General features: G+C 39.3%; 3 protein-coding genes across 4 annotated transcripts; 2 read left to right on the plus strand and 1 right to left on the minus strand.

Moving 5' to 3' along the window:
* The first annotated feature begins 16,376 nt into the window (after positions 1-16,376).
* Positions 16,377-30,016, plus strand: vrk2 (VRK serine/threonine kinase 2). 2 transcript variants are annotated; one of them, XM_079472903.1, is made up of 13 exons: positions 16,377-17,307; positions 18,056-18,111; positions 18,198-18,267; positions 18,823-18,910; positions 19,054-19,162; positions 19,604-19,696; positions 19,981-20,113; positions 24,434-24,554; positions 24,814-24,872; positions 25,630-25,790; positions 27,397-27,519; positions 28,782-28,937; positions 29,159-30,016. In XM_079472903.1, exons 1-13 carry the CDS (start codon positions 17,181-17,183, stop codon positions 29,552-29,554), a joined length of 1,692 nt encoding a protein of 563 aa, XP_079329029.1. In that variant the 5' UTR covers positions 16,377-17,180; the 3' UTR covers positions 29,555-30,016. The 2 variants fall into 2 exon arrangements, with proteins under 2 accessions (XP_079329029.1, XP_079329030.1); XM_079472904.1 differs by having other exon boundaries at positions 16,827-17,307; positions 25,633-25,790; positions 29,159-30,015.
* On the minus strand, positions 29,059-43,547 carry fancl (FA complementation group L). Its single transcript, XM_079472905.1, has 14 exons — positions 43,317-43,547; positions 43,114-43,172; positions 42,928-42,988; positions 42,581-42,637; positions 42,338-42,435; positions 39,696-39,792; positions 38,145-38,213; positions 33,690-33,840; positions 33,303-33,386; positions 31,585-31,630; positions 31,174-31,255; positions 30,280-30,396; positions 30,105-30,176; positions 29,059-29,670 (listed from the first exon to the last, which is right to left on the minus strand). Exons 1-14 carry the CDS (start codon positions 43,404-43,406, stop codon positions 29,635-29,637), a joined length of 1,119 nt encoding a protein of 372 aa, XP_079329031.1. The 5' UTR covers positions 43,407-43,547; the 3' UTR covers positions 29,059-29,634.
* Positions 43,548-43,554: 7 nt separating this feature from the next.
* Positions 43,555-142,024, plus strand: LOC306903605 (uncharacterized protein). Its single transcript, XM_079472906.1, has 7 exons — positions 43,555-44,048; positions 50,410-50,579; positions 67,731-67,828; positions 73,174-73,237; positions 115,088-115,248; positions 139,741-139,830; positions 139,956-142,024. The coding sequence occupies exons 3-6, from the start codon at positions 67,752-67,754 to the stop codon at positions 139,796-139,798; spliced, it is 360 nt and encodes a 119-aa protein (XP_079329032.1). The 5' UTR covers positions 43,555-44,048; positions 50,410-50,579; positions 67,731-67,751; the 3' UTR covers positions 139,799-139,830; positions 139,956-142,024.
* Positions 142,025-288,358: the final 146,334 nt, after the last annotated feature.

Here is a 288,358-nt window from a genome sequence, read left to right on the forward strand (position 1 = left end):
CAAAATCTCCCACAGTCATGTCCAACAAGCTCAGCTATGATGACAACTCACAACTTTTGACTCACTTTAAAAGAACCTTTCCTTTTTTCTACAATGTTTGCGGTGTATAACAAAACACACCAACAGATGGGGAGGGTTGAGGTAATGCTTTGAAAGGTCCTCTCCTGCCCACTTGACCTAAAAAAAAGCATAGTCTTAAACACCTTGGTGTCCCTGCTTGAAACAGACCTACATTCTCGCACAAAATGAGCGTTTGGGAGTGATAAATGTTGGAGACCAAGGGACTATGTGAAGTCTTGAATTGTGTTAGTTTGAGAAGGTGAGGGCGGTCTGCTCCCTCTAGACTGAGCCAAATGGAAAGATCTGGGGATGCGTGGTTATTAAGGGAAACGGTTCTTGGCACTTTTGCGTGGGGGCATCCTCTCTGGGATAGAGTGGAATTAGAGCCGTCTAGATTCAGGCCCGGTCCATAGAGAGGTTGTGTATGAGGTAGCATTACTTTAACAGCTGTGTAAATAGCTTTAATTCTAGCATTGGCTGGTCTGCTGGCCGCTCAACAGCTCACGGAGTCAAGAGAGAGCTAATGATATCAAAGCCCTCCGTACTCTCAAGGAAAAACCCAAATTGCACGAAGAGCGTTTTTCCACCTCCTCCAAAAGGCCCAGACCATACGGGCAGGAGGTGCCGATGAAGACGAAAGCACACGGTGGAGAAATGTTAATAAATCCAAGGACATGAAGAACATGTGTCTTTCCATCCATCTCCATCAGCACCAGGACAGCAGATGACAGTGTGAAAGACAACAGCCCCGCCTGAATTATCATTCAAAAGGTGTTTGATGTGGAAAAAAAAGAGAAGTCAGGTACGATACGAGAGGAGGAGACAAAGAACCCAAAGCACGCTAGCCTGTGGATGTTTGATTAATTTGGTGGCTATGATGCCAGTAAGGAAGTACAACAGGAAACACGCATGATGACAAATGTGGGTGCCATGCTACATGATATAAAACGCCTTGCCAATTACCTAACATTAATAAATCATAATGAAATGCTAAGCAGACAGGTTTTGTTAATCTTGAGGTAAAGTTCATAATGAATGCTTGCCAGTATGTTTTATTATGTATCCGTATGTTAGCCTGTTTGAATCTTTGTTAAGCAACACACAGAATATATCTTTAAATAACATTTGAATATATAAAATTGATATAGGGGGACTTCATTTTTAAGCCATGATGCAAATTAATCATAAAATCATTAGGGAAATGATCTAAAATGATTCATCAAATTATTTGAACCTCTTGAAAGTTCTTAAATTCATAAAAACTCTTTAAAAGGTTTAATACTCAGATTTTTGCTAAACTCATTCTTAAATGTATTAATAGTGCTATCAAAGGGGATTCAAATATGGTGACCATTATACATTTATGCTCAATAAAATAAATTATTATTACAAAAAAGGTTTCCATAAATAAATAAATGTTAGCATTATAAATACATTTAAAATGAATTGAGCAAAAATGAAAGTTTTAAGCATTTAGCATGCAGCATTTATATTTTAAACTTAAAATTTATTTAGAATATGTTCAATAATTTTGATGAATACATTTAAACTGACTAATTTCCTTAATGATTCTGCCTGGCCTTTCATATATAAAAATGTTTATTTTAATATATATTCTATGAAGAAAAATAATGCTTCTATGTGTTGTTGAATATGTATATACACCGTAAATATTACAAAAATATTCTTTTTTGTGTTGTATTTTAAAGTAAACATTAAAGGGATAATTCACCCAAAATCATTTACTCACCCTCTTGTCATTTCGAACCTGTATGACTTTCTTTTTTCCGCAAAAGAAGATATTGTGAAGAAAATAGGTAACTGAACAGGAGCGGCACCCATTCACTTCTATTGAATTGACACAAAACAAGTGCAGGTGAATGAGGCTGGGTAAAAACATTCCTCAAAATATCTTCTTCTGTATTGTCCAGAATAAAGAAAGTCAAACAGGTTTAAAAAGACGTGAGGGTGAGTAAATCATGACAGACTTTTTGTGTAAACTATCACTTTAAGCCCTAAATTAAAGTGATAGTTTAGAAACCACCCCTAGAATGTTCTTGTGGGCAGTGGTTCCTTTGACTGGGGAAAAAATCCACTAATATACATACAAACACACAGAACATTTTTGAAAACTTAAAAAATGTCTATTTATTGCCCAGCCCTGCCACACAGCACAACCCTCAAGCCACACATTCACATATGGTTGCACAAAGGCATCATCACCTGCCCTTGTGCTCCGAGCTCATAATAATCCAAACCACCAGCTTCACAAGACACCATCTCAGGAACAAACGGTGACCCGGCATCACCCTGTCACCACGTGTCCATCTCCAGTCCACTTTTCCGTTCCGAGTCCCCCACAACCCCACCTCATCTTACTGCCAACCTCTCCACCCCTCAGCCTGCATGAAAGAAACACTCAGGCCTCTAAATATATAAAAGATGCAAATGACGCAAGTGACTGACACAGCATAAATAATCCATAAAGGCACATGAGAGGGGATGTGAGCAGCAAGACTGACTGTAATGATAAATAATGTATTACAGGAGACAGGGCTTGTTTATTTTGGTGGCTTGTGTGATTCCTCTCAGACAAATTATTCCACCTGTGTGACTGAGAGGCAACCGTAACAGACAGTAGTGTAAGGAAAGCATTCATCTTCTATGTCTGTAAATGTTTGTTATCGGGGACTCGTGCTGCACAGGTGTACAAGAACAACAGGGGTTGAACTTATACAGTTACGCTTAAGAACATATACAGAGCTTCTGTTTTGCATTTTTCAATCATGTCATTGATACTTCCACTTTCGATTAAAGTGATAGTTTACCCCAAAATGAGAATTCTGTCATCATTTATTCACCCTCTTGCTTGTCATTTTAAACCTGTATAACTTGCTTTCTTCTGAAAAATAAAAAAATATATATTTTGAAGAATGTTGGTAACCAACATGGCGGCAACCATTGACTTGCATTGGTTTTGTGTCCATACAATAGAAGTAAATGGGTACCGCCATTGTTTGGTTACCAACATCCTTCAAAATATATCCTTTTGTGTTCTGCAGAAGAAAGCAATACAGGTTTGAAATGACAAGAGAAAGAATTTTCATTTTTTGTGAACAATCAATTTAATGTCAACATGACCTCAAACAGACATGAGCTTTGTTTGTGCAAAACCCGATGATGTTATCCCCTTATTTGAAAATGTTTATCTTTATTTGCTTCGAATAAAGACAATTAAATATGCTGTTTTTAACAAAGCTTTTCGATTAGCAACCTTAAAATAGCACAGCATCGTGCATATTCTAAAATGACTAAACAAACTTGCTAAGTTCTTAATATAGACTTTTTGACCATTGTAAGAGTCTTACTATCGAATTACGAAATGAAAGAATTAAAACACGTAAAATCACGACAGATGATTACAGAGATATTCCTCTTGTGAAAAACAACAACCACAACAAAACAACTCTTCTCAGATTTTAATTTGCATCCCAAGGGAGCAGTATCTAGGTAACCACATCAGTCCGTGGCTCAAAAATGGTGCTGATGGTGACAGTGTTAAATATGCCCAGTGAAGCACACCTCAAAGACTGACACACACACACTTGCCACTCTGTGGCACATCACTACTATCCTGGACACCCGGAGGTGTGAACCACGCATTGGGCTGAGAAGCAGAAACACTGTGAAATGTCCATACAGAATTAGCAACAGCAATTAGAGGCATTTTAACACAATGATGAAAAGAAAAAGGCCGGACCTCAAAAGAACCTCATCGAGAAGACTGACAGCTCCGAGACGAGCGTGTGCCGAGCGGGGCTGTGCGCTGACATAAAGATGGCAAAAGATGGTTATCTTCTGCCTTGTTTACCACTACACATTCTCAGCTAAGGGCAGCTAAAAGATTTCAAGAGAAACACAATCATCAAAGACTAACCAGATGCCACAGGCTGATGGGTAGGAAAAAAGACAAAAAAGCACAAAAATAGAACTGAAGTAGAAAAAATTTAATGGGGGTGTGTGCAGAATCAAACTGAAAAGATGCATTTGAAAAAGAAGCGTGCATATGTGCGGGGGCTACAGAAAAGACAGAGAGAGATGGTGGGAGATTAAAGTGAAAGAGAGAGAGAATTCCATCAACACAGGGGTGAGATGATGGGGGGCTGGTGTGGGATAGTGGAGGGAGGGGGCACATCCCGGAAGGGCAGAGCAAAGCAGGCACAGGTGACTGTCATGTGTGATGATTATTATTACTGTACACCTGCTCCTCCACACTAATTAACTTTGGATATGCAAATCAGCCCTATTGCATCATGGCCTCTCTCTCCTCCCCAACAGATAAGAGGATGTTCAGCTGCTGGATTTAATTAGGATAATGAACGGTCGGACCGCTGAGGGAGAGAGAGATAGAGAGGAGGAGGAGAAGAGAGAGAGAAAGAGATGAAGAGAGAAAAAGGAAAGAGGGAGCGAGGTAGATGAATGAATGTGGGGAGGTATGCGGAGATGTAAAAATCAGGGGAAATGGAGAAATATGTCAAGGGAGAGTCAAAATTAGACAAAGAAAGAAACAAAGACGACGACGGAGGGGGGAGAAGTCTGGAGTTTGATTGAAGGAGCGATAGATGGAGACGGTGGTGATGGAGAGCATAAAAGAAGCAGGAAAAGTGAGGGCGGAGGAAGCGTCCCCACGCAGAAACTCTCCCAGCTTGAATTAGAACAATTCCTTTGAAAAAAGAACAAACAAACAAACAAACAAACAGTAGAACACTCTGACATACTTTTACAGACACTATACATGCTAATGTGCATACTTTCCGCCATGTTGATCTCTTTTCTCATTTCTCCTAGGTGGTAGGAGCGGCGAGTCCAGCGTGCTATGATAGGACTGGATTGATGAAGTCTTTGGGGGAGGCTGGGGAGGAGACAGCAGGTGTTCTGACAAGGACACAGGGCCTCACGCCTTCATGCCAAAGTCTCGTATCCTTCAACGGTACGCCTCTCTGCTCTCCATCCGCAGACGCATGGGTCCAAGCCAGGCCTGTAGTTCATCTTCAGTTAGCCAGACTCGCTGCTTTGTCTGCATACAGTAAAAACACCCCTGTCATACCGTAGCGACAAAACTGCACTGAGACAGAAAAGTTCAGGACCTCATTGTCCAGTTTTACAGCACGCCAGCTTTTTCGAATAGCAAATCAGCTGATGAATTGACGGGCTTCAGAATGATAGCGTTGCCAGCAGTTTAGAGATCTGCCTCAGACTAATTGCCCTGTCAACACCAGGGCTGGAAATAGCCCTATCTCTGAAACGGCGAGAGAGGATGAGACCACGACCGAAAGAAAGAGAGATGGAATGATAGAGAGAGTGATGTGTGTTCAAGGGTGAGAAGATGCCATCTTATTTCTTATTCTAACAAGCAATGCAGAACACCCCTAACGTCTTCTACAGGGTCAACTCTAAACTCAGACGACAGCATTTGAGTCACAGGTTATTTGAATATAATCTTTTTGTATTTCAAAACAGTTGGAAAACAAAATGTTCTGATCACAATTATTCAAATATACACATACAGCCACGATATAAAAGTTGAAGACCATTTCAAATACTTTTTTAGTTTTCTGAATTTACTATTTATTCAGTAGGTATGTGTGTAGGTAACCATTTTTGTTTCATTCTGTCAACTACTAACAATATTTCTACCAAATTTTAAATAACAATATTGTTTCTATCTGCATCTATTTGCAGAAAATGAAAACCGGAGAAACAGGTCAAAATAACTGTATTTTTTCAGAACTCAAATACTGCAAAGATAACAAGTGCATATTCACTTCAGTAGTTTTATTAACACTAATATTTGTACATATATTTAGAATTTCTTTGTGATAACCTTAATTTTTAATGACAGTTTTTATGTGTCTTGTCATGCTGTCAGTCTTTCACATTGCTTTTGGATGACTTTATATCACTCCTGTGGTTTGATTTTGTTGAAATTCAACAGACACTGGACTGGAATGTTCAACAAACACATGGGTGCGTTTATAAGTTTGCGTATATAAATTCAAAAAAAATATTAACAGATTTATTTGAAAGTCTTTCCACTACATCAAGCTGATCACGATCAGATACAAGTGAATCAAAGAGTTGAGGGTTATGAGAGGAAGTTTCTCCACATCAGATGCAAAAAAATCTGATTTTGGCATGAGACCCAATGTAAGCACGAGAAACGGTAAAACTTGCTAATAGTTAAACTTTAATTGGGAGTGGGAGTTCTAATAACTTGGGCCTCATAGCATGCAGTACTTCATATTTTTGTCAAGTACATTTTCATATCCAAATCAATGTCCTAGCAAAATGCCTTATAGGAAGTGGAATACACCAGTATACTTATCAAGTTGTTATTGTTTTGCAGGCGGACGGTTCAGATTGTCTTGCCCCACTTGCCTCTCTGGAGCGACCTGCAGGCTGGAGTTCCTCTCCCCCACTTTTAATCTTTCTGCTTCATGTGATTGATTGGAAAAGGAATGAGCTGTTTATTGGATGCAAGGGAAACAAATTGCTGTTTTAAGTGTGTTGCCTTGATACCAGACATGACTTAAAATGAAGCATCTAACTCTCTCTCTTCACTCTGTGTCTCTCTCTCTTTCAGCAATGTGCTACGTGCAACCTTTATTTGGAGAGCTGCCAACACAAACCCACTTTCACCCGCTGCATAAGCACTCTCACACGGCAGCCATTTAACATGGCATCTGTTTCAGACGCCTTTTATCAACCTATAAAATCAGCCCTTAGGTTTCCTGCACACGCAAACGAACTCGCGATTTGTGTGAACTGGGGATTTTGCTTTGCATTGCGAGCAGAGCCATAACCGTCCCCAAGTCACTCCAAAATAATCTTGGATTTGATCGCCGGGTGAACAGCGAGGAACATGGAAACACTGATAGCTGGTCAAGGGTTATCATAAAGGATTCTGACTACGAGAAAAGCTGTCAGCTAAGCCGTAGGTTCATTAACACATGTTGGCAGATTTCATGACAACTCTACACATACCTGTCTAGACACTCCGATGGGCTTGGATAAAAGCCAGACCTCCCATATTACAGGCCCGTGTTGTGTGAAGGACATATGGAGCCATTTTGGCACAGGCTTTGTGCGCGCTGCGAGGGCAAGCCCCACTGCGGACTGGCCATAATTACATAGCAATGGGTGAACAGGAAGCCAACTGGAGATGGTTCTAACTGAATCAGATTACATAACCACGGCTATACTCTCAATAATAAAGGTGCTTAAAAGGTTTTTCACAGCGATGCCATAAAATAATTTTTGGTACTTCCACTTTTTGCTTTCCTGTAGCTCACTGGTAAGAGCATTTCATTAACAACACAAGGTTGTGGGTTCGATCCCAGGGGATTGCAGATACCTATGTAAAATGTATGGGATAATGCTATGTAAGTCACTTTGGATAAAAGCGTCTGCCAAATGCCTAAATGTAAATGTAAAGTACCATTGAGTCAAAAGTTCTTTAAACAACCATCTCTTTCTTACCTTTTTATATATCTGAAAACCCCTTTTTCGCCACAAAGAATCTTTTGTATGAAACCATTTAAACAAAAAAGGTCTTTCTATGGCAGAGTGTAGCATCATACTACAGATACATTACCATCAGGCTAGAACCATAGAGGGTTATAGAATATAAGAGAAAGTACACAACCAAGATCTGTAAGAATCGTAAGTAAAAAAAAAATACTAACCTCACTATTCTTAGCTTTGTATACTGTGCTAGGCTTTAATGGACTAGTTTGTTGCACTTAAGCGTCTGCCAAGTGACTAAATGTAAATGTAAAAATGTTAATATTGAAAAAAGAAACATTGCACCAAAAACTTCAACAGTCAACAATGACCGCAGACTGTCAAAAAAGAGAAAGAAGTGTCACAGATGATGTTAACTTTTGATAACTTTTCCTATAACAGCGTTTGGAAAAAACATTAACAGCAAGGATAAACGTCAAAGTCATTACCCATGTCTAATCTTATCAAACGTAGCACAGATGTGACACGACGATTGATAATTAGACATTAAAATCCAAGATTATCAATAAATCATGACTACGATCTTGTCCGGTAAATAATTTGGTACGTATACCACACGGCTTTAGTAGGCAGATCACATGGTCTACTTTTCTCACACTTTAATGCTGGTTTGAATGACATGCAGGCGAACAGATATGAGAATTTTCTGGGTCAACTATTGCTGAAGAGACCTATGATTCTTGTACAGGAGTCAAACTTAAAAACAATCAGAGCAAGAAATAGGTTGCAATATTACAGCACTACTCATTGCGTTAAGATAAATCACTTTGTCTTTGTCAATCAAAATGAGTTCTACTTTCATCAAATTTATGAGGAATAACCCCTCAGATTTTCCCTCATTTTATCATTTTCGTACCCTCTCTTATTTAATTTTCTCACCGCGAACGAATGTGAGCGTTCTCTAGAGGAAGTCGTCACGTGGCCTACTTAACGACAATCTGTCTCCGTACTCACATTTCTCCACTAGGCTTATTTATTTGATAAAGTGCGATGCCTTTCCTTTTGTTGCCCTTAATCGGAGCTTAACGTCTTTACTCAGAGATCAATAAACTTTATGAATTATTTTGTCAGCGTCTATTTTTATGGTTCCGTTTGCTCATTAGCATGGTTGGCTTTATTAGCTGAGGCTGCCAGTGTCTTTAGCCGGTCCTGTGTTCCTTAGGTACAGTAAATATCACTCATGTTGTAATTAATATGCACACCCTCAGCACTAATTAAAACACAGACCCCTCCAACCAGCTGGGCCCAAGCTGAAAGAGCGGTGGTCGTGCCGTAATGAACTTGTTGTAAATGTGAGCCCAGCCATCGGATATCATATCCCTGGGAGCTGACAGCATGCAACGGAGGGAGGAAGCAATAAGATCCATGAACTTGTTAATACCTACCCAACCATCCAGAAGCATACCCCCACCATCTCCAGAAAGAGAGGATATTTTAATGACACATCTCTAATTAAAGCCTTACTTTATCTCCAGTGTTTGCTTAAGAGCAAATGAACGGCACAGAGCACGAGAAAGAGAAAAACCAACTACGAGACGTTCGCAAAAACTTTGTTCATACCTGCTGACATAAAAAATGCATACAGACCCCAGCTATCTACATACAGAATATATACGTATACATATATTATGCATTAAACTGAAATATCATTATAGGCATGTAAATTAACACACACAGAAAGCCAATACATAAAGATTTAACCCAAGATATTAAAATGCTAATTATAGCTCTTCATAGAACGATAAGTCAATACAATCCATTAAAGAATTTTAATACAGGGATTTACACACCTCGCTTTTTTATTAGTATAGGAAGTTTACTTTCGCTGCATGTTATAGAGATCTCTCCCTATACCCCGACCCCCCCACGGACTAATATGTTATAAATGTAACTTAGATCATTGAGCAAACAGTGGGAAAGGTCAAGGCTATAAAAGCAGTACTGTGGCGAATCTGAAGAAAAGCAGAGCCCTCACAAAACCCTGTCCCGCCACTAGTCTCTGCTGTTGGATCACTTTTCAAGATGCTTTTACGATCCCCAGACAGTTTCACATAAACCTATATTCCTGTGCTATATTACTTCTGAGAGTTGAGATTAGAACGTATGTGTGCCTCCCCAATGCATTTGGGCTCTTGGGGGAGCAACATATTTCATATGATTTACTATGAGGAAAGTCTACTTTGATCGCATTGGACTCTTCTTTAGTCAGGTTTTCATAATCACATGTCCGATTAAGTAACAATGTGTTTAGAACAATTTGAAAAGAAAAGGTTTACTTGCTTAACCATCTAAATAAATGGTGTCCAGAACTTCCCAGTCAGTTAGTGACTTATTTTTGCATGAATGTATCTCTCTTGGAAACTGATGCAATGCTTCCGACTGGAAACTTGTGTGTGATTCGTATACTCACATTCCATCGCTGTCATTCTGAAGCCTTGTGTGTTCAAATTTGCTGTTTTTCAGGAACATCCTTCAACACATTAGGATTACAGAGGCAGCTAAAGATAATTCTGCCTTGCCTTCAAACAACCGATTTGAGCACTCCTTGAAGACGTCCTGAACTCAAAAGGTGCTTCAAAATGTTCTCCGATGCCACAATTTAAGAACCTTCTGGTACAATAAAGAACCTTTAACATCTGAAGAACCTTTTTGTTTCACAAAAGGTTCTTTGTGGCAAAAAAGTGATTCAGATTATAAAAAAAGTAGGAAAGAGATGGTTCTTTGTGGAAACAAAACTGGTTTATTTATTTTTAAGAGTGTGCCTCTGTCACTTTTTAAGAGTCACCACTCTGTCCCAAGCAGCTGCCTTAAAAATAAATGTCTACACATGTGTCTATATCAGTCAAAAATGATAATGGCAGACTTGAGACCCTTCTAATAAAAGTTTATTTTTTGACGCAGCTAAACATGTGGTCCAAGCTGAAACTAATGAAGTCTTTCTAATATGGTTATAGTTTATTAATGTCAAAGACACAAGTCCATTAATCAAGTTATAACACAACTGTGTGCTGAGAGAAATGGCTGGATTTCATGTGGTAATAAGATCACATACATTTTAAAGGTCTGCGATTATCACTGTGGGTTCCTGAGCTCGAGTAAGAACTCCAAAGACGATTTTCATTCCGAGCTCATTAATATGCAAAATTATTCAAATGAGATTGTAATTAAGCATCTACTCAGTGGAAACCCTTTTCATGATAATTTATGATAAACTCTGTAGCTGCTTTGATTGAGATTGATTTTTCGGTGCAGAGAAACTGTCATGAATACAAAAATAGTTTCTTCCCCTTTCGCTCATCTGCTCAGGTATACAGATGCAACATACCCTGTGATTATTATTATGCAGACATCTTATAGAGGTATATTAAACTAATCTGAATAAATTCATTTGGCGAATTCGAGGAAAGAAATCGAAGTCCACATTTTCATGGATTTCAAATGTAGAATCTTTATCTGTCCAACATGTTCCTGAGGCCTTAAATAGTACAAAGATTGCGTTTCATTTAAAAATAACCAAAAAAACAAAAACTAGATAACTCGAGTTGTTCACACACACATTCTACATTTGATGCATGGCTGAACAAGTGCTTAGACAAGAAGTAAACAAAGAGCGAGAATGAGAGATACAGATAAAGAGAGAAACAGAAAATGTAGAGAATTATTATAGCCCAAGGGTTTCTGTGTTTCTCATAGTCATTCTGTGCTCTTAACAACCCACTGGAGACCAAATTAAAAAGGACTGTTAACTTATGAGGTTCACAACTGAACTGCACACTGTCTAATACTTGCTAATGCTTTTTGTATGATCTGATGGTACTGAGAGGCAGTTAAAATAGCAAAATTATGCCCAGCGCGGGAGGTCGGAGTCAGACGGCGGCTCCGCTTATGAACTCCGAAAAGTTATTCTAAAAAATACTCTTGTTTTCAAATGAATTGATACTTTTCTTTCCATGCCTCTCGTTTATATATTAGACCGTATTGCATTGTGTGACCACTGACCATCCTTGTCAATCACCCAGCTCTCGTAATCCAATGAAAATGTATCCGAAAAATAATGGAGCTGCAGCCTCCATAGATGGACACAGAACGTGTTGAGAACAGATGAGCAGAGGCTGGATACATGCATAATAATAATCATCATAAGTAGGCAAACCTGAGCAAGCACTTATGGGATTTAATTGTGGTTAAGGAAGAACATAGAAGGAAAAAGTAATTCTAAGTAAATAATATTATTGTAATTGGCACACAGGTGAATATTTCAGCGTAATTCTGAGAGCTTGTTAGGGCTCCCTGATATATACATCGAGACTTACTGCCTGCCTTTCTACTGTCATTCAACTCAGACAGTTTGATGCTACTATAATTAAAAAAATAGATAAACAAATAGATGTAGCTTTTGGATTCTATTCTATTCTATTTTAGTCTGTTATTGCCATGATATAAGAAACAATGTGAACTGCTGTTATTTGGCTATAAACAGCTTCCATGTAACATTTCATAATAAAGTTAATAACCCGAACAACCAAAATCTTTGTTGCCTTTAAATTCTAAGTACAACCAACTTGGCTTTGCAAGTCATTTCAGCTTTTATAACATTACTTCAACACATCAAAATAAGTTAGGCAATTTCAACTAATTTTTAAGTTATATCACACCACCTACAATAGTAGGAATTATTTCAAATAGTTACAAATTAAATAAGTAAATAATTTTCAGCAGCAACAGCATAAAAAAACAGTCTAAACATTTTATATGTATGTTAGACTACTAATCGGCTTATATTATAAAACGAAAAGCTTTAAGAAACGAATAGCAGAAATAAGTTAATAATTAAACATACTATAAAGTGTTGCTCCTTTGCCCAACATTACAGATGTAGTTTGTTGGTCTTAGAGGCAAAAGCTGGTCATTAAAAACTAAAACTTCTGTAAAGACTATACAGACACCAAGGTCACCGATTTGCAAGATACAAGATGTTGATATGGCTTAATTGTGAAATGTTAAGTCTAAGTGGTTTGAGAGGAGACACTTGTGGTCTGGCTGAGAGAACTAGAGAGATAGAGATCATGATGAGGAAAGTGAGCAAACTCAAAGGGGGTCACAGAGGTCTGACCAGTAAACTAGACTCCCCTGACCTGCATGTTGACATTCATCTCAAAGTAGCAGTTCTTCCTACACAGCATCAAATAAACATTGAGCTATCTTTTAGAGGACCCTTTCCAGTTTGAGGCTGCTTTCCTATCATAAAATAGTACTCGAGACTGCGGCTGGTTGTCACGCAACAAATTTGACCAAAGGCTGTACTCCACTAACATGTTGTTAAGAAACAAAACGGGATTGACAGGTTGAAAACTCATAAGCAACCATGTCATAACATGCAGTTTTAGGTAACATGTAGCATGTTTGCTGACAACACAATGCACAAACTCTCAAATCTAGCAGACCAACAATGATGAAAGGTTTCAGAAAGACAGTAATCGTACTGGTTTCCGTCACATCCAGCAGTGTGTGGTTCTAATTGGTTGACTTGCAGGGCAGCAAGGGTGCCTGTGTCTGGGGAGACCATGTCAAAGCACCACAGTAAATTTTCACACACGATTTCAAACAGAACTCCCCTGTGTCTAACGCTGTCCTCTTCTCTCGACCCCGGGATCGATGAGTGTCACAGAGGCAGGGGACTGGTCATGTGGACAGTAGGATTGACACAAAGCTAAAAGGGCTATACTTGCCTTCTCACCACATATACTGTGTGTGGGCACAGAGCACCAGACAGCTTAATTAACCCTGAGATACAAGAACCACAGAATAGAGCCCTGCTTTGCTATCTATTGCTACACAGCTGGTAAGAATTAAACAAAATGTGTAAAAGAAGTTAATCATTTGAGAGCTGAAATGCTAATTGTTGTATCTGCAATGGATCTGATTATCACATAGAGTAAATCAGAACTATAACTGATTTTACCTTGTTTTGAATATTGAGGAGCTTCTGACCCTGCAAGCAGCACAGCCCCTCAAACGTCATTGCTTAAAGAATTGACAGTATTATCACACGCAAGTCTTTCTAAAGGCGGATCATCCTTCTGAATTATGGAACCTGGCTGAATGGCTTTAAATGAGCTCGAGAGATGTTGGCAAACCCCCACATTATTTGGAAAAAATAAAAATAACATAAAGCACATTTCAAAATCAATACGGCATTTCTTGACTTGTCCACACGCTGCGCACCGCACTTAGACAACATTATGTCTGTATTTCAGGAAAAAAGAAATATCCACATAGGTCTTGCTCTATCCATTACTGCAAATGTGATGGACTCTCACTAGATTATTGCTATACAATATTCTACATTTTCTACAAAAAAATATACACCACTGCTGCATGCACAGATCTAAAAGAGGAAAAAAAACATCATATCCAGTACCAATCTGCACAAATAGTGGCACATCATGAAGCGATATACGGCCCTAAATGATGTTTGGTTTGGGGTTTTACATTTCAATTTAGCCCAAGGCCTTAGAGACATTAAGACCCTAATGTACAACTTGGTCAGTGGACGTTCCCTGCAGCAGTCTCCATGCATTATTAGCACATCTCTGGCCTCTCCGTAATAGCGACCCAGTCTCTCATTACTGGTCATTAGAATCATATTACTTGTATTTGAAATAGCAATACATCTTACGACCATAACTAGTTTTTAAGGCCCGATAATGCGCTAAAAAGAAAGAAAATACTCGGAGCAAAACAGTTTGTAATTGGAACATGGTGTAGAGGCTGTTTGCTTATTGTATGGACTGCTAATGTGCTTCTCTTGTATAATAACTTGTACAATCAGTACGAAATGTGCAGACTGAAATAATCTTGCATTTAAGGCATATTTGGAGGTCTGAGCAAAGTATAATTTCACGGGCAATGCCTTGGGGTTAGAATATGATAAGTCTACATGTAGAGCAGACAATATTAAACAGCTTCTTTTAGTGGGACTTGATAATAGAAGCAATGCAATAAGATTCACACTGGGAAAACGAGGGAAATTTCAGCATCCTCACTTTTCCCCCACAAGCTAATAAAGATCTGCACAGATGAAGAATACTAAATATGCATTGAAAGCCACACAACAGCCATTGTGCTTCACCTAGACGGCTCGGCTTCCGCCCATGTCATTGTTATGATTTGTGATAAGTCAAGTCATTATGCCCTTTTACATATGCATTTAAAAATGCATTTTTTATTGTGTAGGGTTATGTCATGACATTTTAAAATGCATTTCCTCAGGTTGGCATATCTTTTTTTTATGCAGATATTTCCGTTTGGAGAATATATTACTGATATCTAACACTAAAGGTCAAAACTAAGGAGGTCTACAAAACCCCTTCCCATTCATCCCTACTATGGCAGTAAATGGGGAATGAGATCTGACATTATTCCAAATATCTTCCTTAGTTCAGCAGCAAAAAGAAATTTATATAGGTGTACAAGTGTCCCTCCCTTTAACACATATACTGTATGGGTCAATATGTGATGAACTGCCAGATGACGAAGAGATAAAGACGAAGAGATAAAGTGTGGCACGCATGTCAGTCCATTTTTAAAAGACCTCATCTGTCAGCGCTTGATGCCCTTGGTGAAAATTACAGCCTGTCCATTTACAGTCTGTATGGAGTACACATATCACATTATGAGACTCATTATCAGTTCCAGACCATATGGACCTGGGCTGAGGTGGGTCATTGAAAGGCTATCCCAAGCTGATCTCTCTAATTACAACAATTATGCCATCTTCATTACAAGGGGCATTTATGGAAAATGGTGCCATGGCCTCTCAATATTGGTGTCATTGCATCTTGAACGACAAGAGCTATATGCCCTGCATCCCACACATAGCCCAAACGGGCTCATGTCGCAGGACTCTGACCAGAATACAAAGGGAAATTCATATTCAACAAAAAAGTCGAATTGCTGTTCAAATAGGAAAAAATATAATGCAATATTACAAATTGGGTCCAGCAAAAAATCTCTAACAAACACTAAAATATAAATGTTATTTATAAAGACTGCTTTATAGGAAGATATGAACGCACTGCAGAAGTTACCTAAGTTTCAATAATTTTTAAAATCCATTATATAATCAACGAACAGTTACCTAAATAGTTGTTCGATAATCAGGTGTATAATCGTATATTTATTTTTGGCCGCGCTAAATTCTGTTAACTGCAGACATTATGAAGGACAGGAGTAACGTTTGTTTAAAGGAGTAACATTTGTTACCTCTTTCGGTGCACACACGCCGCCCTACTCACGCTTTTGTATTACTGCCCTGTAAAATATCAGTTGCTACGAATGGTCCCGCCTTTGTTTGCATTTGATTGGTAGTTTAACTTGACGGACGGTTCGTCTCTGCTTTGTGATTGGTCGTGATTGATTTGGAGGCGATTTCGCGGGAGTGTCAAAAACTTTCAGGAAGTTAGACACATTTTTAGAGCTGTGACAGGGTTATTGCTAGAAGGGATACAGAACGGCCAGAAGTGGTAAATAATCTCGCCATATAATTACAATAAATTGCATTATCTAACGCCTACACCTACACAACCCTAAAACATAACCTTAAAATAATTAAAAATATATTAATCAACTGTTTTCAGCGTGACAAAAAATATGCGGTATTGAAGTGCGCATGCCCAGTGGAGGTAGATTCATCCTTTCTAGTCAAAAACCTGCGTCAGGTGTCATGACAAGTTCGGTCCCCGTGTGAATTGTGTCCGCTTAGGACCCAATTTACTAGGTGGCTGTAATGCCTGATCACATCGATATGTTGTTGTATGGCTAACCGAAGCGGCGTTAGCTTCTAGCGAACCCACTGGGTAAAATAAAAGCGTTAAAATGTAAGTTTACGAAAAACTTATGAGCATATAAGCTTGATGTAACACACACGCCAGTATTTCTGCCTCAACATCTGCTTAATAGACAAAAAACATCACTTTTGATATTATCATAGAAAATAAATACAACAGTAAGAACGAGATTTGTTTGATTTCACATCCCATAGCCTCGATTATGTACATTATATAAAGCATTTAGTAAAAAAGACAATAATGGTAATTTTAACAAAGTATTAGCGCCATCGTAATGTAATTTTGTAATAATTGAAAGCAGGCGCTTATAAGAGTACCCATAGAAGTTATTTTAGGCAACAGAATCACGCGAGGTCCTAAAGGGGACCGATTTCGAGAGGGGAGTCGATTTGTCGTTACTCCTGTCTTTTGTTATTAGTTTGAACTCTGTTTACTTTAGTTTATACAGAAATACTATTTTGTATGGTTTTGACGTTCTTTATCAAGAGCACGTTTTTTTAATGGTTTCATTTTAAAAAAGCCGGCAAAAAACATTAGTTTCACCAATGACTTTACAATAGGGTCCTTGTTTCAGTTTTGTTTTGATTGTTTGTTAGTGTAGTTCATGTAAATATTATCAGTCACAAGTCGTTTTTCCCCCTAAAGTTTACTCTATCGAAAACGTACCACGTGCTATTTTAGCATACAATGCCTCCAAAGAAATACACACTACCTAGCGAGCTCCCAGACGGATGGATTTTAACAGATTCAGAAAAGAGGAAATGGCGCATCGGCAAGATTATTGGGAAAGGTGGTTTTGGACTGATTTACCTGGGTAATGGCTTTACCTTGCATTCATGTGTCTTTTGATGCTGTGTGTCATATTTTCCATTTCATCTATAGCAATACACTTTATGGCAGAATAGGCCGGGCACTGTGAAAATTGGTATTGCATCAAGTGGACCTTGATTTGAATATGTATCTTTAAACTCAAGGTTAAAGTGATGGATCTCTGCCACTGTCTATAGTTTTTGTAGTTTCTATATTACTGCCCTCACTTCTGACTTCATGACAATACAAAGTACAGAATTAAAAAAATATATTAGATTGCTCATAATAAGACGCATTTAAAATGAGGTACCTTGCTGTAACAGAAGAATATAGACCACTTAGTAAGACGTAAACATTCTTCCGGTATGTTCTTCCAGAACTTCCGGTTCTATTTCTATTTAATTGTTTTTTTAAATCTTACAAATATAATTCAATCATAAAGATATTTGTTTAACATTTTGATTTGGTTGTAAATGTTAAAACCATAGAAGGTTTAAGCAGTGTTAAAAACTGAAACAGCAAGTTCCTCTGGACCAGCCTCTTCTGGAATGTGGTGTATACAGATACCTTTATAAATCTTAGTGGTACAAAAAATGGTGCAAGTTAAGATGTGATGTAATATGTGTTGTTGATGTCACACAGTTTAGTGCCGATATAAAGGCTTGGAATGTCACTCCGTATGAAGAAGAGAGAGAGTTACATAGTTACTTTCAGATTTAGTAGATGTTTCACCTTTTATACACGTTTTACAGCCTCTGGTGATCTAGATGTCCCTGTGCGAGATGACACTGATTTTGTGATCAAAGTGGTGAGTAGTAAGTTTGATGAAATGTAATTCATAACCATTTTTAATTATGTTTTTACTAAGTGTGTAATCTTTAAATTCATTTTTAGGAGTATCATGAAAATGGACCTTTATTCTCAGAGTTGAAATTTTACCAGCGAGCAGCCAAGCCAGATACAGGTAAGCATTTTATGAATTTTCTGATGTTCCGAACTTGAATTACTGTCCTGTAATGGAATTATTTCTGTTGAATGCAAGAACTATTAGCCTAGCTATTATATACACTGACATTATTATGGCCAAAGGAGGGAAAAGCAGATGCACTCTTTGGAGAAGTGTTGAATGAAAACGCGAAAGACCCCTCATCTTCATCTGAGAGTTCTCAAACATGGAGTGCATGTCACTGATGAAGTGGCAATAGATGTAAATTAGCCTGGTTGGGTGAATTAATAAACAAAAGCAAACATGCACCTCTGTGGTCGTTAGTGCAATCCCGGCTTGTTTGAGCTCTAATTCTGAGAGAGTGACCAAATTGCTGATAATGATGCTGGTTTCTCCAAAGGGCCTCGGACCACCTGTCACTCTGGTTCACAGCCAGTCAAGACAGATTTTCATCCAGGCTAGATTGAAGGAAATGTGTGTGAGAGATGTGTGCTGCACAGCATTGACTGTTTTTATGTACAAACGTATAAAATAGTCTCCTTAACCAAAGATTTATTAATTTCGCCTTTACAGTAAACAAATGGAAGAAGTCTAAATGCCTGGAGTATTTGGGGATACCGACCTACTGGGGGTCTGGATTGTCTGAATACAAAGAAACAAGGTATGGAAATTCAAATGTAGTAGTTTGACATTAACCAGTCCTTTAAACAAACATTTAGCCATGATATTTCTCTGTATAAGTGAGGGTAGTTTGAGCTGTAATTGTACATTTTGGTCGTTTGATTTTGTGGTTGTGTACGTTAGGTACAGGTTCATGGTGATGGACCATCTAGGCACAGATCTGCAGAAGGTGATCGAGGAGAATGGTGGACAACTGATAAAGCCCACAGTACTACGGCTGGGTGTCCTTATGGTGAGACCTTCTTAATGTTTGACTTTGTCTCAGTTATAAATAAGTGCATTAATGAATTGTAAGCTTGACAAGTGAACTTATCGCGTTATAAATATTTTATACTCCTACAAAATATGTTTAAAATCATTAAACCTACAACATATTTTATTTATTACTGTTTACATCACCAGCTGAATCCATACTAGCCAATTAAACATAATAAATACTTTATTTAGTGTACACTGTATGTAGTAAGAACATGAACCAGCTTTTCTTTATACTTTTTATAATTATTTATTTAAAACCTTTCTATAATATGATCTCTAATAAGCTTTAATTGATGTACCTGGACATCTAACAGCCTTGTATCCAGCTCATCTGCCTATGGCATTACGGTAGGTCATCATGAGGTTACTAAATTATTCATGTTAACCTTCCCCTCTATCTCTTTGCCCTCAACAGCTGGACGTTCTAGAATATATTCATGACAATGAGTACGTCCATGCCGACATTAAGGCTGCCAATCTCTTATTGGGACATCGAGATCCAAACAAGGCAAGTCTGCTGAATGCACATTACCACAATCAATAACGGACATTCTAAACAATTGGTTTTCTATCTTTTCTGTGTAAAGTATTCAAGTGCAATACATACTCATCCAAGTGTTTTTATTGCTTTTATTGATTGTCATCCAGCATTGACAACATTTGGAAACCTTAAATATGATCAATTAACATCTCAACCTGCTGTCACAACTTAAAAATTGACCTCATATGCTTTGCACAGACACACCATGTAGGACAGAAACAGGTGGCTGATGGTGATTGTATCTCCAACAGGTGTACCTGGCTGACTATGGTCTGTCATACAGATATTGTCCCAATGGCCAGCATAAGGAATACAAAGAGAATCTAAAGAAAGGACACAATGGCACTATTGAGTATACAAGCATTGATGCTCACAAAGGAGTAGGTAATTTGAAACATTGTTTTTTATATCTTGAAACCATACTGAGAAAGAAACATGTCAATGTGTAAAAACGGCCATTTACGGACAATGATTCTAGCGCAAATATGAATTCACGTTGTATATCACGCTCTCTGTAATGAGGTCTTGTATATGTGGCTGGAACTCTTCAGTATCATGTCCTTAACTCCAGGTCATGCTATTGGAAACACATTAAGTCGTAAATTGCATACAGTCCCTTTTATTGGATATCGATTGTTCTGTCCATGCTTACTTGGGCAGACTTAATTCAAGAATTCCCTAATTAGTCAAAGTCATAACCTGCATCTTGTATGCATTTGCTATTAATTAAAGCTTTGATGTTTTGTTGCACTGGGGCTCAAAGTCAATATATTTACCTGCGTCGGCCATGGGACATTACAGGAGTTCGATACTGAATACACAGAGAGGTAAAGCTCGCTTATAGTTACTGTTAATTTTGTTAGCGTTTGGAAAAAACACATGATGCCCAGTCAGCAGAAATATAAATAACGCATTAAAGTTTAATGTTTTAATTACAAATTAAGAATTTCTGATTGTATTTCTCCTGAATGTCATCGGGGTGGTTTTATATGTAGAAGACAAACAGATGTATGAGAATTTATTATACCCGTTTAGTGGTAGAAACAGCAGAATACATGATTTAGTGTGCTTCATATTGTGGAATCAACATTACATATTGTTTAATAGGTCTGAAAGTAAATCACGCTCGGGTTCAGCCAAGGTCTGGCTGCTTTCAGACAAGATCATGTTCTGACTTTATACAATTTGTACAACTTTTCATATGCAGGAATTTACATATGGTCCTGATTCTGTCTTACAGCTCCATAAATGTAGGGCCAGTTGTACAGTATAAATCACACATGGCAAGTGATATAACAGACGAGAGTTTAGGAAAACACCATCCCATAGACACACCGAATTGAGAGTGGCCCGATTCACTCACAAATCCAAAATTCAAAGCAGACAGGCCGTAAATCAACAAACCTTGTGTTTTCGCTACTATTGAGAATATCTGCCTCGGAGTTGATGTCACTGCTCCTGAAGCCTTGACGGAGGATGCAGACAGCTGTTGTGTAGGTCATTAGCGCCATTTGCCCCATAGATGAATGCAGATTGCAGAGTGTTCCTTTTCTTCTGGCCCCTGGCACCCCGTGAAGATGTTGATTCGTTACCATGGTGAGGAGTGCACAGACAAGCACTGTCCCGCTAAACCCGTGCTAAAGGCCTAATTATCACCTGTGGGGTTGAAGTGAGCCAGCTGAAATTCAGGAGGAGAGGTTCAAGAGTTTGACACGGTGCTTTGGATAATCAGAATAACAATAGGCCATAATTATGAACAACAGCTTCCGTCTGACGGAAGGTGTTGTGCGAGGCCTGGAATGCGGCGTTCTTAAATCAGCCTTTTTATGAGTGAATCGGTGTCAGGACTAGGCCAGGCAACCCACCCCTTCTGCTCCCTATTACAGAAGCATACAAAATGTTTACAGAGTTTGTCTTATATAGTGCACTTTGGTCTTTAGTCGAGGTGCCCATAATGAGGAAAGAGGGACGTTTTACATGCGTTTCTCGAAGGTCGCATCTACGTAGTAAGTCTTTTGGAGTAAATTTTGTTTTCGGTAATTTAGTCTGGTCAAGGGTAGAGGAAAAATAAAGAAAAGCTATATACTCGTCTTAATGGGTCTAGCTGTTTTGGTGGCTAGCGGGCAGAGAGGCTGACTCCGTAATGGGCATGGCAGGATCAATGACGTCCATGGATTAAGGCTGAGATTTTCCCTTTTGATGAATGCAGTCAATAGGTAATTTCTCAGGAGATGAACTGCAGTTACAGTATTGAGTTAATACACTCTCTAGGCACGAACAAACGACGTGCCTTAATTTACCCCTATTGATGAAGTTGAAGCTTTTCATGAAGAGACATGCTTAACGGGAGGTTAACTCGAGACAGACAAAACCATCCAAGTCGGATATAAATTTAGGCGAACGTAATTCATCGCGAGTGCTTAGTTTAAAATCAACCCGTAATTGGTCAGCCTGACCCAAAATGTATTTCAGTTTAATAGCCGGGATCCAAGATCAGTTCCAAAATGAATATTTCATATCTTGATGCTGCCGCTATCCGTCTGGATGGCGTAAGACTAATCAGGGGGTTGAAGTGAGGCCATTTCACACTCAATGGCCTGTTCATAAGCAGATGCTTTCGCAGTAACATTAGAGCGTGGCTTAAAGTGCCGTTGTCGAAGACGGACTGGGGTAGACTCCCATAGAGCTTTTTAAAAAGTGTGAAACCCCCTCTTGGCAAGACTTTAGTAATAATCTCCTGGGTCAGCTGTGGCCTAATGGTTAGAGTGTTGGGCTTGTGAAGGATGCCGGTTCTAATCTCAGTGCCAGCAGGTCATGGCTGAAGTGCCCTTGAGCAAGGCACCTTACCCCTGATTGCTCTGCAGTAATGTGCTACTGTAAAAAACTTCTTGTAAGTCGCTTTGGATAAAAGCGTCTACCAAATGAATAAATGTAAATGTTTATTTGAAGAGTGAGGAGGGGGCAGGGGGGGCTTCACTTATTCCAAAGTATTTATCTCTTCTGCTCCTGAATTTGAGAACAATTGCATTGATTCCATGAGGTGTCTAGCATTCCCAGACAAATAAAATATGCCTATAGGGTAAGGGCAGATGCAGAATGTGTTTAGGGGAGATTAAAAAAATGGTAGGATAGATGAGGAGGGTATTTTTTCTTTTTCTAAATCTGTCTAAAGCCTAATTTACACAGTGGAAGATGCAAATCTTTTCGCCCCTGAGTGTATTTATACTATTTGCATTGTTTATTTTTACTTGGGATAGTTTTTCTGTTAGCTAGCATGCATAATGTAAATAACAAATGTCACGTCGGTCCAAACCACACCCCCAATTAGTTTTTGCCAACCATCACCGTTCATAGACATTAGATTGTAACAATAATATTCAATAAATGGTTATCATGACCAAAGATTCACAGTAAACATATTAACATGATATCTATTGACATGTTTTTAAAGTGATAGTTCACCCAAAAATTAAGATTTTGTCATCATTTACTCACCCTGAGTAAATTGTTTGTTTTTTTCAGTTGAAATCAACAGGAACCACACATCTCAGCCCCCATTTACTGCCATAGTAGGGAAAATAAATACTATGGGAGTCTGTTTGGTTCCTGACATTATTAAAAATATATTTTTTTGTTTAGAAAATGTATACAAAAAATATACAAGTGTGGTACAATCTGAGAATTAGTTCATTATGACAACGTTATAATTTTTGGGTGAACCGTCCCTTTAAATAAATACTGCTATCAGTCAAATTCTTCTTTAATTTAGTCTATTTTGTGTTTTTAACTTTTTTGGCAAATGAATCACACTCAAAATATGAGTGTAGGGAGGCAGAGAGAGAGAAAGTAACAATTGTGAGATTTGTGACTCTTAAAGCATAAATTTTGAGGTGCTGAACTATAAACAATATTATCATACGCGTAGTATTAACACAATATTGATAATCATGGTTTGTAATATACCGGTATATTGTGACACCCCTTGTGCTAACAGGTGAAATCATCTTCATGAAATTAAACCGGCAATGTATTTTATCAAACTTTTTAGGCAGATAAATAGGCGGCTAAATACTGGTCTTTTAAACTCTATAGCGTACAAAATCCCTTTACACCAGATGGCAGTTGTGTAATGTACTGCGGCCGAGGTGGATATCGAGGAGGTCTGAAGAGCACACTCCCAAGCTCTTCTTTTAAGGCCAGTAGAGACCCCATGGAATCCAGAAACATATGGGAACAATTTGGGCCCAGACATTTATTTCTTTGTTTTACTGCTTGGCTCTCTGTCGGAGAGAGTGTCGGGCCGGGCCACAGGCTGTCTGGATCATGTCAGAGGCTGTGAGGATCAGGTTTCTGGGACGAGTGGTCAGGCCAGACAGAGAAGGAGGGTGTGCGAGAGAGAGACATGAGGAGTTCGAACTAGACAGAAGAATCTCTGGTGGGAGGAAAATGACCTACTCTTTAAACCCTCAACCCCTCGTAGAAAAGCCCCGTTAGCCTGCGAGCGAGGCCAGGGCACCAGCTGAGAAAACAAAATACTCCTCTCCATCACCAGCACCCCTCCCTTTTTCACTTTTTTTATAAGGACATATTTCAGCAGCCAGTGGACGGGCCATTGAATCAAAATATTCGTATTCACTTCTGGAGCAGCCTTCATTTTGATGTCTTCCTTTCCCAGTTTTGTCTTATCGTTTCTGTCTCTTATAGTCCCGTCCAGACGAGGAGATTTGGAGGTACTGGGCTACTGCTTGCTCCACTGGCAGTGTGGAACTCTGCCCTGGTGGTCTTTTCTCAGGAACCCAGCTGAGGTCCAGGATGCAAAGGCCAAGTATGCTCTCCCCCTTCCACCGCAGGTCTACGCTTTGAGTTGTGTGTAGTGGCTGCTGATCAGAGGCCTCATGTGCTTATTCAGCCTAAATTATTCGCTCAACTCTGAGTTGAAGAAGGAAATTTTCCCAAAGCCATATTCCGCAGTTTAAAATAGATTCAAAAAGTATTTCGATTTGAGTTGATTTTATATGTGCAACACAAATTGATGCATTAAATATGATGATAGTTGACCTCTTCTTTTGTCACGTTCACCACAGGCTAATGTCTAACCTGCCAGATTCCGTAAAGAGCATGTCCACCTCTGGCTCCACCACAGGTATGTATACGTTTGGATCAGGTACTTAGTTGCCTCACCACAGCCCAATCTCCTTGCTTCCCCTTCATCAATGGCCTCTAGCGTTCCTGCAGTATCTCCTCGCCTCGGCAGTGAGATAGGGTATGCGTGTCTCCTGAATGGGGGCTTTGTGATCTATGATTATGATGAGACCCTATTCCCCCAACCTTGAGAGGCTGGCTGCAGCTGGACCAGGAAGATAAGACCTCTAACATGCATCACGGCCACGCACATGGCGTACGTTCAGTCGGGCTGCCACAAAAAGAACGTGCAGTGGCGTAGGACTGCACCCGGAGTATTTATTACAGTGAAGGATGGAAGGTGACCATATTAGATGCACATTTGTGTTCTGGTATGAACAGAGAGGGTCTTCTACATAGTGCTCCTGCCACCATCCATTTGTTAGGAAGATATGGTTTTTGTTCCCTTGGAATGAAAATGTAGTCCGTTGTCAGTTGCCCACACATTTCGGTAAGCATCTAGGTCAGCCACGGGTTGCATCCGCATAAAGCATGTGGACCATTTTAGCTGGGGTTTATCTGTGAATTATGCAAATCTGCAGATGCAGTCTTCATGGCTATTTGGAACTCACTTTTTAAGGAGACACATTTTAGTGTTTTCGTAAGCATCACGATGAGGCATCTAGTAGCTTGTCCTGCTAAACACCTGATGTACATTGTTTAACCTTTGCAATATTTAATCTTATTACCAACAGATGTCTTTCATTTATTCTCCTCAGAAGAGATTGCAAGGTTCCTGTTATATGTAAAGGCCTTAAGCTATAATGAAAAGCCGGACTATCAGGTCCTAAAGAAAGTTCTGTCAGGACCGGGGCTGCAAGGCCCACTGGACCTCTCTAGGCCGAGAACATCCGAGACATCCAGGCCAGCCACACAAAGGGTGAGTGTGTGTGATGCTTTGGCACAGCAGTCTAGTAGTCTTAATAGAGACCAGATAAGCTAGACCTGGAACATTCAGGGAAGCCGGTGGGCTGCGGCAGATTTATCTGTCTGGGAGAGAGAAGATTCTTAGGTTTGGGAGGGCTCCCGTGACCCTTTCCCTGCTACAATGACTCCCACTCTTGTTCTGAGATGTCAGATTGGCCTGTTGGCTGTGTAAGATGTGGGACGAAGTGAGATTTGAGAGATTTACACACTGGTGACAAGCCTTTAGCTTAGAACAGTATACCTACTTATTTATTTTTGCATACATGCATTTATGTAGTTGCTAAAGGTGTATTTAGCGCTTAAAAAACATCACGCTGGGTTTCTGCTAACCCTATCCATCACAGGTAAAAGGTAATAATGGCACGTTTCCCTGTATAAGGGGAACGACTGGTGAATATTGACCTTGGTGTCAAAGGTTAACCTCCGCTCACCTTGCCAAAAAGCTTATTGGATGGCAAGAGGTCTGAAATGGAGAGGCCTTCATTTCAGTGAAATCACTTCACTGTTCACTGCGAACTTGAACCGCTGAACTTTATGAAAACCCAAGCAACCCAATTTGGGGCTGTTGAATACACACATTTTGCTGAAGCCGAATTGCCTCTTATCTTCATGTGGAGATGTCCAGCAGTTTGATCCGTGGTTCAGTAGAGAGGGCTCAGTTTTGAGGATCTTGAGATGGGTTGGTGTTAGGGTGTTATTATATTTACCATTTGCTTGTGTGTTAATATTGAAGCCTGTCTGCACTCTAACTGATCCAATGGACATTTAAAGAAAGTCATACGGGTTTGATATGACAAGAGGGTTAGTGAATAATGACAGAATTTTTATTTTGAAGGTGAACTTTTCATTTAATGTTGTCTAGTGTTTGATTTGGAATGTGTGACATTATGGAAAAATCATGTTAATGTCCTTAAATCTGGATTAAACCTCAGGATTTGTTTAAACAATGATTCTTCTGTTTAAAGCTTGGGTAGTCTGGGTGACAGTTCAGTATCACAATATTTCAGCAACGTAGGAAGACGAGAGTCATTGATATATATAAATATATATATATATATATATATTAGTCTTTCCAAAGCATTCTGAAGAACTGTCTTTTTCCTTTCATTGTACCTTTTAAACACATGGAAAACATCAGTGTCAACACCAAGGGCATTAGGATTTGAATCCCCTTTTCTTTGTAGTCATATTTTCTCTGTAGTTTTGTTCATCTTCTAGAAGATCGAACTGTAGTCCTTTTGTATAAAAAGCTAAAACAACATCATCAGTGTCCCCCTCATGTCCTAGCTCTCCCGAAACCACGAGGCTAGCTGCTTCTTGTGTCACTCCAACACTCCTGGAGTTTATTTTGCCTACAGCTGACCTCGTGGTGATCTGTGGCCAAATTTAGTTTGGACAGTTGCCACCTTAGGGAGAGCAGGAGATGTCATCAATCAGGTTAGGTCCTCTCCTCTCTGGATCCAGGTCAGGGAGAGAGCATTGTGCATTCACAGGAGAGCGCGCTTAGAGACAAAAGCAAGTAAATTCCTGTAAATCTAATTTAACTTAACCTCCCACAGACCACAAGCCAACCCAAACGTACTGACAAAAAACCTGCCAGATCAAAGGCTGTGGCAACCGTGGAGGAAGATGATGAGGAAGAGATGCTGGTGTCAACACCGAATAGAGAGACACATAAGCGGGTATAATTCTACAAACATTTCTTTTATGGGCCTTTCTACATAATTGCTGTCCCAAATTAGTTGTTTACCAAGATCCTTCTATCATCTTTTAAAATCCCCCAAATAATATTTATAATATCAATAATCTTAATGTAGATAAAATCATAATTTATTGGGTACTTTCAATGGGGAGATGGGTGTCCCAAGTAAAAAAATATGTATTTTATATTTTATTTTAAAATGATTTAATTCTATGAAATAATATATCTAATAGCTAAATGGTGAGTACATCTTAAAGTAAATGTTTAAAAGTCTGAAAGAGAGTGTTACTTTTAGAACATCACTACCAAACTCTTAAACAAACAAAATCTTTTTTCTTCAAATAAGCAAGATTTTTTGGGTGTTATTCCATAAAATTTTGTTTTTATATGTGTACATCTGTTCAAATGTGTGCTTGCAAACCATGTGCTGATTAGCATCTTTGAGCTAGGCTCAAAAGTATTCACAAATTGTCACTACCAAAACAGTCATGAACGAAACATTTCACTGGGTATCATGGTTTTGGTAGTGAGAGGAAAAAGTTGAGGAATATCATTAGTATCTTAATATGTTTTAGTAGTGAAAATGTGTGTGTAACATGTCTTGTTTTTTCAAAAATAAAGTATATTGAATTATCAACGAAGATGTTATGATAGTGTTTGGTATAATTTATATATAAACTAATGAATCCTTAACTTTGAAATTGGTATTATCAATTTTATGCCTTTTACAAAGAAAGAACTTGAAATATTGTTCAAATTGTAACTGTTATTGATATACACGTGAAACATTTTTAAAAATGGCAAAAATATATTTAAAAAGTAGATTTAAACTAAATCTTAATATGTAAACATAGTCCTTCTTGTTAAAGTATATATTATTGTGTTTCGGTAGTGACAAAATTAGGAGAGAGGAAACTTTCTGAAATTACAATATGAAAATTTGTTGCACAATTACTAGAAATGTGTACCTTTGATATCATACAATTTGCATACGTAAACAAATTTTGGGAAAATATTTCAAACTCTGAATTTGCACCAATTCTGTAGAATGGCTCATATAATAGAGAAAAAAGATTGAAAACGACTTTGTTGCCGATTAAATGTTTAACTGAGTATATCATAAAATGTTTAACAAATATACAGTCTTAAAACAAAGCACCACACTTATGGTGGGACAACCATTGAACCCAAAAAAAAAACATTATCAGAGTGATTTACTTTAGTTTGTTTTCACTTTTACAGAGACCACACAGACCTAGAACAGCCACTAAAGGCAGTTCCCAACAAAGGTCTGCATTTCTAGACGGTGATGAAGACTCTACTGAAGAAGAGAGCCTGCCTCTGCGAGCTCATCCTAAAACAAGAGCGGGAGCACGACAGAGACAGACGCTCCAGCAAGTAATACCAGCAGCAGAGCACAGAACAAATGCGCACACAAACCACAATCAATAATTATTTTCATAGCAATCCAAACAGATCGAAGTTGTAAATCACAGTCGCAAGACATAAAAATATCTTTGGCAAGTTTTATTTGATAAAATAATATTTTCATATGCAACAATCCAATCCTCTCATTTACATATATTGTGAAAAGATGAAAAACTGCTTCTACTAAACAGGAAAGAAGGAAAGCTGACTTTTATGGTGAGGCATTGGGAACTGAAAGAAGAAATAACTATGAGCACCCGCGTCGACATACTGGGAGACTAAATGACGACTACAGAGAACCTGCCAGAGAAGACGACTACTGGGGGAACTTCAGTAGAAAACATAACTGGAATTACAACCGCTGGGAAGAGCCTGATTATAGTGGAGATCACTGGGGGAGTTCTGTTTGTGAATGGGAAAATGAATGGACTCCACACGGTTACAGAGAAGCAGATGGCCTCCGAAAATCAGTGAATGAATCAAAATGGGGCATCATGTCAACCAAACACACATGGATCTTGATTATTTTATTTGTTGTGATATTGACTGCAGTTGGTATTGTCCTTCGACTCCGACTGTTCCAATGACTCCAGTGTGTTCAGTTCTCTGATCATGACACTGGAGCTGTTGTACCACATGAATATGGCTCTGAATGAAGAGACTGTAGTTATGAGTTTTGTGTGACCATTTTCACAGTAATGGGCTGGAACAATAAGAAATCAGAATGAGATCAGACTTTTCTGCAATTATAATTAACTATTTTAAGTATTGTATTGTATTGAAAATGTTTAAATACAATAATTTTATAAGCAATTTTAATATTCAGTTTTTTGAATTGGGTAACACTTTGCAATAAGATTGTATTTATTAACATTACTAAATGCATTAACATTGAGCAATATCAGTTTTCAGCATTACTTAATCCTTTTCAGTGTTAGTTATTGCACAATGAATAATATTGAGATTATCAAAGGTTAACTGATACAACTTTGATTAAAATGTTTTAACTGATGAAATAAACACAAAGAGTAATAAATGCTGTTGAAGTATTGTTGGTTCCTGTTTGCTAATACATTAACTAATTGGTTTTAATAATAATATAAAGTGTTTTCATGAATTGTTAGCAGAGTGCCATACCTTGCTACAGTAGGGACATTCTCCAAATACGATATTGAAGCTTTGGCGACTTGTGGGCAGACCTCTCAACCACTGTTGACAAACAGAGCAAAAGATATAATTGTGATAGAAAAAAGTAATTTCTTTGTTTGTTTTTACACAAGATATGGGTTTATTCCTAATGCTTTATTCTTACCTCATAAAGACAGACCTGATGAAATGGCTGACCACAGCGTGGGTCATTGCAGACCTGATCTGGAATGGCTGATTCCAGACGATAAGAGTAGCAGATACCACATTCCACACTGAAACTCTACCACAACCACAAAATAAGATCAGGAGAAGTTTAGAACAGGCTATCTAAAGGCACTTATCACAAAATAGTACAAATAAGGGCCTTTGGACAAAAAATATTAATTTAACAAATTGTGAAAGTATAAACCGCTGGTTAAGAGTTTATAAAAAATGGTTCCTTGTATATGCTTTCCACAGTATGAAGAGACTCAGGTGGGCTTATCAGCACTATTTATGCTTCAGACAATACTTGTGTAAAAACCGCCTGATCTACATTGAAGGATCTTTACACGTCCTGCATTTCTGTTCTTCTCTACTGTCCACATTTGCAAACCGCTGTTCAGATAATTAGAGGGTTTTTTCCTCATCAATTCATTAAACAGATGTATGATACTGTATCGTCTACAATTTCAACATTTTGTCAAGTAAACTTTTCTCACTTTAGAATGTTAATGATGGTCAAGTATTAATCTGCGGAACAGACTGTGAATAAACACAGCGCCCTTTCAACCCCCGAGCCGAAAGACAGAAAGCATTAAACATGCATACGGGAAAAAAAGAGAAACGGTGGTGCTATGATTAAACAGCTCTTGATAGAGCTGAAGATTTTGCCACCTTTGTTATTGTAATGATCTTATCTGTAAACAACCCATTTAAAAGAAATCCATAGCCACCTCTCCCGATGATAAAAACATAAAGAGAAAAGCAGGAGGAAAAAAACAGCGAGCTTCAGATGAGATGGCGCTGTGAAACTAATTGTAAGTGGCAGCGTATGAGACGAAAATATGCAATGTACAGATTTTTCGTGGGTGGTAGGCGATGGAAATTCTATCTCCAACACATCCTTCATATTCTGTAGGACACTGCAGTCAGGGTTCCTATGAGGAGAGGAGGAAATCATACCTTTATGCACTAATTAAACGCATACAACAAATTCATGATGGTATAATGAATACATATCATACATTACTGCCCAGACAATTTGGCCATATCATTCTGTGAATCAATGTTCTGGGCCAAGAAATATCCCACTGTGTGGTATAGACTTCTAATTCATTTTACACTATATTAAAACATCCACTGTAAAATATCCATTCCATGCAAACTGCAGGAAATATGCATTGAACATTTAGCAAAACACATTGCTTTCTCACGAATTACCATTCATTTCCATATAATATTTTGTAATCACAAAAAGCATTCTTACCATAAATGCATATTGGCGTTCAACTTATTCCTTAAAGGAGTGACCACTAAAAGACAAAACGAGAATTACAATCATAAAAACAACTGCATTAACAATAAGGATGTCCAACATGCATTCATACTACATGTAACACAGTTCCACTCTTTCTCCAGTAGCAATATAAAGTCCACACGTCTGACTGACAGGCAGCTGCTATCACATAAGTGACTGGTCTAAAAGTTTTCGGTTGAATTGTCTGTCTTCGCAGGACTTTAATGTAAACGCATTTGATTTGTCTTCAGTGAATGTAAACAGACACGATAAATGAGATGTGTGTCAAATTGGGTATTGCAGTGCAGCAATGTGAACAGTGGAAAATCGCTATTTTCTTTATTACGGTTACTTTAAAGGGATACTTCACCCACATATAAAAATTCTGTCATCATTTACTCACTCTAGTTGTTTCGAACCTGTATACATTTCGTTTTGTCGAACAAAAAGATGTTCGGAAGAATCTTACATTTCTGGGACATCATGAACTACAGGTATGTTTCAATTCAGAGCTTTCCCTAAATAGGCAAAAAATATGAATTTCTTCCTCTTGCACATCGATTGTATCACCTTAGAAGACAAGTATTAACCCCCAGAGTTGTTTGGATTCATTTGAGGAATGATGTAAGTCATTCAGAATGAGGGTGAGTACATTTTCATGTTTATGTGAACTAATCTTTGAAATGTTTTATTTCATAACACCTTCAGCTATCTAGAAAACCATAGTTTGTTTTTGACATCTTCATCTACAATATTTATTTTAAAAAGCATACACATTAATTAACGTTTCCGTAAAAACAATATTAAACACACAATTCAGGTTTCAAAATGTTTGCAAAGCAACGGGAGACAGAAATGTCATCAACATAAATCATATCAATCAATCTACATGGCAAAAACAAGCCTGAGGGAGTGCACCGCAAGAACAGTGCTCACCCCTTAATGTAGCCGAGCGGTTTCAATTAACTCGACCTCATCTCTCATTCAGCGTTCCTCACCTGATCTTCGAGTGCTGACAGACAATGCACAGCGCTTCATTTCTTACCTCTAATCTCTGTTCTCTCTAAGAAATGCCACAGTAGAGCGGCGAAAGAGCCGGTCATTTCCCACTGTGACAAACAGTCTGACAAAAAGGGAAATATTCAAATAAAACGTGCTCATCACGGCTGTTCCACCCGAGAGATCAATCTGGGAGAAACGTGATAGCTGCTCTCTCTGTTTGTCATTTGTAAATGCAAAAAGCAATATTTCTGTCTGACCCCACGCTCGGAGGGTCCGCGACTGCCACCGTCTTGACTATTGAAGTGTGGATTTAATATCAATGAATAACATTGCTAGGCAACCGACAATGTGTTCTGTGTGCCATTGTCAGCCAAGCATGACCTTGGATTTAAAGAAACAATCACGGCGGCTTAAATAGTGCAAACTGACCTCCATTCAGGCATCATCTCACTCTAAATCTAAAAGCGCCAACATATTGCGGGCTGTCAGCCAGGCCGGTCCCGCTGAACCGGTCCCGTCTAAATGCAGTAAAGCAAATGCGCGTTTATGTACAGAAGTAATTGAAAAACAAGAGCATGCGAGCGAGGAGCGACTTTCTTGCGTATGAGCTGCCGCTCAGATGGAGAAAATGGTGTCCGTGTGAAGATAAACATACAGACGGATCTCCAGATATGAATAATGCCTACCGTGCTCAGCCCCGAGCAGGCAACACTCAGGCAGCATTTTGGGGTGACTGGGGTCAATTTGTACCTTTATTGAGACGTTGTTTCCTGCAAAAGAACATCGACATGGCAGCTCAGTTCCTTTGATATGACATGACAAACAATATTTAACTCATCCTTATGTCATTCCAAACCTGTGTAGTTTGATTCAAAATTCATTTTAAATGAAACATTCCTTTTTTTGCCTTTTGGTGCTTGACAGTTTTTGGTTACTAAGATAACAAAAGTCACATTTTTCTTTAGAAGAAAAGCTAGTTTCGTATTTCACAAAGAAGTTAGTGTAACAAAAGCATTAGGGTGAGTACATTTCTGAAGGGAATAATCCTAGTAAAGCGAAGTCCATTTAGTTACCGACAGCGATTCTTCTCATCGAATCTGCTTTAGTGGGTTTTTCTGGTTCCAACACCCATGTCTGCTCGTCGATTTCATCCATGACGGACCAGAACTCGGACAGACCCTCCACATTTAGCAGGAACTGACTGTGGACATGCGCCAATGTGCTCTAAGAACAGAAAAAAGAAAGTAGAAAGTAATTCATACGTGTTTGAAATGACAAACGGATGAGTAAGTGATGACAGAACGTGATTTTTGGGTGAACTATGCCTTTAATGTTAAATAAATTTAAGTCAGTTTAAGGTGCTGTAGGAATATTCAAGAATATTTCCACGATCAATAAGTCCCAGAATGGATCAGGAAATCGTTTTGTTTAGCTTTTATCCAGAACCATCAAAAATTGTAGAATATAAAATGTGGTATATGGGGAAAAAATTGTGGACCAAATCTTGATACATAGACAAATGTAGAAATACAGCAGCTTAAATAAAACAAGCAGCGCATCCTAATGTTGTCAACTCAGAAATGTTTGGTTCCTAGTAAAAGTGTCACCCATGTGATATTGTGCAACTCATTATATGCTGAAACAGGAGGGCTTTTTCAGACATCGGCTAGGCTGTCTTTAACAGCTACCGAACACTACTGAACACATATGGAAGATGTTGATTCTGCCCACATGCATGGTTTCATTTCACTTCTTTATACAAACTCTTCAGCCCTCAGCCATCCAAAGTTGAGGAAAATGGGAAAAAGTCCCATTGAAGTTTTGCCAAGTGTTCATCAACAACCTGTCAACAAACTATTGATTAAAGCCCCACGAACAAATCAAATAGAAAAAGTGACTGAACGGGAAAAGACCCCTCATACATCTGCAAACAAGAGAATTCCAGCAAAGAGAGCCACAGGCGACCCATCTAGAGTTCACCAGAGCAGTTTCCTCAAATTCTAACATACACAAACACTGTAGGCCTCTGTTTCCTCTGGAGCTGTCCGGTTGTAAGGCAGAGCTAATGGTTTGAGTATGGTCGCTCATTAAATACAGCCGATGATTGACAGCTGCTAGGGTTTGGCCCCTTTTCAGTCCGTTCCGTCAGAGCGAGGAAGTGCAGGTCACCAATCTCAGACCAGAATGAAAATGCTTGGAGTCTGGACACCAGATCCTCTCCGCTCAAAGCCACATTCAGCAATTTATTTTTAGCGTTGCTCAAGAGGTCAACGGCTTATTCTGCGTCAAAGATGTGTCAGATCGCACCTGTACTTAACTTTGGAGGCTTGAAAGGGAGTGTTATCGAAACTCAACATTTTCAGCTTCTGCGATGACGCCGCTTTAAGATGTCAACATGAATAGTCGTACCCAAAATGACGATTTATTTTTTTCAGCATTTCTAGATGTATTCTTGTGATTCCAGTCCAGTGTCTGTTGAATTTCGACAAAATTAAACCTCATGAGTGACAAAGTCATCCAACTGCAAATGTAGAAGATTGACAGCATGACATAAAAATGTGATGTTTATAGAACAAGCAAGATCATGCTAGTAAACAATATCTAATAAATGCAGTCTCCCTGTGAGCAAGCCCAAACTCCAATGATAAATAAATGGAGAAAAAACCTCGGGAGAAACCAGTATCAGCCGGGAGGGCCAGGTCCCCTCTGACCAGTCAGCTGCACTCAGTGACTTTGATTAAAAGTTACTCAGTAAATTTTTATGAAAAATAGGGAGAACTTATTAGTTGTGATTTAGGAAAGTTCATTTGGTGAAACTGTTTAGGTCTAATTTTGTGATCGATATCAGACACCAGGGGAATGTTATAAGCAGGTAAAATAGTAATGGCATAATGTAACTGGGTGCAGCTACAACTTCAAACTGCAATCATGTGTATTTTGACGCAAGGTACATTGATTTTAGCTCCTCCTCAGATGTTAAATCCCACTTGTCAACAGTAATTTCGCACCATTGTAATATCTCAACAACATAATACAGCCAATCTCAGCTGATTTAAGAGGGAGAGGACTTTCTGTATTTAGAGGATCTCATGTTTTTGTCTTTTGTCACATCATTTGCATGCTGGTGTTGATTATGTACCTGATACATTTCCATACATGTTAAATTGGAGCGCCGAGGCTGAGCTGAATGCTGCAGCCAAAGCTGGTAATTGAACACAACAAAACAAATCAAATGACTTCTGTTTTTTTTTACCGTAGCACGAAGGCAAAATATACAGCATAAACGTGAAGAGAGAAAGAGAGAGCGATAAAAAGCAAGAGTACTGTCGTAATTTGTGTTCAGTAGAGGAATTGAGACCGACAACACACGTTCATTTGCATGAGCGTTTTCCAGAACCACACAGGGAGGAAATATTCCGACATGAACCTAATATGACGGGTCATTGTGCCAATACAGCGCACGCCATTTAACATTGCACAGGTGCAAAGACGCAGCAATTATTTTCCAATTAATGCCGGTCGTGTGATTATAGTTATGCTTTTATTTAAATATACGGTACAGGTGAGATGTCCTCATAATTGAAGTTCTGTTGGAAATGTGCCCAAAATTGGAACAACAATGGATTCATCGCTAGTGAGGTGACACAATGCTTACTGTTCTGTTAATTCTTCCTATTATAGGTCCCTCCTTTTGATGTTCAATGGTGCATTAACATTCATTCAGTGATCAAGTGTCAAGTAAATAAATCAATAATTGGACACAAAGAAATGCCGTTTTCCTTCATTTGCATGGTCCATAATAGTGAAGGACCCACCGTTAGCAGCAAAGATGATTTAAACTGATTATTTGTCTACAACAATAAAAAAGTTCCTAAATAAGGTCTATGTCCTGTAGAGGAGCGATGATTGTTATTCACATACTATACAAGTTAGTATTGGGAATCGAAAATCAAAAATCATAACCGAAAGGTTAGGAATCGGATCCTTGAAATTACTATTTTAATTCCTGTGTTCATATATTCAGAAACGTGCATGTGTTAACTTGTGATCTGCTGATATCTCAGTAAAAGCCCATATGAAAATTAACCATAGTTCAACTATAGTATTTGCAGAACCACAAATTTACCATAGTTTCATTAAGTTAAGTTTAACCATGATGTATGTGTGTGTGTACAGTGTATACATATTGCAAAGCAGTCAATAAGCAAGCTAAATGACCATGCAGGAACTGTGGAATCAAAATTGGGAATCGATAAGAATCAAATCGATAAGCAGAATCGAACTCGCTAATATTCAAAAGATACCCAATCCTAATAGTATATAAAGGAACCATGATGGAACCCAACTATACTTTAAAAACTTCAATAGAGACTTTGGTATTTAAACCACCAAATGTTGACATCTGACCTTTACATATGGTGAAAACCTTTGATAAAACAACATTTCTTACATCTCAAGGTTAATATTTCCATTTGTAGATAATATTTTTGACTACTAGAAAGAGAACCTAAAACTACAGTATGTTTTTAACATGATTTCAAACTTGCTGTATAAAGAACCTGTGTACAAATATACATGTACTTTAAACGGCTTTTTACATTATTACTGTATGTTATATCTTACAAGTTCAGCTATGGTGTAATTTATTTGAAAACCGTCTGAGAAGTGAAAACTCAAGCAGAGAGCATCATCTCTCTCTGCACACCAGGAGTCTGGCCGGGTGACTTGCTGAGTGTAAATTGGGCTGAGACACACCTGCATCCAAATCTCCTGATCCACATTATACACTACACACACACACACACACACAACAGTGCAGGTAATCATCGCTCATTCAAATGTACGTGAGAGGAGCTCGGACAGACCCTTCTCTTCTCTGAAAAGAGGAGATGCATCAAGACATCAGCAGCCCAGCAGGACTTCACCCAACAGAAGGCTGCGGTGTGCTGAGCTGGTCTTCTCTGTCAGACAGCCATGTTCTGCTGCCATCTCTCACCCGACACAGCTTCAGCTCCCTCCCCAACTCACTCCACTGCTGCGTGGAACGCCAAGTCGCTTTCATCCACCTCAAAGTAATTGGAGCAAGCGTATGACTGAAGCGGAGCGTATTTTCAGGGTGGGAGGTGAAACCAGAGGACGATGATAAAATGAAAACGACAGTAAAAAAAATGGGTCTCCATTCTCGCTTTTAATTGTTATACGTAAGAGGAAACTCGCGGAGGCTCATTAGAGGCTGCTAATGTATGTAGCTTTCAAGATCGCCGTCCTGTTGGTTTATTTGGCACGGTTCAAGCATTTGTGAGTGGAGGTATTGTTTTTACGGAAGCAACATCAATGCGACAATGCTGCACGAAACACCTTTCATCAACAGAAACGCACCTTCATATGCCAAAAAACTTTGGTAATTAAACAAATTGTAGTTTAACTGTGATTAAAAGAGAGGCTAATTTCAGTGGTATAAATAAAAAAGTGAAAACTTTTTCATATTTGTTCAGATATTTACTTAGAAAATAAGACCTAATAAGTACCTGTGCGGTCCATGTGATGGTCAACGGAACAGGAAGGTCTGCAGAGAATTCTGGGGCCTCAGCTGGATACTGACAACAAAGTTAAACAAAGCGATAATTTGAATGTTTAAGACGAAGAATCTTTGTGATCAAGTTAATACAAAATAAATAAAATACATAATCAACTTTTGCATTAGTTGGCATCTAATGTTCAAGTAAAGTATATGAGTGACACAAATAGCACTTCCCAGAGGGACCCACAAGTTCAACCTCCTCAGTAATCCAATAACAACCAATAATACATGTTTGGATAAGACCTCACAACCCACAAGCAACTTAGACACCTTGACCGACTCCTGTTGCGCGAGCCGCTGTTGGGTGACGGAGACCCTTGTGAAAGGTGTCAGGCTATGGGAAGAGGAGCAGATGTGAGGTGGTTAGATCACTGCTATTTTTAGCTCACCGCAGGGCGGTGGGCACAAGGGGCTTCTCACGCCCTGCTGAATCTCATCAGGACCCTGTGTGGACAGCCACTGGCATCTACAACACGTCCATACGTCCGACGGCTAGCCGAGCCCACGTTCATAGCCCAGCACTCAGCCATAATTTTCTGTTTATGCTGTGGCCCCTGTAATCACCTTATGTAGTTCACTCACGGTCTTATCTCTGTCACCGCATCCACACGGGCTCTCTCGCTTCTCCTTCAGGCCTTGCCGCAATCTCACCTCTCCATCTCTCAGCATAATCTTACATTCACAGCACATTAGTGCCAACTGCTTAAAGTTAGATACTAAAACCAAAGTTATGCTCTTTTTTTTGTAGTCCAGTTGTTTCCACAGAGAATCTGGATTAGGAAAACTGTACATTTGCATCTGTGACCCACAAAAATACTAAGTCTGAACTACCTCACTGAACAAATCTTCACAGACAAAAACAAAGAGCTATAGGGCCATATTTACTAACAGTTTGCGGCAGAGCAAAGGCCTTCGTTGCCGTAAAAAAAACTACTATTGGTATTTACAAAAGACACGCAGCGAAAATTAGCGCTAAAAGGGTGTGGACGCATCTGTTTTTAGGGACTGACCTTATTGCATATGTAAGTTTCCTCTTCAGACGCAGTTTATGGGAGGAGAGTTGCGATTTACTAAGGTTTGCACTTGTCATTGTACAGTTGTTTGCTCCTTTATTTAACGACCCGAATAAAAGCCAATTTGCACATTTGCATTATGGGAATAAGATATTTCGCTTGTGTTTTTAAATGTGTGCCTTGCTAGTAAACCACCCGCAAACATTTCCACTCCCATTGGCGCTTTTTCAAACTTACGCTATTTTGCGCTGTTTACCTTAGAATATTTAATTTATCAATCAACAATAATAATAATAATAATAAATCAATAACGACATTATTAATGAAATAAGATTATTATTATAATTTTTTTTCATAATGTGTTTCAGTGAATACAAACAGTGTGACCCAACCAAAAAAGACTGATCCAAATAAATTGGTTAAAGAAATATATATAATTGAGAGAGAAAATTAGAGATGAAACAGGTCTTGACCCTGGGATTCACCTTGGACTTGAGTTTGATTGTAATAGCGTGTTGACGTCCAGCAGAGTCCTCTGCCTTCAGCTTGAGCGTGCAAAACTCTGCATCGATGAAGAGCAGCCTGCCAAAACAGATCAATAGCATCACACATAAGACCACATACACATCAGACATCATTGTCAAAACATCATTGTTATAAATAAATACAACAAATATTTTATTGCGGGAATGTGACGGTTACATGACAAAAAAATCTGCCAGGAACTTGGGGTGGGATGAGGATCTATTTTTAAAATTCCACACCAGTGTATGCATCAGACAGTTTGAGAGTCTCCTTTCATATAGTTTAGAGTTTTTATTAAAACACTCAAAAAGCAATCATATCATATTTATATATACATCACGGCACATTGATCATGGTCAGGATTAGTGAGGCCCAGACCTCAAAGCCTAAAGAAAATAGATTTTCGTTGACTTCTCATTTTAAGATGCAACTCGGACATCCACAGTGCTTTCTCCTTCCAAACGGTGCTGAAAGTCTTGAATCGACTACACCAAACCACAACAGATTTATGCCTGCTAATGTTCCAGCACTTCACATGACACGCTCGTATTTCAGCAGCTTATTTACGAGTCGTGTAACAGCGTTTTGTGGTTGGTATGTGCACGCACACTTTGCTCTGAGGGTTCCCGTCGACAAAGATTGCAGGATCGCATATCCACATGTACCTCTTAGCACTTAGATCCACATAAAACATCTTGGAGAAAAACCTCTACACTTCAAATCTATTACTGCAGCATATAACCAACTCTCAATGCTGTATATTTATATAGGTTTTCTCACTACAGCAACTCACTAGTGACAATTTTGTAACATATACTTATACTGTTTGCAATGGATCACAACTACAAATTGGAAAGAATTTAAATATATGACAACATTCATATTTTATTTATGTTTTAATTTTTTTCTCATAAACTACATGCGATTAACTATGCAGATTTATTTACTACGAAGCTTGAAAAACCATGCTTATCTCTTCACCTTCAATTCAAACTGCAAGCTCGCAATTCAGACAACATTTCATTTCTTTTGCTGGGGTGCAGTAGATTCAGCAGCAACTTCAGGCTCTCTCTCTCACAACCCACAAAGCCCCGGGACGAACCTTGTGTATCACATTCAATTACATGAGCTTTTGGCACAAAATCACACCAATCATTCATTTGCTCAAAAATTGAGATCTCCTTTCTGAGCTGGAATCCCATTCAGTCACTTTGCATTCTACAGGGATCCGTTGCTACAGTATCAGGCCTCGCTGCTGTTCACCTCAGCTGATTGAAACAGCTTGACGGCTCGACGTCTTGCTGGGAGGATTGATGAGAACATTACATTTGCAACTAGAAAATCAGCTTCCTTCATAAACGGCACAGGAACATTTGGAATGTTTGCATACAAACAGGCCACAGATGAAAGCAAAAAGCCATACCAAGAATTTTTGTTCGAAGAGCACGGGAGAAAGAAAAAATGCAAACTGTAATACAGCCAGGGCCGCTTTCTGACCAATTCTTATCAACTATCCAGACATGCAAAAACCCAGCTACTGAAAATAGTACAGTTATTCCATTCTCACAGGTGCCACCAGGGATCATGGGTTTTAAAATATAACTGCTGGCTAGAGTGAGATGGTGAGGAGACTGGCCAATAGGATACCTGCTCAGGTGTCATTATCTTGGCGGGGTGTTAAAAGACCACAGTGAGAGGCCCGCGTTTCTCTCTCATACATGTGCATGGTGTGACAACCTCTCACCACGGCTCCTATGCACCAATTGTCAAAGAAATTCTGAACAGCTTCGGATGATGATGTCAGACAAAATGCAATTTCTCACAGTAAAATAGGAGCAAAATGGGATCAAAGTCAAAATATTCCACTTTGATTTTCTAATGACCCAATGCTTTCTGTGAACGTCCAAATTGCACACTTACATACACTTTAAAGCGGGAGAAACTGATGTTTTGTAATTTCCTAAATATCTGACTCTTTTGAACTTTTCTGAGGATAAGAGGGGAGAACTGGCATGACCCCATCTACACAGTAATTAACTGTAAACGTGGCTTCTTCAAGGCAACTAAAACTCATTAAAATGACCAGGTTCTGCGGCACACCCCCCTTCCTAAACCAATCAGAGGCCACAACTGTGCCGGACTTGAGGCTATTAACACAGACACGAATTAAGCATCTTAATTAATCTCAAGTGCATTTACAGATAGCGCTAGTGTATAATGCTTCTGACCGCAATTCAGGTCTGAAATGTGCACCTTATTTCCAAACCAACTTCTACATTTCCCCATTAAACTTGTGAGTGGGTCTCCAATTAGACCAATTTGCATCTGTTAATATCATAATTATATCTCTGGACATTAATAGAAAGTGGGAAATGAGAAGCCTTCTGAAATCAGTTTGATACATGGCTGACAGACACCACATTAGCCCCTTTATTACAAAGCAAGATAGATGAATGTTTGCATAAAACATTGATGACAGACATACATGCCACTGCTGTCCTTTACACTATCTAATGCAAAAGAATCAGATTTAACCATGACTAAACACGGTACAATTGAATACAATGTGATCCTAGGAAGGCCACAACTCAAAACCTCATACTTATCCCATCCTAAAATCTCCATCTCTGTTATCAGCTGGGAATAATACTGAGGTGGTGAAAAGGACTGGCATCCTGGTTGGCTCTTCAACGCCACTTCCTGATAAAGAGAAGTTAATAAGGAGAAGCACATTCATTCAATAACAACCCATGCACTTATTATGGTAATCTGATGCTGAATATTACATGATGTAAAACATTTGTCAGCCCCAGGGATAAAATCATATCGCTAAAGCGATATTTACCAGTACAGTCCTGAGTTCCAGGATAAAACCCATCAAATTTGTTGAATGCTGTAATCTCTGTTAAAACAAAACAGAATATCAAAACCTGTACCTGTTCATTTGACTAATGAGGGCGAACATCAGAGTTAATTATTAATCATTTTAAATTCATAAGAAAATAATGAATATGAACCCGTCAGGGTACAACATAAATCCAGGCAGGGTACAACATAAATCTTATCTTTTTATCCTACAGGCATATGGAAAATGATTATTTTTCCTCAACTAACATTACATGTTAATTGAGACGCATTTCTTGAACGGTGAGAAAATAGCTGGAAACTATTTCCTATATTGATTTACCTTACCTGTTTCACAATATGTTGATAACCATGAAGTAGACGTTTCATTTGCCAACAACAGTGCAATCTACAAGACCATAAAAGACAAGTCAATGAATATGATTACACAGCCAAACGGCACTGAAACGTACTGTTCATAATCCAATATCCAGGTAATAATATAATATAGTAATACATTAAATAGAGACATACTTTGCCTGTTTCATCTGATGGTCAGGGGGTAAAGTTATTCTTATCCTAAAGTCTTTTTCCTGTCAAAGACAAATAAGAAGTGACATCTGAACTACTGGCTATTGGTATGGCATTCACATATCATACACACTGCAGACTTCATGGATATAAACGGACAACTTGGACAAGTTCAACTAGCTAGTTAACATGATGCCTTTACTCACCAGCGCTGTAATGAACCCATCGTAGACTGTATTCTCCTTATCAAGCGAAATGATCATAGGGCTTTCTTTCATCAGCAAACAGTTCGACATTATACATACAAATATTGTGCAAACCTTAGGTAAACTTAACGTGTATATAATCGGTTGCTGCAGACAAAACAGCAACAGCACCAACAGATCGCAAAGCGAAAGTACTTCCCGCAAAACGACTCAAATGTCGCCTACGTCAGAAGGGTTTGAATGACCAAACTTTATTTGAACTCGGTGGCTGCGATATTTCAATAACACGATATTGTACGTGAAAAGTAAGAAAATACGCCATCCGTTTTTTACAATATATGTAAATACAGCAAAACTATTGGTAAGATCATTGTTAATGTTTAATCGGATTTTGAACGCGTTAATCAATCGAATCTCTTGTGAATTAAAAATGTAAAAACGTAAGGACCTCCAGTTGGTTTAAACAAAGGTAAAGTTTAAACAATAGGTAAAAATCACATGTAATAACGTAAATAACCTTTAATAAAATTAAATCACGGGACGCTCTCGTATCACGTGATCACAAATGGCCAAACAACTTTTAGATTCGAACCACGTTAAATGTCAAACGCCATAAAAACAAGAACAACAGCAACAGGACATTATTGCTTTCTCTCGTTTGGTAACGGCGTCCAATTCGAATTAAAGCCGTCAAGAAAATCCAACGAAATGATGCTTGTTGCACTGTAACAGGTAGGTTACCCCATTTTGCCCCAATTGTAATTATTGTGTCAATGATGCATAGCCAGCCTACTGTACAGACAGTTTACCATAATATACACGTGTAAGGGTCATTGAGTGTTGCAACATATTTTAACATCTATAACTTTGATCATGAATACAATCATATTTCGTTGATCAAATTAGTTTAGAATTCTACTACTGGTGCTGTGTTCAAGACACCTCGAGACACTTGTTTTAATGCTAATAAATAACTTGCGTGTAATGTTTTTATGCTACTTAACATATATGTTTTAAAGTTTCAAAGGGTCTTGCTTTATTTATTCTAATTATTCGTTTATGATCTCCCCAATCATCACCCATTTTTAACATGTTAGGGAAAATTAGCTTGTTGTAAGAATATAATACTTGCTGATTTATAATTCCAAATTTCACAACCATAAACGTGATTTTTAACCATATATTAGTCAAACATGTACAACTTTGATGTTAAACATGTACAAGTCATTTTAATGCTACTGTTAATATGAAGATGGTTCAGTTCACCCAGAGTTACAACACTCCCTGGCCTCCCCCATACTGTATAAATATATCAGCTGTTTAGTTCTCTAACACGTTTCCTCTGGCAACACTGAATCCCTTTTCACTTTCTATCATGCGTTGCCATAAATGCAAATGTCTTGGTATTGTTTATACAACTCTGCTTGCATTTAACCTTATATCGTGTAATACGCACAATGTTCTCTTTGTCCAAAAATGATCAAATATGCATTTCTTCTCTAAAGCTGCCTTTAAGCAAATACACCCAGCGTTAAATCTGAAAGCACTGTACTGGAGTGTGTGATTGTATATTGCTTGTGTAGAGTGTCAAGCGTGTGCGTGCTACTCATTGTGCCTGGAGAGATTGATGTTTTGTCATCCACCTGCTTCTAAGCCGTAAAAGCAGCGCAGCAAAGGCAAACCTACCCAGCTTCAAAATCCAAACAAAGAATTCTTAGTGGGCTGTTTACATATCTGTGGAAGGAATATCTGGCTTGTGTTGATGGGGTGCTAAAGTGCTTCAGAGATCAGTTCCCGCACAATGGGTGAGTGTTAAATGCTTTTTTGTTTGCTTCAGTGAGGAACAATTTGAAGCGATTTTGGCTCTGATCGTGGTTTGGAGAGGGTGAACCTGGCAACCCCACATGGGGAGAGAGAGAGAGAGATTCTGTTCCCTTCACATCATTTCAGCCGCGCACTGCACAGGGTTAATTGCAGTCCGGCATATCGGACAATTATCCTTTCAGAATTTCAGGAGACACGCAGATTTTTTTATTTTCTCCCCTGCGGCATCTTCCGCCTTTTATACCTTTTAAGGAGAGTGATCTATTGTGCATTGTTTATCTCCAGCCATGGTCACTTCTCTGGAATGCAATTGGCTGGAACTACATCGTGTGGGTCTTGCACCCTGCTTTTTCTCCTCTCTCTCTCTCGCTCTCTCTCTAACAGATTCTTTTGAAGCGAGACAGGAGCAGGGGTGGCCGATTTACCGCGCCTCTCTTTTCTTTCCATGCATTCATCTGAATGAGTATAAGGAGCTATTGTTCCGTTCCGGTCGTGGTAGACAATCTTTAATGCAAGTTTTCGAATCGCTTTGAAAATATATTGTTATTGCTAATGTAGATTGGTGGGATGCTTTTAAGGGCGTTGCTCGATCCAAGATTCCTTCAGTTTGTTATATGTATGAAAAAAAACATTACATCATGCAAGAGCCAATATGATTTATTTTTATTTGCAGTACTTTCATCAGTTTTACAAATGTTAAAAATCCTTACTGTTGTTATGCTTAACATATTTAATATTATATTATATCATATTATATTATTCAAGGAAAAACAATATTTCTGTGTTTATCTTCATTCCCAGTGCTGGACACCTGTGCTCACTGAACAGAAAGAGAGAGAGAGAGAGAGAGAGAGAGAGAGTTAACCGCTGTGATGTTGTCTTTGGCATGTGTATTAGTTAAAGCTTTACCAGAGCTCCCATAACTGCCCATTATTTGAATGACTGGTGTAATGAGACGCATCAAACCTGGTGCTGAGCTGACCAGGGAAACAGTGCATGTCAACTATTTGGCCAGGGTCCTGGACCATCATTACGCTTTCTTTATGGAGCCATTCAGAATGTACATGAGGCACAATATGTCAGTGGAAATTAAAGTGTCCCAGCTCTCTTTCCTCGTTCCTGCTCATTTACCGTGTGCACCGGCCGTTAGGCTTTGCATGTCTGTAATGGGACTCCATCCCATGTCTCCCCACCAGCCAAATACTTCAAAGTAATATACTATAGTGCTTGGATAAAGTTCACTAGTGGCTAGAAGTCAAACCGGGATAGAAAAGGTAAAAAAAAAACGTACTGTAGCAGTTTTTTCAACCTCAACCAGTCGTCTGTGTATCGGGGGTAGTTCACCAAAAATTGTAATTCTGTGATCATTTACTCACTCTCAAGTTGTTGTTAAAGTACTTTATACTAAAATACTTTAATACACAATCAAAATTTCCCCGTTTTGATCCCCCTCAAGGCATCCTACCTGAACATGGTTTACTTCTTAAGAATAATACCACGTATCATTTTACTTCCAAGCGTTAGAATGGGAGTGAATGGGTGTTGACTTTTTGAAGCTCCAAAATGTGCCTCCATCGATTAAAGAACTGCTCGACGCGGCTCCGTGGTCTTAACAAAGGTCTTCTGAAGCAAACCGATGCGCTTGTTTAAGACAAATATCCAAATTGACCACCGTTAAATAATTATCAGTTATTGTTATTGGACACAATTTACATATCGATGCATCCCTAGTTTAAATGCTTACCTGCTGTTACTGTTTTATAATGGTAATTTTACAAAAAATGTTTTTTTTTTAATCGGTGTGAATGATGCGTGGTCTGTTTTAATAAATGTAAATACATTTAGTGAATAAGTTAGAAACACATTTCTGGGGTTGATAAAGTACTTACTAATGGGGCTTTAAGTGGAACATACTGTACGACAACAAAGGTTGGCAAACACTATACTACAGCTTTGGGTATAGCAGGAATTTGGTGTAGGAATTACTTGAATGCACCTTATCCCTATTATACTTAGTTGTTAGAATGCTGGCACCCGTCCACTGCAGCGTGTCTGAACATACACTGCGACTAATTTGCTGTATCACGCTCCGGACCAAACCCTTTTCTTGTGGAGGTGAGGCAGGCAGTGTGAAGACTTAGCCTGGATTACAGGACTTCAGAGATAGCGCTGAATCCATCCCCCTGTCTGACATGAATTGATCGGATTAGAAAGGGTGGATTCCATCCTTGAGGGGAAACCAAGCACGTTGTATATAATTGACTTTTTCCCCCTCCATGTCTTGTGGGTTGGCAGAGCTAGCAAAAGGGAATACTTTGGTGGGTAAATATCAGAAAGGACTCTGGTTTGACCAGGTTGGTGGAGGCTTAGCAAGCCGATCGATATTGCCGGTGTTGAGTTGCGGCGGCAGCCCAGGGACACGGTGAGGAGGAAATTTCTCTGTGCCGCGATGCTCGACCTACACATCCACCGAGGTCCGCGCGATTCCGCCGCGGGTCTCGTTTCAGAGGGTTTTGGTTGTTTACCTCTTTTGTGTTCCTTTTCATCCGCCTCCCCACCACCCTCTTAACTCTTAAACCTGGCTGTTTGCTGCTACACAGCGGAATAGACACACATGCTCCAGCTCATCAGAGTGGTGTGGATAAGGTTTCATCACTTTTGGTAAATCCTCGTGTCAAAAGTGGAACTCTCACTTACAGCCTTGAATTGGGCACATCCGGTAACCTTTGAAGTATGTGAAGAGAACGCTCGCAGTCATCTGAGAAGGGCTCAGTAAATGTTAGGTCACTTCAGGTAAAAAAGACGGAATGGAGGAAAAAGGTTTAGAAATCTTTTTGCTCTAACATCAGTCTCAGCGCTGCACATGAAGGATGGCGCCCAGGAGTCGCTGTAGACCAGATAGAACTTATTTTTTAGGTCATTAAAGAAAATTAAATTACATTTTCTAACAGATGTTTTTGGGGGTATGTGTCCGTCGAAAAGAAAGATGAGTTATGTTGGGTTTTAATGGTCTTTATTAAGTATCTTTTTTAATTAGCACGTAAATGGGGGAGGGTTGGAGATGCCCAAGAGAACCGCCAATGTATGTTCTGCAATTATGCTGAATGGGAGGGATGTTTTAAAGCAAGGTTTTTAAAGGGTTTGCTCATATATTTATGTACTCAAAGTAGAATAGTGTGAAGAGATAAATCTGGATATTACTATTGGATGAAACAAAAACAATTTCTTTTTAATGCAAGAAAACAAGTCATTTTTGTCCCAGTGTAATTTGAATACATTTAAAAAATATATGTAGTTTTTTTTGCCAGAATGGGTCAATAAAATATATTTTCAATTGGTTTGATTTAAGACCTTGTTTAAAGACTTATGTTAAATTTATATGGGCTAGTTTTAAAGAGATATTTCACCCAAAAATGAAAATTCGTCCCAAACCTCTATACATATCTTTGTTTGGTTGTACATAGCGAAATATATTTGAAAGAATGTTACCAACGGAGATTTCTGGATGTAGTCATTAAATGGTTGTCAAAGGTGGCCCATAACTGTTTGTTTTCCTAAATTCTTCAAAAATCCATCTATTGTGTTTAACAGTACAAACAATACACAATTTTCATTTTTGGGTTTACTATTCCTTTAATGAGCCCATTTCATCTTTGACATTTTTTTGTTGGACCAGAGTCTCTGTGAAAAATTGCGATTCTCCACATAACCATGTGTAGAAAACAAAGCACCTCTACCATTTTGGCAAAGAATTAGGTTGGGCTTAATGGATCAATTTTTGATTATTAAAGCCAGGTCTCTGTGCTGAGGCGTAATGCGTTCAGCATTGATCGCTCGCCAATCTTTTATTGCCGTTACTCCAGTGCCTCTCACATTTAAAAGATATGTTCACACGAATAAAGATTTTACAAAGTGACACAAGGATAAATAAGATCTTAAGAGTGCAGAGATCACATTCTTGGATAAAGGTACAATGCAGACTGGAGAGCAGTCAAGGAAGCACTTGGAGAACCTTGAGGGAGGTCACAAATTTGACAACTACATCATATTCAAGTGTTTCTTGGAAAACACGAAGCGACGTAAGGGTAGGCCAGTCTTCAAATCAATTGACTTACTGTATACTGCTGAAGTTTCAGCAATGCCGGGAATGAAAGTGTGGAGGAAAAATATATTGTCTCTTGATCTTAGTACAAATAAAATTTAAACGTCATCTTTGTGACATTTGAAAAAACAGATCAGCTTTAGAAAATGTTTTATTATATTTTGATTCACACTCAGTCGGATGTCGGCGTAAACCGGGGTTGCTTCTCTGGATGATTTAGAGGACAGTGTAGAAAAAGTGCCCCTCATGTGTTTAAAGGGCTAAGAGCATATGGAGTCTTTATTGACCATATGAGCAGAAATGAACGCGCATAATGATTGTTGCATGCTGGGCCCATGAGCTGTGCTGCGAGCTGAACGATCAATATCCCATCAATAGCTTTTTATTAAAATTGTTCGCAAGCAAATCAAAATCTATATTGTTTTCACTAAAGAAAAGAGTGTGAAAATCCCATTTATATGTTAGTCAGATGAACAGAGAGAAATATTGGTTTCTATGCATGATAGAATTAGGGCTCATTGCCTATACGTATTGTTATTAGAATATCTCGCCGAAATTGATTTTCCTAAGCGATGCGTTTGTGATTAACTTATTTTCATTCATTTCAACTGAGCTGAATTAACTATCATATTACCCCGGTATAAAGATGAGATTAATAACACAAGTACTCATTATACTTATGAGATGAATGATATGCCGCACGGGCGGTATCGATTCGGCTGAGGGGAGAGAGTGCGCGCGGAAGAGTCGCTTATTGCCAGGCTCCGATCGTTTATTTACCGCTGTATATTGGGCAGTACAGGCCTTTTAAACAAGTCCGTTTTAACAGCTTGAAATATGAGGCAGCGAAATTCTCCATAGTGCATCTGTCACCACAATAGCCGTTTTTCCACTCCTCCTTCCCACTCGGCATTGTTTTGAATTTAAAGCAGATCAGTAATCCTCCCTCTGTGATAGACCATTAGACATACAATGGAATTTGAAGAGCATCTTTATTTAGATCAACCATTCTGGAGATTACTGAATAAACTACCCACCTCTTCACTTCCTCCAGCTCAGAGATAAACGAGGGAGGAAAAAAGAGAAAGCAAAACAGATAGTTGTGAAGGCTGAAAAGGATATTCACTGAAAGTTCCCTTTGCTGGGGTTTGTTTCCTATCTTTGCAGACGAGTGGGAAATCAAAGCCTGGAATGCTGGGAGAGCTCCGGGGAAACTGATGGAGGGGTTAAGTCTGGAACGGAGGACGGATACTTCCTGTTTCTGCTGGAGTGACCTGCTGGTCTGAGGAGGAGCGAGAGACAAAGAAGAGGAACTGGAAAGAGAGAGAGCGAGTGAAGTGAGTATAAAATGAGCAAGTAATAATGAGGAGACGGATAATTTGTGGAAGGATTTGAATGTTGTCTGGCCTAGTGAGAAGCACTTCTGTGTGTCATCTGGGCCAATTGTTTAATCTATGATGTATTTGGTGGTGTTGGATTACTGCAGCCTGGTGAAGTTCAAAATTTCATTTTCAGGTCTGGTGTGCATTGAAGTTCATACTTATTTGTATATTTATTATATGTAGAGAAACCACAATGTCAAAACTCGTAAATCTGCAATAGAGTCGTATAGCTGAATGAAAACCCTACATTCATAATTGACGCTTTTCACTACTGGAATTAAAATCCAAGCATATCATGATATTATGCTTTTATCCCTTTTTAAATACATTCCCATATTTATCCAGCAGGAATTGTAATTATTTTAAAAGAATCTGCAGTTTCACATGCCAGCCAAAAGAGGGCAACATGATTTCAGAATTCCAACACTTAATAGGACAGTACAGTGGCTAGAGGGTTAAATGTGTATGTAACAACAATTTACATTTGCATTTGGAATGGCTTTTCTACTTTGTCAGTCGCCAGTTCAAAGCAGTTCGACACTTTTGGCAACAAAGGAGGGTATTGTCACATCTGTGAGACGTTCTAGCTGAAATGAAGTTTCTTACCCATCAGTGTGTCATCATGAAAGGACCTCACCATTGTGATGTCTGAATGAAAACAAAAGAGAAATTACATTTAACCTGTCATTGCTGAAACAACCTCCTGTCAGGAGATAGCCAAGGATCACAAGCCTCATTATTTTTGACTGTTCCACTGTTTCAGAGTGATGCGATGAGATTTTTTTATTAAGTCAGTTTAACAAAAATGTAGATTTAGCACTTCTGAGAAACACTGGTGATATTAGATTCCTTATTTCACATTATCACTCATGAGCTTTCCAATATTACTGCACTCATGATTTGCATCAATCAAAAGACATTCGTAGCAGAATTAAAGCAAGTTAGTTTTTCCCCAATGCACGGATTATTTGGATATAATTTCAGTGATCTATAGAGTGTAATTCAGAATGTTGGTGTTAAATTTGTCCTTGTGGTTTTGGGTAAATGATGTTAAAATATATTCACACATATGCACGTATGTTTGGGAGTGTACCTGAAAGAAAGAGGGTGTGTTTTATCTACAACCATTATGGTGAATTTGTACATCTGAGCATCAAACACCTGCACATAAACACATCTTTCTGTAATGATATTTACACCCTGGTTAACCTCAGGCTGCTGTCCTGGTTAGATGCCAGAGGCCACATCAGTAGACTATATAAGGGTCAGTTACACTTCAGTGTCTGGCCAGCAGAGGGAGGTCTTCGCAGACTGGGCAGCCAAAATTGAAGTTTTAGGGCAGGTAAAGACGTTACTCGGTTTTTGGAACATATTTAGGGAGTTCTTTACTTTTGAAACATAATTTTTTTCTTGTGTTTAATAAAAGAAAATGTGTTAATGTAATGTTTAAATGTACATTTAACGATTGAAGTCATAGTCAAGCTGTGGCTAATTTAAATGTCTCAGTTTTTTTTTGAAGAATTTTTAAAAGTATATATAATCGCAATTAAGATTGTATTTATAACTCTTTGTTTTTTATTACTATTTGTTTTTATTCATTCAGTCCATGGCACATTTTACAGAATAGCTTTTCAATATGTGTGTGTGTCTGTGTGTGTGTGTGTGTGTGTGTGTGTTTTAGTTTTTTAGTCTAATCATTTTGTTCTCATTTTAGTGACTCTGCTTTCAATCTCTTATCACTCCTGCCCATATTATTTCCATAACAGTAATGCACATGTAGAACAATTCAATTAGGCTGGACATGCTGTACAATTAGGTTTTCCTGTTATGGAATTTAACGGTAAATTACTTGCATATTTCCCAGTCATTTGCAACTATGCAGGGCCCATTTCATCCGTCTGGCTAGAACTAGAATAAAACCACACAGCTATATTTCCTCTATATTCACGTTCTGTTTGCCTAATATCAGAAAATAAAGGTCGGACACAACTCTTGAAGTTGAATGTGGCCAATTTAAACCTGTTTAAACTTGCTGTGCTAGTGCAGATTTTGAGATTGTTCTGTATATAACATTTCTGCTTTATCAAAACCATCGCCCATCATTTGCATGTGCATTGATGCTTGTGAGATGCTGATCTCCTGCAGAATGTCACATCAGACAGGTGTGTGCAAACACACTGTCTGCTTGTTAAGTGAAGTACGTGCTCATTCGTTTGTGCATTCCTGCGATTGCTTATTATAAACTTCAGATTCTTCTTCGTCTGTAACTGGGTTAAAGTGTGAATGTTTAGTGTAGAGATTTGCTGACGTCTGCATTTTGTATTTGAAAAGCAAGAACAAAGGGACCGCTTGTTTGTTTCTTCGCATTAAGCTAATTGATCATTGCATGCTTTTGACTATTGTTTGAACTATTGTTTTGTAGTAAAGGATGTTTGTGTCTGTAAAGGCGTGTACATCTTTGCTATAATGACTGTACAACTTTAAATTGTATTAACTTTAAAAACAGTGTTTATTTATAGTTGTAGAACACTCAGAAAATGCCTGGTTTCTATTAGCACACTGACGTAAAACAATCTGTGAGCTTTGTTGCATAAATCCTTGCTCGATAGTCATTCTCGTTTCTAATTGCTGCATGATATTTTAGTCTTCAGAGCCAAATCAAATCATTTCTCCACACAAGCCTTTTCGCTGTGGCACAGATGTGCGTCGTCTTCTCTGTCTGCCCGCGTGGACTGTCTCTTCTCCGAGCCGTAACTGACATGACACCTTCTTCTGAGCGCGGATACAGGGATGTGTCTAATCTGCACTGGCAGAACACTCTCTGCTTAATTTTAGCCATAATGGCTGTGAGGGGTGAAATGATACTTTAAAGAGGATAGAGAGAGAGAAAAGAAGTGAGAGAGAGAGAGAGCCAGCAAGAAAAAAACGAGGGAACTTGAAGGTGATTAGTTGTTCCGGAGAATCTTGGCTGTGGAGGCAGGAACACTAATCCTTGCTTTGGTTGGAGCCATTTTGCGCAATAGGTCCCTGATTCCACCCCCTCTCAATTTTAAGACCCGTGTCAAGCTCAAACTCCTCTCCTGCGCCTCGCTGCTCTCATTTCCTATGCCTTCTGGCGAAGCCTGCTATTTATAAGAAATCATTTTTCTTCTCGCTTTTATTTAATTCTTTCCTACTTGTTTGATTTTCTGCCCTTCTTAGGAAGGTGGCCAGATGAGTGGCAGGGATCCAGAGGGTTCCACCGCTCGCATTCTCGCACCCAGAATACTCTGCACTGTTGTGGACCAGCTGCTTCTTTGGCTACCTGAGCCTAAATAACACCCCCCACCACACACAAGACATGTACACATACATAGGCTTATAGTAATCTATATGTCCCGGAGCTCAAGGCCTTACTTTTCATATTCCTTTGTTGAAATCGCCTACATTGTCTCATCGGTGCCATAGGCTTCTGACTATTGTCTGGTTGCAAGCACCATAACAAGCTCTCTGATCCAGATGTGTTCATTATTGATAGATATATTCTTATCAAAGCAAAGCTTTAAGCTCTTTATTTCTTGCTCTGCATTTGCTTTGAATGGACCCCTATTTTAGGTTTAAAATCATTATTTCTTGGCACAGAACAAGTGTATTGCATAAACTGCGCTTTGTCATTACAAACCTGCTTTATCAATTTTTTTTGTAGTGATTTAAAGGTCCAGTTTGTAATTTTTGGGATGATAAATTGATAGAAATGCAATATAATATACAAATCTATGTCTTCCGAGGTGTATAAAGAGCGTACACAATGAAGCTTTATGTTTTAATACCTTAAATGAGCTATTTTTATCTACATACACCGCGGGTCCGTTTGCATGTAATTCGCCATGTTGTGTCAGCCGTCGTTGTATTTCGAAAGGGAGGGGTGGAGTGAGCGTTTTGTTGCAATTCGCAACCTTGCCGCTAGATATTACTGACTAGACCTTTAATGTTTTATTCTTTTAAACTTTTGGAACAGCTGGTCAATGTGAATTGCCATTGTCTTGTATGTTTTTTGTTGAAAAAGTAAAGCCAAGACATTTTCATTTTTGGGAAACAAATTTCTTTAATTTGAGTGCACTAGATGATGCTATATTTTTAGGTGTTGCTAAATCTGTTTTTTCACACATTGTGTAATACACAGAAGTTGCTGGGTAAGAAAGAGATACGGGTCAAGAGCTTGAGATCATGAACTCTGCCCATTTCTGCAGGAAGATAAAGCTCTCATTGCTTGTCTCATTCAGCTGTCAGTGCAGCGCTTCAATCCTCACATGCAGGTTGGGGAAATAGCTTCTGCATAAGATACAGAGCCCTTATGGAACACAGCAAATGTTTAATTGGCTTCTGTATAAATACTTTTCGTGGCTATACTTACCGACTTACTCAGATGTCGGTGAAATGAATTTCCCTGACCTTCGAGTTTCCAGAGCAGGTTTCAAATTCCACATTTTCCATTTGTGGCATTTCATTTTACTATGGAATACGTGAAACAGGATGATGAAGGCTTGAGGAGACTACTTACTGATTATGATTTCAAGGCTAGAAATAATAATTAAACCAGAAAAAACTAGCGCCTGGTCCTTGGGAGAGTGGTTTTGGAAATAAATCTGAGTTTAAAGGCCAATTTAAGTTGGTCTGGTAGAATTTGCCGGTTACGCTGGTTGTATGTTGGTGGTAGAATTTGATAGCTGTTATCCAGTTTTAATTCATCAAAATCACCAAAATTATAAATTAGCTAATTTAAAACTTTAAAAATATATTTTCTTCCAAGTCATAACAAATTGATTTTAGCCTCTCTGCAGAATTAAACTTTTACCAGTATATTTCAGTATATTTCAAAAGTTTATTTCAAAAGTTTGTGTCCTGAAAATCGGGATTAGTATTTCAGAAGAAGAAAAATGTGAATTGACTACATAAATGTCGCCAGATACCATCTATGAAACATTAACTGTGCCATTGTGTTGAAAAAAGAAAAGCTTGTCTCTATTGGACCATTAATAATATAATGAATGGAGTAATGCTTTTGACACCTCAGAGAGTCGAGGCATGAAGTCTCTATTTCAGCGTGTTGTCTAGAAACGCCGCTCTACTGTCCTTGCCAGCCACGTCTAATCAATATTCAAACGACGGGCAGAAGTGGCAGAAAAGAATTAATTAAACGAAAAACTTTTTTAGACCTCGTGTCACCTGATGCCATGAAACTTTGTCTGAAGCAGTGTCCGCTGAAGGATATTGATATAGTTTTTAATAAATGTACAGGCGATGACATCTAAAATGCGGCTTCCACAATGCAGGTTGACAGTGTATTTGTACTAATAACCCCTAAGAGTGGAGATGAAATAGTGGGTCGTGATTAATGTGGCTGAAGTAATTAAATTCCATTAGGCCCTGGGATCACCTGCCAGTGGAAAGCGGGTGGCAGGCCGCGGCGAGACAGCCATCCAGGACCCAGAGACTAATGCTTTTTAAAGCAGCGCTTCCGATCCCAGCCAAGGATACGCTAACGTAGGACATCTGCTCTCTGTTGATGGCTGAAGGTATTGATGCATTGGGTCATTAAGGGGGAGGGGGGGTAGCGGGAGGACGGAGCCAGCGCAAAAGCCGTGTTTTTGGTGCTGACAGGAGAGATGCACTATAAGAAAGGCATCCGCGTTGGCAGCGTTCTGTGATCTCAGGGTGTCGCAGGCAGCAGAAGTCTGGCTGCAGACATAGCTTTGCTCTGGGTGCAGTGTCGGGCTGTTGTTGTATTTTTAATCTTTTTCCGCTGTTTTCCATCCTCCCGGTAGATGGGCACAGCACCGCCCCCTCGTCCCCTGCTGTGTTGCAGCAGATTCCTGAAGACTGGCATCATTGCGGGCGGAGAGAGGCCCGTGCCCTTTGCAAATGGCTACAGTAATGGCCCACTTGGGAAGCAACGGGTCGCCATGGATGCGGATGCGTCCAGGTGCCACAACATAAGCATTTCATTAAATATTAAAGCGACCGCTTTCGGTTACAGAAGCGGGGGATAAATTGGCCACGTTCCAAAAGTGCCTAAATGTATGTGAGATGAGAGAACATCTCACTCTGTGTCTCTCTCTCTTACGGTTTCTTTCGTTTTTCATGTCTCCTCTCTCTAATCACTTTCTGGTTTTACTTGACCTTTCTTCTGCTAATTAGTTGCCTTCTCGAAATGCATTATGGGTAATCTATCTTGGCCGATCCAGCTTCCCTCTTCTCGCTTCGGTAATCACTCTAAACGTATGAATGATTTATTCAGTCGAGCCATTTCTCACAATCTTAAAATACACAAACCATAAAATACAACCCAATTATTACCTCGCGCCTGCAGACCGGACCTAGCGCGCTCCGTGTTGTTTAATTGTGGTGACATTGAAGGAGAGCGTTGTCTAGAATGCGCACAAGCAAAAGTGGGCAGGAACTTGCAGCTGTCTCAGGAATGCAATTGCACAGATGAGCGCAGTAATGTGAGGTGTTGAGATGTGCAAACACGCACCCATGCTGTGTTAAATGCTATGTGTGCGGCGTTCTGAGCGCAACTTGTTTGTCCAGTGGCTGAGGAAAGAGCCGCAGCCTGAGAACGTCCCTGTTACACACGTGAAGTAAAATAATACAAACTGTTTCTTTCACAATTTTCTTAACATTGCATTTTTTTTTTCTATGGCTAAAATGGTATCAGCTTTTTTAAGTCTATGCAAATTGAGAAAAACACGTATGCAATTGTAAATCAAAATGTGACGCGCTCGCATGAACGGGATGATGTGTGTGTGCGCGTGAATGGTTTGTTATACGTGTGATATGTGCACACAGTGGAAGTGGATACAGCAGATGTGTGGAGCCGGGGCCCCCGGCTGCTGCCAGCTCCTGGGATACTGTGTTGACAAGTGCCTTCAGGTGCACAACTCTCCCCATTACACACATAACAGAGTTAGTTCCTTACACAGGATCAGAGCCAGGGAACACTGTGTAAGCCTTTTTGTGTGTGAGAGAGAGTTTTAACAGACTGACAAGGAATGGTGGTGATTTGGAGAGAGAGGTTTGAAGGTAATGCAATTAAGATCACTAGTAAGTTTAGAAATGTTTTAAACATTTCAAAAAGAATTACCTCACAGCAGTCATATCATGAGGTTGATACAATAACCAATAACCTACAATACATTTTCAGAAATCCAAACTTCCTTCCTAGTCCACTAAGACATTTTAGCATTTACAACCAGTACGGATCATTCAAATTTTTCTGGCTCCATGCAGTCGCTTAAAGGAATTGTTCACCTTTGAAAGGACAATTCTGTCATTATTTACACACCGGCATGACTTCATTTCTTCTGCAGAAAAGAAGATGTTTTGAAAAATGTTGGAATCAGAAAACCATCGGTCCCCATCGTTCCATTCAATGGAAGTGAATGGGGACCAACGGATTTTGGTTACCAATATTTTTCCAAATATCTTTGTGTTTGGCAGAGCAGAGAAAATCACAAATGACAACAGGGCGAACTATTCCTTCAACTAACAAGGAAGCACTAGAAAGCATATATAGAAATATTTTGTAGACATAAAATATATACAGTAAATATAAAATGTCCAAGTTAAATCAAAGAAAAAAGCATTTGAGTTCCCTTAAAAGAAAAATGAATAAAAAGTATCATAGGTCCCCTTTTAAACATGCGTTTGATCTTTGCGTTTGTATATCCCCAATTTTTAACAACAGGTCAGTCCATGCTGTTTATATTTTCACATTTTTGTTTTACTTTGTGTGTGAATTGTTGCTGAATGTGTCTGAATAGATGACACATACCATTGTTTCCCTGAGAATGATATGCGTAGGTCTCCATATAAATATGCATCAATTAAATGTGATGTAAAGAGAAAGGACAATTTATTGCTCTGAGGATTTATTCAATTTAACTCTGTAATTGCTTGCAATTCACTTGCTCATTATAGTACAATTTAGTGCATTTAACAGCAGCTGTTATAGAGTTAATGACAAGAGCTATAGGGAGGATCTACATTATCCCAAATGACTCTGTTCAAGGTGTAATTCCACACTCAAACACACAGCATGAATGAAGACCACATGAAAGAGCTTTAAAGAGAATGGCCATTTTAAAACATAGATTATTGATTTTCATGCTTAACTCACTATAAACTGATACAGCGCGATCCCAAGAATAGATTGTGGAAACTGAACACAAAAGGATGTTTCAAAGAGATTTCAGAATTGGCAGTAAACAGGGTCAGATATGTGGGTGTTTTCTTACGAAAGGTCATATTTGACTCCATCTCCCCTACATTTTTTTGTTACGTAAAATTGTTTCCTGAATGTTACCTTTTTTACTTTCAAATGCATTTTCCTTCCAAAGTTTCATTTCCTTAATTACAATGTTTGCCAAATTTCATTATTCGCGGTGGTAATTTTTTAATTTTCAGTACTGAACAAGCGCATTTTCTTATAATTGAGCAAAAACTTCAATACAATGTTTTTTATTAGTCAGAATAATTTGAAGGCAATTCATGTACCAATACGTCATAATTATAATAATAAAAATTTTACAATGTTGCATTGTTTCAAAGCAGCTTTACTGGAAGACAGACAAAACAAACGAAAAAGTTAGTCTTAGTATTAAAGTAGCAAGCGGCCCATCTTTGCTCTTCGTAATTATATTTTTTATTTTTTTGGGTGAAATATGACCCATTTTGTGAGATTTATCATAATTTTAACAATAGAAAAATCAATCTATACAAGTTGTTCTGCATGTTTATTTGTATGGTATGTCAGTTACTATTCTAGAGGTGCTTGAACTTGCTCTGAAGATGCCTTTGAGCAGTTACTGTGTTTTTTGTCTGATTGTTTACCACTCCTCTTTCTTCACTTCAATTCACTTCTCTCTCTCTTTCTCTCTTTCTCTCTTTCTCTCTTTCTCTCTTTCTCTCTTTCTCTCTTTCTCTCTTTCTCTCTCTCTCTCTTTCTCTCTTTCTCTCTCTCTCTCTCTCTCTCTCTCTCTCTCTCTCTCTCTCTCTCTCTCTCTCTCTCTCTCTCTCTCTCTCTCTCTCTCTCTCTCTCTCTCTCTCTCGGCTGTAAGTCTAAAATTTTAATTATGCTGCCTGACAGGCTCGGTGCGTGATGCACGGCCCTGCATCCATCACGGCGCGAAGGCCGGTGGCGGCCCGTGCCTCGCCTCGTTCCCGAACGACGGAGCAAGGGCTGAGCAGCAGGTGCCATATTACTGTGTACAGAAAAGCAATTAGGAAGCATATTGGATGAATGAGGAGTGCATTAATATTAGCGAGTACATTTGTCAGTGGGCTTGATGCGAGTCTTTTTCTTTTCTTTATGCAACATTAAGATTGTGGCGCTCATAAATTCTCTGCTTAAATTGCCATCTGTTTCCCTGTCAGGGTACACGGAGAATCTGAGAGGAGGGGAATATAGGAAAGTTTTCTCTATTTTGTTCTCTCTCCCCATCTTTTTCTTTTTTTGTGTGCTGGGAGAATGTGGTTTTGGACACTTTAACTCTCCTGTGTCTTACTCATCTCTCATTCCTTGTCGTGGTGTATGGTCAAAAAACTGATTTTTTTTCTTATAGTGGATATATTTTGAGCAAGAATATGCAAAGCCTAACATTTTCATAATCTACTGTTTGATGGATTGCCCAATGCCCACGGTAGTTGACTGAGCTCTGTAAAATTAGTCTGGACACCTTTTTTAGGAGGGAACTTTAGACATATTCTTTGTGTTTAAAAACAGCTAGATGGCAAGCAGTGGAGTGGAACAGAATGCAGAGGTCTTAAGATGTTTTTAAAGGTTGGAAACGAAGACATGCTGTCTTAGAAACTGATGCTGTCAAGCATGAAAACTTGCATCCTTGTGATGTTTGTATCCTTTTGGGTTTGGCTTTTGAACTTTTGGTTAGAATAAAAGGTGAAAGTGTCTTTGCCGTGTAAAACACCTTCATTTGCTTATCTCTAAAAGCAAAATCTATCTTTTCTCTTTTTTTTACGTTCATTCTTTCTTTCCTTCTCTCAGTCTCTCTCATTGTCTTTCAGCTGTAGTGGAAGAGCTGCTCATAACTCGCTCTCTTTGGCATGATGGCCACATTCTCAGGGCTATCATCTCAATAACACGGACGGCTTAATGATGGCACGTCCAAGTGCTGTCACAGAGAGATTACTGTCAGTGCGTCCCATGCCCGCAGGGGATGTGGGGGTGTGCTCGGCTCGATTTGGAGGGGGGAGTGCGGGGTGGCATAGAACCACATGATAATTAGCCAGCCTGCAGTGTGCATAAAGCAGTCTGAGTGTCACAGGAGCCACTGCATTTTTTACTCCGTGTATAAGTAAAAGGAAATTGTTGGGTTTGACCAGCATTGATGAGTTGCAAACAATATGCTTTGTTTCCCCAGCCAGATTGATTAGAGTTCGTGCAGGAAGATATACGGATTGTAAAATCAGCAACACCGAGAGACTGTCATCTGGCTTTAAACAACATATCATGTGTCATTAAACAGCCCTAACAGCACTATCACCGCAGACAGTTAATATACACTTCAACCACACACACACAACACACACACTCTGGGGCGAGTGACTTGTTTTAATGCACGTCAGTGGCCGCCAAATCTGACCGTCCAGTGCGGTAGCGCTCGCGCTGACTGTCTGTCTCCCTTCTGAGAATTATATTCAAATAATGCTGTTGCCAGAGTTGTCAGCCAGCTAAGATTTAACTGACTTGTCAGTAGCTCACTGCCATAATCTGTATTACAGGCATTGGCACTGAGATTAAAGAACAAGAGATTTTAGGAAACTGAGAGAAAAATAAATAAAAGAGTGTTTGGCCAATACGTGGCATTTTCCCCAGCATATCCTGGGGTTTAATGTGGGTAGCTTTCAAAAGACCTCCCTGCATGCAACGGCTGGAAAAGCTCCTGTGTCCTTTTTGGAAAAAGAAGGCAAATTTGACACGTTCACTACCTGGTGTTCTGAATTAGTGTGTGCTTTCTTTCTCCTTTCTTCTTTTTTCTTCTTTTGTTAGCTTTTGGATTGCCTAAATGCAGACTTAAAGTGAAAGTGATTTTTCTTTTACTCACCCTCTTGTCATTTCAAACCTGTATGACTAACTTTCTTCTGCAGAACACAAGGGAAGATATTTGCTCCTATTGTATAGACACTAAACCAATGCATGTGAATGGGTACCGCCGTTGTTCAGTTACTAACATTCTTTAAATGCATTTAATTACACTTATTGTTTACAGGGAACAGTCGTATTTGTTCAGAAATCGTGAGGCAACATATTTACCATGACGATGCGTGTTTTACTAAGACTTTAATGCCACACAGAGGTACTGTAAAAAACGACAAGAATCACAATTAAGGGAGAATTGTTTATTAGCTCATTGTGTCTGCCGGTTGTTAATTCTCATTCAGTGCCAACAGAAAACAAGATGTGCGCCGATTGTCATGACAACGCTAGCGTTAAAGGTTTGATGCAACAGACTTGCTTAAAATATCCGTTGTGCAAACGCTGTCTCTGTTTTACGAAAAGTCTGTAATTAACTCGGCTATCACTCATTTGTAGACCCACACATCATGCTCTAGATGTGTGCCTAGACCCCCTATGGCTGGTATCACTTTTGCATCGAATATCCTTTAATCAACATAATTCATAAATTATTACTGCAATTAAAGTGATAGTTCACCCAAAAATACAAATTCTGTCATCATTTACTCACCCTCTTGTCATTTCAAAACTGTATGACTTTCTAATTCCGCAGAACATAGAAGAAGATATTTTAAAGAATGTTGTCAACCCATTCACTTGCATTGGTTTTGTGTCCACACAATAGAAGTGAATGGGTGCCATTGCATTCAGTTATCAACTTGTTTCAAAATATCTTCTTTTCTGTTTGGCGGAAGAAAGTCGTACAGGTTTGAAATGACTGACAAGAGGTTGAGTAAATGATGACAGAGTTTACATTTTTGTTTGAACTATCTCTTTAAAATTCCACAATGACATTGCTTATTTAAACACTTGCGTGGCTACGATTGTTTGGACCTTTGCTGGGCGGGAAATGTGGAAAGCAGACATCTTGAAACTTTAACTCAATACCCCTGGTATCCACTGTCTGTTTGATATAGTCAATCCGTGTGCGCATATGTATGTGTGTGTCCACAATTGCGTGTACCTGAGGGTTCTGTGTCTTTGGCATAAATCACATTGGTAACAAGACTAAGTTGATCTCTCCTGTAATGCAGCTGAATCTCACAACAGGTCCGTGCATGATCCAGTGCTATTACGCTGTCTAATACAGTCTCATTGTTATTCATGGGCTATAACGTCCCTCGTTTTTTTCTCGGCTCTTGCCTTCCCTCACAGCTCCATTTATGAATTGCTCTGTAACCTCTTTTAAGAGTGCCGTCTAATTGATCTAATTCAGTGCTAACGGATGTTCTCTGTTATTACAGATGATCTTCGAGGCAAAGTTGGTAAAAGCATTAATAATCTGCACTCGTTGCGTGGTGCCGTGGCACGCCTGAACGCGCCAGGGGGTAATCACGCGGTCCATAGGGGGCGCATGAAGGCATTATTAATATCAAGGCTGATTGGTCGGCCCACAAATGCTCACATTGGAAGGCGGTAGGTAGGATGCATTCAATTCAGCAACAAACCAACACCACTGTTGGATCCTTAGATTTTCACACACGGGTGCCGAGACATGCGGTGTGTTCGACACCTTCTTTCCTGTTTTGTACCTGACATGCTATCACATTCCTACAGTCAAAAAGCCTCTGTTCAACAACATGATGATGCTCTGGGGCTGTGTTGCATCACGAAACCAGGAGAATATTTTGCTCGCCCGGTGAAGGTTGTTTGATATTTCCGATCCTCTCTCGCCTTCCTTCTTTCTCTCTCCTAATTCACAGTATGATGACAATAACATGCACGACAGCCTTAGCGAGACCTTTCGGAATGCTGCCGGCCGCCCACTCCCCTGCCAAGGTCGCCGCTAAAAGGCGTCTCACTCTTCCGCTAGTGACTTCTTCTTCGCGCAGACTCGCTGGCTAGCCCTGAAAGATGTAATTTTCTTCAAATGCAACTCTCCGGCTAGTTTCCACGCTGCCCTTTCCAATACGAGACGGAGACTCTACATCGCAGCTACTTGCGCAAATCACCGGGCGGGGCGGGGATCTGAGAGGGACAATTTGCCAGCAGTATGCATGAGTAAGCAGGGAATTTCTCCATCCATTTAGAGTGACCAGACTGCTCCCTGACAAGCAGATGAGAGAAGAGAGAGAATATAGAATTCTTGTGTCTAACATGGTCCTGTGAGGGAACTGCCGTCAGGTGGCTTTTGCCATGTCTGATCTTTCTCATGCACAGTCTGGTTTTCGGTTATCATTACATGTTCGTTGTAAGCTGGTTCAAATTCTGGGAGTTTTAATTGTACTAATAATACAAGTATCTTATACTAATCGTACTTAATAATGCAAGTGTAATGTATTTGTTTCTTGCTTGTGCCTTGCTCCAATAGATGGTTTCATCGGATGCACGAGCTTGGCCCGAAGTTAACCTCCAGTCAGTGTATAAGTATGCTTAATGGCTAATAATATAAATATACATATTTTAATCGATTTAGATTCATTTTAAGCCAGTCGACCTTTCTTCAGAATCTCTAAATGTAGTGTGGTTTTTCAATTAGGAGGGCATTTTGCCCTGTGATTTTTACCCAGCCAGAGCAGAAAAGCAGACAGAATTGGCAGGTATACAGTAGCTCTCTACACAGCACATGAATTCTTAAGTGTTCCCACATCTTGTATGAAAGACTGTGTAAATTTTCCCTGTCCTGCTTTAAAAATCACACAGACTCAAGAGGTCACCTCTTCCCAGTGAAGTCTACTTCAATGAGATGTTTAATGATACAGAGATCACAACCAGCATTTCTGCTGTCATACAGGACAATAAAACGCTTGCTGAACAGTAAAATATTTTCTGACATAATCCTGACACTTTTTACTGGGTAAACCAATCATACACCAGTAGGTTTATTTTGTATTTCCTTTTTGTTGTCTCCGTTTTTATTTAATGAATAGGTTTGTAGTGCTGACTTTACGGTTGGCATTTATTTTTACAAATAGTATGTGTGGCTACTACTTTGAACACCAAGAATGAAACCATTAAGATAACATAGCTACATTAATGTCTCAAGGCTACCAACTAATGCTTTGAACAAATTTAAATGTTCGAGCCCTTTAAATTCAAACTGATTTTGATTGGTTGTCAATGTTTTACTGTTTATTCAGTATCTATATTGTTATAGTTGTCGTATGGTCTATTTCTGTTTCTTTTATTAGTCGCTATAAAAACAGTTGTGTTAAAAACACATTTCTGTGTTGTCCCTTTCAATTATTTCAAACAAAATCAACTGCAATTCAATTGAAGAGCATTTATATATCTTTTGCTTTTTAGAAATATTTTGAAACTATTGTTCATGGTGTGAACAGAGCCTAAAATGATAGTGCACCCATTTATTAAAAACATATTTTGATGAACGTTGTTAACCAAACAAAATTTCATTGTATGAGCACAAAACCACTAACACGTGTCTTAAAATATCTTCTTTTGTGTTATAAAGGGTCATGCTCAAGTTTTATGTGACATAAGTGTATAAAGATGACAGGATTTTAAATGTATGGGTAAATGATTCTTTTAAGGCACAGTTATGCTAATTTCTGTTACTTTTTCATGTTGAAAAAAATTAAACTCCCAGATTCTCGTAGGCCTGTGAGATTTCCCTGTTAGTTTAGATGTGGAATACTGTTTTTAGAGTACACAGAGTCAGAACTGCATGCGTGTGAGTGTGTGATGCCCTCCAGCCAGTGGTGCGGTAGGGATGATGCGCTCTCTCACAAAGCGCTAACCTTGATCAATACCCCACTATGGATCGCTCCAAACCCCGCCGCTCCTGCTCGCTCTTTATTTCAATATCACGGCTGTTTGAACACTGTAGCCAGAAGCCCTAGCTGAAATGGGCTCATTCTCTCTTTTTCTTTCTCCCTCCACCTTCCTCACTCTTTATAGGTAGTTTTGTAGAGGATAGATTGCCAGAGGCCACAGGCAGAGGACAGCTGTGTCACTTACCTGTGTTCTCCATTCCCGGCCAAACTAAGAGGAAAAAAGTTGCCGTTTAGTTTTTCTGCAGCCTTGCATATCAAACGTAATTTGTATTTTGAAGTGTAGTAGAGAAAGAAGCTCTTTAATCATTTCCCATATGACCTCACCAGCCTTTTTGAGCCCTCCTGGACTGAGAGGGAGTGGTGTGTTTTGTTTGCCCTCTCGTTGTAAGATTCAAAGCAAACACCAAAAGGGTTTTTTGTTTAAAATCTATCTCTTGAACTGCATTTAAAACCCTTTCGGACACATGAATCTGTGTTTGAAAGAATTCTCACAAAAATGCTCATACAGGTGGAATTCAATGTGAACACTCTCAGTGGAGTGTTTGTATTAGTATTTACCTTTCTCAGTGAGATGACACAGTGGATAAAGTGTGTACATGAGTTCACAGGCTGACCCAGATGTGTTAAAGTGGGTCATGGGAGTGGCCAGGCCTTGGGTAGGAGGCGGGCGGTGAGATGTGTGGGATACTCAGAGTGGGTTGGGGGCTCTCTGCGCTGATTAAACCACATTTGGAATGGGAATTGTTGCCCCATACTCATGCTATTGGTTAAGCAATATTGCCATGCCAGGCTGGTTTAACATTGACATCAATATTAGTGTTACTGTGGCTCAATTGGCATTGTGTTAGCAGTGCAAAGGTCATTGGTTTGACTCCACGAAACACACATTAAAATGTATACATTGAAAGCACTCGCTGTAAAAATCCTGTAAAACAACTATTCACTTAAATGAAAAAATCATGTAAAATGACGTGTTTTTCATGTTATTGTTGTAAATTTACAGTTTTGTCCTGTAATGTTTTAATGTTCATGAAAAATCTTTACAAAACAGTTAAATTCTGTAAAATCACAGTTTTTACAATATACATGAAAAATTGCTATTTATTACAGTCCTGTAAGGTCTTATTTAAATCCCAAAATGTCTTTAGTGCTGATGTATTCCCTGTTTTTAAAATGGGAAGATTGGGCAGGACATATCAAAGATCTTGTCAATTTTTATTTTATTTTAGTTTTTTAGGTTTCAACTAAATAACTTCTTACTTGCTGGTTGGTTAGTTTTAGGTGGCGATAAGGACAGTCTCTTTGGTTGACAATGCACACATTGTTCTTAATAATTAGAGACACTTAATGTTATTGTGCTGTAGGTTCATTTTCTGTCTATTTACGATGATACACATTGTATACGGGCTGTCCAGTAACGCCATTCACTCTGTCATCTCCTAGTAACCTCACAACCCTTGTCAGCCCATCTCCCATCATGCAACGCTCTCGGATAGTGAGTGCTATAGGGCAAGAGATGCTGTCATCCGTCTGTCCTGTCTTCATCCTCTGCTTTCCTCTTTTCCATCCTTGCTTCTATTTCCTGGTGGAATGTGGTTTATCTGTCAGTTTCTTGTGACTGGTGCCTCCTCTCATTATAAAGTAACCTTGGTCCAGCTCAGTCCTGCCAAGAAACCTCAGTTTGGGGGAAGGGCCTTCAGAAGTCAAAATGCAAGAAAACAAGGCATCGTCATGCACTTACTGTAGATTTATTAATTGAGGGAAGGTTTATCTAAGATGAAAAATCGTTTACTGACCCTCATGTTGTTTTGAAATGTTTACCTTTTTGCATGGGGCATCATATAGCATATACTGTATGTTAAAAAATATGTAAGGTGAAATGTAGTCGCTACTTCTTTGCATACAATGCAGGGAAAGGAGCACAAATGTCACAGAGCTACAAAAAAAACCCCAAAATTATTGCTCGAAAGTTCTATATTTCAAGTTTTCTAAAACCTTACAATTGTGTGTGAGAAACAACCTTGAAATTTAGAAAACAAAGTATCCCTTTAAGAAGCATACATTTTATTTTGATATTTAACTGTTACACCAGCAAATCTGTTTTCTAATCATTCTCTTTTTTTCTGTGTGTGTCCCCAGGAGTCATTTCACGGGCTGTTTATGGGGATGAGAGGCGGCTGTGAGCTCACCCGATGGCGAGTTAACCGGTTGGAGGAAAGCCAGTGCGACTCAAACAGGTAGGAGCCGTGCCAATCCCATCTTGTCCTATTCTGTCCTGCCTGCTGACACCCATTGCCTGTTAACCTTTAATAGAACTCCTATCTCTTTTTATTTTAAATGAAGATAATGTGATTTGGGTTGTGTAATGCTTGCTTTGCCACATTGATACTAATTACTCTGATGGAAAAGCGCTGTTGGAGTAAGATGCGCTGAAGGACCTAAAGTGTGATGTTTATTTTACGTGCACTCTCGATTGACTTGACCATTTCCTTTTCTCGTCATTTGTCAAATTGCACTGATTTTATTAACTTATTTGCCACTTGTATTGATAGCTATAGATGAGTGCTTAATTGTGTCATCCGTGTCATATTTCAATGTGTGGGAATGTGCATCAAGGTCAAGGATATGACAATTGTATGATTTAGATTTTTCTACCACGGTCAGGTAGTTCTCCTATGTGCTTTCAATACAGGATTGCATTTACACAAGAAAACAACAAACAAATCAATACTATTATGTCTTCCTTTAGGCCCAGATACTGTATATCTGCCATCTTTCCATTGCTGATATAAATCACGTCCATCCCCTTCAACGATATCAGCAGATGACAATTACTTTGCCTTCCATTATTTATTACAGAGGTTATGGCCACAAGGGTAAACGTATTGATTTATTATGTGTTTCCAATCTCCATATTTAAAGTTACAAATAAAAGAACAAGGCAGGAATTCAAGTAGCACCTGTGCGCATGCTTCTGTACCCCTCTTTTAAAATACGATCACCCGTGTTGTCGGCGTCAAGTAATTACTGTGGTCAGAGAGTAAATGTGGCATTTCAGGAAATGGTTTGTGTCCGGCCTGATGCCCAGCTTGAGTCTGCCGAGACGTGCTGAAACAGATTGAGGGAGCAAGGTAGCCCATGACATCCCGTTAAAACGCTCAGCATATCCAAACGGTCCTGCGGTCATCAAACCTCGCCAAGCTGTTCCTACGGCCCGCCTGTCAACTTATGCCAGACAAGTGGCGGCCAAATCCAACACGACTATGGGGGGTGAGTGTAAGGCAGTATATTAGCTTACCCGCGGCCGGCTGTGTGGAAGCCGGTACAGAGTAAGGTCAGCTCTCATGTGGGGCCTGCAAGGGGGGACTGGACCTGGTTTGGCTGGTCTCTAAACAGCCTTGGGCCCAATGGGAAGAGAATGGCCGGTGAGGTAGGCTGAACTATGTTTACTCAGGACTTTGTGAGTTTTGGAATGTAGGAAGAAAGAGAGTGAGTGAGACTTGGCCCTTGACTTTTTTTGGGTAGTTAAACATCCCCAGGCTGGGATTGTGGTGGAGGGCAGCTGGACTGTGGAAAGCGGGAGTGAAAGAGAGAGAAGACTGCACACATGTGGCTTTCACATTAATTCGTTCTCTCTCTTCAACTCCTCCTCTCTCGCCCTCTCTCTCCTGAGAGGCCTTTCTCTGTTCTGCTGATCTCCCTTGACCTTGTGGTTCGAATCCCTTGCCACCCACACTGGCATGCTGCTTTGCTTTGATATGATTCCAGGCCCAGGGGTAGAACACAAATGGCTGGAGTTTGGCTGCCCATTGCTCGCTGGTGCCCATGTGACTTAGGTGCAACACCGTGCTCAGGTGTGTGGAACATGTCTGCCTGTCTCCAAACGCACATACATGTCGAAACCAGAGAGTCCGGCCAAATCCACCCTCCTCTTTATTGGCTTCCCGCATCGGGCCACAGCGATACCCACACACACGCAGAGAATGAAAGGAAGGCTGAAAAAAAAACAAGTTATAAGTAGAACTGGAATAAAAGAAAACAACCCAGCTAGGCATATTAGGGTAATCTGGAGCACTCCTTTAACGGAATACAGTATGCTAAACTCGACCAAGATGAAGCAGCTCGTAGAAGTAACTTATTAAATAACAGGCAGCTAATTACTTTGTCTTCCTATTGTCCTGCCGCTGTACGTGTTATTGAGTGTTTTATGTGTCTTAGAGTAATGAGGAAGACAAGTCTGGCACCTGCACTGTGTAATTAAACATATAAATTCTACCCTCGCAGAATTATTTGTGGTCACAGGCTGATTTATATGGCTCGGTAAATTGCAACGTTGAGCTTATTTTCTTTCTCTGAAAGGGCTTAAAAAAGGAACCCCATCTATCAGGCACCTTTGCCAGAATAAGCTTAGCAAAAAGTTGACTATATCTGTACATACATACATACATACATATATATATATATATATATATATATATATGTCTATTTCTTTTTTGTTCTTGCCCTACTCCACGCTTTGTTGGAACCACCCGGCTTTTTTCCTTCGGGATAACAGGTAAATGTGTTTTTCTGGCACACAAATTAGTTTTACAAATGGATAATCGGAATGACGGTGCTATCATTTTTGCAGTGAGTATTTGCATAACTTTGGAGGTCGTATTTTAGGGTGATGACTGCTGGTGTAAGGGGAGCGACACAAAAACGTAAAAAAACAGCACGGACGCCGCACCATAAAAAGTCAGCCATGTGGCATGCTGTTCATTACATTTGTATGGGTTCAAATGGGTCTTTTTATAATGCAAAGTGTCATCCCCTATGATCTTTACATTAAAATGTGTCTTCATGACCATTTATTCTATAGAATGTTTTGAAAATATATGTTAATGTTATTCTTCGAGACAGCACGAGCGGATGCGTAACCATTATGTTGTGAAGGAACATGGCAGTTTCACACACAACACAAGGAGGTCTGAAATACATAGAAAGCAATGGGCATTAATCTTTCGCAGTTGCTCGGCTGGTGCAGGACCCCTGTTAGTTTGCAGTTTAGAATATGCGATTAAATATTTAGTACATGCTGATTTAAAAAATGTTTTTGTGAGAAGGTTCATTTAGAATTGTTGTCAGTGAAGAAAATGGGTTTTGAAACACTTTTCTGTTCTGACCAAGGAAGTAAATCACGGGCACAACCCAGAAAGCACGTCAATTCTTTACTTTTTGCTTACGAAAGACATGTATTTTTTGTTATTGCAAATATTTAGCATCGATTTGTCTCTGAAAGTTAACCGAAAAAGGGAATGCATGTCGTTTGAAGATTATTTATTTAGGAGTTTATTTATTATTTCAAAGAGATTATACGATGATATAATCTTAATGAAATAGATAAGCTACGGGTTGTAGAGAGTGTTCTGTTGAGGGACCTTTTGTGTATTTCAGCCCCTGTAGTCCACTTTTGATAAGGAGCAGGACTGCGGCGTCTTTCCTGTAACCTATTTTCTATTCATCTGATGCTTCCTTCTCGCTGGAGTCTCTCAATAACTGTGTTCATGTTTAGTCTTCATTTCATTTCTCCTTCTTGCTCTTTGAAATAAAAGCTGTTCTCCTCCAGCAATTTGGGCTCTGGCAGTTTTGTAAATATTTGATCTAGAGGTTTAATAAGTACTAAATGATGAAGATCGTATTTAGAGATGGTTATATCCAGTAACTGAAGGAGGAGGTAATGCAAAGATGATGATTTTTCTATTTTGTCTGGGCATATTTTTGTGCCAGTGCTACTGTGAGGGAGTGTTTGTAAAAAAAGACTGAAAGAGAGAAAGGAACGAAGAAAAAGAGCAGCACCCCCACCAAGTGACAACTCATCTCACTTGAGCAAGTAACTGTCACCAACACCAATATGGTGTTCTGTTTCTTCACATTGAGCATATGTACTGTATGGTCCAACATATTTGCCAAAGTGCAAAATTGAATTATTGGTTAATAGGAACATGATTTATTGTGTGGCTTAATGGGAATTATGCTAGTGTCACCTGCACTGTTTTTATCTGATGCAAGTCAAATCAAACTCATAAGAAATCCGCCAAAATGACAGTCTTATAAGGATGGAAGTGTATATGTTTATATGCCACACTTTTGCCTGAGAGTCCATTAACCCATAAGAAAAAATCACAGATGAGATCTCTTTAATATCTCAGGTTTTATCCTAGACATTAATACGAGGAAATGGATAGCAAATGGAAAGCTGTGCTTAAAGGTCCAGTGTATGAAATTAAGTAGCATTTAGAGTTGAGGTTGCGAATTGTAACCAAAGGGTCACTCCACCCCTCCCTTTCGAAGCACTAAGGAAGCTGACATGGGGAAAGATGTCGCCACATTTTTGATAACTTCCGCTTCGAGCTTCTGTAAATAAAGTTTGCTAAAGTTTGTCTTGCTTCGAGCTTCTGTAAATAACATGGCAGTTTATTCAAATATCAATTTCTCCGGTGCAATTTTAAGATGATAACCTGAGATTAAATAGATTTTTTTAAAAGAAAAAAACTGATAAATAAAATGTCTATAGCTAAATTAATATTTGGACAAGATATAGTTAAAAAAAACGGAATATTGTCATGGCCGATAATGGTTTACATATTGCTATTTGCAGGGGTCACAAAAAAGGTTTACAACATGGCTACTGTTAGTTTTGGACGCTGTGATTTTATGTTTGTGTTTGCATGTGTGCAACATTGTGTGAATGCAAAGCATGCCAGGACAGAAATTCCATTTAAATGAGACATTTGCATGTTCTGTGTTTACAGTATTAATTACACAGTTAAACTCTATGATGTTTGTGATGGAATCAAGATCACCTTATTGACCCCAGGCTACATTGCAAATCATCTCTGCTGCACGCTCTCTCGCTCACTCTCTGTCTCGCTCTCTTCCTGATTTACCTCTTTTCCCTTCGAGTTAGATTTATTTATTTTATTCTGTTTAATTTCTTCAATTTTTTTATTTTGGCATTTTGTGGGGTCCTGCTGCTTTTATTACATTCCTGACACTTTTGTTAATAAATCATTGCAAAGTTAATGAAAATTGCATTCAGGCATATCCAAAATGATTGTGTCCTTTGTCATGCTAATAAATTGAAAGATGTTGGTCCAATGGGTGAATGCCTGCCCATTACAGAGAAGTTTTTGATGGGTGCCTGTTGAACCTCTCATTTTCTCCTCTTTCTCTCGCTCCCTAGCTGTTGTTCTTCAGTCAGGGTTTTTTCTTCACATTTATCTTTAGCTTTTATCAACATGAAACTAATAGGTTCAAGGTGCAGTGATTTCCCTGCTTTAGTTTTGCATGGTGAAATGTAAAGATGGAAACATATACAGTCTGCCGGAACCAAACAAATGATGAGAATACACATTATTTCCGTTCATGACGCTTTCTGGTTATTTTACAGGCTAAACCTTTACCGTGTTACCTCGTCTTGAATTTAAAGCATTTGATATTGGAAAGCATTAAAGGAATCTCTGTCGTAGCAAGTTATACATTTCCAGCATTTCTTTTTGATAAGCATTTTCTTATATCTTGCTTTCTCTCTCCCTCTAAGCTCTGTTGGCTGTGGACCGTCTTATCGTACGCCGCACTCCGCAGATACCATGTCAGTGAATGAGGTGAGTACTGTGTGGACGGTTTACAAATCTAAATGAAAAAAGAAATGGAATATTTGATAGCCTTCCATAATGGCCCTGAAATCTGTGTCATTATCTACTATCAGATGTGGCTTTTAAAAGCATCGGGAGTTCCGGGCGTTTTACATGAATTTCAGCTGAGAGCAGTTATTGAGAGCAGAATACATTTAGCGGGTCAGTTTGCTGGGCCTTCTGTCGCTTGTCTAACTCTTTGCTTCGATGGCATGCAGCACGAGAGGAAGCCACAACAAAACGGATAGCACAGGAATTCTGCCACCTTCTTGATATTCCGCGGTAATGTGCATAAAAAATTCAAAAACCTTTGGTAATGTTTCCGCCTGTTGGTAGATTAGAAACTGTAGAGAGATATTGTTTGGTTAGTATATTAGTATAATGTTTATTAATGACAGACGCAGTTAAAAACCTCTCCATTGATTGTATGTTTGGGAGAAAGAGATGACAAATTTAACACACATAAACATTACAGGATTTGTAGTTTTTGTGATTAATATTGTAGTTCTAGGGAGCTTATGCTTATTAGTGACACTCAGCGCCAAGTAGTTTTTTCAACATTTCATCAAAATAATACTGGAAGTGAAAATAAATCCTGCTGTATTCACTAAATTTTATAAGACAAAATGACAAAATTTGCCCTCACCCTTCATAGACTTTACCATTATCTTGAGAATTAGTGCACCTTTTGTTTTATAGCCTAAGTAACATGTCACTTTCAAAAGTAACATTGCACAACACTGGGTATATTTCAGGTTGTGTTTGTGTATTACATGATAGAGATAGAGAGGCCAATAAAAGGTCCATTGAGAAGATCCAGAAGGTTTATATTTAGTGACTGATAGGGTTTATCTCCCCTCATAGCTAAAATTCGATGTGTTTGTCGATTCTCGACTTTAACTCGTCCTTTGATTGACGCACCACGGTTGCGTCGACACCGGGGAAGGTCTTTGTGTCTCTCCCGCATCGCTGTATTTCAGACTGTCCGCGTGTGTTGAGAGGGCTGTGCCGAAATATCAGTCAGCTGCACCAGATTCGATTAGCAAGCTAATGTTTTATTAGAGAGGAGTGCGAGAGGGGGAATAATTAAAGAGCCCTTGTGAGGGATAGATAGGCAGTCCTGTCTGCCTGGGCTGAGGGGACATCTGTTTGCCTGGGGGTCAGGCACTGAAGCGGTGGGGCGCTGGGCACGGAAGGGGGAGTTTGAGGGGCGACCGGGTAGAGACATGCTGGAGCTGGAATGGTGGCCGTGCTGGAGTTTGTTTCCTTTAGACACCACGCTGAAACATGAAACAGCAGGCCTGCTAGCAAACAGACACCAAATTAAACAACTATCCCAACTTCATTAACAGAATAATGATGGGCTCAGTCTGAGCACGGCTTTATTACCCATGCAAAAACACATTCGCATCAAACCGCGATACGACGGCTCGCGATATGGGCGCACCAGGATTTAGAAATCATTTAAATCCGTTGTCAGTCGATAGACTTAAGTAAATCGAGAACAAAGAAAAGCAAAAAAGAATTGGCCAAAAAAAGTATCTCCCTGGGTATGTTTCCTGTGTGCACCTTGGGTTGCACACGGAGAGGCGATGCCAAGTTTTCTCCTTTTGTAAGTGCCATGGCGTGACCCGGGGGGTGTGCGGTGTACCCGGGTCGAGGGGTGCTTTGGTCTGCCTGGTGGCCCATCCCACAATTCTCACCTCCGTTCTGCAACCTTTCAGTCTAAAATAACTTAAAAGCACTGCGTCTGTCGGGAATACAGCTCCAAACTAACGGCTGGTCCTATTAAAACCACCCTAATACTAAGGAGGGGGATGAAAAAGTGAACTGTGGGGCTGTATTGATGTGAAGAAAATGAGTAGCTCTTGCTGTGGAACAGGCTTGACTCCCCTATCGATTTAAAAGGGAAAATGTAGAAATAGACTCTGTAAATCTGGCGCTGCCTAACAGGTTAACAGCGACCATCTTTTCATGTAAACTCATTCGGTATGCTTGCATTGATGTCGGGAAGATGAGCTGTAAAGCAAATCCGTCGGCCGCCCCTCCACCTTCCCTGCTTTGTGAATTATAGTGTTTTTATAGATCAATACGCTAACACAATTATCTGTATTATTATATTGTGATAAATGGTAATTTTAGTCATTCTAGTATTTGTACTTTGGGAGGAAATGTTTGAATGATTTGCTACAGATGAGTATCGATGATTTACAGACTTAAATATTAGTGCCGGAAATGTTTTCTTTCTGGAATTGTCACATGTATTGGGGCTGTGTGTCTCTGGGACTGGTGGACGGTGATGTTGATGTTTTTCAAGCCAGCGGTAGTTTACATGCATGATATGTGCATTGAAGGGGTTGGAGTGCGCAGCATCTGTGACACTGTGCTAAATAGCTCCTTATTTCCTTCTCTCTGGAGTGCATGTTGGGTGCAGTGGCAACATTATCATAACAAAAAGGAATGAGTAGGATTTTATCATACGCACTCCTCACCAAGCACATGATTCAAAATGTAGACAATAAAGCCAGATGCCTTTTTTGGAATTAGCATCATCTTGTTCATGTTAACATTTCTCTCTGAAGTTAAAGTGCATCGGTCCCCAGATCGTCATGCATTGGTTTATGTGCGTCATATGTGTCCATTCAAGAAATCTTACATTAATCATTTTTATAGTTTTTGATATATAAAAACATTTTTTAAACACCTTTTTCTTAAAACCTAAGACAGAAATGTTCAACATTCAAAATTTTGGTTTCCCATATACAAGATGCATTTACTTGACAAGGAAAGCGACCTAAGATATTTAATCTTGCTTTATTCAGTAATTGTAAAAAATATTGTGTCTATGTTTAAAAAAAGCCAAAAATACCAATGGGTGTAAGAAAAATGTAATTGAATTTTGTTTTACATTTTCATACCTCATTGGTAGATCTGTTTGCTTATTTCAAACATAAACTTCTTATATACTGTATATTTTTTTAATACTTAGAATTTTTTATAAAACAAGACTAAATATCTTTGACCCGTTTCCTTGTCAAATTATCTTTGTGGTGCTTTAAATCAGAATCTAAAAGAAAAATATTCTAAAAATACACATTCTGTCATAATTTATTCACTCTCATTTCGTTCAAAACCTGAATTACTTTTTTCTTTTGTGGAACACACAAGAAGATATTTTGAGATGCATTAGTAGTTTGTGTTTATACAGTGGAAGTCAATGGGGGCCAATGTTTGGCTACCAATATTCTTCAAAATATCGTCTATTGTGCTTGGTATAAAAAAGTCATGCAGGTCTTGAAAGAATTTTCATATTTGTGTAAACTATCTCTTAAACCTACATTAAGAAATCTAGATGAATTAGTTCCCTAATCAACAATCTTGACCCATGCCTGCTCTCGGCTATATCTGTCTTATACAAAGATAAAATCTCACATTATTTTAAATTAAAAACAAAAAAACATCCTTCTATCAGCTGTTCAATTTGATGGACATTTATTGTTTGTCAGAATCTGAATTGATTGTGCTCTGGCTGGAAGGGTTACGGACGATGATTCTATGCCAGCGAGCCCCATCCTCTTGGTCTGCGTTCAACAAGGCAACTTCGTGAAGCACAGATGGAGGGGTGGAGAAGCTGGACAGCGTGGAAGGGATGAGTGGTGTGGTAGGGGTTGGATGGATGGACGTTCAGTCTGTTCAGAGAGAACGAGTGGGCGGACAGGAAACCTGCGAGGTACATGTTGATTGACAGGACGTCATGACACTGCGCACCAGAGAACAAAGCGCAGCGCGGTGGTGGCTCTGAGGATCAGCCTCTTCACGCAGATGAATCGGCTACCAGTCGGGCAGCCTCGTAGAAATCGGAGACTCCGGTACGCGGACTTTGCCGCCGCCACAATTACTCTTGCGGTGGAGTTTAGGGACGAAAACAGATCTCTCATATCGAGATGGGAAGGGAGGATGGGGTGAGAAATGTGGCTGTAATTAATGAGTAGCTGGAATGAGGGAGTCCCAGATGGAAAGGCAGTGTCGCCTGGCATGATTGTGCATCCATGGCTGAGCTGTAAGATATACCTGGCCGCACGCACGGCTCTCTGAAGTGGCTAGTTAGCATACGCCGCTCTTGTTATTTGTGTACTCTGTATGAGAGCGGGCCTCCTCAGCTGCCGTTCGCAAGAGACTTGTTTTGTAAGATTAATGAAGGTCACCGATATTCTCAGAAGTATTCTGATAATTAAGGCTTTGTTTATCAAAAACAAGTTATATTAAGAGCAAAAAAGATTCATGGTAATTATTCATAATCTTAACAATTCAAGTGTAGCCACCTCATTTGTGCTTTTAATTCTTCTTGTTAATGTTTTGCATAAATCTGCATAATTACTTGAGATGCCTGTTGTAATTTTGACAGCTACTCAGCTCATGTGCACTAAAGTATGGCGAACGTTCCGCGCGCTGCATACTTATAAACGGACGGACGGATGGCGCCGACGTAATGTTATTTGGATGAGTTTTACTCTCCTTGTTGCCTGGGATGCTGGGAAAGAATAGGTGTTTATATCACATATGCTAAATGAACGGTTTGGCCCAGAGCGGGGAAACGGGGACAGAATGACTGGTTTTATGACCGAGGCGCTGCCGCGATCACGCTGACAAAACAAATGCCGACATGCTTCTATAAATCCTTGGCACAAATGGTCAGTCCCCCTCTGCTGTGTGCCCAAATGCGTCTGCGGAAAGCAAAGGCTACCGGGCCTTCTAATCGCAGTCTAATTTCTGCCGCAATAATCATCAAGTAAATGGATGTGGAATGGTAATGCAAGCTTGGAGTTTACGTAATCTTGTAATGACCTCTTGTATTACACTGTCTGTGATGTTGCCTGTAATAGATTGTTAGTCACTAATCTGAAAAGAGAGAAAAAAATCAAGAACGGCGGCTTATGAAATTAAATTTGGAGTGTGGCTGGACCTATTAGCAAGCTGACATAAGTGATATAATTTCTTTCGCTCCTCTGTGCACACACACATGCAGGCTGGTGCTTTAGGATGGCTGATTAGTATTCACTAAACAGGAGAAATAATGCTCTCATCACCGGCTTAGACCTCAATGACGCTGCTCGATGTGTTGCACGATGAGGGTTCACAAGTCATTGACATTAAAATGCAACTTATGTGCCAGTCTGCATCAGCAGCTGAATGCTGAAAACCGTTTCGATGTGTATGTGTGTTGTAGGATACTTTTAGATGAATTATCAAAGCAAGGGTCATATTTTAGCCTCTATTACTTACTCCACTATAGTACCTAGTAAAAGGCTAGTGTATGGAGTGGTGCAGAGGTTACGTTTTTTATCAGGCCAACCCGGAAGTTTGCGCCGTACTGGTTCCCTCGACTGAGATCCTTTTTTCCCCATAGACTTTTGGATTATCGTAGAAAAATAATTCTGTGATTAACAAAGGTTGTTTACACCTTTTGTCTACATTTACATTTGGTCATTCGGCAGACGCTTGTATCCAAAGCGACTTACAGAGAGTTCAGGGAGCAAAAAAGCGATATGTCATACAGGAGCAGTAATACAATAGGTGCTAATACAAAGTTACTAGTGTCCTCAAAAACCAGAACAATACCTATTGAGAGAAAGAAAGAGGGTTAGTTTTTTCTTTTCTTTCATTTACATGAGATGGGTTTTAAGTAGTATTTTGAATGTTGTCAGATTTGGTTGACCAGACTGGTTGATAAAATAGACTTAGAAGCACGTTGTAGCATTGCTTTTTGGTTGTGCGTATGTTGTATGGACGACCAGCAAACAACATTTAACCGTCACTGTAGAGAAGCGTGAATATCAACCTTTTAAATTTCAGCCGACAGCTGCACTGCATGTCGGAGATAAGTTCCCTCTGATTCATAGGAAGAATATGTGAGTATTGCCTTTAATTTCTGTCACCAAAATATAAAAAAAGTTACTTAATCAACACAACTTAACAAGGTAATCATAACAAGAATAAAAATGGGCATTTTATGGCTTCTTTAGAATTTCTCAATTCACACAGTATGTGTGAGTTGCATCTCAAATGCTTAGAAAATGGTCATAACTTTGTTGTTTTTTGGACATGTGTTTTCTCGATAACACTGACATTTCTAAATCTCCCAAATACTTGCTTGCAAAGAGCTATTATGATGCTATACTCTTTTTCAGCTGTCCAGTCAACTGGACTTAAATTATTATGAATGAATCCATATACCTGTTATGATATCAGCCGTGTATTACAGAAAGAATATTTTTTTATATTTTTTTGTTCAATCTGTATTTTTGAGAAAACAAATGTAATTGTTTGCAAAAATTATATTTTCATTCATTTCATTGATGCTGCTGAAACGAAATTGACACAAAACCCTCATGGTTTATCAGGCCAAGTAGGCACAGTTTTTACATTCAAATGTGGCCAAAAATCGACAGATTACAACATAAACAATATATAATCCCAAATTCATTTGTAACTATTTTACAAGGTGGATTATTCATATGAATTTTTATGACCTCATTTTGTGTGTTTTAGTATGATCTGCTTTCACCCCAGTGACATTAGGTTTAAGGTCGAGCCTTAATTCTTGCGTACGTTTTTTACACATTTTTGTATTCAAATTTACCACCTTGTAAAATAGTTTTCCCGTGATATCAGGTTTGATAAATCTGCCTGGCACATAGAGTACCTCAGAGATGACGTATTTAGCATTTTAGCACTTCCGGTTCCATCGCCCCAAGGTCAATGGGTTTTTTGAATGTTTTTTTTATTGCTGTAACTCTGGCAAGTTTTAAAATATGATATATAAAACACCAATTATAACCCGCTGTATTTTTAAACCTTTATAACGTCTTAAAAAAGTGGTTGCTAACAAATTGCTAAAAGCAACTATATCCTTTGGCTGGTCATCGTACAAATAAATCTTACAAATAATGCAACATGGACACAAATCTCTAAAAAAGTGGATGGATATTCATTCACAGAGTAATAACTTACCAGGTAACACGTTTTTTAATAGAGTTTGCAAAAGTTTGTAGGCTTGGTGGTGGTGATGTTTATATCGAGCAACCACACAACATACACATTTACGTTGTCACCACGTTGGTGGCACATTCCATTTTTCCTCTGGCAACGTTGCTCACTACATGCTGGCAACTCTGTGACAACGTATAAATGTAAGACGCTAAAAGGCTGTTGCAACGTTGCTCTGCAACATTCAGTAACTGTGAGACGACATTCAGACTACTTTCATTAATACTTGATTTCCTGGCAACTAATTTCTGTGAATTACCAAATCGCTACATTTTGCTCTTACATAACCACAAAATAAATATAGATTCAATAATGAATACAGTTCTATACGTTTACAGAAAAAAACTTTAGGAAACACCAACCTGTTTAAACTTTAGGGCTGCTCGATTATGACCAAAAACATAATCGCGATTAATTTGTCCAATATTGAGATCCCGATTATTTAACACTATTACAAAATGAAATGACACTTCCAAAACAAAACATATATAAGTACAAAAAACGATTTACTAACTATTTACTTAGAAGAAAGTGTTTTACCCTCCATCATCTGCTAGTGTTATTTCACGGATCAACATTGGTCATCTGGATCTTTAGATATTGATACAGTGTAGCTCAGTGGTAAGAGCATGGTGTTAACAATGCAACGGACGTGGGTTGGATCCCAGGGGATTGCACATACTAAAAAACAAATGTATAGCATATTGCAATGTAAGTCGCTTTGGATAAAAGCATCTGCCAAATGCATTAATGTAATGTAAATGTAGTATCAGCAGCTGTACAACCATCACACAAAGCATTAAAGGCAACTTCTCTGCAACTTCTCTGTTGGGACACGCCATTTGCTTTCGTCTTCCCATAATGTATTTTCACGGAGGAAGTACAAACATGTAAACACTGAGCTCCTAATGTTCCTCCCTCCACGGACCCAAAGACCTTGACCCCTCTCGCCAGCCTGCTGCTGTGCCATCACGGCGGGTGCGACGATGTGAGTAAGGCTCCTTCACGGCGCCATGAGCCGTTCACAGATCGGCGCGTTTTACGGGAGGGTCGCACGGTGTCGGGAGTTAAATGAAAGTTGTCTAATGAAGTAAACTTGTGAAGACGGAGAGAGGGAAGGCAAAGTGACAAAGAGAGGGCAGGAGGAAAAAAACACAACTTTCTTTAATTATGTTTACCCAACAGGCCTTGCCTCCTAATTTAAATAGCATAAACATCTGGACTGCAGCAGCATTAAAATCATGGCTGTAGTCAAGCAAATCTTGTGGAAAATAATGAAATTAGATCCCTGGTGCTGTGACAGAGGAAGGGCATGATACATCAGCTCCATGTTAATAAAATTTCCATGAATGACTGAATACAATTAAGAAATTGTCAGTTGTGGCTGTGAACTTTTGTAACTCGTGGCTGTTTGCATCATTTGATTATGGTGGCAATTTGGAATTGTTTATTAGTGTCTGTGTTGGGGTATTAATTATGACCTTTTTTATTGGTCACGATTATAACAAACACAGACGCTCGGGGAGGGCCAGGAGTGGAGGTCTGTGCTGAGCACAGCAGGGCTCATTCACTGGAAATCATATCTGTAGACTCTGTGTGTTATTATTATCGGTGTGTTATGGCTGTTTCAAAGATCTCCTATCCTAAAAGATCTCCTAACCAGTGTATGCACTGGTTGCATTGACATATTTACATAACTTATAATTTAATGAGCTAATATTTAGGTTAAAACGTGCAAACCCACCTTGCCGCACGGGTTAATTTAACCCAGTATGTGTCCTATCCAATATTTGACTCCGCATTGGGTTGCCAGTTTGGTGGTTTTTACCCAGGCGTTTTAAGAGCTAGGTGTGAGGCACGGCTCACCGTTTGGCTCGATGCGAGTTTTGTTTCTGATTGGAACCTTAATCTTTAGTTTTTTTTTTTGTTTGTCTAAATTAAGATTCAGAACGAGGTGCTTTGCAAATTGAAATATGAACCTCTGCCTCTGTCCTCTCTCGACTTCAGCATTTATCTTATCAGCTGGCGCAAGGAAGGGAAGATTGTATTTGTTGAAATGATTTGTCAGTTTAGGAAGTAATAATGGATTTGGGCTGAGAGCTGTACAAACAAGGCCTTCAGCATGGAGAGAGATTGAGGAGAGAAGGCATGACTGCTTCCTGTGCATTCTAATGCTCTGCACGTCATGTGCGCTCTGAGATGAGGGGTAATCACAGATATCTAAATACAGAGCCTTCTAACTTAAATGCTGGGTTGCGGGGGATAAGGAGGGAAGTGCTTCTAAATCAGGCACAATTTAATTTAATGTGAATATTAAAATAATTAGCACACCTATACTGTATTAAATAAGGTTTAAAATGGAACCCAGGGTATAGAGAGACGTATGGCTTAATACGTGGTAATAGCCTTACACGTGACACCCAGCATGCAACATGGCGTGATGTCAGAGAAAATGGTCATAACTTTGTTGTTTTTTGGACATGTATTTTCTTGATAACACTGACATTTCTAAATCTCCCAAATACTTGCTTGCAAAGAGCTCGGATCTTCATCTTAAAAATTTTAAGAATTACTTTTTTCCAATCTGTTTTTAACATATACTCGCAACAGATTGTGTATGTATGGAGCACCGTTAATAGTTAGTAGGCCTAAAAATATGTAGTTAGAGAAGTTCAAAGCAGGGAGCTGAATGAAATTGTTTCCATGCATAACGCCAGATCCAGGGTTAAATTGTCACGAGCACTGGTCTTCTCAATGATGGTTTTATCTTTCAATTGCTTTTTGTCTTGCTCCAAAGCCTATTGTGTTTTATTCTGATTTGGAGGGGCTTTTATGTTCAGTTCACATTTCTTGCTTTTCTGTTCCAGGGAAACCTGTTTTTTAAAAGTTCTTTTCCATTTGACCTCACCTCAGATTTTACAGCCCAATAAAGTCATTCAAACATAATATGTAGCATTGCTTGCCACTGCTTTTTAGCACAGCTTTATAGAGTCCTGTAGGCCAGATCCATGGGCTTAGGGCTTTCCCTGACACCCTGGGTCTTCAAAGCCTTTTCACAAATCATTAGCACAGTGTAATATAATATAAATTCTTGATTTTTTAGATGTCTGCAGGAATATATATTTTTTCACCAGACTCAAAATAGTAACTGTACCAGTTCTTTTTATTGAACATCTTGAGCAGTTTTGGTCTTATTGGCTTTGGAAAAAAGGGGTATTTGATGTTTGAGTCCTGCGCAAGTTAAAGATGTAAGTTAAAGGGACATTTCACACACAGAGATGAACACAGAGAAAGATATTTGGTAGAATCCTTGTAACGAGACAGTTCTTGGCCACCATTGACTACTATAGTAGGAAAAACGACATGCCCCAGAACTGTTTGCTTTCCAACATTCTTCAAAATATCTAATTTTGTGTTAAGAGATGTATAAAGCAACTTTTCCTACTATGGGAGTCAATGGTGGCTGAGACTGTTTTGTTACTAGCCTTCTTCCAAATATCTTTCTTTATCTTTATCAGATCAAATACATTATACAGATTTTGAACAACTTGAGGGTGAGTAAATAAAGGCAGAATTTTCATTTTTGGGTAAACTATTCCATTATCATATACTGTATACATTTGTGAAATGAATTAAATTTGCACATCGTGGTAGAAATGTGTGTACGTGCGAATGCAAGCACAATGACATAAGGCTCATCTTTCAATCCAGCCTCATTCGTGCTTTGTCACACTTTGGTCCTTGTGCGGTACTTATTCTTATACTGATGTCAATGTACAATTTTCAGATTACAGACTGCAGGACACTTGTAGAGCAATTTACAGACTAAAGCATTGATTTTACCAGAACGTAAAACCCAACATCACACACAGCGATTTAAGACGAGCAAATATTAAATTAGATATAACCTTTGTCAGAAGCAAGCGAGTCTGAAGTTTACTGAAGCACACTCGAAGTTCACAATTGAATCCATATGCGTCGCATCTTCTGTGTAATGTTTTGTCCTGACATACATAATAAATACTGTACCATGAAGGCACTCAGAATGTATAACCCCCTCCTGTTCGGCAATCTATGAGTGAGTTAACTTATTTTCAACCATTTTAAAAGGATGAGTTACAGTATAACACTGTTATAAGCATAAAATAAGCACTGTTATTAGCATAAAAATGTTAGAGCAGGAAAGTTTACTGTGTGAATGCCAAATTGAAATTTGGATCGAAATTAAAAAATACTATGCACCTTTTTAAAAAGGGCAGTGTCAAAAAGGGTTAGTTTATCAGTGTAAATATCTGAGAAACTCCACAAGGATGGATTGATATTATAGACGATATGGTCAACTGAAAGCAGCACCTAGTTTCCCCAAAACAGGATATGACATCACAGATGCTATGATCTATAGAAATATCTATATTAGAATAATTGACCAGAGGAAGGCACATATCCAGATTCCAGAGGAAATCAGTAAGAGCCTCTTACTTGAGCTTTGAGGATCTGTGAGTGTCACGAAAGCACTGACCTCTTGCAGGAAGGTTCATGTCTCTCCGTGCAGAAACAGATGGATAATAGCACAATGCTGAAATCATGCAGCACATATTATGGGCACTGTGATTGCCGACCTGATTACCTGCCATATGCTTGCTGAAGGGTTGAGCTGAGAATGGGGGAGTATGCAAACCCTTTAAAGCAACGTTTTTATAGCGCTCCCATTATACCAATGTGAAGACTTGCTCAAATGAAAGCGAGCGTTGCGGAAAAGGAAAATAATGAAGTCATAAAATTCAGGGTTCACGGTGCATGGGTTCCACAAGGGCCTTGACGCTGTCCCACTGGCTGGTTCTGTTTTGTGTGTGTATGTGTTCAATGCGAGTATGTCGAAGAATGTGTGCCTGTACTATGTTTTTTTTTAAGAGTACATCTTGATGTTTTTGGAGTGACATGCAGCTTTATTGTTTTATATATTAGATGGGTCTGTATTATTAAATAATACATTATATTATCAGCTTTTACAATACATTAAAAGTCTAGTGCGATTTTTATGATCTATTGACAGAAATGTAGTACAATACATAACTATTTCTTTAGAGGTGTATAAAGAGCTTACATAATGAACTGTTTTTCTTACCTTAGAATGAGCTATTTCAATCTACATACACCGCGGGTCCGCTTGCTTGGAATTCGCCATGTACAGGAGCCCTTAATGGACAAAAATGCTGTACAGAGTGCAATACGTAAAATTTTCTTCTTTAGCAAAGACGTGAAAATATGACATTTTAGTTCTGTATCAGCATTCTCAGTCCTTCGAGATTGAGTGAGGTGTTGTTTGCAATTCGCAACCTCACCACTGGTAACTGGAACTAATTTCCAGTAAATCCGAAATGTACCCCCTGTCATTCCATGTGGCACTCACAAACACACACATACTGAGATGAGAGAGAGGTTACCAGATCTTTAACCATTTGGCATAATCTTTAAGTACCTTTGTGGCCTATTTTGCATAACACGTATCCTCTTTTGGGGCGATGATATTTTGGTCAGCTTCCTTCTAATTCTCTTTCATAGACTAGATTTTCCAACATGGTGTCCTCTTCACTTCTCTTTCACTTCATGAATTCTTATTTTATTAAGTGGGGCTGTTATTTACATCTTTAATTAAGTCGTAATGGTGACTTTTAGATTAGAATGAATTTAAGCCTTGTTAGTCGTGATAACTCAGGGAAATGACAAACATTGGAAAAACTGTTCTGCCCATTTAAATAAATACTATGGAAATCACTGGGGGATGAGATCTGTTTGGTTACTGACATTCTTACAATTATCTGCCTTTGTTTGTAGCAGAACAAATACATGTATACAAGTTTGAAACAAGGGTGAGTAAATGATGACAGAATTAACATTTCTGGGTGAACTATCCCTTTAAAATAGCCAAAAAAACACATTATTATATGAAATCACTGAAATGTGAGTAGTTTTGAACAATAAACTGTAAGTGTGAGTAAATCTTGTAAAGTCAACTCTCAAGGATAATCGCTTTTTAAAATTTCGGGTAACACACGCAGTTTCTGCCAATCTCATATTAATCTTGAGTACCTTTTCAATAGTGTTGCATACGTTGTATCTGCGAAGAGTATTCAGTTTGATCAAATTTACAGCTGTATGATTATTTCCGTAAAGAGACGAGCTGCTTGAGACATGCAGGGACGACGTAACTACAGCACTTCGTGATTTTTACATTATGCACGTACAGGCCAATAGCCAACAAAACACAGACATGTGACTTATAGAGTGTTCACATCAAACGCCAATGAAGCGTTAAGCGCGAGTGATTTACATGTAAAGTCAATGCAAAGACGCGATAGACCTACTTGTGGTGCGATTCGCGCCAATTGAGCTTTCGTGTGAATCGCGCGAGTTAACCAATCAGGAGCTTGCTCTAGTAGGGCCGTGATTATTACATAGCGAGCGGAGGAAGAAATCCAAAACAACAATGAAGGACTGCGCCTCTGAAGGATCTGATTGACCCAAACGTGGCGAGTCTACGCCGTTCTTCAGCCTTCCATAGGACTATGCGCAGCTATCCCTCAACAAAATCCATGTCAGCCATTTCACAACAAGACTGGAGCCGCCTGGCAGAAGCCCCTTCCATGACTTATACTACCGTTCTTTTGGTCCAGACCAAAAAAGAAAAAAATTATTGATTCCGTTTGCATTTAGTCTGGTATTTTAACAGCGAACCTAATGATGTCAATCCTAACACTTTACTTGTAAAGTCGCAATGTGTTTGCACAGCTTTTAGGATTTATATTTTAAAACGGAACTTACCGGTAGCTGGTAACTCGCAAAGACCTCATGAACCGTTTAAAGCAGTCAAAACCGACCTGGGAATTCCTCCGTTACATGCGCAAGCATATATTTTATAAACACTCTTTTTATTTTATCCAATCACTATTTCGGATCATATTTCAGCTTTCCTGTGGCTCAGTAGTTTGAGCATGGGAGTAGCAAGGCCATGGGTTCAATCCCAGGGGATTGCACATAATCAGAAACAAATGTATAACGCCATGTAAGTCTTTTGATAAAAGCATCTGCCAAATGTGTTAATGTAAATAATGTAAATGTATATTGTTATCAATATTCTTATCAATTCCTGTTTTTGGTTCAATTTGATGTCTTTGGTCCGTGTTGCGTTCATATTTCAATAGAACCACGGAGTTCGCAGCGTGCACACTTACACAAATTAACCACACATACAGAGCAATCGCACCAGAGTTTGTTTTAATCGAACCAAGAATGGGATATATGAACACACCCAGTTTGATTTACCGCATGCAATGTACGGCGTCTTTTAGCACTGGGACCGCCTCATCTATTAGCTTCAAACGATCTCTAAATTTAGCATTATATCCACCGTTTATATAACATCCATCACTGACATGACGTGAACAAACAAACACACCTCAGCTTCTCTCACTATCGCAAGAGTAACGAGCTTCAGCTGCAGGCCCACAGCACAGCCAATCTTGATCAGCATTTCTTCCTATCGATTGGCGAGTGGGCAGGCAAATTATTTCGCCTAGCCGTGGTCGTGCTTTTCCGGGAGAATTGCCCAATAAATGGAATAGGATCCCTGTTACGAATCGGGGATACAGAATATAAAAAACTTTCCGAAACAAGTTGGAGCGCTGCGGGAGTGTATCAAGCACAGAAATACAGTACGTCCAACTCGATTTTTAACAAGTTAACCATGTTAAGCATGAGAAGCCAGCATGTTTAACAGTGTAAAGAAGTCAGAATGCACGAAATGGCATGTTACCCGATCGTTACGTAAAAACACTGGTTTAAGAACTTTTTTAAAAAATCACTTTATTTGTCAGTATTGTGATACTCAATAGTTCATATTTCTAATGGCAACAGATATGGCCGAGCGTGTGCGGTTTACAGGTTTGCAACTTGCTGAATGCATGTCTTTGAAATCACCAGTGGCCCTATTAAAATCCCTCATCTGTGAGGGCGCATCAGAAGGCTTAAGAGGTCGAATGAATAATAGAATGTAACCGTGGTGTTACACGGACTCCTCTTCAATGCCACAGGTGAATGTATGCATGTGTGTGTGTGATGCATAATGGTTGAAGAGTAGAGGACCGGTGAATCAATCACCATGGTGATCTTGTCAGGAGAATTTCAGTCAACCGACTGGGCAACATCATGGAAGAAATGCTTCCCTACACACTTCAGAGTAAATTAAGACGACATAAAGAATACTTTTTCTTCTGTGGAACCCAAGGACATGTCTTAAATGTAAAATTGAAAACGTTGCTATGGGGGATATCTCAAACTTTGGTTGAAATATCTTCCAGATTTGGTGTGAAAGGTTACCAAGAAATGCATATCAAAACATTTAGCTTTTTAATTTATGATTATTGCAATATTGTCTCTAATTCTCTTTAGGCTTTTTATCTCATTGTAGATCTGCTATAACAAGTGTGTCAGTTCGAGGGCGACTGCGGTTGTTATTACAAAGCGTCCGGTAGAAACTTACTCCTTAAGTATGCAGATCCAATAATAGGTATTGACTGTATTTTGCTTCAGCAAATTGCACGTTTCCTGCTTAATTGCTATCGGAGATTGTATCTTGAGGCTGAGGCTTGAAGCTCGTAGCTTGAAACTGTTAAGCGCTGATGATGCTGTTAGTGAGGGAGAATAGGGTACAACAACTCCATTCTGCTTCATTAATGACCCTTAATGTTAGAAACTAGTTTTCTTTTGGTCTGTAAGCTTGGGTTGCGCCTGGGTCCCCTCTCCATTGACCTTCACCACTTACTTCACAACACAAGAGCACATGTGCACAAAAACTACTGTATTACTACTGTACTGTATATGTCATATATGACGCATTGCCTTGAATTTTTGTGCAACATATTGACAAAATGTAATTCAGTCATCATTTATCAACCCTCACAAACAAATTTTTACTGATCACTTTTGCTCTTTAGCTCTTTGGGACTATTAAAGACTGACTTATTAATTCTATAAAATTTGTGATCCTCAAAAAAAGGGTTTGGAACAACATTAGTTAAGTCAGTTAAGATGACAGGATTGTAATTTCTGGGTACAATACCTCTTTAACTACAGCGAGCCGAGTAGTTGGAATAACTTCTTTAGCCCTTTGCCTACACTAAGAGAAGCCCAACACCGAGAGCTGTGTTATCTGTTCTTCCTCTCAGTGTCTGATGGGAAATCTCCACCGCCACACAGGATGGATGTGGACTGACATCGGGCAATCTGACAAATCTAAATCGTTATATCTCATTTGACATTAATATGGCATTTTTGGTGGGGCCGGCTAACAGTAACGTACAGTTCAGGGATTCATCATGTTGGCAGTAGGAAAATGGCATATTCATATGAGCGGGGAATTAGCTTTTGGGATGTGAAGGAAATGCTGTGGGTGCTGACTGAGAAGCAGGAGGCTGGGGTCTGCCTTATCTTTCCCGGCTATGAGCAATATGTCAGAGTGCCGGAGCCCATTCTGAATGACAGTTATCTATTTAATTCTTTTTGACATTTGCCGATTAGAATCTTAACAAAGCTCCACTACTGGAAGTCAGAGTTTGTGTGTTAACCGTGCAGAATGCTTTCAAAACATATTAGGGATCTTTTATCATGCAAGCAATTTGCTTAACACTTGCTTTACTTTTGCGTTGTGTGTGTGGTTTGTTCTTGTCTGTTTTTTATGCACCACCTTTCTTGGCAATATTTAAACGGATAGATCCATCATAACTGATCTATCATCCTCAAATCATTCCAAACCTGACTTTCTTTCTTCTGCAAAACACAGAAGAAGATATTTAGAGGAATGCTGGTATCAAAATTGGCCCCCATTGACTTTCACTGTACTGACAGAAAACCATGGAGACATTTCTGTTCATATCTTTTCTTTACTGTTTAGTAGAACTATCCCTTTAATAAATTGCAATATGCCTTATGTTGACGACACTTTTTTTATCTGTAAACAACAAACTAAACAAAATAGGTGTCTTGATAAATGACCACAGATTTGATAGATTTTACCATCTCTGAGTGTTTGTGCTCATGTTTTATTTAGTTGCCGGTGAATAAACGTGACAAACATATTATACTTGGATTAAGCTTTTATCAATGATGAAAGCGGTTGTACGTATTAAAGCCAGAGAGCTTATTGTAATATCTGCGAGGGTGCAGACAAAGTCAAACCAGCGGGGAAAGTGGAAAAACAGTTTGTCGATATTTATTTGGCCATTCATTTGCACTTATCAGACACTAAGGGGAAGAGGGAGAATATCCACTGGTAATGGAGCCGTTGAACCAGGGTGAAAGTGTTGCATTATGGGAATAATAAGTCCCGAGCCTAAATGAAGGGGCAGATAAAAGGAAGTCAAAGAGGTAGAGGAGCAAAGTTGGGTTTGCCTGTAGCCTTCTTGTATCTTTGAGGAAGGGATCTCTCTTTGTTAATGACAGGCTTTTTCAGATTAGACCTGGCTCCCCTAGGTAAAAGGCCAGTCAGGGCTTATCTCAGTTGATAAGAGCCCAGCACCTTGCCTGTGTGACTGCATGTGAAACTATGTGTGCATGCAAATATACTGAGCTGTCACTACGCGCAGCCTCCCCACCTCCTTTTAGACACTGAGATGCACGATGCAAACTTCGACGGCGGAGACTTTGAAATGCTTTAGTGTTGGTTCGTTCGCTGTATTTTTGCTTCAGCTTTTGTTACTGTGTATGAAAGTTGTTTTTGTGATTTTGACTTCACTGTATCACTGTTTGTTACCTTAGAATGTAAATGAGTGTGTGTGTGTGTAGATGTAGAAGAAAATATAGATATCGCACACAGTAACAGTCATTGCACCAAAAGTATTAGATAATTACCTAACATGCTTTTATTTTGTTTGTTTTAAAAAAAACGAATAAGAAAATGTTTACTGCTCCACTTTAAACTTTCCAACATCTGACATCAAGTTGTAAAAAAAAGTTTATAAACCCATGCTATTCTAACCCAACACAATCTCACAGGAATTGGAACTATTATACAAGATGGCTCCTTTACAATTCATACTTCATTTGTACATTTTAATACGTTTTCCTTTTGCTTTTACGTTTTAAAAATAATTGTATGTTTAAATTAAAAAACTAATTCATATGAATTAGCCACTTCATAAAATAGTTTTGCTTTTTTTTTTCTCATATAACAACATGGCTTTTTAATGGGGAAGCACCGAAAAGTTTGAGATAAACCGATACTAATACCTCACATAACATACCTGACAGAACTGACAAACATTTGTGCTTTTAAAGTTTGTAACAAGAACATAAAATGATGTCTTTTTTCATAATATGTTGTTCGTAATAAAGAAGCTTTTACTATTTTTATTCGTTTCAGTTGCCACATCACAAAAAGAAACACACAGGGAGTTGTATCGGTATTGATGAGTACCAGAAAATAATTAAATAATAATAGTAGGCTTTACTAAATTGCATTGGTGCATCCCTACTTTTTACATGGGATTTACATATGTTCCAATATAGCACAAGTGATTACATATTTTTCATGCAGTTTTTCTGTAAGAGAAGGATAATTTGATAAAGTTCACAAGAGAATTTTCAGTAAAAAAAACATAAAAAATTGTTTCAGATTTTAAAACATCTAATGGATAGAAGTGGTTGAAATAGTGAATGATCTATAAAATCATGTTTTTTACTTAATTTCAATATTTTTAATATAGATTTTGAATGTCAGTGTGGACTCCACTGTGACATGGATGACATCATTCCTACCATAAAAAGCTGATCTCAGATATCACATGTATATTTTTATTTTTTATTTAGTATAATTATTTTGCATAACATAAATGATAAAATTGCAGTAAATATAGAGAAAAGCAGCACGCCAACACGCAAGTGCAAATATAGAATTGCCTGCATTGGCCACATTGCAATTAACTCTTGTGGGAAAGCATGTTGTATTGTTATGATTACTCAAGCAAATAATAGAACAGCCCGGCGTTGACATGTCATCTCCACAGTGTCTCCCAGAAAATAGCTTTTTCTTTCCCCACTCTCTCTCTCAAGGAATTAAACATTTGTCATGTTTGCATGTACGTCCAGTCGAAACTGCAATTCATAATGCGTTTTGCCCCAATAGTCACCTTACCCAATCTTGTCAGGTCATTTTAATGTGACCTGTCAGTTTTGCTTTCAGTAAACGCATTCTGTTTCAAACACGCTGTTGTTTAAATGCAGCAAGGCGGCAGTATGAATATGTATCCAGGCTCTTAGACGGGGGTCTTTTTGGCCTTTCAGTGTGGTCAAAACAGTACAGATGTGTTTTCCTCTGATGTTTTTCCTTTGTTTTGCCTGAGGTTGTTGATCGTATTGAAAGGCCTCATTTATTATCTCTCGCATTGTTTAAATATGCATGGCGACTTTCTCCCCTCTTAATCATTGAGATTGCTTGCAAAAATGTGATCGATGTTGTGTAAATATTCATCATTAACAGAACCGCGTTAAGGGTTGTTCTCTCCTTTAAAATTTGCAAAGTGCGATTATTCACAGAGCCGCAATACTGAAGAGAAAATCCAAACAGAGGGTGTCTACACACGCTCATTGTGTCTCTGCGTGTGTTTACCTTCTGTTTGCGTTTAGCATGTGAACGTGCATGCATATGTGGGAGTGCGTGTTCATATTTGCCTGTGATGCATGTGCTTAGATAAAAGGCCAAAGCCCAACTCTGTACGTGCTTTCCCTTTCCTTCGCTCTCTCTCTCTCACCTCTCCGTTTGCCCACACCATGGCACACCCTCAATCATTATTAGATGCAGGGAGTTGAAGGCAAAGCTTTACCACAGTGATGTTTCCCTGTGTGATAAAATGAAAAAGCCCTATCAATCTTTATTGTCTGTCTTGCTTACTGTAATTGCATTCAATAGTCCACTGATTCTCTTGTCTGGGCTAATGTCACGAGCAGTGAAGAGCCAGATGCTCCGACTACATCATACATGGCTGCCGACCGCTCTGATAACTTGGCAGCGCCACTCTGCATCCCGTGATAAATTGTTGACAGTATAGATTGTGAACAGCTGAACATTGGAAGTGTATATAGAATAAGATTCATACCTTGTTGGAGCTCTGGCATCGTGATGTCAGCAAAAGGGCAGGTCATGTATTATTCAAATGCATCTAACACTGGAGAAGTGCCAACTGGCGATTGTATCTCAATGAATAGTAAAAAGGAAGGGGGGGTGGAGGACAGCAGCATGCCAGATCTAAAGAAGAAAAAGGGAAAAAATCTGAAATGTTTTCACCCGTCAAACATGCATCACTCAATTATAATACACACAATACAAGGTGTTTATAATTATGGGTCTCTGTCCAGAACTCCCCCCCCCCCACATACCCCGTCAGCTGCTGTTTCTTGGGATTTTTGTTGTTGTCGTTTCTCAGCCTCGCTGTTAAATGATTTTGTGTGAATAGGTTTGCATGTTTTTGTTCGACTGCCCATGCCACTCTCCCGTGTAAGTTCAATAACTGTATTACTGAAACAACAACTGCATCTAAAACCAACTGAGTTTTCTCTCTACCTAGTGCCTTGTGTGACACTGACATTCTGTCACTATACTTAAATGTGACTGATTTGGAACTTGGACAGTAATTGCATTTTATAAATTCGTTTTTTTGCGTGGGACACTGGTCTCACATTTGATATATTTATTATTTGATATATTTACAGTTGATTTAAAAGCACAATAGTTTAATAGTGCTAAAATTTTGTATTAAATAGTCAGCTTTAAATTTAATAATTTTTATTGATTTGTTTTGTATGAATTGTAAGTATATTTGTAATCGATGGTCAATCGACATTCCAAAAACACCCACAGTAAAATCCCCTCCTGTAACCATCGCATTTATTTTTATTATTTACATGTTCGCCAAAAATGCCCATTATTTTTGTATTCAAATGTAATCCGTCAAATAAATGGTCAACAATACCATTAATGATTTGTTTCTCTTGTTCCATCAGTTTTCCACATCCAGTCCTTGAGGTCTAGAGCTGATCTGTGATCCACCCACCCCCCGCCAGCCCATTATTACCTGCGTACATCATGTGAAGCCACGGTCACGTGTATATGTAGATGTGTCCAACCAGTCTATCTGTGGAAATAAATAAAGAATTGAGAGTAGGGGAAATTGCCCTTCACCTCTGTGTATAGGAGATCTGCATGTGTGTAGCTGGTGGAATTGCTTTGTGGGGAGCCTCCCTGGGGGCTGTCGGCCTTCCTCTCCACGCTGCGGCGGGTAAAGGCTATAATTTACACTTTTAGGATTCCATTAATCTCCTTGTTCCACAGATCCCGACACACGGGACAGAGCTTTTTTTGCATATTAGCTGGCTGAGATATGGACGTATTTACATGAGATGCTCCAGACTGAAGCTGATAATCAAGAACACGCTGTTTCATCCGATGCATTCTGAAACTAAAATCGTTCTCCAGGTGAATCCTGTTTTTAAGTCCGCTTTTTCTGGTTTGTTGAGGCAGAAGTGTCCCATCAGGCAGCATTTTAGTCTGGTTCATTTTGCATTTGGTCATAAATGAATAATGATGATATTGGTTGGCTAAACTTAAACTCTGGAGCGTGACAGAAAATAATTTTGTTGTTGACCGTTTGACCAAGACGAGACAGTGAGTTTGAGCCTTTAGCCTCACTCAGGATTGGAAAAATATGTGTTATCTCTCTCTCTCTCTCTCTCTCTCTCTCTCTCTCTCTCTCTCTCCCCATCTGTATTTCTAAATGTGAGAAAACACAGTCCATAAAGTTGAATCAATGCAAATGTAAATGTGCATAAATGAAAACATATACATCAGATTGCCCCCCAACCAATCTTAACATTTAAGTAATTAATGTGCTAAATATGCAAGCGTAAAATGCTGCTTGGCTTGAAACAGTATTATGTAATGCAATACTATTTTTCTTTTAGGTATGAAATGTAAAAATAATTAAGGCCCACTGAAAAAACACTTTATTCTCATCCTGAAGAGTTTGGAATAAACATGAGAGTAAAAGTCAAAACTGTTGTTTTATTTGGTAATACGAGTAAACTTTTTTGATAATCAGCTAAATGCATCTAAAAAGTTTTGCAAGTGTGGCTCTTATAAAATATACATTATCCACTTCGGTAAACTGAAAGAAGTCCACGGCTATTTTCAATTTCCATAATTAGTGAATTGCTCTGCAAGTAGTGTGCCATTGTCAAACTGGGTTTATACATTGCTTTTCCTAAATGTAGTGCAATGCGTTTGCTCATTAAATCATTTCACGGACTTCAGTGAGCATTTTAACCATAGGGATTTTACATCAGAGTTGAAACTGACATTAAAGAATAAGTGAGAAAAATATGAACACATTCCCCGCAGCCCCATACAGCATTCTGTGACTGAATCATATTAATCAGTTTTACCAAACAGATGTTTAATTGCACCTATAGAATCAGTGAAGGTGCAGCTGCTCGAAGCCTTCGAGAAGGAAAATGAACACATACTGTAATGACCTGCCGTGGATGGAAATGAAAGTGTTTACTCTGTGCACACTTCTCCTCCATATGACAAATGAACAGGTGAGGAGAGCGTGTGAGCCAGAGGTGAAGATAATGGACTTCAGTAGTCACTGGCCTCCTCTGTGTTCTTTCTCTCTCACTAAGACAGGCACATTTCCTGTAGCTGTCAGCACTGAAATAGCAGTTGTGGGGGGGAAAGGGGTGAAACAGAACAACATCCATCTGATCTGCAGATGCAAAACAACTAGGTAGAAATTATTCATACGAGTGGACTTGAGACATGCAGCATCATCTTGTGCTTTAGTTGAAGAATAGTTTTTTTCTGAATCAGTTTTTTCTGAATCTGTGTGTTCACCTTTTTTGTTTTTACTTGTATAACCTCATATGTTTTGCTTATAGTGAATATGTTTCTTGTGCAGCTGCTTTGTAAAATAGAAAATGTGTTAAAACCGCTATATAAATAAACTTGACTTGACTTGACTTTTATTTAGGTTTTCTATTTAAGGTGAGATCAGCCCCTCTAAATCTATCCTCAAGTCATTTTTAGAACTCAAATTGTACATTCATTTATTTCCGTGATGGAGAACATAAACCACAACCACAGGAGTAACTTGGAAACCTGAAGCAGAAATTTTAGCGCTTGAAATTAAAAATAGTATGAAAATAATGAATCTTATTTTTAATATAAACATATTGTACTTCATATTTACAATACAATTCTCAGACGAAATGTAACGTTCTCTATCCCTATCCTTGTTAGCTCTCCCTATTGTGCCCAGATGCAGATGCACACCCGCTCCTGTTTAAGCGGCTCTGTCTTTTCTATAGTGGAAGGTGTGCTGGAGCCTGACAGAGCCTGTAGTCTATTTAACAAGAGAGAGAGAGGCTGAGAGAGAAGATGGCATTGCTCATTAAATATACGCAGGTTACTTCTGAACACGCTGAGCCCAGCATACACATACACGCACCTGCTTTTGGGATGCGGTGTGTGTTCATCCTCTTAAGATCAGACATAAAACACAAGCCTCCTTTAGGATGGAAGATGCCACCTTGTGGTTGCCCACAGAGCTCGGCTCTCTCTCTCACACACACACAAAAAAGGAAATTCACTCCTTCCGTGTCCTCCGAAACACATAGCAAGATTAGTCACCAGCAAGATTGTGTTTTTAATAGGTAAATGACACTAGCCGAAACAAGATTCGGTTTCCCGAACTGAAATTTTTTATTACTCCCTGTGTAATTTAAGGCAGGGTTATATCGCAGAAACAAAATTAAAGCAAGGGATACTGCGGAGATGTTAATGCGGTCCATCTCACTGGAGTTCTTGATGAGATTTTTAAAAAGTTATTCTTTTATTTTTCCCTGGTGAATGCGTAATTGTTGGACTGATGGGAAGAATAGAGAGCGTACAGAGCGTCTGTCCTCTCCTGGCAGCTTGTACACGAGCACTGTCGCACAGCCCTTTGTTCAGGTGTCATCTTAGCATGCATGCTAATAGAATAAGCATGCAGTAGCACGGCTTTATGTAATATTGAGCGTTACTTTGAAGTGACATCTGCGTAATTATTCATGAACTTGGCGTCTGAAAACAAAGCAATTATGCACTTTCTCGTGTACTTCATTCTTTTATTTATTTGCTGATTTATAAAATGTTGTTCATCTTTTACCTTCAAGTTTAGATAACGGCAGATTGAAAAGTCTTTGTTGACCTATTTTCATATAATTAGAATAATGGAGTGTGTACATTTAGACATTTATACTAACCTGTTTTAGAAAATATGCATTTTACAATCTAAAAATGTTGGTGTTTGTTGACTTTGTTTTAAAAACACGGTAGCTTCCATCACTGTGCTATCTGTGTTACTGTGATGTAGGGTTTTGTATAACAGAAAGCTACGTACAGATGTAATGATAAAGGTGTTTGGATTAAAGGTCAACCGGTGATAAACAAGAGATACATTTCTGGCTGAAGAAATAAATAGAAGCAATGAAAATATATTTATTTTTGTTTGATCTTACAGACATTGTAACATATTTTTCTTGTTGTCTGCATCCCATCACTTGTTTTCTATTTTTTAAAGTGTGAGTGTGCGTAGTTGCTACATGTTATAGAACCACACATATTTTCCACATTCACACACTTAGCCTGGAGGCTTTGCAAAGGAAAATAATTTAATTTACTTAATTAAAACCTATTTGCATATGGAAATTGTCTGAACATTGTATTCATTTAGACAACCTTTAGGCAATGCAGAACGACTTTCATATATTAGAGTAACATCCAGAATGAGACAGAAATAACTAATCATTGATCAAACACTTCGACTACGATACACAAACACATATTTAATACGTTTTGATTTCAGGGGCGTCGAATGTTTGTTGTGTTTGGTTCAGTTTGTATATGACGCAAGCATGCCAGTGTGTTTTAAAACATAATGTGTTCTGACAAAATAGGTTCTGTTGTCCATGTCTTTAAGATGTACAATAAGTAGTATGAAAACTCCAGATGAGTGTCAGATGAACCTGTGATATTTAGAATATATAATGATAAGAGGAGAGGAAGAGGACAAACCCCAGCTTCCTGTAGTAGCTAACTTATACATCAAGAAAAAAAGGAGACCTAATTAATTAAGAACAGTATTAGAAGTAATGGGATATTACAATATAAATTGCTACATTCTGGAACCAATTTAATCCAATTACTGGAAATCCCTCATGAATACAATACCTCAAAAATCACTCTGTAATGGTCTCAGGGGATAGGGTTGTCAGACAGTTTAGGAAAAAAAACCAGAGAAAAGATCCCATTCTCTTTAAAGCCAATGATAATTTGCTAATTGGCATTTTGGGTCATTTCCACCTGAGAACCGCTCGCTCTGCGCAGTCAGTCTCGCTCAATCAATCCTGTGAATTGTTTTTAGTGGACCAGAGACAATACCGGAGGTCACACCGAAGTCTGCTATTTCTCTTTCGACTTTCAGTGGAACTTTTTTCGGAGTGTGTCAAGACTCCAAAAGTTGATTTTCCTTGCATTAGATCAAAGTCTCTTGAACGATAATCAAACATGTATCATTGTGACTTCAGTCCTGGTTCTTTTGGTACTCCAAGGAAGTGTTCTCCATTAGTCTGTCTAATTCCTTGTTTTGATTGTCTGAACATGGCAGCCTATGAGCTCGTGCTTATAATTCATCAGCGTTCAGGGGGATGGGAGAGTCACTCAGTACGTACGCATTGATCTAAATGACTGAACCAGGTCTCTTAATCAGAGAGAAGAACGTTTAAGTAGAAAAGTCAGTTGCACCACTAATTAAGGGCTATTTTTTGACACGATAATGTTTTGTTAATTACAACCATTTGTAGTGGCCCTCCCGGTTATAATTACAAATGAAATACATAAGGACATTAATAAGCTTTAGTTTGTGAAGTGCGGGGAGTGAAGGTGTCTCCTGTAGATGGCGATATCATGTGACTAAGCTTTGGGACTAAGTGATAAGTATGGGCCAACAAAAGATTAAGAAAACTGGTGCTCAAAATTTAACAGTTTCTAGTTGACATTATCAAGGTCAAGTGGAAAATGTGATTTTGCTCGGCAACAGTAAAACATTTTATGAATGCGGCTGTAGGTCACGAACGCTGTGGATTTTTGTTTCTTTGACTAGCTGAGGTCATTTTTTAAATTCTGAAATATATATGTTTTCTTTTAGAATTCCATCGATGATAAACATTGAAACACATTTTTCGTAACTTAAAAACAATTTATAATAATAATAATAATAATAATACGTCAATGTTATTAATATAATGATGTTAATAAAAACATTTATTTTAGCATTATTATTATTTAATTAAGTTAATGTTAATAATAAGAACAACAACAAAAATTATAATAATAAGTATCACCATTATTGTTGTTATTAATAAAATAATTATATAATATAGAACTATTTAAACTATTTGAAACCTTTGAGATGGGCTACTCTACTGCGATAAAATCTCTTGAACAACCATATTTGTCAATTGTAATGTCCTTCTCTTCATGATGGCCATTACAGTTTGGATTACAGCCTCTATTTCACCTCTATTTTAGATCACTATTCATACTGACAGTTTTTTGTTGTACACGGGCAATCAGTAACACCACACACTATCTTATCTTTATAATGTATTCAAAATGTTCTGTATATATGCATTTTATGCAGCCTTTTATGCAGGTGTCAATGTGGATTTGTACGTGTAGTATATTGTTGGCAGTGTGTACAGTGTATGCATTCCCCTCCTTGTGTATTATTATCACTACTGTTTTAATTTTTTGTGTGCATTGATTTTTATGACGTGCGTGAACATTTAAGAGCCAGATGTTGTGAGGTGATGCGATGAGGATTCACAGTCCCCAGGGGTTGGTTACCATAGCAGTTAACATTTCCCCGCTTCTGCATGCCCATCTCTCTCAGAAGATGCAAATGTCTTTGATAAAGCATTTTACAACTTCAAGTGTGTCTGTTTGCACGAATACAATAATTTCTTAATTTCCCGTAAAGTAAGTAATCCCTTTTCATAAAGCACCCTGGCTGCGTCGACACCTTGAGAGATTATGTTTGTGAGAGCATGCAAGACCTGTATGATATTTCATCTATTTTGTAATGAGTCCTTGAAATGATGTCTGAAATGAAAGCGAATGCCCATTTGATGGCTCGTTTTTCTCAAAATCCTTTCGGACTGATAGATAGCGAATAAATGACAAAGCGGGGAAAATGTGCATAACAAGAAAACAACAGTGATACTGCGGCATTCGTTTAAAACATTACTCATTGAACGCTGAATGTTTTGTTCGGATGCATCCATAGGAATTTCAACTGTGTAATGCTCCTCAAGACTGAAAATTTCAGGTTCTTTGAAAGAATTAAAGGAATAGTTCACCCCTTTATAAACCAATGCAAGTCAATGGGTTACCAACATTGACCACGTTTACATGGACAACAATAATCTGATATTAACACGATTAAGACAGTACTCTGATAAAGAATAAGCACATTTTTTAACTCATGATCGTAGTAACCGGACGAAGTAGTAGTAATCGAACGATATAGTGTAACATGTAAAACAGGAACATGAAAGTTATATTCTTAAAGCAACTCACGTAAACACCTTAATCGTATTATTAGCTTACTCAGAATAAGGCAAAGCATTTGATTTCTGATGTCAATGTAAACGTGGTCATTCTTAGAAGAAAGAAAGGTTTAAAATGAGAAGAAGCTGACTAAAAGATGACAGAATTTTCATTTTTGGGTCACTTTGAGGTTTTTTCGTCTAAAATAACAGGCACCTACATAGAGACAACAATAACAATAATGTAAATTCCCCAGATAACTTTTACAGTTTCAGGCCTTGTTTTGGCTGTTCATGATGATCTCCAAAAGCGAGTCTGCACTTCATAGCTTCCCGCGTGTGTTTGATAGCGAATGCGAGTCCAAAAGAGCTTCGCATTCAATGCAAAAGGAGATCCGAGTGCTCGCAGGTTGCTGCAGGAGTGTCGGGTTTTGCGTAGCACCTGTCTGCTAAAGGTTAAGTAGTAAACAAAATGATGTTGTTTCACATTGTTCAAAATAATCAAGATAAAGAGTATCATTGGACGGTCAGGGGGCTTTTTTCACCAAAATTATGCTAAACACTCAGATCTCCATCACTGTTATTAATTTCTGTTAGCTTAGCCTCTTGGCTTATCTCCCTACGCCCACCCCCCCCCCACCTCTAGCAACTAAGCATATCTGCGATTAGACTAATATTTGGAGAACAGGGGAGTGGGCCGTCAGATCGGGGGGAAAATCGCATTGCGGAGATGTTCATACCGCTGTAAAGTCACAATGATAAAGAGTTAATCACATCTTTCCTCTGCTGTCCTCGTGGGTGTGGATTTGTCCTTGTGCCGGATCCTGTGTCTCATGTAGCCTCTGGCTACAGCTCTGTCAGGTTTAGGGACCGTGGGACGGAGGTGAGGAGGGGGAACATGTTTACCCTGAAAACAAATGGCTCCTTTCTGCGCGTCTTGAACTTAAAGGGATTGTTCACCTGCGGAGGAAAATTCTGTCGTGGCTTATTTATGTATGGAGCACAATAGGTGTCGAGTTTTACATGCTGGTGTCAAAACCGCCGTGATCCAAAAACATCACTATTGAAATACATGCATCTCGATATGCTTTTACACTTGTGTTCATGAGCACGTCTTAACTAGTATAAATGTTCACCCAGAAGTCAAATTTTACGTATTGTTTGTGACCCGCATTTAGTTTTAATGATGTTTCTTTTTATCGTAACGCTCCATCGTTTAATGGTAACTCTCCGTTTCCATGTCGATTATTTATAGACCATGTCAGAACTGTAATAGATGTAAAACGTTGTTAATGCGTTGCTAATGAAATCTGGACACCAGCAAGTCTACGAAATGATATAATTCAAACGGCGTTCGCCGTGGAGCGGATGGGTGTTTCAGAGTCGTAATTCAAAAAGCGTAGCAGGGTTCAGCGATTAGGTGTTGGACTAATTTGCTACAAAATAAGTCAATGGGTTTTCAGTGTCTTGGGCCAGCATGAGCAGCAACGGCTGATTGCATTAGTGCTATAGAGAGCAGGGCTCATAAATATATTTATTAAGCTTGATATTTCAGGAGCAGTGGAGACAGATGTTATCTCCACAGACAATGTGTTATTAATCTCTTCAGAAGTGCGGAGTTTGTGTAGAGAGCGGCGATAATACGCTGAAGGACTGAGATATAGACTTTTACGTTCCCGCACTGGTGGGAGGCACAGCAAGGCCTCAAATTTTCATGAATTTATTGAACCACAAACTCTGAGATAATCAAAGATAATCATTTCTCAGATGGGGCGGCTCTGTGTGGGTTTATAGTCGGTAGAAGCAATCAATAGGAAACACTTACAGAAACAGCGGTTTGGAAAATGAACCGAAAATGAAAGAAGAGAAACCAAGATGGCATAACAAAGCGCAGAGTAAATCAGCACAGGGAAACAATGCTTAGTTGGGTCACGTGTAAAAAAAAATCACGTGTGAGTGTATTCTAAATGCATCATTTTTATTTTACATTTACATTTTACATTTAGTCATTTTGCAGACGCTTTTATCCAAAGCGACTTTCACAGAGTTCGGGGAGCAATTAGCGATTTGTCATACAGGAGCAATAGTACATTAGGTGCTAATACAAAGTTACTTGTTTCAACGAAAGCTAGACCACTTCCTGTTTAGAGAAGAGGGTTAGTGAAAATTGTAGAGGGTTTTTTGTAGAGGGTTATTTGTGCGCATTGTTATTTTTGTGCTTTTCAAACATTGTCCAAGCTGTTTATATTTCTGTAAGATATCTTGGTTTATTTGTTTCTTGAGTGACAGCGTGATATGATCTCCTCTTGATTTCATTGGATCATATTGGACATTTGTCATTTCTTAAAGGGATACTTCACCAAAAAATGAAAATTCTGGCGTCATTTATTTACCTCCGAGTGGTTCCAAATCTGTATACATTTCGTTGTTCTGATGAACACAGAGAAAGATATTTGGAAGAATGCTTTTAAGCAGACAGATTTTGCGCCCCATTAACTCCCATAGTAGGAAAAATTACAGTTCTGGGACACTTTTGACTACCATTGTATTTTTGTATGGTGGTCAATGGGGGGCCAAATCTGTCTTCCAAATATATTTCTCTGTGTTCATCATAACAAAGAAATGTATACAGATTTGGAGCAACCAAATGTAGCAGTTTTGGGTGTCTATCTGTGGGCTCTGGGGTCCATCTTTTGATATGGCTGTAATTTGCCGTTTCACAAAAGATCTAGGCAAATATTTAACTTAAAGTCACTGAAGATATCTTGAAGAGCACTTTCCATTTAACAATGCCTTTTCTTTGAATTTTTTCAGAACACAACTTTTTGTTTCTGTATCACGGTATTATAGTATGTGCATATAGTATATCTAATGCTAAATTTGTATGCGTTTTATTCGTTTCAGAATAAAAATTCGAATTAAATGAGAACGTATTGTCATAAAAGAAATGTAAATAAAACTTATATAAATATGACATTTTATTTTTAGATAATAGTAAGCCTATGGACATCAGCCATGTATCGTTTAACGGTCATAATATATCATATCATTATCGTCAACTGTCAGCTAGAATTGAGCTTTTAGAATGTACAATGTCTGATGCTTTTGTGGCTGCTTTTGATACATTGGAGCTGTATTTTTCTTGTTAGTGATACAGATTTACTTCTCCTCCGGAATAACTTTCTGTCTTCTCGCTCTAAATAAAAAGAAATCATAAAAAAACATTTGTATGACTTTGTCTGATCAAATTAGACACAAGTACTAAACTCCATGTAGTTTTCGTAGTAGTGTGTGTGTGTTTCATTCTATATCTGTGTGGCACATTCAGACCCAGAACTGAGCGCCATTTTATTGCTTCTCTGGTAGAAATCCTTCTGATTCTTTTCACCCAGTCCCTCAGGCTAGACGTCTATATAGAGCAGATGTTCTCTACAAAAGGCCATGAATGTTTAATCATTTGTGTTATTGATGCAGGTTTTTGTTTGTTAGTTTGTGTGTGTGTGTTTGCATGTGAGTGTAATGCGAGCGCTGTGTGTGTGTGTATTTGTGTGTGTGTCTGGGGGGGTTATATGAAGGAGATAAACCTCCTCTAAATCCAACCCAAGCAGGACAGACTTGTAGAAGAAAGACATTATTAGATGTCATGTCTGTGCCAGCGCTCCATATCCTCAGCGCATCTCATCCCAGCACATCGAGGAGCAGTGCGGACACGCATTCATGATCCTTTGTTTTTACACCGCTGCATCTGTGTTATCCTCTCAAAATTGTACTGCGTGGATGCTGTGATTCAACCGTAATCCTGGATTCCAGAACAGCAGCTCACTAGCCAATCACAAATTCATTCAACGTTTATAAAATTGATCTGGAAATCTGATCAGATATAACTGATAAGAACTGATGTTGAGATAAGAAACGCACACAAATGCTATAGCAATGTGTCACAGGTAAAAACGTATTTGCAGGGTCTGTGCGTAATAGAGCTCTCATGATATCATATTTTCACGGTTGTTGTGAACAAATTAATTCCTGGTACTATCGCAATATCTTTTTATTTTTAAAACAATGATCAAATAATGCTGTCTGACAAATTCATCTTTTATTTGTTCATTTTGTATTTTCTCATTGTTGGCCTTCAAATCACCCTTAATAGAGTGTAAGGATATAAGAAAAAGAGAGATTTTGCGGCAGGTTTGCCAGTAACTTTCTTTAGATTTAATTACTACTTAATACTACTTTCCTCTTAGTACTGTTTTCAATTTGAGTTAACACGTTGACTTTTGAGGTTCAAAATGAGCAAGATGAGACTGGTCTGCATGTAAAACTTCTTACATACAAAAGTGACCTTAGATATTTAGTCATGTTTCATGAAAGAAAATATAAGAACTAGGTAAGTTAAGGTTTACAAAAAATTGAAAATTAAAAAGTTAATGGCAAACAAAAACTTTTACTGTGTATTGATGCTCACTTATGTAACACATGCTTTTATCTATATTTTAATTGTTACGAATGTTCGTAAAATTTTAAAAGAATTCATACAATTTGAATTAATAAAACATTAATAGAAAGGCAATACGTAACCACCACAAATGTAATATTATGTTTATGTTATGAATGAGATCATACAAATGATATGTAAAATACTTAAAATGACTAACAAAATTGCGTTAAAAAATCCCTGTAATTCCAACTAAGGCATTGAAAATGTATGAATTTTGGAAAATAATTTTCCTGAACACCTCATCTGGATTTGATTTAAATATAAAGTATAGATCAAAATGATGTAATATACTGTTCTTGTAATATTTAACTTGATAAATGAATGAAAACAAATTAACGAATGTCATGCATCAACTTTTAATGCGTCACGTCTATATCACAACAATAATGGTTCTGGTACCAAAATGATCATACTGCCATCATTTACTACCGCAGTACTTTTTACAGTGCTACCATGATATATCATGAAACCCTGTTGCACACGTGCTTCAAAGGACACTATGAAGCCATCCCTGAACATTTTAGTGGTTATTCTGTTCTGCGGAGACGATGCTCCTGCTGTTCTTTATCAGTGCAGACGCAGCCACCAAGGTAGCTTCTCCTCCGCTCTCTGCTCATCGGGGACCGCGGGCCCGTCTGGTTTCCAAACTGAATTTTTTATTCAAATAAAATGTGGTATGTTAGTATTTGAACTGACGGCTGAAGCTGATAATTAGCCTGCATGGAGTCAGCTTTGATTGGCGTTGTAATTGGATTGTCATTGGGCTGAAAACCTATTATCTTTGGCTCATGCCCCATGAAATTTGTTGGAAAAACTTTGCTGCCAGTCATTCGAGCGGCCATCTTGGGCTTGCAAATGAGGTTTAAAGGGAGGGAGATCGGTACTGCTGGGAGGCTCACATGACTGCGTCCCTCTGCACAATTCCATTGTTATTGATTAATGATATTAACTTTGCAGGTATCTGTTCCAGCATGCTGTGTTATTGGCCATTGCTTTGGACTGCTGCTGGTAGAAGGGGGAGAGATGAGAACAGAGAGAACGAGGTAGAGGAATAATGAGAAAGCAGAGGAAAAAAGGAGGTAGAACTTCAAACTACAGGTGTCTTTTTATTTGCATTAATGTATATGGAGAATACTATACGTCTCGTAGCGGTGGGTGTTCTTCACTTAAACCTTATTGTTAAAGTGGGAATAGGGTTTTTTCTCAATATACAGCATTGTCGAACACCAGCGCGCAAACAGAAAAACAGAGGTGAACAGTGTAGCTTAGCGTTTGTTTTTAACAGGACCCGCGAAGCTCGAAAACGCATCAAACAAAACAGATTTGCATTCGTGGGGTTTGTCGGTGGCTGCGAGTCTAAAAGGTGTGACAGCAATCCCACGTGCCTCACATCCGAGGCCTAAAACAATAGGCTGCGGTGACGGCTTCTTCCTCAGGTGCGCGTGGGTGTGTGATTGGCTCCCTGCCCTCTGTTTTCTCACTTCACATGCAGATGGCACTGATACATATATTCACACCCATAAGCCCTTGCGCTCAGCCGTCCCGGCCCCCGGAACCACCGCCGCATTCATGCAAAAACAGAATCGGCATCACGCGAGAGACGTGCGTGGAGAACAACGCCCCGCGGTGAAAATGATTATTTTGTGTAAAGTTGAGAGGGAGCTCAGCGTGCTCGAATGTGTTGGAAAGAAGACGGGATAGCAGATCCCCCAAGTCGATCCCACACAACCATGCAGCATTTAATGACTGCCGTGAAACCTTCATACAGTACGTATAAATATGGACTTTATAAATACTTTTGAGTCAATGTTTTGGATCGAAGAGGTTTTGCATGGACTGTTGAATTCAACAGTTAAAGGCATAGTTCACCCAAAAATGACAATTCTGTCATCATTTATTCAAGCTTATTTTGTCCAACAACTGAATATTCAGAATAGTTTTGTGTTCTGAGAATATTTTTGTAGCTTAAAACCAACCGGTCACTAGAAAGTTCAAAATTGACACAAGGCTGAACAACAAAATACCTTTTCTGAGTAAATGATATCTTTGATGTAGTGTAAATCCGTATAGCCCAAGAATAGTTTTATATAAAAAATATAATTGTTTGGATTGGTCACGGACTGCCAGCAAGGAAATGCAGTGAGGTAGTTGCCATTTTTGAAAACCCGAGCACAATACGTGTCAGTCTGTAACCTCCTATGCGAGCACTGTTGATCAGCCCGTTCCAACTGTCATCTTATTTGCATGCGATGGACGCATCATTATTCACTACATTTGATGTCCGCAAAACACATTAGAACTGTTTCCTTGAGCAAAATATTAAGGGCCCGCCATAGCAGACATCATTTGTGTACCCAAATTGTAAAATGTAAATTGATATGTAAGAAAATGGCCCATTAACTTTTTCATTAATGGTTATAATGCATTTTGAGTGTCGTCTGTGCGGAGAGAGCACATGTTCATTTGAAATGAGAACTCGGTGGCTCCACAAACACACTTTCGCTCACAGATTTATTTATTAATTTCTCTGCCCGCTGTGAAATCATGTGTCTGTCATTATGGTGTTACTATTAATCAAATCAAGTCACCAATATGTTCGGTTATACTTTCTAGAATGAAGCCTGAATAATGAATCATAAGGGAATTCCTAATGCTTCATGAAGACGTTCATAATGCATTATAGAAGTCATTGTATTCTCGTATATCTGGTAAATCAAGAGACTTGTTTTACATGCAGTCTTTCAGTCTTGCATTGAAAATCTAATAATCAAAGTTTGATTTCAAACATTAAATTTCAATGTGATTTTATTCTTTGACATGGCCTTAAAGGGATAGTTCACCAAAAAATGTAAATCAGTCATGAATTGTTCAACCTCAAGTTGGTCTAAATCTGTATACATTCATTTTATACAGGAACGCAAAGAAATATACTAGCAACTGAGATTTCTGGGTCACCATTGATTTCCATAGTAGAAAGAAATATTTGATATATTTAGTGTTCTGTTGAACACAAAAGAAAATATTTTGAAGAATTTAGGTAAACAAACAGTTGTGAGACACCTCTAACAACCATTTTAATGGTAGTTAACGGGGTCCCACAAATATCAGTTGCTAACATTCTTTCAAATACCTTTCTTTGTGTTCAACAGAACAAAGACATTTATACAGATTTGGAATAACTTAAGGCTGAGTAATTCATGACACAATTTTTATTTGTGGGTGAACTGTTCCTTTAATCATTCAATCTTAAATATATCAAGGTTATATTTTCCTAGAATGTTCTTTACATTAGGTAGGATATTTTATGTAGAAAAAAGTAAATCAGAAAAAATGACAAGCTCACAAATACTCCTTTGGGGATGTCTACATTTGTAATCAATGTAATAAAGATATTTATCTATTTATTATAAAAACTAAGTTTTTGTATGTGTGTGTCATGTGTTAGATTATAATATTTTTAACAACTGTACTTCTCCTTATAAATAATACTCTGTCTATGGGTTGTCGGTGGAACATCCTCATTTAGAAAGCCAAGTATGTATGTGTTTGTGTGTGTCTAGGATGCAAAGTCATCTTCCAATGTTTCACCGGAAGAAGTGTCCACTTGTTCAGACAACACAGCTCACTGAAGTATGATGATGGCGTAATGGTCGTTCTTGTTCAGAGGCGTTTTGGTTGGCTTCCTACAATGGATTTAATGATCTGTTCTCATGCTAATACGTGCATATGTGGTGTTTATTGATGTGCGTTTTGTTTGTGCGTGCGTGTGTCTTTGATTGTTTTTAGTGCACAGACGTGAGACACTACAATGCTCATGACTGATTTCAGAGGTAGCACGTGCTGACGTAAACCTCATGTTTTCTCTGTAGCGTGGTTTATCTCCGCATGAGTAAGCTCGCCAGGGGGGTTGCTCTTTACTGGGCTTGAGCACTAGTATAATTGTGTTGTGCTTTAGTAATATTTCACTGATGAGATATTTACAGACCCGAGAAACAGACTATCATTCTGAAAAAAAATGTGTATGATAGTTTTTCTCAAAGACGTATTGATAAAGTAGCTAGAGAAGCTACACAGAATGTTTTAAGCTTCATTAAAGGGAAAGTTCACTCAAAAATAAAAATACTTTGTTAACATTTACTCACCCTCTTGTCATTTCAAACAGGTTTCAAGTACGACTTTCTTTCTTCTGCAGAACATATTTTGACAAATGTTGGTAACGGGTTTTTTTATTGAATTGTACAAAAGCAATGCAAGTCAATGGTACCACCGTTGTTCTTCAATATCTTCATTTGTTTTCTGCAGATGAAAGAAAGTCATACAGGTTTGAAATGACAAGAGGGTGAGTAAATAAGACAACGTTTTATATAATTGGCTTTCATCAGTCATTTTAACTTACTATTTAAAGTTTAATGTTTTTATATTACTTCAACTCATCTTAACCGCGCAATGTTTTGGGTTCGATCCACGGGGATTGCAGATACCTATGTAAAAAATGTATAGGATAATACTATGTAAGTCGCTTTGGATAAAAGCGTCTGCTAAATGCCTAAATGTAAATTGTAACTCATTTATACGCTACAACAATTCGCCACAAAAATATAAATATTGAGTTGTAATAACCAAAAATGTAGAAATATGATGAGAAGCCAGAGTACTGACCCTATTGAGTGATACAAATCGCAGAACACTGGATTTCAGACCGATGTTATTATTAAAGCTTAACAAATGACTAGATTAAAAATAAATAAATACAAGGCTTATCTGTGAAAATGATCAAACTTCTCTTGGACAGCTGTGAAAGGCTGAGTTACAGCCCATCCCCACCGCCCTGCTCCAAAATGATAGATTTTCTTTAATTTTCTTCTGCGTCTTCCACCAGAGAAGGAGCGGAAAAATGAATAAATAAAAAAGGGTGGCTATCTGTAAGCTATCCCTTCATCACGGCGTGAGCTATTCAATCCTGTCTATTAGATTTACTGGAGAGGAGCAAGGCATTAACGCAGAGAGGGAAAAAAAGGAGAAGGAAAACACTGCCACAGATAATGTGCATGTTTCTTGCATAATCTCTAATATGAGAAATGTATTAATAGGGAAATTATTGTGCATTCAATTATTTTGAAATGGCTGGCAGAGATGTTTTGATTCGCCGGTGTCCTGATAGCAGGGGCGCAGCGGGGAGCTCGGTGAGTGATGAATAACTTAATCTCCTAATCCGAAAATGGGCAACGATCAACAGTAGCGCTGCGGAGCGGCCAATAAAATGAAAGCACCGGAGAATGACGGATGAGAGCGTGGAAAAGACGGGGAAATAAGAAATAGATAAACAAATAGAACAATAAAGCAGACGGTTTTAAAGCGGCGTAATTCTGCCACGTTCATTAAAGGCAGAGAGCGAAATAAAACAATGCGAGATGGTGTTGCGGTTGCAGTAACATTACCTTTAATGTGGGTGTCGTGTGGCGCGTTTGATGAGCTTCTGGCTCGGCTTTTTATATCGGCTCTTCGGCGTGACTCTGAAGTCAACAGAGGATTTTTAATCAACCTGGAAAAAAAGCTGACATCAAGCTTTACGGAAGAGAAACTAGATACCTGTCAGTGTTCCCCTCACATATGAGGAAATAAACTGTACACTAATAAAACAAAAGAATCATTTTAGTTTATGAGATTAAACAGTAAGTCATTGTTTTTTTTCTACGGTAGTTCTGTCTAACATTGACATGATCATAGAAAGGCAAAAGGGAGGAAGTGTCTCTTGTTTTCTTTCAGGTTGTTGTGCTCTCGTGCTCCTAAAGTGTGAATGTTATATTACAAGATGAAAAGTCACATGAGAAGAGGCACAGCGCTGTGATTGGCTTATTCCTTCTCTCTCAGTTTAGTTGAATTTTTAGTGTGCTTACTAACATGACTACCCTCATGAAAGATAAATATAGCCTACTTAAATGTATTTAAACAGTTTTCATGCTAATATAATCCAAAACCATCTACATATTTATGTACTTAATATAAATCCCCTGCAATTACATTTTCGGTTTACTAAACTTGTATACTTAAAGTCAGCTAAATTGAAACAAGTATCTTTGTACTTAATGCACTTGAATTGTGCAGAAGTAGAGCTGAGATCCTAAAATCCATATCAAAAGTGAAAATAAAAGGATAGTTCACCCAAAAATGAAATTCTGTCATCATTTACTCACCCCCAGATTGTTCCAAACCTGTATACATTTCTTTGTTCTGCTAAACACAAAGGAAGATATTTGGAAGAATGTCTGTACCAAACAGATCTCATCCCCCATTGGCTGCCATAGTATCGTTACTTACATTCTTAAAACGATGACAGCATTTTAATTTTTGGGTGCACTATCGCTAAGAAATATACATTGTGTACAAGTAGTACTCCAAACAAAGTTGAGTTATACATTTATATCAGTAAGTCTTAAGCGATATATCAGTAAATATACATTTAAATTACACTTAGTATGAAAGAAATATATTTAAAATGCATGCTTTGGTAGGAAATTGTACACTAACGTTGGTAAAACGTTTTACATGCAAGGTCAAAGGCAATTCAATATTTGCCAATCACTGAATTTAGAGCTTAAAACCGTAACAGTAAGTGAAGATTCTGGAGTTCTTTAGTTTTATGTTTGGTACATTATTCAATTTATGGTGTTAAGTATAAAATTATAGTACAGATTTCCAGACAGTTGAGTATGTTTTGCATACTGTCAGAAAGTGTAGCTCTGTCCTGATTTTTCTAAAACTTTCTTTTTGCATTTCTGTCCCATCCAGTCCTTATCTTCTATTCAGACACACAAAAAATGAAGGGACAGATACTGCAGATCCACTGGAAGCATAAGGGAATATCTGTATATTTTACAGTTTTGTCACCCAGATTTAATCTTAAATAAACCCACCTGTTATGGATCTCATAATAAGCACACAGAATAACAGAATCTGCAGTGTGTCACAACAACCCGTTACTTCATCTCTGATGGTGCGTGTATTTAATTGATAGCACAGACAAGGCATTTGCCTCTGACTTTTTTCCTCCAAACAGTTGAAGTGTTGGAAGAAGAGCTTGAATGTGTGTACAAGTGTGTAATTATGTTTGTGTGTACGTGTATGTTCATAAGATTGTGGTAGCGTGTTGAGGGTTCACGTGAGGGCTGAGTGACAGTCAGCAGACGGGCGGGTCAGGTAGCATGTGGTGGATGGCAGGTACGTTTTCTGTGTCTAAACAGAAGTGTGTGGAAGTGCAGCACTGGCCCTTTCCGACAGTACAGACACCACGCAGCTGCTGGCTTGATTGAGACATCTGTATGAAGCAGATGGAGTTTGGGAAAGAACAGGGTTTGATGTCTATCACTGACATTAAAACGGCACAGCGACGCGCTCAGTCGGCTAGGGTGGACAGGAGACCACTCGTAAGATTGACTGCTGGACCTGGACCGCGTCTTCAAGATGTGAAGCCTGAAAGGGGCTGCCGACTGCCTCAAAACTTCCATTCGTTTCATCTTCAAGTTTGTTTAAATCGGAGTAATCATAGGAAGAGCAGGCATTTGAAGGGGTTTTTGCAGATGAAATAGATCAATTGGTTTATAACATAATATTTTTTAATGATACAGGGAGTCACCTAAAGTACATGATTCCGCTAACGTGACAACAATATAGTTTCATGCATGTTGGATATCTCACTAACTTAAACTTGCAGACAAAATATTATTGAATAAAATGACGTATTTAGTCTTAAGAATTAAAGAGGTGTAATCCAAATGATGGGTGGCGGGTCATTATCTTTTAGTTTACTAAATGTGTTTTTTATGTACAGACCTATTTAGAAAACGAGCGATTCATTTCTTTTCAAGAGAATCTTCCTAACTCTCAATGCTCCAAATAAATAAAAGATAACGTCTGGTGATACAGCAGGTTTCAGATGGGTAAAAGCTGTGAGTCTCAAATCAGATCTGGATTTGTGTCTTCCGCCAGGGATCCCAAACACACAGTTCAGCTGTGCAAAACATGAACACTCTTCTTCCATTTTTCTTCTTTATCACTCTCTCATTCCTTGTTAATGTAAAATCTATTCCTCACCGCATTGACCAAGCAGGCCGTGATTCCAAATGAGGGTGCCGGAGACTCGGGCAGCATGTGTCTATTATGAGGGGCACCAAAACAAGCCATTGGTGACCTTGCAGAAATTTCTCTCTTATTTTCAATCAGCCCTCTCTCTCCACATCTTTGTTTTCCGCTAGGTTTTTGGTGGATTGGTGATCCAGCGAAAGTCCGAGGGCTGAGCATGCTTTTGGTTGCCATAGCATTGGGATTATTAAGAGATCCAATGGCTGCCTGGCTCCTCTATCATTCTCAGACTGAATAAAAATGTAAAAGTCCATTAAACACCATTACCCCTCCATCGCAGGTGTCACTGCCAGCAACGCAGAATGAAGTAGCTTATTTTTCTATTAGGCGAAGAGAGAGAGAGGCCGTTTGTAAGGCCAGTGCAAATGAATCTTTGCTCTGAATGGCCAGACGGTCAGACTCTAATTAGCCTGCACTGCTCTTCTTTATCTAATGGAGCTCGGAGCGCTGAAAAGGGTAAGCCTTTACAAACACCCAAATGGCTTACATTAGGCTGGCTTGCCTCAGTGGGTGTTTGACCATTCTTGAGTATTTTAAGAGCAGGAAGAGATTTGAGTCTAAACTTTACCAACAGTAACCACCATGAATCCACGTGAGGGATATTCAGGATGGAAATTAGTTTATTTTATAGATCCTTTGTTTATATTGCGATCACATGATATGTGTTGCTCATTTAATATTAACTGTTGACTAATTTAACATTTGATCAAATAAAACATACCCGTAGAAAGGGTCATATTCTGGCAGCTGGGGAGTAAGAAAGATAACATACGTTTTGTAAATGTAAGAAAATCACATATACATATAAGTCAATTATAATAAGTATACTAATTATGTTTTTGTACATTACAACTTGTTAATTTGCAGTCTGTTTCTGTGTCATTATTTCAAAACGATTCTGACAAATAAAACAAGGACTTAATAATAATAAATGCATTAAAATATGAATATTATATAGTGTGTATATACATTTGTAAAAATGGGGCACAATGGACAAAAATGTCCTTCAAATTTACGGAAAGTGTCCTGGCTGAAATTTTTTTTTGTTCTTGGGACGACCCGATGAGTAGGTTTTATTTCGGTGCTGAAGGGGGGGCTAAAGTAGACTGAGTCTAAAGAAAAGTTTAAATTGCTGTAAACTGAGCCTAAGTTGTCACAAAGCTCCAGTTAATGTGAATATATATATACTGTATACATAATGTATGTATGTCTAATTTCTATGTATGTAATATATACTGTATATTTGTAATAAAATCGTTTTTATATTTGTACTGGCTCCCAATGAATCTCAGTCATTGGTTATACTAAATAAAACCTTCATCAAAGAGTCCAGAGCAATATTTCTGGTTACTTTTCTTCGCTTTTCTTTTCTAATGCATTAAAAGGTTTAGATGCGTTGGATTGTTTTAGAGCCTCTTAACTTTTTCTCTTTTGTTTAACAGCTTCTCTGTGAATCCTGGCCGCACATCGAGGCAGGTGAGGAATGGCTTGGACCTGCAGAGTTAGCTGGATGTCGTCTTCTCCTGGCTTCAGCCTGGAAAAGTGCTGATCGTGGAAGGGGCGCAGCAGGGCTGTGCTGGAGGAGCTATCTCTTGGGCAGATGGTAGGAAGATAGGGGGAATAGTCACCCTGCTGCTTAGCCAACAGGGACACACACACAGACACATTCACACACAGCACACCCACACAGGAAACATTAGAACAACGATTTGTCATAGTCTTTCATTTCGGCAGAGGAGTTTTTTTGGAAATAAGATGTGTGAGTTTATTATTATCTTCCTCTGAGTCAGTATGTTCGGCGGAGATCTCTGGTAGCCCTCTCTTATGGACTGCTCTCGAACTGTCCACAAGCTATTTATAACTTACTTCACAACTGTCAATCATAAAGTTTTCTTGTCAATCTCCGCAGCTGTTACAATGTCAGAGCAGAAGAAGCAAACAAGATATTTATTTAGCATTATTTGGCCCATTAGGGCCTGTCAGAGTGTGTTTGCCCCTGCCCAAAACATAAACCAAACCCATTGTGTGATGATGTTAATGAAAAATAATGGAACACTATGCCAAAAATATTAGTTTCATCAATTTCAGGTCATATGAATGTTTCCAAATCACTTTCGAATTATGTACAAGTTATGAAAACACATGTATGTGATCCAAATATTAGTGGTAAAGTTTGTTGTAATGTAAGATCTGGTGGTCCCATCAGCTCTCTCAACTGTCTCAAACTGGCCTTGTCCCATCCTTATTGTTTTAACTCTGCTTAGAGAGACTTTTAGAGAGTTTTATAATGTCCTTGATAACAAACAATGAGTGATGCAGAATGGCTGTCTTTTCTGTTTAACGTCAGTATCAGAAGGCACGTCTCCGTTTTGGGGATCCCCGTGGCTAAGCTCACACATTTGACTCAGTTCCACGTAACCCAACATGCTGTTAGACACTAACCATCCGCTCCCATATGGCAAACCTGGGCTGAGGCTTTGTCAGCTTCCAGATTTTTTGGTATTTTTTTCTTTTTGTCAGCTTTAAAATCAGACAAACACAGTGAGTGGTGGGCTAATTACCACAGGCCTTCCTGTAATTACTCTTCTGAAGCAGCAGACAGGTTGGGTACAGACAGATCTGCCGCTGTCTCTCTTTCAAGCTCATCTTCTGCTCACCCGACAGCTCTCAAGTTCTTCCTGCATTTGAGGTTCAGCTCTTCCAATGAATTGTGAGTAAGAAGTTGTCAAACACGGTTATGGTGACTATGGTGATGGAGAGTAATTGGCCTTGGGGTTCATATAGGTCTTATTGTAGGTATACAGTATGTGTCTGTCTCTTAAAAATCTGGTAAGCAAGGCTGCAAACTTTCAATGTATTTATTTATGAGTTATTATTACCTTATCAAAACAAACCAACTGCAGTTTAATTTATATTAATTGGAAAGCACAAGCAAAAACAATGAAAATATCTCTTCATTGACATCTGCATATTTAAAAACTGGGGCTGTCAAATGATGAATTTTTACATAATATTTTGTAACACATAACACATACATTACAAGGAAATATTTACAATAATGCCATCATTTAAATGATATATAAATGTTTATTAATTTCATATATATATTTAAAATATGCATACATGTATATGTTTTTTAAAATACAAAATGTACAATACACAACCTTTCACTCTTGATGCGATTCATCGTGATTAACAGTCCTATAAACATACATACATATTTAGAAATATCTGTATGTGTAATATACATAATATAAATTCTTTACTTCTTCATTTACACAACAACAACAAAACCTCAGAAAAAAGGTTCAGTGCATAAGTGTGAATGATTTAGACTGAATTGTTAAAGAATTGGGCCATTTTACTCCAAAAAATGATTCATTCATGATTCATACATGACTAGTTGTGATTCTGAACAGCTAACAGACAATACAGGATGACAATTTGATTACTATACAGTTAAACTAATAGCTCTGCTATTTGTAAAGACTCTACGGTAAGTAAATACCTTAGCAAAAGCCTTTATAGTTTTGCATTTTCCTGGAACTGTGTCCTTTGTAAAGGTTATGGACAACGTTTTGAACAATAACCGTCAGCACTGCTTTGAAAAAGTTATTTCAGTCATTAAGCTACAAATGGCATAGCCATTAATCGGCTTATCGTAATGAAGGATGCTTGGAGTTATTTGTATCTGCATGTAAACTGTGTTGTTAAAAGTAGGTGAGTTTTGCTAGCGTGATACGTTTATGTATCCCACAGGGAACATTGTCCCACTAAGATGCCACGGTTGCTCTACATAATTACAATGCGAAGGTTCTTGTAAACTCATTAATATTTGCGAGTCTATTTTGTTTTATGTATTATAACTTCTATACTATAAGAAGAATCCAGCTTTTACGTTTGTTAAACTGACGATAGTCTCTGGCTGTCCACTGATTTTTAGTAGAGAAAAATTACGGTTTGTTGTTCTGGTTACCCATTAAGAACAGAAGAAATGTGGAAAGTTTGCTAGGAACATACCGTACTGTTGGGTTAAACCATCACACAAATCCCATTTGACAACTTTTCTGTGCAACCAAATGTTTTTATATCTTGACAAAAACTGTTGTGGCTATGACTGTGAGCTAAACGTATTGGCTATGGATTTCATAGAGGTAATTTAAAAAAGTATTTCACTTTATTGTAGGTTTATGTGTCTGTCTCTGTAAGTGCTGTTGGACAAGCTAAAAACTTTTTTTACCATTATGACATTTTGTTCTGCGCTACCAAACGTTTTGTAAGATCTTCACTCAGACAAAAACAAATATGTAATGGATATGTCTGTGAGGCACCAAAAAGAAAGAAAAACATTGACTCAGTGGCTCCGTTATTTGCTTTCAGTTGTGTTTTTTAACCAAACAGATGTTACATTTAACTATTTGTGTTTTAAAAAGATTGTTTCCTTTCATGTGTTCAAGTTTAAAATGTCACGAGGGTAAAAATTTACATTTTTGGGTTGTTAAATATGACCAAAAAACGGTTTGTTTTGCCGTACAGCCTTTGGTCTATGACTCCATTAAAGACACTTCTACAGTACTTGTGTCAAGCACAGGTTGCATTAGTCCGATTGCAATATCACAACCTTTCTGTCTGTCCACAGCGATCTTTTTTTAGGTCTTTGCAAATACAGTCCTACATTTTCGTATGCGTTTTTTCCTATTTGGCGAGCGTTTCTACAATGTCTCTGAATTGTAAAACGCCTCTCAAAATGCTTGCTACGGTTGCTTAAAACGCAGAAAATCTTACCCAGTCCGAATATTTATATGACGGACGATAATATCAGAGGCAGTGTCTAAATGTGATTGACACAACGTGAGGTCGTATTTATTTTTTAAGCGAATTTCGGTCAAAACATTTAGGTCTTTAATCTCTCGTCTTTTCTCCATACATCCCTGCTCCATGTCTATGCTACGGGCCAGTATACATCTGATCTTTGAAGCAGATGTGATAGGATGCATCACTTTGTGATTCTCAGAGAGGTTTTCCAGGGATTACCGTATAAAGTAAGTTACGGCCTTTCATTAACCTTGGCTGCAGAAATCTAGGTTTAATACGATACAAATGCGTAATCTGGCCCACACAAACGCAGTATTACTGTCCGATATTGCTTTGGGTTCCCTCTCGCCATTTCACTAATTAAGCTCGGAGCTCAACCTCGGGTCCTGCTGTTCTCCATCGTCTTTTAAATTTATTTTGATTGATTTGTGTCAGCCTTAACTATGCTCTCTGCTAGATCAATAAATAAAGATCAATACTGTAATGTTTTCATCAGAAGCGTTATTAAAAAATAGATTGGCTATAAAGAGAACTGAATCACTGATAGAAGCGATGCTTGCAATGCATGCCAACTTTGAATTTAATTGAACTAGTGCTCGAGATTAGGCGGAGGAATGCTTACGGGGAGTGCTGAGAGAAAATGGAGGCGGTCGGGAGGTATTTACTCGGGACAGAACAGCTCTGCAGGGTCCGAATAATGACCGTGGCCATTATGAATCGCATCATGTCCGCTAACAAGTACAGTAGCGATGACTGTGTTTATGGAACTTGTGTTATAATTTCTGGCTAACCAATCGCGTTCATGTGGTCGTATGTAATATGATGACATACGGTAAATTACAGTTCAGACGAATGGAGTTGACCGACTGTAAAATGTTAAAACAGTAAAACAGCATGAAAGCTGGACTTCGCCAAGAAGATGATGGCTTGCGGTCTGGAGTCGTGCGTATGTGTGTGCGTAATACGCGTCCGTCAGCTGGTGTGTGTAACGTAAAAATATTCCACAATGACCGAGATATCCAAGCTTGGCCTTTTAATAAGAGCAGTTGAAGTACGTCATGAGTCACAGACCGTCGGTGTTATTGTGCTCAGTTTTAGCTATGCGATGTTTGTTCACTGGAGAGCTCCTGTTCCCAACCCACAGGCACTTTTTTTCAACCCATGAGCAGGGGTTGGGCAGCAGCTTGGACTCTGCCCGATCCTCCCTCTAGCCAGCTGGGTGTCAGGCAGAGGAGGGCAGCTGGGGTTCCGGCCCAGCCAGGGCCCGCAGGGATCTCGGGGTTAGCACAACAGAGGCCCCAGTCCTGTGCCTTCCTTTAATAGCCACAGTTTGACCCCACCTCGCCACACACACTGCTTCCAACGCCGGCGTATGATTAATGGCTTAGTTTTGCTGTGGCTGGCTTACCGTATGACAACGTACACGCACACGGACGCACTTACGCACACACAACCACTGCCCAGCTTTCCTACTTACTTTGTGAATGTTTATGTAATAATGATGTTTTTTGCTTTGGATGGCACTGCTGGTATACATGTTTTAAATAGAAAGATGGCAATCTGTGTGATTTCAGCTGAGAATTTGTATTTCAGCACTATGGAAAGTGAGTGCATTTGGGTCGGCCGTGTGGTTTTGGATGGTGGGAGAGAAAAGGTTTGATCCAATTCAAAGAGACTTGATTTCCCTAAAGAGCTTGCATGCACGTCCACCGGTCGATAAGCAAATAACATCTGCGTGTCCACTGACCACAATGAACTTGGTTAAACCCAACAGCCTCATCAAACCTGGACAGCCCCGAGCCTGGCACGATGCAGGATTAACATGCTATTAGAGTTATTTGGTGCATCAGATGGGAAAACGTAGCGCTTACGTGTAAACTGTCATCTGCTTGATCTATTCAGAAGTACAAAAATCCCTTTAAAATATACATAAGCTACATGTGATGCCAGTATTTACAAGAATTAAGACAAAATGCTGGTGTGTGAAATTCAGGTTTACCATTTTTTTAAGTAGCCTTGGAATCCCCCTTAATGTAAACCATTATGAAAAATCAGTTTTTATCACGTGATACTACATAAGGCTGCAGTGGTGTTTTTCTGCACAAAGATGATGACTCATATGTCTTACATAGAAGTATAAGTAAAGATGTTTATGTGAATTACAAAATGCAGATGTGTTTGAGTGTGCATTCTTTATATATTATTTTATTTTAATCTTTATTTTATTTTATTGTCAAAATAAAATGTGTTTAATTGTGCATTTATGAAATATTCGATTGTATTCTATATTTTGTAGTATTTTAATTTTATAATTTGTGGTTCAAATTATGAAGTTGTATCTAATTCAAGCAATTTGTACTGCCTACAGAAGTGGTTCTGTATAATACATGCGCACAGCTCTGGTTTATCTGTGTCATTTCCATGTTGTATCCACGAGCAGACTGCTCTTTGCAAACTGGTTTTCTCCAGCAATCCTTTCCTCTGATTTTCATCTTAAAGAGACTCTCACTATCACCAATGTTACTTATCCAAGTCCCTTACAACACTCAAAAACATGGAAATTTAATGTTGGGGAAAGGGCATTATTTCTCTCTGCTTCTCTCTCTCTCTCTCTCTTTCCCTCTCCGTGTATGCTCAAGCCCAGAGAGCTTTTTTCTTTTCAGATACCCAGAGTAGAAGCCACATCACAAGATGTGCAGAGACAGTGCAGGATGTCCTACTGCTCCTGATTTGCCTGAAACACTAGTTGGGGTGATGTGGGGATCATCTGTCTGCTTGGATTCTGGTTTTCTCAGTTTCTCAGATGCTGCTTAAGTCCCTCATTTGCAGCAGTTGACCTTTCTCTCCCTCAGGTGATGTGATCCACCAAGTGTCCGCTTGGCCAGATCTCGGCCTCACGTTCAACCCAAGCCACGCTGAAGAGGTTAAACTAGCGGGAAGGTTCAGAGACACAACTGGTTAGCTTTAGTGCATTTTGTTGTAATTGTGTCCCAGTTGTCTTGTCAGAAATCAATTGGAGTTGGGAACTGAATAGCACAAGGAGGTCAAGGATTCTTCATCCTAAATATTTTATCTGTACTACACGTCTGGAGCTTTTAAAGATGCGTGCTGGCCTGTTTTCCCTATGACTCTGATGGGCAGGCGCTATTGGCTCAGCCTTTTCGTCTAGGCCAGGGCCAGGTTAAAATCAATTATAATCTATTATTAAGGGTACTGTGTATGTGGTATAAGCTGGAGAGAGTGATGTGGAGAAGTACGGTTTGTTTTGAGGTCCGGTTTTATTAGATTCATCTAAAGCAATCACCTTAGCAGGTTTGCTGACAGTCTGGTCAATCTGGTCTGGAGTAATGCTGGTTCCTATGGATTTTGGGCATTTGTCAGATGTTCAGGCTAGAAGACCAGTTGGACTAAAAGAAAAATGTATCCCATAGAAAGTTCTTCTATGGCATTGCTCTAGTATCTTTTTTTAATGATTTCATTATTACTATCAGATTATTATTATTATAAGATTTTATAATGTTCTATATAGAGGTCTATGCATTTTTAAACCACAAATTAAAGTTCCATAATGTTTTAATGGCTTTGATACTCCGCTTCTGTATGATAGTCCTCAGAACACCCGAATGTTTGTTTATTCTCATGCAACATACTGATAACTAAAAACAGTCAGGTCAAACAATAGCACTCAAATCCCAACGGTTAACTGTTAGCCAAACACTTTCGCCAAACACGGCCTCTTCAGAGAGTGGAGTTAGGTGATTTAACCAAACAAATGCAGTTCAGCCGAAGGTGAGAAAGAGAGATAGTTGTTTATACACTGTTTGTAATATACAAGCATCCATCAGCCCCACCTGTACAATTGCGTAGCCACTCTCTAACTGTCCCCGCTCTTTAGTCTCCACTTACTCGCCTGTAATTACTCTCAATGAATAAATAACATCTACTTCATGCTACGCCACCACCAGTAAACTAAAACACGCTTTTCAATCGCGCACCTCTGCAGAGTTGACCGTACGAGTGAAATCGTGCAAGATGATTTGTTTTCATCTCTGCTAAAGTACAAATTTGATTTCCTTCAGTACCAAAACAGGCAGACGTGGTGCCTGATTTGTTTTTGACGACAGCCAAATGAAGGATGCTCTCGGCGGAGCACAGACGCCGTCGGGGGTGAGCGGGAAGGCGTGTAGTTTGTCCACCGCCACCTCCGTATACTTTACTCAAGGAGTCCAGAGGAGGCACGGCGGCCAATCGATGGGCCGGTCTTAAGTGTGATCAGAGCGGATGAGAGATGAAGATGTTTCCCAGCTTTGGTAACGACTGCAGGCATCGGGGTCGATTCGGCGACCGGCAGATTGAGAGGCGTTATATCTGATGAGCATGAGGTTCCTCTCCGATGAGCAATCTGCTTTATCAAAAGACCTTTTTCTCAATCAATAGAGCTTTTATCAGGGGAGCCCAGCGCTGTCCTGCCCCGCCATATCAGCTCTTACACTGAGCAGATGGCATGTGCGGGACAGGCTAATGCCCGTTCAGCTGGAGACTGGTCAGCAGATTCTTTGAGCTCTCTGAAACACATGTTCTCTCTCTCTCTCTCTCTCTCTCTCAGCCTATCATTGGACCTGCACTTTTTATGACCTGTATGACTTTATATCTTCTGCAGAACACAAAAGATGTTTTGAAGAAAATTGGTGATCAAACACCGGCAGTAAAGTGTCCATACAATCAATGGGTACCTCCATTGTTCGATTACCAACATCCTTCAAAATATCTTCTTTTGTGTTCTGCAGAAGAAATAAAGTCATACCGGTTTAAAATAACAAGATCATTTTTGCATGAACTATCCCTTTAAGACAGTGTTGAACCCACCTCTAACCAATATCCAAAGCGATGAAACGGTGAGGGGGTGCAATGCAAGGTTAACGCTGCGTTCCCGGTGCGTTAATGAAGTGGTGTGGTGTGGCGTAGCAGTGACAAGCTGATCTTGGAGGAGGATGGCTGCGTGGGGATTACCGTCTTAGTCCTCCAGCATGAGAACAGCGAATTAATCTCCAGTCTCGGCCGTTCAATGAGTCCCCAGAGCTTGCTTAATTAACCTAATAAAAATACTAATAGAACCATTTCCAAAGGTAAATTTAATTTACTTGTCAGCGTTGTACATCAATAGGGATAAGGACGGGTGGGCACTTGTGCCTCGGCGAGCGTCCACGGCGCAGGCCCCTAATAAATACCAACTCGTTTACATCCGCATCCGATTAAGCCCGCTGTCACCGGCCACAGTTAAATTATGATGAAAAGAGGGGCTGAGTGCGGAATTAACATGACCAAAGATTAACACAATATTTGTCTAGGCGGATGATGGGATTTCTCTCTCTCTCTCTCTTCCACTTCTCTTCCTCTTGATGGTGTGATTGCTTACCTCAGCCGTGAGCACCGTGAACTAATGCCCCCATAAATCAGATTTCATTAAAAGAGATAGTTAGCCCCCTTTAATCCAAATGGGGTTTAAACAAATGCAGTTCATATGGAACAATCATAAAAACTTACTGGCGGGAAGTTTGCGTGGCGATGTACTACCAAGAGCCATTAAGCCCATCTCATTACTGCCCTCCCAATGACTATGTAATGACCTGCAATCATTTGTAAGTGAATAACTATTAAAAGCCCTGGCAGCCGGGGGAATGCTTTTAAAGGCAAATTAAAACACAAGGGAGGTAGCCTCTTCCTGCATAATGTGACACATAACAGGCTTTCCGTCCTTCCTACGCTGACCAGGATCTTTCATGCCCAAAAGAAACTGAGAAACGACTAGAAGGATCATTTGCTCTTGTTTTAAGCACTGCGGTTGAACATTACAACGTTACGATTTTTCCGGTGACAGACCTTTGGGTTTTGAGGCCGTGTCACATTTTTGCATGCTCGAGGGTCCTCGGAGCAGTTGCGCATTGTTCTGTTGCCGCCATGCGTGACCAATCAGAAGCTTTAGATCTTGCGACTTGCTTTGCGAATAGTTAATTCCTTCTGCAAAAGTTTGTAAGCTGTGGATGACTTTTAACTTTCTCAGCAGAAGCTGCAGGGTTCTTTGTGGGAAAGATTGTAATTCTGTGTCGAGAAATGAAAAACAGTTGGGTGCAAATCTGTTCTGAGTGGAGATATTGATCAATAGTCCTACTGTATACAATGCATGATTTTATTCTCATCAGAGAGAAAAGAAGACCACCTGAAATACTGAAGTACTGAAATAACGACCTTATAATGTGTACTTAATTGTACTCGCTTAAAAAAAACAAACGATGGCCTTTCAAAGATTTCTAGAAGGCACTCATGCTCAATAATAGGTGAAGGCTTCTCTCATATAGCATGACTAGAGGAGGGGCACATCATCGCACTTTATTTTATTGAGTTTTTTCTTCCAGAATCAGTTCAACAAAGCAATGACAGGTTACAGTGTATCTTTTAAATACTGCAGATGTGGTGACTCTTGGTGACTCGTGGCCATACAGAGCGCACGAGTTTGAGATGTGAGGTGAGCAATGAGTTGTTCTGGTTTGTGTGTAGCCACTGAAGCCTGGAGATGTTGTTGCCATCAGCCACCACAAGGTGGACAATCATGTTTTAAAAAGTTGAGGATTTTTATGGTCAACCTGCATAATATCACAGAATGCTTTAACACATACTGTAGCTTTGACCTATATTGCAAACTCTGACCCTTTTCAACATATTCAAACATTCAAAGCAGTAACATTCCTCCTCAACTTTAAATTCCACCTCATTTCTCAGTCTGATCAAGATTTCTCTTTGAGCACTCGATACACTTCTGTGTCTGAACGGCACAGCGGAGTTTGAAAGCAGGAGGAGAAAGGAGAATGTTCTGTGTTTTGGTGTCACCAGGGGCTGTGTGGCTTTTATAAGTCCCAGCAGAGAAGAGAGAAGGGGGATGTAAAGGAGGAGAAAAGAGTGAGAAAGATGGAGCGATTCTCAGGAGGGGGATCCGAGGCTATGTCCACCGTCGACAAGTTAAGCCACACTCCTGTTGGTTTTAATTCACCTCCACAAATCTAGATCTGATTCATAACTACACAAAGCTAGCGTGCCTAGTTTTTTCTAGCCTTTAGGGACAAATTGTGTGTGTTATTTTGTGTGTGCGTGCATGCGCATGTGTGTTCCTGAATGACTGTTCACCCCTTATCTGACTACCAGTAATAACGTTAAAAATAGTAATAACAATAATAATATTTGCTGTTTACATTGATTTGATAAATGTCTCATACTGCATTATCTATTGTTGTAGTCATATACTGTAGCTATATACTGTTACCTCTCTTCACATCTTTCTCTCTGTTGTTGTCACATATACATAGCAATGACCCGCCGCTCACTATGCAGACACCATGCTGTGAATTCCATCTAACCAGAAAAACAAGAGGAAATTGTTATGCAAATGAACATGCACTGGCTATTCTAGAAAGGTTGTAGTTTGTGTGCATGTGCATGCGTGTGTTTATATATTAGAGTAATTCACATAGTAAAATAAATGAAGAGGCGAAGAGAGAGAATTTTCCAGCCAGGACTTGAGTACATTAAAACATTCTCAATCATCAAGCATAGCGTTTATCAAATAAACAGGCGTATGCATTATACAGCATGAGCAGATTCAAGGCAACAGTAACATTTGTAAGGTCTGTCTAAAAAACACTACCGGTCAAAAGTTTAGGATCACTGGACGAAAATGTGTCTCGTGCTATTAAAAATCTTTTAATCTGAATGTGTGTTTCAATGTTTGGAATTATTTTTATAGACAAAGGTTTCCCAGGTTGAGACCTTTTATAAGCCGGCCACTAAAATGACAAGTGTACGGTTTTGCAAATTCTAGTCAAAAGCTGGCTACTTTGAAGATGCTAAAATATAACAGAGTTAATTTATGTTTGATGCTTTTAGTCACCACATAGTTCTCATAGTAACCATTTTTATTCAATGGTTTTGATGGGTCTACTATTATTCTAAAATGTGAAATAATATAAATAAAGAATAAGTAAGTGATCCTAAACTTTTCACGGGTAGTGTATGACTTAATACATTTTAAAGTAACAGTATCGGATATAGCTCATTGGCTGTAAGTTACAGGTGAAGTCTTTCTGTAGCATTAAAGTTGTTTGGTAGGTTCTTCCAATTGGTTGAGCCGGTGTTACTCTGTTTGACTGGTAAACAAACTGAGGACTGTTTTGGTAGCCCTTAAGTGTTTACACTTTTCATGGGACCTCCAGCAGGGCATCCACCTACAAATTGCTTACTCATAGTTTACTTTGCTTATTAAGAAACAACCAAAAAAGACGTACTTGTCCCTCAAATACCTCCCGTGTGTTTCCAGGCTCCAGGATTCAGTATTGAAGTCCATCAGCAAAGACTCCGCCCTCAGCGTTTCAGCACGCAGGATGGAGGTTTTCTTTCGGGTGACTGAAGTGATTCTTCCCCGGTTGGGTGTTTATAGGCAGGAGGATGCAGTCCTTAGTGTTACTGCCTTATAAAAAAGCTCACATGCTGTGTGATTAAATAACAGGGACGGCAGTAAAGAGAAAAGACATAATGATGGTTACATGCAGGTCAGTTACAATTTAATTGTCATTGCACTTCATTGCGAACGTATCAATTCGCTGCTGCTTAGCTGAGCAGAAAACAGTGCTTTAGCACATAGAGGGAGTCATGCTGACTGGCTGTCAATTTACCTGCTATCATGCTCTTTTTTTTCCACTGTTCTCCTCTTTTTCCTCGTCTTGTGTCTGAAAACAAGATGCATTTTATCTTTACGTTGGGTAAACAGTTACTTTGTCTCCACAAACAGACTATCCAAGTAGGTAGTCACCTAGGGCCCAGGCGTGCCTCAGCTGAATAAGTCAATTACACATGTATATTTTTCTTAAAGGTATAGTTCACCCAAAAATACAGTTACTCACTTTCTAGTTGTTCCAAACCTGTATACGCTTCTTTGTTTGGTTGAACACAGAGAGAGAGATATTTAAACTAATGCATGTAACCAAACACTTCTTGGTAACGCTTCAGTATAGGGGTCAAATCTCACTATTTACTAGTTGTTATTAACATGCCTATAATTGGAAAATTGGCTGTTTTTTTTAGTACGTATAAAGCACATTTTCTGCATGACCATACTCTACATACCTAATCCTACCCAATACTTAAGCCTAACTAATACCTTACTAGCTATTAATAAGGATCAAATTAAGAGTTTATTGGGGAAAAAGTCACGTTAATGGTTTGTTAATAGCGAGAATTGCCTATACTGAAGTGTGACTCAGTTCTTGGAGCCCATTGACTATGATAGCAGGAAAAATTTAAATAAATGTTGTTCTACATCCTTTGAAATATCTTATTTCAATCGCTTGTATCTAAATATCGTATCGTCTTGTGTTCAACGGAACAAACAATATATAAAGTTATTTGTCTTACTATGGCATTTAATGGGGTCCAAGAACTGTTTGGTTATAAGCATTCTTCTAAATATCGTTCTCTGTGTTCATCAGATCTAAGAAATTTACACAGATTTGGAACAACTTGAAGGTAAATCTAAGTGATGACAGAACTTTTTATAAACTTGAAAATATGTTTTTAGAAGGTCTGTTTTTATTAATAGTGGTTTTCGTGATCTTGTGTGAGTGCCACAAACCCATGTGACTAGTTTTGATTATTTTACTTTGTCAGGAAAAAACCCATTACCAAATTAACTTGAATAATGTGTGTGTGTTCCTCATAGATTTGAATATTGTTAACATTGTTGGAGCTTTTGGAATAACAGTGCATTGTTCAACACTGAACAAATTTCTTTTCTGTTGACATGTTTTGTTTTGTGGCTGTAAATTGCATCAGGTTGCATCAGGGTTAGTCATACTAAGAGCCATGCTGATTCCTCTTTGGGTCTGTCCAAATCCTTTCATGAGTGGGTCTCAATCCACCCCAGGCCCGCAGAAGATAATACACTGGCCGAGTCTGCACACACCAAACAGTCTCCCAACTGAGCTTGCTTTAAGTCCATAAGTCTTAGTCAAATGTCACGACATGACTGATGCATTTTTAAAGAGGCAGCAATTCAAGATAATCAAAGTGTGGGCCTGCTGGGCTTGTTGGGCTTCTCCGTGTCTGTCCAGTTCCTAAGAAGTCTGTTCGTACGGCTTCTGTTTACGTTTATCGGCTGTGCTCCCATGACAATCCACATATGGTCATATCTCAAAGAGCTGCGCTTCACAAGGAACTGTTTTTGTGAAGCTGTCAGTGCAGATATGGCCGGCGATAGCTCCGCACACTTTATTGTACTAACTTGTCAAAATTCCCATCAGACTGGCAATCGCAGCCAGCAACATACCCTCCTCTATGTCCAGCTCTCTGATTTATGTTCAGATGGAAAACCCAAAGCATCCCAATAAAGTTTTGGCAAGGATGGGCCGCTTTAATTGGCAGGCAATTGACGCGCCAGTAGACTGTCATCCTGTGGGTCAAGAGTAATTTATTGAGATGCTAACTGCCTTTTTTTGGTGCTGCCGTTCCATATTGAAATTCCCATCCAGACTGTATTACACGAGAAGATGATGACTTAATCCCCTGTTAATTAGAATAACATTTCCAGCAGCTGAGGCTTAGCTGTTAATGCGAGGGCTGCGGGCCGCACACGAGAGCCCGGCCGGCTGGATTCTCGGCCCCAGAGTGCTAAGCTTGGCCTGGGCTCAGAGATCCAGGCAGAGGGGGCAACTCTCCACACCTCCAGCGGATGAGTGGTGGAAAGCTGTTAAATCCGCTGCTGATGACTCTCTCGCCGGCTAATAAGCTCATGTTTATTGGCAGGCTCTGTCCATCAGTGGGCTATTTTCTGCCGCACGTGGAAATATGTATTGGAAACACAAAATCCTCATATGGTAGCGCAATATTTTTAACAAGCTCATTCTCCATCTCCACAGAAATGGATTACATCTGCTTTTTCAAGGAAGGAGTAGATAACAAAAGATGATTTTGCTCCTAACAAACCTGTCTGAAATGTGCAGTTAGAAGTATGCAATGATGTGTGATGTAACCTCACGTGGATTCATTTCTGCTTATTTTTCAGACATACGCAATGTCTGTGTATGCAATTTTTATTTTAGAAAACTGAAAAAAGAGACCATTCTAATTGTCTGTTGAATTTCAACAAAATCAAACCTCAGGAGTGGCAAAGTCATCGAATAGCAATGTGAAAGAGGATGAAAACAGGATGCAAAACACAAACGAAACCCTTGAGAAAAAAAATCTAAATACATGGGCAAATATTGTATTACTCAAAAGTGAATATGGACTTGTTTTCTTTGCAGCATTTGGTCTGAATAAAACATTTTGAAACCATCTATGCTGTTATCTTATATACAGTACTTGTTTCAACGGATTTCACTTAGCATAAAACACAAGAAACATTATTTTTATTCAATTTATTCAAAATTTGGAAGAAATATTGTTAGTAGTTCTCAGAATGAAACAAAAATAACAATTGTACCTAAATCCAAATTAACGATAAATTCAGAAAACTTTCAAATAATTTTGTAATTGTCTCCTAATTTTTGCGCAGATTTAATGCTTCTTTATTGCTTCTTTATTGCATTTTGTCCTAGTTGTATATAATTTGTTAACAATAAATATGTTATAGCATAACACTTTTTATAGAAAGTTAACTTACTAAACGAAGTATGCATGAAATTGGGATTTCATTCTAATTTTTATTGGCTTTTCACTGTAGACAGCATTTACCAGCAATTCATAGGTTTTTCAAAAACGATAGTCAAGGTGATCTGACAATGTTCCAAAAAGCAAGGAATTTTTATCCCGTTGTTATTGTATCAACTTGCTTATATGTGATCAAATTTAGAGATTCTCATATTTCCGATGTGGAACCCACTGCACACACAATGATTTTAAGATTGAATAGAGGGTTGAAACTGCTGTATCAGGGTTTTCATTGTGTGCTTGCATGTTTTGTTAGAGAGAGTGCATTTGCAGTGATGCATCGTCCGTCACCTTATGGCAGCCCCACCTTGTTCAGAGGACGGCGGTGAAACAGGAAGTTGCAGCGCCAGGTTTGCCCTCCTCTGCTGTGTTCTCAGTGCTAATACAGAAGCCACACCACTCTTTAAGAAAGACCTCATTACCAGCCTCATTGATTGTGCTTCCTGCATCAACGACCACAGCTTCTTCTACCACACCAGCTGGGAGAGAGAGATAGAGAGAGGACGCTTAGCCCAGTGCATCTGTGTGTCCTGCATTATGGAGAGGGAGGTAAGCAGTAGGCAGGAGGTTTATGGTGCTGTAATTGGTAGTTAGTGTGATATTTGTAAGACAAATAGAGCTATATGTGTGCGTCCTCCTCTCTCTCTCTTCTTTCTAGTCTTTACAGCCACCAAAGGGCCTCATTATAGCCCACCGCAGCCCAGGCCTCACTACAAACACACACACACACAAACACACAGAGGGCAGGAAGTTTGGTGTGACAGTGTGCCTGCCAGGACTGATAGATGATACAGTAAGTATGGTATTCAATGAGAAAGGGCCCTGACGGTCTGGGAATGAAACGGCTCTTCATTACAGCGCACCCGGTGGACGTTTTACTCACACTGTGCACTGCGGGACTTTACCATGGTCACTCGTGTGCATATGTATGCAGAGTTCATGAATGAACTGCTTACTAGACATGCCAGTTGTGAGGGGATTTGGAATATGTACCCGGTCATGGATATTTATTTTAACATTAACCGGCTGTAAAACTGTACTTTGCATAACATTTTTTATTTAACTGAAAATATTGAGATTGTTTAGATGTCGTTAATACTCAAATTAGGTTTCAAACTATGCGCCGCCAAACAAAAGTGACATTAATAATTACATCATCTTGAGAGAAAAACTCCGTTTTCATTTACTCACACTCAAGTTGTCTCATGTCTAAATACATTTCTTTGTTTTATTACCATAGTAGTCAATTTTTTGTAAATTTCATTGTTCTGTTGAACACACATTTGCATTGTCATTTTCTTCAGGCTTTTGGCCTGCACAAGTTTTTTAAGAGCACCATATGACACCAATAGAGCAGCAGCTAATCACTTGACAATAATTTTGAGCTACCGGAAAAATATTGATTTTCATAATAAATAAACACATTGCCTTTCCTTATACAAATTGGATGCGTGTCCATCGGAAGCAAAGTGCTTGCGTGTCTGATGTTAAGCTTTTGGTTTTAAAACATGCAGGACTGAGAAAATAAAGTGCAAGAAATAAAGTGCTGGACCTGATTAAGGCGAGTTATAATCTCAAAAAATAGTTATTAAGAGCTTTCATTAAAAAGAAAGGTCAAAAAGGCAGATTGCAGACTGGCAAAGACTAGTCCAGACTGAAAATCTCGGCAAAATCTGAGCAAAAGTCTTGTAGTGTATTTTAACCTTACTCACTTAGAAGGGCAGAGCTCTAGAATTTGAAATTCGAAAGGGAGACCTGTCTCTCATAACATGAGAGACACCGTTTTGATTACACGGGTGAACCGAGTAATAAATATCAACGCCATTTTCTCTTTGACAGACACTTTGCGTTTGTCCCTTTCAGCAATGCTTTTCACGGGCGCAAACATGATGTTTAAAAAAAACTTCTGATTTACACGATTCACATAAATGACCTATTTTTGATTCAAAATTATGAATTTCAACGAAAAGCGACTAGTTTGCAGGTATACTTTTGGAATTATTCACCAAAATGTGTTTTCTTTACTTGACCAGTTGTGGATGCTTTGCTACTCGCTGTGTTGATTATTTTTGGATGTAAAGCATGTATAAGGTTTGTATTCTACGGTTTTTGGAAGCAACCTGATGCAATTTAAAATTTTTGTGGATCCCATACATTCCATAGGAAACCAGTGCTTGACAAATATTCAGTTTTATTTCCATTAAATGAACTGCTACGTCTGTAGAGATACAGTTGTCAGTGAGAACTCACTTACTTTCATCCTTCCTAGAGCTGTCTTCTGCTTTTTCGCTTTTTTTATGTGTCTTTTTCTCTAACGGAAGTGGAGTGGCTGTGGGGTAGATTACCACTGAAAAACACAGTGTGTCTTCTCTGTCAGCTACCAAGTGTGAACACAAGTCTGCTCTGGGAAAAGAGAAAGACAGCAGGAAAAGAATTATACAGAAACAAGCATCTAAAACTATAAAAATACACCATTTATATACGGTAGGAATACTTGAGATTCTGTTCTGTAGTACAATTAATCGTGACACAAACAAAGAGTCGTTGGACAATGGGTTCTGTAAAAACAGTAAATAGTCGGAGAGAGGAGGAGTAAATAAGGTGTTGTTTTTCTTTCTTTTTTCATTAAAAAAGGCATCAGTGTTCAGTCACACCAGCATTCAGCTCTCGGATTCGCTTTTCCCGGATGCACAAACAGTGTGTAATTATCCCAGCCTCCCTGCTGTTCCCTCTCTCTCCAACTCTCTCTATTCCCTCATTCTGTCTCTGCATATCCCACACTGGAGAGACTGAGACCCAAGATGATTCTCTCTCTCTCTCTCTCCCTGCCGCACAAGAGGAAAAGAACTCCTCTCTTCATTACTGAAGGACCTGATCCAACTTGAAAGATGCAGCCATTATTCTTGACTGTCTGGACTCCCTCCCTCTTTTGCCTGTCACTGGCTTATTGTTTGGCCTCCTGGGGTTGCATTTTAAACCTGCGCTGTCGTTCTAGCCCACAGAACGAGGGTTTCATCGACTGCTCATAATGTTTGCATGCTGTTAGAGGAAATTTTGAAAAAAGTAAATTGTTTTATGCAAAAATAATGAAATTCGCTTCCGAATGCTAAGCAGAGAGTGATACATGCATGCATTTAGAGTCTAGTGGTGTCGTGCATTTTCAGAGTGAACTTTGTGCTTAATGCACTTATAAATAATCACAAAACAAAACTGTAATTCAATTTCACCATATTGCTGTTCTGTCTACAGCTAGTTTATGAAAGTCAAAAGCTGCCGGCTGTTTTATGTTTTATGAAAGAGTAATATTAGGCGATAGGATTTGATTGTTAACAGCTACCGCGTGATCTGAGCAAAGAAACTAAAGTTGAGAATCAAACTTTCTTTCTAGATTTACAAGGCGATTCGACTCGTTCTACGTATTTCAATGGTCAATTTCACAGACCTTGCCAAACTGGACTAAATCTTTCAAAGATATGCACCTACTTGAAGAGTTACTCTGCAAGTGAAATTAAAGACACATTTTACTCTGTGAAAGAGGCTAGAAATGTTGGGTTTAGAAAAGATTTTGGTGACTGCAGTATGTTTTATAATTTCCATTTTGGAATAGAGATTGACTGTGAAAAATTTAATAATAATTATCATCATTATATTTATAAGTGTAATAAGTGTTATTATACTATATTGATATCAAAAAAGTATTTAGTATTAGTTATTATTATTATAATAAATGCAGTTTTATATTTACTTAAATTAGTACAATAATAAATATGAAAACTTGTATAATTATCCAAATATTTATATTAATACTTAAACATCATTATTATTATTATTATTATATTGTTATTTTTAATAACATTAATAATAATAATAATAATAATGGTGATACTTATTAATATTCTTATTCTTCATTGTAATTAATATTATCACTTGAATTGCATCTTTAAACCCACTCTTTTTTCCAGGAGCCTTCAAAACACTGTATTGCAGCCACTGGTGTAATGAAATAGTTTCCTCCTCTTTTCAACATTTTTGCTGAATTTTCAATAACATGTGTTCAGCCCAGGCTGCAGTTCCCCACATTACTCTCCATTTAAAAAAAATTCCATTCAGGCCAGCAAGTGAGTGTTGCAGTTCATTTGAAACGATTGGCACTGGAATTGGTTTTGCAAGGCAGCGAGAGAGTGATGGCCCCAGTCATTATGTCTCTACGAGCTTAGCATGCTGGTAATTAGGGACAGTGTTAGGGAGAGTGAGGGGAGCATGCCACTGCGGTTCACAAGGGTGAAAGAGACTTTATTAAGAGTCAGAGACAGATCACAACTGCGAAGTGACCCATCAAGGTCAGGATCAAGTGCAGGCTTTGTAATTAGTATGCTTTTTAGAGGAAGGGGGCTACAGTGCTATTGTTCTGCCAAAATCAAATTAGCCCCTCCACCGTGGACCCCTATCACAACCTCGGGGTCTGAACGCCCTAATCGAACTTATGCCCAGATTTCAGATGAACACTTTTATTCTTTGTAAAGCATAATGTTTGGATTGCTTTTTCCTCGATTTTGTCATTGCTCAGCTCGGTCACAACCTTTTATAGTCAAAGAAAGAACATTGAGATTTATTTGCACGTGGACCATAGAATGCGCAAATATGTAAGCTGTTCTACTCGCCCCGCTCCGAGTGGGCCTCTAACCAGTGTCGGTCCGGAATAGGAAACGGTCCGGGAACCGGCGTGGAAAGCGTCTTTGGCTAGAACGTCTCTGTTGATAGCAGAATGAGGTTTAATTTGCATAGCTCTCTCTCGCTGGCCTCTGTTACTGAGAGACAAGGTTCATGTCAACTATAGAACACATACCATAAACCTGTCAATTACTCCTCATCCTCTCTCACTCTCTCTCAACCTCAATCTAATGTCTTGAATTCAGCATCTCTGGACACTATATGGCCCTCCCGTGTCATAAACGATCACACTTCCAGATGAATTAGATACATCAGCTACGGCACAATCAACACAGCAAATGGCAGGGAGATGAACCCGAAGCGCCAGCGGCGCACCGCAACCCTTATGGCAGATACCCATCTCTAGTCAGCCACGTCTTCCCCCTCACACACACTCGTACACACACAGCCCTCGATTCTCCGCATTAATACGCTCCGTTCTCTCCCTGCAGCATCCTCCCCATTAATTCTCTCCCTTTCAGCCACATGAGTTTGTCTGATTTAACAAGATAAGATTTGAGGGCTGATGTTGGCTGTTCTTAATGTACCATAGGGTCCACAATGGGATCTGCACCTCGTCTTCAGAGAGAGGCATAAATCGGCTTTTCGGTGGGGAACAGGGGAAAAAAGTGAATTAGATATGCAGCATAACAATTTTAACAGCCCTGGCATCAGAAATTGAAATAGTGGAGATTAATGTATCATACATTATACACTGCCCATTGAAGTCAGTGCTAATATAGTGTGCAGGCTTGCGTAACAGAAATAAGACTTTTTAGAAGTGCTCCTAAGGCCAGTCTGACCTCGGTAATTGATTCAGATCTCTACGCTTCTGTCGAGCAGTTTTACCAGAAGGCTCCTGAGGAAAAATTATTTCCCATTGTACGATTTTGATTTAGATCATTGCTGATACAGCGCCAGTGACCATGGATACCAGAGAAAGGCACTACGCGTGAAAAGAAAAGCGCATGAAATAGGAATTATTAGAAAGTGCATGCAGTAGAGTGTACAGTATGATTACAAGTTTAAAACCACGTTTTTTCATTTGTATTTGAATGTATGGTATTTTAACATATGTAAAGAATTGAAATATGTCCATGTAGCATTATTTGACCATGTTTAAAGTTCATTGTGCTTTATTGTTTTGTTTTGCTAATGTTATTGTTTGGATTAAAGTGATAGTTCATCCAAAAAGAAAAATGATGTCATCATTTACTCACCCTCTTGTCCTTTCCAACCTGTATGATTTTCTTTGACAGAACACAAAAGAAGAAGAACATTTTGAAGAATATTGTGAACTGGCCCCCATTCACTAGCATTAGTTTTGTGTCCCTATACAATAGACGTGAATGGGGGCCAGTGTTGTTCGGTTACCAACTTTCTTCAAAATATCTTCTTTTATGTTCTGCGGAATGTTCTATCGTTTTCATAACATTTCTTTCGTAGATGTTTTTCAAAAAAGTTTATTTTTAGTTTTAAAATTGTTCTGGTTTCAGAGCTTCCTTCCACACTACTGTAAATGTTTCGTTTTTCAAATGTGCCCTCCTTAGAGTTCATTGAAAGAAAATCATATGTTCTTCGACAGGTTCAATGGACAGTCTTGTAAGTCTGTGAGTGAAGAAGCAGATATGTGAAACCCAAATCATTTGGAAGAATATATGGGTGCACAGACTCGTTCAGGTCAGGGAGGACAAACAACACAACACGCATGATTTCCGGTGACGAGACATTTGCATGAATCCTCTCATATTTGTTACGCTCACTCATTATAGATGTTTATTGATCTTACCATGACATCCCTCCACTGACCAGCTCCCCGTGGTGCTGTTTTTGGTCTTTATCTGTCATCTGTCTCTCTCTTATAATTCTGTATTTCTCTGTCTCTCTCAGTCTTCTATGGCTTTGTGAACACTGATTGGCGAGCTTCTGGTTTTGATTAACTCCGTTCTCTTTGAAATCAGACAGCGGGCACATATCTGGGGGCATCATGCAGAATGCTCAGGTTAAAAAGCTTACTGAAAGGATCAAGTTTCTTGCTTAATAAAAATCAATTCAATGAGACTGGTTAGAAAATGAGTCATAATGTCAGCTCCAGAGCGATTCCCCATTATGCCATTATGTCTAATTTCATCCTTTATACTTTTGTGTCCATTGTTGGTCTTTGAATTCCAGAGACGGGCATCTAAATGATTCATAACTGTCTGCTGTCATTATTTCAGAATGTTAGAATCACAGAAGGGAAAATGGCGTTTTTATGAATATTAGTAGATGTTGTTTAGCACATCGTGCCTGTAACGCAATTATCATCATGTCTTGAGTCAAATAACTGCCACTGTTACCTCAACAATGTGATTGCTTCATAACTAACACTTGTGTATCAGGTTTACTATATTTATACTACAGATGTTATAGTCGTGATTAAATAGTGCTTTGGTTGTTGGAGCCATTATTGTTTCATAAAGCAGCACTGTTACATTATGACAATTACTTTTACAAGCTTTTATTATTTATTGGCACACACATTTACGGTAATTGTATTCAGTCCAGCGCAAGGAAATAAAACGAATAGATCCTCAGAGCAATCAAAGTACTGGAAAGTCTAGTATTTAATACTAGTGGTCTCTGAACAATACTTGCATTAGATCAAGTATAACAATATCAAGATTACACAAAAATGTACAGTCATGCATTGACAGTATTTGCTCAAACGATTCAGGGAACTGTAGTGTAAAACAACACAGTCATTATATCAATTCTACCATTGTCATTGTGGATATTATTACATCATCACCACCACAATCGTTGCATTATTAATACATAATTGGCCTCACTTTTAAACCCATTATGATTATGTCAGTATTACAGCATTAATACCGTTACATGTTTACAGCATCAGTTACTGTTTCTTCCATTATCACCTACAGGATTAATACGATGTTACTCTGACAGGGGCGATTCTAGGTTTTCAATATTGGGAGACTCAACCTCCAATGAGGATGTATATATGAAGAGTTTGGTTCCAAAATTAGATCAAACATTGTCAAAAATCACCCCTGTGCATGACTGCGTGTTCATCAATCAAATCCACTATATGTTTTAAATTAATAATAAAAATACGGAAGCGTCTGAAAAAAGGACAAAGAGCTTCTAGGTACACTTTTATTTGCTTGGAACTCAAAACAATAAATAACACAGCGGCATCATATTATGTAAGTTGCATTTATAACAAAAATGGATGCCAGGTTAATGCACACAACTTGTACTCTGCTTCTAGCGTTGACTCCACTCTGTGCCGCTGTGACCTGAAGAATGAGCTAAATAACGTAGCCTGCCGCTGCCGTTTTCATAAACAGAGTTTTAAAGAGGACAAAAGCGATCTTGAATTCCTATACAAATTACAGAATTACTCACAATTTTTAGCGAGGCTAGATTAGATATTGAGTGTGGCTAAAGCCCACCTAAAAAGGGGCTTGCGACGTCACTGTACTTTGATATTTTTTATTACGTCAAATAAATATGATAGTCGTCTTTACAAAATGTTCATAGATTTGTCAAATTTGTCATTTTAGTAAGCATAACTATTGCTACTCTGGAAGAGGAGGAAATGAGACCATGTAATATAACAATGGCAAGGGTAATCTGCTCCATAATTTCCCCTGTCGTTGGTCATATCTTACACATGGTGCCTTAGAGATGAGGAGATAAAACTGCTTCATTTCTCTAGGTAAATGGAGGAGGGGTCTGTTTCATCTCTTTCTACTAAAGGTTGGGGGGACCGCAATCCCAGTGTCTTTGCCCCTCCTCTGATGCTGACAGTCACACGCACACACACACTGTTCCCTCACCTCCCCTTGAGATTCTGTATCTGCATCACACAAACAGCTGATTTTCATTTTACGTTGCCGGGCACTTGTAAATGAGCGCTCTTATCTGTCACTTTAATGCGCCATATATTTTATTTCTGACGTTGAGATATCACATTCTTAATAATAATAATCAACTGCCAGTGTTCTTGTTTTTTTTCCAGCAGAAATTAAATCCTGACACAGCGAGCAGGACTAATAAAAGACGTAGCTGGAGGAAATAAGAATAAATAAATATGACGAATCACGAGGGCTGGAAATTTGTATTCAGATGCGAGAGACAATTACACAAAGAGTCAGAGTAGATCAGGATCTGTAATAGCTGTGCTGGAGGCCTACGTGTTTACTTGCTTAAACAGACTGTGTGGGTTACTGTGTGTTACCACTTACTTTGTCCAAATACATTCAAGGCTGATCATACACAGAACACATGCGCGTGTGCAGTGCAGTTAAGCATTCTGGCACATTAGAGTTACACTTACAGTAAAAATGTATCTCAGCTATAATTTAAGTGAACTGATCTCTGTATCTATTTTGGGTTGTATTACACATTCATCGTTGCTGCTAACGTATTACTTGCGTTATCATTTGATCATATCTTTGGTCATCTTTGGAATTTTTTCTACATATGAACATAAAACAGAAGAGAAAATCATGAAGATACACTGAATTTACAACTAGTTAGGACTGACTTATTTTTGTGTCTAGTTTGTGCATACTTCTTTGAATAAAATGTCCTTTTATAAAACTGCATGAAAAAAGCTATTGAAATGCAAAGGATTCATAAGTGAGCACAATTATTAAACAAATAAAAAAGTTATTCTAATGTAATCCATATTTAAATCATTTTGTTTTTTTTGTTATATGGAATAAATCTTTTTGCTAGTGTTCTCAAACTTTTGTACCCCACTGTATTTGTCAAAAGTAGGGGTAAATCTCTTTTTTTGTCTCTTTAGTTTGTGCACCGTGAGCGGCATCCAACGGAATTGCCACATGTTTGAAAAAGTCACTTAAAAAGGCTGGACACATCTGCCTGATCCAGTAAAGTAAGTTTGAGATGCATCTATCTGCTCGTCTGACCAATTGCCACTTTTGAAAGTTTTTTTTCTGTCTGGTGCACACTTCACCTTTAAATCCGTTTTTTCTGTCTCCTTTTCTCTCCCCTCTGAAGGACAAACGGGTCTCGAAACTTCTCACATGAGACCACAAGCTCCGTCATGTCAGCTGCCTCCTTTCTCCTCTCTCAGGATGACAGATACATCAGGTTTGGGTTCAGCTTCAGGGCCTCAGGAGAGAGAGGGAGCTGCTCTCTGCCCGGTTCGGTATTGAGAGCCTGCCGTTCCACTGGGAGCTCCGGCTGGTGGCTGTGCCCTGCGTTCTGGCCATGCGAGAAGCAGTCGACACAGACCTCTTTGAACCTCTCAAACTGAAGCATCATCGTAACGTTTTCATGAGGCCCATGTGGTCTGTCCAGTTACGTTGTTTTTTTCCTCAGCGTCTGTTTCTTGTCTAGTCAGAGGACCTGGTGCAGGGAGGAAAAACACGGACGATAGCGTTCAGACTAGTGAGACTTGCATGTAAGTCTTTGTTTTAGAGTTGTTTTTTATTACATGAGCGCAGATGAAACCACACAAGCTCGTGCACCCACGCATGCTCATTGATAGAAGCGTTGTATTTTTCATTTTCAGACTCTGTACCCTGCTGCGCCTTGTTCTGGTCTCAGTGTGTGTAGATCAGGCCTGCATTATCTTGAGAGTAGATTTGCTCATATTTGCTGATGGCTTCTTTTTCAACAATGGTCCATCAGGCTGCTATCATCAAAGGTCCTGGTTTTAGGTTGAATGGCTGCATCTTGGGAGCACATTAGCCTGTGTGTGCATGACCTGGTTATGTGGCTTTGATGTGCCTTTGTTCTCTGACCCATTTGAGTCTTGGCTGGGCATGTGGTGTGCCTCGAAAATGAGGGTGGCTGAAAATCCACAGATCTGGGTATCTCCGTATTGAGCTGAAAGCAGGGTCCCGCCGAAAGGGCAGTTTATGACAACATGCAGGACATAAAGGAAGTCGCGTGCTGGGAAATGTTGTGTATCTGTTGAGTCAAAATAAAAAAAAATCTGTCTTTTGTGGTTATACATGCGTTCAAAAGTTGAATCCTGTTTTGGGACTGAACCGGATGTCGTAACATTCACTCTGCCTTGATGTAAATGATATCATTTTTAATGCAAGCACAAAGCTTAGTGTTGTTTCATTGCCATCACCTGTCTGTAATTTACATTGAAACTTTTCGAAAACTCAACATTGGACATCAAATCTGTTGTGACAAACACTCGTGGCTTTAAAAAACCCTGAGTTAGGTCAGTTTTAATTTTAAAAGTGTGGAAAGTTACAAGCTTTCTTTTTCCCTTTACTGCAGACAAGCAGTGTTCAAAAACACATTTAAAAAAAATGAGGACAATTATGCATCTGCGCCTTTGACAAAGAGCTAGATTTCCTCGCAGACGACGTAGGATAAATTGGCCTATTTTAAGCATGAATCTTTCATGTTTGGAGTCAAATGATGTGTGTCAAGGAGTGAAGGCCCAAAGTGATTAAAGTCACTAGAAACAGAAGTTGGGATGGACTTATCGTGACGTTTATCCGAGGGTATTTGGAGGGGAGGGCTAAAAATGCATGGCCATTGGACAGTCACTGTTGTCCTACCTCTTTTTTGTTGCTGACATCATGTGATGAGTTGTTGTTGAGAGGGGGTGAGGAGCTTAACTGTTTTTGATCAAAGATTAAAAGTGCAAATGAATTTTGAAAAAATAATGGCGTGCACAGATAAATAATTTATAATAATCACTGCAACACTGTGTAAAACACGTAGAATTTTCCTGTTTGATTTCATGGTGACTTTAAAGCTAGCCAAGACGTAATTATGTCAAACTCTGCAGTTGTCCTAAGCCCTCTCTAGTTGAAAGAGATTCCTCTGAAATAGCACTAGAGATGAGAACGGGAAAAGAAGGTGAGATAATGCAAGTAAAAGTGAAGGGAAATGGTTTTGAAGTGGTTTGTCACATTGCTGACGTACCCTCCAATGACCTGACTTGCTTTGAAAAATATTTTTTGCCATTTAAATGAAGCAGCACCATGTCACAAAATGACAAATTAATGTAACGTTTGTCTGTACAACGCTTTAATGTGACTACATTTGTTTTTTATTATTTCAAATAAACTTTTTTCAGGATCAAAAAATACAATTCAAAATTTAACATGTGGAATTTTTATTACAAGTTTTGTTGTTTATAAAAATGTTTAGTTCAAGTCTATGGTGGATTTCAATTCATAAAAATAGATTAATTACTTGTATATAAAAATTACTCAGTGCAGGTTGTTGCTTTTTCACAGCTCTATATTTACGATAAAAATGTAACTACAGGGCTTACGGGTCAGTCTCATTGCAGCCTTAGCTGCATTTAATCACGCACCCATGTGACCAACCGCAGGTTTATTACAGCACACGCAAACAAATTAAAAGGACTGCTGTATTGCTCGCTATTTCAATACCACTCCTCGCATTTTATTACCTAATTTTCTGTGTCAAGATCTGTGAGAAGAACAAAATCAAGCATTACCTGTATTTATGACGCTGTGATGTGAGGGTGAATAAACCACCAATCAATGCGCAAAAAGAGGCTGTGATTTTCAATTAGCTAGGAATCCAATTTGAATGAACGCCTATATTCCATGCCAATGTAGAGAACGGGGGGGGGGGAGATGTTGTGATGGTCTTTTCCTGGGCAAATGAATAGAGAGCTCTTATCACTTGCAAGACTCTATAAAGCAGCTAAATGAATAATCATCTGTGAGTTGGAGTGAGGGTCTCTTTTAACAAGCTCAGTTTGATCTACTGACAGACTACAAGAAATGGAGGAAAGTGTTATACTGAATAATAAAGGGATTGTGCTCAATTGTACATTTATTAATACAAATTAAAGGCTTAAAATAAAGTTTTGTTCTTTTTTGTTAAGATTTTTTGTTTTTTAATTTAATTTGACCATATTCATTTACCATGGTATTCATAACTACAAAGAATGGTGTAGTCCAATAGTATGTGTTTGTCCAAATACCTAGAATTTGGTACTTTTTTGTTACATTGCCTTCAGCTTTTGTCAAGTCTAAAATGAACGTTTTGTCTGTTTGTGAACACGACTACAGAAATGGGTTTCAGGTCTGTGTGAGGAGCAAGCAATTTGCACATATATAAAAGTCAGCTGTTTTGCATGGCATTAGCCTGGCAGGCGGTGGAGATTTGGTGAGGTTCTCAGTGCACCACTCCCAGGCGGTGCTGGTCATATTGCACACGGACCGAGACGCTCCGATATATCAATGTTTGTTTTTTGGGGAGTCTCTGAACCTTCAGTTCGTACTGATGAGCCATCTGGAAATGTTTTTGTGCCATCTTCAATAAAAACCATGCCCCTTTATGAGCATGACCTCAGGCTCATCATCACTCATGCACTGTACAGACATATTAAGAATATGATATGGAGAGCTCATGCCATTCCTACAACACATCCCTCATGGCTGTACTCAGTGCCAGGGCTTTCGGATTGTTTACAGAAAAAGTCAACTTATACCACGCTCTAACATGCCTTTTTTCTCTTATTGTGTTTGTCACTGACTAGATCATGGTATAAACCATTTCCTTGTTTTATTTGCTTTACCGTAAAAGTTTATCCAGTGATGCTTCGAACTGTTGAAATGTTTTTTTTGCTCCCTTGATGTGAAGCAGATTATGGGAAGTTAAAAGAAGTCCTTCACTTTAGCGTACACTTTGAAAAGTGGTTTATTAAAATAACATATATATTTCATTGGATTCACTCGAGAGGCTGGCATATATTTATACCTTTATGGAGATGAGGAGAAAACATCAATGCGTCTGCTCTTCTTTCGAGTTTGTTTGTTTTCCGTGTTGATGAGACGCTCTTCGAAGAAATGGGGTTGGCAGTATGTATCTGTCATTAGTTCTTTTTCATATTCCCGTTCGTAACTATTTATTGTTGGGATAATAATATTATATGCTCTTTTCTGGTTTTTCTCTTCGTTGACGGTCTGATTTCATCTCGCTTCTATTCGTAATTTGGTCTTTTTGAAAAATACACCGGAGCAGGGCTGTCCATCAAAGCTTTATGTGTGCAATAAACCCCCGGTCTCCCATGCGCTGTAATTTTATAATGTTCTTTGTTCTAGTATCATTCTTCATTTCACAGAATTATGCAGGTGAAATATTAGCCAATGTTTCAGTCACATTAAGGCAAAATCAACTTAAGCCCCTTTAAAGGTTTGATGCAATTTTAATGAGTAGGTGTCACATTTGAACTAATACATGGGCTTCCTCCTGTATTTAGTTTTTAAATGAACGTATAAATTGTATATAGAATGCCAAAATGAAACACCGCATCGTCCCACTGGATGTTTCTGTGGCTGTTGTCATGTGTTTTATGTAAACCAGGCAATACACCAACAATTGTCTGCATAGTAAGACCATATTGAAACAATTGTACCTAAATTCCCCATCTCATAAAAAACAGATTACAATGTGCAGGCACATGGAGATCAGTGTTAAATCTTTATGGTCTCAAACACGGTGCTATGCTGATTTCCATAATGCACAATCTCTCTGCATGTCGGCCCGTGGCTTCTGTCAGGGGAGGACAGGGGCTCGTGCATGTCCTTCTCCGCCCCCTAATGAAGCAGCTCTCTGTCTGGGCCTCTTATGAGAAACAGCGGCTTTGGCCATTGCATTCCCTCTTCGGTCTAGATTACCAAGATCACAATCTCTACATGCAGCCAATTACATACGTGGAAAGTGAATAGATGAAGAACTGAGCAAAGCAGGAATTGGCTTCCTGGAGAAAAAGGGAAGCAAAAGATGGGGGTCTGTTCTTGCTTCACTTTTTTTTGGATTCTGTCACTTCCCATTTGTCTTTTAGTTGGTGATACTGTGGGCAAAGTTCATTAGAAAGTGAGGATTGCTGTGCCCTGCTCATTCTTAAGGGCAGAGCATTTGGTTACTTTGAAGGGTGCATGTTTGTTTCGAGCACCCTACCATGGCAGGATAATTTTTTTAAAGATATTAAGATTGCTTTTTCTTTAACACATCCTTGTGTTATCTCAAATCTTAGACTTCTGTACTATTCTCTGTTATGTTTTGAGAAAACATGGTGGGAACCGAACAACATCCGTGTCCATACGATAGAAGTTGTATAGCGCCCCCTTTCTGCAGTACCCTTTAAGGTGTTGAAGACCTGAGCTTTGATCCACTCTCATTCTTTCTCTCACACACGCTTTCTTTTTCTCTTTCTGTGGTCTTGCTCTCATTTATTTACATTGGCCTGGCCGAAAGGCATTGTAGTAAGTTTCAAAACCTGATGCATCACAATGGTTCCTTTAAGCTGCCACCCAAAAGCGGCTTGCAGTCGAGGCTAAGAGGATTTGTGATGCGTCTGTGTATCAAGCTCTTCAGAAATAACACAGCCCCTTTCCTCAGCCACTTTTCCAAAGTCAAGCTCTGCTAAGCGTATAGAGAGAGTGAGAAATTTGAAAACAAATAAATAAAAGCTAGTATTGTTAATGTATTTGATATTGAAAATAAAGTCCACCGAACAGTGTAAATCAGTTAATATCGAACTAGCAAAAGTTTTGATTATAACAACAGCAAAATCGTGATTGCATAAATGAAAGGCTGATCCACTGATGAAGAACAAAGCTCAGTAATCCTGATGGTCAAATGTTTTTGGTATCTCGATAAAGGTATTTAGATCCTGGAATGCCAGGAAGTTAAAGATGACCAAAACCATATTTCCAGTTCTTCCATTCTAAATATATTTCAGCAATTCGGGACTATTCTCTGATGTCCAGCCAGCTTGGTTTACATCTACTGTAACACAGGCAATTCTCCCTCTCCACATTCCACAATGTCTCCTTTATGATGCAAATGCTGAGATTGATATCCTATTTTAGTTGCGTCTTAGAGTGCCAAATGTCTGATTGGCTACAGAGTTTAAATTTGATTTAATCTGGGTCATTTTGCAGAACAGTTTAAAAATGCCAAAGCACGTTTTCCCCTCCAAGCTCATGATTGTAAATGCAAAATATAAGCTCTACTCTTTTGCATCATTAGTCTAATCTCTGGGAAGATAAAAAAAAATGTTGATGGGAAACAAAAATGAATCGAGGCTAACCATATATTGCAAAACATGAGATCAAGTAGTGTGCAGTTGGCTGCCCTGTTACCCAAGTATCATGTTTGCAGCTGGTCCACAAATTGGCCTGAATGGGTCAAACTAATGAAAATGGATGGACAAATTACAGACAGCTCTCCCACTCAGACATCATCACTTTTAGTGTTTCCCAATTACAATGTGCAAGCTTTTAAAACACAAAATGATCTCTTAAAGAGCACTCGGCAATGTTAAACAAGAATTTTATGATTAATGGTCTGAATAGAGGTAATTATTAATAAAAAAACACCTAAACAACAGCTAAAAAAACAAGCAACATACAGTATACAGGACAAATGCGTCTTGCAGTATTTGTTGTACGAAGCACAAATGTTCAAAAACTCATCAACAATCTTAAAGGGATAATAAATTAAAATAAATAACCCTCAGATAGTTCCAAACCTGTATAAATGTATTTGTTCTGCTTAACACAAAGGAAGATATTTGGAAGAATGTCAGTAACCAAACACATCTCATCCCCCATAGCAGGGGAAATAAATACTATGGGAGTCAATGGGTGATGAGATCTATTACTGACATTCTTCCAAATGTCTTTCTTTGGGTTTAGCAGAACAAATACATTTATACAGGTTTGGAACAATCTGAGGTTGAATGTGAATGGTGTTTTATATGCCCTAAAAACTGTAGAAACACTAAATGTATCAATTATGAATATATGTTAGACTACAAAAATAGGAGAATCCTTATTTCCTTCTTCCTCACGCCCCTATAAAGCCTTTCTAAGGGTTTAGTTCACACTGCACTTGATGTCTTATTCCTTTTGTTCCATTTGATTGTGGCCCTTTTGGACGTCACTCATATCTGAAAAGGGAATTTGTGTAGGAGTGCCAGTGTGGCGTTAGGGAACGGCGCAAGGCCGATGCGAATGCACCAGTCTCGCATCTCTCACGGAGGAGCTCCGGAGGCATAAGAGAGGAGCGACAAGAGGGAAGAGCAGGAGAGGACCAGGCCTGGACTTTATGTTGTGCTTTAGTGTGTTTTGTGGCCAGCGGTCGACCGTTACTTTCTGTTTGTTTATTTTATTAAAAGCTTGTGTTACGTTCACCGGTTCCCGCCTCCTTCCTTCCTTTTATTGAACTGTTGTTACAGCCAGTATCTCAATAAAAGCTCTGACTCTGACTGCCCACCGCTCCAGGCTATGACATTAATCCTTATTTTCTCCATCCTTTCATTTACTTTTGATTTCTTTCTCTTTGTTGCACTCCCTCACTTTTTCTCCAGCAGGTTACACAAAGCAGATGTCTGCCGCCATTGACGTATGGACAGTCTTATCAAATTATTACAGCTTCTAGCTGAACTTTGTGTCTGAAGGCAACTATACATATTGCATGAACGTTGAAATTGGGTTTTGTACATTTGGGTATTTATTTTTCTCAGTCTGTTTGTTTGTTGTTGGGTTAACTTGAAAGTTAACTTGTTTTGTTCCATTGTTGCATTTGTGATTATTTGTACATCGTATAACAGCAGTGAAATTATGAGCGCATTATACAAACAAATATTTTCACTCTACTGCAGTAAAGGTTTTGCAGAGCAGGTGAATTCAGAGGTGCTTAATAGTTTCTTCATAGCGATGCCATGGACCATTCAGTCAAAGGTTCTTTAAAAGAACCATCTTTTTTACCACATTACTTTTTTAACCACAAAGAACCTTCTGTTTCACAAAAAGTTTCAAATAATGAAAAGAACCTTTCACTGAATGGTTCTTTGTGGAACCAAAAATGGTTCGTCTGTGGCATCGCTGTGAAGTATTGATTTAAAGTCAAACAAATCTAACAATATTTTTGCTATTATCACCTGTTATTAAAAGACAGCTGTTTGTGAGCAGAATAAAACAAACGTTTGTTATGAATTTCCATCAACATTCCCTGCTATTTGTGTATTTTGTTAGCACACTCCGTGTTACACCTTCTGATTACTCTTTTGTCTTTCTTATGCCTTCATCTGCGTGCTCCTCTTCCTCGTTTCCCCTCTTCCATATTGTGCTGCCGCTCCGTGTCTTCGCGGGAACCACAGGGGATCTTGTTTATTTACTCCCTTCTTGGGAATCAAAGCTGTCGCAATCACACGCTGCCAACTTTATGGCTCTCCCAAAACCCTCCCCGCTCCCTGTTTGTGTCTTCCTTTCCCCAGACGCTTCCAATGGCCACGGCCCTATCACTTTCAGCACTGGGGGATTCGTGCGGTGAAGGGCCGATGGCCGAGTGGGGCTCACCAGTCGCTGATAAAGCGTGATGCCGCGCATATGGAGCTTTGTTGAGCAGAGCCGGTGACAGAGAATGAGCAGAAGTCTCAGCGGTGTTGATTTGTACTGTGGCAGGGACCCTCGTGCCTAATAAGACCTCCGTCTCTGCATAGTTTCTGACACCACCCTAATACAGCATATGGAAATGAGGCGTGCATATGGCTGCAGCTAGGTGAGATCTGACCCCCGCTACATAAATCTGCGCAGCGGCAACGCTGGCTTTGAGGGAGGGTTGTAAATCAGTCTCAATAGATATGAGAATATTGTGACGCGGAGGTAATGCACACAAAGGTGGCTCCTCGGTTGTGCCTTTTATGTTTTTCTGGCCCGTTGTTTCCATTTGTTTTCACATTCTCATCTGAAATCCTATCATGAGGCTGTAATAACGCAAGTATATGTGTGTGGTGGATAGTGTGATAAAAAAGAAAGATTTCAGATTTGTTTGGATTAGCTCAGGAGTAGATGAATCACTGTGTATTGCAGTGTAATATATTTGTGTAGATGTTTGTGTATGGGGGCATAGTAAAACCTGAAATCACCCGCATTATAACCCGCATGAAAAATAGCTTAGTACATGAAGCTACTAAATAAAGTCCTAATAAAAATGTAAAAATGCAAATGTGAGAAGGTTAGCTGTAGGAGGCGTAAAGGTATTAAAAGCCTAAAATGTCCTTTGTATGTTTATGATAACCATTGTCCCGTATGGTGCTCAGCCATCACAAACAATACTTGTCAGATCAAGGCTGATTTATATGTGTGTGTTTGTTTGCTGGGAGGGGTGTGCGAGCTCTGATAACGTTGTGTGGCAGTGACCACTGATTCATCTGATGGCATCTGCCTTCTCCCATACCTACACACATTTTCACGTAGCTGCAGGGTCGCAATCCTTGAATGTCAAAGGTCTTTTGGCCTCTGTTCCTTCCAAAATATCATGAATAATGTCAGCCTTCACATTGGAGAACATCTAAAAGTCTAACAACTCGTTCTGACAGACTCAAATCTATCTGACACCGGCAGCAGTGTGACCAGTTACATAAATCAGATTGCAAAAGAGCAGGGTTGGTCTCTGGCATTGATACCTTATTGTAACAATCCATCAGGGATCTCAAAATTGCAGTTTATCTCTTACTTTCTGACCCTACATGGATATCATTTAGTAGTCTGAAGAGGTCAACTGTATACAAACATGAAGAAAATGTTTGTAATTGGATGAACAGAAATGTATGTAACTCAGTCTGTGACTCTTTTTTTGGGTGATTCACTGTGTAGCGGGGTAGGCGGGATGCGACGCCGGTGAATGAGTGTTAGTGAGCGTCAGCTGTACGCGCACCGGTCTAGTATCACAGAGGAGATTGTGGTGCATAAGACGAGCGAACGGACCGTCAGTAAGAGAGAGGACCGGGCCTGGACGTGTTTTAAGTTTGTGTTTGTTTTATGGCCGGCAGTCTACCGTGAGGTGGCTTTTTACTTCCATGTTTATTGGTTGTTTATTTTTGATTAAAGTTTGTTAAATGTTCGCCGGTTCCCGCCTCCTTCCCTTTTATGAAAAGGCATTTGTTACACACCGTTTTCTAGAAAATCATCCTAATGAATGCAAAGAACATTCTCATAATTCCAGTACTTCTCATGTTAGAAATAAAAACTTGAGTTGTAAACACACATTACCCATTTTCATAACTTTTATGGCTATAAGTATCTATGATGCTTTTGTGTCTACCTTACTTGTTGATATGTAATATTTTTATGTTAAATGCTAAAATCTACCCTGATTAATATGCATGGACATCTATAAGCTTTGATTTGTACTGAATTTTGACTTTAGCTATCTGTCTTTCATAATGACACGTTGTTTGATGGGTTGCCCCTACCATGCGTTTCTTTCCTCACGTTTTTATCCCCCATCCCCACGTTCTAATGCGCATTAATTTATCTGCGTTTCTCTTCCATATATCACTGTAAAGGCGAAATGAAGCAGATGGTCTCCCTCCCTTTCCCTCTTCTTCTGTGGAAGTGGAAGGAAACTGTGCCACCCGCAGTATCGATATTCACCGCCGGATGGGAAAGGTAATTCTCCACATTGCGTAAAGGTTTAGGTGTTAGGTGTTCGCGTTTTTCCCTGATGTGTGCTTTTTGTACGCGAGTGCCTCTCCTCATCCGTCGTGGTTAGAAGAGTTAATGGACTAAATGTGAGAGAGGCGATAGGAATTCTCCTATTTTCTGCTTCCTACTGTTTTTTCCATTGCCTGGCCCGGGCTGTTAAATTAGGAGAGAAGCAGATAAATTAGAGTCATGTGGTCATATGCGATATTTGTTTTTGCTACACAGCTGCAGGTAACCATAAAACGCTACGAATTTATTTGATTTCGACAGAGGCCTCTCGCTCTAATTTACCAATCTCCTTGTTTCTCTTTGCACAACTAGAGCCGACTAATTATTTTATCCCCTTAAAAAATAAACGTGTTTCTGAATCTCTTGTGTGGGTAACAGCCTTTGCAAATAGACGGGAGCAGGTTTCTTGATTTTCTCTCTATTGCTGACAATTTTCCTTCTCCTGGTTAACTCCCTGTGAAAGCAATTTGCCCCATACTCAGGAAAGGTAATGAGCAGATGGTACCATTGTAAATGATGATGCGCCCATAATAAAGAGTTGATAAACACAGAATTACAACAGGGTGGTGGGCGCTAAACATCGCGGTGGTCTGTAGAGTGGCCTGGAACATTCCGTGCTGCCCCTGAGCCCCTCGGCGTCCTGTGGCAGGCGTAAAACCTTAGCTCGCTGCCTACACTCTCTCTCATCTGCCCGATGAACGCCGGCCATTTTGAAGGACACGTACCGTAGACTTTTCAGTGTTTTACGCAGAAACAGAACAACATATTTTGGATGGTTATTGGAGTATTCCACATCAGTAGATTGCATTTTGTCTAACACACAATGTGGAATTTACTATAAAATCTGTTGTAACATCATGACAACTAGGTTCAGAAAAAAGGTGAGAAATGCAGAACTAATTATAACCGTATCCTTGACATACGAGAAAGAAATTGACACTTAAAAAAGTGTAGTATGATGTGCCCCTTTCAAATATAGCAGGATGACACTGAGCCGACATTCACAGGGTGGGGGTGGGATTTGTTGCCCTCCGACGTTTCAGCCACATAAATTGCACAAGCTTTTAAAACGTAGTAATTTTTCATTTTTAGTGAACAGTGCGCTATAAACTTAAATGAGACCTGAAATGGCACAATTCTTGGCTGCATCAATCACGGAGATGTTTCGGAGTAGTGATTCAGGCAGTGTGGGAGTTCTCATTAAGCCACTAGTTGAGTGTCACAACATATGAATTTCTGTGAGTTTGACATCATATTAACACCTTGGATATATTTAGATTTTTACATCAACTGAAACATTGAGGTATTTACAGTGGAGATGGAAAGTGTGGATTAGCTCACAGCACATAAAGAGTCGATGAAGAGACGATTAGTAAAATAATGGTGATGTCCCTTAGCTTTAGCAGTGGAAACACACACACACAGGCAGATGTGAAATCATCTGTAGAAGCAAACGCTTCTCTTTGAGGTGTTGTGGTGCAGCAGAGGAGAGCTTGAGGCTGTAGGGCAGTTGAGTTTCTTTCATGTGTTGCTGCTTGGATCTTATGGCCTGGATCCCAGCTGAAACACTCGACATGTGTGGAGCTAAGTGCCCACTAATTTCCCCTTGGATCTCCGACCACGATGTTGAAGTGTCTGTCTCAGGGTGTGTGTGGATGTGCGTCGTCCTCTAAGCTCTCTCTTAGCAGGGGATTGCAGCCAGAGCCAATCGTTCAGTGTCGCCCGCCGCTGTTTGTACATCGCCTGTGTAGGCATTCACATATCCGTGTACCATCCTCATTTATATCTCGATCTATAATTCATGTATTTACCCATTTGTTTGCCTAAAAATATGACATGCTACTTATGTTTTCTGTTTGTAGAGATATATCAGAGATGTCCAAGAGAAAGATCTAAGCTGTTGCAAACAGAAGATGAAAGAGTGCAGGGAGCAATGTTTGCACGAAAGGGTTTACGATTGACCCAGAAGGCCACAGATCAGTGCATAAATTAATGGATGTGAAACTCACCGTCCACTTCTCATGCATATTACAGTGATCCTGACTGCCACGAGCAGCGTGCAGGGGCGTGCGCTTTACTGAAGTTTCGCTTCAGAACTTCCTCTTTTGCTCCTTGAATGCACAGAACATACAAAGTCTCCTAGTGGGTCTGCTGTAAAAAGATCACCATTTTTTGAAGCAATGAGACGTGATTGATTTAACGATAAGCGATTGGCGTTTAATAGAATTGTGTTTTTTGGCAGTATTTTCTCCTGGAGGCTGCGAGAGATGTTTTGGTACCGTGTCAAGATCACGCAGATGCCTTAAATCAAGACCAATAACATTCATTCCCATCGGATTTCTGAAGGTCCATTACTGGAGCTAGCCAGCTGTCGCCTCTCTTTCCCAGCACAACAACCGCTAAGCAAAGTTTAATGCAATTAAAAGTGTGCAGCGTCCAGGCCCTGGATCGGCCAGGTAGTGTGTGCTGGGGATCTGCAATGCTGTGTGCCAGAGTCTGGCTGTTGATAGTCATTAGCACATGCTAGTTATTAACAAGCATTTAGGCTCATGTAGACGGTTGCCATGGGGTGAGGCGGATGGGTCTAGTCCTCTCTCCCTCCCTAGACAGTGTGACCATCATCTCGGCAAAGCCCGGCCGCCGTGCCGCCGGCCTCTCTCGCGTGGCTTTAATTGCCGAATTTCAGAAATCTGTGTAGATTTATGAAAATGACTTTTAAACGTAGCCAATCTCTTTGAGGGCTGAGGCCCCGGACGGCCGTGGAGGGGACCCTGCTGTGAGGTTTTAATGAAAGATCATAGTGGCCCTCCAAAACTGTCAGAGAGCCGCGCTGGCTGAAAAGCCCAAAATAATCTGTTTTACTTTTAATGGCAGCTATTTTATATTCATTAAGATCAAAATGCTGTTTTTTGCAGGCAAATTGCAAAGCTATTCCACTCACAGCTTGAGAAGGAAGAGGCCCCACAGCTTTTTATCTTGCCTATAAGTAAGCATGGGCCTAATGTGTCTAATGTGCTTTGATGGTGCAGAGACCTTCACAGGTGGCAGGAGGAGGTAGTCATCAAATTCACAAGTCAAATCAGAATATCCACTTCTCCAACGACTCTTTTTTTTCCTCTCTCTCACTTCCGCCTTTTTCAAATCCGTCTCTTTTTCTGTAAAGTCCACTCATTTTCTTTGTCTCATCTTGCTCTCCTCTCAAATCCTGATCTAAGTTTCTTGGTTGTCTTTTGCTTTTTGTTATGCTGTCCTTTCCTCGCTCTCTCAAATTTTTTATAATTTCTGCTTCCTCTCAGGAGTTCATGCTCCGTTTTTGCAGGTGTGAGAAAATATGATGATTGACTCTGACACGTCTCTGTATAGTCGCATCAAACAGCCACCGCTGCAGCACCGAGGATCTATATTTACTCATCAGCCTTCTTGTTATGGTAATTAGAGATATTCCTTCCCTGGCATCCGTTAAATCTTAAATTAGCAATGATTTAAGACAATTTCCATGACAACGCCGGTGTATTTAGGCACGATGGTAATGATGATTCTTTCCCCCCCTTTGCTTGTTATATTGGCTTTTGTTTATATGGTCACTACAAAAGAGAGAATCTTTACATCGTAATAAGTGTTTAGAGTTTTGATTGGATACAGTAGGTCATTCCCTAACCTATTGAACCCGCTGTGTAAACAAACAAGGACGTTGACAAAAAGCACTGTAAATATTTTAAACTTTGGAAGGGATTTCTTCTGCACCCGATAGTACGTGTTAAGTTTCACTCGCAGGAGCGTGTGTGTGACTTGAGATCCTTCGGCTGGCCAGCAGAAGGCACAGTTGTAGCATACCCAGATTTAAGAGGTGCACCCCTGCACCCTCTCCCAATCCCCCTTCTCATCTTTCGGGCATAGAGTCCAGCCCACCGGTGACCAGACTTGCTGGCTTCAACCCCACCTCCAATGGCCCCAGTGCCTGCTGGGGGAAATCCTTGCCACCCGATTTTAGTGACACGTTTACAGGCTCCAACGTGGGGTACAGGAAGCGAAGCACTTTTTGAACATGAACTTGTCTTTGAATGTCTGTGTGTGTGTGTGTGTGTGTGTGTCTGGCATGGATAAGGGAATATGATAACCTTTCTTCTTTCTGTGGGTCTTAGGGGTGAGGTGAGTGTGTCTGGCCCTGCCAAGGCGCTGTTTAATGGGCCTCTGAAAACACTCAAAAGGCCGACACAAATGTGTGTACGGGCAGACGGCCAGAGAAGGCTCAGATGGGGGTGCACTGATCTGAAATGGGGGAAGGTTGTGAAGGAATGCTTAAGGACAAAAGTTGTTTGAAGGAAAAAGTGAGGATCGGGGAAGTACGAAGCGACGGAAGTTAAGAATAGGGCAGGAAGCGGGAAAGAAGACAACAAGTTACTATGAGCAAGTTAGTAGACAAAAAGCAGTAATAAAGAGACAAATGATGAGAGAAAATTAGATCTTAGGGAAATTGGAGAGAGGGAGAGATTAAGATAAAAGGGAAGGGCTGTGTGCGTGTGTGTGTGTGTGTGTGTGTGTGTGTGTGTGTGTGTGTGTGTGTGTGTGTGTGTGTGTGTGTGTGTGTGTGTGTGTGTGTGTGTGTGTGTGTGTGTGTGTGTGTGTGTGTGTGTGTGTGTGTGTGTGTGTGTGTGTGTTCGTCTGAGCGGTTGTCTGCTCAAATCCACAAGCCGAGCGTTTTCCCACCTGCTCAAATTTACTTGTGAATTTAGGTGAATAATGCTGTAATTGGAGACAGATGTAATCAGAGATTGAGGTCTCTTCTGATTAAATAGTACAAATTTTACCTTTATGTAATGTCTGAAATCTAATGAATAAATTGCTGTGGGCATCAGTACAATGTGTGGTTTTACCACAAAGCGTTTTTATTTATTTATAGGACTATTGTTCAGGATGGAATGAGTAACACAACTAACTATATTTTTAGTAGTGTGACAGTAATTACAATGATTCGCAGTGTCTGACACTCAGAGGCTATATTGCTTATAGAGTGGAACTTGAAACAAACAAAAATATTGTGTTTATATAAAATATTATAAATAAAATAAATATCAACATCAAATTAAATGTGTAACCCTAGTATGTAATTATGTGTTTCCATAAAATATCTAATTTTATATAAGTACAAATGCTGAGGGTTGTTGCTGATACCTTAATTGATATGTTGTCCTTTTATCTAGTTTAATGGTAATAGCTTGCAGTGTTGGTAACTACATTTAAAGAGTGACTTAACTGTGATGTAAGCACTTTAAATGATGAGCGGCTTATTGCTTGACAAGCTTTTCCCAACACTTGCCATTGTTCTTTCCTTATTTCTCTCATTCTTTCGTCATGAAAGAGGAGCTTAATCTTGATGGATTTAGCCTTCCATTGGAATATTTACTATGTCATCCAAATGAAGGGATGTATTGCAGAAACACCAGCTGTACTATAAAGTCACTTGCGAGATCTGAGTGTGCTTTTTCAATTTGCCAACAAATCAGTGCTGCTTAAACAAAACACGCTATTTGCATCACAACGCCATAAAGGAAAACATAAAAAATGAGCCCTGACCAAACCAAACCAAAATATCTGTTTTGATATGGAAATACTGAGACAAGAGCATCCTCTGATTAAATATTAATAAAGTACTGCTTTTTTTTTACTTGTCTATAATATGCATTATGTATTATTTTTGTTCCCGTCAGATCGGAAACTGAAAGTGAGAAGAAAAAAACTTTCAAATTGAAAAGGGTAGGACCAACTCTATGAGTCTCATGACACCATAGCAAGATATGAGGAATAATAAAACAGTTTTAATCACAAGATGATAGTTGTCAGAGAGCACCCTGTCTTTTTTCATACTCTTAGTTTTCCATCTCTTTGTTTTGTGTGCTTGATAAAAAGGCTCAAGCCGTAAAAGTTTATGCAAACTGCAAATACGTTATGGCTGTATATGACTCCATGCATCGCAAATAGGGTGAAAATATGGGCATCTCCACCTCTGATTTGTGTGATATTATAATTTTCTTGCAGTAAACATTAATAAACACAATAAACATGCACTCATGAACATGCAAATGCTAATCCTAGATGTATAAACAAACACTTGTGTTGCGTGTGTGTGTGTGTGTGTGTGTGTGTGTACATAATGCAGCAGTGTTCTGACAATGGCTGTAAAGTGGAGCAAGTGTCGGGCCCTTGTGTGCAGGTCATCACTCCTAATGCAGAGCGTGTCATCAGTTCCTGGGACGACAACAGAAATGATGCAGCCGATACATATGAAACAGGCATCATGCATAAACATGCACTGGAGAGGGAGGGGGAGAGAGGAATGGCGGTGGCAGGGCCGGGGATGAGGTGACGTTGCCACAGGGATATTGCTTCTCAGGGTCTTAGCATAGATGGCTCTTCAACCCTGTTTATTATTCATGAGCTTTGGGGTGGTGTAATAAGCCACACCTCAGCTGGGCATCTGCGGCAGGTCTGTGCTAAGTGATGGATCGTGACAGCGCTGACGGAGAATATATCACCATTAAGATCAAATGCATCTCTCTAGCACACTTCAGAGCGACGCACACTCGCACACAACATACCGGACCCCACGGCCCCTGTTATCTGACTGCATCAATGCGGTTGAAAAGAAAGAACGCTGAATCGTTTGTATAGTGCGTATTAAAGAAGGTCACCGACTAAGTATTACTTCATTGTAAGAGACTCGCATATTTACATATAACGCTAATCCAGTTGAGCGGTATCATTAGGTGCTAATGTGGAAGGCAGCACTGCAGGTACATCATTGCCATTCACAGGCAGTTCGCTAAGCTGAGCTTTGCGTCAGCCATTGATTTGTCCCAGGGTGATGCTGAGAAGTGCGCAGAAACCTCACTTGAACCTGGGTTTTCAGTAATCACACTTATGTGGATCTGTAGATGTTCCCCATGTTATAGTGTCTCGGCTTTCAAGTGTTTAGTGTTATGGTGGGGAATTGAGCCACAGCTCAGGTTGCACAAACACCTCACTCTTGTAAACTTGTATTTATGCTGTAAATAAAAGCACAGGTATCGGTTTATTTTACTGTCTCAGTGCCAGAAGGAGAAAGCGGCGTCTAAAAGACTTTTTTTCCTCTTACTGTCTATCTCTCTCTCTACAGTGGTCTAAGCTTTATAAAAGCGGTGTTATTGACCTCGCTTCTTTTGAGAGCAGCGCGGTACAGCGCAGGTGAGTAGGATGACGATACTGCCCCTTTAATTCATCAAAAGCAGAATGTGTGGAAGGAGGGAAAAAAAGAAATAACAGCCCTAGCCAGTGTCTACAAGCTGCATTCCAAAGGGAGATGTTTTCAATTCACTCATTATGAAAAGGTCATTCAGGGTCAAGTTCAATGCCAAGGAAAAGAACTGATCGCTGTGAGGAGTGCCACCCACACACTGTGCCCCCGCGGGAGAGAGAACTATGTAACTTAATTTTGGAGGGAAAATGTAAGAAAATTAGTACTACCTGCGATTTACATTTACAAAAAAAGGTGAGAGAGAGAGACAGAGAGGGGTGGGTATGAGTGATTTGGTGGCTGAGGGGAGGAAGGTGAGAGAAACCGTAACAAAGTAAACATGCTCTCCAGAAGCGCTGCCCTGTAATGATGTTATTAGTATGCATGTGGCCGAGCCCAAATGTAGCCTATATAACAGTCTATGCCCACTTTCCCCCTTCTCCCCTCAAATAATGGCTTTAGACTCTAGATAATGCACATCAGCAAATAGAACATGACCGCCGTGTCCAGCGTCAACGCTGCCCATTGTCTGCTCTGAGAACGGATGATAGCGACTGGCGAGGACAACAAAGCCGGGCCACAATGGACCAAGCATATTGAGACGGATCCCAGACCACTGGCTAGCTGTTTGGAAGTAAAAATACACAGATATAGTAAAGAAATTATGTACAAAATAAAATAGATTCTGTCCTACTCCATGTCAAACTTCCATCATTACAAGCTTAACGTTTTGCATGCAAAGAATAAGAAAGACTGGTGGAATGGGGAGGGCTTATGGTTTATTTGCATATGCATGCTGTTCTGCGTGAAAGGGGGCAGGGTGGGGTTTGGGGGGGTTATATGGGGGCTGTGACTGATGAAAGGAGAAAGAGGCCATCTTCACTCCAGCTATGCTGTTGTCATAAGGATAGCAAGTACACCCACAGCAGAGACAAATATATTGTGCTACGTTATTTATATTTGCATGTCTATCACAAAAGACAATTATTTGGTTAACGCTTCACACAAAGTTGTATTTGTGCATTATTGTTCATGGTCCATTCATTGCAGCTAATGCATTTGCTCTAGTTTTTCTGCATTTATTCAAAATCAGTTTCTGATTTTATAAATGTGTCAGTAAATGCGTAGTTTGCTAATAAATCGTGCATGGTATGACAGCAAAATTCAGATAACAAACTGTTAATATTACATCGTTTTATGTATTTTCAATTTATATTCATCATAAAATAGCATATTAATGATTTTTTTAATGTTTTTTTCTACCATAGGACACATTTGCATATTAGTCTGTCGACTACCCAAATGCTGAAATTAACATTAACAAGATCATTTAATGTTGTATAAATATAACTCACTGTTAATTAATGTTAACTAACAGATTAACTAATATTAACAAAAACAATGTTATTGTAAGTGTTACCCTTTTTTAAGTTAAACTGGTGTGAAGTTTAAATTGTAGAGTATATAGCAATATAATCCATTCCTTGCAGCTAAATATGACACAATATCCATAGTAGAAACGTTTTAAATGTACAGTATATGTATATACATGCTTATTTTGATAAAAAATCTTTAAGGCTGTAAGAAGTGATAATGTGTGCGTGTTTTGAACTCCATGCCGGTGAAATTCCAGTGGGATGTTAGGTAAAAATTGTGTTAGACTAAGTGAACAAAAGGTGGAGACATATCTGAACTTTTTGTTTTGTACGAATCTTCCTCCAGGTTTGATTAATCGTTGTAATCTTAGGAAAACTTATTTTTTGAAAGTCAAATGCTGACATTTTAGTGGCATTAATTTGTAACGCTACGCTCAAAACACAGAGGTCAGCAGGTAATTAGCACTTCTAATTGCACAAACTCTGCAGCACATGTATGTTTGCAAAAATACCATCTGGAAGTTGTCCACCGAGTTGTCAAATTTAGAAGTCAAATGTATTGCATGTTTTTTGGCATATGCGTCATTTTATGATTTAAGTTCTGTCTTCATTAATCAAAACATTACCTACATTGTTGTAGGTTTTGATGCTTTACTGACCAAGTGCCTGGGCAGAACATTGATGGGCTTCATAAAATCACCATGACTTTGTGTGTCTATGCTGAGGCCAACATTGAACTGTACAGCCATTGCAGGTATTTGTTGATGTAAATTTTAACACTTTCTGTCAAGTACAGCCAGATCTTTGATGTTGCTGAGTCAGCAAACGTTCCTCTTCATCATTCTGATGAAGCGTCACTGGTGCTGAGAGATGTTCAGCTGTCTGATGGTCTCAGTGGGGTAACGATTGCACCATGCGTCCTGATTCAGCTACATGCAGAGTTGTTGTGTGGCATTGTTATTCAACTCATTTCATACTTAATGGTCAGATTTTCCATTAGGCATGCAATCATCCTTTTTGTGGAAAATTGTGACTTTTGCAGAGTTTCTTGGGAAACGAGCGGTTTTGATTTATTCACTCATTTCTCCGGACACAGTCCTCTCCAAGTCGGGGTGGTGAAGACAGAGCATCTTCTGCTCTCTGACATACCCGGATGAAAAGCCATGAATCTCAGCCTGAGTTGGCCAACTGGTAAAATCTGTTATATAGTCTTGGCAGTGGGTGACTGAGGAGACCCATAAATTCAGCAGTAGCCTCTGCTGTCAACGGCCTCTTGGGACGTGCGGTCATGTGGATCATCTCTTCTGTACAAAAACCTCAGCGCTGTCCGCAGCGTTGACCTCACCTGAACTCTCAAAAATCTGCCCGCTACAAAGTCCATCTGTCTCCTGTCTAGGTTTCACAATCATCTAATGCTTCTTTCTGGCCCAAACACCTGGAACTCACCAGCTTTAAGACGACTTCTCTCCAGAATAATTTCTTCTCAGAAATCAACCCTTTTGGAATCCAGCTCCTCAGAGGGAAGTCTTCCGCAGTTAAGACCTCCACAGCTCCGTCTGTTTGAACTAAGCCTTTGAGGACTTAGCCTTTCTGTGGCTAGTGAAGGCCACAACTAAAAGGAAAAGAAAGAAAAGGAAAGAAAGGAGGGCATAGCTGTGTGATTCAGTGTGATGAAACTCTTTGCGGCGACATTCGCTGCAGTGTTACTGCTTAAGGCAGCCACCAGCTTTGGTTCGCAAAATGTCACATTCTCCACCCTGCTTTGCTTTGTAAATCTGACATAAATTTAATAAAAGCTTATGAAGAAAATACACTTTGTGTGAGAAAATGCACTATGGTTATTCTTGTGCTCCAAAGAAAGCATGAACTGATTACATTAATACCTTAAATGCATGATTTGCATTTAAACACCTGTCAAATAAAAATATAATAAGTAAATCTTTTGGAGTTATTCTGCGTTGACAGTTTTGGTTGATTTGTACAAAATATGTATTTATAAATATAAAATTTAGTTGAATAGTAAAAAAGCCCCCTTTGAAAGTAAATGGTACATTTGAACTGGCCAGAGTTCTCTTTAACATTAACAATATGTTTATATTAATAAATATAATTTTTGTTAGTATACAAGCGATATATTAACATTCACTGGCTTTTGATTCCACAGCTCAGGTTATTTGAAATATTTAAAACCAACATTCTTACAGGGATACTTCATGCAAAAATTAAGCAAAATCTGTCATCATTTACTCACCCTCTGATTGTTCCAAACCTGTATACATTTCTTTGTTTAGTTGAAATTTCAGATTAGAAATACTATGGGAGTCAATGAGGGCTTGATCTGACATTCTTCTAAATATCTTCCTGTGTTCAGCAAAAAAAAAATTTTGGGGGTGAATTATCCCTTTAATGTAGTGTCTAAAAAATGAAAGTAATATTTTCTGGTCTTTTATTAAAACTGAGTGTGATCACATGTTATTGAATCTATGGTATTTTGGTGGTGGTTCGAAAATCTGAGGTTAGAGTATTGTCCTCATGAAACACTGCTGACTGCGTTAAATCTGTTCTTCTGAAGGTTATGTATAATTGTGTGTGTCTATTTCCCAGTGGTATATACTACTGAGAGCAGATTCTATTGTTTAGGACTATGTTAGTGTTAGACTTAGTTGTTGAGTAGTGCAGTATGTAGTGGAGGCCTCACGGTACAGACTGACAGTAATTACACTTATTCCCTAGGACTGACTCACAGGTTTGTCCATGCAAACATCAACTTAAATCGTCTTTATCATTGTCCATATGACAAAACTGGGGTGGTTGGAACACACAGTGCAGTGCCCACAGGCGTATGGGTGAGATTTGGATGGCACCCAACATGTTTGGCATCAAATGAGCTGTCTAGTCAGCCATTATCACAGAACAGCCCATTTCTCCCAGACAACAGACTTTAACCAATGTTCTAACTACAGGATAGCTTCAGTCTTTATGTTTAGATCATTTGTATTCTTACACTGCATGTTAAGGCTCATCTAAAGCGTTTAAAAATTGCATCAATAAAAATAAAAATATTGCAGTCAATATCTATGTTTGGGGCACCATGTACAAAATAAATAAATTAAATTGTACACAAGTTTTTATTTCGTAGATTTGTGCACACAGACTTGCTAAACAACTTAAAATAAACCTAAATGTGAAACAAGCAACTCTGGTCCTGCTTACATCAAAGTTCCATGGTATTACATCTGACATTACTGTACCATATCAACACATTACCCTCCCCAAAGTAAAGAAGTACTCGCATGGGGTCTGTTTTCAAGATTCATGAGCTGAGTCTCGCCTGCAGTGGCGCATCGGCAGGTCTGTGCATCTGCATCCTGTATGAAGCTGAGGGGGTGAGTTAACACACAGAGACAGTCAGGTTCTTTAACTGCAGTGCCATGGAATCGTGTGAGGGGAGGGTGAAGCCTGGGTCAAAGACCTGTTTTCTGCTTGGGTCTCACCCCTCCTTGACTGCTGCTATTTAAACTGCTGGAAAAACTTGGAGGGGACTTCCATCACTGTTTGCTTTACACACCAACAGATACTGCACAGTATATGGGTATATTCACAGTATACGAATTGTCATTGAATGGGATGGCAAAAGTTAATTTTAGATCTAAAGATAGGCTGAATATCTAGAATATTGCAGTAAAGACTCATCACTGTTGTATTCCCAGGATCCAGAACTCTGTAGACATCCATCTTGAGGCCTTTCAGACTGGTCTCTTTTATCGTCTAGCTCCTCCTTATCCAACAGAAACTCTGCAGAATTTACTAAATTGTACTTTAATTAAGCATCAGACTCCATCACTTTGCTATAACTCTGCTCACTCCCTCCTCTTTTCATTCATAGCACAATGAGCCCCGGCAAAATGGAATTTGTCCTTTGTTATGATTAGATTCCCCCATTTGATCGCTGTTGAAACGGTAAGAGAATCAAAGCTTGGCACTGCCTCCCTTTTTTCTCTTTAACACCTCATTCTGCTCATATCCCAGGCTTAAACATTGTAACTATGGCAATAGGAGTTTAGGATGAAAAGAACCCATAATTTTGCAGCGGGATTAATTCTGAAACATAAGATGTGCCTCGTGAAATCCTTGTCAAAACCTCACAAATTCAACGCTAGCCAACGTATCCACGGCGCTCGGGTCTGTGTACCGTGTGATTTGACAATGTGGCCGTTTTTTTACTTATTTCTCCTTGTGCGGCTATTGACACGTTGACACAAAGTGGTTTTGCAGTCAGGCAGTGCCCATATTTCAATCAACATTAACCAAGACATTGGACAGAGTTATGCGGTAAAAGCAGAAGTGACATGTACAGACACATCACCAGACAACTATAATTTCTGCCTGATGCCAGCTGGGAGCTCCAAAAGCAGAATAAACATTTAGCGTAGCAGGGGAAAACTGAGATGGTAGTTGACAACGGAGAAAACTGCTAAAGATCTCCATTTGAGATTTTCCATGATTACATGGATACTACTTTTATTCGTATTATTGGAGGCTATCATAGCATGCCTCATCCACAAAAGAGATCATGCACTGTAGAAATGACTTATGAGAAAAACAGAGCCTCAGTGCTCATCAGAGCTACAGTATGCAGTAAGGCCAGATATATTTCATCCAAAATAAACAATGTTACAAAATCAAGTGAAATCTGGATTGTGGATAGTGAGTTGACTTTGAAACTGCAATGTGGTCTACATAAAAGTGTGAAGGAATGCACAGGTCAAAACGTAATTTCATTGATTTCCATTGTTCCTCTACCTAAGGAATGTTGTTGCATGTTGAGTTCACGAGAGTGTTTAGTGCTGTTTAATAATTTACACCAAAGGGATTTTAGCATAAGATTTATTTACAGTTTGACTCAGTATATGCATGTTGCCTATTAATACAATTATTATTGCCTAGCTTAAAGTGATCTTGACAGTTGACCAGGGCATTCCAATAAACTATAGACAAAATAAAACCAACGGCACATTAATATCTTGCATTATGCTTTTAAACGTTGTCGTTCTGAGTTATGTTTATTTTGTGCAAATATTGCTTCCACATAAGTCGTTTTATCTTGACAGATACACAATGGAAGTCGTTATTGTAAAGGCTTTATTGAGTTAAAAAGAGGCATTGCTGAAATTATGAGGTCAAATATGCGATGCCACCCCAGTCATATTTGAATTATCACTGTGTATTATAATGCAGGATTTGAGGCAAGACCTCTCCACGTATGTGTCAGGATACAGATCTATATAAGAGCATCCGTATTCAGCAGGAAGCTTTGGACTCCAGACATTCATCAGGAAAGTTTGGAAACTCATATCCCTTGGATGAAACTCTGTGAGATGCAGCTTACAGTTGATTCAATCACAAATCTACCCAAACAAAGACAGGCATTAGTTGTTGAGGCAGAGCCGGCATGGCTACAGAGGTACATCTTCCATTCCTTAACTTGGTCAGTTTTCTTAATGGTGACACACAGACATTGTGGCACATTTTTCACAATGTCTGTATCAATTAACAAATCACATGCTGTGCTTTGCAATGTGGATATGGAAATAATTATTTTATAAAGGTATTCAAAATAAATAAGCAGTTGAAATGAAATTTAGTGTGATTATACAGTACTTTTATATAGTTTACAGCATGATTAACGTATCCACCTAAATAGCAATTTTATATGAACTGGAGTGTACTGTGTCTATCCCTGTGTCTCTATCAGCTCCATTGTTCCGGAAATCGTGAATCAGTAGGCTGTATTGTGTACACAGGTTCGGACCCTGGCTCTTCACATTGGGACACTGTTCACTTATTTTCCTGTGACGTGACTGCTTATGCGTTGTGATAATTCACAGCTGGTATTAATCAACAACCGGCAAAACCGAAGTCTCTCTGACTTTATTTTTCAAATAGGCCGCCTGGTTGAAGTAGGTACAGATACATATCGGACACAAATTTGGTAGATTATTAAATTGAACTGTTAAGTAGATTGTGTGTTTCCTACCTGTCTAGCAACGTTTGTTTATACATAACTGTGGTGAGGAAGGCGGGACGATAACCGTGAGGCAGGACCGGTGCGCGTACAGCTGATTCCAACTATCACTCACGCCACTGGCCCCGCCTCACGGCTCTCGTCCCGCCTTCCTCACCAAAATAACATAAAATAAGCGTTTGTCTCTTCTGTCGCGTTCCATGAAGTTCATTGAGTTGGCTACTACGATTTTAGTTAAACGTCTTCAAAACTTATCCTGTGATTTCCGATATTGTTAATAAATAAGCAGTTGAAATCAAATTAATTGAGAATTAAGTGTGATTACTAAATTCTAACTGAAGACAGAAGGTTGTTATACTCTAATTTACGTAGATCATACATTATTGAAATAATTCCGATACTTTCTTTTATAATAGTAAAAAACTGCTGCTTCGCTGTTTACAATATCGTTTATATTGCGTAATCCTACATCTGCCATGTTTTATCGTAACATGACCAATAGACTGTATAAGATGGATAGGTGTCATGACAAATTCGGCCCCGTCTGAATTGTGTTTGCCTAGGACCCAATTTAGTAGGTAGTTGTAATGCCTGATCACAATTGTTATCTCAATAAGTTGTTTAATGGCTTAACGAAGTTCCATACCCAACCAAGAGCAAAGACAGACTACTTGTCACATTAATGGTAAATTTGTTAAAAATGGTAAATTTACAATACTTACTATCTCCTACTGTAACTCAGAGAACAGAGCATAAATTTAAATCATTTGAAATGCTTGCGCTGAACATAATTGTTCCAGACAAACCATTGCTTTCTTTTACATTGGCTAATGTGTATAGACCCCCTGGTCCCTACACTGATTTTCTGAAAGAGTTCGCAGACTTCTTATCGGATCTATTGGTTAACGTTGATAAAATACTAATTGTCGGAGATTTTAATATCCATGTAGATAGCGCTGACGATACACTAGCAGTGGCATTTACAGAACTACTACAATCTTTTGGAGTAATACAAAACATCAAAGGACCCACTTAACGATTTAATCATACACTAGACTTGATTATATCTCATGGAGCCGATCTTACCAATATAGATATTATACCTCAAAGCAATGATGTCACCGATCACTATCTTTTAACATGTACAATGCGCACAGCAGGAATTGGCCGTTTCACACGTGATCGACAGGGTAGAACAATTACCTCGATTACTAAAGATAGTTTGCAAAGATGTTGCCAGATCTGATTCTGTTAATAACCATATCAATAAATACAGAATCGCTCGATAACATGACCAGCAAATTGGGCACTATTTTCTCTAATACATTAGAAGCTGTTGCTCCTATGAAGTCAAAAAAGATTAATAAGAAAATCATAGCACCATGTTACAATAGCACCACCCGCTCCCTTAAAAGAGAAAGGCGAAACTGGAGCGCAAATGGAAACAAACCCAATTAGAGGTCTTTAAAATTGCGTGGAGAAAGAGTGCAAACTGTTATAAAAAGGCACTAAAAGCAGCAAAGTCTGAGCACCTCCGTAACCTGATAGAAACTAACAAAAACAATCCAAGGTTTTTATTTAGCTCAGTTGCTAAATTAACAAATAAACAGACATCATCCGACCAGGATATCCCGCCGCACCTTGGTAGCAATGAATTCATGAAATTTCTTACAGAGAAAATAGAAAACATACGAGACAAAATAGTAAAAACTCAACCTCCAAGTCTGTCCTATGAATTAGTACCAACTATCTCCCCAAAAGAAAGGCTACAGTGTTTTTCACCTATAAAACAGGAAGATTTAATAAAATGTATAGCAACATCTAAACCTACAACTTGCTTATTAGACCCCATACCAACTAAATTATTAAAAGAGTTACTACATTTACATTTAGGCATTTGGCAGACGCTTTTATTCTATACATTTTACATAGGTATCTGCAATCCCCTGGGATCGAACACACAACCTTGCGTTGTTAACGCAATGTGTAGCCCAGATCACTAGTCCGCAAATTGAGTTAGAAAGTAGCGTAATGTGTATATGGTGCGTATTAATAGCTCCGCCTATTTTTTGTGTCATGGCTCGCACGTGCTAGACAAGAATCTCACGGGTAGTGTGTGGAACTAAGAAGCGACAGATTTACAGAACATCAATGTTTAATCACTCGAATAGTAAGCAAAGAGAACGAAATTTGAATCAGAAATTAGAAGAAACTAAAAGTTGCTTGTAGTGATACTTTACGGAATGTATTTTCGATTAGTTAATAGATGGTTAGTTTGCCGTTTGTTTGCTGACGCAGGTCGGAAAGGCTAATCAATCTCTTTTGTATCATAAAACCGGATTTCTTCGCTAAAGAACTGTTCAATTGTTTTTTTCATTTTCTTGGTAAGTGAGTTTGCTTATTACTGTATTTAATTATACAATGTATGCTTTGACATAAAAGAGAGAAGTTATCACTCAGTAGTAATGTGGGTAGTAAAGTAGTAAAAACGACCTGCTTATAGCATCAGACAAAGGTAACATCTTACTCCTAGTCCTGCTTAACCCAAGTGCTGCGTTCGATACTGTAGACCATAACAAACTTCTAGATCGCTTACACAATTATACCGGTATTGAGGGGAAGGCACTGCAATGGTTTAGATCTTACTTATCAGACAGACATCAGTTTGTGCATTTAAATGCGGAATCATCCAATCTAACGCAAGTAGATTATGGATTACCTCAGGGATCGGTTCTAGGACCCTTGCTATTCTCCATATACATGCTGCCCCTTGGAAACATTATTAGAAAACAAGGTATTAGCTTCCACTGTTATGCAGATGATACCCAGCTATCTATCTCATCAAGACCAGATGATTCATCCCAGCTATCCAAATTAGCAGAGTGCATCGATGATATAAAACATTGGATGACTTGAAATTTCCTTTTCCTTGTAATTCTTAAATTAGAATAAAACAGAAATATTACTTATCGGACCAAAGAAACGTAAACCGAATATTTCAGATATAACCTGCAAATTGAAGGATGTACTGTTACCCCGACAAATACAGTAAGAGATATGGGCGTTATATTAGACAGCAACCTGTCATTTTGAAATTACATCTGAAATGTCACAAAAACAGCCTTTTTCCAAATGTTGCCAAATTACGAAATATTCTATGTGTGGCTGATGCAGAGAAGCTTATTCATGCATTTGTGACCTCAAGACTTGACTACTGTAATGCACTACTTAGTGGTTGTCCTGCATCATCAATAAACAAACTATAGTTAGTTCAGAATGAAGCTGCCAGAGTTCTTACCAGGTCCAGAAAATACCATCACATAACCCCAATGTTATCAACCCTTCACTGGCTAAGTATCGGATTGACTTTAAAGTTATTTTAATCACTTATAAAGCCTTAAACGGTTTAGCTCCTACCTACCTAACAGAGCTTCAATCACACTACAAGCCATCACGCTCTCTAAGATCTCAAAACTCAGGACTTTTGATAACACCTAGAATAACAAAATCCACCAAATGGGGTCGAGCTTGCTCATACGTAGCACCTAAACTCTGGAATTGCCTTCCTGACGCTATTCGAGGATCAGACACACTCGCCAAATTTAAATCTAGATTAAAAACACATATTTTCAGCCAAGCATTCACTTAATGCAAATATGCTAAATAAACGACCGGGAGACTGCATTTATTCGATATTATTTACTAGAATAATTTAACTTGTATTATTAACACCATGCAATGTGTTTTACCTCTTTTGTGTTTTTCATTTTTTCTTCTTTTTGCCTGTAAAGCTGCTTTGGAACAATGCACATTGTAAAAGCGCTATATAAAAATAAATTGAATTTAACTATTTCAAGCTAAACCTACATCACATGACAGCAGTTTGAATTTATAGCTGCACTTAGTTACATTATGCTATTACTATTTTCCTGCTTATAAGATTCCTCTGCTGTCTGATATCTATCACAAAATAAGAAAAAATTTGACCTAAATGTCCTAAATCACAACTAATAAGGTCTCCCTAGCTTAGTGCTAGAGTGCAGCTGTGACATGTTAGAGAGGACCTGGCCCTTCTGGCTGAGACTTTGTCCATTGTTCCTTGAGTGAGTTTTTTTTCTCCATTTATTTATCATTGGAGTTTGGGTTCCTCCACAGGGCTTTGTTGGCGTGCTCACCAGGAGACTTATGAGATATTTTTTGCTAGAATGATCTTGCTTGTTCTTAAAAACATGCACTGTGCTGTGCTTTAGATTGTCTGATTTTCATATTTTCTCCAGTAAATCTGCTTTGGAACAATGCACATTGTGAAAAGTGCAATATAAATCGCTATATAAATAAAATTGAACTGAATCGAACCTGCGTTAACTTCTAGCCAGCTAAATACACTGGGTAAAATAAAAGCATTAAAATTACATGTTAAAATGTACGTCTACGAAAAAATATGAGCATATAAGCTTGATGTAACATACAGTACACGCCAGTATTACTGGGTCAACATCTGGTTAACAAACAAGAAAAATCACTTTTGATATTTAAAAATTACCATGGTTGTATTATAGGAAATAACTAAAGGAAAAGGAAAAAAGTCACTCTCCCGTACCTTCTCTGGATCTACACATTGGTGGAATGATCTACCTGCTGCTACAAGATCAGCAGACTCGGTTACCATCTTTAAAAAACGCCTAAAAGCGCATCTCTTCCGTCAACACGTCGCTGATTGATTTATCCTAATTGTTTTCCCTTTCCTTCTTCTTATAATTATAATAATACTAACCTCACTATTCTTAGCTTTGTATACTGTGCTAGGCTTTAATAGACTAGTTTGATGCACTTATGTATTTTGTTGCCTATGTTGTTATAATTGCTTCCAATGTTTCCTCATCTGTAAGTCGCTTTGGATAAAAGCGTCTGCTAAATGACTAAATGTAAATGTAAATGTAACTAAAACATTAAGAACGAGATTTGTTTGATTTCACTACCTATAGCCCAATTTATTTACTATCATATGAAGCATTTAGTGAAAAATATAATAATGATCATTTTAAGAAAGCACTAGTGACATAAATTGTAATGTAATTTTGTAAGAAAGCACTAGTGACATATATAGTGACATATATCGTAATGTAATTTTGTAAGAATTGCAATGTGGCGCTAAAAAGTGTACCCATTAGAAGTTATTTAAGGTAACAGAATAACTAAAGGGGACCGATTTCGAGACGGGACACCATTTCCTACCATTGTAGAAAACTGATCGTAACACCAGAGCACACAAAACCATCACTATCTTGAATACCGCTTCAAAGCCCCCACTTGTGCTTCCAAGCGGTATTCAGGGCTAAGTGTATCCCATCATGCATCACGTTCTGGATATATCATGAGACATCCCAGGGGATTGCACACAATAGTACATCCATTTCTTAGTATACAATAGTACTTTGTATAAAAGCGTCTGTCAAATGCGTAAATGTAAATACTACATGCTCACTTAGGAAATTCAGGCCCACTAGAACACTTGGGCCAAAAACAGGAAATACGTCAGTAGTCAGGTCAAGTGCAAAGACTACAGGTGGGGATATTTGGTCGCAGCCATACTCTCAAAATAGAGATTGGAGGGTCTCTAATAATTCCAATTGGAGAATCCGTAACAGCTAACAAAACCCATTGGCATCTATTCCAAAAACTAGCCTCCGGTGTCCTTTCCTGTGTTGGATTTTAATTGAATTGTATAGTTCAGCTCCTGTCCCATTTGTTTACAGGGTGAGGGTGGGGCTTATGACCTGTACTGCAGGCAGCCGCCAGCGATCAAAGGGCTGGAAGCTTCACTTTTCAGGACGCGTGAGGCACCCATGCACGTGACCTGTGTGTTCTTCATTGTATGACGGACCAATAACAGCCGCAAAATCTATTTACTCAGATGTTAAATTTTTTTAACAAGTGCAGTCTCACAACAAAGAACGCTTTTCTTGTTACATACTGTATATCACCGCTCTATGGTGTTTTTACGTGTCATTTGTTATTATTATTTTTTTACCTTTGATCGTTTTTTTATTTTGGTGCGTTTATCCCCGAGTCCATAATCGCGTGAGTGGAACGGAAGTGTCAGTCAAAATGGATATTCGTTCAAAGAGCGGGTTAGTCTCTTTAATCACTACTTGGGTTTGTAAGCTTATTTATTAAATAAGCACAATTTCACCACTGTCAGATGTCAGCACTATTACTGTAATCATAGTGTTTTAGCATTATTACTTTTACTGTATATTTACGTTAGATGTCAATATCCAAATCAGCTTTACTGATTGAGGTTGCTAATAGTAGTGAGTACTTCTGCCACCTTAAGGAAAGTTGCTTTACATTTAAATATTCATTTGTTAAATAACAGAACAAATATGTTGGGAGCTAATTTGTTGTATGTTTTATGCATTTTTATATGACACATACATAAACCATACAGACTTTGTAAAAGCATTAAGTCAGGATTATTCACTTGACACAACAGCAAAATAACCGCCATTTTGTTTATGCTATGTTATGTTTTGGCTACTTCAGTATTTCGTGTCCAACTTATGAGACTACCCAACTCGAATGAAGGAACTTCCAAAGTTTCTGCAGCAGTTGCAGAATGTATAAGATGGAGACTGGAGATTTCTTTGAATTACTGCCTTCCTGACTGGTGAATAGTGAGAAGTGTGAAGAGAGAGGCAGGCGAGCATTAGAGATGCTGCAGTATAGCTTTTCTAGATGCTTTGGTGGGTGTCTCAGAAAGATCACAGCTACGTTTGGGTTACATCCCACCCCACTCCAATCACGCTGATTAAAGATTACTCTGTCATAATGCTGTGACCGGAGACAAGCAAGATCGTTTTTCTATATTAAAGTTTCATAAAGGTTTATACTGATGATGCATTATGAATGAGGCAGAAGGTCAGAACAAGAACATACAGTAAACTCACTACTTTTCTTATTACCTCAGACCTCAATGCATAAGCACACACACACACACATACAACAAAATAAGTATTTACAGTGATGGTGTTTACAGTGTTGTTTGCTTTGCAGTTAAAACCTTGTTTAGGATTTATTTTGAGATTTTGAAAAGATAAATAACATTTGTTTTGATAAGGAACTGTGTGCCACATTTGTTACTAGCCAATGTATGTATTGGTTGACATTGTATGGAGTGTTTTTGCTGAATGGAAATAACCATATGACCAGGTTTGAGGTCATCTTATGAGGGCTTATGTATACATTTGTTTGGCCCTGAACTAATGGTTCTCCTCTACTTTGAAGCTGAGCCATTCTTAAAATGTTTGCATTAAGCACTCAGGTCTCTTTAGAGGTTTTTTCTTATTTTTGACTGGTTAGCAATTAATTCAAAGTCGACTTAAAAAGCATTTATTTTAAAGTAACACATTTGCCTCTGAATCTGCCATATTAGTTTATAACAATTTATTTTAATTTATTGACCACTTGTTCCGAAGTGGTCTATACTATTTCTAAATGTGAAATATATGGCAGTGATTTGAAAATAAAATAAAGAGTCCAATGCCAGCAATTCTGGCAAATGACAGTCTGGCCATTGGTCACTGTAGTATCTGACATAAATGCGAACTCTAAATCGACATCGCTTGTGTCTTTTTCTGAGTGGGCAAACCCGTAATGTAAAAAATAATTACTGTACAATATGGCAGATAAAAAGAAATGTCTATTTTCAAAGGTTTGTTCTACCGTTGTTGTTGAGGTTCTTTCTCTGCAGAACCTGCTGAATTGGTCCCTTCTGAGGTTCAACAAAAGTTAGTATGCAACCTTACGTAGAGAGATGGCTGACGTTAGAATCGTGCAAAAGCCATTATCTGTTACTGCGTTTTGGGCTACCCAACCCTTAAACCGTCTAGTACAGTGTAATGTTGCAGTTCCTCTGCGTCTGTGTGCATGGCTGTGTGTGAAGTCTGTCCGGGCTTGCCTGTGCTGGGCAACGTCTCGCATGCACTCGGGGTCTGATCCGTACCTGTGCTAAAATATGCCTAGACTCCCTGCCAGGCACCCAGCTGAGACACTCCAAGTGTCCCGCAGAAGAATGGGACCCAGTTGAAAAAAGCAATTCGCACGTCTCTTCATTTGATTTATTTATTTGATTAGCAGAATACTGAAGCAGGCGGCGCAGGAGGGCCAGGTATTTCAGCCGGGACCGTCTGCTCTAGCAGGCCTGGCACGGGGAGGAGATTGGGGTCCTGCCATCACAATCTTCAACTGGCGCTAGCACCGTGGGGGGAGAAGCCTTCACCCTCCCTTTTTAAATAGAGAGAGGAGTTTTCATCCTGCTATATTACTTTCCTTATTCCCAAATGCTGCCCAGCTGGCCCAAAGAGCGGCTCTAGCCTATGTCATTACTGCTCCGTTGCGACTTGTCACTTTCCAATGACTTGATATATTTAAATGTAACTGGTGATTGCTGGAAAACAGAAAAGAAATGGATGTATCACCAGCTGAACAAGGGAGGTGACATTAATCAAACAGCACTTCAGCAGACCACCATGCTGAATTTAAGCACAGAAACTATTTGTGGTCCTTTTTTATTGTCTTGGAATTATTAACTACAGTTTGATGAAGGTCATAGGTCATGTAGGCTTTTTGATCTTTTCGAAGTACTGTAGGGAGCTTGGTAGGCCTTACATTGTAAATAAATCTGTAGAAATAGAGCAAAATATACCTACTGTATATGAAGACATTATTTTTACAGAATTGTGTTGTGTTTTAGCATTAACAAAAATGTGAGATACATGTAAAAAATGGATAAAGTGCTTGCAGAAAATAACCAGATCATTTTGCATCGTTCTTTTACAGTGAATCTCAAATAACCTACTACAATTTTTCATGTCTTTCTAATGTTAAATGAAGAGATGTAGCCTAAATATATTAACACTCACTTGTGTACATTTTTAGAAACATTCCCATTTGATTTCTTTGTACAGGTATGTGCAAAATAGTTGTTCCTTAGTGTTGAGAGTTTTATCATGTGTATGTCAAATAGGTCCAAAAATAATCACACACAATTATAAATGAGTAAGCTTTCAAGAACTCTATAGACTTTTGTGGATTTTTTTCTATATAAATTATTGTGCATTGATGCTGAATTCTCAGCTCAAATCTCAGTTTGTGATGCATTGACCATGAAGTCATCTTGCCAGGCTCAAGTACCTTTCTGGTTAAGTTCTTTGCACATATAGTCTGAAATTTTCTTATGCATTTTATCATATATGGCGCAAATTTCGGACTCAATGTGCAATGGCCTTAAGTCTTAAAGGAGTAGTTCACCTTCAAAATGAAAATTCTGTCATCATTTACTCACCCTATCGTCATTTCACACCTGTATGACTTTCTTTCTTCAGCAGAACACAAAAGAAGATTTTTGAAGAATTTGAAAGAATGATGAACTATACTCATCTGTCTGTCACTGTATTTTTTATTTAAAGATCAGGTGAATAAAACAACTAATATGATAGTTTTTCCTTCTGTTTCCCGTTTCCCTGAGAGCAGTCTAAAAGATAAACACCTCGAGCACAGTCTCAGACCACCTTTCTCCTGATAAGTACCTCTAGCCCAGGTTATTATACATGACCGCTGGATAAATCCTCTTGATTTATCGAAAAGATTCAATTATTTACACATTCAGAAAAGACTCAATTCTCAAACATGGAATTGAGCACGGCACGGCCTCATAAAGATTTAATCAACATAATTTATGTTATTAACTACTGTTGGGTTAAAATTGACCCAACAAATAACTCAATGCTGGGTTACTTTAGCGCCGACCCATTGTTGGGTTACACAAATGTCATCCATTGCTCCTTCTGATACCGAATGATGTTTGTTGCATTCTCTTTTGTAAATTAGCGTTGCATTCTCTTATGTTATATTCTCTTTTGTAAATTAATTGTTTATTATTATTATTATATATTGTAAATATATTATTGTAAATTTATAAAAGAACTGTATTGTAAACAAGAAGGTTTTTACATATTAGCCCGATGACCTGTAGGGGGTCACACTTTTTCCTATTGACAACATGTTAATTGTATGTGTAATATGATATATTATATTAATTTATTATTATGTACACGCTTCATTACATATTTGTTTAAATGTTAAAAATGAAACATTTTCACATAACCGTATGAAACCTTTTTCATATGACTGTAGGCTGCTAACAGGAAGGTTTCGGACATTAATCTCTTACCTGCAGCTCAAATTTCTGAAATTACCCTATAAACGTCAAAAATAACCAAACAAAACAACCCAATATCTCTAACCCAATTATTGGGTTACAAAAATAAACCAATGTTTTTTAGGGCGTGTTCACATATACCATGTTTGGTTCGATTAAAACGAACTCTGGTGCGATTGCTCAGTTGATCCGGTTTATTTGTGTAGTGTGAACGCTGCCACCTGAACCCTGGTGCGCACCAAACAAGCGGACCAAGACCGCTGAAAAGATGGGTCTCGGCCGGCTTTCAAAAGAACTCTGGTGCGGTTCGATTGTAACACGAACGCAACACGGACCAAAGGCATCGGGCCGAACCAAAAACAAGATATGATGTCACCAGATGCGACCCTAATAATCACATGATTGTACAGCGAGAAGAGAGGTGTGTGCAAAACGAAATGAGCCAAGGGCAAATGTGGAGCAGCGAGGAGGACCCGCTGTGTTCTAGCAGCATATCTTTGTTTGTAAACGTAGCGGAGGAATTCATGACGCTGTTTTGATTCATGTATAATTTTTTTGAGGTCAGCGTAAGCTCGGAGCTATTAAAAAAAAGCGAGTTTGTGACAGCACGCATCAATGTTATGGATGTTCAGAGTTCCGTCGCATGATACACGTCACGGAAGCCAAGACCAATCAGGTTGAGACCTTACCCCTGTGCTTTTAGGCTCAGTATCTTTTGTTCGCTGTTTAAATGCCAGTGTGAACGCTAAGCGAACGAGGAATATTATTCTTTTTTTTGGTCTGGACCAAAAGTACCAAACGAACCGAACTTCAAGTATAAACACGCCCTTAGAGTGTAGAGAACGGGAGCTCTGGGAAGATCCGGCAATGTCTGAGCGGAACTGCAGAGCCCATCTTGTTTGCCTGCCTATAAGCACATGGAGGAAGCAGGGGCTACAGAGCTCAGCACGTGTGTAAGTGCGTGATTGACACATAGGTGAAGCCCATTCGTCAGGTGAATGGTTCCTGCGCTTGTCCTATGCCTCGTCTGAAGGGCTCTTGTCACCTTGCAGTTGTCACTTAAAGATGAATTGTCAAAACAACAGAGATGCAGTTTGTAGCCATACAAATAAACAGCCAGTGGGACGGCCTTAAATGTCTATTGTCCTGTAAAGCTATTGATTTTTTGTTGTTGTTATTTGTTGTGTGTGTGTGTGTGTGTGTTTAGCATAGTCTCTGGTGTGCCGTTCCGAATCTACGGTATTAATGTTTACAGTTTTTTTCTTCTCCAAACTAAAGGCCTCTCATGTCCCAGTTCTCATCATCTGTTTTCACTGGGCATGACTGAAGTGTTGGTCACACCATTTAGAAAGTGATGACTCTGACCTCTTGCTTTGCATATGCTTGCTTCGAGTCTCTGATATACTTCAGCCTGTGTGGGATTTGGTCATTGACACTTCTGAAATTGCCTCCTGAGCTCCGTCTCTCTCCCTCTCTCTCTTTCACTCTTTCATCCCCATGTCATTCTTTCATTCTCTTGAAACCACTATAACACACACACTTAGGAATGCAAGGCATATTGCCAATTATTACAAACCCCAGCCAAGATTTACAGTTTGTTGTACTGCCTTATACAAAGTGACTCTGTTTGCATTTTCAACTTGCATTGTAATATTAGGCCAACAACTGAATGTTAGTGCACTGCCATGCCTTTATAATCATGTCAGCCAGCGCTTTTCATAAGCACTTCATCTGAATGTGTGGCCATTGTTGCTTGTGCTTGTCTAGGGTTTGGCGCTAACAGAGGAAGTCGGGACTGAGAGGCTTTGATTAAAGCGTGAGTGCGCAAAGTGGCGGGATAAGGGCCGTTTTGGATCCCCGCTCGGGCGTGGGGCAGGAGGGTAATGATCAGATTACACTGATTGGCTGCATGAAATAAACATGGCGACGGCGGGGCGCTGTTCCTGAGATGTTGCCGGGTAACGGTGTGATAATTCAGCCGTCTGTGTGAGCTGCCCCTCACCTGTCTGTCTCCAGGGCATGAGCCCACCCTTTCATACTAAATGCCCTCTCTCTCACTTTACAAAGCGGCTAGACTGTGTCTCCATCCAATAACCCAGGATGAATTTTCATTCTTAGCTATTCTTTTAATCATTTGAATGACATGCAGTGTGTCTTCATATAGTGTTACATGTGTCTTTACCCGCATATTAGGCAGCTGAAACAGACATACGTATGGATCGCAATACACTCAAGGGCATCTTGCTTTAGATTTTTCTGTGTCTTTTCTCTCTCTCGTTCTCTCGTTTATATTAAGAACACACATCCACGTACACACACGCACAGGTATTTCAGAGAGCAAGGCAGTCACAAATGTTCCCAGTAATAATCCATTCGTTCTGTTTTGTGCAGATTCTGGGTCTAAGCCTGTACAATTATTTAAATCCCAGCTTTTAGCTGCAGCATACAGCTCCCCATGGGGCTTTGCCTCTCTAATCTTGCCTTTGGCCTTGCATTTCAAATGGAATTAATTCCCATAAGGAATGCATATGAAGAGAACCACTAGTGGCTAATCCTGCCGTTTAAGTTGGTGAAACTTACACCTGTCATGTTGTCGTAGGCGAGTGGTTGTCAGTACTGATAGCCGGACAGAAATCCATGGGGCGGCACTTTTTCTCTCTTCCTTTCATTTGTTGATCGACCGCCTCTTGCCGAATAAGAGTGTCACTTTCGCACCCCTTTTACTGATTTTTGAAAAGAGAGATTGTATTATCGAGCCTCAGTGGTGAAAGTGGTATATTGCAATAAAGTATTTTGTAATCAAATATAAATGAGATTTCTTAAACATCTCAGTTGGTTCTCATCAGTTGGTTCTCCTATTTGGTTCTCCTAAAAGTTTAGGATGTTTAGGAAGTTTATGAAACTGAGTACTCCATAAAATCTCTTGAGCTATGAAAGAGCAACCTCTGAATGATAAAATCTCACTCTGAGAGGTAATCTGCCATCGTGTGATCCGTTTATGCTTCTCATGTATGAAGTAGAGATGAGGGGGATTGGAGAAAGTAGCACACCCCAAATTGAGAATGTGTTTTGTATTCCAATCACAGGATACAAACATATCAGAGCATCAAAGTGCATTGGTTTACAGAATCTCTAACAGCTCAAGCCATGAGGGACATTTTTACCGAAGGATGATGAAATGTTTCTCTTTCTGTGCGATCGGGTAATATGGGATAGTTTGTCGGTCATCATATGGGAGTTAGGTAGCGTGTGTAGTTATGCTTGGGGAGTGAGAGAGATTTTGGTTGCAGCTGGTGTGTGTGTGTTCACGTGAGATCTCTCGTTTCTTTCCTAGCTGTAGGCGCATAAAGTGAGGATGAGTCCAGGACATAAGCCCATCTGCACACAAGCCCCAGGTAACACAAGCAGCAGCCCAGTTCATCAGACGCACACACAGAAACGGGACCGCCGCGACTCCCACATGTGCCTCATTACAAACTTTTCATCTTTTCCACTTTTAACAGTCTGTTCTTCCGCTGCTCAGCCTGCCCTGATACACTGGGTGAGAGAATGTGTACTGAAGTGAAATGATGCCTGTTGCCGTTTGGGTGCTTGGCCTAGCGGCATTGGGCGTATGTGTGTGTGGGGGGGATAATTGAGTGGATTAAGAGGACGAGCTGGCTGGTGCTTTGCTCCGTCCTCTTTAGATTTGGAGTTACCCTTAGTATTAGCTTTAGTGCCTGTGATTGCTGGGCTAAAAGCCAGAATGCACGAGAGTGTGTGTTTGGTGTCTCTACCCTCTGTGTCAGCACCATCTGCCTGCATGTCCTCCAGGATGGTACCCGTCCCCACTGGCCGTCTCTGGCCAGGCTTTGTAGGTGATGAAGTACCTCCCCAGGAGTCTGAGAGGCCCAATGCTGTTGGACTTTGGTCCTTTCCTGTCCAAAGACCTCCCCAGCACTGCGGCCCATTGTTGGCCGATCTGCCATGGAAGCGAAAACCTTCTGACTCTATCAGTTCACTCTGTTTAATCATCCTGATCGTAATAAATTATTTTTATTTTGTCTTTCAGTTCAGAGCATTTTATACATTATGCAAATCAGTTTATTTTATAAGACATATTTTTATCACGCATATTGTTAGGTTTTTGATTTGCTTGTATTTTTTTCCTTTTGTGATGATACCCCACGCACAATAAAAAAACATAAATAGAATCAATAACCAATACGTTTATAATTTGGTGCTTTTACATCTTCTTGTAACCACACCAACTATCAGATATTCAGTGTCATTGAAACATAAACAATAAAGAAGTAAATATAGTGAAAAGACAAGGGATATTTTATCTTTTTATAGAATGTTCTTTTCTTAAAAAGCTTTAATCAAAGTATTATAAATAAGTATAACTCGTATGTATTAAGTAGCATAGTAATTAGTAGCAGTTTAACATTCTTTTAAATAGTTGTAAAAGGATACATTAATAAATATAACATTTGTACCAGTCTTCAACTTTGCCCATATCGGAGCAAAAAAGACATCTCATTAAAGAACTGTAGGAGCCTTTTGAAGTCGAAAGTGCATGTGGGGTGCTGTGAATTGTGAATGTGTGAATGGTACTGACGTAATGCATCTATTAACAATGATCTTGCTACCAGTTGGTTAAACTAAATTCCAAAAATGTCCCGGTTTGTGCTAAGCTCTAACATCATTTGTTTGCAGTATTCAAGGATACTTAGAAGAAACACTGAGAAAAAGTGCCTTTGACCCCTGACAATAAAGAATTTCTTTCTAAGCTCTTAAAGCCAGAGGGGAAATAGAGCAAACCAATTAAACTTGGCTGGATTGTTAGTGGTTGGGCTGTAGACTGACGGCTACAGTTATTGTATTGGTGAGTCATTGAATGCATCTTAAAGTCTGTGTGTTTATAGGGCTGCTGAAGGATACCAGAAACATTGCAGATTACGATAGGGATGTGATGGTTAACCATCTATTAAAATACATCCCACAAAATGGCCACAAACTGCACCCTGCTCTGCTTAGCTGACAACATATATAAGCCACCATCTCAGAAAGGGAATACTAAAAGAAAAGAAAACAGAAATTATCCGTTTAGTACTGGAAATCTTTGTGGCATAGTTGACATCTACTGTTATGCTTCGACAGTAGGGATTATGGTCAAATAGTCCGTTTTTCTCACTCGGTGGTAACGCCTATTGTGATCCTTTGATAATGCATAAAATACAGTAGTATAATGTGTTAGGAATTGTTGTAGGGGTAGGGTGTGTATTCTTAATATTGAGGTTTCAGGTTGATAACTGAGGCTGGATTTCACTAACAGTCTCCTTAACATTTCCTTTTCTGTTTTACGCCCGGAAGAAAACCATATGGTTATGGAACAACAAGTGAATGTTGACAGAATTTTTATTTTTGGATAAGCTATCCCTTTAATTTTCATTTGAATGAGTATCTTTAAAGAAGACTAGTTAAGCAGCAAATAGGAGTCTTTGGCCAGGCCATGTGCCATCTCTTTAACTCATCATGGTGATGCTCAGATATCCTTGTGTCACATTGTCCACAAATATTTATTTAGGGATTTTTTTTTTTACTTTCTGGAAGATGCAAAGGGAAGACTGGAGGAGACAGCCTGCTGGGCCCTGACCCGGCCCGAGCGTTCCAAGCTGATGGCTCAGACTTGCAGACGCACATGCTGGCCCAAACAGGCAGAGGAGAAAAATGGCCTTGTCTGTTCTAAATCTTTTAAGCGTTGCACTTGAGCAGTGGGCACTGAAGTAGTGCAGTCTGGAATAGCTGAACGGTTAGGAAGGCTGGTGGGGTGAGAGGTCGGGCTGGCAGTCTGGTCAAGTCCATCTTTCCGCCAGCGCACTGGATACGCAGGGCCAAACAGACGCAAGGGGAGAAATCAGACAGCCGGCTGTGTGTCACGACAGATTGAGATGTCACTTTACAGCTCAGTCCAAACGCAGGCCTCGGCCTTAATGCAATGCACATAAATATATCTGAGGACACACTCTGGATGATGGCCATGACTGTGTGGCTGCTAGTTTGGCTGCTCTTGATGCAGTGGATACTCTTTTGCCAGAGCATTCCCCTGCAGATGAGCAGTGGCTTTTGGCCTGAGTTTTTTTGGAGCTATGCAAAGGAAGTTCTATGACTGAATCAAGGATGAATTTACAGGTTCATGTTTTCCTGTTAAATTCTTAATTGTTTTAGTAAGGTTTGTTGCTCAAAGTGTTCCAAGGCCTGATACATCTGTATCTTATTTTAAACGTTGCTTTTAATTGTTTATCTGTGGTTATTTATAAATAAAAATAAAACCCAAATACTGCACCATTTCTTTTATAAATCATTTAATTCACTGGCCAGAATTTCTTTCCAACTCCAACTCATATGTTTATTGGAAGTACAAAAAATGCAGTTTTATCTCCTGTCTCACCTGTGAAAGTGTTTTGTTGTTCAATGCTGAAATGTTCTGAGAGTCACTTAGGAAGTTTCTTCAGACAGGCTGACCTTTGCTCTTTGACCTGCCTGTAGGCTCTATGACCTGAACCAAAGCAGAGTGGCAGCACAGCTGTAGGAACAGTCACCTGTTGGCTGCTTTGACTGTAAGGATGGAGACCTCTGGACTCCTCCATCCTCCCAACTCCCTCTGTTGAAGAACAAAGTCTTCTGTCATGTGTGAGATCTGTTTATATGTGCAGTCTGTGAATCCCTTATCCATATAGTTTCTGTGTCAGGCATGGTACTAATTCCACTCTGCTCAGATTCAGGATGTAGCTACACTCTTGAATAAGAATCTTGCCTCTCTGTTCATGATGGAGGTTTCATTTCTCTGTTTGAATGTTAAATCAACATTATTAATGTGAGATTAAGGAACTGCCAAAATCTAATTAAAGAATATTCTGGGACCCGCACAAAGGGTAATTATTTCAGCATTCCTTGCACTTGAATATTAATGACAAGCAGGAGCCCTTATTTGAGAAAACACAGATTTGAGGAAAAACACAGTATTTTGTTTTTCTTGTCTTGCTTGTGGCAAAGTGTAAGTTTATATGTACACTGAATAGACAGCTGTCTGAAACAAAGGGAACAAATCTAGACTGAGGTGAAGAAAGGCCTTGTTACAATCCGTAAATCTGAAATATCTTAGAGGGTCGCCCTACAAGTGCTCACGGAGCCCCAAGTGTGGAAATCATGGGATCGCCCCAACTCATGTCCTGTGAGAGGAGAAGAACGTGTAGCGTTACCCAGCTCTCACAGCCCCACTCTAAACACACTTCCATATTCATACTATTATCCATTCTTCACGTCCAATTGCTCTGTTATGGTAATCGTCAGAAGCTCACCGTGGCGTAATTACTTACAGCTGATTTAAGGAAAGGAATATTCCACACCCCTACGGTCTGACTGCTGGCTTTTTCTGCGCTATTAACCCATTCGTGTTTATTAATGTCTTCCTGCTAATGCAGAGGGGCCACTTCATAAGATCCATCATCACGCCAGGCCTATTAGCAAAGTGGCCCCACACTCGGGCGATATTTCCTCAGTCCCCTTAGCTTTCTCTCTCTTCAGTCCTCTCGCACGGCCGTTTAATTACCTCGGTAAACGGGCGGTGGTCCTATTAGCCTCTTGTTGCGTTGAGTTGCTGAGTGCCTGGTCATGTGAGTACCAACAGGGCCTTGTTTTCACGAAACGCTGCTTGAAGCGTTTGCTATTGCATAGCGAGCTATCACAGCTGAATATAACGCACAATAAACAGAAACATTGTGGGGTATTACGAGTGATCAGAGTGGCGCACGTTTACGTCTGGATTGTTTTGTGCTGAATTACGTGTTGTAAACAGATGTAATGGCGTGAGGTGAAATAAATGAAGTCGATTCGGAGACTGTTGCTTTAATACCTGCCATTTTCTGTGAAATTCACTCCTCAACTTTTTGCCCCTCAATCATAACCTGAATAATTTGGTATTCACACCAATTTTCCATTTAGCGCAGTGCTAATAAACTCAGGATTTATTGCATTAGGCATTGTGGGTTTGGCTGCGGGTTGCGGAGCCAGATCCAGAGCCTCTCCTTTGATTCCAGTCATACACATCACCCAGCAATTACTTGACCTGATCTGGAAACTGTCAAGCATGACTGGTGCGTTATTGGAATTATTGCAATTACACACAGGTAATTGACCCACTATCAGCCAAGATGTTAAACTCACTGGTGTAAGTCCCTGTTGAGCTCACTACCGTCCAATCTGTCTCTCTGTCTCTGCAGCCTTCAGTGGAGGATTGAGCTTCAATACGATAAAGTCTCATAGTGAATATTACTGCATATGTTGTGACACAAATTACAAAGTATTTCTCACAGTTTTAATGTTTTATTTTTCTCACACAGCATATGACACAAAGTTTAAAAAGTTATTCGAAAATTTAAATTAGTATAAAAATGTTGACCTGCACAATGTTAACGCCTTTTTTAAAGGTCCAGATTTCGGTCATCATTTATTCAACCTCATATGGTTTAAAACCTGTATATGACTCTTACTTCAGTGGAAGACATTTTAAGGAATTTCTCAGGTTTTGTGTCCATACAATGAAAGTCAATGGAGGGCGGTGTTGTTTGGTTGCCGACATTCTTCAAAATAAGAATAATTGTTTTTTGTGTTCCACTGCTAATTTTCATTTTTGGGAACTATCCCTTTAAATGATGTGACAGCTGTATATAATGTACAAAAGAATTGTTTGCGAAAAGTATATTTATTTAAAAGGTTTATGTTTTCTTTTTGTATCTGTTATGGTTGTTGATTTACAGCCATGAAAGCACCATTTTTAATTGTTTTAGTTAAAAACAAGTAATTTCCTGAAATGTGTTTTGCATGCAGCTCCTCTTATCTTAAAAAAGAAATCCTGTGCAAGAACCAAGAAGACAGTTGAAATGTCAGCTAATGTGTGTTGAAAAACGAAACTTTTAAAACGGTGTTCAGAGCTCTTAGCGAGGATACTGACCATTATTTCCTCTGAGCGCGGTCCCAGTGCTGCCCCCCTCTTGTGCTAGCCATCCTTCATTACTGTCACACACAGTAGCTCTCTCTCTCTCTCTCCCCTGTCCTCACCTCTGAGAGATGGAGAGAGAGGCCGCATAGCCAATCAACTGCAGCTAACTCACATCTGAATTAAGCTGTGTAAAACAGGCCCCAGGGCTGGTTGCTAAGCAGTGAGATGGGCTTGCCGATTTCTACTGGGAACCAGAGGACAGTGAGACTTTTTTTGTCTTCCTTGTGGATGGGAAGAGCAGAGGACATTGCTAGCAGCCCCTGTAATAATGAGACCTCACGTCCCCAGCCTAATATCGCCTGGCTCTCAGAAACAGCCGTGAACGAGTGTGATAATTAATACGTGTCCAGATGCAGCGAGGGTTGTGATGCTGATAACCTCTTCTCACCTCATATGAAAAGTACTGTTTGTCTCCCCTCAGCACAGCATCCATGTTTACAGCTCGGTTTTGTGCAGCGTGCAGGGCACCGACCATGATCATTTCCCCTGTTTGTGTTGTTTGGTCCACGTTTATTATATTCGAACGAGTGTGTCGCAGCCGTTTGTTTTTTTACTGCATGTTGTCAGTAAGGGGCCAAATTAAGGCTATTGTGCGATCCGTCTCCATGGCGATGTGTTGGTAAACTTGTGGGCCCTTAGTGTGAAGGCTGTGTTTGTTGCAGGAGGGCACTTGATCCTGTCTGGAGTTTTCTACAGAAGGCTACATTGACTGTAGCTTTCAGACTAGTGACACTACCAAGTAGTCACTGTCGGTCTGTCAACACTTAATTGAAAAGAAGATGTGTAGTTTGTTTGAGAGTGTGGCTCATTTCCTTTGACACCTGTACTTGACTAATATTTACATTTAAACAGCAGTTAATTCTGATTCTCTAAATGATATTTCGTAAGCTAGCATATTCTGTATAAGCAATGTCTTATGTGCGCAGTGACAAAAGCTTGAGTGTCATTGTTATATTTTTGTGTACTAAGTTGCAGGTTGCACAAATATTATGAAGTTATTTTTTTTGTGATTTACTGTGATGCATGGAATCTTCCTACATAATGTTAAGAATGTTTTTTTGAAATTATAACCTTGATATCTTTAAAATTGACTAATACCATGTCAAAGAGTGAAACCGTAGTGAGAAGCCAAAGTAAATTTGTTCATAAAGAGACAATAATTCTTCCTTATTTTCCGATGTTTATTAATATACAAACAACTTAACAAGTAATAAACTAAAATCCAGATCCATTTGTCTGCACGGCTTGTGTAAGCAACCAAGCATTGCTAATGTCAAGGCTTGTATATGTTTACTTGTAAATGTTGCTGTGAAAATCCATGTTAAGCATGAGACATGCAAATAAAACAACCATCCCTTGTTTACCATGAAAGAATAAAGAACCAGATAGGAAAAAAGAAAATGAAACCATAAATGAAATGACAGCAATGTGGAAACCATCATATCAACACAATTAGCTCCTGCCAGAGTCTGAAACTTGAGCGATTTTTCTTATTTAACTCATTAGAGGGGCCACAGCTCCACTCTCACTCATGTCAATTCTGCATAATTACTTTAAACAAAATCAAAGTAGCCACTATCTGGCATTGTTCGACGTGGCTCAAAGCTAAATTTAATTATGCGTTCATTTTAATAAATCCCATTTCAGATGAGAAGAGTCGTTAATACGTTTCATTAACGTACCTACAGCTTAATCATCAGTCTCGCTGCATGGCGACAGGTCATTTTAAAGCCGTTTCACCTCAGATGTAAACACCAGGGGGCTGTTGTTGAACAGCGATGGAGCATTTCTATGCAGACTTTGATGTGTTAGAATTCTCCATATGATTATTTCTTAAGAAGCTTGCTGTGAACTGACATGACTTGAATGTTTCTATGTATCCTAACACTGTGTATACACCGGACGCAACCTGCGTGACGCGACACGAGAAAAGACATTAGAACCCTTTATAATTACAAATTTTCTCCAGACCAGATGCGGATGCAGGTTGTCCTGTCACGTCCAGTTAAGACAAGGTGAAAGTATCTGATAATGTTTTGTCATTTCAACAACCTTTTAATAAAGGTGACATTATTTGTGGCACATTTTTTTTACTGATAAAAATGTGTATCTACTGTTTGTGGGCGGTTGGTCATTGCTATGTGTTACTGTGTTACTGTGTAGTTCTGAGTGGTTGCTAGTGTGTTGTTTATAGGGGTTTTGTGCATATTTCAGCTGGTCGGGCTAGGGTACCATCTCAGATCAACTAAGAGCAGCAAACCAGCTTTGGCATTTTAAGGGTTTTATTTTTTTTGTACGTGGAGATTTGATAAAGTGACAAAAGAGGTAAGAAAAGGAATACAAATTTTCAATGGAAAAATATTCAAACTATGAAGACTTAGATGTTTGGCTTGTAACCAGAAGGTGAAGATGTCATTAATCTCTTCTAGATGTATTTTGATTTAAACCTTTTTAAACCTGTGAAGTCTGTTGCACTTGGTTAGGTTTACTGGACAACAGCAAAGTGAGAATGCTTTTGTTTTCTCATTGGGAAGAATTATTTCCAATAATCTCAAATGATGGAAAGTCAAAGGAGTTTGAAATAAGTGGTTGACAGTAAGAGGAACTACCAGTAGTACTGACCGCAAGTCAGCCTGGACCTCACAAAAGAACCAAAAGCGTGGATTTTAAAGGTGCTGTATGTGATTTCTTGGAGAATCTATTGATCTAAATATTATATGCAATATAATATCCATAACTATTACTTGAGGTGTATAAAGACCTTACATTATGAAGCGTCATAATAATTTAATAATAAGTTTAATTTATATAGCGCTTTTCCAGAGTTCAAAGTTCTTTACAAATAACAACATAAACATAAGTAGCACAGAAAAAATGCAAGACAAAACAATATACATATCAAACATAACAAACAGTGATGGTACCGGGTTCAAAACATAGTCCAACGTGAGAAATTGTTCAGTCCAAATGTTGTCCATGAAATTATCTGTCCAAAAAGTCCTAGGAGCGAAAGCAGTCAAACAAAAAGTAGTACCTCAATGGGCAACCCGCATCAAACCATGCTTCCAGGCGAACACCACAGAATCCAATCTCCAGGACCCCGAGCGGCAAACGGGATCTCTCGACGCATCCACTGCAGCGACCAAATGAACGTAGTCAAGAGCAACAAACTTCCCACCAGGAACGCAGACAATCCCGCTGCAGCACCCACACAACAAACACCGACCGACAGGCAGGCCGGCCTGCGGGTCAGTTAGGCCGGATGAAACATCACAACAGGCGCCATACTGTAGCAGGGCACACCTCCCCATAAATTGTCCAGTTAAAGTGAGATTAAAAATGAAGTCTACAATCTCCAATCAATTTACAAGTGTTTAAAACAAACAACAAACTGTTTAAATAAGACCAAACAAACAGCCCGGAGTGAAGCGGCAGCCAAACGCGCACATCGTACTCACATCGGAAACATGTTATGTTTTCTTATCTTAGAATGAGCTATTTCTATCTAAATACACCGCAGGTCCGCTTGTATAGAATTCGCCATTTTGTTTCTAAAGGGACAAACTGCTCTACAGAGCACGATTCCTAAATATGTTATCTCCTTCGATAATGAAGCAAAATTGTGAGGACATCTTTTTCCTCCATAGTGCTTCGAAAGTGCTTACTCTATACTAGATGCCACTAAATTTCATGAACTCGACCTTTAAGTGGACTTAAGACAGATTTTCTCAAAGCAATCATAATACATCTCCATTTAAACATTTCGCTGTCTCAGTCAATAAGGAATAACGTCTAAAAGCTTTTTTCATGAAATTGTACTGTAGCTGCATTACCACCATCCACTGCTGATCAAAGGTCACGTAACACAAGCAAGCATGATGCCGGCAGTGACGTGCCACGCTGGATCACCGCACAAACAGCTTCATCAAGATGGCTGCCCAGGCAGCTCTGCGGTAGCACTGCTCCAGATCCAGCGGCGTCCATGTTGGCTCAGCTCCGGGGTGGGTGTGACTCCTGACAAAGGGTTCCTGTTGGTCACTTATCTTGTTAATTAGGTTTTCACTTCACACCGGCTCTCCCCTCCCCACGATCGGTGACAGATCTGCACCCAAACCCTCCGTGCCACCATGGCATTGTTTTTCCCCCACATAGGGGGATAATTAATATGTCTGCCCCATACATATTTCATGTTGTTTGCTTTAAAATTGTGAAGGAGGCAAGAAAAGAGATTCTTGGAGAACGAAAAAAACGATAGTGAGGGAAAGAAGACAAGATTAATTAAAAGAGAAACGTGAGGGATCTGTCCTAGGACAGACCCTACAGCCGCCCGATGCGGTGAGCTTCATTTAAATAAAGGCTGATGTCAGAAAACCCCCTTTATACAGCATGAAGGATAACTAGCCAACTGTGTGAAGGTACGCGCCATCTATTCTCTCACTGTACATTATTTGTATTCAAGGCTTTTGAAATGACATTGCAATCTGATGATGCACCAGCCCATTATATTGTCGCACAGGACAAATATCCTGGCGTTTTCTCTGTAGAACTAACACAATTTTTCCATGTCAGAGGTGGGTAATATCCTTGCGGTCCGGGAAGCTGCCGGTGCATAAGGAATGATGCCATTAATCCTCCTGGGCAGCCTCTTGCTCTGATTATTAAGGAAATAAATTTGCATGCTGCATATGAACCAGGTGAATCACTGAAGGCGCAAATTATATTTTCTGACAGCGAGGTAGAGAATGGAACTGCATTGCTCACCCTGCAACCCTACCACCCCCGTAGCACACACACACACACACAAACGCCTCTCCCCCCGCTGTCCTGAAAGCTACATTTCTATTCATTACCCTAGGAGAGAGGAGTCAGTGGCCGCTTTGTAAGTTTGCATGGAGTGTGTTATCTCCTGGTGTAGACTGGCGCTAGCTCACTCCCAAGTGCGCGACTGTAATCACAACTTACAAATCACAGCAATAATTGAGAGGGAGAGAAATAAAGAGATGGGGCGGAATGAGATGCTCATCAGGTCCTGTTCAGGTTCCCCAATACAAACTCTCTTCCTCCCCCTTATAGGCTGTTATATATCTGGATGGAAAATGTTGCGCGTAAATAAGGACGTGGACCAAATCGGAGTTTGTGTGTTGCTGTCTGACTATGGACAGCTTGAACTTGTGTGTTCATTGACCCAGTGCGTAATGGCCCATAAATGCGTAGTTTGGTGGTCAGTTGTGTCAGGGGTATTAGCTAATGTCCTCTTAATGGATGATGACCTCTTGTTTTACAGCACGTATGGGTCTCAGTACGATTTTACCAGTGTACCACTGGACTTTTTTACGTGCTGTTGTGTTATTTCCCATCACTCTTATAGGATCAATGCATGGTGAAATTAGTTTTTATTTGTACACCGAAGGAGCTAATTATATCCCAGCTGGGTGCACGCTTGTGTCATTGCGTTTATGAAAACATGTGGCGTTCCAATACAGAGAGATGTGTCAAACCAAGACTGTTAATTTTGAGTGAATCCTTTAATAGCCAATATCATCTGATTCATTCTCCCTAGATGGCACATCCAGAATCAACTTAAGTATTCTGAGAGGCACAATACATAACCAATAACCAGAAAGGTGTCATCTGGTTTTGTGAGTCATGTAGAATGAAGATTCAGAGAAACCAATGGTTTATTTTATTAGCATTTTTGCCGTTATGTAGGATACACACACAGTGAGCTATCATAACTATTGGATGATGGCAGAGGGTGAAGTGCTCTCATCAGTATCAGTAATGTGGGAAGTTAATTAATTAATTAATTCATAAGAATTCTTGAAGCTTGTCTGCTTCTTCCCTAAGATTTTCTCTGCACTTTCCTGCAAAAAAAGTGCTCAGATGTGCCTCTCTAATGTAATAGCAATATTATTAGTATTAAGCGCAATTTAATAGTTGTTTTTATTATTAAATTATTTCTCACTTTCTTAATGGGTTAAAGTTTTTTTTTATTTTGTTTTAGTAGTTTGTTGAGTACTATAACACACCTAAAAATGCTTGATTTTGTCTAAGGTCATGATTAAATTGTCCTATGGTGTGACTGCTTAATAAAAATAAAACTATCACTGAAGAAATCTTTTTACTATTTTATATTATAAATATTAATAATATAAAAATCAATTATTAATAGTTTGTTTCCTACATTTTTGCCATGTCACACCGTAGGACACATGTACGGTACATTTCTAAACTACCCGAGTGTGGATGTATGAGTTTGTATCTAAATATTCCTGTGTTTTTAGTCCCAAACATGCATAAAGACACAGACAATTAAATAAACCCCACACAGCCACACAAACTAATTATTCACCTGTCTTGATATATAAGACTGTATTACATTATCATTTTGCATAAATCCATACATGCAAATATTGTTCTTTATGAGTTGAAAACAGCATTGTGACCTTGATATGATAAATTCATAGTCCCGCTTTTGGAGCCTGAAGTTCATCAGAGAGTGTGGGAGCTATTTTAATGTGGCGGCCGGAACAAATGCTCCCACCATCTTGCAGTCCTGAATATTAAAACGAGGCCCTTTGAATGAGACAGTAAAGGACAGAGGATCTTAGAGCATTTTTAAGATAGCCTCGTCAGGGGCCCATCCAAGCCCAGAAGTAAGAGCCAGGGCCAGGCGCTGCATTCGGCGCATGGAGACAGGAGAAAAGCTTTGGGGATCTGCCTCAGCCCCTTTGCGTGTGGCAGATATGGGTCACTCCATCCAAATGATATGGCTTGTGTAGGATTATTAGCCAGATTACAACAGCTGTTTTAACTCGAAAAATAAACATTTTGTTATTGTAGGTCACAATAGTTTTATTGTAATTTAGTCATGGTCTATTACTATTGTTATTTTTAATGTTGCTTTAAACCAGTGGTCAGAAATCTTTTTTCACCAAAATAGTAATACAATAAAAAAATTACATCAAAATAACTATTTAACTAACTTAAAATAAATAAAGTAGATTACAAACTCAAAATAAATTACTTGAAATAAATTTGCATCAACATGTTGATTAAGTGCATGAATGAAGAACAAAGCACATTTTGGCTTATTCTTTTTTTATTATTAAAAAGATTATTAAAACATATTCATTTCAGTGCTTGAAAAGGGGCATCCAAAAATATTTCCATTGCTTATAAACTTGCTTATAAATGACTGCTTGTGGACCCAAACAGAACTGCTGTTGCGCTGCATAGTGGCAAAGTTCGGGGGAAGTTCATTCCAGGTTTTCAGAATGAGATTGTCCTCACGTTCGAGGTTCTCCATGTCCTTCCATTTCTGTTCCTTTGCCAAACGTTCACGCTCACAAAGGATGCTTTGCAGCTTGGTATTACCATCACAATTTGGTCGACCATATTTCCACAGATTTGAGCTCAGCTGTCTCTAACTCAAAACTTGGAGTGGAGGTGCCGGGGTTGACACTGAGCTGTTCATCGTTGATAGTGCTTCCGTGTGGATGAGAGATGAATTTGAACAAATTCATGTGCGGGCGAAAGTCGCCAAATTGTTGTCGAAATGACATCAGAAGATCAGAAGTGAAAGAAACCAGCTGACTCAGTGCGACATCACAGGTTGGCTCATTTGTGAGGCAGCTTTCCCTGAATGCTCGTAATGTCTCACAATGCTGGAGGGGGCCACTTTCAATGTCCTTGGTAAATAGTTCCAATTCCGATTCAAATACCAAAACAGCCTGGTAAAGAGAAAAAAACAAGTTCCCTTGTCCCTGCATTTTCACGTTTAACTGGTTCAGATGCCTGGTAATGTCCACCAGGTAATAGAACTTGCACAGCCAATCCTGATCTGTGAGCTCAAGATGCGCGATTCCCTTCTTTTCCAAAAAGGCTTTCACCTCATCCAAGCACACAGCAAAACGTGCAAGCACTCTATCTTTGGATAACCAGCGGACATTGCTGTGCATCAGCAGGCTGGAATAGTTGCTCCCCGTTTCCTCCAACAACTCTTTGAGCTGGCGCACATTCACTGAACGGGCCACGATGAAATTCGCCACCCGAATTACTAAAGACATAACTTCACGTAGTTCGGGCCCACATGACTGAGCACAAAGTGCCTCTTGATGTAGGGCTCAATGATACCGCAGAATGCGCAGCTTTTCTTTCTCACACAGCAGAGACACAAACCCTTTTCGTTTCCCCACCATACTTGGAGCTCCATCAGTGCACACAGAAACAAGCTTGTCCAGTCGCAGTTTCTTTTTAGTAGCAAAATCCATAAACGCTTCCAGTATGTCTTCTCCTTTAGTTGTAAGCTTCAGACTTTCTTCGCGTATTACGTTACAGACACATCACGCCCAACAATACTTAGCTGCGCAGAATTACAAATGTCTGTAGACTTTAATGCAAGGGAAAATAAATCTGGCGAAGTTAAATCATTGATCAATGTATGCCAAAGTTAGTAACTTTCTACCCCAAACAATGCCAAAAGAGTTGTAAAAAATGTCTTAAAAACCATTAAACACTTGTAAACCTATTTACTACATATGCCTGCTAAGATTAAATAAAATGTGACACAAATTGTAAACTGTTAACATTTAAACACCACATATTTCATTAATGTGCAGCGGTATTATTCAACACACGTTTATTTAACAGACGCTGACCGCCGTAAAGAATTGTGGGGGTATCTCTAGCAACTAAGGATACCTCATATGTCCTCCGAATTCTTGTGAAAGTAGGGCGCATTAGAAGGGTGCCTATGGAGTGTCCTACCTGCTTTTATGAAACAAGACAGGCTCAATGACGTAACAGGCTGCAAATGAGACCTCCGGAGAACCCAGCCTAACGAAACGAGACACAGCCATTGAGAGATGTGTCCTGTTTTCAAGACTTCACAATCTAAACATATGTAATCAAACGTTTATAGCCTGCCCTCATCCATCTTTGGCTATTAATATTCATGAGGTGCAGAACTTACATCTAATGAGAACGTTGTGTGGGCGGAGCTGTTAGCTAAAATAGAAATGGCTGCTGTCGTTGCTGGTTAGGACAAATCTATGGGATAAATTTCCCGCCACAAGTATTGTGGGGATATTTAAAAAAAGAATAAGCCTAATTCAAAAAATTTGACCAAACTTGCATTTCACGGTAGCACAATGTACATGTTGGAACATCCCGGTGTTCTGTCGAGTTGTCCTACCATGTCAGATTTTCCTACTGCAGGGCAAAACTTTATATAATCTTAAAAGGATGATTTTAAAATGCAAATATCCTTGTTATATAGTCTTACCAGCTTAAAATAAAACACATAAAATAAGTTAACAGTGTAAATACCCTGTCAGATTGTCCTTCCAGCATAAAATAAACATGTAGAATGAATTTACAGTGCAATACCCCATCAAATTGTACTACCAGTATTAAATGAACAAGTAGAATGATTTAATGAAAATACACTATCAGATTCCCGTAGTAGTATAACATTAACTGGAAGAATGATTTTATAGCGCAAAGAAATGACGTAACATTGATGTGCGCATGCCTAGTAGGATAATTTGACGGGTAGTAAACAATGGTTATAGAGCAGTAAATCAGTAAACAAAGAAAATAATGTGCACCGGTATATGGTTCAAAGTTTATTAAAACAACTATTTCAAAAGATGATGTAATTGTCTGTGTTTATTTATTAGTTACTAAATTTATATCTAACTCAATGTTTTAACTATTTGCTTAAAAGCTGAATAGTCATTTAAAAACCTACTGATTAGTTGTTGAAATAATCGACGATTAATCGATCAAAAGCCCTGATTAGTCGATTATCAAAATAATCGTTTGTTGCAGCCCTAATGCTGTTTGATATAATTCCTTGCACCCTAGCAAAATTCACAAAACTGACAAAACACACGTGTCCCAATAACAATACATTCTATTAGTGCTTAATACTTATATAATGCACTACTGTGAGAAAAGGTGCTACACGATGTACTTGTCTAAATGTACTTGTCTAAATTTATCCCATACAAAACCTCTGATCAATATGGAAAAGATAACTTTTATCATGTGTCGTTGCATCGCAACGCGTTTGGTTAGAACACGGTGTAAGTTATAATATATTGAGTTTGCCTTTGTTGCTGAAAAGATAAAATGAATGAATAATTGATCTGTTTTTTTTTTATTTTTTTAAACATATCCTTACTTCTAAAGTTTGTGGATTTTTGTTTGTGTTTCAGTATTCTTAAGCAACCCGCCTGAGTGCTCATACATCTTTTTTTAACTATATGTTGGCAAAAACATTTTACTTGATCAATTTAAAAAATGTTTTATTTTTTATTTTGGTTTGACCATGTTTGGTTTAACGTGATTAACCTTGATTGTGAGCTGTTTTTTAAGATAACACTGAAAATGATTGTATAATTCACACACCTTTTAAGTGTTGTTTTAAATTTGAACATTTTAAAATATTTAAATGCAATCAGAATAATATAAAAATGGATATTACATACTCCTATGACCCATGATGATTATTGTTATTGGCAACTTGGCCTGGCAGCTCTCACAAGGACCCCGGCCATTTCAGGCAACACATTCATATACGGTGTGTGTATGTGCATTCTGCCCCTGGCATCCTTTTCTCTCTTTGTGCTGGCATGGTAAATGCATCTGAAGATCTGAAATGTCAACAGTCTGACACCAAACATTATGTTTGACTTCTGCTCTCCCTCAGGCATCCACTCTGACCCCTATAAGACCCTCTCAATCGATCCAGGAATGCTGAACAACTTGCACATATTGCTTGCGCTTCAAATAACTCCGTTTCATATCTATTACATGAGCGTGTTTATTTATAAAGGTGATTTGGATGATCTAAAAACTCCTGAAAAATTTTGCTCAATCTTGAAATAAATTGATTTTTTATTGTACTTATGTGTTTGATGAATTAAATAGAACAGCAGTACAAACCTGACATTATTAAATCCACCTTCTGAAGGTAAGCAACATATCTTGATGTTGTTTTCCTTGTTTGGCCGTGAATAAATGATGTACAGTTTAAATTTAATGAGGAGCAATGATAAAAGAATGATTCTTGAGAGAAAAATGTAGCATATAAAACCAAACCAACCTTTTTTTAAACAAACAAAATAATTAAAATTTTGACCTAATATGTTCTCCCAGTATTTTTATTTTAATGAATAAGAATAGTTAGGCCTACTAGTTTGAGAAAAAGAGTAAACACTTTGTATTTATGTGTGTGGGGGACATGCATGTAGGGGCATGTTCCATCTGCTGGCTAGTTTTGGCACAGTGACCTGTCACATCGAGGCAGGGATTTCAGACAGCCTCAGAAGCTGACACAAGCAAGCACCTTTAGGCGTAAACCTAATATTTTCTGATAAGGAGCTTATGCCAAATTTTACCCAGTGCACAGCCTCCAGCCAGGCTGTCTCTGGCATTTCCCTGTGTGATAAGTTAACAGGAGGCATCCTTGACCATAACTTAGGAAAACATCCCCCTTATTAGATATGGCTCTAGGAGAGGAACAGTAAGCAAGGAACTGACAGAAGTAATATACTTTGTTTTGAAGTGAGGATTGAGACATCTTTGCCCTTAGCTAAATTTTGCACATTCACACTTCGATCAAGAAATAAAGAGTGATAGCAAGATGAGATAATCTTGAAATAAACTTTTTGTGTAAAAGCTGGGCTCTAGCAAAACTCTAGGTAAGCTAGCAATGAAAATAAAATCGAAATAACGAAACGAAATCGATTCAAATATGATTATAATAATTAAAAACGTTATATAAATAAATTTATCATTACAGATAGTCAGGTTTATTTTAGCAAATTTTTACTTAAAGCAGTTTGGCTTTTTATTATGTAAAATTGCTATTTTTTTCTAGCGTATGTCTGTTTTCCTTGTCATCTGTATGGTGGTATATTTGTATAAGCGTGTCTTTCTGTGTGTTCTGGCACATGTGTATTTTTTCTTTCCTTCTGTCAGAGTGGTCTGATCTCTCAGGACTGACCAACTTCACGTCAATAACCAACCTGTAAATGACAGTCACCTCGGGATCTTATTTACCCATTTGACTGGGATCTTAAAAAGGTCACACTGTCCGCTGCTTTCCTCTCAGCCTCTCAAACTTTCCATTTATTCATTCAGTCATGTCTGGTCTCGATCCATATTCAGCTCACAGAAAATCATCCTTTTTTTCATACTTTTAAAATGTCTATTTAACTTTAGAAAGCTCAAATCAGGAACGCTTAAGCCCCGAGGAGCACACTCCTATAATGTACAGTATAGTAATCCTTTCATATTGATGTTGAAGTAAAATGAGTATGAATTTAATACTATATATCATGATATCAAATTTCGCCACAGTTCTTATAGATGTATGCTCTTGATTTTAATCCCAGACTGACTCGATAAACAACGGCAGTTCACCCCTGACAAGAGCTGAGCATCTTGATGTGATGCGTTAAAGCTAAATTGTTAGCTTACCGTTAAAATCAACGATGCTGTCCGGGACACAGTTTTGCAAGAGAAATGAAAAAGTATAACAGTGTCGTTTATTTGATCTGTAAACAGCATTTCCTCAGCTTTTTAGCATTGAAATGACATTGAGATGCTATGTGGAAACACATCTTTAAATTATTCGGTCTGTGTAAATGTAGAGGGTGTCTTAACTGTTTATACAACATGTTACGCACCGTGGTTGTGCATTTTAAAAGTGCCAAATGGATGCTAAAATGTGCATGTGAGTTTTACATAGAACACGTCAGTGTTTCCAAGATCATCCATCTAAGAGTGTGAACATCGGGTGTCGTGGATATATGCATAATAGTGGGGTGGAAAAGGGGTGAAAAGAGTGTGTTGCAGACCAGGAGAGAAAGAGAGAGACAGTCTCCTCTGCACCACAGATCAGGGTGGAACAAAGAGACTGCGCCTGAGTGTGTGAGAGTCCGCACTCCCGCTGGCCTCTAATTCAAACCAAACGTTCACCATGAAATAGCTCTTTGACATCATTACATGCTGTGCATGTTGATGTCCTCCTCTCCTAAACATGGTAGGGGGAGGGGCCGGGAACGTGGGGGCACTACAATTGTCACCACATGGGTGTAATGAAGAGAATGATGGGACTGCATCCTCTGTCTTCCTTTAAACAGAAACCCCTCTCTTTCTCTCTTGTTCTCAGTTTAATATCCCAAAGCACATTAGCAAGATTTGGAGTACTTTAGAAATTTCTGTAAGCGTTATTTGTCATGTCAGACTCGTCATTGGCTTTGCGCTATCCTTTCAATACCACAGGAATCCAGTCTTAGACAACAAGATTGACTGGCTCCTTAGAGCTAAGGTTTGGCCCCCACCCCTTTCCCTCATGTGTGCTTAAGAAAACCCGCCTCCCTTTGATTTCAATTGGCCTGAGGTATCTGATCATACCAAGCATCTGATCCAATCAATCAAGCCTTTGTGTGACCCAGTGTTCTTGGGACATATTGATGTCGCTATTGCTTTGCTGGGGTGGGCCACGGTTTTCCAGGCTCGCTTATTATAGGCCGAGATCCAATTTCCAAGCCATCTAAGATCACAGGAGAGTCGTTTAAACCACAGAAAACCACAGAATATTTTGGCAACAGACAAAGGCCTGGATTTAAAACATTTGTGGACCGAGTCCTGCACAGAGACCCCATATTGAAACGTTTTTTTATGTTGGCTGAAACAGTCTGGAGCTAGAAGTCTTGCTTACTGAGAAAATGTTAACGTAAAAGACCTTGTCAGATGTCTTCAACAATGTGCAAAAATACATCCAAAGAAGGAACAAATGTTTTCTGAAAACAATTTAACCAATAGTGAATGCTCACTGTACTACTATAAGTTTGCAGCGTCGCATAATACTTCTGTTCTCTTCCTAAAGCAGATCTGTCTTTTCTAAAAGAGCTAAAGGTTGAGAGTGGAAACAGTTATCTTAGTCTCTCAGAAGGGGCCTAGAGAGCTTTTAATTATCTTCTTTCATGTTTAAAGTGGCTTAATTGGCCTTTAGTCAGACAAATATCATACCTCATCCATTTTGTCCTTCATACTTCATAAGGAGTTTGTATCACATAAATTAAGGGAGAGACATTTTTGGGTACTCGGCAAGCGCCACAAACACATTCCACGCAGCAGCAACGAGAGCTGGATAGTTCTTAACGATCGATCAATAGACCTTTGTAAATCTAATAAAGAGGAGTTAGCTGTGCTGCTTTGTATTTATATTGTAAAGCAAACTTTTGCCAAACTCAATCGAAGTGTCTGTTAACTGCAAGCAGGACACAGAGTGTATTTTCTTTCAGACCAGTTAGTCACAAGGAAATTTCTTCTTCTGTGGTGCCCATTCACTTTTTTCTAAAACATAACCGAATAAATACTATATAATTATTGTTTTGTTTAAAAATCCTTTTGCTGTACTCATAAAAATTGTTTATGGACCTTGTGGGGTTACATAATGTACAGAGCAGAGTAATGAGGCAGGAAAGCCTGGGATGTGGAAGAGTTTCTCTCGGAATGAACTAATCAATAGTGCAATGTTATTCGTAATGGACTGTGTCAGCTTTTTAACCGGACAAAACCTTCGTCAAGTCAATGAGTGGAGTTAAACCTCTCACTAATCTGAATAATCTGTGGACATATCGACTGGCCGAGCAGCCTGCCAGAATAACAAATCCTTTGTGTGCATTTTTTCACAGCGCCATTTTAACATGAAAATTCTGACAGTCTCACTCATTGATTCTTGCTTGTTTTATTGTCTCCATTTGTTCTCTTTACTCAATAGGGAAGTACCAGATGACAGTTACATGAAGACAAACAATCTGTTTATGCTCTGGCCATTCAGTCCTGTTGAAGTAATTTTCCTGTGTGCAATAGCAAACAGTGTGATCTCAGTACTGATGGGCTTTAAATGAAATATGAATTATTGACGGTGAGCACTTGGGTGAGGGGGGCCGTAACTGCCACAGCTTCATGAGGAGATGAGAGGCAAAATAGAGGCCTTATCCATCGTGTTTCCTATAAGACAGTAACTGGAACATTGGTGCTACATTGCCAAGAGAAATGCGGAAAAGTATGAACAGGGTAATATGACTGTGTATAGAAACCTTTTACATAAATATTTGTCAAGGCTATGGTTCATGGTGAACACAGGCTGCCCTAAAATGTCATTCGTATGACTTATATGACATACCGCACTTTATTTTCTACAGCTTGTGTGATGAAAAGAATAACAATTTTAAAGCATGCATGTGGGTCAATGACGTATAACAACTAATATGCAACTAATAATATCAATAGTTATAATATCAATGATTATATTTAAATACAAATAAAATGTTAAAATGTTTTTGTGGCTGAAATATGAATCTTTGATACAGTATGCTTCATTAAATAGCATTCTTAAAACATATCAGTTGTATTTGATTTATTAAATGTGTTTGTTAATTTTGTTAATTTAATCGAAGAAACGCAAATTCGAAACACTTTACACACAGCGACATTGGCTATACTTTTTTGGAGCCTGACATAACCTTGACACTATGAGATGTATGAAGAAATATGGATAAGTGACATAATGACAGACTTTTCACTTTTGGCTGAACTATTCGTCGCAGACCCAGTCGAATGCAAAGGGCAGAATGAAACTGAAAGAGTTAGCTGTGGACTACATTTCGAATACATCCGGTACCCATTTGCTTTGAGTATGAGTATGTGGGCGGGTGGATGGCCCGGGCATCAGAAGAACACAGAGCATGCTTGAAGCGGCCGAACGGAATCAAGAGAAGATAAAGGGAGCTGTACGCTGAAACTGAGCAGAGAGAGAATTGAGACCGAGTCATTAGGAGGTAGGAGATGAGAGCCATCTGATGATGGCAGAAAGACAAAGGTTTGCGAAGAATAAGGCGTCCATTGATCTGCGCATTGATGTGTGACATTTTAACCAGAGAGTTTACTGCATGTCTCGAGTATGCCTCATTCTGGCTCTTGTTCTGTCTTCGCACATCTGTCTGTTTCCATTCGCTTTACGCCATGCCCTTTTTTGTTTTCTGTAAGATCTCCCTTTCTCCCACTTTCTCTCTTATTCTCTGTCCCTGAAGCGTTTGATTTCTTTGCTCCACAGCCATTGGTCTCACGGGTCACTCCATATTAGCTTACTTGTTAATACTTGGGGGTGGGATCAATACTTAATCAACAAGTAATGGGATTTTGCAGTCTTCCCGTATGATCTTCCAATAAAGACTTGAATCTATCTACCTTTTATAAATGGCTCAGGGAGGGGTAGGAGGGGGTTAGAGGAATGGAAGAAAACAGAGAGAGAGAGAGAGAGAGAGAGAGAGAGAGAGAGAGTGGCCGGTGTGGCACTGCGCTTTCGGAGCGGATTTGCTGCTCTGATGCTTTTAGTCTGATCTGCATCTGATTAAGGTTCAGAGAAGGCAGTGTCCTTCACCCCCCCCTTCTTTTATCCCACTATAATGTACCGTGGCACACAGATTCATCATCGGTGGCCTCACCGAGGCCAGTGCCCAGCCACTCAAGGAATTATTATTGTGTCCTGCTTATGCTGGCCTACTTTCTTAACAAACCAATAAAGCTATAGCCACCATTCTGCTAGAAGGAAAGCACAAGTGACTGTATGTCCTCACAGGTGTCACGAAATGGCCGACGGTGTAGTTTCTTCTTTTTCACAGTGGGCGTCAATACTTGAAATATTGAAATTCTAGTATTAACAACGTTTTCATAACTAGAAAATGCAACAGTGGTCACGTTTATTAAATTCGATGCTTCTCTTTAACACGCTTACGATAAATTGTAATTCTAATGCATTTGAAAGACAGTTTTATCCAAGGTTACATAGAGTGCATTAAGGTATCGTGAGCTACACTTCAATTTGTGAAGCACTAAAATAAACCTTCGTTAGAATCACCCCTTTTATCGAATCCACAAACTTGTTAACAGTCTGCAATAAACACTCTCATTTAGTTATTAGCATCTCAGCAGGTCCTAATGTGATATGATACATTTCAATACACTGATATCCAATTTACAAGGACTTCTCTTTCTGTGTGTGCAATTATGATGGGATAACCGCAGTGATAATTCTAGTTTGCCATCGTACAGTTACTCTCTGATGTTTATTAGGTTAATTCAGCACGGTATAATAATGATAACGTCCTATTAAATGCTTTGGCTTTCACATAGTGTGTTGATGTTTTTTATTGGACTGCTCACTGCCAGACGTAAAATGGATTGTCATGGTTTCATTATGTCGACCAGGCTAACTCTGACTGGAACATATGTAGCACACTGGACGCTCATGCACGGCTGCTTCAGAGACACGGTAACATCATGCAAAAAAAGACAGGGGGTCAGAAGTACTATGTCGGGCTACAGTCGACACAATCAGTCTCTCTCTCGCTCTTTTTCTTTTTTTCCTCTCTGTGGGTCACGATGCACAGCTTCTGCTGGATAGCAGTATATTTGATAGTGATTCGTGTTTATGCTAAACAGTAGATCTGGCCACAGAACAAGCTGCTGACTCCTGTAAACATCTCTTTGATATTGTCATTTTTCAGAACATTAATATTCATGGCATCTTAGTCGTTTAAACACTCAGGACTACGTGGCTGTGGTCTTATTTTTTCTAACAGCAGATTTACAATTTGCATTTCATAGGCGACTTAACTCAACCCTGAAATATATTTTACGCCAGACATTAGCATTGTTTCATATGATTGTGTGTGTGTGAGAGAGAGAACGTGTCGCATGTTGGAGAAAGTGCCAGTGTGAATTTGTGTGTGTGTTCCTGGCCAGTCTCGGATAATATTACATAACCCGTATAATGTCATTTTTGATCATCTAATGCACTAGGCCCATCTCCTCATGTCAGATAGCTGATAAACGACAGGTTAAATAAGCCCTTATCTCCTCTCTCTCCTTCTTCCTCCCCATCAGTACATGAGCTGACTGTTAACTGTTGGCCCCTGCGGCCACTCTCACTTCCTTTCCACACAGGAAGTTTGGTCAGGTGTCAAGGAGTTTGTTGATAGTGTGCTAACAGTCATTTCCTAGGCCTCTGCCCCACTGACCAAGACACATTGAGACAGCCGTGTCCCAATATCCTGTTTCCTGTCAATCCCAAGCCCTTTCTTGGTGATTTATAGACATGAAAACAAGTTTGTGGCACCAGCCCTTAATTTGGTAGTGCCCCAGTCGTGGGGTAAGGCAAGAAAAAAGAAACACTAAAACTACTGTACATCCAAACATGTTTTCTACATTAATAAATAAATTGTCAATTAATAAAAAATATTGTTTATAATATGACTATTGATTTTATTGCTAATACATGAACTAACTTTCAACACTTTTTCAACAAATAGTGTAAAGTGTGTTTAAAGCGTATCTCTAACAACTAAATTATTGTATGCAACTTTTTTCTCTATCTTAACAACTCATAGGAGAACACAATTCCTTTAATATCAGTGAATGTTTTGGGCCCTTCGTTTGTTGTTTAGGAACATTATAAACAGAGATCTTTATTATGCTGCTGCCCCTTTAAGAGCGAGTTACGAATCTAAGGGCGGTTTCACACTAGCACTTTTGGTGCGCACCTGGCCTCGATAATCGTCAGAGTTTGGTTCTTCTGGGTGATGTGAACGCTTTCTTTACCGAACCCGGATGTGCACCCGCGAACTGTAGGCCTACCCGAGTCCGCTTAAAAAGGGAGGTCTGGGTGCGTTTCATATGAACTCCAGTACGCTTCGCTGATGATATAAACGCAATCGTACCAAATCACGGAAGTGAACCGCTATTTAAGACGTATTCTTTAGTAAAAATGTGTGCTTGTGTGTGTTTCACTCACTTTTCTGACGAGTGTGACTGACCTGCTCCAAGCAGAGAGCTGTTAGCCTTCAGCGTTCTTAAGAGCCTTTGCAGTACATTCACAGACTAAAGTGCCGCTATGTACTTCAAGTGTTGGAAACCAAACTAACGGTTCAAAAACACAAATGTATAAAAGGGATGCGAGCAATGTTATGCATTTTGACGCCTTCTCCTGCGTCGCCGTAACAAGCGACAGGGTAAATAGCTGCAGGCTGATGACGCTAACGGCCGATGTTCGGCACCAAAAATAATAATATGAACGCAGTCCAGTTGGTGCAGGGGGAGGGAGGAGCAATCGAACTGGGGTTCTGACCAGCCAATCAAACTAAATGTGAAACCGACCTAATATAATGTGACATACGTTTTGTTTCCCAAATGTGAACGCACATGAAACTGACTACTTTTAAGAAAAGCTGGTCGCAACGGCAGGAAAAAGAATCGCAAAATGCAACCATTTGGTCGCAGTCTAGAGCCTTCCCAATTTGTATTATATGCGTTTCAACTGGCTGTGTCAACCACATTGCATTCTGTAGATTCTAAATTTAAATAATCTTTTAATCTCTAAATAAAATGTAAATGTTGAATATTTAATTAAGTATTAGAAAAAAGTTAAATAGTAAAGAGATCTCAGTTTTGTGTTTCATTTACATTGTGGGTGGGTATTACTATAAATTATATAGAATAAATTTGCACCAGTATGAACTTTTTAAAATATATATAATTTTATGTTTTAATGAATTTGCAATAATACAGTTTTTTAATTCAATATTTTTAAGTAATTGTTTTATTAACATTTCTAAATGGGTTACTCATGATCACATAAACTGTGCCACGTTAAACTCCCCCTTGATCTATTGCTTTTTGATCAACAGGTTAAGTTGCCTAAGGTCTAAAAAGTCTAACATATATGAATTTAATATTTAAATAGTCCTATAAATCCTACAGTATATATGTTCGGTGTCTGACCTGTCAAAGTGGAACATTTTCTACCACAGATTTACTTTTCAAGAGAGATACCCTCAGTGTATTAAAACTGAGTGAAGATGCATGTGTCACAAGTGAGCGAAGGTCCTTCATTCTGCTCTTCGGTGAAGTGGAGCTCTGTGGAAAGGTGGTACATCTCCCAGAAAAAGTTGAGGGAGTGGAGACAGTTCCTCGGGAGAAAGCAGTCTTGAGGGGAACCGTCTGACTGCGTCCGTCTGGAGCTACACTAAATCAAACACGGGAAGAGGAACCAGAGGCTTTCAGACTTCAATCCCTGGTGGAACACTCACTGCCATACCTCAGAGATATTCATTTAACCTGAATTACTCTGGTGGATTTTCACATGAATTTTTCTCAAATAGATTTGTTAGAAACGGTGTATGAAGCTCCCAGGTGTGAGGATGATGGCATGGGGAACGTCTCGTATTTAATTACCTTCGGTTTGTGTGATTAGCTTGATTTTGCGGTTGTGCTAAATACTGTCCACCAGCAGCCTACAATAATGAGCTCTCGTGTGGTGGTTTGAGATCAAGCCCTTGTGTAAATGGGCAGTTTCTATTGGCAAATAGTTTAAATATTCACAGTCTACTCAAGGTCAATATTGTCTCGGCTGTACTCAGGCCCCGCTGCGTGTGACACAGGCTCTCTGTGATATATCGTGTGTGTCCCTGTGGTCTCGATTCCTTTCATTCTTTTTTGTTCCCTCATCGTTCTCGCCAATGATGCAGATGCACTTGAAAGAAGACTGAGGTCAAAAGGTCAATGGAAAGATGACCTGCTGTACAGGTCTAGCTGCCCAGGTCACGGTCAGGTTCACAGGTCGAATGCCAGAGTGGACTGCTGGTGCATGGATCAAACACAGTAAGGGCTTTAATCAGACAGGAAGTGTGTGTCAAAGGGGGAGAGAACCACAAGGAGAGGATTGATGCATGTATGTGTGTGTTTTAATTTATGTATGTTGCCCTGCTCCACAGGGCAAAGGATGGGAGCAACGCCATTCAACCTGAAGGACAAGTTCCACAGCCCATCTTCTGTACAAGAATAGCTTTTATCTTTGTGGAAATGCACAATGTTAGAAGGTTATGTGGCAATTTAACACTTTTTGTATAGAAATGGCAAAAAAGACAAAATCGGAATGAGTTATTTGAGGAGACATGTATAAAGGAAACCTGGGAAAATTAGTCTACCAATGAACCACCTTGACCCCGGATGGCTACAGTAATAATGACAAGTCAATCAGGCATCGTAGGATATGCAGGGTCAGTCTTCATAGGCCCAACAAAACCGGTAGAGAATATAATTATAAGTTACTGATAGAAAAAAAATGGAAAAAAGAGAAGTGAGGAAAAATACTTAATCTGTTTTCATAGATAAATAAATAAATACATAAATTGATCAAAATATTTAGCTAAAGGAACATTATTGCTATTCTTGACCTACTGTAACTATTCTCAACCTTGAGTAGGTTCAAAGTGGGTCCAAATTACAGATCCCTTCCTCAAAAGTCTAAGTGACGACACTATTCTTTCCTCAACACTCACAGCCAGGCAGAGGTCATGCAATCTCACTTCCAACTAAAGGACTTAGTTGGATTGATATCCTTCAATTACCCAGATGTCCCGCTAGTCAGCAGGGTCATGTCGAAAGGCACATCTGTTGAGAGCCACAGCCCTAAATTTAAAGGTAGCGAGGGATTGGAGTGGAGGTGGGTTTGAGAAGCTATTTTGGCCTGTAACGTGATCCTTTACGGCCACTCTTAAATGTGGGCCATACCTAAGGCTGGATTTGTTGTGTCTGGCAAGCTGCTACATCTGAACAGGCTGTTTTCAGCACCCACCATCACCAGAGTGATGCTGGCTGTGTCAAATTCTTACAGCCAAACTTCCTTTCACCAGTCGACAAATCCATTGTCAATATTTATTGAGTCTGAAGTGGAACATAGGTGTTTGCACTTGATTCTTTGACTGATGGATGCCAATCGATAATGCATGAGTAAAATCCGAGCTGCATTTTTTCCAGCTGGCCACTAGAGACAGTATTCCTAATTCACACTATGTAATACAGCTGTTTGCTTGCCTGTGATTTAAAGTGCTTTCAATGTGGGTATGGTTGGCAGTTATACAATATTTTCTGGATGGAAAGACAGACCAATCACTTGACTGATTCTTTTTTTGTCTCGTCATCCACATTCGTTCTGCAAACACATACGATTTTCTTCTGTCTCTGGTTTTTGTGACACCTTAAGGTCAGACTCAGATCTAAGTTGCTGTTAAAACTAGTTATAATGTTATGTATTATTCTTATTCTCCCTGTTTTCTAAATTTCTTCAAATCCACGCCTTACTTTCCATCGTACAATGTATGTCCCTCCTTTCTCATTGTCCCCACTCTAACCCCCCCCCCACTCTAACTCTGCCCTCTCTTTCCCACTCTCTCTCTCTTTTTTTCTATATGTGCTATATTTTAAGACATGCAGCATATGCTGATTTCAGGCCGTGTTGAGAGAACGACTTAGGAGCCCAGCTGACCTGCCTGTGTTGTCTAATTGGGAGTGTTTTCTATCCCCGACTGGCCCCAGAAGCCCAGCATTCTCAGCTGTGTGCCCGCTTGTGCTGTCAGCTGTGCCCCTGTGACAATAGGAACTGTAATATTTCATTCCGTGAACTACATTTTTCAAAAGATTATCATATTTATCTACCTGGTTGAGCTGCACCTCTGTATCATCAAAAGAGTATTTTTGGAATGCTGGGTCAGAATTGTTCTTATGTGACCTCTACAACTTTTTTCCACTTTTCTCTTCAGCTTAATGTTAGCACAATGCACGTTGCCTTCGCTTGTATGTATCTTTGTGCGGTAGAACCCCTGGAATTGTTTTTCTATATCCATTTGCATCATTAAAACTATTTATATTAATCCAAGATATATTTATTGTTATTAATACTAATGATTATTATTATTATTGTTGTTGTAAAATAATTTTATTCAAAATATAACACTAATAAAAAATATTACTACTACTACTTCTAATAATAATAATAATAATAATGTGTTATGGTTGTTGTGATTATTAATTATGATTATGCTGATTAATTATCGTAAAATATCAACAATAATAATAATATTGATATTATTATTATCTTTGTTTTTGTTATTATTGTACATTTTATAAATAATACATGATTGTGTTAATATACTTAATTTGACCGGTTTTGCTTTTTTCACCAGTTGCTTACATATAATTTAGTTTCTTTCCTTTATGAGGAAATAAGTGATATTTCGAAGAATTTCTGCACCTAATTGCATTAATTTAAACAACATGAGATCAATTATTAGTTTAACGTAACAGTATCCCAAATAGCCCTATATGTCCCCAATTGTTGTGCTGCCATGATGCCTAAACGTTGTTGGATGTATTTAAAACACTAAGTTACTTTGAAAGTAATTATCTTACTTTTGAACCTTTATCGTCATCTTTTAGCCTATGTTCTCTTCAGTTCACAGTGTTTTCCATCTGTCCTAATGCAAGATGAATATTTAACATTAAATACATCCAGTGCCTCTGTGTTATCTTTTCAGAGAATGGCCATAGGATGCCAGTTGCAGAGAATCCTGGTTTACACTTGGCTCATTGATACATAATTAACACGTCATGCAACTGCTCCAGAAAACACGCAGATGTCTTCCCTGTGGGGCTGCCTTGCCAGTGTGTGTCTGTCCATGTATTACCATCCTGAGAGGCATCCATAACTCTTCTTGAATCAAGTGTGACAATAGATGGTTAGAATCTGTTGTCAGGTTTCCTGCATGATACCAGCACTATGACAACTATTTCATACGGTGAAAATGTTTCATGTGGCAACTGCTGTCCATGTGAACCCTGCTCTCCTGCATGCACCTCGCCGCATTAGCCTGCCGTGACCAGAGTCGTTCTGTTCAGTTCCATCTGGACCACCAACAGTCAAGACCAATTAGTAGCTATTGTCTGGGCCAGCGGTGAGTTCAGAGACCACCAGGACAGACCTCTCTACCTCCCTCACAATAGTCCCCACTGCCTTCAGCCCCCCTCTCACATCTGCTCGCTTTGTTTTGCTTTCTCTGCTCTTTCTTCCAGTGTTACCCTGGTCTTCTTTCAACAGAGTTATGGTCAATTTCGAGGTGAATCAAATAATATTTTTAAATATATTTCCCATAATGTAAATGTAATGCCTTTCATTTTAAACCGTAAAGCATTTACCTCACTGTTCATAAGGCACTCATAAGCTTCACCGCAATAAATATTTTATGCTCTTTTAAGATAGGCCAAATAAATTCCATTGATTGGGTATATTTTCGCTAGAATATATAACAGTACACAATTGGTCCATAGTAAACAAACTTTCTGACATGCATTTTTAAAGCATCTGTAGCTATACAAAGTGAAGAGGACAACGAAAGCGTCCCGAAACTGACCTCTGATGTGCTGCTCCAGTAAGCAAAGAGGCGGCGTTTGACCACTTTAATGCTTTTATTAGGGCCTTGTCGCTTTATTTGCTCAACTCTTCCTTTTCTATCTACTTTTTTACTCTTTTATACTATCCCAGCATCCCCTCTCAGTCCATTTCTTCCCTGATCCTGTCAAATCTGGCTGAACTACTCTGGCCCTTCTAATGGGGTCACGGAGCACCACCCCCCACATACTCTTCTGTTTTCTGAAGAGTGAGGGAGGGCCTTGTCCTCTTCTTTCATCTGTCCATTTCCAGGTTAAGAGCCCAGTGTCTGAGAGGTTCACTATATTAGCGGTCTTTCATGGCCGGCCTGGGGGTCTTCTGTGGCCTTTTACCTGAAACATGCACGCTCACACCCACACATTGAGCCCAGTATTCTGCCATTTATGGATCTTTACTCATATTAATTAAATAGACAAACACACCATTTACCTTGCATTCTTGTGTAATTTATGGTGGTGATGCTTCTTGCCAAGTTTTTTGTTGTCACCACCACTTTGTGGTATAAAAGACTGTACATCAATACAGTGGAAGCTTTTTTAATCTTTTAATTTAGTCCTTTAGGCTTAATCAGCCCCATTGATTCCCTATTTAGCAGGATTCTTGATTTCATGACGTTAGCCTACATGCTAGTGATAACAGGTGGCTTACAGTTCTTTATAGGGGCCTTCAGGGATTCTCAGATGTCTTCTTTTTGTCTTCCCTCTCTTTCCCTCCATTCATGCTCAAAGGCCATTAGAGGAATAGAGTCAGCGAAGTGCCATCCTTTGCATGCTATTCAAGCCGCTGGCCTGGGAAGTTAAAATAAATGTTCAAAATGTTGTACTTTATATTTAGCCAAGAAGATGAACTCAAAGTGCATTAAAAGGGCTCACATACTTTAAGGTGCATTACAGATTTTACACTAATTCACTGTGATAGCTAAAGTGCCCGCCATATACCACGGGAGAGGGCCAGCGCTGGAGGATATGGTAGGGACCCGGACATGACCAGTTAACAATATTCTGCATAAATGTTGAATTCTCTTCAGCCCTGAATATGACACATGAGAAAGAAGGGTAAACCATTTGCATACTGTAGTAATAATGAGCCCATGAAAGCGAGTAGAGGAGCGAAAAAACAATGGCGCTCTAGCTGCACATTTAATATATAGATCAAAATTTTTTTAATCCAGGTTTCTATTTTAAGTTGAGATGTGCAGAAAAGCAGCAGGATGTGTTTTAAAGGTTGTTTGGGGTAAATAACACTCCTCCTGAGATGTAGCAGTTGTCTGAAGCTCCATGGGTGAAGACCTATTTCCATTCCTTACTAGACTGGCATCATTTATTAACACACATTTAAAATAACAATCATGGTGTCAGAAAGGGTCAAGCCTGAACCTTAGTTGCAACAGAAAACATACTTAATATGAAACTTGGCCTCACTAAAGCATTCGGAGTGCCTCTTGTCTTGGGCAGTATCGGGGACCGCCTAGGACCAGAGAGTTTCTCCTCAGAGGTTACAGACTTTTTCTTAGACCTCCAGCTATGTAGTGTGTGGTTGTAGGACGTCTGTGATTGCTTTCAAAGCTCTCGGCTGTCTTCCATTCACTCCTGTTCTCACATTGTTTTACACTCTTCCCTCTGGGACCTTTAAGGTTTATGATGTTTCATTAGGAGGTCAGATCCTAAGACATTTCATTAAATCTTGTGATGTTCTTTTGTCCACACAACATATCTGACTTTATATGTGAAGAACAATAGACTTTAGCTGATTTTACACATTGTCGGGTTTGTTTAGATCATTGTTCAAGTGTGGTTATTAAAGCATTAAACCATGGTCTTTTCAAAGGTTATTATTTTTAATGGCAAAAACGGTTTGCCATGACATGTACTTGTGTTTATCATGTCTGTTCGTCTGCCAGCTTCCTCTTGTACCTTTCCATTTTTATACCTCTGGAGTGTCGTAGGTATAAGAAAGGAGCTTTATTATGACATGAGCACACACACACACACACATGCGTTCAATCCCTCTCATAATTCACTCCACACTGCACATCTGAGAGAGTTGTGCAGACTTCTAACTCTCTTCCTCGTTCTTTTATATTGAGGCTAGCCGCACTCATATTTCATGTCAAAGGCTTATTCTTTTATTGAACATCAAATCCAGAGTGACGCTTTTTTCCAACCCATACATATTCACGAGCTTGGGCGACTATATGGCTTCCCATACCACGTCCACAATTGTGCACATTAACTACATGAATGGAGCTCCCATTCTATATTTAGAAGTTAAGTCATCTGTGAGCCTTGACACACAGCGCATTTTTTTCCCATCTCCAGCGTCTGCGCTCTCGTCCCAAAACCTACGCGGGAGGATGGCTCCGCTCGAATATCACGCCGTGACACTTTGCATACTCGTTTGAACTTTACAGCTGACACACTGCAGAATATATGCATAAATAAATGAAAAAAAACAGGCTGTGTATTTTGAATGGCTAACAATGTGCCCAACTCAGAAGAATTCCACCCCTCGTTGGCTGTTTTCCATCTCCCTCACACGTACAGTCCCAAAAAATAGACACGCAAACACGCGCACTCCAGTTCTACTACTTTGGCTTGTCAAAATATTGTTTCAGTATATCCCCACTGTTTCTGGCTTGGAGTCAACTTCCAGCTCATCTAATGAAAAATGCAGAGTGTTCACTGGGGATTAACTGGAAGGCTTTTGCAAAAAGCATGAGGGAAGAGAGGAGCAGGGCTCCGCTTTATGGCAACACAACTCAATCATTTAGTACCTGCAGCTGACCATTTGACCCGCTCCTTAGAGTTTTATTCTTCCCAAATAGCGGGGCAACGGAGAGGGAAATGCTTGAGTTTGCGTTTTTGCCGTCGTTCTGATAAATATCTCTTGCACCTCAGCATGTGTTCCCATTTATCTGAGTAGGTGCCGGTGTTGTAGATACATTATTAAGTGTGATTAAACACATGCACAGGAACCGGCGAACACGGAAACGCTTCTGTTGCGTGGCGTCGTTTTTCATCCCCCCTCCCTACCTCGGCAAGCGCACGCGTATTTAAACACTCGAGTGTGTATAATTGCATGTATGGGTATTTGTATGTTGAGCATAGTCAGCTCCGAAATTGCTGGATGGATGGAGTGGAGAAATGATAAATAATGTGTTTGTTTGAAAAGTTAACAGCATTCGCCTAAAAAATTAATCTTTTATGATATGAAAATATCAGGGTTGAACTGTAATGGCAGGCCACCTCAGGACAGAGCTGCTCACCTGAAATTGATCAATTATTCTGCTTTGGATATTTTGACTTGAGCTGAGCAGTCCTGCATGTCTTTGGAATTCTGCTGCATTAATAATGCACACGGGCTGGTGTATAATTTATGTAAGTGGACATGCAATCACCTCAAATTAAAGTGCATGAGCGAAGGTCGGGTTGCGTGTTGTGCGTGTGTGTATGAGTGTGTGTAATGTGCGATCAAGTGCAGGGAAAGAACAACCTAGTGTGTTTAGGTGCCAAGTGCATCTCTCTCTAGTTCGCATTTAGCTTATTTCTCCGTCTCTCAGACATAAATATAAAATGTCTAGTTACTGCTGGCTTTGCTTGGGTTGGACACACATGGCTCACCAGTGACTGAGACTCATAAAGCAGGAGGCATTAAGACATCAATAATTAATTAAACCAACAGGCTCTCGTAGATACCTACAGAGGAGGACATCTGGCTGAAAGCATACTCGGTCTCATTAAAACTGGGCTCCAAATGGGAGCTGATTAATCCTTTCCAAATGTTAATTGGTGGGTTAAAGTCTGGATAGCTGTCAGTGGTGCTGTTCTGTTTTGCTGGGCCTCAGCGGCGAGCAGTACTGATGGAACAGGCTTGGATCACAGCTCATCTTGTTCCCAAGATGCACTGCCCAACACCATGCAAACCGGCCAATAGAAATTCCCACTGCTGCCTTCTCGCTCCTCTCGCCGTAATGGTTATCACAGAACATGGGGATTGCTCCATGTGTTTGTCTTTCAGCATATTTCCCCTGTTTTGGCGGGTAATAAATTATATTACCTTGAGTTTGATTGATTTGTGTACTTTATGCTTGGACAGAGTCACTTTTATTGCTGTTGGTCCCAGTAACATTATCATGGCTATCCATCATGTGAAGGGACAGCAGAGATGTCCATTTTAAGCTTGTCTTGCCGGTGTTTCAGGGCACTTTTAGACAATGCTCAGCAGCTCCGTGTGCGTATGTGTGTGTGACATGTTTATGAATGTCAAGATGTAGCGCGGAGTCACGCCGCTGTCCGGCAGCTCACTGTATTAGCTGACAAACTCTCCCACTTGTCACATGAGGCATTGACCTAAAACGCGGCAGGGTTCAGCTTTGTCGGCTGTCTCTCTCTCTCCACTCTTTGTCTAGTTCTCTCTCTTTTTCTATCTTGTAGCATATTTGGTATATCAGTTGTAACCGGAATGCTGCATCACTGAGCATTCGACTGTTCTTGGAAAGTGAAAATGGCTCAGAGAACATAATCGTATAGAACACATTGTATAGAACACATAGTAAAGAACAATGAAAACTATCCTTTTGGAGAAATAGTTTCAAGTTACAAAGAAAAAAATAAGCATAAATAGATGTTATTTAATGTTACAATTATGGTAGTACATATTTGACACAAAAACAAGGATCTCAATATGATGAGATACATTTATACTGCAGAATTATACATACCCGTTTGGAAGGCATGCCTTACTTATACAAATATTGAACATTAGCAATAAACAATAGCAAACTTAAAAATTCTGTCATAATTTACTCACTCTCTAGGTGTTCTAAACATGTATAAATGTATTTGTTTGGCTGAATACATAGACAGAGGTTCGTAACCAAACAGTTCTTGTCCGCCTTTGACTATGGTAGTCAAAAGTTCCCCAGAACAATTTGCTCTGTACATTCTTCAAAATATCTTCTTTGTGTTCAACAGAACAACATATAAATAAAATATTTTTTTCCTACTATGGTAATCTATGGGGTCCAAGAACTGTTTGGTAACAAGCATTCTTCCAAATAAAAATGTGGTTAACCAAACAAAGAAATGTATACAGATTTGGAACTCGAAGGTGAGTAAATGATGACAGAATAAAAATTTTTGGGTGGGCTTACTCTATAATATTTCCTTTCAATAAAAAGACACAGGGACAAGTGACTCATATGAAATGGTCGATATTAAAGTAAGTGATATTTGAAATGGACAAACCATTACATTGACTGTTCGGACAAACTGATTCCCTAAACTGAAGACTCAATTGAGACCTATGAGAGAGAGAAACATTTAGAAAAGAATATTTAGTTATTATCTTGTCCCTTTCTGAAGCAAAGCTGCATGCACAAAATAATGCCAAAAAAATAAATAAACAGTGAATCACCAATGTTTGGAACAAGTTTTTTTGAAGTATTTTGAAAGCTGAGGTACTTTCACACCACTGAGAAATTTTAAGCTAGTGACTCTCTAACACTGCTACTGTTACACCTCAGATATACCATATGCTTCTACACATTTGCAAGGTGTTTGCAAGCTAAATCCCCTCGCTAGTCTCCTGGGTTGCATGTTAGACCGTGTAGCGTTCATAGCATTAAGCTGACATGATCTTGTTTGAGCCTGAATTCGAGCTGTTGTTTCATTTAAAGCCTGACCTTGTGCTTCTCTTCAGAACTTCTTACCTCACCTTCCTCCCACTGCACACAGCTAACACCATACACAACTCAAGTGCAGTTTTATACAGCTCTGTTCAGTGTGAAACAGATGTTATGGTCATTAACAAATAATGTGTATGAAATAATGCTTCTAAAGATACCACGCATCAGATGAAGAGGCAGCTGGAGCATTGTTGTGTCGGCTGCCTCTCTCTTCAGTAACCTCACTCGCAATTATTTCCTTTATAGTTGATCTTTCACCAGCTGCCTTACTGTATATGCAGGTGTGCTCTGGCCGAATCATACATTGCTAACAGCATTTTTACAACTTAGAATTTGGCTATAAATCATTTTGCTTTATTTGTTTTTAAGATTTGTGATAACTAAGGTGACCAGATAAATACCAACCAATCACGTGAATAAAGTAAATATCGTAGCTATCCTTCTGAAACCTTGTATGTCCAAGTTTGCATTTTTTCAGGAAAAGGAAAAAACACGGTACTTTTTAAGTGATTAAATACTGTGTTTTCAAAGTTGACAAGCACTTTTTAATACTTTTTATTGGTTAGATTTTTGCCAAACCCAGCGACAAACAAATAAGTGACAAATAATTATGGTTAATGGCAAAAAATTTAAATAATGGAGATAAGTTTTCAAAAGGACAACAGTGATATGTTAAGATTGACTTGAACCTAAATGTCCCCAATGTCCTTCATGCTAAAGTTTCTGGTATCATTTATTGTTCTTAGTAGGATGGCACAGAAGCGAAGAAAAGCCTTTTTCATTGTAAGCTGTACTTTGTACATTGGCCAGCGGAGAAGGGCGGAGAAGCGCCGCAGTCAGGAAGGCCATTGTCATGAGGTTTGAAAAGATAGAGAGTACATCCATCAGCACTCAAATCAGTTTGATGAAATTCGACCATCTGTAGTACTTGTTCATAGTTTATGTATAACAACAATGTAGCAAAGATCCATAGAAGGGAAGGAAGGAGGCGGGAACCGGCGAACATTCAAACAATAAAACTTTAATTAAATCAAATAAACAAACATGGAAGTAAAGACCGGCAGCCACCTTGCGGTCGACTGCCGGCCATGAAACAAACACAAACTTAACACAATGTCCGGGCCCGGTCCTCTCTCGTCAACAGTCCTGCCGGTCATCCTTTTAAGCTCCCAATCTCCTCCGTGAGAGATGCGGGACCGATGCGCGCACAGCTGATTGCACTTATCACTCACGCCACCGGCCCCGCCTCACGGCTCTCGTCCTGCCTTCCTCACCACAAACAAGTAAAGTAATGAATAAATAACTATAAAATAATATTATGTTAGACTGTGCTCTTTTGTATTGTTGTTATGCGCGTGTTTGGATAGACCTAATAAGTATGTGCGCAGTTGTGCGCAATGTTTGTACTGTACTTTAACCACTCCCGAGGATAGTATGTGTTTTGAGTCACTTATTTAGGGGGTCTCGCGGGCTAAAATGCGTATTAAAAAATATCTAATCATGAAATGCATTATTTAACAATAATGCATGTAAAAATTCAACTCTTCTTCAGTATTTATTTGTTCTTTATTCCTTTAGTTTTCTCTTTTTGAGAAGATCTTCAAAGTGTACGATATGATCTTTATGTGTCGGATCTGTGCTCAAAATTTAAAGAGTGAACCTTAAATTTAAATCGTAACAAACTTAAACGGAACGTTAAGGGTTTAAAAATACAATATGATACACAAGCAAACTAAGGCTTGGGAGCTATTGTTCCACTTATACAAATATTTTACAGAGCCATGCTCTGCCCCCTCGTGCACTCTGGCTTGCGACCTAAACATGATCATGTGGTTCCACTGGTAAGAACACCAGAAATGAAATGCTGCTTACACAAAACACAGTTGGAGAGCCCTGACTGTTTGCGCTGCAGCCCAGAGCTGCTGTTTGCCAGCACAGGAAGCGTTCTGTTGTTTCTGTGGCTCAGCTGTCACAGGAACCATGTATACAGAACAGGGTGATGGTCTAGCTCAAGATAAAAGTGCACCCTGTCAACAGTGCCTGTCCTTACCATGCAGGCCTGGACATTTTTGTTTCACCTTATCAGATACAGCAGCCCAGCGTGTATGAATGTACCAAAGAGAGAGAGACGTACAGAGAGCTCTAATGTGATCAAGTCCCATACCTCACACCCAAGCTCATTACACGCGCGCCAAGGGACGAGTGTTTAATATATCAAAAATCTCAATTATACCACCTAATTGATATCCGTATTTGCTTAATTGGTCAATTTCATCTCCCACCCCCATCTACGAAAGGAATGTCTAAGCAAGGTTTCCCGACCTATGTACAGTACTCTTTTTTTTTCTATTTGAATGAACAATTTTTCTCTTTTAGTTCTGCTGTTTTTTCCCAGATTGGAAAAGATAATAAATGCATTCTCATCAACTTAGGCTCAGACTGACTGTGAAATTAAACCAATCACCAAAGCAATTACAGCAGGGGAGGAGAGGGTCAGATCAATAGCAGCCCATTATGAGAAGCCGATAAAGAGAGAGAAAACACCCAGGATTCAGGGAATTCCTGAATGTCTGATTGAGTGATTGCTAAGCAGGGGATTCTGCAACTAAATGTTAAATGGCATCAGTGCAGTCTATGGGCAGGTCATTATTTTCAACCTCTTTCGGAAAATAATTTTTTTGGTCACTTTATTCAGTCATTTACAGGTCTGGGATCCCTTGATGTTGGTGGGGATAAATCGCTTTACATTTTTTTATATATTACATCAATTCGTTCTATAACTTTCCTATTTATTTAACAATGTGCGTACTTTCCATTATAACATACTATACCAATTAAATGTAGAATTAATTGTATTTCGTGATTGTATTCACTTTCAATTATCGTAATGTTAGAATTTATTAGAACCTTAATGACAAACAATGTTAACAATCTAACTGATTTCATGGTTAGGCAGAAAACCGCATTATAATAAATACAAATATTTTATAACAAACAAAAAATGTGTAATGCATTAGCAGGATTCATTGGAAGTGTTGCAAAAACCTTTTTTTCAATAAGTCTGTCTGAAGATTTGTTGTGTGCCGGTATTTATTTTTTCCTCATTAGCATGATATTAATAGCAGACAAATGTGAGATTTAAAGAATGCATACATTTCCGTTATGCTATCAGCAGTAGTTTCTACTGAAAATCTTTTTCTCTATATGGTTTGCCATGAATTATTGTAGAATAACCTGAACATCTCTCCTATTCTACAGCCTAACCCGACAAATAGTGACCTGGGTCAAGGCCCTCTACACTGTCTTTCATCTCCTCTGTGTAGATTCACCCACATATATTGATTCCTTATTGACCTGAAATGTTCTCTGCTTCATCCTACAGTCCTTTTCTCAACTCAATGCAAGAAATACAAGTCTAACACATTGATTTTTCCTCTTTCTCTTTTGCTTTCTTGCTTTTCTTTCTTTCGTTATAGGTACTGTATACCTCTGTTGTTTTAATACAATTCAATTTTTCTTAGGTTGAAAAGAGTACGTCTAGTTTTGCCTTGGATCTCAAGAAAAGCAGAAATCCATGTGAGAAATTTATTCGCAAATCTGGTAGTAAAGTGAGACAGTCTGTGGTTTAAAGCCTGATACGGTAGGTATATTTCTTCAGGCATTTTATGTAATGACCTGTTCATGTAATCTGTCTTCATTTCTAGCCTACCTGCCATATTACATTTAATCCGTTGCTTGTGTCTGATTAACAATAACAGAGTCATTTTACATTGTATGGAAATGTTGAATAGATTAATCCAGTGTGGGATCTGAGAGAAATCTTGGTTTCTGGATACATGTTATGTTGTACTATATATATATATATATATATATATATATATATATACACAGTATATATCACAGTGAGATTGTCTGGTAACTTGATCATATAGGGCAGGGCTAGTGACTTAAAAATATTTATATAAGAAATGCTCAAGACAATTCCATTGTGATGGAAACCAACTGCAACATGCAAATAGAGTGTAAAAGACATGAGATAATTATTCATTTCTCTCAACTAATTAGTCCCCCCATACACACGCCGGACTGACGTATCTGTAGAGAGCTCAGCTTTTATGAGTGCCCTCTGGAACTAAAAGTAAGAAATAAAAAGAAATTAAGTCAAGGGAAAAATTCTCTTAGGATGTTTCAAGTCTCGTATTGTTTGTACTTTTATTTGTTTATTCGTTTGTTGACTTATCTATTAATTTCATTATTATTGTTCCCCCTTTTTTCCATTTCCCAGTAGTGATTTAAGTTCTAAATGGTTTCAACTTTTCTTTTGATCTCATTTAGAGAAAGAATAAACAAGAAAATAAAAAAGCCCTTGAAGTTCTTTTATCAATAATACATTCTCTTTTTACACAAGCCACCATATCAGAACAGAACTACTGTCTAGCTGTACGTATAAAGAGAACAAGAAAACCTTCATGTTCATTAGAGTGTATATGGATTTGGTCTTTTGTATTTGTTTGTGTAACTGATAAATAACATGTGTTAAACTGCACTTTTCTACCTTAACATTTAAATACAGTTCCTTTAAAAACAGTAATTTTCAGTTTTCTGCTTTGATGATGACGAACTGTGTAATAGGGTTTGACTGTCTTAGTAATCATTTCTATTGAGCACATGGTGCGGTGGATAAATAGGTCCTAATGAGAGGTGTGCCTTTTTTAGGATAATTTCCTAAATTGAAATTGAAACCAAACCTTAGGATAGAAGCACAGTTTGTATGAACTCATTTAAACAATTGTTTTGTTGGAGCTACGGCATGTGTGATGCTTGTGGAGCTTATCAGCTTTCAGCGTCTGCAAGGATGCGAACACATAAAATGCATTTAGTATTTCCCGGTTTCATTTGAGAAAAGCTACTGTCAAACACCCTTTGCGTCTGGGTAACTTGAACACGTTCTAACACACCCGTTCTTTACGACACTACGCCTCGATTTTTGTTTTTCAACCACTAAGTTTTACTTTAGTAAACTGAAGTAAATGTGCTAGTAAAATTATATATAGACAATATATGTACATAAATTAGTACGAAATATTATTATATTTAAGTAGGCCTAAAACAAAAAAGTGAAAATGTACTGGTAAGATACAAGTAATGCTAGCATTAACTTTTGGAGAGGCTTTTGGTTTTAGGTGTCAATGGTGTAATTGTTCATTGGATTAAACATTTCTTGACAAATAGACCACAATGAGTTTGTGCTCCAGGGGTCAAATCAAATTTGTGTTTTAAAATACTGGAGCACCTCAAGGATGTGTCCTGTCACCCCTGAAGTTTTCTGTCTATACAAATGGAACACAAATTAAGACTGCGAATGGTTAATTATACAAATATGCTGATGACATGACACTTGTTGCTCTTAATGGGAAAGATTGTTTGAACTCTGAGTATGTAGAGCAGGTTGGTAAGACAAAAGACTTAATTTTTAATCATTGAAAACCCTTAACAGAAAAAACATTATGTGATCAACCTGTGAAAATTGCAAAGACTTTTAAGTATTTGGGAACGTTAATTAAACTTATTTCTAGGAAATCAAATCAGAGTGTATTCCTGCTAAGGAAACGGAGAGAATATTCTGTAAGTCTTGTGGTTTTGCAGCAAGTTTATAGTAGCTTAATTGAGAGTGTTTTAGGGTATAATATAACTTTATGGTTTGGAAGAATAACATCTGTGAATAAAGCAAAATTGAATAGAATAACCAGGACAGCGGGTAAAATTATAGATTCTAAACAAAAGTAAGTTGATCAGTTATTCGGAATGGCTGTTAAGAGGAAAGCTTTGGCAATAACTAGAGATATAACAAACCCTCTGAATCATGTTTTTGAATTGCTTTCATCTCGTCATCGTTATAGAACACCAAAAGCAACCAAGGCAATGTATAAACAAACATTTGTACCAAATGCAGTATTTCTTTTGAATAAGGGTTAGGATGTGAATATTTTACATTTTAATTTATTATGTTGAGGTGGATGCTGTGTATTGTATTGTATTGTTATGTATTGTGATGCTCAGTTGTTAATTGTATCGTTGATTGTATAGCGAGACCGATGACCAATTTTCAGCCAAGGCTGGATATTAAAGTACAAACTGAAACTAAAATTAAACTAAAACTAGTTTATTAATGTAGTTGTACGTTATACCTAGTTTTTCATATTTGTTCGCTGTACGGTTCATGATATTTTCTGTAGGATTTTTAATATAGTTTATAAGTGAATACTATAGTATACTGACGTATTTTTTCATGTGGGCAAATATATTACTGTTGTATAGTAAAAGACGGAAAACACAGAATCAAGAGAAAATAAAACAATTATTTTGGGAAAAAATTAAAGGATAGCATAAGGTCCTATGTAGTGCTAGTATTGAACTTCACTACAATACCACTGGAGAGCAAAGGACCTTGATGCACAACCCTGAACAATGAAAGCCATTATGATTACAGAGCTATGATAAGATCAGTTAAAGCAGCGATAACACAGATTTCTCTTCGTTGTTTTTATGACATTTTCATTTAGTCTCTTAATCTACGTCCTATGGGCAGTAATTAAAGCACGTGCTTGGTGAGCTCTTTCCTGGAGTGAGGAAGTATTACATTCTGACCTTTTCAGATAAGAATCCACACGCTGGATTTGTAGTGCCGTACTTCAAGTGGTGCTTCTGAAGATGCCAAAATTGATTTATTCCCATTACCAGAGCGCTAGTTTTGGTGTGCGGTGTTTAGAGAGATGGTGTTCTCTATTAGTCTCAGGTAATTTACTCAACTCCACGTCTATCTTTGCTGGTTGCACCTCGAATTTCATTTGTAGTGGCATTGTTGCTAAATCTTGCGTGGAGGGTGTGACCAGATATTTTTGGTTGTGGAATTACAAAGCAACTTGTCTTAGCTAAGACCTCGTTCTAACATAGTAGTGTAGAGAGCTACGCACATTCTTTTTTATTCTAACTGTATTGTTTCCCAAGCGTGTGTCATGGAAACATCAAAAGGTGCAACTCGCCTGGCAAACTTTCTTTTGATTTATTTTCACGTGTTTTCAGTGGCTGGTTTACTCTGTAAGTTTACAAAAGTTAAACCCTTAAGAAAACAACTACTTTATCAAAGCAAGACATTTTTAATTGTGTTCTGTTGTCCGTACTACAGAGAGGTGCGTCTTCATGCCAGTAAATAAAATGTGCATCTCCAGCTGGAACAAGTTAGAAAGACAAAAAGAAATTCGGCACAGTCGAGGAACCTTCACCAGGGAGTTGTTTTATTTCTACAAACTCCATCATCTCTATAACGCTTCACTAATTTGTTTTTACTTTCTTGAATAGCTTTGAGCAGGAGTGCGACTTGAACATGACCCTGCTCCGATGCCAAGCTCGCATTCTCTGCATGATTTGCTCATACAAATGAAATGTGTGGTTTGGGTGACAACAGAACCCCTCACGTTTAAACGGAGCATTGTGTGGAATTCCAAGAGGTTCTGAAGCAGCCCGGCCAACGTTTACGAACCGATGGAATTGATTTCAACAAACCATCCCTCTTCACACGCGCCAAAAGTGACAAAGAGCTTTTGAGCAACAAGGGAATTAATTGAAGGTGGTAAAAGGCAAAGGAAAAAAGGAAAGGAAAATAGATTTTGATTGACAAACACAGGATGCAATTAGTAGAGCGGCAGGGTGGGCGAACGAGAGGCAGAGAGAGGGAGAGCAGCGATGTGGATCCATGCTCTTGTGGTGAAGGGCTACAGTGTTGGGTAACGCTGACTGAAGACTCTTGTGTCTTCTGCCATATGGTCTCCTCATAGCTCTGCTCCGTTCCTAGGCCCACAGCTATTCTCATGCTGCACTTTTTCAAGCAGAGGTTATACACAAAAACACACACCATCTGACTGATGTTTTGCATCCTGACATATTAAAACATTTTGCACGTCTGAGGTATCACCCGCTTTTCCCTGAGGGAACCTTCAGAGAGTCAACCAAGCGGTGGTGAAAGAAATTAAGAAGAAACTCAATTAAAAACAACACCAGCGAAGCAATCTGTAAATTTTGTATGATCTCATTTATTTTGAATCCAGTATGTTTTTAATGACCTGGGAGTTTTTGTTTACACTGTAGGGCTCAGTGTAAATAAATGAAGTACCGGGGTTGACGGTCAGGGTGAGGCCTGAAGAAAGGGCTTTGGTCCTCTTGTACCTTTGGATCTGTGTAATTGCTTAGCTGACCTGCCAACAGGAAGCCAGTCCTTCCTCTTTTTTAGAGCACCACTGCAGGCTTGCGTGTGAAAGTGACGGATAGGGAGTTAGTCCAGAGCCAAAGGTCAATGATGGGCAAGGTGTGTTCTAAACAGAGGCGTCTGCCTAAAAGCCCTTAACCCGTTTCTCATTAACACACAGGCTTCATGACTAGAAACATTGTAGCTTTATCTGGACATTAGAACACTTCTGAAGTGAATACGGAAAGCTATGCAATTAGGTCACTTTTAAAGGTGCCAGCAGTGATCTCTCTGTGGTCAGTAAACATGATTTAAAAGTCATTTAAATAACATCGCAGAAAAAAATTAAGAGACCATTTTCATTTTTTGAATGTACTATTTATAGGGATGTATTTAGTCTTTTTTTTGTTTTATTCAAATAAAAATATTTGTTCTATTTGCATTTATTTGCAGATAATTGAAACTGGAGAAACCAGTCAAAATAAGAGAAAAGATGCTCTGTATTTTTTAAGACCTCAAATACTGCAAAGAAATGTACTTCTAAGCAATACAGCAGTACTATTTGTACATCTATTTAGCAATAGTTCAAAGATTTTTTTTCAGCTCGGTTTCTACCACAGTTTTCATAAGCCTTGTCATGATGTCAGTCTTTCACGTTGCTGTTGGATGACTTTGTCACTCCTGAGGTTTGATTTTGCTGAAATGCAACAGATACTGAACCGGAATGACCACGATACATCTAGAAATAAATGAACATTTGGAAAGATCTCTTAATTTTTTTCTATGGCTGTATATGTTTTGACTCTGCTGTTTTGTAATTAAAAATGTAAAAAAAAAACAGTTGGTACTTGTTACTGTATGTTTTTGTCTTATCTTAGCATGGCAGAAAGATTATTTTCAGAAGTGCTGTTAATCAAATTGTTAAAGAAAGCCATTATTTTTATTATTTAAAAAATAATTATAAATGAAACTTACAAATCATTTTTGGAGGGTAAATTGTAATTTTGGTAACACGTAAGTAAACCTATTAAAAACATTTTGTTTTTGACCCTGAGAGGTTGATGATTCACATTTTCTGAAGGTTAAGCACCTTCTTTCACTTGCCATGTGTTGAAAAAGACGTAATGACATAATGTGTAGGACCTATTTTGTGCCCTAGGAGTTTCAGGCCCAATTTGTGGAAAGTGCCAATTACAGTGTGACATAAAGTGTGACCCTATATTGTAGCTCTCATATAACCCTGTTACACAGTAAACGTGTCTCTCCCTTTCTACAGAGATGCCGTTTGGTATGTGCGAATCTGCCTTTGATTTTTGTTTAGCTATATCAGCTATTAGAAGTATCAATGACACCCACTTTCGCGCTGTCGCTCTCCATTCACGCGCTCACAGTTGCATCCTGTTCATTCATCGAAGCAGAAAATATTGCTGTCTAGATATTTGTCCCGGGGCTGATATAGAGGGCATTGTCTTGGGACCAACTCGGGCCTCTGAGCTCGTAGCTGTGCATGGCAGCTGCAAAGTGTGCTTTGTTATGTGTCTGAGGATTGGGGTTCAAGACCTTGCTTTTTCTTGAAATACTAGGCAGATCAGAGGCGCGTATGTTCCGGGGGGAGCAGGGGTCGACGCTTCACTGTCCAATTTTTCTCCATTATTTTTTTATTTTGATTCCCGTGTTTTGTATCCTTTCTTCCCGCAACATGATTTCCAGGCCAGACCCTGAGACTGCCCTGCAGTGTATGGGGCCCCCAGGGGCTTTTCTCTCTCCTATTGTTCTCATTATCCAAAACACAGTATTTAACCTACAAACATTTAAAGTAAAACTGGGAACAGCTGTCACATTAGAGGGAGACAGCGCTGGCAGTAATAACCAAAATACTGTAATTGAAGCCGTGATGTAACGCGAGCGCAGGCAGAATAAACAATTGACTTGCTTTTGTTTGTTTTCCGAGGCTGTTAAACAGTAGTGAGTTTTCCCTCAAGATAACTCGAGTTATTTCTCACAGCAGCACTCAGGGATGTTCTACGAGAAGTGGAGCCTGTGTCTGTTTTAGCGTTAGTGTTGTTGCTCTGTTGCTGTGTCGCTGCTGCTGGCATATGCAGCTCTTTCTTTATCTGTTTCTTTCTCTTCAAGCCCGCTAAACTGTAGCAGGAAGTTAGTGGTGAAGTGATGTAATGCTTTTTGATGGGCTCCACCTATCATGTACATAATGTACCTGTACACTGGTTAAATTGTGTGTTCAGAGATGGTGGAATCCTTAAATCTGGTGCTGATTCTGGTGCCATAATCAAGCCCCCAATCTTAAAGGTCCAATGTGTTATTTTTTTGGAGGATCTATTGACAAAAATGCAATAATATACTATGTGTTCAGAGGTGTATAAAGACCTCATAATGAAGTTGTAACAAAGTTCCATAAGGGAAGGCAGGAGACGGGAACCGGCGAACATAAAATAACTTTTAATTAATAAAAATCAAACGCCCCCTCACGGGCGACTGCCAGCGACATACACAAACCATAACAATTATCCAGGCCCGGTCCTCTCTAACTGGCGGTCCGGTCGCTCGTCCTCATATGCTCCCCGTATCTCCTCCGTGATACGAGACCGGTGCGCGTACAGGCCTCGCATCCCAGCTCTCGTCCAGCGTACCTCGCTACAGAAGTGTTATATTTTTATCATCTTAGAATGAGCTACTTCTATCTACATGCACAACGGGTCCCCTTGCATGGAATTTTCCATGTTGTTTCTACAGTAGCCCTAAACGGACAAACTGCTCTACAGAGCACATTGCGAAAATAAGTCTCATTCGGCAAAGAAGCAAAAATACGACAACATCTTTGTCCTGTGAGAGCCACCACAGCAATTTGCAACCTCACCACTAGGTGCTGGTAAAAATCTGTAAAAATCTGGTGTTCTTTAAAAAAAATTATAATGTAAAAGCCCTGTAGAATAACATAGAATGATCTACTGATATACAAATAGCAAAAAATCTTGTTTATTTATCTACATACTTAAAGATATTTTACATTCGGTCACACTTCAGTATAGGGGTACATTTTTGCTTAGCCTGACTATGTCCAACTTTGTACTTCCGCTCAACTTTAATTAGTTTCTGTACTCAGTCTGATATAGCTAACCATCTCCGAGATTATCTCCGGCTCCATATCAGCTGTCCAACCAACGAACAGAGGGCGGGCAGAGAGCCGTGATGTAGATGCTAGGCGCCAAATTTAAGATTGTAGTTTGGGAAATCTAAAACGACAGCGGACATGGAGACAAGGTATGTCATTCGCTCTATTGTGAAGAATATTGTGAAGAGTGTTTGGTTCACATTTTGAATGGAGGTGTTATTGTGGCCCTACTCCCGACAGGTTTTGGGAAACGTTTAATTTATCAACTGTTACCAATCGTCAACGAGAATCTGGGGAGGCCAAAGTCCGGCAAGGCGATAATTGTGATTTAATCTACCTCGGTGACACTGCTCTTTGATGGCAAGTCCATGGCCTTCCTCTGCTTTTTTATGGTCCTTGGAGTTCAGAGGGTGTATCTCGTCACTTTTATCTGTCGAGCTCGAACTGGCACCCTTTTGACAGGTCAGTGTCTCCTTTCTTTTCCAGTCCTTGAATATTGCCATGTCAAACTGTAATCTTGCAATTAAATTGCAGCATTTCCTACAGACTTGAAATGAACGAAGAGTTGAACCTATTCTAAATTCCTAAATAACAAACCATTAATTCGATTTTTTCCTCAATAAACTCATTAAACTCATAAAAGTCATTAGGTAATGGGTAGGATTAGGGATGTAGAATATGGTCATGCAGAATATGTGCTTTCTAAGTTCTAATAAACTGCAAATATGACAATAATAGGTATGTTAATAACAGCTAGTTAATAGTGAGAATTGCCCCCTATACTGAAGTGACATTTCATTCTTTTAAAATGCAAAATTCAATGTGTGATAAAGTAAAACAACTGTTTGGAGTTCAAACTCACATAGTTGACAGACCTCATAGAATGATCTACTGATATACAAATAGCAAAAAATCTTGTTTATTTATCTACATACTTAAAGATATTTTACATTCGGTCACACTTCAGTATAGGGGTACATTTTTGCTTAGCCTGACTATGTCCAACTTTGTACTTCCGCTCAACTTTAATTAGTTTCTGTACTGAGTCTGATATAGCTAACCATCTCCGAGATTATCTCCGGCTCCATATCAGCTGTCCAACCAACGAACAGAGGGCGGGCAGAGAGCCGTGATGTAGATGCTAGGAAGAGTTTCCTACAGACTTGAAATGAACGAAGAGTTGAACCTATTCTAAATTCCTAAATAACAAACCATTAATTTCGATTTTTTCCTCAATAAACTCATTAAACTCATAAAAGTCATTAGGTAATGGGTAGGATTAGGGATGTAGAATATGGTCATGCAGAATATGTGCTTTCTAAGTTCTAATAAACTGCAAATATGACAATAATAGGTATGTTAATAACAGCTAGTTAATAGTGAGAATTGCCCCCTATACTGAAGTGACATTTCATTCTTTTAAAATGCAAAATTCAATGTGTGATAAAGTAAAACAACTGTTTGGAGTTCAAACTCACATAGTTGACAGACCTCGATATAAAGTGTCTTTACAGGTTTTCAGCATTTAAATGTTGAATTTTGGGAGTTTTTACTTAGAATTTTTTTAATGTGTTAGGTGGGTGATAAAACATGGACGAATATGATGCTTATTTCATCTACTTAGTGTTTGTATTTATTTGCTCAGAGAGGCCTATATGGCTCTTTAAGATGATTTTATGTTTACTGGTCTGGGTCTTGACTTGGCCTTGGCCTGCCTTGTTCTCGAAACGCTCTCTCTGGTCCTGAGCTTGTCCTGGTCTCCTATAGGGGTTCTTGACCACAACACCAGCATATTTAAAATCTCACAGAATGTATGTTTATCTGAAGCTACGGCACATGTGTGCTCAGCTCAACATCTATTCCATCCATTCCAGCGTAGAATCTAGTCCATTTGCACTGGCAGCGTGAAGAAATATGGCCTCTTAATTGGTGAATCATGATGCGTTGTAGTAGCCGTGATTGCCACCAAAGTGAAACAGTGAGATTATGAGCCATCCCGCAATGAAATTTATTATGATCTACAGCTCTCCGTGCGTGGAGAGACCATTTCACCTCAGCAGGAAAACAACAACACTGTCCTTATTAGTCATACTTCACTAGCTGTCAACAGCCACAAAGGCGACTCATGATTAAAAATGAACAGCCGGCACATGTTTGGGACGTCTCGTGTTGGGTGTCACAAGCAAAATGTTTGGTTATTTGTGGGTTTTATTGATGGAGCAGCTTTGAAAGGAGAGACACAGTTTTGAAGTATCTGTTAATTTTCGTATGGCAGCAGAGTGAGAGAGCGAGAAGGAGGGAGAGGCAGAAAAGATAACCGGAAATAAATCAGCAAGCGAACAGAATTCTCAGCTTCATAATTCTGTGGAAAATATGAGGAATGAAACCCCCATTACAGAGGAAATTGAAGCCCTTTGTTCTTAAGCATTCACTCCTTCACATATTTCCCTGGATGGAGTCAGAGATTTGCCGGGCCGGAGTTACCCAGATGAGACAAACAGGAATTAAAACGCCATATGCTTGGAAAAGCTACCTCAATTTCCATCACTATAAAAGGGGATACGTCAGAGCACCTCAACATTTATTTATAAATTATTGTTTATTCTACCACACTTGATAATTTTTTGGGATGTTTAGAAACCGTTTGGCTATGAATTGTTCAGAAGTGTCTATGTTTTTACCAGCTCTCCTCAAAAATCTTCTCCACGAAGGATCCTGAGAGAGTCAGCCTCATACCGAGTTCATACCGAGGGGTTTTAGCAGGGTTAGATAGCTGGGAGCCTGGGAGCCCTTGCTTTGATTTGTAAAGCCGATGAGATGTTTCTTATTTGGAAGCCCAGCTCAATCTCAATCTAGCGACGCATTAGAGGTGCCGTTCCCCTACGCCCCACCTAGCTCAGTTAATTGTGTGTTTTCAACCCACTGTCGGAGGCTAATTTAACTATAGATTGAAATGAAACAGCCCTGGCCTCACATTTTCTGGCAATCAAGACTCCAATTTGACTGTGTTTTCTCAGCAGACATTAATGATTCCAAAGCTAATACTCTTTGTTTGAGGTGACATAGCAGCCCTGGCATTTACTTAACCTTTTGTCTTATGTACAAGTCTGAGTCAATGCAGAATCTACTCTTAATTAATATCTTTTCTTCTCTCTGCCAACATTCATTTCTTGAATATTCAGGGACAGTCGGAGTAGACAAAGGCGGATAATTCAAAGATAAAGGACGGCAAGAACATTATATTTAATTAAAAAAAATTTGAAAACTTGTTTCTTTCTCCTATATTTTTTATGAGATCTGTCAGGCATAATTAACATCCAGTGCCGTTTCTTGGTTACTGTTAAATAACGCTAACAAAGAACAGCTGGGGTCACCTTAAACCTTGAACTGGTTTGGGAATCAACCAATAAAAGTGCTTTTTTTGTAATTAAATGCAAGTCATCTATCTAGTAATAACTGTAATGAACACAATCAAAAAAGTGCATTTGATGTAAAGTCACTGAAAATATGTACTGACTCACAAGTCTCTGAAATGTTGAATTACTTTTTGCCAGGATTGATTTGGTTTCTGATATCAACAGAAGTTCTGGTTTCTGGCTTTGGGTCAAGTGAGAGCATTTTGTAGAGTTCAGTCAGTATAGAATGTTTCTCGTAATTCTGTTCGCATTGGTTTCAATTCTGTTTACACAATGATGTAGAAGAGCCAGTGGGAGCCGTGCATATGAGCTCTAGTTGTGATGTAATAACATAGTATAAACAGAAGAGTGAACACTGGATCTTTGAAACCATGCATGCTTCATTCTTTCTCCCATTTGCAAAGGTCTTGTTTATGCAAACATTTTCTATGAGAGTACAATTTACCCCATGTTACCAACCACCCCCCCCCCCGTTCTTTCTCTATTTCTCTTTCCCCTTTCCAGATAGGCCCCTCTGTGTATATTATCCAGCATACACACGGCGTGCAAGTTGCACGGGTGTTTGAAAAGTGTGACAGAAATCATTTATTATTCCACCATATTCAGAACAAATAAGGTTATGAGGCAGTACAGCAAGCACAGGGCCTTGAGCTCAGAGGCTATTTGATTTGTCACAGGCCTGTTTTATGTCTCTCGCTCTCTCTCTTTCTCCCTCGCTATCTCTCTCTTTGAATGTTCCCAGCTGAACTTGGCTGAGGTTAGTGTCCGGTCAAACGGAGTCGGGTCTGCGTGTGTGCGGGAGGGGGGGTGGATGAAGTGGTCAGCAGTGTGACAGTTAGTGGAGATTCTGACAGCCCCGGCTCCAGTGTGGATTAGAGGTGAGGAGAGCAAAAAGAGAAGGAACCGGCCGTCTGTATGTGTGTTGTGCTTTGAAGCATGGAACTACTGTAACAGCTGAGAAAGGTCCAAGCCTGCACGGTGTACCTTGAGTTTTTGCCTGCTCTGTGCAGCAGTGCCCTAGTCAGATCATTGATACATTTTCCAGCTTGTCTAATCTCACATAAAGCCATCTGAGATTAAAATGGTGGGATAATTACGGCAGCGCAGGAGATTCCTGCTGTGTTTGCATACACGCGTGGGATTTGTAAGCTGTGCATTAGCCGCACGGTGCGGGACACCACTGAGGAGGTAATTTAAGGAGAAAATTCTGCCGGAATCTCTCTCCCGATATCATTACTGGTCATATATGCTCTATCACGTCTGTGCGTAGCTAACCCCATGCTGTAGATGAACACCATAGCAATTAATTGTTCTGGGTTTGGTTTTATAGCTTGCACGTTGACCGAAGCTCAGGGAATGGTTTGTTCTAGCCACTGGTATCTAAATTAAATTGTCTTTATCTCCTGCTACTGAAAAAGGGGAGAAAATTAATTTGTTAGATCAAAAAATATTACATTTTTCAACACATCAAACAAACTTTCATTCAGTCTGGGTGTACGGTGGCGGCGGCCCTTTTTTCTTAATTAAGAAAGCATTCTATTATTAAACCAGATGAAAAGAAACATCAATTCAAACAGTACAGTCATGTTCGACGACGACTAATCTTTTAGTAATTATTTTTTAATTGAATCTTTTGAACACAAAAGCCCCGAGCAGATGCTTGTATTACTTGAATCCCTCATCACACCCAGCGCTATATGTGCAGAGATGATGCTCTTCTGTGTATGAGCAAAGGAGAAGTTGAGTAAAAAGAGAGAATTAAAAACTAGAGGATATGAAGAAGAGGTGGGGGTGCGACCCAGTGGCATTCTGAAGAGTTGGAAACTTCTGCATAAACGAAAAGCTCAGCAATGAAAGTTCTTCAGATGATCACAGACGTACACTGCACACACGCACAATGGCATGCGCACATGGGGCCACCTTGCTGTTTTGCTGATATGTACAGTATTTTTTTTAAATGAAGAGGTGGTCTGAAGCAAACACAGATCTGTGTGATTTTACCTCGCATACCCCTCCCGAACCAGGCTTCTTCTTGCCTTAAAAATGGCTGGACAAGCACTGCCTTCCAACTTTAAGTTTAATGGAATGCTGATTCGTGGAAGTTCACATGACAAATCTTGAGGGATACATGCTTTAAAAAAGTATTAGCGAAACCTGGTACAAAGTTAGAAAGGCTTTGGAAGGAAGATGCGAAAAAAAGATGTTAAAGAATGGCAAAGCTTGAGTTTTTTGACAGTTGATATGCTCCCTGTGTGGAAATTTGTGAAGTACTTTCTAAGACTCTTCAAAGTACTTAAGGCGGTTGGTGGAGATGCAAAGAGGGGCTTATGAGACGGGACTGTGTGTGTCTGGACACTTCTAAAGAAACATCCTTAAGAGTATGCAGGAATGCGAGCGGCAATCAGACCCAGCCCAGTGCCAGATAAACCTGGGAAATCACATTAAACACGCATTATGCATGTTGCTACAAGATGGCAAGACGCAAAATGGCTCCTACATCAGCCTAGGTGCTCATGGCATCAAGCGCTGTCAGCATCATTTCCAACAAACACGATTTAGTGGACCACCTTCTTAAATACACACGTGCACAAACACACCACACACACACACACACACACACATACTGTAAACACTATAAAAAGGTGCAGAACGTTTGTGATGTAGAAAGTTTCTTATGTTTGCTGTTATAACCAAACGTTTTTGACCATTACGTTATTTAGAAGCTGGAAAAATTATTTTCTTCTGTAGATTAGAGGTCAGTTTAAAACCAGAGACAGATGTGTCCTCAGATCAGGTCATTCAACATCATAAATGCACTCTTGTCATCTTATTGATGGCTTTAGGTGGATTCTTTCAGTTTTACAAGAAGGGCTCTTTAAAAGCCATTAGAGACTTTAATATATGTGGACAAGAACATAGAAATAGAGGAAAAGAAAAAAGCGAGAGAGTGATTTCTTAGCAGAAAAATGATGATAAATAAACAATTACATGAATAACCTTCTGAAAAGTCACCTGTCCTCCATAAGGAGGCTGCCGACAGCTTGTCAAGGGAAATTAAAGGTTTGTCACCATTATCCGCACACAGAGCCAACAGAATGGAGCTCTTTGAAAATGGAAGTGCTTTTGAGAATATAAAAGGCTTTTTATTCAGGATGGGTACGCTTTTCAGTCTTTCGACAGAGTGTAGCAACACTATGAGAGCAAAAAGTGAGAAACCCCCGAAACCAAACAACATTTTAATTGATGCCGTGTGGTCGAATTCTAAATTATATATACATTGTTTTATTTTTTATTTAGTCCAATAGTGTACATTTTTTGCCATCTCCATTTTATATTGAATTGTTTATAGGTTAAAGACAAAACATGAATGCCATTCACCTCAAATTATAAACAAGCTGCCAAGCAGTTTTCATATTAATGCATTTTTTCATTGCTTATTGTTAAATCGTTTTTTAACAGTCACAACAAATCCTAAATAATGGTTTATTGTTTGGTATAATTTCAAAATATTTATTAAATGTTTTTAGGGTCCCTTATTTCCACAGATTAAACACCACTGATTTTAATATATAACCAAACGCATGTGGTGCAATACGAATGAGATACAACGTGACCTCTTCACGTGACCAGGCAGTCACTACGATAGAGCAAGCTTACGTCCCGAGCACTTTTGGGGAAAGCCGCGTGATTTTTCATGCATTTTTTAATGCTTTTGAGATGGTACTGGTCAGCTCCGAATACGGTCACATCAAACTGTACATCCCCATAATTAATCGCAGTCTTTGCGGTTAGAAAACCACTTTTTATCACATCGTGATTTAATCGCAAATGCAATTAATATTTCATTTCATCTTGGAATTTTAGCCATAAAGGTATTACTGAGCTCAACAGAAGAGGGTTTCAATTGCATTCACAGTGGGGGAGTTTTGGCACACAGTTCACACTGAGAAAAGAGGCCACATGCACAGGTTGAGTGGGCAGGTGCTGGGGTTTTGTTTAGACTCCAGGTGTGCCTGTTTGGATCAGCAGTACAGTACTCTTTGTACAGGTCCTTAAGATAAAGTGTTAGCCCCTAGATCACCGAGCCTATGAAAACACAGCATGTGAGATGAGCTTTTACTGTTAGTCTGACTTATTTGGGGTTATTACAGTGGCTGTTTTATTGCAAATAAACAGCTCTGAGCCACTCATAGAGTTGCATTTGAGCTGTCTATTGAATTACATGGTTCTTGGGGTGTTATTTCCTGTCAAGAAAGGCAATTTTTACACGCTGTATGATTTAGTTGGTTGCTGAATTGCTGTGTTTTATTTATAAGTATGAGCCAGACCTATTCAGTAGTTTTGTTGTACAGAAACAAAATAACAAAAAAATAACACTAATCAACTACAAGAGAGAGAGAGAGAGAGAGAGAGAGAGAGAGAGAGAGAGAGTAATTTTGGAACAGAGGCATCTTTACTCATCATTCATTTAATATCTTACCATAGTAACCTTGACTAGAGCTCAGCATAAGAAAAAAATCTTCCCAGTCTCTTGGGGTACAGTTTACTGCACAGGGAAATCATTTCATGCGACTTAGAATCTGAATTCAATGTTATTTTGACCCAAAATGAGGAGATTTGCAAATGTACTAGTAATATGAGGTGGGTTTAGGTCTTTGTGAAACACTATTTTTTTTTGAGAGGTGTCATGGCACATTTCTCTCATACACTAAATTTGGGTACAGAATGGCACACGTTTTCCTCTAACATTACGACTTACAGTACATTTGAAATTGACTTTAAATGCAAACAGGCAGAATTCTGGATACCTCAATCATTTTTGCGGAGAAAACCCTTTCTTCAAATTTCACACTGTGTATGGTGCTTGGATAAAAATGGATAGTGAGAAAGAAAAAAATCAATAGCGAAGACATTGCTGGAGGCGTACATATTACATTTTGCATAAAAGTCAGACCTAATTTGGCTTTGATCATCATTCCCAAAGATGACTCACTGGAGCCACTATCATTAGCCAATCCTGGGAAAACCCAGACACTGAAAAAGACCAAAAGCCTTTGAATCGCACTGTCTGACTCCCTTTGCCTCTCTGTTTTTGGATACTGATTTCTGCACGGTCACTGAGAGGATACCATGATGTTTATTGAAGTGGACACTATGAGACCTCCCATAGCTGAACAAAATGATGGGACCTTTGTAAATGTGTTATTTTACATATGTAGCGATAGGATTATCAGTTGTTCTTTTGTGCTTAATTCATTAGGATTAAAAGAGAAAAAATCTCCTGTTACATCTCGTGATCAAATGTTAAATCTATATTTATCAGCCTTTGAGCTACACAATATCCATTTCAACCAGAATAGAAAAAGTACACCATCTGTGTTTTTTAGAAAGAGATAACTCCAAAATGTACCCTTGATTTTTATCGCTCCGGTTATAGCAACAGTTTTTTATAATCGATCTAAATCAGATCAAGAGACTTTGGTTCACGGTTATAAAAGAATGTTGAATAATTTTCAAGATTACGTTGCTAAGCTGCAGCCTCTGATTGAAAATCACATTAGGAGGAAATGTGAATATTATTAACAGATTGAGGAGCGTCCCAGAGAGAAAAAAGGAAGGATTTGTCTTCACTTCGTCACACAATGCCATTGTTCCTGGGACGTGTCACTTCATTATTAATAATACTCAGATCTGCTAGATTTTTTTTAATTCACACAGCCTTCTGAAGTCCCTTGTATAGATGTGGGCACATTAGCACTACAGCATGGCACCCGTACTCAAACCATTACAAATGTTTTCTCAGCCTTGTGTAATTGCTGCATGATTTTAAAACATTGTGTTTGACGCTCAGTTGTGGTTACGGGACCACACCATGCTAATATGTGCCCACAAGCACTGGCAAGCTCTTAGAAAACTCCCATACACTTTAAATATCACAAGGTGACCATTGAAAGATGGAAGCTTGACGCAGATGTTGAGGCTTCACAGGCTTCTCCTCCTCCACGCTTGGCCTCAGAAAACGAGACATCAGTGTCAAAACTGACAAGAAATGTGCTTATTTGGAGGGTTTTCCTGGATGTCTGAGGGGAAGAATGCTGCGGAATGGGGCGCTTAGCCTTAATAGTCTAGACTGGGTACATTACACAAAGATTTGGTTTGGTGCTGGGTGTAACTTTATAGGAAAACATGTGAAGCAGTCTTGAATATCCAATCCAAAATTGGCTTCCATGTCCACACACATGAAAGCGGCATAAAGATGCCATCACGTGGGAGGGTTTTTGTTATTAAAACCAGACCTCTGCCTTGTTTTTGCTGTAGATGCATGTAGTGACATACTGTATAATCTAAGCAAACGGAAAAAAATATGTTTTTCACCTGGCAACATGTTGAAAGTTACTTGTAGACAACACATAGTGTGATGGTCTTTTTACTATTTAATATTGTCTAGTCAAGGAGACACAAGAGCTAGTTATAGTCTTAGTTATAATTCGATACATACAGTACAGTCTATAAAAAGCTGGTGACCGTATTAGAATGCATCCATGTGAAATCACTGCTCCATAATGAAGACATTTATTATAACAACTTTCTTCAAAGTGCTTTTCCAACAACGGAACATTGTTCATCAACATGACAAAAAAAACATTTGGCAACAATAGACTCTGGATTTTATTTAGTGAGTTGCATTAATTAAAAGAAAAATACAGAAGATGTCAGACGAGATGAGGAAAGAACATTTTTGCTTCATCAAGAGCTTCATGAAAAAGCTAATTTGAGAAAATGAATGATCTCTCCCTAGTTATTTTTTCTTTGTTATCGGTCTCTACTGTTAACTCAAGGTCACAGATGTATGGGTATCTAGTCATTTCAAACCAAGATAGAGTGAAGACCTCCTTTGTTTTAATTGTGTTTTACAGGGTTTGTATGGGTCCTGAAAATTATAGATTTTTAATATAGTGTTTTAATGGTTTAAAAAATGCTTGGATTTGGGATAAAGGGATTGAAACTGCTTGACATTTTAAATGCTTAATTTTATATCAAATCATTATGTTATAATAGTTCACTTTTTAGATAAAATATCTGAAATGTTCTCATTGCGTTTGGCGGCAACTTGTTGAGTGTGCTAGGCAGCTACATACAGTATGAAGAGTTCAGATGTTCCAATCCAAAATTGGCTTCCATGTCCACACACATGAAAGCGGCATAAAGATGCCATCACGTGGTTTCAAAGATGCCACTCTAAAAGCTACATCCGTCAAAAATGATATTATGATGTTAAGTGAGTGCTCTCCACATATACGTTACTCAAATAATTTAGCTTCAAAACCCACCATATAAAACCACACCTCTGCCTATTTTGAAATATAGGTAGAGTGTCATGGAGGGGCTTGCTGTCCCCTGCTCACCACATGATCACTGGGGTCCCTCAGGGATTGGTGCTTGGACTGCTGCTTTTTTCCATCTACACTACATCCTTGGGACCCCTTATTCAGGCACATGGCTTCTCCTTTCACAGTTATGCTGACGACACCCAGATTTAAATCTCATTTCACCCAGACGATACCAATGTAGCAGCTCCATGTGAACCCTACCAAGACAGAACTACTCGTATTTCCGGCACACCCCACGGTGCGACACTTTGATGAACAGCTGTCCTTCAATGATCACATTGCAAAGACAATGCAGTCAAGCCGATATGTGTTATTCAACATTAGAAATGTTAGACCCTATCTCTCAACTACTTGTCTAGGCCCTGGTAATCTCAAGGTTGGCTCTCCTTACTGGTCTTCCTGCAAAGGCTATCAAACCACTCCAGCTGGTTCAGAATGCAGCAGCACGCCTCGTCTTGCGACAGCCCAAAAGGGCTCCCCTGACACCCCTTTTCATCTCTCTCCACTGGCTACTGGTTTAAGCCCGTATCAGATTCAAGTCACTAATGCTTGCCTACAGGACTATCACTGGATCTGCACCGGCATACTTTCACACCCTCCTACACCTCAACGAGAACCCTGCGTTCAGCAAACAGGCAGTGTCTTGTATTGCCTTCTCAAATGGGCACTAAATCGCTTTCCCGCTCATTCTCCTTCACAACTCTTCCTGATGGAACAATCTTCCTTACTCTGTCCAGTCAACCACATATCTTACAACATTCAAAAATCTACTTAAAACCTATTCTGGGAATACATGACAAATAAATGAGAGGAAAAAACTCCCTCTTTCTCTCAACAGCTATGGGTCTGGCTTTTGTTGAAACTAGTAACTTTGTTTTAGCACCTATTGTATTATTGCTCCTGTATGACAAATCGCTCATTGCTCCCTGAACTCTCTGTAAGTCGCTTTGGATAGAAGCCTCTGCTAAATGACTAAATGTAAATGTATCTGGTTTTGCTGGAAATAAATTTAAATGCAGGAGCCTGATAAAAAATACTTGTTTAAACGAAAAGTCATCTGACGGACTCATGCATCTGATTTCTTTATATGGGACAGACAACATGGGAGGCTTGAAAACGAAATTAAATTCATGGTTAAATGGAAGAGCAGATTATCGTGTTAATAACCTTCTCCAAAGTCTATAAAAAGGAAATATTTCTCCATGGGGAGTGAACTTTTTTGAACCACGTATTTGAGCCAGTGTATTTGCTTAATTTTAGGTCGAACAATCTACAGACAGGAACAAAATGAAATAACCAAAACAGCGTGTCTTCATTTAGAATTTTAATTCCACTATCAGCGCTGGCCTTCTATGTTTTCCGTTGAGCCCTGCATATAAAAATCCTTATTCTTGGAAATATCGTGTCACGTGTAACAAACACTTAGCGCACTCAGTCTATTGCAGGATGCAGTCTCAAATAATATTAGTCAATATATTATTATAAAGCAGACCACGTTATTTGGCAATATAGATGACCGAAGTAATAAAAAGTGAAAATAAGAAAATTTTTCCATCTGTTTCCCCTAAATACTTAGAATCTAAATTTTGCTAACCACAGGCTCCAAATGTTTTCAGTTCAGGACCCACCGACAGGTAATCTGTTTCATCAGTTTTTAACATGGGAAATACACACACATTTACCCTTTCAATGTTATCTTTCTTATAATAAATGAATAACTTTAATTGCAATATTAATATACCTTATGGTAGGGCCGCACGATTATGGCAGTCATTATTGTTTATTTTATTCCCCGTGATATTGTTATTGCAATTATTATTATTGATAAAAATTACATTGACGTATGCTTTAAAATGTTTTAAAACTCAATGATCAATGAACAGGTGTTTTTTCACTGTCTCTGTACTGCCGCCAAGTGTAGTTGAAAATCACAAGTTGAAAATCACAGTGCAGGAGCCAATGGACAGACCCGAAAAGCATTTGCCCGCCCATTGTGCTAAATATCCTATCCCCACAGTTTTTTTATAAATATTTTGTTATTAAAGTATTTTTTTTCATTAATTTGACATTTTGTCATTTTACCATGGTTATTTTTCACTAGGGAGAAAAAATATGATGGATTTTACCACAAATATCAGGTACAAGAAAACTATAAACAGATTTACCAAAGTGATATAGAGTCTATTCATTGACTTCATCTCGAGTGCCGGTGATGCGAGTTTTTATGAGTGTCAGCTGCTTGTTGCACCGGTCTCGCATCTCTCATGGAGGAGCTTCAGGAGCATAAAATGACGAGCGACAAGAGTGAACGACGAGAGAGGACCAGGCCTGGACTTTATGTTCTGTGTTTGTGTGGCTGACAGTCGACCGTGTTTGTTTATTATATTAATAGACTGTTTTACTTTTGCCGGTTCCCTGCCTCCTTCCTTTTATGGATCTTTGATACACATACATTAAAAACTGTTTTGCTCTTTATGGTGTGTGCGTGTGATAGACTCAAGACCACGAAGTGCAATGGATAATCTCATTGTGCCCTATTTTAACGAGTGTCTGAATCCATTTTTGCTAGTTGAATGATGGAAGAAATGGTCGGTGCACCTGTTGCAATAATCTAAAAGGGTTGTCCCTACTCTCTTAATGAGTCATGGGTGTGTTTTAAGCAATGACTTGCAGTAAACCAATCAGAGTATCATTTCACATTCCCTTTAAGAGCCAGTTGTGTTCTCGCCATGGCGGATTCGCTATTTACATGGCGGAATTTGCGAGAGCAACTGAACACTTTTCCAGAGGAAACACGTCTGCTTGTGCAGGTTAATACAGTACATGCAAGCAGACCATCTACAGGATATGTCAGATGTTTTTATCATTTGAACACACAAATCTTTTGTTACCTTGTAATCCATTTATTTGTGATATTTGGCATTATTGTGTGCTGCTGCACGTCCCTCTGTGTGTAATTAGAAGAAATGTACGCGAGCTGTTCACCCGCCTATAGGCACATATTACAAACGCACTCTATAAATAAAGGAAAAAGTTGGTCAGTGGTGCAGTCTATGATATTTTTGGTTGGATTTAGCTGTCACAGACAGATGTTCAAGGTCTGCATCAAAACCCTCAGATCGTGACCAAATCAGTGCTCGTTTCGGTCACCGAAGCACCTTAAGTTTCAGCAGATCAGCAACGTGATCTGGATCTGTCTCGAGCTATCCCAGGCCCTATGATATTTGTATACGTGCTTGATATATTATACATATATTCATTTACATTACAGAGCGTGTTAAATGGCTGGTATAAAAGACATAAAGCTATTTGAAACTTTCTTCAAGTCTGTATAACAGAATATGGAAAACCCTTTAATGACCCTTCAATGTTTCACGCTGCATTCCAGTGGATGGCGTAAACCCAGTAACAATTTGTTTGTCATCCACTATCAAACTAGAAGTTAGCGTGATGTGGGAGGTGTTTTCGGTTGTTGGTCGCATCTGCTCCTCAACCAAGTTCTTGTTGTTAGCGCACATTGTCTGCGTTGTGCTGTGTAGTGTGCTGCTACAACAAGAAGATGAAGGATGACAAGAAACCTTGTTGTGTAGTGTAATTCAAGTAGTCTTACAGTCCCGTAGTCTCAGCTCGGCTTAAGTTGCCTCAAAATAGCAACATGCCAACAATGTACCTGAACACACGTTTCCTATTTTTCAGTCCAGCACACCCATGGGCGGAAATGCATTTGCTTTTTAAACATGACTTGAAAATGATAACTGCGACCGGATCTAGCAAAAAACACAAATTCAGCCCCTGCAAGCTCTTGCAAATGAAAGTCAAATTTTGGGATGCATGTAAGATGTAGGCCTATTTAATTTGCCAGACAGTTGACAATTCAAGTTGGAAATGTCGTTTTAGGATCTTTTTTATCATCCCTTTTTGTGATTAAGTATGTATACTGGAAAAATATGAAAACACGCATTGAAAGTACTGGAAAAGTCCTGTAATTTGACTTTGTAAAAGGTGTAAGAACCCTGGTTTTAATTTACTTGTGCTTGTTTAATTACTTGCAGATTTGCGTAGAAACTCCATTACTAGATTCAGGTGTGAAGTGTCACTCAAAGTTCTAAAGAATGTCCTATGTTCAAAAAATGTCTTTCATTCGCTGCAACCTGTGAATTTTACATGACATATCTTTGTGTAATGTAGTGTTCTTAATGGCACTCTTCTCAGCTGGGTTGAAACTCAAATTTCTATGAAACGGCATATTTGACAAGATGGCTTTTGATGCAGGGCTCTACCAGCACTCTCTGGCAGGGATCAAGCAGGGAAATGAAAGTGATACTTCCTTTAATGGCACGATTGTAATTTCCAAGATTATTCCTGTTGTTTGGTGTGTTGTCTCAAGAGCCACTACAGAATCCAGGTCTAAAACCGGGAATTAGGAAAATGGGATGAACGAAGTTGAACGAATATGTGAATGATATACATTGGCATTAAAATTTAAGGAATAGTTCACCCAAAAATGAACATTCTGTTATCATTTGCTCACCCTCTTGTCATTTCAAACCTCTATGACTTTCTTTCCTCTGCAGAACTCAAAAGACGATATTTTAAAGAATGTTGGTAATCGAACAATCGCGGCATTGGACAAAAAACCAATGCAATTGAATGTGACAAAATATCTTGTTTTGTGTTCTGCAGAAGATAGGAAGTCATACAGGTTTGAATTGATAAGAGGGGGAGTACATGATGACACAATTAAAATTGCTTTTACAAGTTTTTCTGATGTACCGTACCCATTCCTAAAACTTATATTGCTACACGTTATTTGCAGTTTAGCAGCAAATATCCAATTAGTTTAAAGTTTAACTGTAACTTCCAACATTTTAAAATAAAAATGAAGCAATTTTAACATTTTGTAATGGTTATTTGTACAAGCATATCCTATATCTGACAGCAAGATCATTAGTAATTGATCCACTGACACGACTCACAGTTTACATAAATTAACTTTGTACTTGAAATGCTTTATTATTCAGGGTTATTTTTTTAGCTAGAAAACCTACATTTGTCTTTGTCAGAGACAGTATCAAGTAGTGTAGGAGCAGAGGAGTGCAGTTTTCGCCTGATTATCCAGGGTTCACTACAACAAAGGCTTAAGAAAGACTCTTTGCGCACACCGCACCTCAGGGAATTGTTAAATGATTGGCCCAGCACTTAATTCAATCACTTAGCGCTTTCTTTCCTTCTTTCTCTTTCCGTCTCTCTCCCTCTCTCATTCCCACCCCTTTCCTCATTGATCATGGTCATGGAAAAGTGATATTTTGCATATCTGGTTAAGTGCTCTTAACAACCTCAGCCCGTGCTATGTTAAAAATTAATAAATAATAAAAAGAGGTGGGGGTGATCTTGTCAGGGAAGTAATTTGCTTCTCTTGAACCAATGATGGCTTGCACTTTATGCAAATTGGTGTCTAGGGACAACAAAATCCCTCTTAATACACATGCAGACTTAATAACAAAACGTAGTGATGAGGAAGGGCGAATGGTGGAAGAGGGAAGGGAGAGAGGTTAGAAATAGCTAAACATGTTTTCTCTCCATTGAGTGACAGTATCAAATGACTTGGTGAGTAGTATTGTTTCATAGTGATGATGTGTAATTTATGGTTATAAAATAAACGCTGTACAAATAAAAAACATCCTAAATTACATGACCCCTTGCCATCCGGTGAGAGAGATAAATTGCTAGTCAGTAGCGTCACAGTCAGAGGTTACATGCTGGGCTTGTTGCTGACAGCCAGCAGCTGAGGAGTACTGTGTTCATGCCAGCCGTAGATCTGAGTAAGTGAATAAGAAACGATGTCTGCTTGTGCAACCACATGGTAATATCACATGGCACCCTGACCACGGGTTATCTTCATCAGGCTTGTGGGTCATTCACATTTTAATTGACAGTGCCATTTAAATTCCAGTTCAGTTTCTAAATTTGAATAGAGGCTGCAAATCATTTTCATTTGGATTTAGGCAAATAGGATTTTAATAAGATTAAATTACAAGATATCTAAATCAGTGCTGTGCAGTACAGAAAGTGGGCTTTTTAATAATTCAGTTTTGAATCATATGAACAACAGCATTAAATCAAATTATAAACCAAAGTTTTTGAATTAGAATTAGTTTTAATTTATAGTTTTAATGTATTCTTTTATGAAAGCAAAATAAATAAACTAGGTAAGTTTATGCTTAAACCTAAATTGTAAATTCAATCTACAGTAAATTATTGGCAAACCTGATGTGAAATTACAGCAAAGTTTTACAGTGTAGATGTGAAATTAGAAAAAAAAGATTACTAAGTAGAAAAACTGAAACAGGAAGTGTTTTCTGAGACTTGCATTCCCAAGACAGTGACCATCACTCTGAGATTCATGAAGAACCCAGAAATATGTGTCGTTAAAGGGGGAAGTGACAGAACTCTAGTGTTTTATCATGGTAATCCGGCACGTTATTTGTGCAAACTTCATTTTTTTGTGTGAAGCGTGCAAGAATCCCCTGTGTAGGTCTGCACATGTCTTTCATGTGGCCCCACAGACATCGTCTTCCATGCACGACCCCTTTTGTATTGTTTTATTATTTATGCATGGGGCCACAGCTTTAAGATTGGGGGGGGGTGGGGTTGAGGAGTAATTCATATTCAATCTCTGCCACATTTTAAGCAGACGTTCAGTTCCAACATTTTTCATCAACGGATAAAAAATAAAGAATGACGAAAGAACGATAAGGCACTGGGGCTTCTCGGTATGTGCGTTCTGAAGCAGATGGAGATTAGAAGAGTAAGTAAGAAGCGAATGAAAGAAAACAGAAAAAAAACGATGCAAAGTCGAGCCAGTGGAGAATTTTATTTTTCGGAATCTCAAATCCTATTGAATATAGATTTTACTTTTGGCATCTAAAAGGTGAGGGATCTGGAGGATTCTTGCAGGCAATGAGGTGCTCCTCGTAGCACTTACTCTACCCCTGATATGTGTGTGTGTGTGTGTGTGTGTGTGTGTGTGTAAAACCAGATGAACAGCCCCTAAATTTGAACTGTGGTTGTTCAGCCATGCTGTGTGGAATGTTGTTCACGATTGAAGAGGCTAGCAGATCAGTCTATTTTTGTCTCCCTTTTGTAGTTCGCAAGATGCATCTATTTGTCACCTGGGACTGCGGCTTAGTGTATGACTGAATAATATAGCACAATCAGCAAATTGTAAACATAGCAGGTGGAATGTGAATATTACTGTTTTGTTAATTCCTAGTTGCAATATGTAGAGTTATATACAGAAGTAGGTGCACTTATTTTACTTTATAAGATAAGAGCTGTATTTTGTGGTATATTACTGCAAAAACTGTGCAAGGATACTAAATGTGCTTGAAATTGCACTGCATGTTGAGTATTTAAATTGTCCTAATTGTTCTTCTGGGTGCCTCATTTTTTATGTAAATTATAGCTTGTGCCTTATTCACAAAATTCAGCAGAATTTCTCTGCACTATTACTGTCTTTTTATTTGATGTATTAAGCTTGCATATATATCCAGCTTATAACCAGGCATGTGTAGCCTATTCAGGTAATTTGCTGTTATAGAGCAAAGCGAATAGCCATCAGAAGTCTGTAGTAGTGCGTAAGTCTGCTGTTTACCCTGTTACCTTATTTTAACTGTTGAACTGGACTGTTGCCTATTGTTAGTTATTTGAGCTTGTTTATTTAATTACTCGTTGACTGAGTGATAAGGCGTTTTTCCTTCCGTTTGGGTACTGTGTTACTGAAGTCACATTAAGTTGCTGTTAGCCGCTCGTTACGGCTAGACATTATAGTTTTCACTTAAAAGCACAGAGTTAGTTGGTTGCTGTTTGATCTGTGGCCCATTCAAGTTGTTCAGGCTTTGTTTTGCTAATCAAGAAGGCGTGCTCAGGCCCTGGGTAATCTCAAGGTTGGCCTACTGCAATGCTCTCCTTACTGGTCTTTCTGCAAAGGCTACCAAAGCACTTCAGCTGGTCCAAAACACAGCAACACGCCTCATCTTCCAACAGCCCAAGAGGGCTCATGTGACACCCCTTTTCATCTCTCTCCACTGGCTACCGGTTGAAGCCCATATCAAATTCAAGTCACTGATGTTTGCCTACAGGACTGTCACTGGATCTGCACCAGCATACTTTCACACCCTCTGACACCCCATCAAGAACCCTGCGTTCAGCAAACGAGCAGTGCCTTGTAATGCCTTCGCATAAGAGCATTAAACTGCTTTCCCGATCATTCTACTTCACAACTCCTTCCTGTAAATGTTCAAGACTCCACTAGACTCCACCAGTCTCTCTCGCTGTGGGTGTCTGGAACTGCCAGTCAGCTACGAACAAGACTGACTTCCTCTATGCATTTGCCAGCCAGTCTAACATTCACATTCTAGGTCTTATTGAGACATGGATTCGTCCTGAGGACTGCCACACCCGCTGCTCTCTCCAGAAACTACTCCTTCTCTCACTCTCCCCGCCAAACTGGAAGAGGAGGAGGCACAGGTTTGCTTATCAACAATAATTGGAAATATTCCACAATATCTTCCCTATGCAAGAACTATTCATTTGAATACCATTCTGTTAATATTACTTCTCCCACTCAGCTCAGTATTGTTGTAGTTTACCGCCCCCCAGGTCCTCTTCATAGCCTCATTAAAGAGTTAGATGTGCTACTCTCATTATTCCTGGAGGATGGCAGCCCTCTTGTAATCTTTGGGGACTTCAACATCCACTTGGACAAACCCTATGCTTCTGACTTCCACATCCTCACTGCCCTGTTTGACCTCACTCACCTCGCCACAGCCGGTACTCACAGATCAAGCTTGACCTCATCTACACCTGTAACTGCACCACAGACAACATTAAAGTCACACCTCTTCACATTTCTGACCAATTCTTCATCACTTTCAACATTCTCCTCTCTACATGCACTATACGAACACCTGCACCTGTATATTTTAGACAGAATCTTCTCTCTCTCCCCTAGCACCCTCTCTGCAAAAGTGACATCCTCTCTTCCCTCCAACTTTACATCTCTCGATGCTGACACTGCCACCGACACCTTATGCTCAACACTTACATCCTGTCTAGATAACCTTTGTCCTGGTCCTCCAGACCAGCTTATACCACCCCCTCTTGCCCTTGGCTGTCTGGGCTGCTGATGAAATGGCGCAAGACCAAGAATCCTGCTGACCTAAGGGACTACCAGTCACTACTCTCCCCTTTCTCTGCTAGTGTTATCACAGCTAAATTGTCTTTCTATACCACCAAGGTGAGCTAACAGTCGGCAGCTTTCCAAGACCTTTAACTCTCTTCTTTGCCCGCCTCCTCCCCCGCCCACTTCATATTTGACTGCAGAGGACTTCGCTGTATTTTTCACTGAGAAAACATCATCCATCAGCAAACAATTCTTAGCACCTCAGACCTTGGTCCACACTCCCCTCACTTCAAACATCAAACTCCCCTCTTTGGCCCCACACTGACACTGAAGTCACCAGAATGTTCTCCAGCCACCCCACCACCAGTCCCCTTGACCCAATGCCCTCCCATCTCCTTCAGACCATATCCAGCACACTCACTTCTGCACTCACATACATCATCAACACCTCCTTGCTCACCGGCACTTCTCCATCCACATTCAAAAAGGCCCAGGTCACGCCCCTACTTAAGAAACCCACATTGGACCCCTCTACTACCAACAGTGACAGACCTGTCTCTCTCCTCCCATTTATTGCAAAAACTCTTGAAAGGGCAGTTTTAAACCAGGTGTCTTCCTACCTATCCCAGAACAAACTCCTGGATGACAAGCAGTCTAGCTTCAAAACAAACCACTCCACTGAGACCACACTGCCAACTGTCACAGAATCACTGCAGCTGGACAAGGCAGAATCTAAATCCTTGGTCTTGATTCGGCTAGACCTATCTTCAGAATTTGACACTGTCAATCACCAGATACTGCAAGCAGCCCTGTCATCTCTAGGAATCTCAGGCTCTCCTCTCCACTGGTTCAAATCCTACCTCTCCGGCAGATCCTTCAGGGTGTCATGGAGGGACTCGCTGTCCACTGCTCACCACATGATCACTGGGGTCCCTCAGGGATCGGTGCTTGGACCGCTGCTTTTTTCCATTGACAAGACATCCTTGAGACACATCATACCGGCACACGGTATCTCGTATCGACACCCAGATCTACATCTCATTCACCCAGACGCTACAACTGTAGCAGCTCGCATAACATCTCTCAAAGCCTTAAAAAAACTAGAATCTCTTCTGGGAAAACATGACAGACAAATGAGAGGAAAAAACTCTTTCTTTCTCTCAACAGCTTTTGTAGTAACGTTGTATTAGCACCTCTTGTATTATTGCTCCTGTATGACATATCGCTTATTGCTCCTAAACTCTTTGTAAGTCACTTTGGATAAAAGAGTCTGCTAAATGACTAAATGTACTGTGAGAGATTGCCATAGTCCGTAGTATCTACACATAAAATATTTTTTTACAGTTTTTCCACGTATAGAGCAGGCCATCGGGTGTATCGGCGTTTTCCCTGTGGGCCGCTATTGTTTCGGGCCGGTAACGAACAATTTGGCCGTTTTAAAATGAACATACAAAAAAATCAACAATTCTCTGGTTTAATAAAAGATTTATGCAGTAATATAAGACAAATTAATATGAACATAAATAAAAAAAGTAAAAATAGTTATATTATTAGACACTAGCCAAACATAAACCGGAAGTTAACTAGGGGTCAGGCGTGGGTACGATAAAACAGTCCATACTTTAAAAAACCTTTAATTTTATGGAATTTTACTTTTTTTTTTACAGATTTTCCTGTATTTTTTTAAATACGATCAAAGTCCGCTGTCTTGTCAAAGTGTGTGGAAATAAAAACCATCATTCTTCATATAATAAAAACTTGAGCACACAAAATGAGTGATTTAACTTTTTAAACAATTAATCATAAATTGAATGTAAAAATAAATCAGTAAAATCATGTAAATTTCCAAGAAACTCAATTTATTGATTGATTTTAACATTCATCGCACATTCAAGATGGCAAATATTGGATTTTGAATTAGATTTAAGAAACGAAATGTTTCCTTTCATCATGTTATCCTCACATTGTGTGTCTGCTCTTAAGAAAGACAGGAAGATAAAAAGAGCGAAAGTAAAATGGAAGCTGTCAGAGGGTGAGGCAGGGGTTGATTTGTGCTGAAAAGTAAAACAAAAGAGTTCAGTAATGGCCGAGCTCAGAGCAGCTGATTATCCGCTGTCTTGTCAAGATAATACCATAGATCAGAGGTTTTTCTTTATTCAAATGATATGCCTGCATCTGCACTCAATTGAAGGCCATCCGCTCTCAGCTAGCAGGCGGACGACGTTGAGCACCCCTCCCCGGGTCAAATTAGCTGCCTTCGGCTCGCCATAAGTGTGGAAAAAGCTAAAGCAAAACTGATATCGCAATAATGCCTCTTTGTGCCCTCTATGTCAGTCCGAAGCACTTCTGCACCCTGAACTGACAGAGTGCCCAAACCCGAGAGAGCTGCATTAACACTCCAGCTATCTCACCCAATCTGTGTCACCATACTTAAAACTGACCCTCAGCTTGGGCATGTGGAACTGAATCAAATACAGACAACTAAAACAGAAACATATGGTATAGTGCTGTAATCATGGCCCGTGTCGGAGTATGCAAGTGTGTATTTAGCGAAATGAAGCTAAATACACTTCAAACCAGTTGTTCATTTAAAAAAACACTTTTATCTTCAACCATATGTTCATATAGGATAGATATTCAGTTATTGACTCGAGAGGTAAAGAAATGCGGGTTCAGTATAAAATGTATATATCAAATGTATTGTGCTTGTGACTACCACTAGTCACATGCATAAAGCATGCAATGCATTAACTGTTCCAGTAGAATTGATAAAACGTCGAGCCTGTAGACATTATAACTGATGCTGAACGTTTAAATACTACTGTAATGCTTGGCTTTTAAGACAAAAAGCCTGACTTTAACTACATGGTGTAGTTCTACATTAGTACTAGGTTACGTCACTTAGCCCAGCTGAGTGTAACACATATGTCAGTGGGCTGAACTGATCGCCTACCTCTTGTCCTTTAGAAATGTACAGGAAACAAAACTAAGGAGTTAAAAATGTCTCACTGCACCCTCCTCGCATACTATGTGTAGCACTACACACATTCTTTGCTTGTTGGAAGGCTATCGACAGACTGTAGATGTCTGCCGTACGGACATACCTGAGGCATTCTGTCCAGGAGGATTTAACCTTTGGAGATGCTCAGATGAAGAGAGTGCTTTTAATCGCCATGAGCAGTGTCTCCTCAGGGATTTCAAAGCATTTACTCAGATGCGTCTGGTAATGCCGTGCAAATATAATTTAATTCAAAGTTAATTCTGCTGCATTACTTTTTAATAAAGAAAAGATAATTTATACTCTCCTCTGCACTCCGTTTCTGCCCAGCTTGTTGTGAAATGTTTTATTGGAGAAGAATACATTTTATTTAGCTTGCTGGAAATAAAATGAGTAAGTTAAATGCTGTTGCTTAATATGCAAGATTAATTGAACCCATCTGATCATCAAGTGTGAACTGAAGCCCATGACATACTGTAGACTCTAGTGTTATTTTAGAACAAAAATTAAATTAGTTTATCGCACTTTAAGTTCGTTAGATTTTTTGGAGGATTTATTGACAGAAATGCAATATAATATACACTGTCTTCAGAGGTGTATAAAAAGCTTACATGATGAAGCGTTATGTTTTTATTATATTAGAATGAGCTATTAAGGTTGGCTTGGTCATAAGCCACTAGCGTTAGCCGGTTGGTGCGGTAGCCAAGGCACACATAGCCATAGACCACTAGTGTTTAGCTGTGCTTTTCTGTTTCATGGCTTGCATTGTTCATTCTGTGTCTCCTGTTTTGATGGGTGTTTATTCATATTTGTTTAAATGCACACAGCAGCATGTTGTGAATGTAGTGGCAGTAGCAAGTCACCGTACTTGCTCCGCCGCTGCAGGAGCGTTGCAAATCTACTCCGCCAAGACCAAATACATTTAAATGTCATGGACAGTACCATGTTAAACCCTCTGAGAGTTGTCATAACAGAAATATAATTAAATCTTGAAGATATTTTGATTTGGTTATAAATGTTCTATTGGTTGTGTTTTGTTCAAACCACATATATTAAAAAATAAACGAATCAGGAGTTGGACCAGTGTTGTATACTTCTTCCAAAGTGGTCTATACAGTTTAAAAGCAAGATACATGCAAGTATAAAGTGGTCATTGTGCGCCCGGATTGTTGTGCTATAATCTGCTCTGCCTCAAGCACAGAGCCCAACTGTTATACATGCAAAAACAGGTTTGGGTTCAGCTTTTTATTTGCATGATCATATGCAAATGTTCTAATTAGCACATTGTCTGGTTTGCTTTAATAGTCAGCATTTCTGACAGCGTTTAAAGAGGGTGTTTATTCTGCTCAGGGTCTGGATACTGGCAGACAGACAAGAGTACCAATTTACCCTCAACTGCCAAGAGACATTAAAGACCTTTTTCACTATTATAGTGAAGCATTATAACATTTCCTCTTAACTTGTTTACACATCAGTATAGCACGAATGCTATGCAGTTAATGCTGATTTAATTACAATCTCTAAACGTGTCTTTCTATCTTTTGTAGTAAAATTCACTTGTAAATATTACTCCATTCAGACTGGCAGGGTATTAAACAGACATGTTTAAACCAAGCAAACACAAGAAGTAAGCACATTTTACTAGGACAAAGGATCAAAATGATAATATTTCAAGGCTCATTTGTCAGATATCTGAGGTGATTGGTTGATTAGACTTCTCACCCCACAGAGGATCTGTTTTAATAGCTTCATAATGCTGTCATAGACGAAGATGAGCAAAACTCAACCAATTAGAATTGTAATAAGACTAATTAAGAAAACGAAAAAAGAAAGGAAAAGAGAAGACAAGAAAAGTGGAGGGTTATAAGAAGTATAGGCGATGACAATCTCCATAATTAAAATTTTCTCTTATTCAGGGGCCTGTGCTTTCTCATAATTTATGCATGTCTTTGAGGCATCACAACACATCTCATCAACAACCCCCCAAAACTGGAAGCTGAGGGCAGAGTATTTTTTTATATATAAATATCCATGTTCATTTTCTAAAAATCAATGCACACCAAACTGCTTGAGGTCGAAATTTTTGTAAATTAGCAGTCAGTGTCAAAAATACACAAGATCAGTCAAACATATGCAAATTAAGGCAAATATAGGCTACACATTGCAGAAAGGTAAAACATGTATCACAGAGTCACCGCCAGGAGTGGGTGCAAATATCACTGCCATGCCGTTTAAGCATACATTCATCAATAATTTGCTGAATTTTTTTTAGCGTGAGGCCAGTTTCCCAGTGCTGAGACTGTTCTGCTCAATGCCTCGGGTCATTCCAGAAATTTCACTTAAGAAACCCTGAAAACAGACCCAACACCATATGGCTGGCACACAGTTTACTTTCGGTACAGAATGTATATATGTGTTTAAAGCATGTAGCCATTTTATTTTACCTGACATCCCAGTGCTCTGAGCCAGGGCCTGTCACAGTTTGAGAGACGGCTGCTAAAGCAAAAGCAAACAAAAAGGACAGCAGGTAGCGAAACATCCCTTGCAAGCGGAGCTAAAGCCACCGGGTCGCTTTGCTGGTGTTGCTGCCATATGGTAACCTCAGGCAAAGCAGGCTTTCTGTTTACCTGCTCTATGCAGGGTCATGTCAGCTTAATTTCTGCTTAACTGCGACATGCTTCTGGTGCCAACCTGTCCGCATCATCCCCCACAAGAGTCTCACCCCTCCCGAGCAAAGGATTGTGGGTGAACCGGGGCACGTGGATGAATGCATGATTGTTCCATTTTCCAGCATGTTTTATTTTCATTATAAGCTTTTTGTAATGTAAAAAACACAAAAACAAGTTGAGATGCTGAATCCTGTAAAGGTGTTTTCTTTTACTGTCCTCCTCTGTCAGCCAATAACATCAGATAGACTTCTGAAATGAGGAGACAAGTGCATTCTTTTTTTATTCTTCTCAGTTTTTTCCAGTTGTAGTTCTAGTTAAAATGCAAATTTTTAACACCATATGTTTATGTTAATACTATTGATATATTATGAAAAAAATACATTTGTTTCATAAACAGTAAATATATATATATATATGTATATATATACATATATATATATATATATATATATAATAACAAGTCTTTTTGTTGTTCTAGAAATAATAGATACTAATAATAATCTGTTGTCAAATAAGTGATTTTAATGATATTTGCAGCCACAGAAGCACAGCTAAGTGGTCCAAAATTAAAAACTGGCTTGCTCATGGTCAGATCATCACTTCATGTTTAAAGGTCCAATATGTTTTTTCTTCGGAGGATCTATTGATAGAAATGCAATATAATATACATAACTATGTCTTCAGAGGTAAAGGATAAGGAACTGATGTTTTTATAACTTTAGAATGAGCTTTTTCTGGTCTAGCGAGAACACAATATTCTCATGCAATTGGCATGATGGAGTGCTGGGGGTATGAAATTGGGACCATTTTTGTCACATATGCTCTCTAGATTAAACCTGTGCGACCTCAAATATATTTGAGTGCACATTCTGTTGTGGTGCAAACTGTTTTGAAATAGTGTACAGAACATGCTAACATCTGCACAAAGTATGTGCGTGCTGTGAGTTACAGTGACCAGCCCGACGATTCATAGACAATGTGTATTTTCCATCCCCCTGCGCTACTTTCCCATCGTTTGTCTATGAAAACACGCACTAGGCAGGCGGACAGGTTTCAACATCCGGAGGTTCGCGCTGCATGCAAGGCTGTGGGAGCGCGCAGCACATGGCTGAACAGCAGCTGACTGTACCACAAGTACAGTATAGCAATTGCAAATTCACATTACGTTATTTTAAAAACATTCACAGGCAAAACTCAACCAAAACAGATCATCTGCAATCTAAGCATAAAACATGTGTCTATGTAATTTTAACAGATTCTCTGAAGGCTGTGAGGGTTCCGTCAGTGGAGGAAGGAGGATTGACAGTGTGATATGATCACCACCTCTGCTAACATGAGTATATAGAGTAAACAACCACAGCTCTTTACTAAAGCTGTGCGTGATAAGAAAACAAAGCATCATTTTTGTGCAATTACTGCCTGTCAGTTGAGTTTGTGACATAACATTTAGCAGTTTTTACATATTGTTTATTACTTCATAATATAATTCAATAAAAAATAAGTTTAATTTGTTTCATAAAGTACAAGTAGATTGTATAATGCCTAAATTTAATAAATAATAATAATTTATTTTAAATAAATAAATATTTCATCATTTAGGATTTTTTTTTAAATTCTAAAAATCTTGTCTCGTTCTCGTGAACCCAGTCTTGTGTCTCGTCCCCTGAGATAAGTGTCTCATCACAACACTACTATTTCTATCTACATACACCGTGGGTGTTGCATGGAATTTGCCATTGTTTTTTCTACAGTTGCCCTTAATAGACAAACTGCTCTACAGTGCGTGTTTTGTAAATACGTTATTTCCTTAGGCAAATAAGCAAATGTGTGACAAACAGGGCCGGCGCAAACATACTGTATAGGCGCACTAGGCAGCCACCTATAGGGCAGCAGCACAATCAGGGAGAGAGAGAGTGTTTATGGGGGGGAGAGAAAAAAGCGTGGAGCGAGAGAGAGGGACAGACTTTGACTTTTAAAACACTTTTCTTAATTTCTTTGAGAGAGAGCTTTTTCTACTGTGGAATTATGTTAATATCAACAAGAAGTTTCCACTCCATTACATCTAAATGAAATTTCCATCATTATTTGTAGTGTCTAGTGCCACTCCTGCCCTGCCCCGCCCCACCCCACATAAAGCAGCATCAATTAGTCTATGTGCAATTTACGTTAATGAATATCAAAAAATGTCAAAACGGATTAAACTATCAGGCTATGAATACAAAAGACGACGACTTTTAAAAGAGCAAGCGCTAGAGAAACAAAGAGGCAAATTTCTTTTAATTCATCTCGTGAAGGAGATGACGCACCTGTCATGGACACAAAACTAAACTTCAGGGTGAGCTTTTTTAACCAAAAGTGCTCGACTGTGCCCTCCGTTCCATGGAAGAGCGTTTTTCCCTGCTTCGAGATCATTGGAACGTATTTGGATTTTTATATGACATTGCATCTCTCAAAAAAAAGGATGATACGATTGTTCTTCGGGATTGTTTGAAACTGGAAAAGGTTCATGTAGACTCACGGTATGTTGATGGACAAAAACTGTTCGAAGAGCTGACTGCTTTGGGCAAACGCCTGGTTGAGGGAACTAAACTACTGGATGCGCTTAAATTCATTGGTGAAAAAAAAGGTAGATTCTGGCAATTTTCCCAAATGTTTTGGTGCATTGAGAATGCTTCTCACTCTCCCTGTCACTGTGAGCTCTGGAGAACAGAGAAAGCCCCACGCGTATGCTTTTGAAATAAATTCTTGTGTAGCTACTTACATGTAACATGTTAATATGTATCACTCAAGGAGGGTTAAAATCTCTAGTATACTTTGAGCTAAATGTTGGTTTATATTTTTTACATTTACTACAGAATTTGCATTTCTATTTTGTGCGATTTAACAGATTAGTTCATTAATTAATTAGTATTATTATCATTTGTACATAGAAGAATAAAAACATATATTTCTTTATTTTATGATTAAACATTTCTGTTCACATGCATCTTAAAAATTTTACAGAATTTTGAGTGTGGGGGCAGAATGATTGTGTTTTGCCTTGAACCTACTCACATTGTCCCAATCAAACCGCACCTAGGCACGTTTGACCCCTAAAGCCTGGTTCGATTGACTAGTGTAAGTGCTCGCAACCACATTCGGACGCGGTTCACTTACTGCGCCCTTGCCTGGTTGGAAGAGGTGGGCTGGGGCGCGGTTTGGAAGGGAGGAAGTGTGAGAGCAAACCAAGCCAGAGCGCGGAACATGCCGGTGACGTCATTTATGCGACAGACGGAAGTTGACGAGGACAAGAAGCTTGTGTCAGTTATTGAAACAACATGGCGGCAAGAGGTGCTCGAGCATGATTGAGATCAACCGGACTAATGTGTCCACGCCCTTAGTCCTGTGTCAGCCATCACATTGCTTCCAAAGGGAACGGTTAGAGTCAGCAATGGTTGCAGTTTGCAACCTCACTGCTAGATGCCGCTAAATTTCATACACTGGACCTTTAATGTACTTCAGGTTGGTTTAGTTTAGACATAGGTGATTGTGATGCTGTAAAACAACATTCAATATTCTTCTTGATAAGGTTACTTCCAATGAGTTTCTTTTGGAACCGTGCCCTGTATGTAATTTTTTTTTTATTAATGTGAAAATGGCCGTAATTATGTCCAGTCTAGCTTCAAGGGTCACTATGAATGCTGTCAAACTGTTTGTGTCTGTGCATATGCCTGTTTGGACATATCTGCCAAATGTCACATCAGTGAAGCCTACTGAGGGTGGAAAGCCTCCTTATTGGGTCACACACAATCACAAGTGACCTTTCTTCCCTCTCAGATGCCCATGGCTTAACATAACAACATCAGCTTCCATCAGTCAGCACTGTGGTGTGAAAAATCCAATGGCATGTGACATGGCATCATCTCATCATTAGACCGGTTCAGGCTTCACTCAGCTGCACTCAAGATGGCAAGAGGCTGTGCCACCGTGCCCATTTTGTCTTCCCAAAAGGGATATTTGCCATATCCAGGGCCATTGGAATGAAATTAAATCCTGCTGGCGAAGTGTTTTGGGGACAGCAATTAATGCATGTTATTTTGTTTTTAGCTTTTATAATAAGACTCTTATGTCTATCCCCTTGTTAAGCCTGATGTCACGCATCACTATTTATGGAAGGTCATATACTGTTGCCGGGTCCAATAAATATGCAATATGAGTAAACAGGGCTCATAAACAGCTTTTTAAGCTGTAGAAATAACCCGGATAGAAATGAATAGATGCTTGGACCCAAAAAAGGTATTCCTTACTTAACAACCGAATAGTGTGTCAGACACTTTAAACTTTTTATTTAAATCTTTGAGCATATTCTGTTTATATTAATTAATTTATTGTAGAATCTTTGTGTATTCCATTTGTGTGTTACGATCAGTAAAGGTTTGGTGAGTAAAAGCATTGAAAAGTTCTGCCAGGAACCGATCAATAGGTGCATGCAGGTTAGAAATACCATAGATATATATACCTAGATGCCGCATTCAATCGCTCCAGGCAAGTAGACGTGTCTGCCATCTTGGAACGGCCCACTGACGTCACTCACAGTTGATTACAATGCCATAACACTGCGCAGCCATGGCTGTGAAAACCACGGGAATTTAAAGCCACAGTATGGAATCATTTTATATAATGTAATTAAGCTTCGCCTTTTGTTGTTGTTTCGAAAGTGCACCATCTGGCTTTAAATAAAATTGGATAATGTTTTGTTATTGTTATGTGTTAGTGTATCAGATAAACTGTAATGTTTGAGTTTACACAACATTAAATATGTTTTCATAATCATAGAAAGTCAGCTTTTTAGCTATTTATCTATTTGAAATACTGCTTTGTTTTATGTGACCTCATGCCGGCAAAATATTCTCCTTTGAATTTGGACATTGATTTGTATTCGTGTAAAAGAAGTGAGTATGATCTGACCTGAATGCTCCTTTTTTAAACTTCTCCCTCCTGTTCCCTTCTTATTCTAGAAATCTAGCAATGCTCCGTTTTGCCTATAAATGGATATTAATTGGGATCATTTCCATAATTGGATCAGGAGCTACATGACATCAGGCAACATACAGTACAAGTTGTACGTGCTGAAATCTCTTCTGCATGCAGCAGCAGTAACAGGTGTCTGCATGTGCCCACTGGCATCGTGCCACGCCACCCGCCATCTTGGCTTCTGCCGCCACTGAGCCTCCTGTCTGTAATGGCTGGCTCTCAGTGCCTCTAATTGGTTTACTAATCTCTACAAAGTGGCCTGACAGAATTCAGCTGGCTCTTTGTGAAACGGTTTGGGTGCTTTGTGCACTTCCGGTCTGTACAGTACCTCATGCTAGGTTTTAAACATCCTTTCTGATCCTGTAATTTTGTGTGAGAATGTATTGTATGTGACAGAGGTATCACGTACAGAAGGCACTGGTCTCGCCATGTGCGAGAAGAAGATATGGTCAGAGGCCAAGCAATGTTCAATCTCGTTGTGCGTGTGTGAGCGTGCACGCGTGTGCGCTCTGAGTGAAAGGTTGAGAGACCGTGTCCCTTTAACGTCAGAAACGACAGCCTGACACCCACCCTCCCACCCTTTTTCCATTTCAGATGCAAAGCCGGCAAGCGACGCATGCATATAGTCACAGCAGCAATCTCATCTATGTCCAATCTGTCATGGCACTGCTTTTCATTATTCTTATTTGGAGATAGGGAGTCATTTTTTATAGCCACTTGAGCTGCAGAGCGCGGCCGGCCGCTCTCTGGTCAGGCAGACGTGTCACTTTCACTGCATGAAACTAGGTCAAGGCGAAGGAGAGAGGGAGAGAACGAGAGGACGAGATGGAAAAGGGCTCACGGCATTTCTGTGAGGCAAATGAACTGATGAAATTATTGAAATTCGGCCTTGCTATATGAGGGGGAAGGGAGCAAGCAGTGGTCATCTTATTCCTTACCCACAACCAGTCTATTTTTCTCTCTGCCTTCACTTCTCATATACAGACACACACAGGTGCATTGTGGGCTGATATGCATGCATAATCAGAATCTTTACCATGTAAAATGTGAAACATGCTGAAATCTAGACCCAAAAGTGTGTCGCCGAATGGAAGGAGAGAGTCTCAGTAATGACCGTCACCTCTGCCGGGTGATCAAGTCGCTGTTTTTCACACCGGAATGATGTCGTCTTGGCTGTGGCATGCATTTAACATACATCATCTGCATAAACACTCTACGATATTCAGCCGGCAACTGCGGAGGTGGCCTTGTGGGTGTGTGTGTGCTGCATCCAGATGTCATTGTCAGGAGGCGGCGGGGTGGGTTTAAGGTGACCTGTTTTAAATATAGACAGTGTCATGACAAGATGCCACACTCGACTTATAAAGCACATTTGTATAACATCCTTGTGGTTTTATACACTCCCATGTACACAAAGGACAAATATGCTCTTCGTTCTCCTTATGGGGGTCACAGGAGACATTTTTGATATGAAGAATAGGACAGTTCATTAATATTAGTGGTCATTTTATTGCAGTGTGCTTTTAAAATGAAATTTTGCCTCAAATTAAATACAAGCCATGAGTATCATGGCTCCCACAATTTTGAACAATTACAAGTTTTTTTATGACTTCTATTCATTCATGATTTATTTAGAGTTGATATACTCCACACATTTAAATTTAAAGCGGTGAACAGTTACATTCGCAATATAAATACATTTGTGGCTTTTCTATTACTTTTTACAGGGGCAATTCACACACACACAAACAAATATTTCAAATTTAATGCTCCAAATCTGTATCCAGTTTTTCTTCTGATGAACACAGAGAAATATATTTGGTAGAACGCTTGTAACCAAACAGTTCTTGGACCCCATTGACTACCATAGTAGGAATTACAGTGGTAGTCAAAAGTACACCGGAACTGGTTGCTTTCATTCATTCTTCAAAACATATTCTATTGTGTTCAACAGAACAAAAAAAAAATGATGCTTAACAACAGTTTGTTCTGACATCCAGGATTTTCTCGTTTTGTAGAAGATGTAAATTGATCCATGCCGTATTACATCAGACTGCTTCATACAGAGACCTGATCCAATGCAAACTGAACTAAGAGAAATAAATGGAGTGTGCATGTGTAAAAGTTACGGTGTGTGCGTAGTACAGTTTCTGCTTTTCTCTCTTGGGCTTGGCTGCAAGTATTTTCAAATGCAGATAGACATTTCAGGGGTCTGCACTGTCATTATGGATCTGTGTGTCAGATCCCTTTTCGTTTTTATTCATCATGTTTGACACATTAGAATAATGAATTCAAAGATTAATGCTGGTAAGATCATGTACTGCACATCAAAGATGGTCAAGTACACTAAGAGGTGTTGGTTGCCGACTGGTCGATAAGCCTATAGCTCTGCTCAAGAGATCACATATTGCACACTTCTAGCTCTCACAGCCAATGAAATTCCGTTGAGATCTCACCATCATTAGAGCTGTTAACAATAAGTGTACACTTAACTGTTTCCTAAACCAGATTATGGCAAACCTGACATAAATGAGACTCATTTCTTGCAAATCAGATTCATATATTTATTCACAATTTTCTAGCTTTCCTGCAAATGTAAGACATGGATGAATCGCATTTGTGGTTTAAATTCTATTTGACAGCGTGATTAAAATGCTCGCATTATATCATGCATTAAAACATATCAGCTTTCCATTAGTGAACTGTAGACAGAAAGTCAGGGTGTTTAAAACACTTATCTCTTTTATAAATGTGTATACTCAATTTTATATACATCATCTTGACCTCAATTCCATTAACTCGTAAACAAAAGACACAAAGTAGTGAGACATCAGCCTTGTTACCCTAAAGTGAAGGTGAAGTTACATGCGCAGAAGGCCAAAGTCAACGTTATTTCTCTGGACACACACACAAATGCTTTATAGTGAATTATTTATGAAAATACACGGTGGCGCTTCTTGACATGCTGACATGCATGTGCTGTGTTCGATCGGGAAAGATGAGTGGCTTGCGTATCAACTTTTAACTTGGTCTACAATACTGTCAAAAGTGGATATTGGATGTGTAATTACTTTTTCACATTTCTTGTAGAAAATATCAGTAATAAACTCACAATGTGTCATCTTAATTTTTCCTTTTAGTCAGAACTGGGTAGCATAATAATATAATGTTTGGACTCTTTGCTTAATCTTTTTATGACCGTCAAAACTGTCGTAGCCCTTTTAAAATATTGCAAACTCTCTCTCTCTCTCTCTCTCTCTCTCTCTCTCTCTCTCTCTCTCTCTCTTTTAGGTACTCATTTTTGCTCACCTCCATAAAAGGAGATCTTCCCATGACCAGCAGCCCTAAACGGACACAGCCCCTCTAGCGCTTCTCTCTTGTCCATTGCATCCCTCTTTCCTTCTTCCTCATCCATCCATCCCTCCCATCCTCCCTCCTTTCCATTCCCTGGTCTGTCATCAATCTCTCTAAAATGACAGCCGACAGATGTTAGCCTTTGCAAAGATCAAATCCATGGCTGGAGGGCTGCTCACTGTGGAGAACGGTAGCCACTGAGACGCAGGGCCACAGCGATGGCACCACACACACACAAATGCTCATCGCCACCCGGCCTCTTCATCCGTCTGTGTCTTGATTCCCCCCCCACACACACACACCTCACCAGAACTGATGCTTAAATGTGTTGTGACATGAGGGCAGGGTGGCACAGAGACAGGGCTGTCAGGATGGGCAGCTGCAGGGGACAGTCATCTTAACTAAGCTGTGTTGAACTTCAGGAACAAAGCGCTATTGATTTTTTTGTGGCATTTTATTACAGTCCATCTCCACTAAACTTAAAATATCAGTTTGAATGCAGTTTTGTATGTAAGGTTGTGAAAATCAGAGCCAGGAAATATGTGAATGAATGTTTACTTTTTGTGTCTGTTTACACTCCTGTTGTAGACATTAGGTGTTTTTTGTTGGTGTGTTGGTACAGTGTAGGCTACCTGTCATGGTGCAGTTACCTGCAGGCTAGTGTGAGTGTTTATACGACAGCAGGTTTTGGTCATGTATCTCATTTGAGCTTTGATGACTCAGATGGGTCAGAGACAGGACCAGTGATGACCGCATCTCCTCCGGGCCACCGGCCTTCAGCTCAGACCACATCAACAACACTTGTGTGTGTGTGTGTGTGTGTGTGTTTGCGTGCTTCTGACCGAGATATTTTGGAGGCAAAATGTCTGAAAAAAGCCACAGAAATTAGCTGGATCTTAAATGCTTTTGGTAATGTACTCAAAAGACAAAAAAGATCATTATACATTTACATTTATTCATTTGGCGGACACTTTTAACCAAAGCAACTTACCAGTAGGAGAGCATGTCAACATGCTTAGCAGTACCATTAGTTTACAGTGCCATGGTTCTAGGAGGATTGAAGCTGAAGTAAGCAATGCAGAGAATGAACAACAAGACTAAATTTTTTTAAGACACAAGGTCAGTCATGTTTTGAGCTGTTTTCTGAAAGTTGTGAAGGATGCTGCAGTTCGGGTGGAGGCTGCACTTGTCTTTTTTATTTCTATGACCACCTTTATATTTTAAACTGTATGAAATATCAGTGTAAACAATCTGTTATGAATAGTTATTTTTTGGTAATACAGTATTGTAAAAGAAACATAGTTGGATTCGTCAGACACATGCACTTCCCTAAAGTTAACTTCCGCTCTGCACTCTTTAAAAGAAGGTGGTTCAAAAGGTAATTTGATGCCATAGAAGAACCATATAAAGAACCTTTTGGTTCCATAAAGAACCTTAAAAAAAGTTAAGACATGGGGTCCTATAGAGAACATTTGAATGAATGGTTCTTTGTGGAACCAAAAATGGTTTTCTATGGCATCGCTGTAAAGAAACTTTTCAGCAACTTTACTTTTATAAGTCTATAATTTATATAAAAGATTTTATATTAAGTGTATTAAAATAAATGAAAACTACCAGAATTTTTTTTTTAAATTAGCTTTTTTTCGCTTAATTTCAGTTAAATATTTAGCCACTTTGTAACCTACTGTACTTACATGCATATTATTTGTTTATTTGTATTTTATTTTTATGTTGATATATAATATACATTTTATTATTGTTTTAGTGCTTTAACCTTATTTCATTTTATATATTTCCGAGGCAACATTTAAATTCTTTCTGAATAATTTTCAGGCCAAAACTTTATTTGATTTTAATAAACAAAAACACTTTCAAAGTTTTAATTTTAGTACTAAAATAACCTTGAAATCTACTCAATAGTTATAGAGGTCTACTGGAAGTTACGTTTTTGACATATAACGTCTATTTTGTTGCCGAATTATGGCAGTGTTTTTTTTAAACAAGATATTTATATTATGTAAATTAGTAAGCTAGATAAACAGCAAGGAAATCTTGTTCCAAAGTCTTTATTAAGCTACACTTATATGACAGTGGGAGTGTTTGACTGTGTCCTAGTGAATGATGAGTTTCATTCATGTATTTTTATGACCTGAAACAATATCAATGACAGTTTGACAGACATGACTGCCGTTTTCCAAAGGACAGGCTGCTATCAAATAATGACAATTTATTCAGCATCCGGTGGAAGCTCTATAGAAGAAGCAATGAGAGCATTTACAACATGTTCAGCATATGGATAAAAAAGAAACCCTGTGCACTTCCAAAGGGGTTTGGTTTGGTTAACACACTGTTGTGTTCTATTGTGCCACAAAGATCCTAGCGCAGATATCAAACAATGTATAATTGTTTTTCGATGATTCCCAAAAAGTTGTACCAGTATTTAAGGTAGTTTAGGAAGTTCCAATGGGTATTTAAAAAGATTTTGCTTTGCCAAACCTTTACTTAAATTTACCATAAAATATTACAGGCTTTCGATAAATTACCTCCAAATTGTATACGTTAACTATGGTTAATAAAATAAACTGAAAACACTGTGCGTCAGCCCTTTTCCTGACGCGGGACAGGTAAGTACAGGACAGAGAGGAATGTTCGGGTACAGGAATTTTGAATCCTCAACATAAACACTGAACATATAAATTAGTGTACAACAGCAGGTCTGTGATGAGCCTTTACACTGGGAGAGATTCTGCTGTGTGAAAGAGATTAAGCTCTATACAGAATGTCCTTTTCTTAGGTTACTAGTTTGCAGCATTTATTTATGTTGCTATATAAAAGCCTGTACAGTATATTGCATATGATTTGTGTTAATAAATAGGTTTACCAAGCATTTCCAATTAGTTTTCTGCTGAGTTCAGTGTGCTACACATGACAAAAATAGGCTCAGCATCGAAATGTACTCGGTTACTAACGTAACTGCGTAGCAGGACGCTGTGGGGAAAACTCATTTTTCTCAGATGACTACAGCTTTCAATAACGTTTTTAATACTGCACAGCCATTGGTGAGTGCAAATTACAACTTTGAGCCAATAGCAGCGAAGCTGCACGGACCAATTGGGAATGGCACCCGCCAAAAAGGCCGGGGCTTAGGGCTGTAAGGCTGGGGCAAGGTTCCTGTAAGGCTGTAGAATCTGACAAATGTGGAAGGCAAAGCTCAGCAGACCGCCTCACAAGTATCCACTAGACCACGCCCAGGAAGAGGCAACACCTCTAGTAGAATGGGCCCTAACTCCTGTGGGGCATTGAAGGCCCAAAGAAGAATATGCCCGCACGATAGCCTCAACTATCCATTTAGACAGTCTATCCATTTAGTCAGTTTAGAGCAGGGGAGCGCAGGATGCTCTCTAAACGGGGTAGAGAGCACCTTAGGTACGTAACCATGCCTTGGTTTGAGGACTACCTTAGAGTCGTCACAAATTCAAAAGAGCACCTGCAGATCACCCACACGTTTAACCGATGCAAGAGCTTGAAGCAGAGCGATTTTAAGCATTAAGGAACAGAGGTCCACAGACTGCAGAGGCTCGCAGGAAGAACTCTTCGGAGCTCTCAACACTGTGAGGGGGCGGGTAGGGCATAGCTGTCTGGAACCCTTCAAAAAACTAACAATCAAGTCGTTCTTGTGAGTGTCATTTGAGGAAGGAAGAAGGCAGGAACCGGCGAACGTAACACATCATTTAATTAAATAAACAAACAAATAATAAAACAAAAGTAAAATGCTGGCCGCTACCTCACGGTCGACTGCCGGCCAAACAAACATAATAAAACACAACATAAAGTCCAGGCCTGGTCCTCTCTTGTTGTACCCTTCCTGTCGCTCTTCCTTTTATGCTTCCGGAGCATCTCCGTGAGAGATGCGAGACCGGTGCAATGCACAGCTGACACTCATTATAACTCGCGTGATATCCCCTCAAGGTTCTCGTCCCGCCTTGCTCGTTACACGGACCTTGTCAGCCTCCTTGATCTCTGTGAGCATCAGCCACAGATGGCGCTTGAGCACCGTCCATAGATCTACCTTTCACCTGAGCTGTGACTTTGGTGGCACACAGTAAAAGATTTGTTGCGCTCCGCAGCTCTCTAAAGGGCGCGAGGTCAGTACCAGACTCGTCCAATCACTGGAGGAGTTTGGCCTGGTATACCTGGAGCACTGCCATGGAATGTACCCCTGAAGCCGCTTGGTTGGTGGACGAGAATGCGCGTCCAGCAAGGGCCGAGGTTCTGCACGGCTTAGACGGATGAGCCGTTTTCGCCGTCCATCCAGGAACCATTCGTCCAGGTGGCTGCGAGTGAGTTCCTCCGGAGAAGACCACTCCAAGCCCAGATCCTCCACAGCATTTGTGAGGACCTGAAAATGCCAAACCCGGTGTGGGCTCGCTGTGCCCTCTTCTTGCATCAATGCTTCTGCTTTCACTGCTTTTTAAGTGACACCGACCGGTGTGCATTGCTTGTATGGGCAGTGTGAATTCTGTTACCTGTTTATGTAGATGCTTTGAATAAACATGCAATGCTTACCTATGTTGTGTGAAATAAGCTTTAGAGAAAGCACAGCTGAAAAGGTTACAGATTGAAGAGAGGAAAATTGTTAAGAGTGATACTAAATGTTAGGAGTAAAAGATTTAGGAACACAACCTATTTGGCAAAATCACAGTGACCAGGTGAGGACATTCAGTGTGGAGGCGCTGGAGTGTCTGGGCCATGGTCGGGGTGGGCTGTGGGTATGATGACAGGGGCTGGCTTCACTTCAGCAGGGGGGCAAAAGACAAGAGGGGCAGTTCTTCCCAGCAGATGTCACTAAGAAGCAAGCGTTGTTTTGTCTACAGCCCAGGGCAGTAGAGACAGGCGGACCCACATGCTGCTGATAAACACAGATAACTTTAGATGATTGAAGTAACTAAACTCGCTAATGCTATGCATTTCAAATGCATGCAACCCCCAGAGCAAACCAAATCAAACACAGAACCTTTCAGCACCAACACTAACACTATCCCAGATTCACACTCACTTCAGGACGAAACGTCCTTTATGGCCTATGACACACAGCACCTGCATATGTTGAGGTAGGACATGGTTCACTTTTTCAATGACGTGATCCTCATTTTTTGTGTCCCTGTGATTTGATTACATTTTCTGAGGACCAATAGTGAAATTCTGTTTTAATTCACTTTCAGAGAATAATTGGGGAATGATTGCAGCAACTCTATGTGGTATTACTGTAAAAACTTCTCATTTCTTTTTTAATAAATTCTCATTAAAACATCATATACCTGTAGCTTGGCATAATCTTACATTAATCCTGTTTAATAGTGAATAAAAGTAAGTGGGACACTATTGTTCTAAATAATATAATTAATTTGAGTTTAAAATTTATGAAGTGTCAAGGTGGTGTATCCCCCATTCTAGGAGCAATTTTATTAATATTGTGCAGGAAGGCATTTGACAGAAAATGAAATCATAGACAATACTCCCTGGTAACACATGCAAAGGTTAGAAATTATTTTTAAAAAGTGAGATAGTTTGACAATTTTAGGGTGTGGGAAGGTATTCTTAGGTACATGTAAAATGCTATGACCCCCAAAAATATATTTATATTTCATCACTATTCTAAAAATGAATATTATCTTATACTAAATTATATTTGAAATATTCAAATCAGTGCCACATTTGTTTACATAGTTGTCCATTTACGCCGGTCAAAATTGAAATTTTAAATTGAAAAGTCAAACAGTCAAACTGGTTACAGCATTGGTCTTGTATCACAGACCTTTCTCTTAGTGGCTTACTTAGTCAAACATCAAGTTCATGACGCTAATTAAAGATGTAAAATAAACGAAACTATTTGTAACTATTTTCAAGTGTTCAGTGTATTAATATAGGTTTTAACTACTTTTTCATGATTTGCCCAAGATTATTTAGAAAATAGAGGTGTTTCAGCATATGTCCCAATAAATGTTGCTAAAACGCATGAATTTTTTTATTTTGAGGTAACTTTAGTAAAAGCAATTTTTGTTTGATATTTTAACACAAATAATTTATTTTATGAGTATGTTTACATACCATCTAGGTGGATAAAACATTTAATATTTCTCATCCTTTGGCAGTTACACAATGTGACATTTTCAGGTACTTTTTAGTCTCAACGTTTATAAATAAACTGTCCAAGGCTATTTGTAATGACACAAAATCAAAATAAATATCTGACACATGCTTTTAAAACCAGTTTTTCAAATATTTTTGATTTTCTCATCTGGCCAACCCTATTTTGTCATTGACCCTTATACATATTTTTCCTTTTTTCTGGTCTTGGCCTAACTGTATTGACCCACATGTGAAAGTCCTGGTGATCACAGGGAAGGTGAGGCCAAGTGCAAGAGAGGAAGGAGGAACACATGGGACTAAATATTGATTGAGCTCTGACATTGATTTAGCTCTGCTTGATTCACAATACCGGGCCACTGTATGCATGCAAATATAGATCCATACGTGTCTGTCCCAAAAGAGGAGTCTTTCCCCCTCTCGCTGTTGAAGAGGGAAGAGGAATAAGGGGAGCCTCCTTTAGCAGCTACTCTTTTGTTTACTGTTGTTCTTTTGTTTCTTTTCATCGTTAATCCTGGGGCTTTGGTCAGGGGATGTCATGTTGGTCTCTCTCACTTTCTCATTCCCACCCCACTTTTTCTCACCCTTCTTTTTTCATTGCATGTAAAATGTTTTATGGTCAAGTTCATTGCTCATAAGGTTTTTGTTTAATGTAAGTATCAACTTTTTCTCTTATAATCCCTGGCATAAAAAAAGACACCAACAAGACAATTGTTGACAGAATGACAGTAGAGAGCGACAATATTTATTATTTTATTATAATGATAACAGAATTTTAATTTTGTAAACTATCACTTTTTTGTCTCAATTTCCTCTACATTCAATTTCATTATCCAATCTTATTGAAACCTGATTGGTGATTTGTTTTTTTCCGACAAAGCTCATCATCATTGACCTTGTGACTCTAAAATGTAACAAAAATGTAGACAACAAGTCAGCTTCACTAATACACTAGTCAGTTGTTAAACTAGTTGACCATCGTGACCCATTCCTGCTGTAGTATTACCATCCAACAACCTAGACATCTTATGATCCTCTCTCTCTCTCTCTCTCTCTCTCTCTCTCTCTCTCTGTCTCAGGCTGTTCATTAAAGCATAACCCCAGTGAGTTTCGGGGTTGAGAGATTTGGGGAAGGAGGGGATGCAGGCGACAGAGAGGGGGGTGACAGCGGGTTAAGTTCAAGGGCAGAGGCTAGAAACACAGACTCATAAACAAGCCGAATGGTATGCGAGCAATAAAGACATAAAGGTTAGCATAGGGGCGCGCTGTACAATAAACAGCCCCCATTACCTGCTTTGTTTATACAGATAAAGAATCCACTGTAAAATCTCTGGATGGCAGATGTAATGCTCAACTTCTTCGAGGACAAGCGAGGAGGATGGGGGCTCGAGGGGTTTGAGGGGGATGGCTGTGGGGGATTTATGAGGTGCTCAGAGAAACGCAACGGAAAAAACACAAATCGTTACTAATGACATTTACAAGCGCAAGAAAGCATTGTACACAAATGTTTCACGTGCACTTTGCTCAAATGAAGGGACGAGAGAGAGAAAAAACAAAGACGCAGAGTTGTTTTAATGGAGTTCTACATCACTTTTTAGTGGAGTAATGGAAGGGTAAGTGGGACTATTCTCTTTTCTTGTGGACTTGCAGACAAATATGTCTCTACGTCGTTTTTCTCTGAAAGAACTGAAGAGCTTGAGAGGTCAAATAAACATACTCACATGAACCAACACACCGGCACAACTCCTGGTATGATCGACAGGTCTAAAAAATAATAATCACACCACTTACTGGAATTTTATTGTTGTTAATGTTATTGTTTTTTATCATTTCCACATGCATAAATATAAACAAGTGAATAAATAATGATGTATTCTTTTTTCAAGTTTTCTTTATGACGTAGGTTATTAAGACAGAACGCAAGAAAGGACGGAATGAATAAAAGATAAAGAAAGAAAAGAAAGGAAACAGGAATGCAAAGGAATGAAAGAAAGAAATCTGTAAAGGATGTTAAGTTGTTCAGTTTTCTATCTCACTTTTTCTCTGTCAGTGTTGTAGTGTTGACAGTCAGCGTGTGAACGCAGCTCCAAGGCCTCAATCACTCAACACAGAAGTCATTTATAACGGAAGCATTTTCATCCAAACACCGATATTGCTTTCATACCAGCATGTTGTGATTTAAAACTAGGCAGAGCTTGGCCGGGTCAGGTCAGGTTTCTCCTGGCAGTGGAAGTTAATAAGTGTCCAGTGTATACACTAATAAGGTATCAGGGTTCATTTTAGCCTGCCAGAGTGCACGTCTACCCCCAGCTGCCCTCTCTGCACATATGGAGCTGTGATATCAAGATGGTTGCCATGCCAGCCAGGGAGATTTGCATGTGTTTTATCTATTTAAATAAATTCTCAGGGTTTATAAGCGCTATAATGCATCTTGGCCGTGCTCAGCTCATTGCTAATTTATAGGCAGTCTACTGTGTCTGGGGCTGATGACACCATCTGAAGCATGTAGTCTAGACGACATTGAACCCACTGTCCGTGGGGTAATTGTTTTATGCAAATGAAAAAATCCAAGGGTGACATGTTCCTCGTGCATCCGTGTAATTTGATTGAGGTGTGCTAAGACTGCTGCCAGCCCGGTGTGCCTTTACTTTATTATTATTGTTATTATGGTGATTATGATTGTGCGCAGGCTGGCGGGCAGAGGGTTGGGTTCTGCTGGTGGCTGGATAGAGAGTGAAGGATATCGGAGCCCTCGGCTTTGCATCTCCTCGCCGCCTTTGTGTAGTAGATAATGCACATGGGCTCTTCATGCTATATTCATGGCTTGATGGATTTTTCTATTTGACATGGTTTTGTTTGTCTCGCCCGTGACAAATGCCTATGAAAAATGTATAACAACACTCAGTGGTGATTTGGCATTTCTTCTAAAGTAAATTGCCTATGTTTTTCCTATAGGTTTGTGACTCCTCTTGTATATTCCGAGTCAGCTAATGACCTAACGTTAATTCCTGAAAATGCAAATCTCAGTGTATTGTCACCAATCACTTTCATTGCATGGCCAAGTCCTTCCTCATAGAGAAAGTTTGGAACATGAAGAGGGTGAGTAAATGATGACAAATATTTATTAGTATGAAATGTTTCCTTTTCAAGCTAAAAATGTATGCGTTCTTTCACATTTCCTTTCTTTTTCGCTATACTTCACAGCCAATTTACTGCTCCCTTTCAAGATTGCTTTATACACGTTTGCCGTTTCAGATGCCAAAGCAGAGAGGGACAGCTTGGCTGTTTTATGTGTGAGGTGACCGTGTTTCTATCGCTAGAGGTGAGAAATGGCTGGGCTGCGTGTTGCCGCCTCCTGACCTTTCACGCTGCCCTGCCCTGCTCTGCATAGGCATCTGACTAATAACGTCCCCTTTAATTATCAGAACCAAGTGCATGAAGCAGCCCAGACTATCATAAATCTCAGCTAGAGACAGCACAGAGCAAGGACAGCTCTCCCCACATACACCCCAGGTACACTGCGAGGTTCAAAACAAGCTAAAGCACTTTCATTATAATAATCTATTCTATAGGCTATAATAATAACAGTATTTTTATTCCCTAACTTTGTTTAGCATGTCTGCAGCGTAGTTTTCAGCATCTGTGTTTCTTAAGACAATAACTCCCTAGATGTGCACTTTTGATCTGTAGTCCTGTCTGCGACACATAGCATCACAGCTCTTGTCTTTCTTTTTGTCTCTCTCTGGCTTTCTGTTATTCACATGGGGGAAATCACATTGTATTCACGTGACAGCGAGGTTCATCACTACAGAGCATGACCCCGGTGTCTGGGAGAGAAAGCTCTTTGTTTGGACGACAGGCGTTTCAGTGATGCTCTATTGTCAGAGAGACAGGACTTTAAGAAGAAAGGCCATTAATGTGCACAGGGGGCTGACTGGATCAGCTCCGCTGATAGCTTCTCATTTAAACATGCAGAGACACCATTAATTACTGTTTAGGTCAAAAGAGGAATGCTGAACATGAGACATAAACTTCAGCACTAAACTGACATCCGAGACAAACGACTGGTGATGATTTTATATCAGTCATCAAATGCAACTAAAACAATCATATTAAATTATTTAAATAAGGTTTGACTACAAATGAAGAAAGCGGTGGTGATAATAATTGCTTTTAATAATTGTTGTTAATAAAAGATGTTGATAAATAATAAAGAATTGGTAATAACAATAATTGAGAAAAAAAGAAGAATACATGTTGTTAATAATAATAACAATAATAGTCATAATAATTATTGTTGTTGTTGTTATTATTAAAATTATGATTAGTAATAATATTTAAATAATGAAAGCTGCAAGTGGTGATTATCCAAGGTTTTGTTGTTGTCATCACTGGTTTACAGTAAGTGAGGTAATAATTGAGAAAGAATGAATTGGGGGTCAAATTGCTCTGTAATTTAAACATTAACTGAGTAATGTATTTCCTGTCAGAAGTATGTCTTTAATAAGCACTCACCACACAGTAAGAATGGTCTTTAGTCCATTAGTCTCTAGAGTCTAATGCTACCTTGAATAACTCATATATGGCAGCATGCTTGGACATATACACATGCAGGTAGGTAGATAGATGCGCTTTACAGTTAATTTCATGCTGGGTTTGCGGTGCTCATCTGAATTGCATGTGAACTGATTGTACTGGTGATTCTGCCTCGGCACCCTGAGAGAAACCAAAGATCCGACTCTGCATCACAACATAGGGGGTGGTATTTCAAACAAGGTCATGGTCAACCCCACCCAGCTGACCCTGAGAGGTCACTCTGTTCAGCATACCGTGACGGTCGGGAATTCAACTACATACTTGTACACAGACAAAGAATCTACACACGGTCTGGTTATCTCAGCATGTTTATTTTTATGAAATATTTCAGAGTGTAAGTTGTCCACTTATTACATACTAATGATTTATCACTGGTCTCAGTTCACAAGTGTCTGATTTATTAGTGTTTTTAACACTGGGTGTTCCGTCTTAAAATACCTCCATTTTGAATCTATGTGTTTGTTAAACCAAATTTATTTGTGTTATTCTGTTTTTTGGTTATTTTTAGGACGGGATAGTGATGACAGGAAAAATCAAATGACTCTGGCTAAGTCACCATGATCGAATGAGTTAACAGGTAATACCAGTGTTTTTCAGAAAATTTTTGGGACTGCCAATGCACAATGTGACAGGGGCCGCACCCACAGGTTGTGATGTCATACACAAGAAGTAAAATCAATGGTGACATAGTATTCATTGTGTGATTTTGGCCAATGTAGTCAAAAAGATCGTTGACTGGTAAAGGCTCATGCAGAATCTTTCTCTTCTTTCCTGTCAGTTGGCCAGTGTGTTCATTCATTTTGATGCGTGCAGGCCACTCGATAATCAACAGCTCAAGCATACAATACATCGTTCCCTATCGATACTTCACTCGTACTGCGTAGCAGGACGCTATGGGAAAACTCCTTTTTCTCCGATGACTGAAGCAATTCAGTAGCGCAGCGAAAACTGCACGCTCATTGGTTGGAAAAAAGTAAAACTTAAAACCAATGGTGGCGGAGCTGCCGGACCAATGGCGATGGTACCCGCCAGAAAGGGCGGGGCTTACGTCTATATAAGCCGACGCATCGCCGTAGGGTCCTCAGTTCTCTTCTCCTTCAGCGACGACTCTTCTTCGCTTCCCGAGACTGACTGACTTCGCCGTCGAGAGAGCACCTGCAGCGGATTCGGCCTCCTGCTCAGCGGCTTCGTTTAGCGACTTCGCTTCCGGCGGATTCTGTTGGCGGCTTCGCTAGCGAGCGGTTTCGCTATTCAGCAACAGTCTTTTCCCTGCCGCTATCCGGCGACGCTAAAAGAGCAATTTCTTTCCCGGAGTTGTTGCAAATGCCGCGTCGTCCCTGTCACTCATGTGGGGTCTTCCTGCACGCCGCTGACGGGCACGACGAGTGCGTCTCATGCTTGGGTCCTTCCCACAATGAGGACGTGCTCAAAGAGACGGAATGCTCTCACTGCGAGAGTATGAGTCTCTCCTCTCTGCGCTCGCGGATAACTTTATTTTCAGAAAGTGACTCCGCCTCTGTGCGAATGAAGCAACGGGGTAGAGGAACTAAGCGCTCGGGGCAGCGCGAGCTCACGCCCGCTCGGCGTGCCTCGCCTTCTCCAGAGAGAGAGCTTTCCCCTGTTTGCTTCACCCAAACAGATCAGCGTCCACTGGCGTCCGCCAGTGGCATGATCTCGTTCATTGGAAACGAACTCGAGGAGGACGACACCATGTCGTTAGCGGCTTCGGACGGGGAGGAGTTAGCGGGCTCAGTAGATGACCCCGCCCCCTCTCCCTCTCCGTCCCCGGAACCCAGCGGACACGCGCCAAGTGCGGACTCCGAACTTTTCCGGGTCCTCACAAAGGCAGTCAACAAGCTGGGTTTAGAGATGTCTCCCCCAGAGGAACCCACTCGCAGCCGCCTGGATGAATGGTTCCTGCCTGGGCGCCATCAGGCCCCTCGTCAACGGACTTCGCCGTTCTTCCTGGAAGTCCACAGCGAACTCACCAAGTCTTGGCGCGCCCCCTTCTCGGCCCGTCTAAGACCGTCTTCTTCCTCCGCTCTCACCTCGGTAGACGGCGCAGAGGAACAAGGGTATGAGAAACTGCCCCCCCTAGATGAGTCGGTGGCCGCACATCTCTGTCCGCCCACTGCCATCGGATGGAAGGCGAAGGCAACTCATCCATCTAAGCCGTGCAGAACCACCTCAGCCGTCGCTGGACGCGCATTCTCATGCGCGTCAGACGCGCCTCTGGCCAGGCGGCTTCGGCACTACACTCCATGGCAGTGCTCCAGGTCTACCAGGCCAAACTCCTCCAAGGTATGGACGAGTCCAGCCCTGATCCCGCGCTCTTCAGGGAGCTTCGGAGCGCAACGGATCTCGCCCTACGCGCCACCAAGGCCAGGGCCTAGGCGATAGGAAGATCCATGGCCAGCCTGGTGGTGCTTGAGCGTCATCTGTGGCTGACGCTCACGGAGATCAAGGAGGAAGACAAGGTCCCCTTCCTGGATGCTCCAATTTTCACTACCGGCCTCTTCGGACCGGCGGTCGAGGGATTCGCGGAACACTTCACGGCTGCGCAGAAGTCTTCGCAGGCCATGAAGCACTTTCTGCCAAAAAGACCCGGATCCAGACCTGTGGCGACTCACCCCAAGCCAGCTCCGACGCAACAGCCGGTGAGAACCCCTGCTGCTCAGAAGGCTCCTGGAGCTGACGGTCGTCAACGCTCCTGATCGGGACGGCGCTACCCGCATCCCCCATGACAGGGTCCCCGGCCTAAGATCACGCTGGACCCTGCACCTCAGGCGCTCTCCTGAGACCGATGCAAGGAAGAGGAAGGCTACAGGGCCCGCTCCAGCTGGCCCTCCTTCAAAGACCGCTCTCATGTCTGCCCAGTCACCCCGTTTAGTTCCGGGTGCCAGCGAAAAGTTGATAATGTGCAAGGTTGTAAGTGCGGGGCCTGTTCCAATGCCCACACAACATACCACAAAATGTTTAATAAAACACAAACATTGTCAAAAAAAGAGCAATCTTCCTCTTCCATTGTCCTTGGGAGTCAAGCCCCCAAGAGGCGGCGTACCTCCCCATCGCACCCAACCCCTTGCCACGCGGGCCAAGGCCTGGCGAGCCATCCCCGGTGTGTCAGATTGGGTTCTGGGTATAATATCTCGAGGATATTCACTCCAGTTTGCTCGTTGACCCCCGGTCCCCACCCGAGTACAGAACTCAAATTCACACGTTCTGCGCACGGAATTGAGGAACTTACTGGACAAAGGAGCCATAGAAATGGTTTCTCCAGATCAAACCGAGTCAGGCTTCTACAGCCGATACTTCCTCGTACCAAAGAAGGACGGCGGCCTCCGCCCCATCCTCGATCTCAGACATCTGAATCGCACCCTTATGAAACGGCGTTTCGAGCCAAGGCTCCGAGACTAACTGTGTTTTCGTTCCATCTGCAGCACGGCGTGATTATACTGGTTCCCCATAGCGTCCTGCTACACAGGACGAGTGAAGTATCGATAGGGAACGTATTCGGTTACTGACGTCACCTCGGTTCCCTGAGATACGGGAACGAGTACTGCATTCCTTGCCGTGCTACGAGCTGCATTGTCATCGCTTCAGTCGAAGTAACCTGAGGACCCTACGGCGATGCGTCGGCTTAAATAGCCGTAAGCCCCGCCCTTTCTGGCGGGTACCATCGCCATTGGTCCGGCAGCTCCGCTACCATTGGTTTAAAGTTTTACTTTTTTCCAACCAATGAGCGTGCAGTTTTCACTGCAGGTTCAGCTGTGGCCTAATGGTTAGAGCGTTGGGCTTGTGATCAGAAGGTTTCCGGTTCTAATCTCAGTGCCAGCTGGTCATGACTGAAGGGCCCTTGAGCAAGGCACCTTACCCCTGATTGCTCTGCAGTAATGTGCCACTGTATAAAACTACTTGTAAGTCGCTTTGGATAAAAGCGTCTGCCAAATGAATAAATGTAAATGTAAATGCTATTGAATTGCTTCAGTCATCGGAGAAAAAGGAGTTTTCCCATAGCGTCCTGCTACGCAGTACTCATTCTCGTATCTCAGGGAACCGAGGTTACGTCAGTAACCGAGTACGTTTCCCACAATTGTGACTCTGTTTGAACACATTAGGCCATCAGTGTGCCATATTTAAAGGAAAACTCCAGAAATAAAAACCATAATAACATTGTCCCGTAATGCTGAGAGGGTCCCCCAGTGTCCTGTACACTGGTGCATAATACCAGAGTTATGAATGAAAGTGGGCAGACATAGAACAGCAAGTAAGTAAAAAGAGAGAAGGGACAAAGTTAGAGGCGTGGCGAGTTTGTAAGTGACAGGGATGAATAGCAGGACTCAGAGGTGGGACGTGCTGGCCTCCTGCTGACCCTCCTCTGGCCAATGTGTGGATTCAACAAGACTAGGTAAATAGACTGCTGGCCTTGTCAGGGAAGAGGCCCCAGCACTGGCTTATATCAAACACACACATCTAACCCCTAGGACAAACCCGCAGAGAAAAAGAAAAACACCAGGAAGTACACAGATCATTATTATGTTTAAAGTAACAGAGGAGATGTGATTTTTAATGTGTGAGTGCACTTTGTGTTTGCGTGGGTGCATTTGAACAGGTACTTTCTGAATGTATTTTTTGAAGTAGGTTTTTATTAAATTTACTCACTCTCGATTTGTTCTAAATCTGTGTAAATCTTTTGTTCTGATGAACACCGAGAAAGATATTTGGAAGAATGCTTGTAACCAAACAGTTACTGGTGAGTCATACTACCATTACATTTACAATGGTAGTGAAAAGTTCCACAGAACTGTTTGCTTTTCTACATTCATCAAAATATCTTCTTTTCAGGAGTTCGCCTCGCAAATAATATGGTGGAACATATCGTATGCCTATTTGGCGTACTGTCCCGGGGAGGGAGCTCCGAGCTAGGTAATTCCTCCCGAACTCGGAACACCCCACCCTTTGTCTGGGGAGAAGGCCCCAGGCCTGGTGTGTACGGGCTGATGGTGATAATAAGATAAAGACATTTATCAAATAATTAGCAAGAAAATTAAAAGCAAAAACAACAGCCTGTAATAAAACACGTAACAGTTATCTGGTTAGGAGTCGGGTGGAGGAGGGTTTGCTGCGTGAATGTAGAGAGAAGGTAGGTGAGGCGTCATGTCTATTTGTCATGAATATCTCCCGAGCTGTTAACATTGGTTATAGAAAGCCAGTCGGGTTGATTATCTGATTGGTTAGTTTAGTCATGGTAAGCCAGCCAGTTTAGTTATCCGCACGTGCTCCTCCCAAACTTTGTTAATAAAAAATCATGTGTGTTCAACAAGAACAAAGCAATTTTTCAAAGCATTTTTCCTACACCATATAATCACAATCATATCTATTTGATTGTGGTCATCCAGGTGTACCATACAGAAGTATTACATTTCTTAAATCCTTAAACTCAGATGTTGTACTAAGCATTTCATTCTTTAATAATATCGCCACCCTACGAGGGACTCATTATGTTTCAGCAAGAAAAGCTTGCTGTAAATGTAATCCTGGTATTCTTCGTTGCTGCGTCCATCTCTACTCTTGCATTTCACCTCCACTATTTTTATATCCTTTCTGTCTAGACATCTCCAAGCAGAGGTAAAGGAGGAAGGCCAATTACAGAGGTTACAAGCAGCGCAGCAATTAAGGAAATGTACAGTGCAGCAGAGTTCAGGGATTAAAAAGGCCGTCAAAACCAGAGAGCCCTGTAAAAGTATGACTCATAATTTTTGCACAGTAAAGCCGGTGCAAATGGCCATGTCGGCGATAAGGCGGCTTTTATATGTTGAGTGGGCCAGAGCCCGTGCAAAATAATTTACTTGTGCGACAGAGCCGTAAACAAGATTACATTAAGGTGATTGTTTAACCCTTTCTCACATCACACGTTTGCAAATTACTGAAGGAGCCAGATAAAACCACTTTTGAAAGCATTCAACACACGTGTCGTTTCCATCCAAACTTCAGGAATGTGGATGCACGTGCAGGGGAGGTGGGCCTAGCATTAACCATCTTAAAAACCTTGAGACGGCCAAGGGAGGATGCAGGTTATGATCTTAATTTCATCCGCTTCTCTAAACTGTTTCGCAGCTTGCCGAACGGTTGACTCAGCGTTCCACACCGGTGTCCCGTGACTGCGGGGTGATGGAGAGCTCCAGTAGCTTTCAGCTCCTTACAGCTCCTTACAGAAAGGAGCTCTGTTAGATCCATTGACCTCTGCTGGACAAGGACTCTCTGTCTACACATCTCCCCTCGTGCTAGGTGAAAGAGGGGGAGGATGGCAAGAAGGCAGGAGACTGCAGAATGTCCTGGGAGAGGCTGGTGGACAGGATGATGTATTTGGGAGAGCGGAGCAGATGTCCTGTTGGGCTGGAGTGCGGCGGGGCTGGAGCACCGTGGCCTCATAAAGAGAGGAGTCTGCCCCTTGACATCTCAGTCTTTCTCAGATATAGAACAGAGATACACTGCCAAAAAGGACACACACACACACACACACACACACTGTCTACTGGTTGATTAAGTTACAGTTCAGGAGAAGAGGGGATGTGGGAGTGTGTTTATTTTGCTGGAGCTGTGTCGGTGCTTGCCAGAGCACTGTCTTCTGCCTTAGCGCAGGCTGTTCGCCTCTTTATGTATCAGCCCTCTGCAGGGTGAGGTCAAAGGTCACATAGCTTCATGGGTGGGAGGCCAGGTGAAAAGTGACAGCAGGCTTCACTGTATCCAGAAGGATTATGAGGTTTGGTTTATGCCCACTGTTTATTATTTGGATAGAGGTGATATCTTTCACATCGGTTTCACACAAAGCTGTCAAAAAAAAGAGACCATTCTGAATTTTCATTCAATCTGTATTGCTAGATGTATTGTTGTAAATCCATAAAGAAACATAAAGTCATCCAACTGCAATATGAAAGAGTGACAGCATAACAAGACACATGAAAAATTATCAGATTTTATCCAGATTATCCAGATTATCACATAAAAAAAATATAAACTCACCTAAAGGATTATTAGGAACACCATACTAATACTGTGTTTTACCCCCTTTCGACCTTCAGAACTGCCTTAATTCTACATGGCATTGATTCAACAAGGTGCTGAAAGCATTCTTTAGAAATGTTGGCCCATATTGATAAGATAGCATTTTACAGTTGATGGAGATTTGTGGGATGCACATCCAGGGCTCCCGTTCCACCACATCCCAAAGTTGCTGTATTGGGTTGAGATCTGGTGACTGTGGGGGCCATTTTAGTACAGTGAACTCATTGTCATGTTCAAGAAACCAATTTGAAATGATTCGAGCTTTGTGACGTGGTGCATTATCCTGCTGGAAGTAGCCATCAAAGGATGGGTACATGGTGGTCATAAAGGGATGGACATGGTCAGAAACAATGCTCAGGTAGGCCGTGGCATTTAAACGATGCCCAATTGGCACTAAGGGCATAAAGTGTGCCAAGAAAACATCCCCCATACCATAACACCACCAGCCTGCACAGTGGTAACAAGGCATGATGGATCCATGTTCTCATTCTGTTTACATCAAATTCTGACTCTATCATCTGAATGTCTCAACAGAAATCGAGACTCATCAGACCAGGCAACATTTTTCCTAATAATCCTTTAGGTGAGTGTATATTTCATATAATTATAATTTTATTATAATAAAAAAATCCTAATTACTACAAATATTACTGTTGTATTACTCAAAAGTAAATATGAACTTGTTTTCTTTGCCGTATTTAAGGTCTGAAAAAAATCTATCAATATGAATTACTCAATATTAATATTTGAATGCAATATGAACACCTTTTTTGCAGTCGTGTTTAACGTCATTTTTTATGTCATTGTGCTCGAAATACAGTATGCGTTATATAGATGCAGAAAAATATGGGTTGGGGCATATGATTTATATGACATGTCATGTTAAACTGACAGCCGCATTAAAAGTACAAACATGTGTAACTATTACAATCTGAAAAACATTTAACAGGGCAGAGCAAAGCAAGCAGCTCTTGTCTGGCTGTAAACTCTATCTGTGTGCCAAGACGCTGTGACATGCTCCCATAAGGCCTCTCATTAGAAGCAGCACTGTCTGGCAGGCCGGACCATAAACTTTAGAGAGGTCACCAACCCATTCTGTTCCTCTGCACTGTAAACAAGCAGAAGGGTTAGAACTGTGTCCATCTGACATTGTCTTATCTCATTAGAAACAAAGGACGCAGCGCTAAGTGCTCTGACAACGGCAGTCATATAGAAGTGCCCTCAAATCCCCCTGCATAGCCCTTTCATGTGACTTTGTGCTGAAGTTGGTGGTTAGTACTGCATGGTTTCTTTTTTAAATGTGTGTGAACATGTTTGTGTGCATGTAAAACTGCTTCTTGTTATGTAAATGTCCCAGTGTTCCAGTTAACACCAATGTACTCCTTCCCCTTTCTTATAGTTTTTCCCCACAGTACTGTCTTGTACAGATTCACTTACCCGTGCAGAGACACGCTCACATACAGTTGTACTTGTCACTTCTTCGGTAAGAACCGCTCATATAAAGACTGTCTCTGCTTAGTTTCTCTCAGCAATAGATTCATTAGTTTTTGGCCTCCTGCTGCCTGTCTCCTGCTTTGCTGACTGCTAGTGGAAAAAGCCATTTAGCCCACTGAATGTCAAGGTTAGTGCACATTGTCCTTGTCATCAGTCTCTGCGGCAGAAGGTCAGGGATAAGCTTTCCTCAAATGGGCAGCGTCAAACAAAAGGGAGGCTGACTTAACTGGCCCGGAGAAAGAAGACCTTCTCTCTTAGTCGATAAACAATCCATTGGGCAAAAGCTCTTGGCAGCATTAACCCTTGCAATGCTGACTCACACTTAATTCACGACACAGTCTTATTTACCAACAACATATGTTTATAATACCTTATGAAGGTATTTATTCAAGTAATAAATAATAAAAGTATAGATAAATGAAAATAATACATTAATTGTAGTTATTATGTGTGCAAACAAAATATGATGTATTTAAATTAGGCTTGTTATTAGTTGTATGTTGATGTTTTATGTGTGTGTATTGTTCTACAAACACACCGTAGAAGAATTCTAGACAATGAACCAGCGAAAACTTGTTTGACGTCCATTTAACGCATTCATCAGGCAAATTAAATAATCACTCATGTTTATGCTAAATATGTAATTCTGCTGTGAAAATAAGATTTTATTACAGAGAAAAACAAAACAGAATGCCGTTGCTAGAAGGGTGAATATATTTCCCTCTATCAGTTCGATTAGGTAGAGAGACATGTGTCCGCCACACCTCTATCTAAACAGACATGGAAATGTCATCTCCCGTGTGGTCCCGGCCAGCTCAGATCTCACTCAGCCAAAGGCAGCTCTGCGGGGAGACATAACATATCATCCTAACAATCTAACAACAGCCAAAATGGCCAAAACCCACAAAAGGAACTTTGCGCTGTCAAACCTGGTACATCACATACTCTGTAATGTCCAGTCAAACCTTTCTTCTTTTTAGTGTTATACAATATGTTTCGTTTCAGTGTCCCTGTAACTCAAATGATGGAGCATAATGCTAGAACTGTCAATGAAATAGATTTGATTTTCAGGGAGTTGAACACACACACACTAATAAAATGTATACCATAAATGTGCTTTTAGTCATTGTAGAGAAAAGCATCACTCAAATGTATGGACGGTTTCAAAGCAACAACATAAACAAACGTTCCTGTGCATGCATGCTTTTGTGGCACAAACTAATCTTCTGGTGCACATACAGTCACTGCAGATCATTGCGGAAAACAAGCAAAACAAATACAATTAAAGTCAATTACAGAAGATAAAAGTTTGTACTTGGCTAAACTTAAATGTGACAAATTTACACAACCCATTCAGCAAATTTATTTGTAATATTATTATTTAATTTATTATTTTTATTTAGTACAATTATTATACAATAAAATATGTATATACATTCAAATAAATATAAAGCAATTAAAATATAAATAGTTATATTATTAGCCACCAGCTGTACCGATAAACAAAGCCAGAACGGAAGTTAACTCTTCTGATGCAAGTGCATCAGATGAAACCTGCTATAAAAATATAATGTAAAATGTAGATACATTTTACACTAGATGCCTAGTGGATGTAGATCTTCATGACCTCTTCATCATTTTAAGCAATGAAGAGAAAATAACAGGGAACATCAAACACTCCATTCCTCATGCAATGAAAGGACTTCTGCCGCTTTTTTAATATAGAGACTAATTAAGGTGTGAACCAGCCCACAGACATGCAGCAGACTGTTGTGGTCGTACTGCTTTACTCTGTTTTATTTTACCTTAACAAGGGGAAAGTGAGCAGATGGCAATTCAGTGTAAATACCTGGACCAAAGACCAAGTGGACAGGCAACATGTACAAACAAACATGCAATGATGTCTTCTCATTAACATGAAGATATTAAATATGACTTTACCTAAAAGGAGTAATAGTTCACCTTTTAAATGAAGAATCTGTTGAAGGGATAGGTCACAGAAAATATGAAAATAATTGTACCATTTACTCAATCAAACAACATTGGACCCAATTGACTTCCATTGTATGGGAACAAAACCACTGAGACATTTCTCAAAATATCTTATTTAAAGAGTCATACACAGGCATGAGCTTGAACAAATTCTGGCTGAATTTTACATTTTTGGTGAAATGTTCCTTAGATGGTAACACTTTACAATAAGGTTGTATTTTTCAACATTAGTAAATCCATTAACTAACATGAACTAACAATGAACAATATAGTTTTCAGCATTTATTTATCAATGTTAATGTCATGTTGTTTCATAATGCATTCATTAATTTTAACATTTACTGTGTTTGATTCTAAAAATGTATTAGTTGATGCTGAAATGAACATGAACTAAAATGACTTCTGCTTCACACGTAGCTTTAACTAACTCTTAAGAAATACAACCCTGTTGTGAAGTGTTACCTGTTAAATTGTTAGACCATTTAAAAACAGTAGTGATGGTACAATAAGTAGCCTAGTTCAAATTGCATCATCAGATTTCCTCCCATCAAACTCTCAGTGGTCTGAGCTTGTCATTGCGCCCTTGGGGAGGTGTCTGAACACACAGGTCGTGGTAATCTCTGCTATCTCCGTGGCTTATTCTCCAGATCTCTCTAATGGTGTGACAGTGTCCACAGTTGCAGCAGTCATCTTAAACGGATGGAGGCAATTCCAGCGGCGGTCACGTAGTAGTGTATTCCCAGTGTCACCTTGTCATTTGGAGCCTGTTTGTGCAGTACTTCGGGTAAAATCAAGGGACGTGTGCACAGTTCTCTGTGAAAGATCTCTTGTACCCCCTCCTTTGTCATCGTCGCAAAGGTCTAAGCAAACACAACTTCACCCTCCTTCATTAACCTTCCCCCTGATCTCCTTCCATCCACAGAATCTCCCTCTCTCTCTCTTTCTCTCACTTTTTGTTCGTCTCTTTAGCCTCTTACAAGGTTAATGTTTGCACAGATGAACTTAATTAAGGCTTTTTCAAATGACTTTGGGAGTTTGTGTGTTTTAGAATTTTAAGAGCAAGACAGGATTATTATGCTTTAGGATCATGCCAATTGCAAAGCAGTGGAGCTGAACTTCCTGTCTTGAGCAGGAAGATGACATTAGAAAGGGCTTCTCTGTCCTCTCGGTAGATCATTATCAGGTAATAGGATAACTGAGCAGGAGGTGTTAGTTATACCAGTACCTTAGGTCCACATCAATATATTTCCTTTCTCTTTAAAGAATTTACAATAATTTTAATGTGTCGTAGATGATATACAATATCAAAGCTAAACATTTTATAACGACATATGACTCAGTTTTACTTTCCGCATGCAGTTCATGTCCGGAAGTTTTTAAGGCTGGGGCCACGCCATCTTTTAAACGAACTCCAAATCCATCGTAGTATCCACCATTTATATAACATCCATCACTAAAATACTGTGACCAAACAAACACACCTCAACTTTTCTCACTATCACAAGAGTAACGAGCTGCAGGCCCAAAGTGCAGCCAATCTTGATGGTAAGCAGGTCTTCCTATCGCTCGTCGGTTGACGTGTAGGCGGGCTATTTCTTTCGCCTTGCCATAGGCGTGCTTTCCGGGAGAATTGCCCGATAAGGGACTGAGAAATGGTGTTATGAAACAGATTTCCGTGTTGGAAAAAAACGTTCTGAAACTTAGACGAATGCCGGGGGAGTGTATCGAGCACAGAAATATTACGTCACATTTCCAACTCTTTTTTACAAGTTGACCATGTCAAGCATGAGAAGCGAAGCCAGCACATTTAACATTGTGAAGAATTCAGAATGTATGAAACACCATTTCACAACCCCTTTAAAGATGTTAAATGTGCAGACGTTACAAAATACTGTGCAGTATGTACATCCTATTTTAAAGTTTATGGATCACTTATACATTTTTTATAAATTTTCCACATTTAAGAATATTAGAAAATACATCTTCAAAGTAGTTTCATCAACTTCCTGAGTAGCTTCTTGAGGTCACCCTAAAATGGTTTTCAATCTTACTGATGGAGTTCCCATCTAATCTGGAATCTTATTTGCTGATTTTTCAAAGCCATTTTCGTTTAATATACATTTTTTGTTTTTACGAAATTAATATTTTGTCACAATCTTAGTTATTTCAAGCATTTAAGCATACACCTTCAGATTAAAGAGTTTTAAGAACATCAAAACCATGTGACTCTAAACATTGTAATGGTATAGTGTACATGAAAAAAACTTTTTGTTTCTATTTCATTTGGCCATGATGGATTGCCTCTTGCATTATCTATGCAATGCAAAAGTTACTATAGCAATCTAGAATAACTTCTGATTCAGAAAGATTCTCTCAGTGTTTCATAATTCTCGCAGAGTCTGTGACCACAACGTGACCTCTCTGAGATGCTGGACCATTTCAGTATTGGAAAAATGAACAGCTAAATAACACTGACCTTAATGATGACAAGGTTAGACTGAGGTTGAATCATGTGAAAGGCCTGAGCAAGAGTCACAAGGCTCATCTGAAAGCCACAGTTGTGCCCTGGGGAGACCTCTGCCTCACAGAGTCTCTTTTCAAAATGAGAACATCTCTGTGCTATTTTCTCTTTTCCTGTCATGCCTTTAAGTTGACTTTTGACCTGCTTGAAAGAGCGCTTTAGGGTGGCAGAAGAAGTGCTTGTGCAAGCGGCCCTCCAGGTCACCCGGCACAGAGTTATAGTCTCCCAATTATATATTTAATGCCAGTGCTGAATTATGCCGATTATAAGCATCTGTGATCCACCCGTAAAAAATGCTGCTGATGTTATGGTGTGTGTTGTGATCATTTCATGCTGATGTTGAACAAAAACTGTGTATGGTGAATGGCTGAGCCACTGGCCGTCTCTAATGGTTTGTTTGTGTTTATTGTTGTGGAAGTGAGAGGAGCCTCTGGGTGATTCATGCAAAACTGTGCATTAATTACAGCACCCAGGTGCCAAATCACACTGTGACTCACTCTTGCTCTCCTGCACAGACACTTGACTGACCAAAGGTTGGGACAACTCACCTTTCTGCCCATTTATTTTTATCTCTCTCCTTCTCTAACTCTTTTGTTTGTTTCTTTCATTAAAGGTATGGTCATGTTGGTCATGTTGTCCAAAAGACTGTTACCACACACTATAGTGAAAATACATACGTTTGGTTAATGTCTAGAATTAACAAGTAAACATGTTGTGTGCATCTTGCATAACACTTCTCCATCATATAAAAGAGAGCCACGGCAGAGAAAGAGATCCGTTCCCAGCACTGACGGCTTCCATGCCACGATCTCTTCTGTTCCAGCCTGTGCACTCTACAGAAACTCGGTAACCTTCATTAGAATATGTTTGATTTCACCTCAAACTGCAACACTCATCTGCTTCCCTTCATTCCATTGGGCCCCTTCAATGCAGCATAGTTTAAATCTTGTATTAGCTCTCATTTATTCTTCTTTTTCGCTCAATCTGAGCTTCTCGTTCCTTCTGTCAAGCCTGTTCTGAATGACTAAATGACAGTTCTTTGAAGCAGTGGTTAGATTTGGTTATGTCTTTGTACTTGTTTCATAGTGTTGAAACAGTGATTCATGAGCAGCTTGCACAGCCTCCATTAATTTTGTGTAATGTAGCTTTTATCTTGCTAGCTGGGACGACTATCTCAAGCCCTTTCTCTCGGCCTGGAATCTTGCTCAAAGACAATTTTCCTCTGTCTCTCCCTCTCATACCTTAAGATTTTCTCTCTTTTCTCTCTTTACTGCTTCACCTAATGATTCTGCATATCACTATGCTCCCTTAGCAATGTAAACGAAACATTCTGTTGGTGTTTAGAGTTGATCAGGGATTATTCTCCAGCGGAACGAAGGCTTTGGGTGATTTTACATCTTGAAAATTGCATTGAGGTGTATTTTAGGGTTTAGAATTAGTATTGTATGGGAATTGTTTTATAAAAGCAATAAGGTACTCTAGGCTAGTGCTTTATTGTGAATAAATCACGGCTTCAGGTTGCGCCTAATAACGCCCTTCAGCTCTGATTTATTCACACAGCCTCTTAGATAATACTAGAATAATATATTGGAACACTGTGAAAATTAGCTGTTCTCCTTTTGTTGGTGGACCTTAAAATGGTTACCTTAAAATTTTAAGTTAAATGAACTTAATGAAATTCTGGTTGAGTTGACAACATTTTTTGTTAATTCAAATTAAGATTTTAAAGGCAACCAGGTAACATATTTTTTTAAGTTGGACCAACAATTGTTTTACAGTGAATATATTATAGGGCTGTCAAACGATCGCATCCAGAATCAAAGTTTGGGTTGACATGATGCATGTCTGATCACTATGCATATTAATTTTGTATTTACATGTATGTACAAACACGTACATGTATACATATTTAGGAAATATTTACATGTATTTATTTATATCTACTAATCATTTAAATTATATATAAATGTTTATTCATTTTGATATATTTCTCAAATATATGCATGTATGTGTATAACTTTATAAATACAAAATTAATATGCACAGTACACAGACATATATTATGTAAACACAAACTTTTATTCTGGATGTGATTAATCACGATTAGTCGTTTAACAGCTTTTTTCTAATTTGTTAGCCATTGTGGATTTTTGCACGGACGTGCATGTAACAGAATCATGTGATGCTACTTGAAAATTTTGCCAAAAGAGGCCGCATTAAAATGCCTACATTTTGGAACTGCTTTTGCATTTTGAAACATCCCTCCGACGACCTTAAATGGTTTCGGAACAGAGCAGATGTCTGCCCTTTTCTCTCCGTTTCGTCTAGGGCACTTGTTCACAGTTTTCCTGGGCGTTTTTTTTTTCTATAAGACATAGCAGCAACTTTAAACCTCAATTGGAAGTGATGGGAAATGTGGTGGAGGTGTTGAATGTAGCCTCAGGGTGAGTCTTTTTTTATTTCTGTCCTATACGCTAGCTCTTCGGAGCAGGCCGACACAGATTCAGTGATTGGTGGAGTTTGGATCAGAGCAGCAAAGAAAATCCTAGAGCTAAGCAGTTAAACCAGAGACGATTCGTGCTTCTTACATTTGCATATAGTAAACGTGCTTTCACAGAGCGTCACAGCGCTTTTCTATGTGAGACAGAAGAGTGTAGTTTTGTGAAAATGTGATTTTTATTAAAGACCTAGTCGTTTCTGCTTTGTTGAGGAAGGCTGACAGAAGTCTGCTCCTGGTTACGCTTTGCGAACTGTCACTCTCTCCTAAGATAACACCTCTGCACAGAGGCTTGGAAATGCCAAGGTTCAAGTTTACAATTTAAAAGTTTAAATGCAGAACCACGGGTCACCGTGGGCCACAGTAAAGGCCAATGCCATGACGACGGCTGCTGGATATTGTTCATTCAGCGCCTCAAGTTTTATCTCTCTTTTTTCTCAAACTAATTTCTCCCACAACTGTGTGTATCCAAACTAAAAATCTTTAATGCCCGTCTGCTGGTCAAAAAACAATAATTTCATACCACATCAAAGCCTAACCAGGTCTTTGCAATTTTTCAAATGAGTTGCTGAGAAAGCCATGCATGAGGACATTTCTGATTCACTATATTCGTATGAGAAGCTGGGCGGTAATTATGGAATAAGAAATTCGGCGTGATAGTCACACTGTGCGATGTTCATGTGTTATTTCTGAGTGAGCATAGCAGGAGATAGAAAAACACCTGTGTCCCAGCGGGGACTGAACTCCCTCTCTACTCTTGTCCTCATCTCCTCTTCTTCCTTCTCCTCTCTATTGACATTACATGAAAACATCACTGAATAAATCAGTTTCTCGCACACTCTTTAATGATGAACTACAAATATCTGCATTGCCGCAGTTAAGCCAGAAAGGACTTTAAAAGCAGGCATATTGGCTGCGCTCTCTGCCAAGGCGCACCCCACTCCTCCTTCCAGGCCTCTGACGCGGGCTCGCTGGTAATGCTCTTTCCCTGCAGGGGGCCCCAGAGCCGGGCTTGTCCTGACACAGCTAACATATGTAAGGACACCTGAGCTACGGCCTCCAGCCTCTCGCCACCAAGGGTTAATTTTCCACCCAGCCGCGTGGCAGCCAGACTTGGCCAAGTTTCCTGTCGCCCACAGTGCGCCACAAGCTGTGTTTGGGAGCCGGCAAACAACATTAATCCTGCCCCTATGACGGATCGCATATGCAAAATGTCTGCCACCCCATGCGTTCACGCAGCCGGGCAGGTAGGAAAAGGAGCGGGGACAGGAGGAAAAGAAGACATAGTTGGACAGAGAGGAAGAGAGATTGCGAGAAAGGAGGGGGAGGGAAGGAATGCACCAGATTGTACTTCATCACTCTACTGGAAGTTTCAATCTTCCTTTTGTCTTTATGTGCCGATGTGTGCAATGCCAGGAAAGGTCAGGAAGATGATTTACTGAACATTTATGGAGGCTTTATCTTCAGTCCTTGTCACAAACCAGAGCAATGCTTCATACAGGGGTGACCAAACAGATGCGGAGAACAAGAGACCATTCCAACGCCACAACCCAGAGTTCCACAATGACACAGTAAGAGAACACCAATGTACTGTCAATGAGTAATCAGCTAGCTAACATTATAGCTTTAAATGGTCTTACATACCTAATTCACTCATTCCCCTCGGCCTCTTAGATTTTCTGATCTGGGCCTTCTGAAATTCTTCAATTTTGACTTTCCACTATAAGTGGAAGGTTATTTAGTACTTGTTTGCATGTTCAATAATTTGTACTTATTTTTTTTCACATTCATACTGTATGCGTTCGGTGTATTCTTTGTAAAGCGACATTGGGCTTATGACTTGGCGCTATATAAAACTTCCTAAGTCTGTATTAAATTTTCTTTCGATAAGCAGCTTTGTAGTGCAGCAGAATGTCATATTTCTTTATACAACCAACAAAATGAGCCTAATTAAATATAAAATTAATTCAATTTAAATGTTACGCACATCATTCGGAGGTTCGAACAAAACTTGCTAAAAGTGCACAAAAATCACTAATGTAGTTAAATCATTACTTAGTTTTGTTAACGATACGCATGCCATTTTATTACTTATTGTTGCAAAATAAATGAAGAGTTTTATTAAACATTTAATAAAAAAAAAGTTATATTGTGTGTTTGTTAAGTTACTAAACTTGCTTACTTAATCAAAATTACCCAACTGCAGTTTGATTTATATTACTTGGAATGCACAATT

Source organism: Barbatula barbatula (genome assembly GCF_947034865.1).
Source record: "Barbatula barbatula genome assembly, chromosome: 14".
Taxonomy (NCBI): domain Eukaryota; kingdom Metazoa; phylum Chordata; class Actinopteri; order Cypriniformes; family Nemacheilidae; genus Barbatula; species Barbatula barbatula.

Excerpts from the sequence above, each read along its gene's own strand:
- fancl (XM_079472905.1), bottom strand. The coding sequence starts at position 43,406 with ATGTCGAACTGTTTGCTGATGAAAGAAAGCCCTATGATCATTTCGCTT. Across the intron at positions 39,793-42,337 it reads GAGATTTTAGGATGGGATAA|GCTGCTCTTCATCGATGCAG; the intron begins GTATGAGGTTTT and ends CTGTTTTGGCAG. Across the intron at positions 29,671-30,104 it reads AATGTCCCTACTGTAGCAAG|CCCATTACTGTGAAAATGGT; the intron begins GTATGGCACTCT and ends TTATTGTTCCAG.
- vrk2 (XM_079472903.1), top strand. The coding sequence starts at position 17,181 with ATGCCTCCAAAGAAATACACACTACCTAGCGAGCTCCCAGACGGATGG. Across the intron at positions 18,911-19,053 it reads TCTGAATACAAAGAAACAAG|GTACAGGTTCATGGTGATGG; the intron begins GTATGGAAATTC and ends TGTGTACGTTAG. Across the intron at positions 20,114-24,433 it reads TGATGCTCACAAAGGAGTAG|TCCCGTCCAGACGAGGAGAT; the intron begins GTAATTTGAAAC and ends TGTCTCTTATAG.
- LOC306903605 (XM_079472906.1), top strand. The coding sequence starts at position 67,752 with ATGGGGATGAGAGGCGGCTGTGAGCTCACCCGATGGCGAGTTAACCGG. Across the intron at positions 73,238-115,087 it reads ATACCATGTCAGTGAATGAG|CTTCTCTGTGAATCCTGGCC; the intron begins GTGAGTACTGTG and ends TTTGTTTAACAG. Across the intron at positions 115,249-139,740 it reads AGCTATCTCTTGGGCAGATG|TTTGTGCACCGTGAGCGGCA; the intron begins GTAGGAAGATAG and ends TTGTCTCTTTAG.